At 40.6% G+C, this 214,363-nt stretch overlaps 1 protein-coding gene across 2 annotated transcripts; it reads right to left on the bottom strand.

Annotated features, from left to right (window-relative positions):
• Window positions 1-38,968: 38,968 nt before the first annotated feature.
• Window positions 38,969-167,674, bottom strand: LOC126184906 (leucine-rich repeat protein 1-like). Of its 2 annotated transcripts, none has more exons than XM_049927558.1 (6): window positions 167,353-167,674; window positions 116,216-116,500; window positions 102,731-102,967; window positions 71,501-71,613; window positions 67,095-67,322; window positions 38,969-39,406 (listed from the first exon to the last, which is right to left on the bottom strand). In XM_049927558.1, the coding sequence occupies exons 1-6, from the start codon at window positions 167,503-167,505 to the stop codon at window positions 39,115-39,117; spliced, it is 1,308 nt and encodes a 435-aa protein (XP_049783515.1). In that variant the 5' UTR covers window positions 167,506-167,674; the 3' UTR covers window positions 38,969-39,114. The 2 variants fall into 2 exon arrangements, with proteins under 2 accessions (XP_049783515.1, XP_049783517.1); XM_049927560.1 differs by lacking the exon at window positions 167,353-167,674 and adding an exon at window positions 133,518-134,069.
• Window positions 167,675-214,363: the final 46,689 nt, after the last annotated feature.

The raw sequence follows: 214,363 nt of genomic DNA, 5'->3' as shown, positions 1-214,363 counted from the left end.
ACCTTTCTGTTCGAGCTCTGATTTCTCTTATTTTATTTTGATGAATATTCCTACCTATGTAGGTTGGGCTCAACAAAATATTTTCGCATTCGGAAGAGAAAGATGGTGACTGAAATTTCGTAAATAGATCTCGCCGCAACGAAAAACGTCTTTGCTTTAATGACTTCCATCCCAACTCGCGTATCATATCTGCCACACTCTCTCCCCTATTACGTGATAATACAAAACGAGCTGCCCTTTTTTGCACCCTTTCGATGTCCTCCGTCAATCCCACCTGGTAAGGATCCCACACCGCGCAGCAATATTCTAACAGAGGACGAACGAGTGTAGTGTAAGCTGTCTCTTTAATGGACTTGTTGTATCTTCTAAGTGTCCTGCCAATGAAACGCAACCTTTGGCTTGCCTTCCCCACAATATTATCTATGTGGTCTTTCCAGCTGAAGTTGTTCGTAATTTTAACACTCAGGTACTTAGTTGAATTGACAGCCTTGAGAATTGTACTATTTATCGAGTAATCGAATTCCAACGGCTTTCTTTTGGAACTCATGTGGATCACCTCACACTTTTCGTTATTTAGCGTCATCTGCCACCTGCCACACCATACAGCAATCTTTTCTAAATCGCTTTGCAACTGATACTGGTCTTCGGATGACCTTACTAGACGGTAAATTACAGCATCATCTGTGAACAACCTAAGAGAACTGCTCAGATTGTCACCCAGGTCATTTATATAGATCAGGAACAGCAGAGGCCCCAGGACGCTTCCCTGGGGAACACCTGAAAGCACTTCAGTTTTACTCGATGATTTGCCGTCTATTACTACGAACTGCGACCTTCCTGACAGGAAATCACGAATCCAGTCGCACAACTGAGACGATACCCCATAGGCCCGCAGCTTGATTAGAAGTCGCTTGTGAGGAACAGTGTCAAAAGCTTTCCGGAAATCTAGACATACGGAATCAACTTGAGATCCCCTGTCGATAGCGGCCATTACTTCATGCGAATAAAGAGCTAGCTGCGTTGCACAAGAACGATGTTTTCTGAAACCATGCTGATTACGTATCAATAGATCGTTCCCTTCGAGGTGATTCATAATGTTTGAATACAGTATATGCTCCAAAACCCTACTGCAAACCGAAGTCTATGATATAGGTCTGTAGTTCGATAGATTACTCCTACTACCCTTCTTAAACATTGGTGCGACCTGCGCAATTTTCCAATCTGTAGGTACAGATCTATCGGTGAGCGAGCGGTTGTATATGATTGCTAAGTAGGAAGCTATTGTATCAGCGTAATCCAAAAGGAACCTAATCGGTATACAATGTGGACCTGAAGACTTGCCCGTATCAAGCGATTTGAGTTGCTTCGCAACCCCAAGGTATCTACTTCTAAGAAACTCATGCTAGCAGCTGTTCGTGTTTCAAATTCTGGAATATTCCATTCGTCTTCCCTGGTGAAGGAATTTCGGAAAACTGCGTTCAATAACTCCGCTTTAGCGGCACAGTCGTCGGTAACAGTACCATCGGCACTGCGCAGCGAAGGTATTGACTGCGTCTTGCCGCATGTGTACTTTACATACGACCAGAATTTCTTCGGATTTTCTACCCAATTTCGAGAAAATGTTTTGTTGTGGAACCTATTAAAGGCATCTCGCATTGAAGTCCGTGCCACATTTCACGCCTCTGTAAATTTTAGCCAATCTTCGGGATTTCGCGTTCTTCTGAACTTCGCAAGCTTTTTCCGTTGCCTCTGCAACAGCGTTCGGACCTGTTTTGTGTACCATGGAGGATCAGTTCCATCTCTTATCAATTTATGAGGTATGAATCTCTAAATTGCTGTTGCTACTATATCTTTGAATTTGAGCCACATCTCGTCTACATTTGCATAGTTAGTTTGGAAGGAATGGAGATTGTCTCTTAGGAAGGCTTCTAGTGACACTTTATCCGCTTTTTTAAATAAAATTATTTTGCGTTTGTTTCTGGTGGATTTGGAAGAAACGGTATTGAGCCTAGCTACAACGACCTTGTGATCACTAGTCCCTGTATCAGCCACGATGCTCTCTATTAGCTCTGGATTGTTTGTGGCTCTGCCACCATCTGCTGGGTCTGGGGCTCCCTTGACTCTGTCATCCCTCTTTTACACTGTGTTAATTGCATTTAAATGTGGCCACCCTGGGCCCTGCTACACCCTATTTTTCGTTTCAGAGGTAGCACTCTGATGAAGGCAAGTTGTTGTTGTTGTTGTTGTTGTCGTCTTCAGACCAGATATTGGTATGATGCAGCTCTCGATGCTAACCTATCCTGTGCAAGCTTCTTCGTCTCCGAGTAACTACTGCAATCTACAGCCTTCTGAATTGACTTAGTATATTCTTCTCTTGGTCTCCCTCTACGATTTTTATCCCCCACGCTTCCGTCCAATACTAAATTTGTGATCCCTTCATGCCTCAGAACGTGTCCTACCAACTGATCCCTTCTTTTAGTCAGGTTGTACCACAAAGTTCTCATCTCCGCAATTCTATTCAGTACCTCCTCATTAGTTATGTGATCTACCCATTTCATCTTCAGCATTCTTCTGTAGCACCACATTTCGAAAGCTATTCTCTTCCTGTCGAAACTAACTATCGCCCATGTTTCACTTCCATACATGGCTACACTCCATACAAATGCTTTCAGGAAAGACTTCCGAACACTTAAATCTACAGGGTGTTACAAAAAGGTACGGCCAAACTTTCAGGAAACATTCCTCACACACAAATAAAGAAAAGATGTTATGTGGACATGTGTCCGGAAACGCTTAATTTCCATGTTAGAGCTCATTTTAGTTTCGTCAGTATGTACTGTACTTCCTCGATTCACCGCCAGTTGGCCCAATTGAAGGAAGGTAATGTTGACTTCGGTGCTTGTGTTGACATGCGACTCATTGCTCTACAGTACTAGCATCAAGCACATCAGTACGTAGCATCAACAGGTTAGTGTTCATCACGAACGTGGTTTTGCAGTCAGTGCAATGTTTACAAATGCGGAGTTGGCAGATGCCCATTTGATGTATGGATTAGCACGGGGCAATAGCCGTGGCGCGGTACGTTTGTATCGAGACAGATTTCCAGAACGAAGGTATCCCGACAGGAAGACGTTCGAAGCAATTGATCGGCGTCTTAGGGAGCACGGAACATTCCAGCATATGACTCACGACTGGGGAAGACCTAGAACGGCGAGGACACCTCCAATGGACGAGGCAATTCTTCGTGCAGTTGACGATATCCCTAATGTCAGCGTCAGAGAAGTTGCTGCTGTACAAGGTAACGTTGACCACGTCATGGTATGGAGAGTGCTACGGGAGAACCAGTTGTTTCCGTATCATGTACAGCGTGTGCAGGCACTATCAGCACTTGATTGGCCTCCACGGGTACACTTCTGCGAAGGTACACTTCATCCAACGATGTTTCAATCCTCATTTCAGTTCAAATGTTCTCTTTACGGATGAGGCTTCATTCCAACGTGATCAAATTGTAAATTTTCACAAGCAACATGTGTGGGCTGACGAGAATCCGCACGCAATTGTGCAATCACGTCATCAACACAAATTTTCTGTGAACGTTTGGGCAGGCATTGTTCGTGATGTCTTGATTGGGCCCCATGTTCTTCCACCTACACTCAATTGAGCACGTAATCATGATTTCATACGGGATACTCTACCTGTGCTGCTAGAACATGTGCCTTTACAAGTATTACACAACATGTGGTTCATACACGATGGAGCTCCTGCACATTTCAGTCGAAGTGTTCGTACGCTTCTCAACAACAGATTCGGTGACCGATGGATTGGTAGAGGCGGACCAGTTCCATGGCCTCCACGCTCTCCTGACCTCAACCCTCTTGACTTTCATTTATGGGGGCATTTGAAAGCTCTTGTCTACGCAACCCCAGTACCAAATTTAGAGACTCTTCGTGCTCGTATTGTGGACGGCTGTGATACAATACGCCATTCTCTAGGGCTGCATCAGCGCATCAGGGATTCCATGCGACGGAGGGTGGATGCATGTATCTTCGCTAACGGAGGACATTTTGAACATTTCCTGTAGCAAAGTGTTTGAAGTCACGCTGGTACCTTCTGTTGCTGTGTGTTTCCATTCCATGATTACGAGGTGCATTCAAGTTCTAAGGCCTCCGATTTTTTTTTCTAATTAACTACTCACCCAAAATCGATGAAACTGGCGTTACTTCTCGACGTAATCGCCCTGCAGACATACACATTTTTCACAACGCTGACTCCATGATTCCATGGCAGCGGCGAAGGCTTCTTTAGGAGTCTGTTTTGACCACTGGAAAATCACTGAGGCAATAGCAGCACGGCTGGTGAATGTGCGGCCAACGAGAGTGTCTTTCATTGTTGGAAAAAGCCAAAAGTCACTAGGAGCCAGGTCAGGTGAGTAGGGAGCATGAGGAATCACTTCAAAGTTGTTATGATGAAGAAACTGTTGCGTAACGTTAGCTCGATGCGCGGGTGCATTGTCTTGGTGAAACAGCACACGCGCAGCCCTTCCCGGACGTTTTTGTTGCAGTGCAGGAAGGAATTTGTTCTTCAAAACATTTTCGTAGGATGCACCTGTTACTGTAGTGCCCTTTGGAACGCAATGGGTAAGGATTACGCCCTCGCTGTCCCAGAACATGGACACCATCATTTTTTCAGCACTGGAGGTTACCCGAAATTTTTTTGGTGGCGGTGAATCTGTGTGCTTCCATTGAGCTGACTGGCGCTTTGTTTCTGGATTGAAAAATGGCATCCACGTCTCATCCATTGTCACAACCGACGAGAAGAAAGTCCCATTCATACTGTCATTGCGTGTCAACATTGCTTGGCAACATGCCACATGGGCAGCCGTGTGGTCGTCCGTCAGCATTCGTAGCACCCACCTGGATGACACTTTTCGCATTTTCAGGTCGTCATGCAGGATTGTGTGCACAGAACCCACAGAAATGCCAACTCTGGAGGCAATCTGTTCAACAGTCATTCGGCGATCCCCCAAAACAATTCTCTCCACTTTCTTGATCATGTCGTCAGACCGGCTTGTGCGAGCCCGAGGTTGTTTCGGTTTGTTGTCACATGATGTTCTGCCTTGATTAAACTGTCGCACCCACGAACGCACTTTCGACACATCCATAACTCCATCACCACATGTCTCCTTCAACTGTCGAATTTCAATTGGTTTCACACCACGCAAATTCAGAAAACGAATGATTGCACGCTGTTCAAGTAAGGAAAACGTCGCCATTTTAAGTATTTAAAACAGTTCTCATTCTCGCCGCTGGCGGTAAAATTCCATCTGCCGTACGGTGCTGACATCTCTGGGACGTATTGACAATGAATGCGGCCTCATTTTAAAACAATGCGCATGTTTCTATCTCTTTTCAGTCTGGAGAAAAAAAATCGGAGGCTTTAGAACTTGAATGCACCTTGTAATGTGATTTGAAGAGAAGTAATAAAATGAGCTCTAACATAGAAAGTAAGCGTTTCCGGACACATGTCCACATAACATAATTTCTTTCTTTGAGTGTGAGGAATGTTTCCTGAAAGTTTGGCCGTACCTTTTTGTAACACCCTGTATACTCGACGTTAACAAATTTCTCTTCCTCAGAAATGCTTTCCTTGCCATTGCCAGTCTACATTTCATATCATCTCTACTTCGACCATCATCAGTTATTATGCTCCCCAAATAGCAAAATTCATCTACTACTTTAAGTGTCCCATTTCCTAATCTAATTCCCTCAGCATCACCTGATTTAACTCGAATAAATTCCATTATTCTCCTATCAAGAAACTGTAAATTCTATTCAATCGCTCTTCGAGGTCCTTTGCTGTCACTGACAGAATTACAATGTCATCGACAAACCTCAAAGGTTATATTTCTTCTCCACGGATTTTAATTCCTACTCCAAATTTTTCCTTTTGTTTCCTTTTCTTCTTGCTCCATATACAGATTGAATAACATCAGAGATAGACCACAACCCTGTCTTACTCCCTTCTCAACCACTGCTTCCCTTTCATGACCCTCCACTATTATAAGTGCAGTCTGGTATCTGTACAAATTGTAAATGGCCTTTCGCTCCCTATATTAAGCCCCTGCTGCCTTCATAATTTGGAAGACAGTATTCCAGTCAACATTGTCAAAAGCTTTCTCTAAGTCTAACTGACAATAATAAAGCCTATTCGCTGTTACTACTGCAAATCACCTGGCTAAAAGGTCTTCTTTCCACCATAACTGCCTCAGCTCTTTATCCGGTTGGTGGGTTTTCAGATCTGGTTGACATTTTCCTCGCCACAGACAAGTCCTGGGAGTGGAGTGGATCCCTCATCTGCTCTCTTATCTACATACTGATCCAATCTATATAGCTTTACGCCTCTTCAAATTATTTTTGAGCTCTGGCATCAGTGCTGCTTACGGAGCTTCTATTCTACCACTCCTACATACTTCTAGAATTCGATCAAATTTCTATCTCATGTCACTAACTCCAGATGATGCACCTCTTGAGGGAGGAACTGATGCCACCGCTGTTTAGTCCCTCAAAATACAGTTTAAAATGAACCTAGTGCATTTATTGGTGACAAACTGCTACTCCACTGATGCATGCATTTCTTAGCAGAACCAACTGATGTAGATCTTTGACACAAAATCTGCATACTGTAGTAACAAAGCATGTCATTCAATTACAGTAACGATAAACTTTACCACCTTCAGAGCTCTTACTCCAGTTATCTGCTTGAATTGGCAATCTGGAGCAAGTGTCATCTTCCACTTGAGCTGTTCTGCTGGATTTCTTGTGGTCACTGCCTTACACTGTAAGTGTAAAATCAGGCTTTCAAGACCACTCTATTCCTAGCTTCTCTACTACATTCCATCTGTTTGCTTGAGGTATCTGTCTAATGGAAGAACAACAGTGATTTCACTAACACACTAGTAGAAGCAAAAGCTATAAAATGAACTCTTTGGTGAAAGAGTTCATGAGTATCTGTCTAGCAGAGAACACATTCTGTTCAACAGTTTGCCTCAGAATCAGCAGATACCAGTTGGTGGCGGCTGGACAAGGTCGAAGTATTCATGTCACACTGGTATGGATCCACAAAATGGGTTCATCGAGTGTCCCCCTCCCACTCTCCCCCCCCGCCCAACAGGTAAAAGTTTAGTAACAGCTTTTATATTTTTATAAATTAACTCAGGATAGTTTGCAAATCAAATGAAATGATGTGAAATCTTATGGGACTTAACTGCTAAGGTCATCAGTCCCTTAGCTCACACACTACTTAACCTAAATCATCTTAAGGACGACCACACACACCCATGCCCGAGGAAGGACTCGAACCTTCGCTGGGACCAGCCGCACAGTCCATGACTGCAGCGCCCTAGACCGCTCGGCTAATCCCGCATGATAGTTTGCAGTTACATGCATGATGGCCTGCCCTTGTGGCTGGACATGTGGCCTAATCACCCACAGGGGACATTCCACCTAGGAAAACTTGTGCATTGGCAGGCTAACTGTACCTGTCAAATCAGACACTGTTCATAAGTGCACAGGTATAACTGCAAACCGTTGGCAGTTGAGCAATGCAAGAGAAACTGCCTACACTAACAAGACATAAAAGAATCACTTTCCCGAGAGTAAGCAGAGATGACTCAAAGACACAGCATTTGCCTAACTTACATGTTCACATATCCATAGTCTGCACACCTTTGTAGTGCTAAGTGAAAAGCTAAAATAGTAATAATAGTAAATGAATGTTACGACTTTATCTCGTGTCGATTACGACGTTCTAAAAAGTTACACAACATATACCTATATATTTTTAAAATTTTCTTACGAATTTGAAAAAAATGCTATGTTTATCAGACTCACAATGTTTTGTTGGTATGCTAAAGCGATATACTCAGCACTGATGTAAACAAATGTTGGTAAGCATAAAATTATTTATTATTGTGGTATGAGTTTGTAGCATTTCTGTTTGGCATGTTGGCACACAGATGCCAAGAGCATATTAATCAACTGCAATTTTTTATTTGTCATTCTAGTATTGTTGAGATTATGTATAGAGTTTTGGATGTTTGAAAATCAGTGTTGTTATGGTCATTTGAAAATTCGGGTATCAAGAGGATAATGTCTAACATTTGAGACATATTGTTAGCTTTTGAGTTTAATATAGAAGTGAAGGCATGTCAATATATGTGTGTGATGTATGGCGAGAATGTCATCGAAGATCATGTAAGTAAAGCTTTTCTTGTTTAAAGAAGGGTTATTTTGAGGCGTGAACGATTCTCCACATTCAGGTGTACCTAAAGGCTTTGATGACTGTTTAAACGGTTTAATCCATGATGGTCCTCGTCACTGTACCTGATATTGGGCAAAGATTATGAACTGTGACGTTTGATCTTTATCAGACGTTTGCTTTTAGTGGAAGGATTCAAAAGGTGGGTGTGCAGGTACTACAAGCTCTGATTCAAAACAACAAAAATCAGTGGGTGACTGTATCTGGATTGTTGCTTGAACATTATCAGTTGTCTTGTGAACAATAATGAGCATCTAAATCTAATATAGTTAATGGTGGTGAGATATGGTATCTCAATGTTAACCTCATAAAAATAAAGTAAAAGCTAAGACCTCCTGGCAAAGGCTACTGTGCATCCACAAAATATATTATGCCAAAGAGGTTGAAAAAATATTATGCCAAAGAGGTTGCTGTGCACTGTAAACTGTATCTTGTAGACACTAGAGCCTGATGCATTCCTCTCACAAAGAGGAGTGCATTTCCTCTGATGGCCTTTGCTGCACTCGTATCTTCAACAACTTTAAAGACACCATATTGACTTGCGTGTTATGGCACTACACTGTTTCATAGGCGCCAGCATCTACTAGTATGTTGTTTCAAGGTTACAGTGCATTCAAGATCTATCACAACCACATCATCCTTTAAATTAGATGTCAGTTAATGGCATGTAAGTGATATACGCCTTAAAGAGATACTATGACAACTGACACAAAAGGCGAAAAACGCATGCCATCGCCATAGTGTTGTGGATAAAGATGTGAATTACGGAGTCGAAGGAGGTTGGTTTGTGTCCTGCTATACTCCATACCAACTTTTTTTTGTCTTAGCGTTTTTACCGCATTCCGGAACTTTCTACTGAATGTAATACTAGTATATTATGCAATTCGATGTTGTTTAAATTTCCGTCTGATTAGAAAACAAAGGATTAAATAAATACTTTGTTGTTTATTTCCGAATATGTGGCGATTTCGAGTGTGTGGTTATGCAGTAACCTAAGAGGATAGTTTAAATTTGTTGCGAGTGAAATGAGCAGCAATAAAATTTATATTCTTCCTTGTCGTGGCGTCTCCAAAGTTGTCGAAGCTACGAGTATACCAAATATGACCAGTGGAAACGTACTCTTCTTTGTGAAAGAAATGCATCAGGCCCCAAAGGTCTTTTGTTGGGTCCCGAGCGTGTCCTCATTGCAGTCGACATTTGCTACCTACAGCTAAAACCCATAGTGCACTTATTCTCTTCATTTTGCTTTTTCAAATGTTTGATTACGTCATAATCGGGGCACAACTCACTGGTGTATTTTGTAGGTGTGCTGAATGAGTCGTCGCCCTTATGATGGCGTCTGATAGTGCAGGATCACCGAGCCAAAGCAGGCTGTGGCTAGCAGGATGAGCGTGAAACGTCGAGAGCTATCCAAGAATTTCTTCCTGCTGCGGGAGTAGTTGATATTCGGCAACTTTACGGAAAATTGGCAAGTCTTATCGTCGACTTACTGTGATAAGTATCCAGGTAATTCAGTAAATTTTTTTATGAAACATTTTAAAAATTCGTACATAACATGTAACAATGAATTTAAAAAAAAAAATTTTTTTTTCGACTGTGACATGTGAATTACAGCTGCTCTCATCTTTGACACTGTGAGTGATGTGAACATACTCAGTGTTCTAGTAGTCAGTAACGCAGAAATAAAGGCACATCACTGACGTCTGGCTAACTGTGTGCCATGGCGGTCGTATTGTGATGCAAATGCAACTTCAGTCATAAGTTGAAATCTCGATTCAGTAACTTGTGGGCGTAGTCTATGTGTTTATCAGCTAATGCGTGACGTATCATTTACGATCCTATAGGACTGAGTTGGGAGAGGAGTAATTTCTAGTTAACGCTGTGGTGCACCATTTTCACTGCAGTGGACAGCTTTTAATGGTCACTTCTCTGGCTATTTCAATCAATTATGAGGCTACAAATGCATGCAGGGCACACCACCAGTAGAGAGGCCCACTGCAGTGGACTGTGCTCATTTGCAACCTCTGGGCTGATCGGAATCGCCAAACAAGGCCCTTAAAAATTAGACTAAGTGGTTTCGTTAGCCAGATGGTGATGCTCTATTGACATACAGTCATTAGTAGAGAGGGTACACGGCTTTTTGGCTGTCATGGAAATGTGACGAATGTTTTAGTGTTTTCCATGAAGTCATAAGAGATTTCCTCATGATTATGGTCAGAATTATAGTTACTAGAGCGTCGGGCTGGACGCAGGATGCTGTAAAGTAATAATAAGGAGATTGCTACAGACCTGTAATTACCGGGAGTTCATCTAAGTCCGCCGACAAAATCACACTGCATCGTATTGAGACTGCATAGACTACAACAGTTGTCACTTGTCACCAGAAAGAGACTCGTAGACAACATCAGTGATATACACTGAGATGATAAATGTCATGGAATACCCGTTAATATGTCAAATCTCCTTTTGCCCAGTGTAGTGCGTGGCATGGAGTCAAAACGTCGTTGGAAATTCCCTGCAGAAACTCTTAGCCATGCTGCCTCTGCAGCCATCCAAACTGCGGAAACGTTGTCAGTGCCGGATTTTGTTCACGAACTGACCACTCAATCACCCAATAAATGTTCGATGGGATTCATGTCGTGCTTCCTGAGTGGCCATATAATTCTCTCGAACCATCCAGAATGTTCTTCAAACCAATTACGAACAATTGTGGCCTGGAGACATGGCACCTATAACAATTCTATCATTGTTTGGGAACATGAAGTCCATGAATTGCTGCAAATGGTCTGCATGTAGCCAAACATAACCATTTCCTGTCAATGATCGGTTCAGTTGGGCCAGAGGACCCAGTCAATTGCCTGTAAACACAATCAACACCATTACTGAGCTATCACCACCTTGCACAGTGCCTAGTTGACGACTTCGGTCCACGGCTTCGTGAGGTCTGCACTATACACTAAACCTACCATCAGCTCTTACCATCTGAAATTTGAACTAATCTGACAAGGCTACGGACCGATTGAATGGTCAAGAGCCCAGGAGAAGCGCTACAGGCGATGTCTTGCTGTTAGCAAAGGCACAGCGTGGGTCGTCTGCTGCCATAACCCATTAACACCAAATTTCGCCGCACTGTCCTAACGGGTAAGTTCGTCGAACGTCCCACATTGATTTCTGCGATTATGTGACGTAGTGTTGCTTGTCTGTTAGCGCTGACAACTCTACGCAAACACTGCTTCTCTCGGTCGTCGGTCACTGTTGTCTGTGGTGAGAAGTAATGCCTGAAATTTGGTATTCGGCACACTCTTAACACACTAATACTTATTTCATTCATCTTTCAGTGGTACGAGGATTAAATTTGGGCAATGCTCCTGTGTTTTCTTCTGTAAGGGAACATTTGAAAATGGAGTTAAGCATTTCGGCTTTTCCTTTGCTACCCTCAGTTTCAGTTCCTGTCTCATTCGATAGGACTGGACACTAACTTTGGTGCCACTAACAGCCTTAAAAGGCAACTAGAATTTCTATGGGTTTTGTGAAAGATCATTTGACAATCTTCTGCTAAGATACTGAAGATTTCACACGTAGCCCTCTTGACAACCAAACGCATTTCATTCACCATCTTTCTACATCCTATTTTTTTATACCTACGTTTTTTAATATCTATTATGCAGTAATTGTTTCTTTACAGTGACTGTCTACCATGGAGGTTCCTTCCCATTATTAACTGTTCTACCGGGTACATATCTATCCGGTTCATTGTCAAACACTGAAACATGAGCCATAGCCCTTCTGCATGCTCCTGTCCTGTGCTGACATTATCAAGTTTCTTATTGAGATATGACATTAGTGACTTTTTACCTAGTTTACTGAAGATATGTATCTTTCTGCTTATTGTAGTTGTCCTTTGTACTTTGAGAATAGCAGCCACAAACGCATCATGATCACTGATACCAGTTTTGTTGTTGACTTCCTCAAAGATGTCAGGTCCATTTGTTGCCATTAGATTCAATATATTTCCACTGTAAGTGGAGCTCCGAACTATCCGTTTTGGGTAGTTTTCAGAGAAGGCATTTAGCAATGTTTCACAGGATGTCTCTATCACGCCCACCACTAAGAAAACTGTAATGTTCCCAGTTGATTGTTAAATAATTAAAGTTTCCACTGATGATATTACATTATGATTCGGGAACTTACATAAAAGTGAACTGAGGTTTCCTCTAAAGTGTTCAGTTACTTTAGGAGATGAGTCTGGTGGGCGATAGAAGGATCCAATTAGCATTTCATGCTCACCCTTGATACTAGGTTTTGTCAAAACAGTCTCACATGCAGCTTCAGTTTCACGGTGGATTTGAGTGTCTTGCCTACTGCAACAAATACACCACCTATGTTTCCCATTTGCCTATGCTTTCGATGAACACTTAAATTTTCCCAAAAAATCTCAATGCTATCAGGTTTCAACCAGCGTTCTGTTTCTATTATTGTGTGAGCTTCACTGCTTTTCGTGAGCGCTTCAAACTTTGGCATCTTTTCGCAAATGCTTCGGCAGTTTACCATTAGGATTTTAATACTGTCACCTATGAGAGGCATTTCTTTAGATCTTACACTTATGCTTCTGGGTTTCGTACAGCTACAGTTATCTCGATTGGATGGAGAGTCACCTAATCAAAAAGAAAAGAGAACAACCTTGTGAGCATCTCCACACAGTCATCTATTTGAGTAGCAGCCTCTGATGTGTAGTGAACACCTGACCGATTTAGGGGTGCCCTAAAGTTATCAGTCCTGTGGCACAAGTCCAGGAAGTCGCAGCCTAGCTTGTCACAGAACAAAATGGCTCTAAGCACTATGTGACTTAACATCTGAGGTGATCAGTCCCCTAGACTTAGAACTACTTAAACCTAGCTAACCTAAGGACATCACACACAGCCATGCCCGAGGGAGGATTCGAACCTGCGACCGTAGCAGCAGCGCAGTTCCAGACTGAAGAGCCGAGAACCACTCGGCCACAGCGGCCAGCTGTCACAGAACTTTCTAAGTCTCTGGTTCAGTTCTTCCGCTCGACTCAAAACCATAGCGCCACAATCAGTTCGGGGAACAATGCTCCGTACACAAGGCTGTTCTTCTCAGCCTTTTCTGCCAGTTGTTGGAATGATCCAAGTATGACCTCGGAGACCAGGCGACAGGCATAATTTGTTCCAACGTGTGCCACTGTCTTCAGTTGGTTGCACCCTGTTCCGTCAATGGCTGTTGGAATAGCCTCTTCAACACGTTAAATGAGGCCACCAGGCATACACACTGAGAGCACCTGCTCTCCTTTCCTGTCCCTTGCTACCATTTCCCTAAGGGGTACCATCATTCGCCATACATTTGAACTGCCATCGATTAATAGTCCTTACCCTTTTGCATTTCTCTCCTCTTGACAAAACAGATTTCTGCAAAAGTGAAGTGAGTCCCACTGGCTCAGTTTCAGTGACAGACAGGACCACAATCTTTTTGGTTATGGGGATCGGTACGACACCCTGAGTTCTCTCTGGTCCCAGTCCACACCATACAAGACGCCTAGATCTATCACAGACACGCCACTCGCAGTCAAGTGGACGAATGGCGACAGATCCTGTACTTTCTACAGAGGAGATAGGATCCACAGGAGAGGGTAGTACTTGATGTACCTCTGGTACCAGTATCACAGTTACACAACTCTCGGAGCTCTTCCAACATACCGATTCGCAGCAGCTGTCAATCGTTTGACAGTAGTTAAGGCGATTTCCTTCAAATGTCGACCAACTCATCCCATGTTTGAGAACAGTACTCACAGTGGGGCTGCATTTTGGCTGGAGCAATGAATTACAAGGCCGTGAACAAATAACTTCGAATGAAGTCCGCTGATCATCTTTTAATCTGTTGAGCTAAAAAGTTGAAAATTCCCCAATAAGAACTGAAGCAAATACACAAAACGAGATTTCTGTTACAGTCAATCGTGGTAACTTTTCACCTATCAGCGTATCTTTGGACCCCTTACCACTTTTGTTTCAAGTAGTTGTTGCTCCACCAACTTCCATTATTTTGCACTAAAAGTGACAGTTTTATTACCTCTGTGATTTCTAGTTAGTATTTCAGTTGTCTCTCTAGCTTCCTACAGGCTCTTAGGCTTGTGATTATCCTTTAATTGCGTTGGCTGTGAAGAGAGCGTCTGCTATCGTGATTTAAGATGAACAATGACAGGTCTATTCAAATATTTTGATACTTTTTGTTTTTACTTCTTATTAACACCTGATTTCCTTCCGGCACAATCTAACTTCACGCAGAGCACTAGATACAGGAAAAATTCTTTAAGACTGGTCTAAAGTTATGCTGAATGACAGTGTAAATTTGTACCAGCATTAAAACTGAGATTTCACTCTAATAGGGCATAGTTAGCCCTTACTTTCGCTTTTCCAAGCACTCAGTAGCTACAGATGTAAAATGTTACGATGTCTGTTGCGGTGTGTAATTTATTGTGTCCAGTAATTTCAATAAGCAGTGAAAGTGGTACAAAGTTACCCCAATTAACTGTAAGGCAACACAAAAATCTGTGGTAAAAATTACTAGTTTCCTAAAATGTTCTGAGGTTAATTGTACTTGTCAGCAAACTCGAAAATAGAGTTAGTTTACCATCCATGCATATAATACATAGGGTTACTCCTCTTTAAGGGAAAACTAGATGCAGCACAATACGGATTCCGGAAACAGAGATCCTGCGAAACTCAGCTCGCTCTGTTCCTCCATGAGATCCACAGCGCAGTGGACAACGACGCTCAGGTGGTTGCAGTCTTCCTTGGTTTCAGTAAGACATTTGACACCGTCCCGCACTGCCGTTTAATGAAAAAAAAAAAAAAAAAAAAACGAGCTTACGGAGAATCGGAGCAGACTTGCGACTGGATTCAAGACTTTCTTGCAGATAGAACTCAACATCTCGCTCTTAACGGAACAAAATCGACAGATGTAAAGGTAATATCCGGAGTACGACAGGAAAGTGTGATAGGACCGTTGCTGTTTACAATACATACAAATTATCTAGTAGACGGCGTCAGATGCTCTTTAAAGCTATTCGCAGATGATGCAGTTGTCTGTACCAACGCAGCAACGTCAGAAGATAGAAACTGCAGAACAACCTGCAGAGAATTGATGAATGATGCAGGCTCTGGCAGTTGATCCTGAATGTAAATAAATGTAACATATTGCGCATACATAGAAAAAGAAATCCACTACTGTACAGCTACACAGTTGATGACAAACAGCTGGAGACGGCGTCTGCCGTAAAATATCTAGGCGTAACTATCCAGAGCGATCTTAAGTGGAATGACCACATAAAACAGATGATGGGAAAAGCTGACACCAGACTCCGATTCCTCGGAAGAATCTTAAGGAAATGTAACTCATCCACGAAAGAAGTGGCTTATAAGGCGCTTGTTCACCCGATTCTTGAGTAGATCGAACCGATAAAGGAGAGAGAGAAGATCCAATGAAGAGCGGCGCGTTTCGTCACAGGATCGTTTAGCTGGCGAGAGCGCGTTCTGGAAATGCTAAACAAACTCCACTGGCAGACGTTACATGATAGGAGTTGTGAATCACGGGGAGATTTACTATTGAAATTTCGGGACAGCACTTTTCAGGAGTAGTCGGACAACATATTACTTCCCCCCCCCCCCCCCCCCCCCCCTACATACATTTCGCGTATTGACCACGAAGAGAAAATTCGAGGAATTAGAGCCAATACAGAGGCTTACCGACAGTCATTCTTCCCACGCACTATTCGCGAGTGGAACAGGGATGGAGGGATCAGATCGTGGTACCGAAAGTACCCTTCGCCACAAACTATTAGGTGGCTTGCGGAGTATGATGTAGATGTTAGAATATCGGTTACAATAACTAAATCACAAACGCAGATTTGCTACGAATTGCTCCTAGATTTCCAAACGACAATGGTAGCTTCCGAAAATTCTAAGACACACATGTTTATTAGCGTCGATATACAATGAAGTTCAGGGGTGATGTATTCTTTGGTAGAGCTGTGAACCACAAACGCTCACTTGCTACGAAATTACATATCCACAACACCCGTACCAGTAACTTCACGAAAATATAGTTTTGTAAGCGTCCGAAAATTCTCAGAAGTAACCTATGTCTCTCGTAATTGTACAATAACATTAGATAATAACTGTTTTTAACGAGGCCAGGACTCATGTACTAGACAGGACTTATGTACTAGACGTTCTGTAACTTAATCTTGGAAAAATAAAGTATTTAATGGCATTCTCTACAAAAAGTGCCTCAATACAACTGCGAAAGGCTTTTGTGTGGTCGTCAACGTAAAATAAAACTAAAAACTGTGAGTCATGTAACAACAAAGTCGAGAAACAAGCGTGGTATACGTGGAGCAACACACATGGTAACTCCATACGGAGCGACATATTTTAACTTTAATGTGTGGAGCGAATTGTGAGAGTGAATTATGGAGAGAGGAAGGCATTATAGACATTCTTCGCAAAGAAAACGCTGATTTAGTAAGAAAAATAAAATCTTTAGACAACTATATCAATGAGCGCAAGAGAAACATTAAGGAAACGAAAAACACCCGAAATTCGACTCCATTTATGAACCTGAATGCAACACCATTCAAGCATCTGATAAACAAGATGCAAAACAAACAGTGAAAGTGAAATGATGATAACAAAGAGTGTAGTGACAATATCAAATAGCTTGTCTGTTACAGATATGTTTGTCCAAAGGGAAGTGGTTGGAAATGAGAAACACAAATTTACAAAATACTTGTTGTTGCAGACATTCAGGGAAGAGGATGTGGATCACTTTTATGGGAGAAGTTAGACTCTTCTTATGAGGTAGAGACTATCATCAAACCAGGTGAAAATCACAAAAAAATGTGGTAAACTTAACAAACAATTTCATTACAGACGGTACATTTGTGGTAACAGGAGGAACAAATGATATTGATAATCCCATTCAAATGGTTAAAAAGCATGTGCACAAAACATGATAGACTGTACTAAAACTTTGTCATAAAATGAATATAATAATCCATCCTATTCCAAAACGACAATCAATGGATTAAGAAATACAAACAATAGAAGAATCTCTGTTAATTTTGAAATGGAAAGATTAGGTTGCAACAAATTCACTTTACAAGGCTTCAATTTCAATAGAGAAGGAAAGAAACATATGTGAAAAACTAGCTTTTTCCCATTAGCAAGAACAAAGTAAAAATCCCAATTGTTAATGTAAAGTTTCAGAAAACCATAGGCAGAGTAACAAGAAAGAAGAAAGTAAAAACGCAGAAGACACAGGAAAGAAAAAGTGCACACTACAGTTAAGCATTGGTTCAGGGGAACAGAAAAGAAGATATATAAGGAATAACGATTTGGACCAAACAAGCTACACAGGAGAAAGAAGAGATCCAGTTGTCAATCAGTGCAACTATGAACCTGTTTCGTTTGTCACAAATGTTGTTCCAGTGACTAAAAATCTTATTTTGTTGCAAGACATGCAGTCTCAATAGAAAAACCACTCTAGTATCATAAGAAACTACAGCAGGATCTGCAACAACTTCACAAGGATCAACACCAGCCTGACCAACAGTAATTGCAACCACTTTAGCATCAGTACCAATCACCCCAGCAGTAGGTGGGGTTCAGCATGTCCAGTTAGAAGGAAAATGAGGCAACCAAGTCATCTGAAAGATTTTTAATTGCCAAAAGCACCAGCTACAAAATTTCCAAACGAGCAGCATTTAAACTGAAGGTAAGTGGTACTGTAGATATTTCCACAAAGTCAGTAACGAAGATCTTTCATCAAAGTGTTCAGTCACTGTATGCAAAGTTGAAGATTTAAATATACTAATAATGAATGATCTAGAAGATATTTCTGTACTATGTCTTTCAGAGCATTGGCTTGATGAGACATTAATAAAATCTGTCTCCCTACAAAATTTCTCTGTGGTTGACTCTAATTGTAGACTGGATAGGCCCTATGGGGGAAGTTGCCATATTTGCTACCAATGATATAGCTACTATTAACCACCAAAGTTGTGAAAAAGACTTTGAGATGACAGCGATAAAAGTTCCAAAATTAAATTTGATAACAACTGTAGTGTACTGTCAACCACCAGGAAAGTTTGAGGTATTCTCAGAAAAAAATATAATGATTCCTAAATAAAATAAGTACAACAAGATGTGATGTTATAGTTTGTGGTGACTTTAACATAGACTTTCTCAGTAAACATAAACTGAGAGCTGCTCTAGTCAGTCTCATCACATCTCATAATTTTACTGTATACCCACCAACTAGTCAGCCAGCCTTGGATCAATTCCTGACTGATAAAGAGAAGTTGCAGTGCTCTGTAAAATTATTCAATATGGGATTCAGTGACCATGAAGCTTTAATAATGAAGGTGTACCAGCAAACAACATATTTAAGGTCAAATGTAGGATCTTCTGTCAGGAAAGCATAAACCACTTTAATTCATTACTGCACAATGAAGATTGGTCTGCTGTTTGTGAAACATGAAGTCTAGAAAGAAAATTAGACATATTTCTAGAAAAACTGATCCGGTATATTGATGCAGCCATTCCTCTAAAAATGGTAAATATCACAAATAATGCAAGAGACAATGGCTGGATTAGTAAAGGAATGAGAACTTGTTTTTAGAAAAAAGAAGAAAAAGAGAACTGCACCAAATCAGCAACAAAAATGATGCCCCTACAAAACATGCACAAAAATTTTACAAAAGGTCATAAATTACGCAAAAGGGATGTACAACGAGAGGTGCATACAAAATTCTGCAAATAAAGTAAAAGCTATGTGGGGCATTATAAAAAAAATTAGGAAACCAACAAAAATAATGTCTTGTTAATGTGACAATAAAAAGCATACAGAACCAAATGAAACAGCAAATATATTCAACAGCTACTTCACTCAAATAGCTGAAAATTCAATAAAAGCTAGTTTTGTTGCAGATCAGCAGCCAATAGAAAACAAGATCAACAGCTAAAAATTAGTAAGTTTTGTGGATCATGTAAGCAGGAAGGAAACAGTCAAAACTGTTAAAGATCTAAAAACAACATATTCAGCAGGAATTTATGGCATACCCAGCAGAATCTTACAGCTCTCACTTCAAATATTACTGACTCCCTCACATATATACGTAACTACTCATTAGAAATGGGGATCTTTCCTGATCAGCTAAAAACATCCATAGTTATTACAATATTCAAAGCTGATGACAAAGATAAAGTGATATACTCCATTAAAATAACTTCCAGTTGTTCAAAAGTATTGGAAAAAATATTGTACAATAAGTTAATAAAGTTTATGAGCAATAACGGAGTATTAGCCAGCTCTGAATGTGGTTTTCAAAGTAATAAATTAACTGATATGACAATCTATGAAACCTCTATTTTAAAAGCCATTGATGAAAAACAGCAAACAGCAGGTATATTTTTAGGCTTAACTAAGGCTTTTGACATGGTACACCACAGAACCCTTCTCAACAAGTTTGAGTACTATGGTATTAGGGGTTCAGGAATGAATGCATTCATTCATTTTTCAATTACCACATGAAAAAGTGTGCATTAGACATGCAGATGAAAAAGCAAAAAGAGTCTCAAAATACCTGTCCGAAGAACGCCCAATCCCCTATGGGGTACCTCAAGGGTCAGTAATGTAACCTCTTCTTTTCTAGCTTTATCTTATCACACAAAATAATTGTATTTGCTGCTGACACAACAATATTAGTAAAAGCAGCAAAAACATGATGATAGCCAACAAATAATAAACTCTATTACAAATAAACTAAGTAAATGGTCAGCAATGAATCAGCTTATAATGAACAACACGAAGACAGAAGCATTAATTTTTCATAACTGTCAAAACAACATGCTGCATTATCCAGACATCACCATCAATGAAGAACTCATTGCGAAGGACGAAGTAACAAAGTTTCTTGGCATTTGATTCAAAGTTACCTAAAATGAGACAAACACGTTGAACACATTAATCCAAACCTGAGTACAGACTGCTATCTTTTAGGGACACTAAAAGGATGTGTAAATGAAAAGGGTCTGATATCTATCTATTGTGCTTATTTTAATGCACATTAAAAATACGGACTCATATTCTGGAAAAATTAACCATCATCTCTGGAGACCTTCAGAATCCAAAAAAGAGCTATTAGGATTATTACAGGAAGCAGAGCTAGATAGTCATGTAAACTGATATTTAAAATATTGAAAGTAGTACTACAACTACCATGCACGTTTATTCTTGATACAAATGTAAATTTAGAGAAATATATGTAACTGGAAATTATAACAACATTAAAAAAATTGTGACTTACATAATCACAACACTAGATTAAAAGATAACTTGCATTTACTCCCAGTCAACACAAGTTTGTATCAGAAAGGTACATGCTACATGGGAATAAAACTGTCCAATAAGTTGACAAATGATATAAAATGAATACTAAATATTAATGCTTTTGAAAGATCTGTTACAGAATATCTACAGTACCACTGCTTCTATTCAGTAAGTGAATACTTCAACTAAAATAAATGTATAGATCTGTAACTTTGTAATGTAGAACTACATATAATCTGGAAAATTGTTTTCTGTATTGACTGGAGTTAAGTCCAATATCATATTGTATACTACATATGATCAAAGGACTAAATATATAAGTGCAACAGAGGTACCAAAGATACCTCATGTACTATCCTCTCAAGTGGACACTGTCTCTTCTGCAGGAAATATAGAACCCATCATTACTCATCCGCTTGTCTGTCAATGGTAGGTCTAGGGACTAGGGAAAATTCAGGATGTTAGACCCATTCACCTAAGAAACAGGTTTGAGGTGCTGCCTTCCACTGAAACCGAAACTGAGCCAATGAGATTCACTTCGGATGTTGGAAAGCATGCTGTGTCCCATGTTAAGGGGAGGCAAATGCAAATAGATAAGGGTTTGTTAATTGTCAGCAGTTCAAACGTATGGTGAATAATGGCAGCAATGGATGGGAAAGAACACCAGACGCGCCCAGATGCCTGGAGGCCTCATTCAATATGCTGAAGAGGCTATTCTGGCAACCCCATCGAGGGAACAGGATGTACCCAACTTTAAATTGTGATACATGCTGGAACAAAGAATGCCTGTTGTCTGGGCTCCGTGGTAATACTTGGCTCATTCCAGAGACTAGCAGAGAAGGCTGCACACGGTGTTTCAACAAAGTTCACGATCTGCAGCATTGTCCCCAGAATAGATTGTGGCCTCCATGTTCTGAGCCACGTGCAAGGCTTGAACCACAAACTGCAAAGGTTCTGTGACAAGCTAGGCCCTGATTTCCTAGACATGCACCATAGGGTTGAGAACCATAGGGTCCCCCTGATTAGGTCAGTTGTGCACAACACATCAGAGGCAGTCTTCCATGTAGCTGACTGTGTAGGATGCACACAAGGTGCTTTTAGATTAGGCAACTCTCCATCCAATCCACATAGTGATAGCTGTAGGAAACCCAGACATATCAGTGTAAGATCCAAAGAAAAGTCCCCCAACAGGCAAAAGTATTATAATCCCAGGGATTAACTGCCATAGCATTCGCAACAAAGTGCCAGAGTTTGAAGCATTCCTAAAAAGCAATGAAATTCAATTTATACTAAACAGAAAGCTGGTTAACATCTGAAGTTCACAGTGGTGAGATATTTGAGAAAAATTTAAGTGTATACCAGGACAGGAAAATGGTCTCATCGATTAGGGAAGGAAGTCGACCGTGCCCTTTCAAAGGAACCATCCCGGTATTTGCCTGGAGAGATTTAGGGAAATCACGGAAAACCTACATCAGGACGGCCTGTTTGACCCGTCGTCCTCCCGAATGTGAGTCCAGTGTGCTAACCACTGTGCCACCTCACTCGGTCAGGAAAATGGGTAATGCAGGTGACGTATTGGTTGAAATGAATAAGAAATTCAGATCAACTGAGATAGAAATTAAAGATGCATGTGACATTTTGGGTAAGACTCGGTATCAAAGTGGGGCGTAAAACTATAATTTGATCCTTCTATTGACCACCAAACTCGTCTCTTTATCTAACTGAAAACTTTAGTGAAACCTCAGTTCGCTTGTATGTAAGTGCCCCAATCATACTGTAATCATTGGAAGAGCCTTTAACAATTGGGATAATTACAGTTTTGTTAGTGGTGAGTGCGACAAGACATCCTGCAAAATGTTACTAAATGCTTTCTCTGAAAACTTCCTACAACACATAGTTTAGAGACCCCCTCAATGATGGATATGTATTATATCTATGGCAACAAATACACTGGACCTCATTGAAGATGTCCAAATCAAAACTGGTATCAGTGATCAGAGGCAGTTATTGCAATAATGAACACAAAAGTACATTTAGCAAGCAATAGGGTTTAAATCCAGAGAGTGTGGTGGCCAGGGGAGTACCTTAAACTAATCCTGGTGCCCTTTGAACCACGTACATACACTGTGAGCTGTGTCACATGCTGAATTGTCCTGTTGGTAGATGCCATAATGTCAAAGAACAAAAAATTGGCACGTGGTGGTGGACATGTTCCCCAAGGATTGTGCATACTTGTGTTGATCCACTACACCTAATGATGCGATCACTCATGGACTACCATGAAAACGTTCCCCACACCATAATGCTTCATCCTCAGCCTGGATACTTCTGACAATTGTTGCAGGTTGTTTACTTTCAGATGTTTCAAGTTGTACACACCAGAGGACATCTGTCCAATGGAGCATAAAATATGATCCATCTGAAAAGGTCACGTGATGCCACTCAACGGACATCACCAGTTGTGGTATTGGTATACAAATCCCAGCCTTCATTGACCATGAACAGTAGTCAGCTGTGCATGAACCAGGCACCTGCTACGAAGGCCCATATGCAGCAACATTTGCTGAACAGTCACTGAGGAGACATTGTTGATAGCTGGGCAGTCAGTTTCTAAGCAATTGCATGTCTATTAGCCCTTATATATCTCCACATCCATCGTTCACCCGTCGTTCACCTGTCATCTATGGCACATGGCACACCACAGTTACCCTGGTGCAGGTTTTGGGTAGCACCATTTTGCTATGCAACTGTACACTTTAGCTATGGTGATACGAGAACAGTCTACAAAGTTAGCCATTTCTAAAATGCTTTCAGCCTTGCATGAAAGCCAATTATCATGCCCTTTTAGACAAATCACTCCATTTCTTCATTACGACAATGACTGCACTGTTTTTCGTGTCCCTCTGACATGGTTTACTTGCCTTTCACAGCTAGCGATGCCACGGGCGTGTGTAAGTGGTTATTGCACATTGACGTTGAACATAGGTGGTGGTCACATTAATGTGACTGGACCATGTATTATCTAACGCCATACAAAATGTCGATTTTTTATTTTTTTATATATATATATATATATATATATATATATATATATATATATATATATATCCTTTGCTTGTACACTCCTGGAAATGGAAAAAAGAACACATTGACACCGGTGTGTCAGACCCACCATACTTGATCCGGACACTGCGAGAGGGCTGTACAAGCAATGATCACACGCACGGCACAGCGGACACACCAGGAACCGCGGTGTTGGCCGTCGAATGGCGCTAGCTGCGCAGCATTTGTGCACCGCCGCCGTCAGTGTCAGCCAGTTTGCCGTGGCATACGGAGCTCCATCGCAGTCTTTAACACTGGTAGCATGCCGCGACAGCGTGGACGTGAACCGTATGTGCAGTTGACGGACTTTGAGCGAGGGCGTATAGTGGGCATGCGGGAGGCCGGGTGGACGTACCGCCGAATTGCTCAACACGTGGGGCGTGAGGTCTCCACAGTACATCGATGTTGTCGCCAGTGGTCGGCGGAAGGTGCACGTGCCCGTCGACCTGGGACCGGACCGCAGCGATGCACGGACGCACGCCAAGACCGTAGGATCCTACGCAGTGCCGTAGGGGACCGCACCACCACTTCCCAGCAAATTAGGGACACTGTTGCTCCTGGGGTATCGGCGAGGACCATTCGCAACCGTCTCCATGAAGCTGGGCTACGGTCCCACACACCGTTAGGCCGTCTTCCGCTCATGCCCCAACATCGTGCAGCCCGCCTCCAGTGGCGTCGCGACAGGCGTGAATGGAGGGACGAATGGAGACGTGTCGTCTTCAGCGATGAGAGTCGCTTCTGCCTTGGTGCCAATGATGGTCGTATGCGTGTTTGGCGCCGTGCAGGTGAGCGCCACAATCAGGACTGCATACGACCAAGGCACACAGGGCCAACACCCGGCATCATGGTGTGGGGAGCGATCTCCTACACTGGCCGTACACCACTGATGATCGTCGAGGGGACACTGAATAGTGCACGGTACATCCAAACCGTCATCGAACCCATCGTTCTACCATTCCTAGACCGGCAAGGGAACTTGCTGTTCCAACAGGACAATGCACGTCTGCATGTATCCCGTGCCACTCAACGTGCTCTAGAAGGTGTAAGTCAACTACCCTGGCCAGCAAGATCTTCGGATCTGTCCCCCATTGAGCATGTTTGGGACTGGATGAAGCGTCGTCTCACGCGGTCTGCACGTCCAGCACGAACGCTGGTCCAACTGAGGCGCCAGGTGGAAATGGCATGGCAAGCCATTCCACAGGACTACATCCAGCATCTCTACGATCGTCTCCATGGGAGAATAGCAGCCTGCATTGCTGCGAAAGGTGGATATACACTGTAATAGTGCCGACATTGTGCATGCTCTGTTGCCTGTGTCTATGTGCCTGTGGTTCTGTCAGTGTGATCATGTGATGTATCTGACCCCAGGAATGTGTCAATAAAGTTTCCCCTTCCTGGGACAATGAATTCACGGTGTTCTTATTTCAATTTCCAGGAGTGTATATATAATTGGGCAGTATTTTTTTGTCTACTCCATCATTGTATATCTAATGCAAGCTAAACTAAACAGAATAGCCTGTATCCTCATTTTGTATCTGGATTTTTTCCATATTTTACATATTTTCAATATTTTTTTCAACATTCTAAGTATAAATGTATAAGAATATTTGTACTATTATTGTTCACCCTACCAGGTACCTTCATCATCCAATAGTAATTCGAATTTCCCCTTCAAGCCAAAATGGCAATACCTTGACTATGTAAGAACAATGGGTTCACCTATGAGGGATTAATTTAATAATTTTTATGGGTACAAGTCTTCAAAGAATCTTTATATAATAGCACAGATTTGCAACTTTAGTTTATAATTATATTTCAATTCTTAAATATGTAGATTACACCTGAAGATTCAGCTATAAACCGTGAAACTGATTGTTTGGTCAATTAAAACCAAGTTTTACCATCTGTCACTGGCATTTTCATTCATCATGACTTCCAGCAGCAGCAGATGATCTGCATCTAAAATAGTTTGTGATTTTCTGTAATTGTTAAACCACAATTTGGCAACTGTCCAACAGTGTACCAATTCTGTACATGGTGAAGCATGCTTGGTACAGATTTTAGCAGTTTTTCTGTCCTTTCTTCAATGGAATCCCATTTATTGTGGAGATGAGAAACCAGTTATGATTTTCTTATGCACATCAAATTTTTTTTGTTTGCTAAAACAAATCAGTGCAATCAAGCCAATCATCTGCTGAATGGCGTGCATGCCTACACGTGGAAAGAAATGGTGGTTGTCAACTTCGTGTATTGAACTGAATTGGACACCAGCCTCTCAGCGATAGCTTGACATTGACAGAACGCTGGATCCTATCTGGCAATTGAAATTGTGTGAGTTAAATGTTCCGCCATAGTCTGTGCAGGTTTATTTTTCTTCTCCTACACCATTCTTCATTACATAGGCAGTAGATTGGCCGAATATACTGCACAAGATAAAAAATCTTGATGAATGTTTTTCTTTGTTCTTATCTATAATAAAAATGCAATAGATAGACACTGCAAACATATCACAAAAAGATGCATCCTTAGCACAAAACAAAACCCCCAGCTCTCTAATAAATGGTACATTCCAAAGCTCAAGCAAATGAGGATACCGCTACTTACACACAAGAATAAGAGTGGTAAAAGTAAAAAAGCCAGGAAACTCTAATTATGCAATCCTTAAGAAGTTGTACAAATATGAAATAAAATCACCTGAACATAAAGTAAATGGTTAATATATCACAGACTCAAAACAAAGTTGTCAAGCAGCTTGGAATACTATAAAAAGTGAGATCTGTATGAGCAAAGGGCAAACCACAGTCCCAATAGACTACAATATCTTTAACGAATACTTCATAAACTACACCAGCTCCCATTCCTCATTCATTAAAAATAATCATAATACAGGGTGTACATAAAGTAAGTCCAGGAACACTTTCAATTATTTATTGCACAAGAACTAAACATTGTGCAGATGTCATACATATTGCAATTTGAAGAGAAACTCTGAAAGTTTTTTTTACAAACATTTGATATGCGAACCATGAGTGACCCGGCAGATGTCAATACGGTAATCGAATTCTTGGCATACCCGTCCCAGTATAGTATCGTCACTGTGGCAGTCACTTCCCGTATTCTCTCCCGGTACATACACGTGGTAGGGCGGTACATACACCAGATCTTTAATGTGTACCCACAGAAAAAAGTCACACAGAGTGAGATCTGGCGATCAGGGAGGCCACTTTACGAAACAGCTGTCCCCTCCTGTAGCACGACCAATCCATCGATGCGGCAGCTCCGTGTTCAGGTACCCACAAACTTCACGATGAAAATGGGGTGGAGCCCCATCCTGCTGGAAGATGAACGGAGAGTTCGATTGCATTTGAGGCATCAGCCATTGCTGCAACATGTCCAAGTAGGAATATCCAGTGACAGTGCTCTCAGTGAAGAAGAATGGCCTGTACAGTTTTCGACGTGACAAGGCATAAAAAACATTTACCTTTGGGGAATCACACTCAAATTCAATGCATTTTTGTGGATGCTTTGTACCCCAGATTCGACAGTTATGCCTGTTCACTTTCCCATTAGCGTTAAAAGGGGCTTTGTCGCTAAAAATTAAGTGATTGACAATGCCATCCCCATCTTCATTAAGTTGTTGCAACTGCAAACAAAACTCAAAACGTTTGTCTTTGTCATCATCACTGAGCTTCTGCACTAGCTCCAATTAGAATGGATTCATAGACAGCTTCTGTTGCAGGACTTTCCACACAGTCATTGGAGCCATTTCAAGTTCACGGGATGCACGACGCACGGATTTATTTGGACTCCTTATGAATGTCTCTCGTATGCACTCCACATTCACTTCACTCACACTGGGACGTCCGCTTCTCTTTGCTGGGCACAAGCAGCCCGTTGTAACGAATTGCTCACTCCACACCTGAACTCGTCATGTTTGCAACTAGTGCTATCAGCAAATTACCAAACTATGCTGTGGCAGTATACATGGAAAAAAAAAAACAACTTTCAGGGTTTCTCTTCAAAATGACATATATATGGTATCTGTACAGTGTTTGGTTCTTCTGCAAGAAATAATTGAAATTGTTCTCGGACTTTATGTACACTCTGTAGTTGTTTGGTTCCTGTGTCTCTGCTTAAGCAACAAAAACCAGCAATCAAAAATTTCTCTTGGTCAAAACTCTCTTCAGCTAACACCATTAAATCTATACACACACTTGAAAACTCAAAAACAGAGGATTACTATGAGGTTAGTAACAGTATTATTGAATACATAGGCATTGCAATTATTATGCCATCGACATATCTGGGGAATCATATTCCCAATGAAGGTGTGTTCCCCAAGTATCTGAAAATGATGGTTACACTTCCAATTTATAATAAAGGTGACAGAAAAATGCCAAACAATTGTAGACCTATGACAATAGTTCCCATTATAGTAAAAAAACTTATATATTTCACTCTCAGCTATCAACAACAAAAGCAGTACAATGTCTCCTCAGGAATACACATGAAGGACATGAGAGCAAGAAATCCACTTGTGCAACACTGTTAGCTTTAAGCAAAGTCTTCAACTGTAACATGTGATATGATAAAAATGTTAGAACATTATGGTGTTTTAACAGCTTGTGTATAACTATTTCAGTCGTATGTCAGCAACAGGGTACAATTAGTAAAGGCAAACAACCAAGTCAACATCCATGAAAATAAAGAGAATAGCTCAGTGCTTGGCCTTTCCTGTTCATTGTACACATCAATGACTTTCAATTATGTGCCATGTGGCAAGGTACTCTATGCCAATGACATGGAGCTAATTACAGATGGGAAAAATCTACATGATGTCTTAGAATACAACAAATTAGTAATTGAAATGAGCAGTGGCTAATACACAGACAACCTTTTATGTATAATTAAAAAAAAAGTGAACAAATTTACTTTACCCTGAAGACATTCACAAGAGGTACAAAAAAAATATCAAATCACTGTGACTGCATGCAGACAAAAACGCACATAAGATAAACATACAAATTATCTACATGACAAACTTGCTCATACTCTTCCTACTGCACAAACAGACATATTATTAGTAAAAAAATCATTAATTTCTGTATACTTTGCATTCTTTTAATCGCAACTGCAGTATGGTGTACTCCATGGATCGAAGTACCATCTTCAGGTGGCAGAAGAAAGCAGAGAAAAGCAATTAGATGTACATTACACTTAGCACCAAGACAGAACTGCAAAAAATCCTTTAAAGAACTCAAGATGACACTGCCGAGTACATATACCTACACTTGTTTAATACACGTTAAAGAAAACAAAGAATTTTAACTTCAGATCCAAACTGCAGATCTTTCATACTTGAAATTATAGTAAGCTATATCTTCCACACTCAAGACTGACATTAATACAAAAGCTGTAAGTACCAAAGTTTGAAATTATATAATAAACTTCCAAAGACAGTGAGCGATCTACCCATGTACAGCTTTTAGCATGCAGTAGAAGTATGGTTCAAATGTACATCATACTACTCAATTTGTAGGTATATAAACAACGACACAAAGGAGATACGCGCCTATATGTGTGACAGTAATGTATAGTGATTATTATAATGTATGTTGTGGTTGTTGATGTTGTTGTTGTTATATTGACAATTTATAGTACCATTGTGTATATGATTATGTATCATCACTATTATTTTAGCATATATATCTATTTGTCATCACATGCACATTTATGTAATTAATTTGTATTCCTTTAATTTGTATTGTTTTGTTATTGAACACAATGACAAAGCCAATTGTCTGGAAAAATACTGAAAGGTAAAGAAAGATTCTATTCAGAAACTAGGCACATTTGGTTGAAGTTCTTCTGATGATCTGCCATACAATTGACAATGTAAGCAGAATGGTTTATAGAGTTCAGGAATGTCTGCCATGATCTTCTTTTGTTCTCTTTTAATAATATGGTGGTATTTCACTCTCACAACCCGATAGGCTGTGACATTTTGAACTGATGGCCTGCACTTGAAGCTACACAGTGCTGTGCACCTGACCCTCATTGCAGAGTCATATTTTGCAATCCACTACAGGTCAGGTTGTCTTCTTAGGAGTCCTAAGTAGTTAAGAATGGGTTATCAACAGTGGTGTGGATCATACTGGTGACATGTTCCACCCATTCCTGAACAATGTCCCTATATTCAAATACTGAAAGCTGGCTATGCAATGTCCAATTTGCCTTTGAATGAACATGGATTCAGAAAGCATTACTCATGTGGAACTCAGTTTGCTCTTTTACTTGCACAACATCCTGCGAACCACGAATGAAGAGTTGATTCCATACTCTGAGATTTCCGGAAAGCATTTTACACAGAGCCCCACTGCAGACTGATTGCATGTGAAATAGGTCCTCAGATATATGACAGACGGTTCACAAAGGTCTGAGCATATGGAATACGTTCTCAGATATGCAGATGGCTCAGAACCCACTACACTGACATGTATGGTGAGGGATCCTCAGAGAAAAAGATATCATCAGGAGCGCACCATGGAAGTGTGACAGGATTGCTCTTCTCCCATATATACATGAATGATTTGACAGATAGGGTGAGCAACAATATTTAAATGTTTGGTGACAACACTGTAGTGGACAGAAAAGTGTTGTCTTCAAGTGTCTGTGGAGAGATACAGGACGATTTGGATAGAATCTCACTATGGTGTGATGAGTAGGAGAAAAAATCTTATCACATTTCAATAGGATACACTATTAGAGGTGCGCTGCTTGACGTCGTCACATCAATTAAATACCTGGATGTATTGTTACAATGTGGTATGAAATGGAATAAATACATCACTTTTGTCTGTAGGGATGGTGAAGTAAGGAAGAGTAGGGTTAACCTCCCATTGACATTGAGTGATTCATTCCGCATCATTTGTTCAAATGGTCCATGAGACATGTAACACACTAATTAAGGTCATTAGAGACAGGGCACATGCTCAGAATGTTTCAAAAATGAGGAGGGAAATTGGCCATACCCTTTTGAAGAAACCATCCCCATATTTGCCTAGAGAGATTTTAGGAAATCACAGAGAACCTAAATCTAGATAGCCCAATATAAAGCAGAACTACTGTCTTCCCAAATGCAAGTCCAATGTGCAAATTACTTAGCCACCTCACTTGGCAGGGAAAATGAGTGGCCGATTTTTATTGAGAGAATCTGAGGGAGTGTAGCTCACCTATAAAGGAGACAGCATATAGAACACTGGTGTGACAAATTCTTGAGTACTGCTCAAGTGTTTGGGATCCCCACCAGGTCAGCTTAAAGGAAGACATAGCATATAGAACACTGGTGTGACAAATTCTTGAGTACTGCTCAAGTGTTTGGGATCCCCACCAGGTCAGCTTAAAGGAAGACATCACAGCAATTCAGAGGAGTGTTGCTAGATTTCTTACCAGTAGGTTCGAACAATATACAAGTATTACGGAAATGCTTCATGCACACAAACTGGAATCCTTGGAGACACCAGTACACATCTCCTATAAGGAACTCAAAGACAATATAAGATAAATCAGGGCTCTTACAGAAGCACACAGAAAGCCATTTTTCACCTTGCTCCATTTGTGAGTGGGACATGAAATAGAATGAATAATAGTTGAACAAGGTAATTTCTGCCACATATTGTATGGTGGCTTGCAGAGTATGGATGTAGATGTAGATAACTCGCCAGGTCAGTTCAAAGGTTGCATTAAGGCAAGGGCATGCATAACAAAATAACTGGGGTGTTCAAAGCAACTTTCAGTTGAAGACCTCTTGTTGAAGCATAGGTCTCCATTCCTTGTGACTATGTTTCAACATCAAGTCAAAAGGTAGTTGCTCAAGCATTCTTAGAGGTTATGGTAGTAGATGACATGTGATATTGACCAGCCTGCAGCTCTGGAAAACCACGAACACCAAACCCATATCCAGCCAGGACTTACTGTGTCTGCTAGAGTGCTCGCCATGCAGTGCGACCAAGGAGGTACATGTACATCGTAAAGAATGATATGACCATGCTAAGCACGGCCCCACTGCTTCACGCAGACTAAAAATGGAAAAAGAGAGGGTTTTAACACACATTACAGTAGAAACTAAATTTAAAAAACAGTGATACAAACAGGTTTTGCCAAGAAATATGTGCTTGTGAAAACTGTCACACTTGTATACACATCGGCTTTAGGAATATTTTGAAACCATTCTACAAAATCAGTAACACTGATGTCCCAGCTAAATAAATGGGTTAAATGAAGTATCAACACTGTTTCATCAACTCACAAACTTTCAGTCTAACTTTGACATCAGGCTGTGTTACAGAACAGGCTATCACCACAACTTACATTCCAAAAAATAACATACAAGGCGCATTCAAAAAGTAAGGTGACTATGTTTTTATGAAAAAGTATTCACTTATTCATCAATATTCATGTTGTCCCCTTCAAAGTAATCCCCTTGACATACAATACACTTGTGCCAATACTTCTTCCAATCCTTGAAGCACTTCTCATAAGCACTCTTTGGTACAGCCTTGAGTCCTTACAGCGATGCAGTTTTTATTTCCTCAATCATTGAAAATCTTTGCCCTTTCATAGGTCTCTTCAGTTTTGGGAATAAGGAAAAGTTGCAGGAGGCCAAATCCGGTGAATATGGTGGCTCAGGCAAGACTGTCGTGTTGTTTTTGGCCAAAAAATTTCTCATAAGCAATGATGAATGAGCAGATGCATTGTCGTGATGCAAAAGCCATGAATTGTGTATCCACAATTTCGGACATTTTTTGCGTATTGCTCCTCGCAAATGTCACATAACGTTAAGGTAATACTCCTTATTGACTGTACAACTTTGAGGCAAAAATTCATGATGCACTACACCACAGCAATTGAAAAAAGTGAGCAATACTTTGACATTTGATTGAACTTGGCGCGTTTTTTTTTTTTTTTTTTTTTTTTTTTTTCAGTTTTGGCTCTCTGGGACGCTTCCATTGGGATGACTGGGCTTTGGTTTTGATGTCATATCCATAAACCCATGTTTTGTCACCAGTTATGACTCTTTTGAGCTAATCAGGATCATCATTGATGTCATTAAAGAGATCCTGATCAATGCTCACAATATGTCAACATCCTCAGCAACTTCTCTTATGATAATCTCACGATTTTCCAAAGCAATTTTCTTCACAACTTTGATGTTATCATCTGTTGCTGACGTGCTGGGGCGTCGAGAGTGAGGTTAGTCACTGGCACCTTCTCGGCCATCTCGGCTTGGACCACTCGTAACCACTTTTTTTACTTAGAGCAGACTCACAATATGCCAAATCACCGAGCACACTAAAACATGTCTAACCTTTCTATCTATAAAAAAGAAATGTCTGTACAATTTGAAAAGTCAACTTACTTTTTGAACAGCCCTCGTATATGGAAAATAAATGTTGTTAGTGTTTTGTTCTCTCTGCATTTGGACACACGACATCATTCTACAGTGCATTACAGGATGAAGCTAACATCCAATATAGGTCCAGTTGACCTAAATAATGCTTATGGTAGAATGTGGTGTAATTTAAAAGAAACTGGATACCCATAGCAACGGTATTTTGTGATAACTTTGCTTATAATGTTTGTACCTAGAGCATGATTAATTTGCACCTACCTATGAGTTTTATGCAACTCACTATGCCTTCAAAAACCACATGCAAGAATTTCATATTCTCTTTTTTGCTATGCATAAACTATTAGTCCTACAGAAAAAATGAACAGGATCTTCTTGCAGGAAATTTAAGTATTAAATTTTGTACTCTGATGTGTTTTCGCTGCAGGTGACAGGTTTTGAATTATTCACGAAAAATGTGTTTGAAGGTCCCTTGCGTATGTTTTTATTAAATAGTTCGAAAACTACAACCTCTGGCACAAAAAACATATTCCCGTATGAAATTTACCTACATTAAATTCCTACAAAAAGGTCCCATTCATTTTATGTACAGGACTAATAGTTTGCACATAGTGAGGGAGAGAATATGAAAATCTTGCCTGTGGTATTTGAAGGCATTGCGAGTTTCATAAAAACCCTAAGTAGGGGCAGCTGAATCTCACTGTATATACAGCCACATTTACTTATGCATAATTGTATTGTTTAGTGAAATACCTTCAATTTATAACTTGTATTTCCCTCTTTTGTTAAAATTAAATGCCAACCACAACATTCAAGAACATAAGGTAACTGAACATCTGCTTATCCTAATACATAATTAAAACTGTTTTTCTATGGAATGGAGGCAATCTTAATTTTATTTCACTGGAATTTGTAATCTGTAAGTTTATACAAGACAAAGCATTTGTAATTGGTTACAGTATTTTTTACTATAAAAGGACTTACTACAACATCTGATATTAATGATTAGATCATATTTAAAATGAACCGTTATAGGAAGTGGCTTCGAAAACAGATAATTATGCTAGAAGAAATGGATTCAGCATAATTATCAAGCACATGTAAAAATGTACATTATCTTGGCACAGCCTTAATAACTACCAAATAAATATCCACACACTTTATATCAATTATGGAATGTAATCTTATGATCAATTATTAGATGTCATGAGATTCTACACTAGTACTGAACAATGGAGTTTTAGTTGAACTGTACCACCTCCTCAGTATAACACAATAATATTTTCTAATCTGGGCCTTCAGTATATGATATATTACATATGAGTACCTGGGGCTTTTGTGTCTCATTTCCACATTGTTCTAAACAGTTAGTTGGTTGATTTGGGGGAAGAGACCTAGCAGCAATGTCAGCGGTCCCATCGGATTAGGGGATGATTGGGAAGGAAGTCGGCCACTTGCCTGAAGCGATTTAGAGAAATCACAGAAACTCTACATCAGGATGGCCGAATGCATGTTTGAACCATCATTCACTTCTATACGAGACCAGTGTGCTAACCACAGCGCCACCTCAGTCAGTCATCTGCACAGTATTCACTATCATGTCAACAGACCAGTCTAATGTTTGAGAAATAAAAACAAGCACATTAATGGGCATCTTGTCTTTTTATGGGGTCCCCCAAGGCTCAATCATTTATATATGTAAAACTTAGAAATGTTCAGAATGTATCCATACATACAAATTAAGGGGATTTGGAACGCCTTATCCCGACAATGTTAAATTCAGTGACTCGGCTTCCCTGTATTTCAGGAACCACTGTAGCCATTGACATGAAACTTTTACAGAACATTAAACAGTATGTTCTGAGTCTACTTAACCACAATAATTGCATTTCAGCCACTGCTTTCGGAAATACAATTTTTTAATTACACTGTTAAGATTTTGTGTATTTTTTTGTACATTGTCCTAAATAATTTTAATTTTACACAAAATTACGTTGTTCTCTTAGTTCAGTAAACTCAGGATATATATGTTATTATTCCCTGAAAATTTGAATACTCTACTCAAAGTGGTTTCTGATATTTAGGGAAAAATGCAACAGAAAATGTAAATTTTCAGGAATGGCTTCTAAAGTTTCAAAAGACTGCATCTCACTTAATATATGCTTAATCTTTTAGTTTTAGTCACTCAGAAGCACCCTGCACCATACTGTATATCATCCTCTTTATCTTTTTCCAAGTTCGTTCGTTCTTTTCTTCTTTCTGGACTCCTTAGTGGCCAACTGTGCTGCATACTCTGCTTTATCAGTGCAAACCTTGTCCACATCGGTTCAAGTTCTCTGTAGCACTTTCACCCTACCAATGTTGCCATCAATAAAAGCAATAACAGCATCGCTGACTCCCCACTTTAGTGTCTTCATTCCAACAAAAACATTTTCTGGTAAGCGAGTCCATATAAGATTACTGAACGACTCATTGGGATTTTGAGCATGACTATGCAGACACTTCTTCAGTAATTCAGGATTTTCCAGGTCTCTGTCAATAGGTTTTATGCTATCGATGACTGCTGCTGGGATGGAATGTTTATGGCTGTATGAACTGTTTGAGTACTGGGCATTGTGGTAATTGCACCATGAATCAGATCTAGGAGTGCATGGGTGGTGTACTGGTTTTTCATCAGTTGACAGACTGTGGAAGAGGTAGCCCATACTGCCTGCTTCATTTTCAACAAATCCTCAGTATTATTTCTAATGGGTATCCCATAATACTGCTGCAGTTCATCAATCATTTTGTCTGTCAGCCTTCCTCTTATGGTTTTACCATCAGAAAGTTTATTGTCTCTTAAACTTTGTTTAAACTTCCTCAACCTGGCACCCATCCTCTTCTGGACATGACCAACATTGTTAACCTTTATAACACAGCAATCCACAACCTTCTATATAAAAAATTAGCAATTTTATTAGATCCTGAAGTAACGGACGTGAAAATTTTAACATTTTCAACCGGTCTAGATTATATTAAAAAAAAAATTTTTTTTTTAAATACTTCCCATGTGAGTTTATCATTTTATTTAGAAAATTGCAAGTTTTATAACAAGATAAAAATCTGCAAAAAAAATTTTCCCATTCTGGCTCCCCTTAATTTGCAATGTGTGTGTAAAATTACTCGTTCCACACCATTACAATTTATTGTGCAAAATGATCCACGGAACATGTAACAAACTTGGAATCACTTTTCACACTACACTGATTTATACAGGTTTTATTCTTTATAGAACAGTAAAGCAAAGGGTAATGCAGCTTTATTGTGAAGTATTTCTAAAAATTTCACACTGAAGAGGCCTGTGTTCCTAGATTAGCCAAGAAAAATTGGTAAAATGTCACACCAACACATTTTTTCATTCCATTTTGACTGGAAAAAAGTTTCCCATGAATATATAACTTGTTTGCTCTACTCACATTGACTTTTGTCTACCATTCTAAATATTATAATTACTTCACTTGTAGTGACATAGTGCAATCAGCAGTTCACTAATCACGCAGGGCACACGACTCGGAACATATAGCATTCTTGCATCTCATAAATTGACATATACCAGTCTTAATCCAGGTTTCACTGCAATTTGTAGCAATATAAGCAAAACAGGAAAAAGTATTTTTCCATTTCACTACCCCACAACCAGTCAGCTGGTTCCATTGAAACTGCGTATATACCCTTACCTGGATTTACACTCTTTGTTCTTAAATGAAGTTTACATTGTGTCTGGGAACATCTAGTTCCTTCACTTTCATCATATGCTCGTGTTCCAAAGTTTGGCCTAATAAACTGCCCACTGAATTCATATTGTGCTGTTTTCATACTCGCATTATGCTGCAGATATTTACAAGAAAATACAACTCACATGCAATACACTCACAAAATGAAACTTATTACGCCCTGTACCCTGCAAACTCCAGCAGCAAGCAAAGAAATGGAATGTAATAAGACATGTTCCTTCCTCATTCCTCAATCATGAAACTCTCACTTGATGGTAACAGATTATCTTATTCTAGTGCACTCTAGTGAGATGATTGCAAACTTATTCCTACTGTGGATGAAACTGCCAATGTCAGAAATGGAAAGACTACATAAAACACTATGAAAATATTAATACTAAATGTGATGTGACTTACCAAAAGAAAGTGCTGGCAGGTCGATAGACACACAAACAAACACACCTTTGGCCTTTGAATATGTGTGTGTGTGTGTGTGTGTGTGTGTGTGTGTGTGTGTGTGTGTGTGTGTGTGTGCGCGCACGCGCAAATGTATACCCATCCTTTTTCCCCCCTAAGGTAAGTCTTTCCGCTCCCGGGATTGGAATGACTCCTTACCCTCTCCCTTAAAACCCACATCCTTTCGTCTTTCCTGACAAACCAGCCGTTGGTTGCGAAAGTCAGAATTTTGTGTCTATGTTTGTGTGTCTATTGACCTGCCAGCACTTTCTTTTGGTAAGTCACATCATCTTTGTTTTTAGATATATTTTTCCCACATGGAATGTTTCCCTCTATTATATTAATACTAAATGTCAATTACTGATACATCAAAGCAAAACAGATCTACAGAGAGGGGGGTTCAGTTACAAAGTTTCAGTCACTCTGTTCATTTCCCTTTGATGTAAGCAGAGGAACTTGAAAATAGTGTGCAGGTTGCTAAGATGCTGTTGGGCTGAACAGTCAGAGCTTTTGGAAGGCCCATAACTGCTGTACTCCATAGAATCCATGCCTCAACACTCTACTACTTAGAACTAACCAGCATTTCTAGGTGCCACCTTAAGACCAGCTACTTCATGTTTGAAATACATCACTCAATATCAACAGTTTCAAAAAAGTTGACTCACTATTTAAATTAGTGCAAGAAATATGCAAAATGAGTACTGATAATTTAAATTCTGTGATACATTAGTGAGAATTCTATTTTAATATGTATCTTGCAGTGGCGCCAACTCGGAGTCTTGAACGAAAAGCCATGTCTGTCTGAAGTTACATTATAGAAAGCTACAAGAATAAAGTATGGTAGCCTTTCATAACAATCTCATAAACAACTTTTTAAAGGTTTATTTAGCTTCAGAATATACAGGGTGCACACAAACAGTCTGAAAAGCTCATTACAGAAAGCCACAAGAATAATGTGTGGTAGCCTTTCATAACATCTCATAAACAACTTTTTAAAGGTTTATTTAGCTTCAGAATATACAGGGTGCTCACGAACAGTCTGAAAAGCTTGCAAGTGTGTTGCAGGAGGTATTGTGCTGTGAAATAATTGTTAAGAACCAAACTGATACATTGCCCTATTTCTGAGTTACTTAGCCATAAATTTCACCAATCAAGTCATTGCACTTACAAACTCAAGCAGCCTGCCAGAGGTAGTGTTGCCAAACCTGATCTTTGTTCAATTTCCTCAAACGGAATAAATGTAGCTTTCACTCACCTAGCTTAAATTTATCACTTTAAAAAAAGAAAAAGAAAACACTTTAACTGGTACTTAGCATTTCAACAACTTGTAACTCATGGACCCACAGAGGTCTGTGCATTATGGCACTTTAGTGCATGCAAGTGCTCCGTGTACAGTCTCTTACGAAATTAGAATAACCTATTCAACAGAATAATAATGTCCAGAATTACAACAAAAAGCAAAAAGCTGGCTAGATTAAAAAATGGCTTAATTTTTGATTATGTCTCAAAATAAATAAAATGCATAACAGACAGGGAAGCTTACTTTATTAGAAAATTGAAAGTTTCTTGTTGACAACTTATATTTGACAATCAGTTCTATGATCAACTGCATTGTATGCATATGAGACACCTTATGCTTTAAGAGGAACTATATAATCTTCATTATTTAGATTTTTACTTTTCACACTGACAATACTTTGAGTAACTCACATAACGCAGCCCTGCTTGAGAATGTTTGTTAAGTTTTGGATATGCAAGCAACATACATTTGAGCGAACAAATATAATAATGTACAGTCATACCCGGCACAGATGAAACTAAAGCTGCCACACAGAATTTCAGAGGAATACATTCAAAGAAAATAAAATATTCATCAAAACATGCTTTATGACACAGGTGGCACATTTTGAAACACTGTAAGTGTCTCTGAAGCGCTAGTGGCAATCCAAATTCTGTAAAATCCAACCTGAAACAAAACATTTTTATCAGTAAATGTTTGCTTAACAATGTCAAAAACATCCTATAATAACACAAAGATAACATAAAACCTCTCTGCCTAGTACATACAGTATGCTGGATAAGCCATTAGACATAAGTCACAGTTATTTTTGGATCACCACTTCTTATGACACAGTCTAAAACGAACTTCCAAAAGTTGATTTTATGAAGTGCATTACGGATAACAATCTAAACCACAGCTCTAGCTATATAACATGGTGATATGTACCCTCAAAGTATACAAAGATCTCTGGCAGTTGTTGCAAGCTGCAGCACGATGATAAAAGTTACTGACAGTCTCGACCATGTAAGCATAGATCATGTAACTAACAATAAAGCAATTAAGTTAAAGATGGAATGTTTCTCATCTGCACCCCAGTGTATAGGCACAGTTATGTTACTGAACTATTTACTATCATTTTAATTCATTATTACTAGTGAGTTTCTGTTATCACTTTACTACTTTTACATTTCTTTAAGAAGAGCTTACAACTGTATATGTACAACCCGAATACATAATGTGGATAAAACTTCTTACAAAATATAACTCAGTGGATTTGGTGTGGATATCAGGAAATTTTGAGTGTATCACAAGCTGCTAAATTTTCCATTCCATCGTTACAATGGGGAAAGCAATAATAATTTCTAGCTCAGATGGTGTGACAAACACTCACATGTGATGGATAAAATACACTGACTCAGTCTTATTTAGCTGTGAAGTTTGCAAGAATTGGATTTTATTGTTGTATTTTTCAAAGACTTGCTGATAATTCTGCATATGAGTGGAATATATCTTGCTAGGTAATTTACTAGAAAGACAGGTAAGCCATGTCTTACTGAAGCAGGCTGAAGCTCTGATATCATTAATTGATAAGCAAGTCGTCGTCTTCACACTTCACCTGTAGTATATTTTGAAATGATTTATCAGTAAATTGGATACGTAATTCAGTTTCTTTTTCAGATGTTACATAGTCTTCCGAGGCAGAAAGCTTATTCCTGTCCCCAACAACTGAAACATTTCAGTGGGTCTTTTCCTCACACTGCATTTACATTAGTAGGCTAATTACAACATATGAGTGAAATCAGAAAAAAATAGATGAACACTTAGCTAGTACTGAAAAAATGATCTGTTTTAGTCTTCATATACATGGTATGCCAGGAAAAGTTTTCACCAATAAAATCAATCCATAATAATTAAAGCAAATGTGAAGAAAAATGGACTTTTCTGCTATTGTCCACAGGTTCTGAAAAATACTGTTTATGTTGTGGACACTTATGTTTCCCATCTTTCAAAATTTTGTTTCTATATTGCACATAATAGCTACAACATAAGTCTCTGCTCCTTCAACTTCTGTTATCTTTGTCTGCAACAAATCATTCATTATAACTTTTGAATAATATTACACTGGCTGCTTCCACTTCAAACATAAGTTGTAAACCATGGCTACTAGGACACTGTCATCTACTCACAGTATTGCATACCTGAATTGCTTCTTTACTCCAGATTGAAATTTTCACTCTGCAGCAGAGTGTGCGCTGATATGAAACTTCCCAGCAGATTCAAACTGTGTGCCGGACTGAGACTCAAACTCAGGACCTTTGCCTTTCGCGAGCAAGTGCTCCACCGCAAAAGGCAGAAGTCTCTAGTTCGAGTTTCGGTCCGGCATGCGGTTTTAATCTGCCAGGAAGTTTCATACTTCTTTATGCACCATACCCATTTTATCAATGCTTAGTACAGCCATTGCCCCCAACTAAGTAAAAATTTCTGATGTGGCTTTAATTAAACGTAACCCCCATTTTGAAGTACCTGGTCATCATGTGGTGTAATCCATTTCTAGAGCATTAAGGAACATGTAAAACGAAGTTCTACCTTACTACATCAACATACACTTTTGGAGAGGAAAGTCTACATCCAAGCATTGTTTAACACATTGTTCTAATGTTAAGAGTGGCATTCTCTTTCTGTTATTAGATTATATTCTATGCTGTGTGCTGTACCATATCCCTTCAGCAGAGTGACATATTCTACTTAGGTGACAAATGAGCATCATGATCACTAAACCATATGATAATTTTGAGGTTAGAAAGTAAGCTGTTCATGAGTTTTTTGTCATCTGCTTGCATGTGATGGGTATGCTGATGGCTGCTGTGCATCGTCACGCTGGCATAACGACTGCAGTATTACCATGAGTTTTGGTGGTTTGTGTAACCTCCATGAACCAGCCCTCCAGTTTGAAATAGTGCAGTGCACCACCACACAAACACACATGCCGTGGCAATACTGAATGACACCACAACAGAACTGAAGATATCTAATGAACTGTCAAAATTGTCACGAATCTGATGTCTGGTATCACGCTGTACAGACAACCAGTGTTCCCTGTTACTAACTGTTGTTATACATTGGGATTCAATATAAGGAGCTGATGAAAGACGATGTATTTCATATTCATTTGTAGAAAATCGCAAACTGATTGAAGTTGATCATATTTCAGCACAAGCACAACTCCAGTGGTAACTATGTCCCTCACACTGCTCCAGAATGGTCCAAGAGGAAAATTTAACTAAGGGTGCAGTAGTTCAGAGCTTCCGGATAACAAGAAATCGGAATCTGAACACACACATACACTCCTGGAAATTGAAATAAGAACACCGTGAATTCATTGTCCCAGGAAGGGGAAACTTTATTGACACATTCCTGGGGTCAGATACATCACATGATCACACTGACAGAACCACAGGCACATAGACACAGGCAACAGAGCATGCACAATGTCGGCACTAGTACAGTGTATATCCACCTTTCGCAGCAATGCAGGTTGCTATTCTCCCATGGAGACGATCGTAGAGATGCTGAATGTAGTCCTGTGGAACGGCTTGCCATGCCATTTCCACCTGGCGCCTCAGTTGGACCAGCGTTCGTGCTGGACGTGCAGACCGCGTGAGACGACGCTTCATCCAGTCCCAAACATGCTCAATGGGGGACAGATCCGGAGATCTTGCTGGCCAGGGTAGTTGACTTACACCTTCTAGAGCACGTTGGGTGGCACGGGATACATGCGGACGTGCATTGTCCTGTTGGAACAGCAAGTTCTCTTACCGGTCTAGGAATGGTAGAACGATGGGTTCGATGACGGTTTGGATGTACCGTGCACTATTCAGTGTCCCCTCGACGATCACCAGTGGTGTACGGCCAGTGTAGGAGATCGCTCCCCACACCATGATGCCGGGTGTTGGCCCTGTGTGCCTCGGTCGTATGCAGTCCTGATTGTGGCGCTCACCTGCACGGCGCCAAACACGCATACGACTATCATTGGCACCAAGGCAGAAGCGACTCTCATCGCTGAAGACGACACGTCTCCATTCGTCCCTCCATTCACGCCTGTCGCGACACCACTGGAGGCGGGCTGCACGATGTTGGGGCGTGAGCGGAAGACGGCCTAATGGTGTGCGGGACCGTAGCCCAGCTTCATGGAGACGGTTGCGAATGGTCTTCGCCGATACCCCAGGAGCAACAGTGTCCCTAATTTGCTGGGAAGTGGGGGTGCGGTCCCCTACGGCACTGCGTAGGATCCTACGGTCTTGGCGTGCATCCGTGCGTCGCTGCGGTCCGGTCCCAGGTCGACGGGCACGTGCACCTTCCGCCGACCACTGGCGACAACATCGATGTACTGTGGAGACCTCACGCCCCACGTGTTGAGCAATTCGGCGGTACGTCCACCCGGCCTCCCGCATGCCCACTATATGCCCTCGCTCAAAGTCCGTCAACTGCACATACGGTTCACGTCCACGCTGTCGCGGCATGCTACCAGTGTTAAAGACTGCGATGGAGCTCCGTATGCCACGGCAAACTGGCTGACACTGACGGCAGCGGTGCACAAATGCTGCGCAGCTAGCGCCATTCGACGGCCAACACCGCGGTTCCTGGTGTGTCCGCGGTGCCGTGCGTGTGATCATTGCTTGTACAGCCCTCTCGCAGTGTCCGGAGCAAGTATGGTGGGTCTGACACACCGGTGTCAATGTGTTCTTTTTTCCATTTCCAGGAGTGTATTTAAAGGGGAACACAGCAGTTGCTAGATCTTGCAATGTCCTCTCAGCTTCACGCAGCACATTTGGAGCAGACATCGAATTTAGCATTGTGAACTGTGTAGTCTTCAACTCTTACTTGTAATTGACTTTTATTTTTATTACAGGGTACAGATGTTTTGAAAGATAACCTCTGTGTTTTGATTAATTCACAGAACCAATAATTTCTTTCACTAAAGCATTTATATTCTCTGCAGTAGAAGAAACCGCAGAATACTGTCTTCAGCTTCTTCACCTTTGATTAAAACTTACCATACTGCTTGAATGTTAGGGTCGTGTTCTTTTTCTGTAACAATTTGTCTTCTATATCTGCCGCCAATGAACATTTTGCATGAGGACCACAAAGACAAGATAAGAGAAATTAGGGCTCGTATGGACGTGTATAGACAACCAATTTTCTCTCAGTCCATCTGCAAGTGGAATAGGAAAGGGAATGACTAGAAATGGTACAAGGTATCCTCAACCATGCACCATCTGGTGGCTTGCGGAGTACATACGTAGATGACGATTTCCAGGGAGAGATGTGTACTGTGATTATAAATTTATTGATGATGAACGATAGATTAAAACTGAAGAAACCGCAGAAGATAAGAGTTTAAGGAAATAAGACAAGGATAAATTGAAAGAATTACTGGTTGTTTGCAGTTTCAAAGGATGTACTGCAGTATCTGTTGCCATCTGGTAAGCCGCACTTTAAAGTAAGTTTAAACCACATTTCCTACAACCGCCATTGTGGCATGAAGGCACAGCCAAGAATGCCTATGCTGCTGCCAATGACATGAAAGCATCCCCTGGAGCTCCAGCGGCAGGCCTACTTAGGTTCAAACATTGATACAGAGAGCACATTTTGTGTTTTTGTCATTTCATAATATTTACATACTTTCACAGCGGTCAGGGCTCGTCATTTATGGAATACTCATTATATTGATGGCTGACTGAATTGTAAACCTGTGTATCTCTATATATTTCAACACTCAACTCTACTTTTAGCAACTGACACTGCAACTACAGCAAACAAAGTTTTGTATCATTTTACTATTTGATATTAGATGTAGAATAAACTAATATCTGAATTCTCTGTCCACGAACAGCATCTGTTCCTCGCTCCTATATCCACTAAAGAACCACAAAGCATGCAAAGGAAGTTACAACATACTTGCAATGAGGATGGGATTAGTGGAACCAGGACCTTTGGACATCAGAGCAGGACTTCTTTTTCTTTCTACTGAATAACAACAGTATTGTTGTCACCAGTTTCTTGCAACATACAAGCACAAGTAGCCCAGCAGCAAAAAGCGTCAGAAACTTACAGAGTTTAGCTGCCACCTTCCGACAGTTTGATGGACAGAAGTAAACATGGAAAGAGTACATAACACAGCTGCAGCAACACTTTGACATCTACAAAATCACAGGTGCATCACGTCACCCATTTTTCTTTTCATGTGCTGGAATGTACATATACCATTTATTAGTGAAATTATTTCCCCTCAGTGAGCTCCAAACCCAGCCCTACAAGGTCATTATTGAAAGATTAGATGAATTTTTTGAGAGTCAAATAAGGGTTGTTGCAACATGTATAAATTTTTCTGTACACAACATCGTAGTGTCCAATTTTACAAAAAGTGGATCGTGGGATTGCAGGGCATAACTAGAGACTGCACATCCAGTTGCGTCTGTGGTGCTACTTATCAGGATGAAATGCTTCATGATGCTATTATTCAAATTCTATCAGACCAGATAAATGTACGTGAAGTTCAAGATTTAGCCAAGCAAGATTTCTGTCTGCCAGTTACTACTTCACTTGAGATGAACAACCCATGTCCCGGCCACAGCCATGGCCCCAGCACTTGAAAATCAGCACTGCGTAAACAAGGCCAGACACAAAACTACGTATGGAGTTTGCCGTGCCAGTGCAATGCAAATTCCACTGCTTCAGCTCCATGCAAAGCCAAGTCATGTGAAATTTTATGTCACCGATGATCGGAAGAATTCCTTCTTTAGGCAAGCTGAATGAAATTTTTGTCATAGCAAGGGACATACAAAACCAGACTGCTTGCAAAAGACTAGAATGCCCTCCTATGTTTCACATGGAAATAATGCAAAGAAGGAACAGATGGAAATAAATGTAATTTCATGTTCACATTCTGCACCACCACTAGCTCAAAAATCAGACAGGCAAAGATGCAGAAAACACACACATACATGTATTCAAAGTGAATACCCCACCTTTTAAACAGGCTCTCCCAATGTCACAATTCGTGAAAGTGTTCTGGTGTGTGCATGGAAATAGAGAACAGTTTTTCTCAACACAAACTGGACAATTGTATTCAGAGAACACACTGCAAACTGTGGATTACATTGCAAATTTGTAACCAGGCAGTGCCTTTTCAACTAGCTTCTGTCACTTAGCTTGACCTAGGTACATATGAAAAAATTGACCAACCCACCTTTGCGGACATCAAGTCTGCATCTCACTGCCTACAACGGCTACAGCATTTCAGTGCTTGGAACATACCACTTAACTGCAAAATACACGAACACAACTAATAAAGTATCTTTCATTGTAGTTCGCTCACGCACATGTTCAAATATTTTTTATATGGATGCGTTTGACTCTTTCAGATTAGACATATAAAACAATGTGCATGCCACTGACACAGAAGTTTCCCATGCTGCAATTCAACAACTCTGTAACAAATATCAACACATGTTCGATGATACTCTAGGGTGTCCAAAAGATTTTCACATAATGCGCAACCTACATTTTGCCATGTATGCCCTGTGCCACATGCATTATGTGACAATGTTGCTATGGAAATTCAGAGACTAGAATCTGTTAGTGTCTTAAAACCTATTTCAGCAAGTTAGTCGGCACCATCCTTAGGCATAATTCGTAAACTAAATGGGAAGATATGTCTTTGTGTGGATTTCAAACACACGGTAAATTCACAGTCAGTTACTGATTCTTACCCACTCCCACATATTAAGGAAATTTTGGATCGCCTAGCAGGAACACAGTTGTTCTCAAAAATTGACCTTGCAGATGCCTATCTTAAATTTCCATTGAACGACAAGACAAAGAAGATTTTTGTTGTGAATACTCATGTCAGCTTGTTTGAATATCAATACCTACCTTTTAGAAGAGCTTATGTGCCTGCATTGTTTCAAAAATTTCTCAAAAAGTAATGTACAAGGTGCCTTCTTGTTTTAATTACCTTGATGACATAATCATCTCCAGACAAACATAGGAACAACATCTTAAAAATTTGGAATGTCTTTTTCAAGTTCACATTGTGGTGGGTCTCAGATCTAATATGCAGAGATGTTCTTTTTTTCAACACAATGATTGTATACTTAGGATATACCATCAATGCCAATGGCACTCGTCCTTCGACAAAACATTTACATGCAATTCAGAACTTGTTATCTCCTAAGAATTTACATGAACAGCAAGCTGTTCTCGGAAAATTGACTTATTACATAACATTCATTCCTACTGCAGCACAAATGGCCGCAACTCTGAACTGCCTCAAGACACAAAAATGTTTTGTTCCACTGGACAGAAGACTGTGACCATGCTTTTCAAAGACTGAAAAATGCACTATTTTGTCAATTTATCTCATGCACTCTGATACGCTCAAACCTCTTGTGCTTGATGTAAATGCCTTGTGCCATGGCATCAGGGATCTGTATTTTCTCTCAAAGGCTTGTCACAAACAATTGTTTCTGACAATTTTCTTCAAAGGAATTTGCAAAGTATATGTTATAATTTGCATAAACTTTACAATTCGCCAAAGACATTATAATTCTATTAGAGACAGCAAACTACATTGAAGAGCAGCTTATATAATGGATAGTGCCTGAAAAAGTGATTTAAGATTAGCATAAAAAAGTGATACAAGAAGGAATGTTGTCAAATTAAAGTGGGCAAAGCTACAAGCATTACATCGTGAAACAAGACACAAAAAGTATTACAGGAATTTTGTTATTTGGGCAGTAAAATAATTTATTATAGCTGAAGTAGAAAGGATATAAAATGCCGACTGGCTATAGCAAGTAAAGAGTGTTTAAACACTTGAATTTAAATTTGAATGTTGGGATGTGTTTCCTGTGTTTGTTTTACTGAAGTGTAGCCCTGTACAGAAATGATACACTATGTGATCAAAAGTATCTGGACACTCCCAAAAACATTTGTTTTCCATATTAGGTGCATTGTGCTGCCACCTACTGCCAGGTACTCCATATTGGCAACCTCAGTAGTCATTAGACATCGTGAGAGAGCGGAATGAGGCACTCAGCAGAACTCACGGAATTCGAAAATGGTCAGGTGATTGGGTGTCATATGTCTGTATGCGAGATTTCCACACTCCTAAACATTCCTAGGTCCCCTGTTTCCAATGTGATAGTGAAGTGGAAACGTGAAGGGACATGTACAGCACAAATGCATACAGGCTGCCTAGTCTGTTGACTGACAGACGGCTGACAGATGAAGGAGGTCATAATGTGTAATAGGTAGTCATCTATCCAGAGCATCACACAGGCATTCCAAACTGCATCAGGCTCCACTCCAAGTACTGCAACAGTTAGGCGGGAGGTGAGAAAACTCGGATTTCATGGTCGAGCGGCTGCTAATAAGCCACACATCATGCCGGTAAATACCAAACGACACCACCTTGCTTGGTGTAAGGAGCGTAAACACTGAACAACTGAGCAGTGGAAAAACATCATGTAGAGTGACAAATCACGGTACACAATGTGGCAATCCAATGCCAGGGTGTGGGTATAGTGAATGCCCAGTGAACATCATCTGCCAGCGTGTGTAGTGCCAACAGTAAAATTCGGAGGTGGTTGGTTTAAAGATTAAAGGGACCAAACTGCAAAGGTCATCGGTCCCTTGTTTCATAAAAACACAGAGCACAGGGAAACCATCCACCAGTCAGGTGAAGCACTAAAATAAAAATTCCGGGGGAAGAAAAGCCCCATGGTCAATGCATGAGCATAAGTGCACCCCACACGGCCATCAACCATCGAGCCATCTGTATAGATAACCTCCGAGTCGTCGAATGCGCCTAGGAGAGCAAGGAATTGGCGGCGCAAGACTGCAGGAGGAACTGAATCTTTTGGCCATCGGGAAAGGTCCAGCCGAAGCTGCAGCCAACGAATACACCAAGGTGGTGTATGTGGGCGGACATGGAAAGCAGATGGAAGAGTCAAACACTCAAGTTCACTAAGGAGTGACCAAACACTGATCCCAATTGCGTGGCCTGATCGCGGCCGCCAGTGTGGGGTATGGACTGCCGCATCGGCAAAAAGGAGACGGTAGTTAGGGTGATGGGGAGAACAACGGACGTGGGCAGCATAGTTGGCTAACAATTGTTGACGCTGAATATGAAGCGGAGGAACCCCAGCCTCAGCAAAAAGGCTATTAACAGGGCTGGTGCGGAATGCTCCTGTCGCCTGTCGAACCCCACAGTGGTGAACGGGGTCCAACAGTTGCAACGCCGAGGGCGACGCTGAGCCATACGCTACACTCCCATAATCAAGCCAGGACAGCACAAGGGCTTTGTAGAGCTGCAGCAGCGTATTACGATCTGCACCCCAACTTGTGTTGCTGAGGCAGCGAAGGGCATTCAGATGCTGCCAGCACTGACGCTTGAGTTGACGAATATGTGGAAGCCAAGTAAGCCGGGCATCAAACAGCAATCCCAGAAAATGGTAAGTGTCAACAACCCTGAGCATGGCATCCTGAAGATAGAGCTCAGGGTGGGGATGGACAGTTCGACGCCGACAAAAGTGCATAACACAAGTCTTCGCAGGAGAAAACTGAAACCCATGGGCTAGGGCCCACGCCTACGCCTTGTGTATGGCTCCCTGCAACCTACGTTCTGCAACACTAATGGTGGAAAAGCTGAAAAAGATGCAGAAATTGTCAGCATATAACGTGGGTGAGACAGACGACCCTAGTGCTGCTGCAAGGCCATTAATAGCCACAATGAAAAGGGGCACGCTCAATACAGAGCCCTGTGGAACACCGTTCTCCTGGATATGAAGCGAACTATGGGATGTGCCAATTAAAACGCGGAATGTCCGAAGAGATAAAAAATTCTGAATAAAAATGGGGAGAGATCCCCGGAGACCCCACCTGTGCAACGTGGCGAGAATATGGTGCCGCCACGTCGTGTCATATGCTCTGGACAGGTCGAAAAAGACGGAGACGAGGTGTTGGCGCCTGGAAAAAGCAGTGTGGATTGCAGACTCAAGAAAGACCAAAGCATCGGCGGTGGAACAGCCCTGACGGAAGCCGCTCTGGCACGGAGCCAGAAGACCCCGAGACTCGAGCAGCCAACACAGCCGTCGACTCACCATGCATTCCAGTAGCTTGCACAGAGTATTTGTCAAGCTGATGGGCTGATAGCTATCCACATTAAGCGGGTCCTTACCAGGCTTCAGCACCGGAATGACTGTACTCTCCCGCCACTGGGACGGAAAGACACCATCACCCCATATGCGGTTGAAGATGGCAAGAACACACCGCTGACAGTCAGGGGACAGGTGTTTGATCATCTGATTGTGGATGCCATCTGGCCCAGAGGCTGTATCGGGGCACCGTGCCAGGGCGCTTTGGAGTTCCCACAAACTAAATGGGGTGTTATACGCCTCAGGGTGGCGAGAAGCAAAAGAAAGCCATTTGCATTCCACCTGGCGTTTTAGCGCGCGGAACGCGGGCGGGTAATTCCCCGACGCAGAGGCCCGAACATAGTGCTGGGCGAAATGCTCGGCGATTGCATCGGCATCGGTGGATACCGGCCCGTTGATGGTAAGCCCTGCGACACCTGTAGAGTGCTGCAATCCAAAGATGCGCCGAATCTTCAACCACACCTGGGAGGGTGAAGTACGGGAACCAATGGTGGAAACGTACCTCTCCCAGCACTCCTGTTTCCACCTTTTGATGAGCGGCCGTGCCTCAGCACGGAGACGTTTGAAAAAAATTAGGTTCTCCTCAACAGTGGCAGCAGAGGAGAACGTTTCCCAGTTTGCCTTGCTAAATGCCCATCGAGGCAAGTGTTCATGGGAGCGACGCTGAGGTAGTGAAAGGAAGATGGGAAAATGGTCACTACCACACAAGTCGTCATGGACTCTCCAGTGGACCGATGGTACAAGCCCTGGGTTGCACAATGACAGATCTATGGCCAAGAATGTGCCATGCGCCACACTGAAATGTGTTGCGGCGCCAGTGTTTAAGAGGCAGAGGTCGAGTTGGGAGATGAGATTCTCGACATCTCTGCCTCGGCCAGTAATCTTCGTTCCACCCCACAGGGGATTGTGGGCGTTAAAATCCCCCAGGAGAAGAAAAGGCGTGGGAAGTTGGGTGACAAGTGCTGCCAATTCGGTCAGGGAGACTGTACCACCTGGAGGGAGGGAGATGCTGCAGACGGTTATGTCCTGGGTAGTTCTTACGCGGACAGCCACAGCTTCCAATGATGTTTGAAGAGGCACAGGAGCACTATATACAGAGGTAAGGACATACACGCAGGCTGCACCTGACACACAATTGTAAGTGCTACGGTTGCAGTAATAACCCCTGTATCCACGAAGGACAGGGGTCCGCATCGCCGGGAACCAGGTTTCCTGGAGGGCAATGCATAAAGCAGGTGTCATGCTTAGAAGCTGACGTAGCTCAGGTAGATGGCTAAAATAACCGCCACAGTTCCACTGGAGGATGGTATTTTCCATGTCTGTGAAAGGCGTGACGAGACTGGGAAGGCAGATTACGCCACTGGGTCACCTGCTGCCTCCAATGGAGCACCCGTGCAAATGCTATCCATCGAGTCCAAGGGACCGGCGAGAGCGAGGTCCTCAGCGGACGCCAGAAGCTCCACCTCGTCCTCAGACACAGAGCTTGTAGGAGGCGGTGGGACGGGTGCCACCGCAATATCGTTGGTCTTGGGGACTTTCTTCTTTTTCTGCTTGTCGTGCCGTGCCTTCGGTGATTCAGGCTTCATGGGCTTCACTGGGTCAGTCTCAGGGGCAGACGATGACCGGGAGGCCCTACGACCAGGGACGGGTGGTTGTTTCAGCCACTTTCGTGTGTTCACTTTTCCACTGGTCGGAACTTGCGAAGGGAGGTCCCCAAGGGATCCCTTCCTGGTGAGAGTATCTGAAGAAGTCTTACGCTTCTCCGGCTGGGAAGGGGGAGCTGATGTCCCCGATGGTTGGGAGGGTGTTGCTCCTGAAGAAGATGGAGCAGGAGCAACAGGGTGTGAAGTGCCCCCCACAATAGAGGGGGCTGTTGGATTCTGACCAATCATAGAACCAACCGTACGGGACGACACAGGAGATGGAAGAACTGTCGTTGCAGCAGCGGCGTATGTTGACGTCATTGGCACAGGATGGAGCGTCTCATATTTCCGCCTAGCCTCAGAGTAGGTCAGGCAGTCCAGGGTCTTATATTCCATTATCTTGCTTTCTTTCTGGTATATCCTACAGTCCGCCGAGCAAGGGGAATGGTGTTCTCCGCAGTTAACACAGATAGGAGGCGGGGCACATGGAGTATCGGGATGCGAAGGACGTCCACAATCTCTACACGTGATGCTGGAAGTACAGCGGGATGACATGTGTCCGAACTTCCAGCATTTAAAACACCGCATCGGAGGAGGGATATATGGTTTCATGTCACAATGGTAAACCATCACCTTGACCTTTACGGTTAAGACATCACCCTCAAAGGCCAAGATGAAGGCACCGGTGGCCACCTGATTATCCCTCGGACCCCGATGGACGCGCCGGACGAAGTGAACACCTCGTCGTTCTAGGTTGGCGCGTAGTTCATCGTCGGACTGTAGAAGAAGATCCCTGTAGAAGATAATACCCTGGACCATGTTTAAACTTTTATGGGGAGTGATGGTGACAGAAACATCCCCCAACTTGTCGCAAGTGAGCAACCTCCGTGACTGGGCAGAGGATGCTGTTTCGATGAGAACTGACCCAGAGCGCATTTTGGACAAGCCCTCCACCTCCCCGAACTTGTTCTCTAAATGCTCCACAAAAAACTGAGGCTTGGTTGGCATAAAAGATTCACCATCAACCCGCGTACAGACAAGGTACCGGGGTGAATAATCTCCACTGCTGTCTTTTGCCATGCGTTCCTCCCATGGAGTTGCCAGGGAGGGAAATGATCTCGGATCATATTTCTGCCCGTTGAGGTTAGACCTCGATCGCTTAGAGACTGCTGGTGGAGGCCCACCAGCGAGAGATGATGTACCACGCTTCATTGCGGGTCATCCGCCCTGATGCCACCCACTCTGACCAGGGGCTCTCCCCACGGGCACCACCCAGCCGCAGCAAAGACCACCTGGCTGGATGGCCTTTGCTGGGAGTCCCGATGCCCCAGAGGGATAGGCATCTACTCCTCAGCACACATGGGGAGGTCTCAGCTCAGGCATCAGCAGTGCGATCCCTGTGTAGTCAGGGGGCTACCACCAAGAGGGTACGTGACAACCCCACCACAACGGACTGGCTACCGTGCTGGATGTCGGGTGTCGAAATATCCATGTACATCATGAGGGCAAAGATGGAAGTGCACAATGGAGGGAATGTATGCTATCCGGAACACACTTCAGCAGACGTGGCCGGAAGCTCGATGTACATCCAACTCCATGACAATACTGGGTGTGCCAGATCTTAGGGCAAGATGGATGTAAGATGCACCACGTAAGGCGTCCTTCCCCAAATGGCACGCACTAACGGAAAATTTTGAAATGTAGTGGTCAAACCCCTTAGGGGACCATCATAGTAAAGGCCGAAACAGTTTAGACTCCTTTTAGTCGCCTCTTACGACAGGCAGGAATACCGCGGGCCTATTCTTACCCCAGAACCCGCAGGGGGGTTCGGAGGTGGTGGTGTTACGGTGTGGCCGTGTTTTTCATGGAGGGGGCTTGCATCCCTTATTGTTTTGCATGGCATTACCACAGCACAAGCTTACATTGATGTTTTAAGCACCCGTCTTGCTTCCCACTGTTGAAGAGCAATTTGGGGATGCTGATTGCATCTCTCAACATGATCGAGCACCTATTCATAATGCATGGCCTGTGGCAGAATGGTTACACTTTAGTAACATCTCTGTAATGGACTGGCCTGCATAGTGTCCTGACCTGACTCCTACAGAACACCTTTGGGATGTTTTGGAACACCAACTTCGTGCCAGGCCTCACCGACCAACACTGATACCTCTCCTCAGTGCCGCACTCCATGCAGAATGGTCTGCCATTCCCCAAGAAACCTTCCAGCACCTGATTGAACGTATGCCAGCGAGAGTGGAAGCCGCCATCAAGGCTAAGGGTTGGCCAACACCATATTGAATTCCAGCATTACCGATGGAGGGCACATGAATTTGTAAGTCATTTTCAGCCAGGTGTCCAGCTACATTTGATCACATAGTGTATCTGGACAATAAGCAGCACAGACAAGAAGAGAAGATTTCAAAGTGTAGTGCCCGAGACGAATCCCTAATATTAGATTGGTAGATCAGATAACAAATGAAGAGGTACGGAAGAGAAAAAAAAATATTTGTGGTACATTATGATTACCAGACAGAACTGGTTTTAAAGAACATGCCCTGAAGCACCACAAAAAGTATAATTTTGTTATGCAGGAAAGTGTGTGGGGTAAAAATTGCTGAGGGAAATGAAGACTGGACTGCAGCAAGCAGGTTCAAAAGATATTGGTTGAAGTAGTTATGCAACATTACGAGACTTGCAAAGTACAGACTAACATGGAAAGGCACATCGGATTTATGTTCAGACTGAAGATAATAATATAGTACTACTACTAATATTACTACTACAACTTCAACTATCTCTAGGTACTTTTTTAACTAACTGTTTTTCTGATCCATTTTTAGACGAGGCCTGTTCACCCATTGTTTGTATGAGCTGAGCAAATGGCCAGCTCGCAGCAACACATGATGGGTAAGGAGCAGTGAGGGGAGCAGCAGTGGAACATCATACCGTCTAAAGATTCTACAGCAGATTGTAATTTAACACTATGATGAAGTCAAGAACATGGGGCAACTAATTACGGAACATAATGTTTCTTACAACTGATGCAGATCTATGATGACTGCTGTTTTAGAGCAAAATTAAACTGACAGGTTTGTATTTCATAATCATTTTATTTAAATTTTAAAAATAAAAATATTACATATTTTCTTTTACCCTAAAGCATCAATATCTGGTATCACTTTTTGAGCATTCCTAATCAGAAGACAAGGTTTTAAGGGGAGCCAGAATGATCCATCTCCTCCGTGTTAATTTTAGCAAATAGAAGGAACATTTTTTTTTAACCATTAAACATATTGCTCTGAAATTTGGACTACATGTTCAGTGAATATTTCTCTACAAAGTTATAATGCCATGTTACGAAATATTTATTGGTTTCTGTTTTACAATTTTTTTAAACAGATGCTTATTTTTTCTCTCTAAAATTTTGCACTTTTTCTTCTATAACTCTTAAATTATACAATATTTTTTTACAATTTGTTATAAAAATGAAGCTAATCAATATTGTGTATAAATTTCATTGATATGCTGTTAGCAGGTTTTGAGAAAATGTTCCCCAAAGATGAAAATGTTAAAGTTACGGCAAATGGCATCCCATATGATGGATTATCAGCATTCTCTTCTTTTTACAGTGTTAGTTTCCTTTTCACTGGTCTTTTCTTCCCTTTTGCTGCATGTTGTAGGCTTTTGTCTCTTCTTCCTGCACCTCTTAGTCTTTCTTCATCAGTTAGAATTCACTTAGAAGGGTGAAACTTTATTTGTTTTATTCAGAAAACTCCAAATAATTTTATAATGAAAAAAAAAAAAAAAAAAAAAAAAAAAAAAAAAAAATCGTTCTGGCTCCCCTTAAATTTACGTATGTTAGTGAACTTCTTTCGGTAGATTTTGTTCTCTTCATAGCAGAAAACAATCTTCTCTGATAAGTATGTTGATTCAAACATCCATATAACTGTAGCTGCAGTCTTGTAAATTTGTGGAATTTTGTCTTGAGGAAATTTTTTTATGAAAGTCTGCAAGATTAATTTTATTATTAAATTTGTCGTGTCACATTGTAGGTCTGTAAGTTCTACCTGCAGCTCAGTTTCCACAGGCCTATGTCAATTGAAAAACAAAATGAAAAGACATTAAACTTTTCGTTTAACTTCTCAAATTCTGGAAACAGACGTAAATTTCGTGGAGAAGATCGCTGAGTATATTGGGATGCTGTTCAAAATACCTGTCTCCTTCTATAGTTACAGATGACGACTTGTAAAAATGAGCATGTTCCCATTTCCTAGCCGTCTATTCCACAATCAGAGTTTCATCTTAAAGCCCTAAATACAGTCATACATCTCTGAAATTAACAAGTCTATGCCAAGTAGTGATAAATTCGAAACATTCATATGGTATGTAATGTCACTGAGGAAGGTCACACCTACTGTCCACCGTTTGTTTTTCAATTCAGCAACAGGTTGCCACTCATGTCCATAAATATATCTATTTCACTCCTAAATTCAAAAATTCTTAAGGACTTTACATCGACTCAGCCAACGTATTTCACTGTGAAATGATGCATCACCATAAGTGCTTCCCATGTCTTCCAGAAAGACTTTGAACTGGCGATGTTTCAGAGCATGAGTGCAGATGAAATTTGTTGTACAAGTCATGCTCTTCACTTCCCTCATGTTCACATTTCTAGCACGTAAGTTCTCTTGATGGAGAATGCAATGTATTGGAAAAATCTCATGTGGACGGGCAACGATTTCAGCATCTCTCATAAAGAGGCCACGGAACATATTTCGGCCAACCATAACCACTGCACCGCACATAGTCATAGAAGTGAGTTTCTTCTATTGCAAACCCATATTTGCAACACTCCCTCACACCAAAGAGAGAATACCTGCCCTCGTTGCAATGTGTTTCATCAGAGCCAAGTCCAGATAATCTTCTCTAGTGATGACACTACACTGCCAATTGAGCAGTCTGAAACGTATATGCATTTATCCAATGCCAATGAAAAAGCAATTTTATTTTATTTTTTTTATGTTAGAAATTGAAAACGCATGAAGTCAAGATTAATTATGAGTTTCGGCTAACAATCTAGCCATCTTCACATCTAACATGCAAAACAGATTTTTTCCTCCTGTTAGCAACACATAACAGCTTACAGAACTGTGCATAACATTGCCACAGGGTTCAATAGTACACACACCAATTAATTACAAAATACATCGATAAAAGATTCTTGACTAATGGATACTGTTACGGCTTCAGCCGTCAGTCAAATCGTTCTTACAATAACTATACAATTAGAAACAGCTTTCCATCGTTCATGGCCAGTGTAGTTGAATGATGGTCATAAAACCGAAAATATACATCAATATAGAGAAGATGCAGTGAAAATAAAACAATATTTGCATAAAAAACTATCCACTAAAATGACAATATGTAAAAGATATCATCTTACCAAAGGTGTTATGTTGTTACAACTTTGCAGCTGACACAATCAGTATTTACATCATTTTGTAAGAGAGATCATCATACATGTGTTGCTGTAGTGTGGTACATGTGAATAGTGTGGCAGCTGATGTCCATTACAGCATACAGGAGACACAACATTCGACATATACATAGTGTACATATGTGTTGCAGGTACTGTGGGGAAATGGGGACTGACAGTCTCTAGGTTTTGAAACATTTCTTGAGACGAAGACTGCTATGTTGGTTATATAACTTACATAAAATTACATGCCTATTAACAATTTAAGGAACAAGATGCAAATTTAATGAAAATTAAATAGTTGACATCAGTACAGTACAGCTCGTCTTACTGTTACACCAACAGAAGTTTTACGATAATCACTAGCATGATAGGAATCTGCTGACTTCATATAAAACAAGCTATTTAATTTTACATAATACTTTAGCATTTTGATACTATTTTTACTTTTAATACATTTCTCCACAAAGAAAGAAATTATAAGGAACATGGTCAACTTTTTAACACTGTGAGCCACAATTGAGGTGAAACTAAGGATAGACAATTTTTCTGTAATTGTGATGGTACTATAATAACAAAAGATTATACAGTCATTAAACTGAAAAGGAGGTAATATCTGTGACAATGAACACCATGAAAGAACAGTATTTTTTAAAACTTGTTATGCTGTATGTCTTAATAATGAACGTGGTTTAAGGAGCTTCACTCATTTGCAACAGTATGAATCATAACGGAAGTCGAAATGACATCTGACAATTTTTATGCCTTAGCTGTGGTACTAGATAACAACAACAGATTCAGTTTATTAAAATGAAAAAATACAAAATGTCTGACAATGTAAGTAATATACAGAGATTATAAAAAAATAATAACTGCATACAGGTCTGTGGCTGCATGCTTATCAAGTGTATACATCAAAGTGCAATACTTAGGTTCCTTGAATTTATTGTAATCTTATATATTCTATGTACCACTGCTCAACATCCATCAACAGAAATATATGTATTTGTAACTAATTTTGTACCATAATCTACAACACGGTTGCCATTGCCACTCTTATGAGAAAAACTTTACATTATCAGACTTTATACAAATTCTCAAGTGCATCGGTGACTATTAGTCACAGCAGTTGTCCACATGTAGGTGGTTGCATTGTCCAAAGCCTAAATTCAAATCGATAGAAGGTGGAAGCCACTGCAACTTAATTGTTTTCCTCAGACAAGACCTAATAACGATATTTATATATCTCTGTATTAGATTTGCAGTACATACATGGGAATGAATATTTTCTTGTGCAGTATATACATGGAATTGAATGTTTTTAATATTCAAAGGCTAGTTGTCAGTATTCAGATACCTTGACTATTGGCAACCACTGAACCATAATTCATTCTGCAGTTACATTGCTAGTGCACTTACTTACATCTCTGAACTTCTGTAGACATGTAAAGCTTATAAATATGTACGGTAGATTACTAGCAACTAGCACTCGTAAAGACTAAATCAATTATCATTTATCATCACAGTAGTGAAGTTGCCCGGGATCTAGGTTATACCAGGATGTACTCTCTGAACTTCCATAGGTATATGCAGCTTATAAATATGTCATACATAGTACCAGCAACTGGTGCTCACAAAGATCGAATCACTTATCATTCAAGGTCAAAGTAGAAAAATTGTCCGAGGCATGGATTATAACACGACATAATAGGAGAAACAACACAACTGAACCATTCCCCAGGATGACATATAATATTATAAATCTGTATTAAGGCACGAGAGTAATTATCAAAATATGAACCGTAACTGTCATATTGAGTGGTGTCCTTCAAAAAACCTAATATCATAATAGCCTTCAGAACTGATAATACCCTGAAATTGTGTCATCGGCATCAAATACGTCCAGAAAGAATTAACGAAAACTCAGGAATTTAGCATCTTAATTGTGGAAATTGCAAGCAGGTATACATAGACCAAACAGGCAGCACATTTAGAATAAGATTCTACGAACGTATGTATAAGAATAATATTCAGCCTCTGGTACCCATTTGAAAACAATGCACCACACTGTTCATGACATAAACAAAAATGAAGATTTTGCATAATGCCTCAAAAGACATAAAAATTGATTTTTTAGAGGACAGAGAGATTTGCAGTCATGGTGAAGGTATACCAGATCGGATACTGATCAATAAATTAGAGTTCAATCATAACTTTATAAGTATTTTGATGAGTTTCTGTGACTCAATACAGTCTCATATTATTCTGTATCATTATAATGTATCATTATTCTCTGATCTATCATGTATATACAACCTAGACCTCACGTAACTTTAGAACCAAGACTGTGAGTGACAATTTCATTTGATCATAATAATACTACATGATATTAGTACAGTAATGTATTCATATGTATAATGTGCCTTTGAAATATTTCATAGTATTTCAGATAGAAATGGTACCACATTGCTGTCTAGTCGTATACCTGCTATATCCTAGAACTTGGCCAACTTCACGCTTTTTAGATGCCAAATGACGATCTGAGTTGTTCTAGCTGAATGCTAGATGCTGATAATACAACCATGGATTTATACATCTTACATACCGGAGTACAACCAAGGACGTATACATCTTACACACCAGAGAAGACTCGAACACAAATAACAAAAGAACAACAAATCAATACTATGTTGCTTTAATTAATACAGACCAACACCAAGACATCAAGTGACTTTCACATGTAGCCTTCAACTTCTATTATGTCCCTTTTCTAATACATATATATTACGTAAACTGTGGGCATACAGGAACATTATGTTTTTACTTGGTTTCAGATAAACTAATCACATTGGTTTGTATCTCACACATGCTACAGCCTAGACATAGGACACCACCACGCAATAAGCTGATGATTACTCTCTTGCCTTAATACAGATTTACAATATTGTAAGTCATTCGGGAGAATGGTTCAGTCATACTGACACTCCTATAATGCTCTGTTGTAACCTAGGCTTTGGGTAACTTTTCTATTTTGGCCTTGAATGATAACCGATTCGATCTTTGTGAGCACTAGTTGCTGTTAGTATGTATTACAGATGTATCATATTATATCCTGTCCTGGAGAAATGTATTGTTTTTCATATTACATACTATTACAACCTACACTTCAGGCAACTTCACTAATTTTGCTTTGGATGATAATTGATGTGATGTTTACAAGAGGTGGTTGCTGGTAGTAGGTATTACATATTTATACACTACCTATACCTACGGAAGTTCAGAGAGTACATCTTGGTGTAACCTAGATCCTGGGAAATTTTATTACTTTGGCCATAAATGATAACCGATTCAATATTGATGAGTGATAGTTGCTAGTAGTCGATATTACATACTAATAAGCTTTACATGCCTATGGAAGTTCAGAGAAGTAAATAAGCCTACTAGCAATGTAATTATACAATGAATTACGGTTCAATGGTTGCCAATAGCCACAGTATCAGTATAATCATGCCAAGCCCTTCAATATTAAAAATATTCAATCCCATATATTTTCAGCATGTACAATACACAGATACATAAATATTATTTTATGCCTTCTCTTAGGAAGATAATTACATTGCAATAGCTTTCACCTTCTACCAATTTGAACACAGGCCTTGGGCAATGCTACCACCTACATGTGGACGACTACTACTACTACTACTACTACTACTACTACTTCTAAATATCACTGACGCATTTGAGGAATTGTACAAAGCCCAATTTTGCAAGGTTTTTCTCGTAAGAGTGGGAATGCCAGCTGTATGATACAGTATGGTACAAAGTTAGTTACAAATACATACAGTGGTGTGACAAAAGTCATCGGACATCAATAAGCACATATACAGATGGCAGTAGTAGTATTGTGTACCCAAGGTATAAAGGGCAGTGCATTGGCAGTGCTGTCATTTGTATTCAAGTGATTCCTGTGAAAAGTTTTCTGATGGGATTATGGCTGCATGATGGGAATTAACAGACTTTGAAAGTGGAATGGTAATTGGAGTTAGACATATGGGACATTCCATTTTGGAAATCATTAGAGAATTCAATATTTCGAGGTCCACAATGTCAAGTGTGTGCCCAGAGTACAAATTTTCAGGCATTACCTCTCACCACAGATAGCGCAGTGGTTGACGGCCTTCACTTAATGACAGAAAGCAGCGGCGTTTGCGAGGAGCTGTCAGTGCTGACAGACAAACAACACTGTGAAATAACCGCAGAAATCAATGTGGTACATACAGAGAAATTATCTGCTGGGACAGAGGGACAAAATTTACCATTAATGAGCTATGGCAGCAGACGACCAAAGCAAGTGCCTTTGCTAACTGTACAACATAGCCTGCAGCACCTCTCCTGGGCTCAAGACCATACTGATTGGACCCTAGACCACTGGAAAACTGGGGCCTCGTCACATGAGTCCCAATTTCAGTTGGTAGAAGTTGATGGTAGGTTCGAGTGTGATGCAGACCCAACGAAGCCACGGACCTGAATTGTCAACAATGCACTGTGCAAGCTGACGATGGCTCCATAATGGTGTCTGCTGTGTTTATATGGACTTGACTGCATCCTCTGCCTCAACTGAACCAATAATTGACTGTAAGCAGTTATGTTCAGCTACTTGGAGACCATCTGCAGCCATTCATGGGCTTCACGTACCCAAACAATGATGGAATTTCTATGGATGACAATGTGTCATGTCACCACGCCACTATTGTCATGAGTAGTTTGAAGAAAATTCTCAACAATTCAAACGAATGATTTGGCTACCCAGATCATCCGAAATGAATCTGATTGAACATTTATGGGTCAGAATAAAGAGGTCAGTTTGTGTACAAAATCCTGCACCAGCAACACTTTCGCCATTATGGCCAGCTATAGGGGCAGAATGGGTCAATATTTTTGCAGGGGATTTCTAACGACTTGTTGAGCAAATGCCAGTACACTGGGCAAGAGCAAATTGTCTATCATTAGGTTCACCTCAATTGTGGCTCACAGTATTGCACATTAGCAATGTTCCTTATAATTTCTCTCTTTGTGGATACATGTATTAAAAATAAAAATATTTTGAGACAGGGGCTAATGCCAGCAATCCATTGTAAAGTATTACATCAAAGTCCCACTATTCACATGTAGCATGTCACAGCAACATATACATGATCTCTTACAAAATGATGTAAATACTGATTGTGTCAGCTACTGAGTTGGTAACTACATAATGCCTTTGGTAAGACAATATCTTTTACACATATTCATTTTAGTGGATAGTTCTTTATAGAAATATTGATTTATTTTCACCGCCTATTCTCTATATTAATGTACATTTTCAGTATTATGACCATCTTTTAATTACACTGGCCATGAATTATGAAAAGCTGTTTTTAATTTACCTTGTGTGGTTGTAATCATTTTGAGAGAGATCTGACGATGTGTGAAGCTGTAATGGCACCAACACTAATCAAGAATGTTTTGTGGGTGTATTTTGTAATTAATTGGTGTGTATACTACTGAACCCTGTGGCAATGTTATGCACAGTTCTGTAAGCTGTTTTGTGTTGCTAAAACGAGAAAAAATATGTTCTACATTTTAGATCTGAAAGTTGCTAGATTGTTAGCCAAAACTAGTAATTAATCCAATTAAAGGAGATTAGATGTGTGATCCTGATTTCATGGGTTTTCAAACCCCAACATAAATAAAAAATTTACAGCAGATCATGTATCTCCTGGTTGACAATGTCAATAAACTTGATAATGATATATTTTTTAAGAACCGTTACCTTTTCTACCACGTTATTAGCTATTTCTTCAGTTCTGTGTGGAATGATTCAATGACAAAAACTAACCACCTGAAACTCTTCATGTCTCCCAGGAGCTATATGCTCAGCTGCAGACACAAAACATGTCTACTCTGCTTCAGCGGAACTGCAATTGCTTTGTGGATCTGAAAAGCTATATGGTAACTTGCTCGAACTGCAGGTGCATTTTTTGAGTGTTCCTTCTGAGAACAAAAATGTATTGTCATAGTGAAACCATTGAGTAAAATTATTCAGTCATTTAATTCTCTGCTTGTATATGATGAATACTTACTTCCGTCACATCTCATAACAGAGCTTTCTTTAATTTTTGCACCTCTGTTTCTTGCTCTTCACCTTCTGTGTGTGGTATTGTAATGCCTTTATAAACTGAATATTTTTGTTGTGTACAGAGCTTTGAACAGGATGTACAGGGCTATTACAAATGATTGAAGCGATTTCATAAATTCACTGTAGCTCCATTCATTGACATATGGTCACGACACACTACAGATACGTAGAAAAACTCAAAGTTTTGTTCGGCTGAAGCCGCACTTCAGGTTTCTGCCGCCAGAGCGCTCGAGAGCGCAGTGAGACAAAATGGCGACAGGAGCCAAGAAAGCGTATGTCGTGCTTGAAATGCACTCGCATCAGTCAGTCATAACAGTGCAACGACACTTCAGGACGAAGTTCAACAAAGATCCACCAACTGCTAACTCCATTCGGCGATGGTATGCACAGTTTAAAGCTTCTGGATGCCTCCGTAAGGGGAAATCAGCGGGTCGGCTGCAGTGAGCGAAGAAACGGTTGAACGCGTGCGGGCAAGTTTCACGCGTAGCCCGCGGAAGTCGACAAATAAAGCAAGCAGGGAGCTAAACGTACCACAGCCGACGGTTTGGAAAATCTTACGGAAAAGGCTAAAGCAGAAGCATTACCGTTTACAATTGCTACAAGCCCTGACACCCGATGACAAAGTCAAACGCTTTGAATTTTCGGCGCGGTTGCAACAGCTCATGGAAGAGGATGCGTTCAGTGCGAAACTTGTTTTCAGTGATGAAGCAACATTTTTTCTTAATGGTGAAGTGAACAGACACAATGTGCGAATCTGGGCGCTAGAGAATCCTCACGCATTCGTGCAGCAAATTCGCAATTCACCAAAAATTAACGTGTTTTGTGCAATCTCACAGTTTAAAGTTTACGACCCCTTTTTCTTCTGCGAAAAAAACATTACAGGACACGTGTATCTGGACATGCTGGAAAATTGGCTCATGCCACAACTGGAGACCAACAGCGCTGACTTCATCATTCAACAGGATGGTGCTCCACCGCACTTCCATCATGATGTTCGGCATTTCTTAAACAGGAGATTGGAAAATCGATGGATCGGTCGTGGTGGAGATCATGATCAGCAATTCATGTCATGGCCTCCACGCTCTCCCGACTTAACCCCATGCGATTTCTTTCTGTGGGGTTATGTGAAAGATTCAGTGTATAAACCTCCTTTACCAAGAAACGTGCCAGAACTGCGAGCTCGCATCAACGATGCTTTCGAACTCATTGATGGGGACATGCTGCGCCAAGTGTGGGAGGAACTTGATTATCGGCTTGATGTCTGCCAAATCACTAAAGGGGCACATATCGAACATTTGTGCATGCCTAAAAAAACATTTTGAGTTTTTGTATGTGTGTGCAAAGCATTGTGAAAATATCTCAAATAATAAAGTTATTGTAGAGCTGTGAAATCGCTTCATTCATTTGTAATAACCTTGTATATACGTACAAGAGATGTATATACAGACAAGAAAAAAGAAAAGAAGTTACCGGATTTTTCCAGATTTCCCAGTTAAAAATACAGTTTTTCCCGGGTGAAAGTACAATTGTTTCTGTTTTAAGTAACAATATACTTTCCCTCATCAATTCTTTGAATAATGAAGGGTTTTATACACTGGCTTAGAACTTTCCAGCACTTTAGGAAATGAAACCCAGCAAAAAACAAGATGTTTTGTAAAGATCTTTGATGCATAGCAACATTTACAGTGCATATCTTCGTATTACCAAAGTATAACGCAAATTCCACCAAATACAGCACGGTAAATTCCAAAGCACTGAAATCTAGAATGTGACACACTTTTGTCAGCCAATTATAGCACACGTCACATGATCTCGCCAGCCAATAACTACATCATTGTTAAGTAGCATGAACACACAAATAAGAAATGTTAATGGCTTAAATTAATATGCATACATACAACAACAAGAAAAGCTAAGTTTTCACATATAATATTTTTTGTCAAAAAGTTTTTGCATTTTTTTTCTGAGGGTTTAGTTAGGCAGGATCACAAGATCACAGCTTGAACAGCAGCAGCTGAATATTTCTGACAAGCATGATTATAAATTTCACTGCTGTACATCGAAAATTTTGTAGGTTACGTGGCTGAATACATGCTCTGTCAAGCACTTATTTTTTTCATAAAAAAAGCCAATTATGTGTGAAATTGCTCAAGAACTCACTTTGTTCCTTTTTTTTTTTTTTTAGGATAATTCTACTACTTTTTGCCTCCATTTCTGCACAATTTGTAATCTATGAAGGAATTAAAAGCAATATGACAAACTAACCTTCAAACTTGGTCTTTTTTAGCGTATGTTATCCTTTTAAGATATATCAAACACAAATATGCCAGTAAAATTTTAAGTAATGGTGTAAATATCTGATCTTTTGGGCCTGAAATTTTGCTAAGTGCCTGGTCCTCAGTGTATAGTTTTGAATAACAGTCTATCGCTCCATGATTTAAGAAATTCACTGCACATTCTCGCACGAAACACAAATCATCTTGTGTAAAAGGGAATGTACTTTGAAAGTAGCACTTAACCACAATTTGCAATATTTTACCATCACCTGTTTGAAATGTAAACAGTTGTGACATTGCCCATACCCACGAGAAAGACACACATCAAAAGCAGTTAGTTGTTACAAAGTGTTGCAAAGTCCTTGGCATATTTAGCTGTCGACAGATGCTTGTGTCTACAATATGTTTTGTCGTTGCAAAGGGCGCATTTTCTTTGGAACTGAAGCTGTATTTCGGTGTTATTCTCTCATTTATGTTTTACAGCTGCATTATTATTCTGCAGTAGTGGGCTAAAGTAAAATTCTTTGTTACAGTATCAGTTCTTAGCTGTCAAAATTTAAAAAATTTAACTGAGAACTAAAACAATGAAAAATCTCCAGAGTTCTAAAAAGTTCCTGCATTTTTCCTGGATTTCTTCCGGATGAAAAAATTTTTCCCCGGTTGTCCCAGGGTCTGTACACCCTGTTTAAAGCATACTAAGCATCTCGACACAATCACATACCATGAACATATAAGGCATCGTGTAGCGACATGCTGTAAAATGGTGTTGGTGTGTCTGACCTATGCTTCAATGTTCTTAACCCAGCCATCAAACTACTTTTTAGCTATTCAAACAGAGCTGTTCTCCCACTTTAGCACTGTGCAGTTAGAATATACATTCACATCAGGACTATGCCAAAATTAACTATGGTCATTCCTCTGAAGGCATGTTCCCGATGGCACTTGTTTGCCCTTGCCCTGCACTATGTAATGGTGTCTGACTAGTGAATTTTACCATGGATGCGCACTGCTCAGGCAGAGAAGGCATGAGTGCTCTTGCTCATCCAGCTCTTGAACAGGCCTGTCTTAAACTAATCAAACATTTAAAGCACTCTTGAATATGCTGGCCTCCTGCTGTTTGTTTCAGTACCTTCATTAAATAATTGGCCCTTTCATCTGACTCTTCATGAAGATGATGGTCATTTTAATCTGGCATATTACCCTATTCCCTAATAAGGTATCATAATCCACATTCTAACTGTGTGTCTGATTAATCGGTTTAGTGCTACCAATATAGTGATTGCGTTAGACTAGTGACACATTAACATATACTGCATTAAACTGTATGATGACTATCCATTTACAGCATATACCAGTGAAGACAGCGCTTCCTCTCTAATCTTAAACAACAAGTAAATATTTACTGCCTTTAAACAAAAATTTTTGACTGAAGTTGGTTGGAGAATTGAAGTTCACTTTTAAAATAATTGCAGTTATGGAAAGGGAGAGGGGGGGGGGGGAGGGAAGGAGGGGAGAGGAGGGAGGGGAGGGAGAGAGAGAGAGAGAGAGAGAGAGAGAGAGAGAGAGAGACTGGGACTTACCTTTTATCGAACAGAACTCTGCTTGCTAGTTCCTTAAGGCTGTGCATTCCTGTATAGCGTGCCAGAGTAAGTTCCTTCTCACTTCTAATTGCTCGGCTCCAATCCGTGTCATGAGGTAAGGGACCCGGAAAAACATGTTTATTGTTTGATACATCAAATGCTACATGTCTCAAAAAACGGACTGAATATGGATATGATATGATGATGTTATCACTGAGAGAGAGGCATCTGGAAAATTATATAAAAAAATAATGAATCATTAATTTCAGCTTTGTAATTCAATTCTCATGGCAATTCTTATGGATCCAGACACCCTATAACTTTTACAACACAAAACACACAGCTTCTGGTTTAAAAATGCTTGAGAATAAAACTAAAATACTTTTAAAAATATAGTTGTTCAATGAGTCTCAAGAATTAGACAGTGCTGTGTTGTCAAACTGTAAGTAAACATTGTTAGTACAAAATTATGAAGACCAATCATCTGATATACAATATCACAGGATTTGTATAATCACAGTTAAGTATGCGAAACACAAAAAATAAAGCATGGTATTTTCACACTGTCTATATTTTTCCCCACTGATCACAGAACAAGGTTGTTTTACAACAGCTAAGGCCTGTTCTTACAATGTCCAACAACGTAAGAGTAATAAGTAGCCTCGAGTAAACTTTACAGTCAGAGTAAACTTACAATAATTTCACTTTTCTTACGTTCTATTGGTTAAGTTTTACTGGCAGCTAATAAAGCCATATAACACATCTAGCAGTTGGTAAATGTTTATGGTATACATATTATCATCTATCAGTTGTTTTCATGGTTTTGAAAGTTTTGTGAAAGAAATTCGTCTTCTACACTGTTTGATACATTGGCGAACAGTAAATAGAGGCCAAGGAAGATGAAATTCTACTTAAAATTATATAGGAGAAACATCACATCACTGAAATAAGAAAACCAATGCTGTAACATGAGAGCAGAAAAGCAAAACGTGTGATGAAGTCGGTGAGTTGTTTGAAGCTATGAGTGATACCAAAAGACCTGTAAAAATATAAGGGATAAGAATGATAAAATGAAGAAAAAGGTTAAAAAAGAAATAGCAAATGAAAAGATAGAAATTTTATAAACAGTAGGGGATACTATACCAACCACCAAACATGACAAAAATACAGAAATGCTACTGGGCTTAATGGGTACTAGTGCTGTTGGACTGGATAATCCATATGATGGAGATGCAGTAGGTACTTTTTTTTGTTATGATTTAATTCAATTTGGTCAGTGTTTTATGTTTTTGTCATCATCTGTCACTTTAAAGAACTACAACCTTACACCAATGTCTTTTAAATATTCTAGTGAACTGTTAGCTAATTCTGTATTTTAATTTTAGATACTGTGAAAGAAACAAGCAGTGGATCTACAAAAACCTGAACACACATTGTCATTCTGCTCTTCTGCACACCTCAACTCTGTTACTAGTCCCCACCTAACGGTTGAGGATAGGCCTTAAAAAAAGAAAAAGAAAGAAAGAAAAAAAAAAAAAGGAATATTGAGAATGCTAATAAAGGCACACTGCACAGCAGAAACGTGTTTTATACAGAAGAAGGAAAAACACACTAAAGAGAGAGATCAATGGGAATGGGAAAGGGAAAGACATGAGTGGGAAAGAGAAAGCCACGAGTGGGAGTAGTTAGAACATGAACGGAAAATGGAACTACTGAATATGAAAGAAAAAAAGAGAACAAAGATTTGTAAACAAATAATATCTTTTATACTGTAACAGCATATTATTGTATTTAATCTTTTTTTTATAAAATTTGTAAGTACAGATGCCAAACAATTTTTTCGGTTGTAGCACGATATGATTCCACAGTTGTGTGAAATCGTCTTCAATCCGGCAGTTCTTGCCATAGCCTGCTGAATGTCCTCTACAGCGGCTGAAGCATGAACTTTGTAAGTTTCTAAGGTGGTATTTGGCATTAGAGGAGGCTCATCTTCTCCTTGTTTCTGAGCTATATTGTGTAATACAGCACAAGCAACAATAATAGTCATGGTTGGATGTAGCTTACGATAACTCTCACGTCTAGTGACAACACTGAAAATCTTCACTTCCAAACACCGAAACATCTTTCTATTATATTTCTGGAACGAATGTGAGATTCATTATAGAGCCTCTTTGCTTTGTTATAGGGACATCAAGCAGTCTCATTAACAAAGTTTTCAATGGAAGGGACCAAACTACGAGGTTATCAGTCTCTCCTACTAGGAACAGGCAAGTAAACGTAACTACACACCAAAGAAGGGCCTAGTGCATGAAACCCAAGAAAAGAAAACCCCAAGGTCTACCGAAGTTCAACAAAGCCTAGAAAGATGAACAAGGAAGAAGAAATGGGGAGAATGGAAGAAACAGGGAGAGGTGCCCCGTGCAGCGAGCAGCCAGAGGCCTCCAAAGGCAGAAAGTGTGATACGGGACATACCTCTGTGATTTACCATATGCACCACACTCAACAATATCCAGAAAAGACTAGCAACACGGACAGGGCAGTGGCAGACCATCAAACCCAGACAGCCACCACCCATTTGGGGCAAAGGAGGCAACAGGGCACCCTGCCAACCCCTCTATGGGACAACAAGGCTGAGGCATAGAGAGAACGGTAAGAACCCCCTTCATGAATAAACCGTAAAACCAAGTCAGCTGCTGAGGCATCGTTTACTAACACCACAGGTAGTGGGTCAGGAAGATTAAGGGTCCACTGCAGGGCGGCTAGGTTAGAATTAGGACAGTCCATCAAAATGTGAACCACCATCACACAGGTACCACAGCGACAAAGGGGTGTATCCTTGCGATGGAGGAGATGATCATGAGTCATCCGATGCATAGCTAGCAAAGGATGATGGAGTTCTTGTGAGAGGCCTGCTTGGAAATCTCCACAAACTTGTTGTGTCCTTTATCGCCCTTAGATCATTCGACAATGACAGAGTATGCCATTCCACATTCCAAATCCTTAGAACTTGACAGCATATGTTGATCAGAGGTCTGATTCCAGAATACTGATCTCAAGAGACAGATAGCCGGTAGCAAATTTGGCCAGCCATCAGCGAGTTCATTTCCCGGGATTCCAATGTGACCTGGGGTCAAGACAAAGACCATCGAGTATCCACACTGTTCGGAAAGGGGCATAGTTCATTGCACCTTGCACAAATGTAAGAAAAGCCAGTGTGAACGGCAACCATCGAGCCATCAGTATAGACTGATTCTAAACCCTGAAACACACTGAGAATGGAGAAGAATTGGTGGCATTTATCCATTCGGCTTTTTCCGCTCAGCTCGTATAGCCCCATCCCCTTTTGTCTGTAGGAAAGTTTATTTCAAGACGCTACGAGGATTCCCCTGGCAGAGACAGCACATACACTATGCACGCATACAAAACTCAGCTTATGATTAATTCATAAATCAACTTAGAATGTGCTTAAAGTCATATGAATAATCGATAGCCCAACGTCAGCTGGATGGTGGGCGCTTTGTGAAACAAGTTTTTTTTCCCCCTCAAGAATAAAAACGGGATATTCCAACTTTAGATTACTGAACACTTATTTTTCCATTATTTTTTTTTTTTGGATCCAATGTGCAGTTTTTGAGATATTTTGCTGACTCGGTGAGACACAAATACTCGCCCTGTTTATATGTCTTGACTATTTTTCAACACAGCCCCAATAGTTATCTCGGCAGTTTTCACAATGATGTAGCAGTGTAGCAGCTTTCCGAGCCATTCTGTTAAAAATTCAGGCCATGACATTCCAGTGCAGAGCAGTTTTCCTTGGTTGCAACGTCGCCCATCCATCCTTGATTAATATAATGCCTGATGCAGGTTGCTCCATCAATACAACTTCTCCAGTGATTCAACTGGTAGTGGATCATTCACCCTTGCTACACTTCAGGTTTGGCATCAAGTGATTTCCACCTTTTTTTTGCAGATGAAGAAGTGGTTCAGCAGCCAATTTTTCATTTCAAACAAGGAACTGCAGGGCCTTATGAAGACATGACTTGACAGACAGTGGGCTTTTGATAGGAAAGATAGCACACCATTACAACAAATATCTCTAATGCCATTGTGATTTATTGAAAAATAATACAGGTATGTAAGCTTTTCTTTTTTTCCATTAAAGGTTGGAGGTGGGGGAAGAAGCAGCCCTTGCACTCCTTGTCACCCTAATAACATTAATACTCGATAAACATCACAAATGCTATGATCAGCAGAAAGATAATGAATTGTATACAGGAGAATGATACAGACAAGTAATTAGAACTTTGGTTTATTTATGATCATATCTCCTCCCCGCTCTATATTCTTTACAAAATGGTAATATTCAGTTGTTTTCAATACAATACAATGGCAGCAAAACAACATACCTCAAATTCTTCAAATTCGATATGGTATGTGGAATTGTATTGAGTTCATTATGGTCCAGCCTGAGAGTAACAAGTGCCTGAAGGCGATGAATTTCATTAGGTAATACTGCAATCTGCAAAATAAACACACAAAAGTAAATATGTCCAAAAAACTCTTAAAATAGATTGAAATATTGCAAACATACTGTGTACATACATTACAATAATTGTAAATTTTTGGTATTATATGTTACTAAGACAATCAAAATGAATAAAAGAAGATTATCTGCCCCTTACAATGCCAGATAAACATTTCCCCCCCCCCCCCCCTCTCTCTCTCTCTCTCTCTCTCTCTCTCTCTCTCTCCCTCCCACCCCCCACCCCCCTCCTCCCTCCCTCCATACACTGATACTGTCTGCCTAGAGAATGGTATTTACGTCAAGACTTCAGAGTACACGCAGAAAAGTGAGTTTTATCATCATACACTTCATGAGCCTTTAGCAACAGGTATCTAAGTATGTGTGACACAGGTACAACAAAAAGACAGCTAGCCAAGCACTGACGCAAACAAAACTCACACACATGACCACTGTTTCTGCGAGCAACAGCGCATGATGGAAGTAGTAGGAAGTAGTCTGGGTGGTGGAGGTAAGGTGGAGGTTGGTACAGGAAGGATAGAAGGGCAAAGGTGGAGGATGGTAAAGTTCTGTCTTTGACAACATATAGGAACAATGTGGGGTGAGGGTACGATAGCTAGGTGCAGTCAGGAGGTTGGACAGGGAGGGAAAGGGGGGTGGGGGGGTGCGTTGGTGGAATAGAAGGTTGTGTAGCGCTGGAGTGGGAACAGGGAAGGGGATAGGTGAGTGAAGGACAGTGACTAATGAAGTTGAGGCCAGGAGTGTTACATCAATTTAAAATATATTACAGGAAGAGTTCCCACCTGCACAATTCAGAAAAGCTGGTGTTGATAAGAAGGGTCTAGGTGGCTCAGGCTGTGAAGCAGTCATTGAAACAAAGAATGTTGTGTTGGGCAACATGCTCAGCAACTGGATGGTCCAGTTGTTTCTTGGCCACAGTTTGTTGGTGGCCATCCAGGTAGACAGACAGTTTGTTGATTGTCATGCCTACGTAGAATGCAGCACAGTGGTTGCAGCTTCACTTGTAAATCACATGACTGGTTTCACAGGTAGCCCTGCTTTTGATGGTTAGGTGATGCTTGTGACTGGACTGGAGTAGGTGGTGGTGGCGGTGGGAGGATGTATGGGACAGGTCTTGCATCTAGGTCGCCTGTTGCTCACAGTCTGGCCTTGGCAGTCACAGACAGTGGTCATGTGCATTTGAGTTGTGTTTGTGTGAATGTGTGTGGGTATATGTAGAGCCTAATTCAAAAGAAGGCCTTCTAACCGAAAGTTTACCTTTTTCCCTTCAGATTTATTTAACTTTAGTATAGTAGTCAAGCCACAGTTACAGTACATTACAGAAGGTTTACACAACTAGTTTCAGTGAAGCTCAGTCACCATTATCAAATGTAACAAGTTTGAAATATATGACAGCATAATTGTGAAACAAAACACCACATGCTTTTTGTCCCAGTTAGTGGCATTAGTAGCATTAGTTGTGATGTTTGCCATGGAAAGAAAAAACAGCTAGATCAAAAAGGGGGGGGGGGGGCTTACTTGTTTAGCTGTCTTTTTGTTGTGCCTGTGCGACTCAGATTCTCCGCTATATGGTGAGCACCAATCCTTTTCATGATACTGTCATTATTCCATCCTGGATTTTCCATTGTCTGATTTTGTTTAGTTAAGTATTATTACCGATGAACTATGATGAATGACCAACTGCAATCATTACCTCATTTTACTTGTTACTACTCAAAAGTGCACGTAGCCTGCATTATTTGCAGCACATCTGTCGCTTAACTGTCTACACTACTCTGTTCATTTCTCTAATCACATCACAGCATAATTGTGAAACAAAACACTACATGCTTTTTCTCAGTTAGTGGCATTAGTAGCATTAGTTGTGGTGTCTGCCACGGAAAGAAAAAATGGCTAGATTGAGTAAAAAAGGTAAAAAAAAAAGTCTACTAAATTTTGAATTCATAAAACAACTTATAATAAATGTGCATTCCATGGCAGAAAAATAGTTTTCCAATTTGAAACAACTTTCCTGTGTGCTAATTTAACAATGATGACAGCAAAAATTTGCATAAAGGCAAAGAACCAACATTTTTCATCTTTCTCAACCAATTCAGTCTGAAAACTAGTTAGACTAATGATTATAGTGCAGAATACAATGATAGCAATGTGACAATGGTGATGAAAATTATTATGCATGGACTGGTGGACTTCTAAAGTAATGAGAAAAATTACGATAAGAAAGTTCTGCTGGCAGTTAATAGCTATTTCTGTGGTACAAGCTGACACAGGAAAAAATATAAGGGAAGAGTATCATAAGATTGTGTGCTGGATCTGGGCTCCAGCCCCGAGGCTTGCCTTTCATGAGAAATGCTTTTACCAGCAACCTACTCTCACAGGTTTATTTCTGTAAGTACATTTCCCTACTTTCCAAACTTCACAGAGGCTCTCCCGCATACCTTGTTGCATCAGCAGTCCTGGAATAAAGGATGTTTTGGAGAAATGTGTTAGCCACAAGTCGTGGACTGTTTCCAGAATGAATCTGCAGTAGTGCTTCTGTGGACTTTGGAAAGCAGGAGAGTGATATTGGCAGCAGTGAAGCTGTGGGCAGCTTTCAGTTCATGCCTGGAGAGCTCATTTGATAAGGGGAAAGCTCACAAAAAGCTAAGTTCTGGGTTCAAATCCCAGTCTGACATATGGTTCTAATCTACCACGAAATTTCAATACAGCACACTTCACTGGAGAGTGAACAACTCCTTTCAGTAGATTCGAGTGTAATACCCTATCAATGATGAGGTTATCAGAAAAGGAGTTCAGTTTCAGACTGGGAATACAGACAGCTATCTTATTTGCCTTAAGCAATTTAAGGAAACTAATGAAAACCTTAATCTGAACAGTAAATACTATTTATTGGGTTGTTTCAGCATAATGGTTGGCTGTGTATCAAATGTATTGTGAAGTAAGTTAATGCGCAAATGGAAATGGCTCTGATGACAACTACTGTGATCCGCACAGAGCCGGCACTAGTTTGGACTATCAGCAAGTATGGGCTTTAAAAAGCACAGCATACACTTATATTGGTCTCGGAAGAGGAGATTGGTACAGCTCATTAGAGCGTAGATAGTAGAAGTTGGGTAAGTCTTACGTAGCGAGATTCTGTCATTATGGTAGTGAAAACTGGGTCTCTTTGAGTGAACATTGTGTGTGTGTGTGTGTGTGTGTGTGTGTGTGTGTGTGTGTGTGTGTGTGTGTGTGTGTTTTAGACCATCACCTCCAAAATGAACAGGTGGTGACGACATTAACCAATTTCTTTTCAATGCATTCCTGATATACTGATGTACACTTCATCAACATCAGCATTTATACACCATAAGCCATCATACATTGTGTACAGAGTATAAATATTACTATAACCCTCTTCCCATTTACAGTTCCACTTGCAGGCGGTATGTGGGAAGAAAAATAGCCAGTATTCCTGCGAGTATCTCTAAATCTCCCTGATTTTGTTCCACTGTTTTTATGACATTTGACTGTGCAAGTCATAGTACACTGCTGAACAAATTAGAGTATTAGTCGTAAGACATTTAATAGGTGTCAATCTTATTCTGAGCAGCAGGAAGCTAAAGTTTGGTTTAGATAGTCACATACCAATAGATCAGGTAGCATCTGACTGGGGTACTGCAACACGGAGTGTTCCTCGTGGCTAATCTTTTCCTGGTATATATTTGTGAGTTGCCGTCAGCTGTAACAGATAATTTTAGCGTGATTCATCTTCATGGTTGGAACCGTAGATAACTCTGGTGCTGTTTTGCTTTCATATGAGACAAGTAAACTGTTGCAGATTCATATCAGGACCTGAATAATGTAGCAAATCAATGCCACAGTAAAACTCGGCCAATAATGCTTGAGGTGCCACCTAATGGGCATCTGTAACAGGAGTCATGCTGCAGAGGTGACAAGCACAAAATTCGAGCAGGTCTTTCTTTGTGGTTTCTTCCTGCTTTTGCAATGTCATGTCTTGAATATTGCATTAGTTCATGGATTAATATGTCATTTTGCAAGGTTCATCAATTGGAGAAGTCTCCATAACATTCCTCAGTATGGTAATCACACATCTAGGTCCAACTCTCTGAGAATATGAATGATCAAATCTCATATTATTCAGTTGACGGAGTCCACCGGGTCACTGAAAACAGTAACCCGGTGTATCACTCATTAAAAAATTATTGTTTATTCACAGTAGAACAGTTCAGAGTTAACTCATGCCTTTTCAGGGAGTAGCTGTTCAATCTATGCTGTTTACTTGCTTCTTGCAACCTTATGGAATTTGATTCAGTGACATCACTGGGATTTGCTGGAAAGGGTTAAAATCCAAACCTCTCTACACTGTCTTCAGAAATGATACACTAAATATTGTTAATGGTGATCTGTGGGAGAGGAACATTCAATTAGTGTTACTGAAGAGCCCACAATGGGTTTCATACTCTTACTTATTTCTCAATGTGCAACACTACGCTCTACTTACAGATCCCAAAATCATCTATATTAAACAAACATCCTGAATTCAACACTTGTACTTCATAAAGAAAATGGTACAATATGCACAAACTTTTACTTCCAATAAGTTGCTGAACCACCAGTCAGTGTCTGCCAGCCAACAATACTGAATGACAACGATGATTTTGATTTACTTTTGCATCTTGTGGAAGAGGCACATTTAAAGTCACATGATACATTCCATTACTAACAGCTCTTTCATGTATTCATGTTTTATGAACCAGAAGTAGTGGCAAAATGCTGGTCTCAATCACATAGTACACGTGGCCCATTCTGGTCATCATAATTTAACTTTTCAGCAAATTTTTTCACTCTGCTAAAATGCTGCAAGTTTATCCTAATGGAGGGTCATTACATATTCTTAGTCACCCTCCCCTCCACACAGTCTTCTTGCACACACAAATAAAGATGATGGTGATGACCATGATGGTGGTGGTGGTGTTGCGGTGCTCATCAGCTTGGTTATCAGGGCTCTTGTTAAATATGGATGTGTGCATTTTATGAACTGACCAAAGATGTCAAATGGTTCAGATGGCTCTGAGCACTATGGGACTCAACTGCTGTGGTCATAAGTCCCCTAGAACTTAGAACTACTTAAACCTAACTAACCTAAGGACATCACACACATCCATGCCCGAGGCAGGATTCGAACCTGCGACCGTAGCGGTTCTAGACTGTAGCGCCTTTAACCACGCGGCCACTCCGGCCGGCCAAAGATGTCATTCCTTACAACAGTGTGGTAGTGTAACAAGGAAATAAATTAGTAGTTTGTTCTCAGTGTGCGATCTTGTCAATTTCTGAGAGGGCAAGACTTATAGAGCGCCAACACTACCTCACTCAATAGTGTCTCAGGTTAAAAATTATACTAGATGAATGAGTCTAAAATGCATAAATGTTACTTTTTCAATAACTAAAATCATTGACAATGTCAAATTACTAGCACATTACAACAAAGAATAAAAATATGAGTGACTGTGCATGTGACACCATGCATGTTCAAGCAAATGATTTATAACCTAACTAAAATTGTGGCAGTCTCGACATATGACATTGCTTCTTGAAATGAAGGTAAGTTGGATACAGTTGCTAAAATTTTTCCCAGATACACATGGCTGGCTGAGCACTAATATTAAAAATGGAAAGTACTCAACCACTCAAATCAATAAAATCTGCTCCTAACACATTGGGAATGACTCCTCATTACTCACAAAATTTTGAAACCAGTCCTACATAGATCCAGCCATCTCTTATGGTGGAGAGCACATCTCCAACTAAACCATTTAATGTCGCTGGATCAGCAAACAAAACATCACTCAGCTAAAATTTGGAACACAGTTATAGTGACATCACAGGAGTAACATTCTAGAGGTTCTTCATGACAGAGAAGGAATTCACATGTCAAAGCGAAATACCCTTTACAAAGCCAACCTAAAATAATCTCAATTCTTGTGTGTGACAAAATAAACTGTGGTGGTTAAACACAGTAGCAGACCATGGCACACTTCCATCCACCTATTACAAACTATTATTTTTCCTACGTACTTATGTCTTTTCGCCTCATGACTGGCATAACTGACTGTAGGGGCACGTCATATGATGTCACTGAATTCACATCACAAGCTTACTTGGCGGCTGTGTCTGCACTCTCATTACCACAAATTTCGAGATGACAGGTGCCTAATGAAATGACACTTATTTACGCTTCTTCTGTACAAAAAACAGGGTACCCTGCATGTTCTGGACAAGGTTCTCTGCTGAATACATTTTCTGAATGTTTTGCAGAGGACTCTAAGTCAGAACAGACTAGGAAAGTCTTCATATGAGCACATTTCACCTGCTTGTGAGTAATCAGGATCACAGTAACTGTACTGAGGATGCTGAATTTTGCTTATGGGAAAACTCTCACGATATTGTATGTGAAAACAATGGAATAGTCAACAAAGGCTCCTTGGTTGGAGCCTTCTGTGTATCCCACTGTGTCATTACAATACCCTTTTATAATACAAAGGAATGCATGCTAATAGACAAGAATTATACCTCCCTATCCTATCCTACGTTTTTCCCCCTCCAGTAGTGTGTGGTTGTTTAGAATACAACAGCATTTCCTGAACCCAATCTGGAAGTGGTTTATGACTTCCACCCTCTCTAAAAATGACAATTACCATCCACTGTGAGAACAACGGTATGTTAACAGCTTGTGCAGGTAGCTTATTTCATGGAGCTCTTAGGACTATCATCATGTATCCCTTCCATGGATCTGGGTATAATCGTTTGACCACACACAGCTGAAATGATCACGGAGGGTTCTTTTCACTCCCTACATTAAATACATTAACAACAAAGTGGCCTTAAATTCCTGGGGTGTACCCTACAAGGTAATGACAAGCAAATTAAGGGTGCCTATACTGCTGCCAACAATGAAAATAGAAAATGGAGAAATGTCCAAAGTCAGGAAAGAGCCTAGTGATCTGTTGATGCAAGTGTTAGTAACACAACACAGTAGACAATGAAGACAAAAAAAAGCTTTGTACAAATATGGATGATAACCATAAAAAAAGAAAATCTCCAGTGCCTGACAGTATGATTTTAACCAGCATGTCGGTGATCTTTCTTGTGATAATTACGTATGAAGAAACAGTCACAAACATGATTGTTTCTTCATAAGTAACGACAGTGTGCTGGTTGAGGTGCTTCAGATGTTGGAAGGTAACATAACACTATTTTTGACAAGTGTAATCAATGACTGCTTGCAGCTGCGAAGGATTCTGACATCATGGAATAAGCTGAAGTTATCATAGAAAAGGGGGTGGGGAAGGGGGATGGGGAGGGGGACGGAAGAGATCGAGATCCTACAATTCCAAAGCAATACTGACCTATTTGCCTTATACACAATGTGGCAAAAATACAGGAGCACAATTTATGTAAGAGGCTCATATGGAACTACAAGAGTTTAAGGGCCTGAACTATAATCAATATGGATTCAGAAATGGACATTTGACCAAAGATGCCATAAGCCAGGACTCAAATGAATCACATGCCATGGTTGAAATTGCAGGTGTGTATGACAATCAATGGTGGCTGGTCTCATGCCCACATCTGCGTGAATCAGAATGTCCTACCACCCTGTACAAAAGCCTACGGGGTTATTGCAAAATCAGTACCCAAGGCTTGCATACCCTACTGAAAGCATACAGAAGGCAATTACACAAGATTGTTCTCAGGATTCAAACTGTGGACCCATATTATGGGACACAGTGTTAGAACTCTTACAAGAGAAAATGTCTGTCGCAGCATAAGTCAGAGTTCATGTAGCATGTGCACACAACATCTTACCCATTGTGTATTATACGGTATGACATATTGCTGTGCCTGTATAGTTCAGAAATACAATGCAATGTTCCTTCAGACATGCATGCATACAATATGGAAGTTTGGGTCTAGCACTAAGAGTGCTCTGCCAGCTTAACGGTAAGGCAACCACTCACAATAACCCGGAAATCTGGGTAGGAGTCCCAGTCTTGCACAGATTTTATTGTCGTCATTCCACCATATAGCTGATGGCTGTCGATACTCGCAACTGTGAATACATTTCATGTAATTGGATGTAGGGTAACAAGGACACAAATTGAAGAAAGAGGAACAAATGTGTTGCAAATTTTATATGACTGGTATCAGCCACCTAAACTAAAAGTGGTTACATAAAATACAGATCATATACTATTAAAGGAAAAATTATAACACACAAGAAATCCTAAAATCAAAATCAATAATGAATTAATTCTTAGAGTAGTTACTGGTGTCAGAACCTAATGTGGGTCAGAACACAATTTCTAAGATCAGAGGTGAAGCATAATTTTTTGTCATCTGTTTCTTGGTATGCAAGTGACTGTGTACAGAAGTGAAGCAGCAAAGGGGTCAGTAGGTGACGGAATAGAATGACACACATTAGGTTAAGGAGGCAGATTTGGAGATGGGAGGAATCAGTCTCTGGGTTGGCTTATTGGTCTGCTTTTTATTGCTTCTTCACGTGTTAGAAAGGAACATGCACAAGAGCACAGACATTGGTTTTTTTTATGAACACAGATTAGGCATATTATATTCTCGACTCAATTACCAAAACAAATGGCCACTCTGGCCTACAACTTAGTTAAGAAAGGGGCATACACAGTAATGCATGGTACTGTAGATCACGGACCTCGGAGGTGGCAGATTCTTTTGTTCTAATTGAACCCTTTAGGTTCAAGTACTCACCAAATGTACGTGACAGACAGACACAGGTAAGCATAGACAAATGCACAATGGAAATCAACAACACTAACCCAGAGGTATGTACAGACAAGCTTTGCAAGTCGTCCTTAGTGCAAAAAGTTAACTGAGTCTGACTGCTCACTTACATAGTACACTTGTTCATCCGAGGCTGCTGTCGCTTGCTGGAACTCTCAAATTCTCCCAATCTCTGCCTTGATTGGTGTTTGAGGTTTTTATATACGAGTAGGCTGCATTATTATAGGTTATATACGAGTGCACTGCTTTTTATCTCCAATTCACAATTGATGCACATGAAATCAGCTGTTTCTGTGTGTATGACCTATTAAGGGTCTGATGAAAGCAGCTTGCTCTATGCACCTCTACCTAAATTACAGGACTTACAACTAATATTCATACATGGATGATTTTTCCTTTTTTCTTGGCAACCTTTCACAGTTTGTCCATTACACCAGTAGGTATCTAGGAATCATTCTTGATGAAGGGCAAAGTTTTCTAGCCCATGCAAAACATACCAGTAAAAAGTCAGCTGCAGGTATGCCAAAGAAATATAGCATACAATAAATTTTGTCTGCCTTTGCAATTATTAAGAATATACCATGAATATGTTTTTCACATATTGAGGACAACATTGACAGAGGTAATATGAAGAGACAGAGAAGTATGCTGATAAGATTAACTGGAGAATATCAAATAATAATGACAAATGCTTTTTTTTTTTATTATTCTTGGGATCTGGCAATGCATTAAACAATACACCACAGAGGTGCAGTGTATTCGCAAAAAGAAAGAGCAAAAAGAGAGAGAGAGAGAGAGAGAGAGAGAGAGAGAGAGAGAGAGAGAGAGAGAGAGAGAGCACCATTATAGGAGAATAGACATACAACAAGTTGTAAATAATGGAGACGTTATTAATAAAGGAGAGAGGAGAACAATAGTGTTTAATGTCTTGTCAACAATGAGGTCATTAGAGATGGAGCACAAGCTCAGATTAGGGAAGGACAGTGAAGGAAATTGGTTGTGCCCTTTCAAAGGAACTATCCTGGCGTTTGCTCGAAGCACTTTAAGAAAATCACGGAAAACCTAAATCAGGATGGCCAGGTGGGGGTTTGAACCGTGATCCTCCTGAATGCGAGTCCAGTGCACTAACCACTGTATATTAATAGACGGGCAAGGAGCCTGGGAAAGCACTGCTACTGGCAGATGACTGTATGAAATATTTCCTAATGAATGAGTGAGGTTCGGTTCACTTTATAAGTGGAAAAAAGGCTGTATAGAAGGGGAAGTGAGCTAACAAGCCCCTGAGCACTTTGTCAACAACTTTAATCAGCATACTAATATCACATACAAAGACGACGAGAGAGAGAGAGAGAGAGAGAGAGAGGGGGGGGGGGGGGTTGTTGAGTAATAATCGTGTTTATAATACAGGATGTATCAAAAAGAATCATCCCATTTGACATGTCTATTTTTCTGAAACTAAGAAACTAATAATCATTTACAATGAATTTTGTTTTTTTTTTTAATGAATGAGGAATTCAAAAAGTTGTTTCTTTTTCCCCCATACCTTTTCATAGGTGTTCAATATGCCCCCCTTGAGACGCACGGCATATGTCAATGTGGTATGCAAATTGATCCCACACTGCAGCAAGCATGTCTTCAATTACACCTTCCACGACATCTCAGGTCATTCATTTTTGTTGGTAACAGAGGCACATAAAAAAAAGGCTTTTATAAACCCCCACAAGAAATAATCGCATACAGTCAGGTCCGGTGACCTTTGTGGCCCGTAATGTAAGGCTGAACCATTTGGTCCAGTGCAACCAATCCATTGTTCAGTAATACTTTGATGTAAAAATTCTCACACTTCCAGATGCCAGTGTGGCAGTACCCCATCCTGTTGGTAAATGAAGTCATTTGAATCAGTCTCCAAGTGTGGGAAAAGTAAGTTCTCAAGCATATTGAGATATGTGCTTTCTGTAACAGTGTTCTTGGCAAAGAGAAATGGATCAGACACCTTTTCCTGTGAAACTGCACAAAACACATTAAATCTTGAAGAGTCCCTCTCATGTTGTACAACATCATGAGGTTGTTCCACACCCCATATTCTCACATTATGATGGCTCACCTTTCCATTTACATGGAATGTTGTCTCATCACTGAACACTAAGCGTGAAGCGAAACTACCATTCTACAGCTTGGCAAGAAACGAAATTACAGAATTCCACATGTTGCTGTTTGTCACCTTCACGAAGACCTTGTAGTAGCTGAATTTTTTGGTTTCATGTGTAAACGTCGACTCAACACACACCAAGCAGTCATGAGTAGCACGTTGAGCTGTCAAGCTGCATGGCAAACGGATTTCTGCAGACTCCTTGTGAAACTATGGTGAATGCACTCGACATCTGTGTCAAGACACTCGAGGACGGCCTTTACACAAACAACCAGTTTTTCAGAACTGTTCATGCCATCATAAAATGCTCTGTGCCGTATGAGGATCCACACCATACCTAGTACAAAAGTCACGCTGAACAGTTATTACTGACCCGCACTGCACAAAACGTAAAACACAAAACGCTTTCTGTTGTACCGACACCATTTTTTACTAGAACTGAAGTGGGCACACACTACTGGTACCTAGCGGGGATCATGTAAAACTCAAAAGTTTGCTCTTTTCAACAGTACATTATTCACAAACATCTCAAATAACATAATAATTATGATTTATTTTTAATCGGATGATTCTTTTTGATACATCCTGTATAATTAGGGACAGTGGATTGTATAAACTACTAAACAGTTTATCTGAAAAGATGTCTTAACATCCAATGGAATTGTACTGTATTTGGCAGACTGGCACAGAGTTTTAATCTGGCAGGAAGTTTCATATCAGCACACATTCCACTGCAGAGTGAAAATCTCATCTGGAAACAACCCCCAGGCTGTGGCTCCGCAATGTCCTTTCTTCAGTGAGTGCTAGTTCTGCAAGGTTCGCAGAAGAGCTTTTAAGAAGTTTGGAAGGCAGGAAACGAGGTACTGGCAGAATTGAAGCTGTGAGGACGGGTAGTGAGTTGTGCCTGGGTAGCTCAGTTGGTAGAGCACTTGCCCGCGAAAGGCAAAGGTCCCAAGTTCGAGTCGCGGTACGGCACACAGTTTTAATCTGCCAGGAAGTTTCATATCAGTAGGATATGTTGACACCAGAGTCAAAATCTCATTCTGAAAATGACACCCAACTACAAGAAAATAACAGCAACCACGGCCAGCAAATGTGAGAAAGGAAAAGAGCACCAATGGTAGCTGGGGACTACCCAAGTACTGTCCAAGAGCAGAAGCAAGAATTAAATATCTAAAAACACAGATGTTGCATGTAAGTATCACTTTGTGGCAGGAGAAATGGATCAAGTAACAATGTGAAACAGAGCAAGCTGGGATCTCCCATCTGATCTGCTCTTATTGCATAGCTATTAATAATTCATTTTTTTCCTATTCATTTCCCACTTTTTGTTCAAGTATCTAGAATGTGCATGTGTAATATGTACATGAACCCATCAAACATTAATCACACTCTGTATCACTTAGATTTATTATTCAGATGTTTCAATGTACTGATTCCATTAGTATAACTAGTTTTACTGGAAACCATGTTAATTAGAAGTTAACTACTGAAAACTTTACTATAATACGAGATAGGGACTTTGACTGACCTATCCTTTGACTGACATATCCTACTTGACTAATAGTCAAGTAGGATATGTTGACACCATTCATTACTAAGACCAATATCCAGACTTTATAGTAACATACTTCGATTTTCCTGAAAATACTTAACTTATCTGCCATCAAAGTTCAAATAAACTCGAAATTACTCTCATCATTTGTGCCATTATGCCTGCTAGATTTGAGGTGTTATCACTATACTTTTTTTGCTCTAATTTTTATGAGCTGAATGACACAATTAATTAACTAATTAAGCCAGTAATTAAGAATTTGCATAAATCTGCAATATAAATGATTATAAATCTAATGATGAGGCCTGTGTTTATAAATGGGTTATTCCCAACATGGATGTATGATTTTCCCCCCCTAAACTACCACATATTTTGCAAACCAATTGACTATCATAACGTAGAGGTCAGTCAAATTAGCAAATTCTAACCTAGCCATTTTTCAAATCAAAATGTTGTTTACACAATACGTTATTATGCCAGTCTTTATATATCACTCATCATTCCTAAATAGTCAGTCTGCTGCCAGCATGCATACATACAATGTGTGGCAATCAAGATCCTATCATATAATTTTTTATCTCGTATCTTTGTGAATTTCTTCAGTCAAAGTTCACACGTAAATGTCAACTGTTTTCAGGTAAAAATATCTATCATTAATTCAAAATAGTATGTAAGTTTTAATTAATAATGTGCAACAGGTGGTACAATATTCACAGCACGTGTGGATGCAGATAAATGGAGAGCCCATTTGCTCTTGCTTTGCTCCTTGCACTCCATGTTTCAGATGTAAGTGGAAAACATGAGACTGATATCAGAGTCTCGAAGTGGCCTTCAAGTTAGAGGAACCAGAGGCTTAAGAGGGTGCCTCTTGGTTGATGCAACACACAAGCAAATACCAAGACGTGACAGCCCATGTAATGTGCGAGACAGCCATTATGATGTATTCTGTGTCACTACGCTGAGGTGACTAAAGTCATGGGATAGCGATATTCACATACACAGATGGTGGAAGTATTGCGTAAACAGGGTATAAAAGGGCAGTGCACTGGCAAAGCTGTCATCTGTATTCAGGTGATTCATGTGAAAAGGTTTCTGACGTGATAACAGCCACATGATGGGAATTAACAGATTTTGAATGCAGAACGGTAGTTGGAGCTAGACACATGGGACATTCCATTATGGAAATCATTAGGGAATTCAGTATTCCAAGATCCACAGTGTCAAGAGTGTGCCCAGAACACAAAATTTCAGGCATTACCTCTCACCATGGATAACGTAATGGCCAACGGCTTTCACTTGATAACCGAGAGCAGTGGTGTTTGGATTGAGTGATTAGTGCTAACACACAAGCAACACTGAATGTAATAACTGCAGTGGGACATATGATGAACATATCCTTTAGGACCAGTGCAGCAAAATGTGATGTTAATGGGCTATGGCAGCAGATGACCGACAAGTGCCTTTGCTTACAGTACGAAATAGCCTGCAGCACCTCTCCTGGGCTCATGACCATATTGACTGGCTAGACCACCGGAAAACGGGGGGCCAGGTCAGACGAGTCCTGATTTCATTTGGTAAGAGCTGATGGTAGGGTTGAAGTGTGGCGCAACCCCACCAAGACATGGACTCAGGTGTCAACAAGGTACTGTGCAAGCTGTTGGTTTCTCCATAATGTTGTACGCTGTATTTACATTGAATAGACTGGGTCCTCTGGTCCAACTGAACCGTTCACTTGACTGCAAACAGTTATGTTCGGCTACTTGGAGACCATCTGCAACCATTCATCGCCTTCGTGTACCCAAACAATGATGTAATTTTTATGTATGACAATGCGCTGTGTCACCAGGCCAAAATTGTTCACGATTGCTTTGAAGAATATTTTGAACTATTCAAGCGCAAATGATTTGGCCATCCAGACCGCTCGACATTAATCACACCGAACATTTATATCGAGAGGTCAGTTCGTGTACAGAATCTTGCACCTGCAACACTTTCCCTATTATGGACAGCTATAGAGGCAACATGGCTCAATATTTCTGCAGAGGATTCTAACGACTCGTGGAGCCCGTGCCATGTTGAGTTTCTGCACGAAACCAGGCAAAAGGAACTCTGACACGATATTAGGAGGTGTCCCATGATTTTTGTCACCTCAGTGTGTAATTCAATACAAGAAAGTGAGTATTATAGATTATGAATACTAGTATTTAATGAAATTTTATAAACCAAGGAACCAGCAGCATGTGTCACAGAGAACCAGAGCGTGTGACTACAAACTGGTAAAATGAACATACTGTAGGCTGATATTTGTATCAAATTATAGGTTTAATTTAGAATTATATTAATTTCAGACTTTTGTAGGATAATCAGTTCTTATTGCTAGAATTTATTTAGTTATGTAATCGATGCAATTTTTGCTCTTGTTCTCATTTATGTGATTGTACAAGCAGTTGTGTTCTTTGTTTTTGTTTCTATGTAGAGAACCAGAGATATGACAGCAAATAAATAATAAAAATAAAATTCTTTACAAGGCTGACTCAACATGCTATACATAATAGTGTCTGGCCCTGAGGCTATATCCATAGGAGCAGACAGGATGTTTTCTTGTTCTCACATAGATGAAGTCAATTTACAACCTTAACAGTTGTCTGAGCTACAGTCCAACTGCGCCCTCTCTGCAGCTACTTTCTGGCGTGGGAATATGGGCTTTTTGTTGTCATTGGATGTTACAGTACATAAGTAATTAGTCATCGACTTCATTTTGCTAGCTGGAGAAGTTAACCAATTCTCTTACTCATTGCAGAGGGAAACCCTTCTGACTGACTTCCATTTCTTGCAGCTGATGTGAGACAGTTAATGTAATTCCAAAATTTTTACCATTGTCTTTTCTAGACTAATTTTTTGCTCTTGTAAGCCAAAAGGCTTCTTGGTTCTTTCCTGATTGTTTGGCCCTGAATCTTTGCAGTGCTGCTTGTCTGTACTGTTTGAAGTGCAACATTCATTGTTCCATCTGTGGACAGATTGCATCTTAGTGTGTTCTGAGGTCTTTGGTATTGATGTCTCAGCAGCTTAGCATACCACATTTGTAACATCATCCACCCAGGTCTGGATGCTGTCTCGTGTTCAAATCTCACTACTCGACTGTGCAGCATTCAGTTCGCTCTGCTGAGCAACCATTCCAATGGCTTTCTTCGGAATTCTCTTCCATCTGGAAAGTGTATGGATAATAAGGAAGTGGTCACTTGAGTGCAGATCAGTAACCACTTTTTATTCTACAATATCTGTGCGGGCAGGCAAGCAGAAGAAAAGCTCAACGGCCGAAAACAATCCTGTAGTGGAGCTGCAATCCATTGCTTGACCTCTGTTCAGGAGACAGGTGTCTTCCGATACAATGAGGCTCTGAAGAACTTGATCCCTGGGGCAGGTTTTGTTGGATCCCCCCAAAGCACATGCTGTGGATTTGAATCTCCAATAAGTAAGAATGGCCAGGAGAGTTGCCCACTTAATTTAGTCCACGAGAGCTTCTTTATCGAGTGGGTCATGAGGTGAGAAGTGCGGACAGGTGTAGGGGTATTGGTGGTGGTGGTGGTGGTGGTGGTGGTGGTGGTGGTGGGGAGTAGGGAGGGAGAGGGAGAGAGGGGGGGAGAGACTGACTAATGAGCAATGCCACCCCATCCCTTGTCACCAAGTTCATATTTCCTGTGGAGACAGAATGTTCTTAGAATAGGGGCAAAAATGGTTTTCAAGTGAGTCTCCAGCAGACACAGGCACGGTGGCTTTTTCTGTGGTAGAATCTGTCATCCAGAAAGTAAGTTTTGCAGTGAATAATGAACTATGGGAGCTGTCTTTCAGTGGAGGTTTTCTTTTCCCATGTCTCTCTGCCATGGTGTTGCGCAGGAGATGTCACGGAAAAAATTGACTGGCTATTTGGTTTCTAATGTGGGCCTTTATGTTCACAAGACTGCTTTCACCATCAGAAAGTGACAGTTCTCAGCAATCTGATGGTTTTAATAGAATTTTCTTGGGCACTGTGTAGTTTCTACCTAAAGTTTTTTTTTATTTGGAGGTTGTAGTGTTTGGATGGATAAAAGAATGTGGACCTTTTAGCTTCTCGATTGGGAATAATTTTGTTTGGAAAAAACACTGGCATGAAAGCATTCGAGGGTTCACAGATAGTTACCCATCACATGTGCAGCTGCAAATACATGTATTTGTGCCCAACTGATGTTTGTGTTTGCATTGATGCATTTCTCTTGGTGACTGGTGTTCCAAGAACTGATTTGAAGGATGTAGCAAATGCTGGAGGTTGCATCACCTTGAAGGCTTTCTTAGACTCACCAGATGGAATTCTCCTCATCATTGTCAAACTGAAGAAACTACAAAAAAGTGCTAATTTAAGGAGATGGGACCTGGATAAACTGACTAAACCAGAGGTTGTAGAGAGTTTCAGGGAGAGCATAAGGGAACAATTGACAGGAATGGGGGAAAGAAATACAGTAGAAGACGAATGGGTAGCTCTGAGAGATGAAGTAGTGAAGGCAGCAGACGATCAAGTAGGTAAAAAGACGAGGGCTGATAGAAATCCTTGGGTAACAGAAGAAATATTGAATTTAATTGATGAAAGGAGAAAATATAAAAATGCAGTAAATGAAGCAGGCAAAAAGGAATACAAACGTCTCAAAAATGAGATCAACAGGAAGTGCAAAATGGCTAAGCAGAGATGGCTAGAGGACAAATGTAAGGATGTAGAGGCTTATCTCACGAGGGGTAAGATAGATACCGCCTACAGGAAAATTAAAGAGACCTTTGGAGAAAAGAGAACCACTTGTATGAATATCAAGAGCTCAGATGGAAACCCAGTTCTAAGCAAAGAAGGGAAGGCAGAAAGGTGGAAGGAGTATATAGAGGGTTTATTCAAGGGCGATGTTCTTGAGGACAATATTATGGAAATGGAAGAGGATGTAGATGAAGACGAAATGGGAGATAAGATACTGCGTGAAGAGTTTGACAGAGCACTGAAAGACCTGAGTCGAAACAAGGCCCCGGGAGTAGACAACATTCCATTAGAACTACTGACAGCCTTGGGAGAGCCAGTCCTGACAAAACTCTACCATCTGGTGAGCAAGATGTATGAGATAGGCGAAATACCCTCAGACTTCAAGAAGAATACAATAATTCCAATCCCAAAGAAAGCAGGGGTTGACAGATGTGAAAATTACTGAACTATCAGTTTAATAAGTCACAGCTGCAAAATACTAACGCGAACTCTTTACAGACGAATGGAAAAACTGGTAGAAGCCGACCTCGGGGAAGATCAGTTTGGATTCCGTAGAAATGTTGGAACACGTGAGGCAATACTAACCTTACGACTTATCTTAGAAGAAAGATTAAGAAACGGCAAACCTATGTTTCTAGCATTTGTAGACTTAGAGAAAGCTTTTGATAATGTTAACTGGAATACTCTCTTTCAAATTCTGAAGGTGGCAGGGGTAAAATACAGGGAGCAAAAGGCTATTTAAAATTTGTACAGAAACCAGATGGCAGTTATAACAGTCGAAGGGCATGAAAAAGAAGCAGTGGTTGGGAAGGGAGTGAGACAGGGTTGTAACCTATCACTGATGTTATTCAATCTGTATATTGAGCAAGCAGTAAAGGAAACAAAAGAAAAATTCGGAATTGGAATTAAAATCCATGGAGAAGAAATAAAAACTTTGAGGTTCGCCGATGACATTGTAGTTCTGTCAGAGATGGCAAAGGACCTAGAAGAACAGTTGAACGTAATGGACAGTGTCTTGAAAAGAGGATATAAGATGAACATCAACAAAAGCAAAATGAGGATAATGAAATGTAGTCAAATTAAATTGGGTGATGCTGAGGGAATTAGATTAGGAAATGAGACACTTAAAGTAGTAAAGGACTTTTGCTATTTAGGGAGTAAAATAACTGATGATGGTCGAAGTAGAGAGGATATAAAATGTAGACTGGCAATGGCAAGGAAAGCGTTTCTGAAGAAGAGAAATTTGTTAACATCGAGTATAGATTTAAGTGTCAGAAAGTCGTTTCTGAAAGTATTTGTATGGAGTGTAGCCATGTATGGAAGTGAAACATGGAAGATAAATAGTTTATACAAGAAGAGAATAGAAGCTTTCGAAATGTGGTGCTACAGAAGAATGCGCAATATTAGATGGGTGCATCACGTAACTAATGAGGAGGTATTGAATAGAATTGAGGAGAAGAGAAGTTTGTAACACAACTTGACTAGGAGAAGGGATCGCTTGATATATTCCGAGGCACAAGGGATCACCAATTTAGTATTGGAGGGCAGCTTGGAGGGTAAAAATCGTAGAGGGAGACCAAGAGATGAATACACTAAGCAGATTCAGAAGGATGTAGGTTGCAGTAAGTACTGGGAGATGATGAAGCTTGCACAGGATAGTGTAGCATGGAGAGCTGCATCAAACCAGTCTCAGGACTGAAGACCACCACCACCACCACCACCACCACCACCACCACCACAACAACAACAACAACAACAACAACAACTGTCAGTTCCCTAATTTTTCTATCTTCTGCATTAACATGACTGTCCCTGCTCCACTCAGGATGACCACATGGTGATTATGTAACTAATTAATTTGCTTCATGCCTTTGAGCCACATCAACTACATGACTTCAGAGTTACATCATATAGGGTTTGGTATGTAAGATATAACGTTGAGGTGGATAAACCCAGCTTTGATATACTCATGTAGTATGAAAGTAAAGTGTTAATATAAACACAACAGCTTTTTTTATGTAGTGGTCTATTTATGTATCTTTATAAAGGTCTATTCATGTATCTTCATGATGTTTTTCACCACTGTGATGCCAACATTTGACCATTCTTCCTCCCATTCTTTGGCGTCAGTTACCATCATATGGTGGTTGACTACTCCCTTGCTGAAAATAAGGATATTATGCATTTCATTTACTATAGGAGTGTCATCTAATTTCTTTTTTTACTCTAACGGCTTAGACGCATGTTGTGATAACTGTTCCAACCATTATAGTGCTGTTTTGAAGTAGTTTGATTTCTTTCAGAGACCCAGCAATTGCTTCTCTAACTTCTGTTTATAAGACCCTTTCTCCTTCTTAACTACTATAAATGAACTTTTCATGAATTTCCTCCATTAATGCCTTTATTGTACCACCATTAATGCATTTATCATAATTTGTACAATGTTTTGTCAAAACCTCTTTTTATTTGGTGGGCCTCGTAACTTTGCTCAGCTGGTAATCTGCCTTCATTAACAGCATTGTTACTATGTTGAAGATCATTTTGTTGTGAAAGTATCTTACACACACACGTCTCAAACACTGTACACCACACTGCAGTAATTAATTTTTAATTTCTTCATGTTTATGTATCACCAATGTTCATGGTGTGATAATCAGCTTCATCATAAGAAGTAATCAAAAGCATACAAAGCAGATGAACAGTTAAAAAATGGTTGAAATGGCTCTAAGCACTATGGGACATAACATCTGAGATCATCAGTCCCCTAGACTTAGAACTACTTAAACCTAACTAATCTAAGGACATCACACACATCCATGCCCGAGGCAGGATTCGAACGTGCAACCGCAGTAGCTGTGCGGTTCCAGACTGAAGCGCCTAGATCTGCTCGGCCACCGCAGTTCTAGGCATAACTGACTAATAGTGATGTAACTGACTAATAGTGACAGAGAGATGGTGGCAGTTTGACTGCATAACACAGTGGCTACATTTTGTAGTAATGAATGTGACCTAGTAACTGACTGATACACCTACTTATATTAAAAATAATTAGTTATCACAGTTTTAATATTAACACTAAAGTTAGCAAACTTCAAGGATACTGCAAGAAATGAACATTTCAACATAAATACAGATGCTAGGCAAGTCTGCAGGTTTCACTGTTGTATTTGACCACAAATGGCACCTGTGCAAAGTCCTCAATACGTTCTGAGTGTCAGTGGTGGTCAAAACAATGTTTTGCGTAGCTGTGAGTGCATTATATCACAACTATGTGAATTCGAAAGTGGGCAACTTGTTGGTGCTCTTATGGTGGATGCTTCCATAACCAAAGGAGCCAGAGTGTTTTGTGTTTCAAGAGGCTCTATACTAAAGACTTACATCACCTACAAGGAAAGCAGAAAAAAATCATCCACTAGGCCACAATGTGGACCAAAGTATGTGTTGAGTGATCATGACAGACTGTCACTGAAGAGGATTGTGATGAAAATTAAGATGATGACAGGTGCAAAAGTCACTGCAGAACTGAATGTCACACTCGCGAACCACATCAGCACTAAAACAACACTAAGGACTAGTTGGAATTCAAAAACCCCTCTCCAATGATGCAAACCCCAATAACAAGAAAATGTGGTGCTGAAATAATAAAACCTGGACTATGCAGCAACGGAAGAAAGTCATTTGGTCTTGTTTCGCACTGTTCCCAACTTCTGGCCAAGTTTGTGTCCTGAGAGTGAAACATTGTGGAGGTTTGGTCAAGGCTTCCATTCAGTCCCTTGTTGACCAGTCTAGTGCGGCAGTTGAAGATAGCAAAACGAAAGCTGAATTTTAAATTTCAGCTTCAAGAAATCGTTCACACAAGAGAGCCATACAAACATACCATCATTTGACAATCGGACAGCCTCTCATATGGACGATATAGTAAGAAACATACCTTGTATAGAGAAACAACTGAAAGATTTGAAAGCACCAGATCCGCATGGAATCAAAGTTCGATTTTACAAACAGTATTCTACAGCATAGGCCCCTTACCTATCTTGCATTTATTGTGAATCTCTCACGACTGGAAAAAAGTGTAGGTGACTCCAGTATATAAGAAAGGTGAAAGAACATACCTGCAAAATTACAGACAAATATCCCTAATTTCTGTTTGCTGCAGAATCCTTGAACACATTCTCAGTTGAATATAATGAACATTATTGAGAGCTTTTGTGCATGAATTAGCACATTTTTAGAACGCATCGCTCATGCAAAACTCAGCTTGTCCTTTTTTCACATGATATACTGAGAACTACGGATGATGGGCAACAGGCAGATTCCATATTTCTAGATTTCCAAAAAGCATTTGGTTGTTAATGAAGGTACGAGCATATGGAATATGTGAGTGGCTCAAAGACTTCTTAAGTAATAGAATACAGTATGTTGCCTTCGACGGCTAGTGTTCATCAGAGACAAAGGTATCATCAGAAGCGCCACAGGGAAGTGTGATAGAACTGCTGCTGTTATCAATATACACAAATGATTTGGCTGACAGGGTGGGCAGCAATTTGCTGTTGATGCCATAGTGTACGTGTCAAAGTTGAATGACTGTAGTAAGATACAAGACGACTTAGACAAAATTTCCATTTGGTGTGATGAATGGCAACTAGCCCTAAATGTGGAAAAATGCCAGTTAAAAGTGGATGAGTAGGAAGATCAAACCTGTAATGCTCGGATACAGTATTACTAGTGTCCTGCTTGGCACATTCAAGTCATTTAAATACTTGGGCGTAACGTTGCAAAAATGATACGAGGTGGAACGAGCATGGTACGGAAGGCGAATGATCGACTTTAGTTTATTGGGATAATTTTATGAAAGATTGGTTCACCTGTTAAGGAGAGCGCATTAAGGATGCTGGTGCAATCTATTCTTGAGTACTGCTCAAGTGTTCGGTATCCATATCAGGTCGAACAGAAGGAAGACGTTAAAGCAATTCGGAGGCAGGCTGTTAGATTTGTTACCAGTACATATGAACAACAAGTAAGGGTTACGGAGATGGTTCAGGAACTCAAATCAGAATACCTGGAGGGAAGATGACGTTCTTTTAGAGAAGCACTGTTGAGAAAATTTAGAGAACTTGCATTTGAAGCTGACTGCCGAACAATTCTACTGCCGCCAACATACATTGCGCATAAGGATCATGAAGATAAAATATGAGAAATTACGGTTCATACGGTGGTAGACAGACAGTTGTTTTTCCCTCACTCTATTTGCGAGTGCAACAGGAAAGGCAATGACAAGTAGTGGTACAGGGTACCCTCCACCATGCATCGTACGATGGCTTGTGGAATATCTATGTAGATACAAAGGACTTGGGCAGCCATACTGTGGTATTCCATGGGTCCCATGATACTCTGCAAGGTTGCATTACTTACAAGGATTATGTGATTAGTCTGGCTGATCAGATCCATCCCATGGTACAATGTTTGTTGCTCAGTGGTGGTGCTGTGTTCCAAGACAACAGAGCCCCTGCTACATCATTCAGGACTGGTTTTGTGAGCATAAGAACCAATTGTCACATCTCCCTGTGCCACCACTGTCACCAGATCTCAATATTAATGAGCTTTTGTGCTCTAATTTGGAGAGAAGGGCCCGTGACTGCTATCCACATTCGCCCATCGTTAACTGAACTTGCCACTATTTTGCTGCAATAATAGTATAAGATTCCCTTGAAAATCATACAGGACCTGTATTTATACAATCCAAGACAACTGGAAGGTGACCGTTTTAAATGCCACAGGTTTCTCACATCGTATTAGGAATGATATCGTATGGTTTTCTTGGTGTTTCCTTATTTTTGTCCAACCCCTGAATAACAGAATGGACAACTGCAAATTGTTAACAAAATTGTACAACAGAGCAATAAGTACGAATTACCACCATGCCTGTGATTCATAGATTTTGGGATGCATTTTAACTCAGTTTCAATAAAATCTGTACTAATGACCCCCTGATAAACAAGGCACTGATTCAACCTGTTACATACTAGTCAATGTTTACAACAATACTATAGCTTTCATTGGAGTTCATCAGGATATTGAGAAATTGAATTCCATATTACCTAAGTTGTTCTCAGGTATGTGAAATGTGCCTTTTCCCTTTCATGACCAGTGGGACCTATAGTTTCCACTTACTTGTTTTCACAACAAGATCAGTGGTAGTCTTCCCACTTTTAGCTTGTGCTGCCATCTCTTGTTATAGTGTGCTAACTGGTGTCCAGAAGCTATTATACATCTACATCCTTTGTCAATCAAAGGTGGTGTCTGAGTGAATCAGAGCCATTAATTTGACTGCAACAGCTTTCTTCATATTCTGCACTTTTCTTTTGTGTGTGAAGTGATTTGTATTATATTCTTTCTACTTCTATATTTATAATGGAGACAGTATATGTCTCCGTTTGAAAATTTTTATCACTTTAAATCATACAGATATTTTAATTTAGTCAAACTATTTATCTCACTGAACTGTGTGTGGTGTGCAAACTGCATGGCTGTGAAATCAGCATTGTATTTGTAGTACATTTCTCATCGTTCAGAATGCCTGGAATCACGCCAGAAGGCATTCTGAGAATTTTGAACTCCTTACCAGTAGATGTAGATTCAGATTTCGATGGCAACTCCTTTTCCTGATGGAGACATCGATTCATCGAATACTTCACAGGTTTCAAACGAAATTAGTGATAACATTATTGTACCAAATGATTATGCCGGTTTCGATTTGACAATAGAAGCCTGTGAAATTGGAACCACGTCTCCTTGTCACACTAGTGTATCTAACTCAACCCTATCAAGAGCTGCTTTAACATTCTGTCCCAGTTAAGTGACGTTTCACATTTTGAAAATCTTTCAGTGAAATTAGAAAAAAGGCCCAGAAAATCAGGCTGATTTCTCAAAGTCTGATAATGAAGTAATATATTTCCAGTCTTTATTTACAGAAGATCTGTTGCTATACATTTGCAATCATACAAACTCGTATGCATAACATAAAAGATAATGTAGGGAAGTCAGGGAAGTAAACAAGTAAAGCAACTTCCAACTGCCAGGACATAACCATTCCTGAGCTGAAAGCTTTAATGCAAATGCTATTTTTATGGGTATACATCAGCTTCCACAACTTGGAAATTATTGGAGCAGCAATTGTAGGCATCTCATCATTGGTGTCAAAGCATCAGTACAATAAAATGGTTGAGAATCTGCATTGCATTGACAACAACATACGTGTCAAAGAGGGACAACTGAGATATAACAAGCTGTACAAAATCCAATCTGTCATCACTCCATAACAAAGAATCTGTGTGAAGCGCACATTCCACCACCAGTTTTGGCAGCTGATGAACATATATTGGCCTTCAAAGGATACTCTGCACTAAAACACAATATGCTAATAAAACCAGTCAAGTGTGGTTATAAAGTGTGGTGCTTAGATGATGCAAAGACTGGGTTAATTATAAACTTTGACATCTACACTGGATAAAAAGACAAAGATAGGTCTGAATTTTTGTAGGGTAAATACGCTGTGCTTACACTAATAAATGAAATGGTTGGAAGCAAAAGGGTGGTGGCCTTTGACAAATATTTTACAACATATCAGATAATGGAAGTCTCACTGATTTTATGGCATCGGAACAATTCACTCAAACTGGAAGGATACGCCAGACATTCTGTGGGGGTGGGGAATCAAAACTTAGCAAAGGATAATTTGAATTAGCTGTCAGGTGATGCGTTGTAGCAGTCAAGTAGCAGGATGGTAAACCTGTGTTTATACACCATCAAATTATCACAATCTCAAAAACACAACCATTCTGACAATGAATAAAGATGGTAACAGAAGTGAAGTATTCTGCCCTACGGCTGTGACAGAATACAATAAAATAATGGGAGGGGTTGATACGAGGGTGTGCTGGAATTTTTTTATGCGAAACCTCTTCCAGCTTTTTAAATAAAACAAACTTTATCATCATTCTACACCTTTATTCCCCATGTCTAGATACTTATTTATCAAAATAAGCATCCTGATGACGAATACATTTATCCCAAGAGACCAATTTGTTGATATCCTCACTGTAAAAAGTTTGAATTTGTTGATAGACACAACCTGACCTCTGCTTGCACCACTTCATCACTATCAAAGTGAAGTCCTGGAAGGTGCTCCCTAAATGGATGAAAATCTGTTGGGGTCAAGTCAGGACTGTACGGAGGATGATCAATTGAAGTGAACCTGAGGTGTTGGACCGTTGCCGAGGTTGCAGTGCTCATGTGTGGTCTGGCATTGCCACGCTGAAGGATAGGGTGCTCCATACTTGGATCGTTAGAAACTTGATTACAGCACACTGTTTCTCACACACTACAATTTGGAGCCCTCTAAATGCAGATGGTTGCGTCTTGTGTCAGCGAAGCATGAAAGTTGATCAAATAATATGCATGATATGTAAAATCTCAACCAATAATCAGAGCAGAATAAAAACTTTGGAGGCATTAATTTTCAGCATGCATTCACAGATTTTATCAGCTACAACAACACAAGAAGAGTATAATGCAGGCCATCATTCACTGAAATGGTGGCACAGGCTGTCTCTCCTGATAGTCAATTTGCCATGTGTTCAATACCTGCATTATATGGAAGCTTCAAAAGACAGAAGCAGGGAAGTCAGCTCATCCCTGGCTTCTCATGTCTTAAAGAGGAAGACCTGTGCATCTCCAGACACTGGAAAGGGGTGTGTTTGGAGTTACAGATCAAGTTCGTCCGTAGAAAGTTGGGTCTCATCTGCCCAAGGGTGCAACGAACATTGTATAGCACGATGTTCCACAGTACATCACCTTAGTGAACTCAAAGGACAGCAGCAATTAACTAAAAATAAACAACATTTTTAATTCCCGGGTTGAGTTACTAAAGAGTTCAGTGGGAACAACAGTTCCCACTAATTTTTTTGTACCTATAGGCTAATCTCTGAGTTTCAAGATTCTAATTGTGATCCTACAAGTGGTTTCTTGGACCAATGAAGTGCTCATAAAAAGTCCAAAACTTCTGGAAATAATATGGTCATGAAAGGGTAAAACACAGCAGTTAGGTGAGGAACATTTTGTACGGACTGCATTTGTACAAGATTTGTAGGAAAAAAGGAAGGATATGGTTAGATGTCCATCAATGGCAAGGTCAATAACAGAAAAAGAACAAGCTCAGATTGAGGAAGAACAAGAAAGGCACTCTGACATGTCCTTTTCACAACAATCAACCTGGCATTCGCCTTAAGCACTTTAGGGAAACCATGGAAAATATAAATAAATACATGAATTTCTTGGGAGGCTGAAAGAGACCTAATATCAAGGTCATCAGTCCCTTTCTTCCTTTAGTTATTGCCTAAAGGTTTCCTGGAGCAAAAATGGATGGACTGCCAATTCGATCTTTGAGGAGTCATCTGAGGCAGGAGATCAGATAAAAAGCAGAGGGAAGGAAACAAAATTTCGAAAGATAAGAAACTGCAATGAGGTAGGAGAGGTGTGTCAATCTGAAGCAGCCAGAGATCCTTGGGTCTAGTGTGCGATGAGAGGTCAACTTCTGCACCCAACCAGCAATCCCCTTGTCACTATAGAATACAGGCTTAATGCACAAGTCACAGAAGTTTACAAATGTTAAATAATATTCAAGGTAAAATAAAAGGTGAAATGTAGTGAAACAGAATGGGATGGAGTGGGAGGGAGGGTGTGAGTGAACAAGCCAGAAGCAGCTGGAGGTCACCCACGTTCATTCTCACAGCGAATCGTCAACTTCTGGATCAGTCCTACAGTCCTATCACCACTTACTGCAGAATACTGGTTGAGTGTTCAAATGAGAGACTGGTAAAAAATGAGACAAGATCAGTGACAAATTTTAAATAAGTGTATATAAAACACTCGCCCAAATAAAACTTAAAACCACATCTAAAATTTGAACATCACTAGGGAACAGATTTTTATGTGCTAAAAATTTAAAATATATTGTTTTTTTATGTAGGAAAAATAAAAAAAATATGCATAAAAGTACAAAAATATTTTGTTTCAATATCACAAAACTGCAAGTACTTTTGTTAACAAAAACACTCACCAATTATGCTGACGCAGTAGTGGAATGAAACAACTCGCTGTTGCAGTGAACCACGAAAACTTTCTCCATGTTTTCCATCACAAATCGATGTCTTGAACCAATGCACGATACCAGAAGAAACTTTCAACATCACATGATGATAGTCTTGCATGTTTCATCAAAGGAATGCCACTGGCAGACACATTTTCAATTTACCATCATGTACTTCCCCTTCCAAAACCTTGGCAATTTTACACAAAAATATTTTTTTATTTCTGTTTAATAGCTTCCACTTTTGGACCTTGAGTGAATTAATTTTTTCTCAGTGTTATGCATTTCATTAACTGTCCCAGTTAAGAAGCTTGTTGATTTTTCTAATTTTTTAATAAAGTGAAACAAAAATCTCAAGTTTGCAGAAATGTAATACAATTTATTTTTTAGTGTACTCTCATTAAATAAGTTCTGAAGAATTTCAATGAAGAAGTATCATTGTTATTCAGTTCATTAATCACCCATTTAAAATTTTCAAAACTGTTTCTCTAATACACTGCAGTTTCCAACAGTGTCCTGCAATGAGTAAGTATGGGTCGAGGTGGCTGTGCAAGATCTGGATTTTTGGCTCTGAACAAATAAATTATTGTTGGCTCTTTCTCAAACATCTTTTTGCCATCTGAGATCAATATGTCCACTTTGGGATACAATGTATGTATCTACCCACATACTCTGTGTAAACCATGTATTAGACAAGTTTTGTATATTGTGTGGGAAGCTTACAGATAGGCCATCAATTGCCTTTTTCATGTATGGAGCAGCATCCATAAGTAAGAGTAAAATACTATCATATTTCAACCCGTTTGGCTATAACAACTCCAGAGATTCATTGAATAAGCAAGTCATTCTTACACGATTTGATGCTTATCTTTCTTTGCGTGCTAATAGAACAACGACGGTAAACTATTTCACTATTTTCTAGCAAACCTACAACGTTTCCTACTTTTCTGCAGCTACAGTCTGGTGATTCATCAAGGTTTACCCAATTCTCCCCCCCATTCTGCTCTGATCTTTCTCAGCATTTCTTCGTAACAGGCAGGCAGTCATATACAATTTTCTTAATGTTGGTTCTTCTAGTGTTTCAAAATTTGTGTATTTTGTAAGAAAATTTCTGAGTGTAGGACTTCTCAGTTTATATAAAGGAATATCACACAAAAGGTAAGGTTGCACAAATCTGCATAACATTCAGAACTTCCTGAAACCAAGGTATTAAGAGGAAGCTGCTTCACCAAAAGAAATTATCTACAAGCTGTACAAGAAGCAGCCATTCTACATTTACTACCTGCTAAAGACTGCAAGACGTTAGATCATTTATTGATTTCTCATATTTTTTACAGAACAGAATTCTTCCCTCACTTGTCTAGATGCCACTAAATTCAGCAACATACTGCTGCAAACAAGAGTGAACACTTTATTTTCAGCACTATATCACCAATTGCTTAAGATACCATAGTGTGTAAACACTTTGCCATAAACAGGCAAGGGCAATGACTGAAGACTGTTGTGTACATTGTGTCAGCCATCCACATCATAAATAAGGGATTCTTCTTTCAGATAAAGAGGCGGCACGTGTAGTGGAATCACTCACTAATGTTATACATTTACGAGTTAAGTTCATTCAAGCTGTGTTCTCGTAAAACAACAATAAAAGAGATTTTCTGTTAAATTTAAAACTTATAACAAAGAAAAGTAACAAATTATGCGCTTTAGCAAAATTATTTAAAATATTTATTTATGTAAAATATTACAAAAATATGTACTTTATGTGAAATAGAATTAGGTCTACAAATGCACTGCTTCGGAAATTTCTGTCTCAGTTTCAGTTTTTATCCAGGACAATAAATAAATAAATAAATAAATAAATAAATGTATAAATAAATAAAATTATTTACATAAAAACCCGTTCCCTAGTCATCACATAACAGCAGTTTTATCAAGGAAAACAAACAAACAAATAAATAAATAAATAAATAAATGTATAAATAAATAAAATTGTTTACATAAAAATCCGTTCCCTAGTCATCACATAACAGCACAGACAAAGCTTCAGTGTCTGCCGCAGTCAGAACGAAGTACCTTTTACTGGCTTATTTACCAGACTATTTCTCAGCTCATGTGTCATTCAGTGGCCAAAAATTTATAAAAATATAAACAAAAATCTGTGCTATCCCCATCTGTACGATACAATCAGTTCTTTTCAGCTTTCCCTTGAGTGAAAGCAGAATTGAAAGATTCCAAATTTTGGATCCACGCAACGTATTCTGCAACAAAATTAAAATTTCGGGCAGAATTTTCATGATATTCTAACAACACTAAGAGGGATGAAACTGTTACCAAATTCAATAAGGTAATTGTCATGATGAATACTTTGTGATATAAAATTTTAGGAACTTGTATAATAATTTGTTATATTAGTTTGAAAAATTCAGTATTGACAGCAAGTATATTGTAAAACTTGAAACACCAATAATGTGTAACTATTATTAAAATGAAGTTGATGTACCACATTATCAGATGCCTTAATCATCACAATACATAAGATTCATCAACTAACATTCCAAATCAGTTGAAACTAATCACAAGCATCCAAAGGTGCATCTCACTGAATTCCATCAACTTCTGTAAGTCAGTAATCATATAAACATTATCAATGTAGAATTAAACTGCAAATGAATTCTATTAGAAAAGAATTGCTCTATAATGAATAGAATTATCAGACAGTATTTCTAACATTACACAAATATCTAAAATTATAATTTCATCTCTTTCAGTATAAGTACAAGGCTTTTCATATATTACCCAATTTTTAAACTGAGTGCTAAAATATTGTTTTTCGGTTTACAGTACTGTATTTATTACTTTTAATATCGACTGTCATTCTGATTACTTGATTAATTATTGTTTGTGTCTTTCAGAATCTCAGTTGCCATGGAGCAGTGCACAAAGGAGGTGTGTGTTATCGCTGTGAAAACACATTGCAAAAGTGGCGAGTGCTATGCACACTGCAAACTTCATGGGATACTCTGATGTAATAATGCTCCTACAACTTCAACAGTACTGTGGTTGATAAAGAAATTTGAGGTTTCAGTAGGATGGGGTTACATGTCACACATCCCGTGAGACAATAACCCTAACTCCATGAAGAATTCCCTCAGCCTGTGATCTCACTTCGAGGTGACATGCAATGGCCTCATAGGTCTTGTGACCCTACTCCATGTGACTTGTTTTTATGGGATTATGTGAAGTCCAAGGTCTATGAGAACAAGTGACAAACAGTTCTCCAACTTAAAGAAGACACTGAATGTGTCAACAACATCAATAGAGATGTCTGTGAAAGGGTCATCGCGAACTTCATAGATCGAGTAGCTGCCTGCAAAGACAGTGGACGGGACATATATCTGATATAATCTTCCACACTTAAGCAGGAGAGTTTGTCGAGGAAAATAAAAAAAAATATTTTGGTGTATTTTTTACTTAATTACTACATTTAAAAAAATTGTGTAATATATGAAAGGCCCTTTACTTCTGTAGTTCAATTCATCATGAATATACACGCAACAAAAGATTAATAAATGATAATTCCCACACTGGATCATACTAAATTTACAACATTTCCTTAAAATTTATGATGTTTCCTTAAAACTGTACCTTATTATGCCGCAGATCCAGTAGTCTGAGATTGGTCTTTAGAGAGGTGCTTTCAATAATGACATTCAGGTCATTAGTACGCAAATTATTGTTTGGAAGAACCAATTCCATTAAATTCGGAAGAGTCTTTATGAATGGTGGAACAGCTGATAAATTAGTATCATTGACTTCTAGAAGATTTAATTTCTTCAGTCGTGCAACAGAACGTGGTAATTCTGAAATTTTAATATTGGAAATCTAAAATGGAAAAAAAGAAAACAGTCAAAAGTAAAGTAACTGGAAAGCGATGTGAAAAGTAACGCTGCAGCTGACAATTAAACAATTAAAATAATTCAATTGCTTTATATTTCAGCCATGAATACTTAAGTCACAATCCCCTGGATGACAAATATTTTTGAAAGTCTGTTTTGCAATCCCATAGATTTTCCTTTTGGGAACGTACTGTTCTGACAAACAACATTTTACAAACCACATTTCATGTTACGATACTCATGAGTGAAAGTACTTTGACATGAGACAATATTTTATATTTTATGAAAGGAAGTGAGAAGGCACAACTCAACAACAGCTCTCCATGAACTATAATGCTGCTGACATTACTACTACTACTACTACTACTACTACTACTGGTTTAAAATGGATGTTTACTAATAGTTTAACCCATGAACCACACTTATAGCAATAACAGATAGGAAGCTTGTTAACACTGGCATTTACCTGCATTTCAAACAACTGTACAAAACTCCAAAATGATTGTAAATCTTTTTAGTATCAAAAGAACGTCGGTTGGTATCAACTCACAGACTGGCAGTCAAACTCTGCCTCTGATCCTGGGGCAATCCATTTCTGTATTCTGTCACTAAGAATACATCCCAAGTGCTCTTTAATTAACTCTAATTTCACTGCCTCTCTTCAAGCACTCACCTATCCCACACTGCAGTCCTTAAAAATCGATATCAGAATTTGAATCTAATCCACCAAAGGGTGGCCGCAAAATTTTCGTTCTTGTTCAAGACTGTGTGGTCAGTTAGGAAGAATCGCAGCTTTTCCACTGTACAGGCTGGGTACGCTGTTACACTGTCATTAGAAAGAGGTTTATTCATTACCGAGTCATAATTTTGTAAGCAGAACATTCAACAGGTCATGTGAGGAACAGCAGGAAGGACATTGCAATGAACAGCATTATTTACAGATGTATGCTTTTAAGTGTTTCTTTTAAGCTGAGATCAAACAATGGAAAATCCAGAACATAATGTTTTGAAAAGGGTACTTTTAAGTTGATTTCTGAGGTGTGAAATATAAGGGAAAATCTGTAGATGTATATTTTTTAATGTTATTTGTTAAGATGATTATAGTGTAAGGCTTTCAGCTGATCTCCAGGATCTTGCAGCTGGCATCGTGTGGCTTAGCAACCACACAGTGTCCGAGCCGTTTGTCACATTTCCTTCTGTTTCATTTTCGTGTTACAAACCATGCTATTTCTTTCATGTTTCCTACTGTCATCCCATTTCGTGTCACTGATGGGAGGAGTGTTCTGTCTTGTAGATATCCTGCTGTTGACAGATGTAAGAGCCTCAAGGGCTTGAGTTTTTGTTTCCAAGTAAGGTACAGATGCTGTACTGGCATCTAGGTTCTGAAATGAAAATGACAAACTATTAAGTTTCCCAATCTTGGTTTTGCCTCCTACATTCCTAGCAGGATTAGGTGACTTTAGGCTTCTGGTACACATACAGTCATTATACTTGATTATCAATGGTGTTGCCAAAATTGCTAGGAAGCTGTGTGCCCCACCAGTGTTAGACGAAAGGATTAAGTTTCCTCCTCTCTGTCATAGGTTCTCCCCTCCCCCCCTCCCCAGTGCATATCATTATTCAGTCTTTTCTCTGTAAGTGTGAACTAGTTTTCTGATGACTCACAGGCATGCGACAGGCCTGCCATCAGTAGTGAAAACAATAAAAAGGTTAATGGAGAATCACTGAAAGTTAAACAAAACTGGAACTCAAAATGTTCTAATAATGTGTCATGAAACACAAAGATGATGATGTAATAAGTTAGTATTATGACGATACGCATCGAATAATTGGGGAAAAGTCAACCCCTTAACATACAACCCCGAATTATCTCGTTTTCATTATTTTGAGAGAAATTTAGAATCCCGAGTACACTCACGCAACTTTAGAATAGACCTTCGGAAAAATAAAACCTTGGTTACATCTATTTCAGGACTGATAGTCACGTGTTCCGTAGCCTGGCCATCGTGTTTTAGTTAAGATGGTTGCCACTAGATACTATATGCTTTAAGCCTCTCTCCTGTAAGTGCTACACAGTGGTACGAGATAAATACATCCACTGTGTTCCAGCCAGCTTCTACAAGATTTATATTCACATGAAACTGTTGTGAAATACATGGTTAGATTTCATAGCTCCAGAAAAAAAAATAAAAAAATGACTTCAAGTTTCAGGATATTTTAGTCAAAGCCCAGTGCATAAGTATACTTGGGATTTTATTATTGGTGAGCTTCAAAATTTTATAACTCATTATTCTGAGCTTTAAAAGCTATCTTCATATGTCTATATGTAATGCCATTCATTATAGGATTTTTTGTTAATACAGAATTATTTTTTGGAACATGATTTGAAAAAAAAAAGAATCAATACATTAAGGGGTTAATGGGAAATAAAATGTGTACTGAGAATATGATAATGTGGAGAAGAGACCTATTCTCTGCTGTTACCCTCCAGAGGACAGCAAAAGTTATATAGGACTGAGGTGCTGACAATTTGCCACAGATGGGTTTCCTCGTGTACTCTTTTTACTTCATGTTTTTACTGTAACTAATGAATGGATTAACTGAACATTTTGTGATGTACAAACTGTTTATTTTTTGTTTCTGTGGTTCTGGAATTTTGGTAAGTAATCAAATGTGTGGGCGATCTTGCAAATCGATGAATAGCTTAAGTGGAAATTGAATGGTGTGTAGGAAGCTCTTGTGCTACATTTGTGTTCAACCTATTTCTTTATATTTAATTTTTATGATGGTGTAACTTTAAACACTGGTGTATCTTACATCAGAGAATGATTAGCGCACTGTAAATAACTGTGTCCTTTTATAGGAAGTTGCATTTTTTCCTTAGTCTGAACCATAACATTTAGCAGCTGGAGTTTTATTAATGGACATTTTTAATAATGGAAATATTATGAAAATTCCATTTAAGAGGAAAGAAGCATCAGTGATTTAGATTGCAGTTATTTAAAATTAGTGGTTATTTTCAATGTGAACACCCACCAGATTAATATCTTATCACTACATTGTAACTATCCACATATACTGTAAAGATTATTCCATTTTTGAACTATTCCACTTAGCATGAAAATTTTTGTGACATTTGTTTTACAGATTTTGGCTCTACAACCATAAACAATTTTCCCTTTGACAAAAAACCAAACAATTGTAACACAGCCCTCCATATAGTCTGTAAGACCCTAGCTGTGCACCTCACAGCTTGAGTAATTGCCCTGTACCCTTTCGTAAAAATTGTAAGTCACCATTTCTTATTGAATGTATGAGGATGTATAGGGTGGCCAGGCAGTCTCAGAATATAACAGAAGTTTTGCAAAATTTTATTCTGAAATTTTTCTTGTACCTTTTTTCAACCAAGCAAGATTTGTTGCCATATCAACATGAAACCACAGCCCACACTTCAGGATAGAAGCAGTTCTTCCTGGTGAAAGCTGCTTACAAGGTACAGTTTCAGCCCTCTACTGAATGTGTTGGCATACCCACACTGTGAAGTTAAGCAATAGAGAATGTGGGAGGGAAGTCACCTGTGTGGTCACTGGAGGGTAGGGAGCAGTTGCTTCACTCTCTTGGTTTCCAGTTTTGAGACAGAGCAGATGCTCCTTTTATGCCAGATTTCAGCCATGGCGGATGCCGCCTGCTGTCTGCCCCTAGCCCTGTTCACCAGGACCGGCTGTCAGCCACCACCTCTCCCATTCCCTGTTACTCTATTTTTTTTAATGAGCTCTTAGACTGGAAGTCAATCTCTACCTCCACGCCCATGGCAACCCCCTTCTATATTCTGTCACTAAGAATATTTCGCTACCTATCTTCCAACGCTCACACATCCCACTCCACATCTTGCAAAATCTGTTTGTCAGACATCATTCAACAAGAACAACCTCTCCGCTACTTGATCCCCGAGACAAGTGTATGTAGGAGCCCCACTGGTTATGATGCACCATTAAATCTCCAATAAAAGGAAAGAGCTGGGTCTGAGTTCATGAATGAGGTTCTCACAGGCACCGTAATCTCAAGATGCTCATGAGGTGGGAGATAAAGGGAGCACACAGTTATCCTGAATACTGTGTGAACTAAGGATGGTTGGGGGGTTGTTTTGGGGAAGGAGACGAGACAGCGAGGTCATCGGTCTCATCGGATTAGGTAAGTATGGGGAAGGAAGACGGCCGTGCCCTTTCAGAGGAACCATCCCGGCATTTGCCTGGAGTGATTTAGGGAAATCACGGAAAACCTAAATCAGGATGGCCGGACGCGGGAAACTAAGGATGGTCTAAACTATTAATCATAAGTAGCGGGTTACAACTTTCTAGTTACAACCAGGAAACAGGTTCCAGGCACCTGTTAGTTGTTTTATGGGTTCCATTGTAGGCCGTAAAGTACTCTGAAACCAGCAAAATAGTTCACATTACTGTAGAAATTGTTTTTGAAGTATTTTATGTGGTTTGTACTTTGATTTAATATTTGAAATAGTGCATTCGTGCATCCTTCAATAAATGAGGACACACAAAACACTTAACTGAAATGTGTCGCACCTTTGGCCTAGCACAATGGAGTGACTCTGCACCCTACAGTTGTCCTTGTTAGTGTTACTGAAGGAATGAATATGTTCCAAACACGAGTTACACACTGCCCAGGTGGAGCTATTGGTAAGCCATGGCTGCAGCATCTTACAGTTGCCCCAGAACATTCCAAAGGCACAAATACATTTCAGGTATTGGGAATAGCACCCCAACTGTGTGCAGCTATCTGCGCGTACATGGTTGCAAGAGGCAATTCTGGGGCTGTTCACAATACATTGTAGTATAGGATACACTAACCTGAAGGAGTTATTCTTTTGCCCTGTCTTTTTTGGTGAAGCATGTTGGACAGTGAGAGAAGAAGCAAGATTACCTTCCATTTCACCAGTACGTGTTTTCAGCTCCACACGGTCATTAATACCAACCACCTCTTATCTGATGGTTCTGTGCACAGGTTCTTTAAATTTTGGCTGTTTTTAGACACGGATTTCGATTTTAGTTGTTGTGATACTTGCTGTTCGGAAAAGGTTGAACTGCTTCGTGAACTCTAGTTTTGTGGCTGAAGGTTCCCTCTACAGTTTTCCAGTGACCTCTTCTCGTGCTGGTTTGAAAGTAGCTGTATGCTTAGCAACCCAACGTGGGCATTATTACATGTACACTTACATGTATGTGTGTTTGTGACAATGTCAGTTGCCTTTAAGTGGCATAGCTTTTTTCAGAGTGACAGCAAATGAAGTTGAGAAAAAATGCGAGCTGACAAAGAAGGAAAAGTAAGCCGACAGAGGAGGAAAAGGAAGTTGAAAGGGAAAAAAGGTTGCAGAGCCTTATATTCCTTTTTTGGTCACGTCACTTTCTTGAATTCTCTTTTCTTTTAGTAATGCTGGTCAATTCCTGCTCAATGCAGGGTAATTACCTCAGGAGCAATGACATGCGGATAAGGTCAGTTTTACTTAGCCAACAGCAAGGTTCAACCACCTGAAGTTGTCAGACAGTTGTTCCCAAAAAATATTGTGGAATTTGCACGTCATCCAGTGGCAAACCCGTGAAGAATATTTACAACATATCCACCGCGAAAGCTTGAGACTCACAATTACCTCATCTGTTTACAAATAAATCCTATGTTGCTCTGCTCCATGAGTGTCTTTACTCCATTTGCCATACTTTGCCTTGCCATTACATCCTACTGTGGTGCGAGTGAATCTTTAGTATTTACAGCATCGCATCACGTGGAACAGATAAAATCTTCCCTTTGGTCAAATAAATCTGGTCTCTATGTACTCTAGAAGGTTGCCGACTTTAATGTTAGGATGAAAGTGTCAGTTTTGTACAGCTCCTATTGAGTCATCACTTCTTCTTCTTCTTCTTCTTCTTCTTCTGCTGCTGCTTATCCATTAATCGACATTGGCGACCACATGCTGCATCTTTCTTCTGTGAACTGCAAATGTAATAGCTGGTCTACAGTTCGTAGTCCTGTCCATTGCTTTTATTGTCCAATCAGGATGTTGTTCTTCATCCTTGTCTTCTTTTTCCTTCAATCTTCCCTTCTATTATTAACTGCAGAAGCATATATTTGGTGTTCCATACTATATGTCCTAGGTATGCAGTTTTTCTTCTTTTAAGCACTGTCAACATTTCTCCCTGCTTGTTCATTCGTTCCAGTACTTTGGTGTTGGTTATTCTTGCAGTCCACAGTATTTTAAGCATTCTGCGATAAATCCACATTTCAAAGGCCTCAAACTTCTTCGTTGTTGTCATATTTGGTGTCCATCCTTCAGAGCCATACAGAAGCACAGACCAGATGTAGCATTTTACAAATCGGACTAAGGTTTAGGTCTAGGTCTAGGTCTGTACTTTTAAGAATATTCTTAAATTTTATGAAGGTGTTTCGGGAGTTCTCTATGCAACATTTTATTTCCAAGTCTGTTCGCCAGTCCTCACAAAGCCAGGTTCCGAGGTATTTAAACTTGTTGACACTGTATTACAGACCCTTGAAATTGTAGATTTGCACCTTTAAATGAGTCAGACTTTCGTGTGACAATCATAAAATTAGTCTTTTTCATGTTAATATTCAGACCTAGAGTACTGCTGTAATCTCCTACTATGTTGACAAGTTGTTGAAGGTCATCTAAATTATCAGCTATCAATACCGTGTCATCAGCATAGTGAATGTTGTTGATATGCACTCCGTTAACCTTTATGTCTGTTTCGACATCATCAAGTGCCTCCTGAAAAATACTCTCAGAGCATAAGTTAAATAACAGGGGTGACAGTATGCATCCTTGTCAGACTCCTCTACATATATTGACCAAATCTGTGACCTCATCATCAAATTTAACCTGCACTGTCTGATTCCAATTTAAATTCTCTATACAGCGGATATCTTTCTCACCTATATCAATTCTTTTGAGAATTTCCAAGAGTTTAGGATGCTGTACTCTATCGAATGGAATGCTTTTCCATAGTCAATAAAACAAAGGCCTACATTTTTACCCTGATCATAGCAGTTTTGTACTAGAACTTGTAGAGAGACTATTGCTTCTCCTGTACCTAAACCTTTCCTAAATCTCACCATGATTCTAACTTCTGCTATTCTTTCCACTTCCATCCTTTTTGCAGTTGAGCAGTCTCCATACTTACAACATCTTCACTGGATCTTTGAAAATACAAAACCATTTGAGATGTATAAAAATCACTTTTATTGGACAAATGATTGATTTTGTGGCGTAACGACCACATCTTCAGGTGATCATATATCTCTGGTCGTACGATGAACAACACTAGGGTTATCTGGAAGACCCAACATTCATCATCAATTTAGAGTAAGAATTTAACTGCTAAAGAGGCGGTACATCAAAAATGAAAGCTGCACAATGCAATCCTATACTCGATTAATTGATAAGACTGAAAGTTATAATCTGATAGCATACCTGTCACCTAGTTTGAAAGATAAATAGTGGGAACCAGTGATAGGTCCAACGCTGGATATCCATTTTAGAAAAACCAGTACCATTATTCAGGTACTTGAGCCCACAAGGTCCAGCAGACACCACCTTGAATGGTCTAATCTGTTTAAATTGAGAGAGTATTGTATTTCTCTATTGCTGTGGCATAATCACCAAATTTTTTCCAAAACTTTTAAGCACACATACGGGTGATCACTTGGTGAAATGTAGCAGTTTCAACAAAAAGCAGTCTGCTGGAAAATAATTTGACATAATTTCCAATTCCGGCAATAATCCTCAAATTTCTATTGATGTAGAAGGGACGTAACTTCTTGAAAGAATCCTCTTCTTTCTTTATCACAACAATTGCATTCTAACACTTGTGCCCTATTACAATTATCAAAGTTTGACTTCCTACAGAAATTTGAGGAGGACCGTTCTATCGGGGCCTCCTAGTTGTGTGGGTTTTGGTAATCTGTAATGGCATGGCTCACCAATAATGTCGAGATTTTGTAATTTTAAGGCTCCATGGTGTTCTTACAAAAAGCTAGGGATCTACACAGCCCAACTACACAGAGCTCCGCTTGCCCAGGTAAACTTTATACAACTGAGGTGCAGCAGTTTTCTCAGAGGTTACCCGTTAACGACTGTTTTGTCTTCACAGCTGTCCATCCCATCAGAATGCAGCACACCTATGGCCTTCTTCTTCTTCTTCTTCTTCTTCTTCTTCTTCTTCTTCTTCAGTAGCACTACAGCCCTTGGTGAGCCTTGGCTTCTGCAACGATCTTCCTCCACATTTCTCGGTTATTTTCTGCTCTTTTCCACCCCCAGACTTACATACTGGTGAGATCCACTATTATGCCATCAATGCATTTTTTCTAGGTCTCCCTTTTCGCCTATCTCAATGGATCACACCTTTCATCATTTTCTTTGGAATTCTATCCTCTGCCATTCTCTCCACGAGTCCTAGCCATCATATTCACTGTGATTTCACGTATTTTACTGTGCCCCTACCATGTATTAACACTTGTAATTCGGTGTTGTAGCTTATTCTCAAGCCTTCTTCCTCCCTTGTTTGACCATAGATTTTGCACAGTATTTTCCGCTTGAAGATTCCGCATTTTTATCACATTCTGTCAATGTCCGTACGTCTGACCTGTATGTTGTAACTGTGCAGACTAGGGAGTTATATATAAGCAGTTTTGTTTTTCTTGTAACAAGTCTATTTCTGAAAAGTTGTATAGTTGCAAAGTAAGTTCTGTTTCCTGCTTGTATTCTTTCCCTTACAGCCTACCCAACACTTATTTGTTATTATGTCTCCCAAGTAGTTAAAAGAGGACACTCCTTTGAAGCATTTACCATTGATGTTTAGGTCTTTAGGGGTTCTTCTGGCCTCAGATTGTGACATTACCATATATTTTGTTTTGTTTTCATCAACTATGAGGAAAATTTTTAAGGCTTCTGTTTCCATTTCCTGGTACATTTCTTGGAGTGTATTGATATTTCTTCCTACTATAGCACTGTCATCAGCGTATGCACATATCTGGCTAGTTTTCATAAATATGGTGCCTCTTTTGTTGATTTTATTTACTATACTATGCAGGGCTATATTGAATACGACAGTGGAGAGATTATCACCTTGCTTCATGTCTCCATTAAAATCAACGCTTAACTTATTCTGCTAAGGACCTTTACTTTTGCTCTTGTCTCTGTCATTGTCATTCTGATTAGTCTTTTTAGTTTAGCACATATACCAACTTCTTCCAGTACTCTGTACAGTCCTTGCCCATTTATGCTGTCAAAGGCTTGTTTGAAGTTGATGAATAGGAAACGTAGATTTATATCATATTCATAGACCTTTTCCATGATTTGCCTCATCATGAATATTTGATCAGTTATTCCTCTGCCTGGTAGAAAGTCACACTGATATTACCGTAGGATGTCTTCTGCACACTTCTGTATCCTTTCGTTTAATATACTTGTGAAGATCTTATAAGCAGTGCCTTGGAGTGCTGACTGGTTGGTTGTTTGAGGGAAGAGACCAAACAGCGAGGTTATCGGTCTCATATGATTAGGGAAGGATGGGGAAGGAAGTCGGCCGTGCCCTTTCAAAGGAACCATCCCGGCATTTACCAGGAGCGATTTAGGGAAATCACGGAAGATCTAAATCAGGATGGCCGGATGCAGGATTGAACCATCATCCTTTGGAATGTTATACCCCTATAGCTTTCACATGCTGTTTTCTCCCTTTTATTATAAATGGGGATTTTTATTCCAGTTTTCCAATTATGTGGCATAGTTTCTGTTTCCCATATATTTGATATTAAGGTGTACAGTTCCCTTATTACAGCCTCAACACCCGTTTTTATTACTTCAGGGATTATGTTGTCTTCCTCAGGGGCTCGATTGTTTTTTGACTTTTGCACAGCCTGGGAGACCTCTTGTAGTGTTGGCTTTCTTGTCTCATTGGCATCTTTTCCTACTTCCAGCTCCACTCTTTCCTCCTGTGTAGCTGTCTCTTCATCTTCTTAGCTGATGCTTAGTGTATCTTTGAAATACTCTGCCCATCTTTCCACAGTCTGACCTTCCTCCCTTATCATTTTCCCATCTTTACTGAAACATGCCATTATTTTTGGCTGGAAACTATTCTTTATTTTGCCTACTGCATGATAATAGCTTCCTTATTTCACTCTTGTTCCTTTAACTCTCCCAGTTCTTGAAATTTCTTCTTAGACCATTCTCTTTTCATCCCCTTTCAAGTCTGTTAGCTCTTCTCCTTAATTCTCAATATTGTTGTACATTGTTTTTTAATTTCTCTTTTTTCTAGCCCTGTTCTTTTCCTCTATTGCTGACAAACAATCTTCGTCAAACTATTCCTGGGTTCTTCTGTTCCTTCTAATGCCCATTATTTCTTCAGCAGCTTCTTTAATGGCCTTTTCAATCATGCTCCACCTTTCGTATACTCCTGCTGTGGTCTCTTCATAGCTCAACTTTCTGCTTAGTGTTACTTGGGTGTTTTATTTTTTTTTACTTCATCAGGTATTTTCAATTTTTCAGTATTCTATTTCATCATCTTTCCTATTCTGTTGCCATTTGTTAGTGACAGTTTCTCTCTCAAGACTGATTTGTCTGAGTCACAGTTTGGTCCTCTGCAGTTCCATATGTCCATAAAATAGGGTCAATCGGTCTGTCTACTCCATTGACTGCAGACTTCCAAGTACTCAGATCGATCCTCTTGTGTGGAAAGGACATACTTTTAATAACCATATTATTCCTTGCTGCGAATTGGCATAGTAAGTCTCCATTCTCATTGTTTTCTTCATGTAGTGAATATTTTCTAAAAACTCCATATGGATGTTCATTCCTCCCTATTTTTGCATCAAAATCTCTTATTTCTAGCATCAGCTCATACTTAGGTACTGCGCAGCGTACTTTTTCCAAGTCTTCATAGAACTGTTCTTTAATTATATCCTCTTTTTCCTCTGTTGGTGCATGTCCAATCACTACTGGTATATTCTTAAATTTCCCACTTAGTTTCAGTCTGCACAGCCTTTCATTTATGGGTTCAAAGCCTAATAGGCTTTTACTAACTTCACTAGTTATTATAAACCCTGTTCCAAGTTGGCCTGTTCTTTCTTCTGGTCAACTGTATACCAATGAGTACTCAGGTTTATCTATCTGTCCATTCCCATGCCATCTTATTTCCTGTAGCCTTATGACATCATATTTAAATTTTTAAATTTAATTGGGTATTTCTTTCATTTTTCTGGGCTGAAGCGTTGTCCTCACATTCCATGATGCTAACGTCATATCCTTTACCCGTTTCCTTTGCCAGGGTCATGATACATGTTTCCACCCAGTTTCCATGGCTTTGCTGAATTTTCTTAACCTTTTTTTTTTCCAGTATGGGGGTTATTAGCCCCATGCCAAACCCCCAACCTGGAGGACCAGGATTTGTATTAGGTTTACTCCTCTAGGGAAGCTGGCTTTACTACACCTCTAGAGCCCTCCCTGCCCTATGTTGTGGGACACAACTACTGCCGGCACAACTCTTGACTTCAATGAAGTACTCAGACCCTCCCTCCTGGCACTGAAGGTGTCTACTATAATGTGGTGTCCCCTGGAAGGCTTTATATTTATTTATTTATTTAACGTAATATAGAGGTTTGTGCAATCCTCAAAATTCAGGCAGTTGAGTCCAGACCCCTGCTCTCCATAATACACGACATTCCACTGTCACACCACACATTAAATTTATCTTTGCAAGACATCGATACCATTGCGAGAATTTGTGCACACAGAACAAAAAGACGGAAAATTACTATATGATTTATGAAGAGACAAGAAAGCAATGACATGACATACATAATTATTCGCAAGTGCCTCCAGGGTTTTAGAAGACAACTGCAGGAAAATTAAAAGGCATATAGTAAAATTACATATCGGGGGGCAGAGTATCTTTTTAAGTTTGGAATTGTAACAGGTGCCGTTGCATAGCACACTACTTAGGACACACATGTCAGAACATGGCATACAATAGAGTGATGTGTGCATTGTTTGTCCTTAAATTTGCTCATTATGAGTTGATTGTGATGTTTCTGCAATGATTTCATCCCAAATATGAGGTAAAAGCTCTAACAGACAAAACAATCCAAGGCTGGTGCAACAAATTCCATCATTATGTGATGTGGGGCAGATGGAACTGTCAACAGAGAAAGTAGAGCATGTATGGGAATCATTTGTCAGGAGCCCAAAGGAACTGAGACATGCAAGCAGAGGACTGTAGATACTGCAGTGAACAATCTGACACAGTCTATGGAAATGTCCATACGTAAAACCATACTGGCTGTAGTTGTAACAAACATTCACTACCCGGGACAGTGAGCTTTGATCTGCAATGCTTTTTGCAATGACTTCCAGCGGCTACTGGAGAAAGACAATTTTTTCACAGAAATTGGATATCTGTGAGGAAGTAAGTTTCATGTGCGTGGAAAGATGAATAGCCATAACACGCTTGTCTCGGCCACAGAATATTCACTTGAGACTGCAGAACATACTCATTATTCACATAAAATTAATGTCTTTTATTCTCCATGCACTTCAAAATTTTATGGGCCATTTTTATTCACAGAGAAAACTGACTAGTTTTGTACACCTGGACATGCTGTAAAAATGGATTATGCCACAATTACAGCAAGACAGTGGACTTCATTTTGCAACAAGATGATGCTCCACCACATTTTCTTTTAGATGCTTGTGATCAACTCAACACCTAAGTGTCCCAGTGTTATATTGGACATGCTCGTCATCATGACTCTCCCCTTCTCCAGTGGCAACCCACAATCACCAGACTTAACTCCATGTGACTTCTGCTTATGGGGTTATGTCAAAGATCATGTATTCCTGCCTCCATTACCACTTCATTTTGAATAGTTGCAAGGAAGACCAATTACTGCATTTGCTGATACTGACCATGAGTTGTCAGGGCATGTATGGCAAGAGTTTGATTATCGCATTGACATTTCACACATCACAAACGGTACCCATATTGAGCTGCTGTAATGACAGTTAAAAACTTCCGATACACATGTCAGTGGGTAGGGCATTTATTCTGTATGTCTTTTAGTTTTTCAAGCAGCTGTCTTGTAAAACTCTGGAATAACCCTGCAGATATTTAACTACGTATTTAAAAGAACATTAAAAGATATTATATTTATGATTACTGACCTGCAACCTCTCAGTATTAAGGGACAATTTGTCAAGCTTTCCATAATCCTTCATAGAATTTATGACCACTGTTGTTGGAGGTCCTTTTGTAAATTTTGGGTTCTCTGGAACAGCTGGCAATGTTGATACTGCTTGTCCAGAACAATTCTTTAGAAATTTCAAGAAACTCATCAACTGCACAGGTTCATTCTGTAATCTCAGTTCATGAGGTGGTTCCTTCATTCTAATTGTTACTTTCCCTTGAGAGACAAATTGGGTGAACACCTTGATAATATTACCTGCAATCTAAAAACAAAAACACACTTAAACTAAATATTTAGTAAACCTATCAAACAACTACATGGCACTCTGATCAGCAATGGACTTAAAAAGCAGTTATGATAGACAGTGACAAAATAACTGACAGTATCCTTACAAAAACAATGAAAAAATGCAAGATAACAACTAAAGCTTGATGATAAAGAAATTCATTATCCTTTAATTTATATGCAGTGTCGGGGAAATTTGCACTGCTTTTGTCTCTACATGCCTTAATCTCTGTTCCTTTAGTCTGAGAAATCCTATATGATGGAAGCAGTACAACTATTGCACAATCCACCTCGAATACTTGTTCCAATAATTTGTCTCTCACAGTTTCAAAAGAATATAATGTTTTTTTCCCCTGTAGTTCACATATCTTTATCATATTTTTGTATGATTTAAACAAACACTGACCTATTAAAATTCGAGAACTGTCTCTCCAAATTCTATCATCATCATCATCACTGTTCAAGCACAATTGATAGTCATGCCATACACTAGTACGAGCTATTCTAGAGTATTTATCTATAACTTTATATGTAATTTTCTTATCAGATTCATTTTTACAGAAGTTTAAAGTCACATTCCCAACAAATGATCTCACATATTTTCCCCCATTTCATTCCTCACTGTCTTACACCTGGTTTTTTAAGGGATGTTACCGGCTTCAGAAGTTTACCATAGGTGCTGTAATCTGGTAACATTGTGCTGCTCGTGCTCTCTCTCTCTCTCTCTCTCTCTCTCTCTCTCTCTCTCTCTCTCATTTAAGGACATTATTTTGTATTTAATCCATATCTAAGAAGAGTTGCTGTTCATTACACTAAGTGGAACTACAGTCTTACAATAACAAGCCAAAACTTTACATGACCATTGAGTTAATACTGTGTTGGTACAACTTTGGAACACAATACAGCCGTGATCCTGTGTGATATGACTTCAACAAGTCCTTGGTAGGTTTATGGAGGTATGTGGCACCACATGTCTATGCACAGGTTGCACAATTTCCATACATTATGAGCGGGCCATTCATGGGCATGAATATGGTGCAAGACAGCAACCCAGATGTGTTCCATAGGGTTCAGATCAAGCTAAATTTGGTAGCCAACACGTCAATTTGAGTTCACTATCAACATCCTGAAACCACTGTGGCACTATTCTGGCCTCGTGACACAGACAGTTATGCTGCTGGAAGACGCTACTGCCATTGGGGAAAAGATCAAACGTGTTTTGGAAGCAATCAAGAAAATTTACTGATTTTTTAAAATTCTGTATTGGTTTCTTTGGTTTAATTTGTTGCTTATTAAGAGAGATCTCACAGCCTGTGCACTACTCCAGCATGTGATGATGGCTAAGCATAGTTCCAATGGTAAGGATTGCTGACCGACAGATGCCTTTGAGCATCACCCACAATCCTGGTGGGGAAGGAATCGTGTGAGAACTCTAAAACAGGTAGTAGTGTGGCAGGTCAAGATGAGTTCATTCTCTCTGCTGCTGGCTCTCAACCCGACAACACATCCTTTCCAATATTTTAACTAAAGTTCAGTCTTTATCACAACACTTACGTCTCAATAACATACCTATGTTATTGAGACATAAGTGTTGTGATCAAGACTGAACTTTAGTTAAAATATAATAATCTATTGATCACTGTATCCAAAAATGTTTACCAAAATTGTACATCCTTTCCTACCCTCACATTAATTATTCCATAATGGGCCACCACATGTTTGGCATCTTCCCTAGGTGTGCTTATGTATCCCTTAACATAAAATAACCTGGAAAATTTGTTTGACAGATTTTCCTTTTTTACTTGAAAAACCCATAACTGAATGTCTGCTCTCAAGCCTAACCGTTCCCGTCCAGCACATCTGTTGTCAGAATCACAATGAAATTCGTTGTTGGATCCAGTAATCATTGCCCTTTTGGAATTAGTGTCACTATGAGAGTGTTGTCAATGGGCGAGAGAGTATCCAGCTCTCTTAACCCAGTACTGAGGGGTGTGGGTTGCTGTCATCTCGCTGCTCAATGCTGGGCTGCTGCTGCCACTGTCATCTCAATGAGGGTCCAAGTGCAAACGCAGGGTGCACCTTCGCCTGTCTTCTCTTTGAGGGAAACACGTTCTTCCTCATTTTGCAATGACATGCAACTGCTGCTGTCTCCATAGCACAAATACTGTGCAGTGTCGGATGACATTGCCTTTTCTGCTTCTTCTCGCCCGTATGTTGGCAAATGATTATGCTGGTGTGGCTGCAGTGAAGATGTAGGAATTGTCTCCCTTTTAGGTGTTATTACTGATTTTGCTTCAATTGTATAAACTATAAAGAGGTAGGCCCCCCCTCTTTGTAACCATGCCTTTGACACAATTCCAGCACAAATGTGCTGCCGAAGGCAGGAGCAATAACCACACAAGGACTCTACAGAAACAAGTACACAACCTCTTACACAGAAGTTTTGAGTTGGAAGAAAGATTTGGATGCAGGCAGTTGTACCAAATTCAGATTCAGTGGAGAGGCAGTTTGAGGGCACTAAGGGGGCTGAAGCCAGTGCGACTGCCTCACCACCTGTTACTGTGAGCAGTTTCCCAGCAGTTATCTCTCTCTCTCTCTCTCTCTCTCTCTCTCTCTCTCTCTCTCTCTCTCTCTCTCTCTCCTATCTCAGGGAGATCTAATGAAAATAGGACTACATTGTTGGGAAACGTGCAAGACGTGGGTCACATTTGTGTGCGACCAGATTGTTTTTTGTTAAATACGGCACAGTCAAAGTTGTCAAGGGATGCACGCACTTATGACAAATCAGCTGATACACTGACAAATGCAGAGACATTTGAAACCTTGGCAAAGAGTTTACCTGAGCGGGAGTAGGATAAGGGGGAAGTCCGTAATTACTGCAATGAACCATCCACCCTCAGACAGAGACTGGGGGAGGATTTTGAAACATCTGCTGATCAAATCAGAACTATTTCCTGTCAGACATACACCTCAGACAGTGATGTAACCTGTGGAAAAATACTATTTGAAGCGGCTGAAGTGTGAGCAGTAGCTCTCTTTATTCATGGTATTCACTCTCAAATTTTTAATGAAGCCAAGGTGGCTTCACTAACAAAGCACTGCAGATGATATAGGCAAGCAAGTCATACCACTGACACTGTTTGACTCACTGCTGCCCTAACTGTGGAGAACTGGGATACATGGGCATAAACTGCCCTGGGATATGGAATGGGTCAAAAGCAGTTGAAGCAGCTTTCAAAGTTACAGAAGAATAGTAAGACCGAAACAGGAAAAAAGCCAGGGGGACAGGTGCAGCATCCCACCTCACCCCATGGCAAGTGTGATTGTTTCTGACATGATGCAAGGGGAAAAAGTACGAATTCTGGAGACACAGCCATTCGAGTGGGTTCAGTGCTTTTGCCTCTCAATGAAAAGTGGACACTAAAGCCACCCTATTGTCACATTACAGTTTAGGATCTCAAATAATTCAACCGATGCAGAATCGTCTTGAGTTGATTGAAGAAACATCTACATTTACATATATTAACAATGTGAAGACTTATCATTTGTGTGAGGATATGAGGGCAGTAAACAAAGTCACGATGCCAGTTACCTATCCATTGCCTCACATCAATGAAACTTTGGATAGACTGGGGAACTGCAAATTCTTTACCACTCTAGATATGAAATCAGGGTGTCATCACAAGGTAATGAACCCCAAGAGAGGCTGAAAAATGCCTCTGCAGTATATTCTGGGCCACATGAGTTCCTTTTGGCTTTCCAAATGTACCCACCATGTTTCAGCAATTTGCAAACTTATTTCTAAAGGGTTTAAAACCAACTACATTTTTGGTCGATCTAGGTGATATCGTTGTTTTCTTAAACAATTGAGGAACATACTGTATGGCTAATAAGTGTGTTGTCATCACCACAAGGCACACATTTGAGCCTAAAATTGAAAAAATTATTTTGTGGAACTGCAGGTTCAATACCTGGGCCATACTATTAGCTTGGCTGATATAAAACCTGACCAGCAGCTCATGGAAGCAGTACACAATTTTACTGCCCCCATAGTGTGAAGGAATAACAGTCTTTTGAGCCTTGCAAATTATTACTGTCACTTTGTCAAGACCATGCTACAATAACTAAGTCATTACCAAAGCTGTTCAAAAAAGGAGCAACTTTCTAATGGAATGCAAAAGTTGCACTGCAACAAGTGAAAGACATGCTACTGAGTTTTCCCCTGCTGATACATCCCAACTTTGAGAAACCTTTTACATTATCCTGTGATGCTTCAGATTCTGCTGAGGGGCGCATTCTCAGCCATGGGCAGGATGCCCAAGAGAAACAAATTGGTTATGTCTCTCCCCAACTTAACAAGAAGGAAATAAATTATAGCACAACAGAGGAGGAGTTGTTGGCTTTGGAGTTAATTATTTTCAATTTTATTCGCAGTGTAGAAACTTCACAGTGGTAATGGACCATGCTGCCTTTCTGTGGCCATTGAACTTGAAAGACCCCAGCAGTCATTCCATGCACTGGGTGTTGAAGTTAAGCGATTGTGTTTATGACATCCATTATAAACTGGAAAAATAGCATTAAAAATGCATACACATTACATAGGACAGTTTGTGTACAGCAAATCGGTAAGGTGGCAGTAGCAGAATTGCAAGAGGTACAGAGAAAGGATGCGGAGCGTCAGTAATATGCCACACTCCCAGATTTTGTATCCAAAGATGACATGCAGTATCAAAACCCCATGGAAATCAACGACACCAAAAGCATTCCAAGTCTCTTATCATTGCCGACTGCCACGATAGCATCCAAGCCCACCATAGTGGCAAACAAGTTATAAATTCTTAAAGTGCCATGCGCTACTGGTGGAAAATCTGCCAGTGTGATGTAGAGAATCACACAAACTACCCCCTCAACCCTAAGACCAACTGATCACTGTTGGTTGTGTTGAATATGTTCATACAACTATTGTTAGAATGTTGCCTAACACAGCCGCTGTCTAAATTTTCGGGTGAGAGTATTACTTCATCTAATGCCTTGTGCCACAAGATCACACTAGTTGAACCAACACAAATAATAATTAAAACTTAGTAGCCACTGGCTTTAGATACAAGTGTATTAATAGAAGCAAATGACAGAGAGAGAGAATGCAGTAACCTTAGGGGGGGGGGGGGGGGGGGGGGGGTGGGAGACAGTGCAGGAAAACCTTAGAGAGTGAGACAAATCAATCCAAAGTCTACCCTGTGCTCATCTTCCCTCACATACTGCACAATAGCCAAGCCACACTTCCATTGTTCTTGCTCAGCTTCCTGCCTTTCCTCTGGAGTGTGATGGGACACCCACCTATGATAGGGCACCTACCTAGAGACTGTCTTTCTATCTCTTGCTGTGACCGGTCATTGCAATGCAAATACACCATCTGCTTGAATAACACTACATACCATTGCTGTGTCCACAAGAACAGTCAGCACATTTGTTTCCTCATATCTGTGTCATATTTCTCATGGATATCCCCTCTGCAGTCTAAATCTTGTTTCTGTTCCTTAGTGCTTCCATGTCTAATGTAAGGGTGTACCCACTGGATATCAGTTCTACACGACTCACTTCCATTAGTATGATTGTTTCACCCATACTGCTATCTAAAATCATCTTACCCTATTGACTGCTTTCAGCCTGGCATAGCAACAGCAGTGGCACTGCTGGCTGGTACCTGTTTCCGACACATATGCTACTAATCCTTGTCTCATAGAAAGGTAAATGGACAGTGCTCATTTACAGGGGCACAAAATGACTGAACTCCCCAACACAAGTTGGTAAACAATTTAAGGAAATTAATCTTAGTACTGGATATAATAAATCAAAACTTTAGGATACTGATTAATACAAAATGCATGCATGCCTTGTTATAGTATTCTCTAGGTGTGTCCTGCTAGACACCAGTTCCTGGAGAATAAATTGAAAACTCTACTCTGTCACTGTCTTGAAAACTCTACTCTGTCACTGTCTTGAAAACTGATCGTCAACAACACAGTTGGTAAAAGGTGGTAAACATACATGTTGTCTGTAGAAAATGTGTGTGTGGGGTATATTTATCTTACACAGATGCAATACACTGTCCTCCTTGCTGATGATTCAGGATTTTTCCAACCACACCAGACACTGCTCAGGCTCTGCAATAGCAAAAAACACCCTTACAACAATATTCTGTCTATCCAACTATTGAGGTGATCAGGACTCACCCACCCCCCCCCCCCCCCCCCCCATCCATGTTCATCTACAACTACGGGCTACTCTGCAAATCACACTTACGTTGTGCCTCGCAGAGGGTTCATCGAACCACCTTCACAATAATTCTCTATTACTCCAATCTTGAATAGTACGAAGAAAAAAACGAATATCTTGCTGTACGAGCTCTGATTGACCTTATTTTATTATGATAATCATTTCTCCCTTAGTAGGTCAGTATCAACAAAATATTTTCGCATTCGGGGAAAAAAGGTGGCGATTGAAATTTTGTGAGAATATTCCACCGCAAAAAAATACCTTTCTTTTAATGATGTCCACCTCAAATCTTGTATCATGTCAGTGACACTGTCTCACCTATTTCGTGATAATACAAAACATGCTGCTCTTCTTTGAACTTTCTCAATGTACTCCATTAATCCTACTGCAAGGATGACATCACACAGCACTACTCCAAAAGAGGTCAGACAAGTGTAGTGCAGGCAGTCTCTTTAGTACATCTGTTATATTTTCTAAGTGTTTTGCCAATAAAATGCAGTCTTTGGATTGCCTTCCCCCACAACATTTTCTATGTGTTTGTTCCACTTTAAGTTGTTCATAATTATAATTCTTAGGTATTTAGTTGAATTTACAGCCTTTAGATTTGACTGATTTATTGTGTAACCAAAGTTTACGGATTCCTTGTAGCGTTCATGTTAATGATCTCTCACTTTTCATTCCTTATGGCCAATTGCTAATTTTCACACCATACCAATATCTTATATAAATTGTTTTGCAATTTGTTTTGATCTTCTGATGACTATTAGTCAATAAACGACATCATCATCTAAAAACAATCTAAGACAGCTGCTCAGATTGTCTCCTACATCATTTATATAGATATGGAACAGCAGAGGGTCAATAACACTACCTTGGAGAACGCCAAAAATCACTTGTGTTTTACTTGATGACTTTCCATCAGCTACCACGAAATGTGATCTCTCCGACAGGAAATTATGAATCCAGTCACATAATTGAGACGATATTCCATAAGCACGCTATTTCACTACAAGTCACTTGTGTGGTACAGTGTCAAAAGCCTTCTGGAAATCTAGAAAAACAGAATCAATTTTAAATCCCTCATCAACAGCACTAAACACTTCGTATGTGTAAAGAACGAGCTGTGTTTCAAATGAATGATGTTTTCTACAACTATGTTGACTGTGTGTGAATAGACGGTTCTCTTCAAAGTAATACACAATGTTCGAACACAATATACACTCTAAAATCCTGCTGCATACCGCCATTAATGATATGGACCTGTAATTTAGTGGATTACTCCTACTACTTTTTCTGAATATTGGTTTGACTTGTGCAACTTTCCAGCCTTTAGGTACGGATCTTTCATCAAGCTAGTAGTTGTATATGATTGTCAAGTATGGAGCTATTGCATCAGCATTATCTGAAAGGAACCTAACTGGTATACAGTCTGGACCAGAGGACTTACTTTTATTAAGCAATTTAAGTTGCTTCACTACTCCAAGGCTATCTGCTTCTACGTTACTCATGTTGGCAGCTGTTATTGATTCGAATTCAGGAATATTTACTTCTTCTTCTTTGGTGAGGGAATTTCGGAAGCCTGTGTGTAGTAACTCTGCTTTGACAGCACTGTCGTTAATAGTGTTTCCATTGCTTTCACACAGAGATGGCATGGATTGTGACTTTTTCAGATGAGATTATCTCGAAAACTATATATCGGGTAAAAATAGTGGGTAAGGCCAAGTTCGTAAGCTCAAAGGGGGACATCAAATGATACTACACGTGACCCCCATCCCCCGCCCCCTTGAGTGAGGTGGGGGGACAACTTTTAAATCTTAAATGGAAACCCCCCGTTTTTTTATTGCAAATTTGGATTCTTCATAAAAAAGTAATCAAGTTTTGTCTGAAACATTTTTTTAAACCATTGACAGGTGGCGCTGAAATCGAGAAAAAAGTAAAGTTGGGTTCAAATGGCTCTGAGCACTATGGGACTTAACTTCTAAGGTCATCAGTCCCATACAACTTAGTACTACTTAAACCTAACTAACCTAAGGACATCACACACATCCATGCCCGAGGCAGGATTTTAACCTGCGACTGTATCGGTCGCGTGGTTCCAGACTGTAGTGCCTAGAACCGCTCGGCCAATCCGGCCGGCTGTAAAATTGGGGAAGAACTCCAATTTATTTAGAATGATCCGAGAAGGATGCATCAAATCAATACAAAATGTGCACCAATTCTTTCATTACGCAAAATTAAGCTTTTTTTCCGAAATGTATCCTACCCGCCACAGTTTTTGATGGAGGGAGGCAGAATGGTATTAAAATCTCATTAGGGATCTCTTCACAATTGCATTACTCACCTGACTGTGGCGTTACCATGGCCCAACTGCGAACTATGGCTCAGTATAAAGGTCGGTGCAATGCGATCAGATGTCACTTCACTTTCAGATTGTGAACCGTAAACATCAACCGATGGAAGTAAATTATTCTTTAGCGAAACATGGCTCACTATCCTCCCACAGAGATTGTTGATATGATGTTAATTTTAGGTGAATGCCATGACAATTATGCTGCAGCTGCACAGTTGTATGTGTACGGTTTCCCAAACAGACGACACCCAAGTGAAAACATTATTCGAAACTGCACTCAATGAGATCAAAATGGATACGTGTACCATCCACCTCGTCATCGCAAATACAATGAAAATGACGCTCGTACCCTTACCGTTCTCGCCCATGTTCAACTGGTCCCGAAATTAGTAGTCATGCGATTCAGAGACAAACTAGAATACCGAAATCAACTATTTTGATGATTTTTGATGGCACGTAAGTATCCTGCACATCATATCACACTGACAAAGGCATTAACGGCGAAAGATGCGCAAATACGTGTGCATTTCTTCCAATGGGCCTTGGAAATGATAAGAGGTGACAATGATTTTTTTTAGATATGTTATGTTCCGATGAAGCCACATTCAAAAACAATGGTGAATTAAATCATCATTATCGGTCCCCTGTCAATCCACACTGGCACAGACCCACTGACAATTGACACAAATGGTCGTTAATATTCTGGTATGGAATTTTAAACAGTTACTTGATAGGACCCTATTTTTTTGACTTAAATGTTACAGGGGAATCTTATTTACAACTTCTCCGCAATGATTTGTGGGAGCTAACGGAAGATGTTGATTTAGAAGCTAAGCAACGAATGTGGTTCCAACAGGATGGAGCAGCTCCCCATTATGCTAAAAATGTGCAGAAAATTATAATTTTACAGTACCCTGGTCAGTGGATAGGACGTGGTGGACCAATTCAGTGGCCTCCACGTTCACCAGACATAACATCTCCTGATTTTTTTTTTTTGTGGGGTTACTTAAAAAATATTGTTTATGAAAGACAGCCCACAAACAGAAACGATATGGAACAATGCATTCGAAGAGCGTGTGGAGCCATACCAGGGGATGTGCTGCTCAAAACTGTGGGACAACATTCACAGACGATTTACTTTAAGCACTGAAGCAAATGGGGATAATTTTGAACAATTTCTTCATGGCTAATTTTATTAATTAAGCACACCAAATTTGTGAGAGGCAAGGGGACTCACACTAATGAATAACCCCATGGGAACATCATTCTACTACGTGCATGTCGTCGTTCCTGAGTAACACTGAAAGTAGGATACAGTACATTTTGTACAAAAATAGCTTAATTTGGTGTAACGAAAGAATTGGTGCACATTTTTTATCCATTTGATGCGTCTTTCTCAGAAAATTCTACATAAATCAGAGTTCTTCCCCAATTTTAATTTTTCTCGATTTCAGCACCATCTGTCAATGGTTTAAAAAAAAAAAATATTTCAAACAAAACTTGATCACTTTTTTATGGAGAATCCGAATCTGCAATAAAAAATAGGAGTTTCCATTTAAGATTTAAAATTTGCCCCACCCCACCCAAGGGGGTGGGGGCTGGAGGTCATGTGTAGTATCATTTGATGTCCCCCTTTGAGCTTACGAACTTATCTTACCCACTATTCTTACCCGATGTATAGTTTTCGACATAATCTCATCCGAAACTTCAGATGGACCACCCTGTAGTTTTATACTTTAATATTGTTTTGGGTTTTTCTGCCTTTTCTGCATGTCATCTGTGACTTGTATTCTTACACTAGCCACATTTCCCACATTGATCTGCTAGCAGTTGTCGCAATCATGTGTTGTTGGGTGCTGGCTAAATAATCTTTGATAATATGACCGATATGCATTTATTCTTAATATTTCTCAAATATAATATCACTATCCTTGACAGAAACAGTATCACCACATTATACGTCACAAACAATTCAATTCTCAGACCCCACCCTGGAGCACAAATTAATTTCCTATATGCAACAACAATGTAAACCAGCCATGCCCATGCTTTTCCTCCTACGTATCTTGCACAGTATGCTACTGTGGCCAACTCAGCACAAGGCTCTTCAGGTTGAGCAAAGAAGTTTCCATGTTTACATTCGCAAATGTAACGCCACTCTTGTGACTCCTACAATGAGAACATGACCTCCCACATCATCCGAAGCCCCAGTAAAGTTACTTCTGTGTATTAGACACCCTCCCATTAAGGTTTCAACTCTGTGATGCACAAACTGTTTTGATATGGTTTAGTGAAAATCCATAACAAAGCACTGATAGCTGTGACACCAGAAAACACATTGTTCCCAAACCCTTATTTCGATTTATAACTATCCCTAAAGACTTGGTTTGCCAGCCACCTACATTAATCACAGTTTATGAAGGGATACATAACTTGAGGTATATGTTTTAACCCTACCTTATAAACTACCACCGCCCCTGCACTAAGTCCATTCAATCACTTAATATATACCTGCCCAATAGAATAGTCAGTTACCAAGTACTGACTCCTTATTCAAATGTCATAAATTACGGCACAAAAGTTACAAATGCCCATTAAAGTGATGAATACTCTGGGTGTTGCATTCCTACATCAATAGTCAATCAGGTGTTTTGTAAAAAAAAAAAAACTTCCCAAAGGAGACATATGCTGTGTCTTTTCTTTCTTTTACGCATGGTGGGTTAGCCAACCTTACACATGTAACTTATGTCACCTAGCATATGATTTTAAACGTGTGCACAGCTACTGATCATGTATGGTGAGTGAGTAGGCAGAATTTACAGTGCGATAGGACTGTATAGCAATGCCCCCTACCCCTTACCATGGGCCACTGTGCATTGCCCTAACTATGTGAACACTATGCATGCCCTGGCAGTTGTGGGAAAGAGAGATGAGGTTATGATAGTACTTAATTTAAGTACTATACAACTGCATATTTGTGGTAGAGGATCTGCCAATGACACGTGTGACTTCCCATATTCGTATACTCCAAAGGTTGGTTGGTTGGTTGGTTCGTTCGTTCGTTTAAAAGAGGGGGAAAGGGACCAAACTATGAGGTCATAGGTCCCTTGTTCCTAATAAAACAATGCCACAAGTGTGAGAATAAAATAGATGAGACATATGAGGTGTTCAGAAAGTCTCTCCGCAGTGTGGAATGATTGTTAGCTGTGTGTGCCATATGCGCAGTGAACATACCGAAATGAAACTCGGTGAAATACAAGTTATTAATTTATTGAATATTCATTTTTACTGAGATAAACGAAACAGTGGAATGTTGGGAGAGTCCACTTGAAGGTAAGCAACCCAGGCAGGTGAACAATCATACGGCACTGCAGAAAGACTTTTTGACCACCCCGTATAACACAAAACGGAAAAAAAAACGAAAGACCACAAGTCGAAGGGAAGGCAATGAACACTAAGAGGAACAAAAACAGGACAAGAGAACAACAGAGAGATGCAAGAAACAGTTAGAAGGGAGTAAAACAAGGAAACAGATTACAGTGGCTGGCCGACCACGAAAATAAAAAGGAAAAGCCAGCCACCCTGCAACACATTAAAACCTTCACCCTAAAAGCAATAGGGTGGAGGACACAGAGGGACAAAGAACAGGCACTAAAACTCAGATTGAACGATAAAACCCACCCTCACAGATGAAACGTAAAACTAAATCAGCCAATGAGGCGTTGTCTGCTAAAATCAATGATAATGAGTCCGGCAACCGAAGATGAAGCCACAGGGCAGCCAAAGAAGGACATAACAGAAGAATATGGGCCACTGTCAACTGGGCACCGCACTGACACTGAGGTGAGTCTTCACGGTGCAGGAGGTAGCCGTGGGTCGCCCATGCATGGCCAATGCACAGCCTGCAGAGAACCACAGAGTCTCTGCAAGATGCCCTCATCAAGGACTTCCACACGTTCGTGGTCCCCTTAATGGCTTGCAGTTTGTTGTGCACACCGAGATTTTGTCATTCCATCTCCAAAAGCTGAAAAACCTTGCAGCGTAATAACGAACGCAGGTCAGTTGTGGGGATGCCCACCTCCAGAAATGGTTTCCGTGTAGCCTGTTTGGCCAGCCTGTCAGCAAGTTCATTTCCTGGGATTCCAACGTGACCAGGGGTCCAGACGAACACCACTGAACGACTGGACCGTTCCAGGGCACAGATGGACTCCTGGATGGACACTGCCAAAGGATGACAAGGGTAGCACTGGTCGATAGTTTTCAAGCTGCTGAAGAAGTCAGTATATAAAAGGGCATGAACAGAGATTCTGAAGTGCATGAGAAATGGCCACTAGCTCTGCAGTGAATACACTGCAGCCATCGGGTAAGGAATACTGTTCAATATGGCTGCCATTAACGTAGGCAAAGCCAACGAGACCATCAGCCATTGAGCCATCGGTGTAAACCACTTCAGAGGCCCAGAACACGTCAAGATTCGAGAGGTAGTGACAGCGGAGAGCTGCAGGGTTAATGGAGTCCTTAGGGTAACATGAAAGGTCCAGACGAAGCTGTGGCCGAGGAGTACACCATGGAGGTGTACATGAATGGACTGCAAGTAGAGGTGGTAAAGGGAAGGACTCCAGTTCAGAGAGAAGGGACCGCATGCAAACCGCTATCGTTAGCTCCGACCTGGGCCACCGATGCTGGAGATGGACTGCCACGGGCAGGAAAAGGAGACGGTAATTTGGATGCTCAGGTGAACTACGAATGCGTGCTGTGTAATCGGTGAGCAGTTGCACACGTCTGATCTGCAATGGAAGGACCCCCGCCTCCACCAGTATGCTGGTCCTCGGACTCTTCTTAAAAGCTCCTGTCACTAGTCAGACCCTGCAGTGGTGCACAGGGTTGAGAAAATGCAACGCTGAAGGCACTGCCAAATCATAAGCCATACTCCCATAGTTAAATCGGGATTGGACAAGGACTCCATAAAGCCGCACCAGCGTAGAGCGATCTGCGTCCCAATTGATGTTGCTCAGGCAACAGAGGGCATTGAGGTGCTGCCAGCACTGCTGCTTAAGCTGACGAAGATGAGGGAGCCAAGTCAATCAAACGTCAAAAACCAGTCCTAGGAATCAATATGTTCCCACTACAGTGAGCGGATCGTCATTAAGGTAAAGTGGTGGTTCCGAATGAACGGTACGATGCGAACAGAAGAGCATGACACACGACTGCTGCTGAAAACTGGAAGTCGTTGGCTAGAGCCCATGAGTGCGCCGTGTGGATGGCTCCCTGCAGGCGCTGCTCAGCAACACCAGTACTGGAGCAGCAGTACAAAATGCAGAAGTCATCTGCATACAGAGAAGGTGAAGCAGAGGGCCCAACAGCAGCTGCTAGACCGTTAATGGCCACTAAAAATAGAGAGACACTTAATACAGAGCCCTGCGGGACTCCATTCTCCTGCGGGACTCCATTCTCCTGGATATGGATGGAACTATGGGAGGCACTAACTTGGACATGGAAAGTACGAAGCGACATGAAGTTTTAGATAAAAAATCGGGAGCGGGCCCCAGAGGCCCCACTCATACAATGTAGCAAGGACGTGATATCACCAGGTCATGGTCATATGCTTTAAGTAAGTAAGAAAAGACGGCAACCAGGTGTTGCCATCTTGAAAAGACTGTTGGGATGGCAGACTCGATGGATTATCAGTGATAGAGCGACCCTGGTGGAAGCTGCCCTGACATGGAGCCAGCAGGCCACATGACTCCAGGACCCAACCCAACTGCCAACATACCATACGTTCCAGCAGCTTACAAAGAACATCGGTGAGGCTGATGGGCCAATCGCTATACACATCAAGCGAGTTTTCACCAGGTTTGAGCACTGGAATGATGCGCTCCTGCCATTGTGATGGAAAGACACCATCGCACCAGATCCAGTTGAAGATGACGAGGAGATGTCACTTGTAGACAGATGTTTAATCATCTGGCTGTGGATCCGATCAGGCCCAGGAGCTGTGTCGGGGCAATGTGCAAGGGCACTGAGGAGCTCGCACTCTGTAAATAGGGCGTTAGAGGATTCACTGCGGCGTGTAGTGAATGAGAGGACATTCCCTTCCAGCCACATTTTGAGAGTGCGAAAGGCTGGGGGGGGGGGGGGGGGGGAGAGGGGGGTAATTCTCCGACGCAGAGGCTCGAGCAAAGTACTTAGCAAAGTGCTTGGAAATTGCATCTGTGTCGGTAGATAACACGCCATTTATAGTAACACCAGAGACACCTGTTGGGGCCTGGTACCCGAAAAGACGTTTGTCTTTGCCCAGACTTGGGACGGTGACATATGGCAACCAATGGTCGAGACGTATCTCTCCCAACACTTCTGCTTCTGTTGTTTGATAAGATGGCAAACATGGGCACGGAGCCATTTAAAGGGTATGAGGTGCTCCACGGAAGGGTGCCGCTTATGCCACTGCAGAGCTTGCTGACGCTCCTTAATTGCTTCAGCGACTTCCAGCGACTACCAAGGGACTGCCTCACGCCTTGGGCACCCTAAAGAGTGAGGGATCGCGTTTTCTGCCGCAGAAACAATTGTTGTAGTCACCTGTGCAACCATCACATCGATGTTAGCGTGTGGGGGAGATTCAATGGTGACAGCAGAGGTGAAAGTTACCCATTCCGCCTTGTTTAAAGCCCATCTGGGCAGGCGTCCATGGGCCTGATGCTGGGGCAGTGACAGGAAGATGGGGAAGTGGTCACTACCACACAGGTAGTCATGTGCTCTCCAGTGGATAGATGGGAGAAGTCCTGGGCTGCAAATTGATAAATCAATGGCCGAGTAACTACCATGAGCCACACTGAAATGTGTGGTGGCCCCAATATTTAAGAGGCAGAGTTCGAACTGAGACAGTAAAGTTTCGACATCTCTGCCTCGGCCAGTAAGCATGGTGCCACCCCACAAGGGGTTATGGGCATTAAACTCTCCCAAAAGTGGGAAAGGTTTAGGGAGTTGATCAATCAGTGCATCTAATACATTAACGGGTACTGCACCATCTGGAGGAAGATATACATTGCAGACAGTTATTTCCTGCTTCATCCTTATTCTGACAGGCACAGCTTCAAGAGGGATTTGAAGGGGGCCAGGTTCCCTACAGACTGAGTTTAGAACATTAATGCAAACTCCACCTGATACTCTATTATAGTCGCTACGGTTCCTGTAATATCCTTTATAGCCATGTAGGGCAGGGGTCTGCATTTCCGGGAACCAGTTTTCCTGGAGGGCAATGCAAATAGCAGGTGTAAAGCTTAACAGTTGCCGTTGCTCAGCCAGGCAGTGGGAAAAAACTGCCTCAATTACACTGGAGAATCATGACGTCATGAGACTGGGAAAGCATGGAACATTCAATGAGGCAGTTTACGCCTCAGAGTCACCTGCTGCCACCGACGTTTTGCTTGAGCAGTCTATATCCATTGTGTCTGAGGATCTGGCGAGATCTAGGTCCTCAGTGGACACCAAAATCTCCACCCTATCCTCAGACGCAGAGCTTGGGGGTAGTGGTGATGTGGGTGCCACCACAATTTATTTGGTCTTAGGGGTTTTCCTTTTGGATTTCTCTTACTGCTCCTTGGGTTTCCATGGCTTGGGAGGACTTCACTGGCTCAGTCTCCGGGACTGAAGATGAGTGTGAAGCCCTACAACCAGCTGCTTTTGGGCTCTTCAGCCACTGGTGGGTGTCATCTTTCCTACTAGCAGAAACCTGGGAAGGGAATGACCCAAGGGACCACTTCCTAGCAAGAGCAGCCGAAGAAGACTTACCCCACTATGGTGGTGGTGGTGGTGGTGGTGGTGGTGGTGGTGGTGGTGGGGGGGGGGGGGGGGGAGGGTTGCTCCCGAAGTAGGTGATGCAGGAGCAACAGGGAGGGAAATGCCTCCCACCCCCCACCATCCAAGACCACCTACAATACATCAGACCACAACACAGAAACCAAGATGGCAGCAGTCTTAGGTCAAGTATTTCAGTGGGACCCTAACACGAATTATTTACAAACTTCATAAATGGAAAGTAAATTCTAAATTGCACAAGAAATGTCATATTGTTATTTATTTTTCTATATTCAAACGTAAATAAAAAGTTGTTACTTAAGTCACGAATTATGTAATAAGTACTATGACGAAGTAAAATTAGGATATGCAACTCAAAATCAAATACAAACAACTACTACACAACACATGTAAATGGCATATTTGGACACTAATAATAATTTGCAAAATAGAAGCTACATAGCAATAATAAGTGAAGCATGTAACTAAAGCTCAAAATTGTATTAAACAATATACAGTAAATTCTAGTCACTGTCATTATGTAATATGCTAGAAGTGGTTTGACTTTGAGTACCTGTTGGATTTATTTGCTGCTCAGCTTGGCCACTTTGCGTTTTTGTTATTTTTGCTGCAATGTCTTCATGAGCTCCTTTTTTGTTTTACTAGTGTTTGAGCAATTTCCTTTGAAACACACTTTCATTCGAGTTTTGTGTAATTATTAATAAAAATATTTGAAAGCATTTAATACTTTTCTTGATTATTGTCTTTAAAGGAATGCCACATTTGCACACAACACTGATGTTACTAATGGCATTTTCACGCAATTCAGTTCCTAAGGCAAGTACTGCATCTCTTCGATTTTTAAGTTTGAGAAATTCTGATTCATATGTGCTGCTAATCAGAACTCGAAAAAGTTTATATATATTACAACACAACGAAATCACTATAGAAGGACACTTCAATCCTCCACGATTCAGTTAGTTGAGATAGGAAAGGAGTTCTTTGGTTTCACACTGCAACAAAATTTCATTCTCTGTGACATTTCTTCACAACCTGAACATTTTCCACCTTTTCGCAGCTTTTCAAGTGCTGTTTTGCTGGTGCAGCTAGCAATACAAACCAAGATTTTCAAATCTTCATGCATCAAGGGAATGTTTGCTAGCTCCTCTAGAGCAGGTTCTAATTTATCTAAATTTTCATACATTTGATGTTTTATGCTGCAATTTACTTTTGCTGCAAAATCATTTAATGTAAATTCACCATGTTTAGTAGATCTGAGCTTTGGTAGACCTACTACTTTGAGTTTCCTCTTAGATTCCAAGATTTGCTCAACTGAAACTTTATATGTGCAGCCACTTAGCCTTCTATAAGCTCCAAATCTTGCTTCTAAAGCATCAGTGTGTAATTTTGCTGTAAGAATGTAGGACCAGTTGTAAGTATAAAAAATATATCTGCATAACTGAACTGTTGTTGCAAGTGTGTGAGAGAAAGCAGTATATGTTTCATTGGTTAGTTTTCCATGAGTAGGCAATACATGCCAGATGTCAAGATATGTTTTCAAATTTTCAAGAAACAGAAGTTTGGAGTCAGTAGGTCCAGTGATTGGGCTAGAATTATCATCTGATGTGTATTTACCTTTCATGGGATGCTGTACATTAGAAATTGTCCACCATATAATGATTAATTTTAAAAACTGAATAGTGCCATCAGAAATCTCAATCCCCGACTTTTCAAAATTTCTCGTGCTGCCACATTTTTAGAATCAAAATTTAGGGTAACATTCTGTCTCTCAATACACGTTGGATATACTGCCTTTGTCACTAGCTTTGGGGCAAGTTTCAACAGCTTATTTTTCTCAGAATGAAACAGGTTCCTCAAATCTGAAAACTTTGCTTCACTGACAGTATATTCACATGCAGCATTCCCTTAATCACTGTGTAGAAAGGTATTGATGAAAGCAAATGTATCCTCAATATTTGACATTAAGAAGGATTCATTTTTTCCATTCAACCAGTTATTTCTAATGCACTTAAGCAAGTGCACACTGTCAAACAGAAGAAAGAGAAATTTGGATGGAGCAATTGGATTTGTAATACACGGCTGTAAAATGTCACCACACATAAGCTGATACATTTTCCTATTAGTGGTACGGTTATCTGCTACCAGGCATATAACATCATATCCAACTTCATGCATTAACTTTAATACATCAATTGTCATTCTCAGTAGTGTATCAGAATTAACATTTTTTACAGGAAAGAGAGCTATTACTTCTTTATAATCAGAATGTAGAGATGATGCCATGAAAACCTGCATTGTACCTGCTGTTGTAGTACCTTTCCTGCCTTGTAAGAGAATTTTGAGTTAACATAAACTTCACCTAGCATCAGTGAAATTACCTTATTACTTTCCTGAAGAAATTATTTTTCCCCCCTCAAAAAAGCTACCTGTAATGGACCAATACAAGGTTTGTTTGAACACTTTTGCATAGAAACTGCCTTAAATAGACAGGATGAGGTAATGTTAACACATTTGTTTTTCTCAAGTGATGGTAGGCACCAGGAAATGAAAAGCAAATGGTTGATGCCCATATCAAAAGCTCAGGGGAATATGTAGTTTGCTTTGTTATTGAAAGTCGTAATTGCTCCAAAACAAATTCTATTTTAGGGGCTATTTCATCATCAAAATCACTTCCAGCTTTCAGTGCTTGTTTGAGAACATTGACTACAATTATAATCTTGTCAATGGTGCCAATAGAGTTATCTGTGAAACCATTTAGGTGATTCACTAGATTGTCAAATTTCATCCACTTGTCACATTTCAAGATTTCTGTAGGCAAACACTTTTACTTCCAAGGAACATGATATCTTGAAGCATACTGAAACTAATGGCACATCACTGACTGAATCTTCGTTTAATTTAATGAAAGATGCGTAGTCATCCTTTACTAAAAGTGTAAATGGAAAAACATTCCTTTTCTGCACTTCACTTTCGAAATGCTGAAAGTCAGGTATATTGTCATTTTCGCACCAATTACTGAAACTACATTCATCACATTCCAGTAGATGTTGAACACGATCTTCAAGATTCTTCATTTCCTTAGAAATTGGTACTGTGTGATATGAAGGTTGATTAGGAACGATAGTTGGAATTGCATCATTTGTTAGTTTTGGTATTTTTCATGGCACACGTATTGGTTCACTATTTTCCACAGGAAAAATGTCTTCCCTAACGACAGGTTCAAAATGCTTAATGCATACCACAGTTTTATTGTTCACTTCAAAATTATCACTATGAATTAGTTTAATCCATTTGTTCCTCCAAGCTGTTTCTTTGGGAAACTTAAATGTTGAGGTATCATATGTTTTGCCGTAATTGGATTTACATTCTGGTACACAACAGCTATGACCCATCGCAAGAACAGTTTACACTTTAAATTATGCCAAACTTACTAGAGAATCTAGAAAATAAATACTAGCGTAGCACTTGTGACGACATTCACAGAATATAGCATAAATAATAGGTAGTAATAAATGCTTTTACTTCTCTTGAACATCAGGTATACAATGTTACACACACACTTTATGGAAACACAAGCACGCTGGTTTGTTTCCCCCACGATTGCCACCCTTGTCAACTATCGATATCTGCCTTAAGGTCTGATTTATTGTAGGTGGTCTTGCACCATCAAGGGGGCAGGTGTAGTCTTCCGGCTCTGAAAGGTGACTTAGGTTGGTGGTGCCAGAACTGTTGTAGCGGCGGCGGCGTAAGATGATGTCATACGCACAGGATGCAGGCGTTCAAATTTTCTCTTAGCCTCAGTGTAGGTCAGTTGGTCCAGGGCCTTGTAATCCATGATTTTCCTTTTTTCTGGAGAATCCTGCAGTCTGGCGAGCAAGGCGAATGGTGCTCTCCGCAGTTGACACAGATGGGAGGTGGGTCATATAGAGTATTGGGATGTGATGGGCGTGACACTGGAAGTACAGCGGAAAGACATATGGCTGAACTTCCAGCACTTAAAGCACCGCACCGGGGGAGGGATATAGGGCTTTAGATCATAGCGGTAGACCATCACCTTAACCTTCTTGGGCAACGTATCACCCTCGAAGGCCAAGATGAAGGCACCGGTGGCAACCTGATTATTATCTCTTGGACCCCGGCGGACACGCCGGAGTTATGCCCATGACTGGGCAGAGGCTGCTGTTTTGATTAAGAAACCCAGATCTCCACCTCCCCAAACTTGTCCTCTAAATGACTAACAAATTACTGAGACTTCATCGTCATGCAAGATTCCCCATCAGCTCTTGAGCATACAAGGTACTGCAGAGAATAAGATCCGCTGCCACCCTTAGCCTGACGTTCCTCCCATGGTGTGGCCAGGGAGTGGAACAATTTTGGTCGTACTTCTGCACATTGAATTAAGCTCGTGAATGCTTAGAGATTGCTGGTGTTTCACCACCAGCAAGAGACGATGTACTCGCTTCATTGTGTCATCCGCCCTGATGCCACCCACTCCGACCAGGACACCCCCCCCCCCCCCCCCCAGGCACCACACAGCAAAGGCCACCTGGCAGGATGGCCATTGTCTGGAGTCCTGATGCCGCAAGGAGATGGGCATCTACCCCTTGGCATACATGAGGAGTTAACAGCGCAGGCATCAGCAGAGCGAACCCTGTGTGTTCGGGGGGCTACAACCAACAAGGTACATGGTTGGAATTATGTCCACAAGACTGATTACGTAAATCTTCCTCTGATCCAATGACATTTTCCAGAAAGTGTTAAAAATTGCCTGCCTGTCACCAGCACAAGTTTGATGACACGTCCTTTGAACGATTTCTGACATCTTTGAAGTACACATCGGACCTAATTTCCGTGCCCCTCTTGGACTATTGTGAGTAATTTTGACATTTCAAATTCTTTCATAAACAACATATGCTTGTCCGCACATTCCCAGAGTTTTGTTGACATTTTTCTTCCAATCTTCAGGGCAGGCTCTAGATTTCTTTTGTTGTCACTGCTTAAATCACCACAAAATTCTTGACCTCCACTTTCAACATCCTTGCTTCCATCAACATCTGATAAGTTATGTGAATTGTCTGGTAAAAAATTAGCACCATTGTGTAGCAATAAATGGGAAGATGTACTATTGTTTCCAGTGGCAACTGTGGTTGCTGTATCAATCTGACCATTCTTGGATGCAGTCAGTGAAGTTTCTAGACAAAAAACGTTTGAAAAATTACCTTAAGAATGCCAAAGTTGAATTTCAAATTCATGTCTTTATGACAATGACAATATCATTAATAATGCTAAGAGTCACAATAAAAAATTACCTGCATCATTAGATGGCCCTGGAAAAGTGACTGAGAAACCCATATAGGAAATTAACTCTTCTTTTTCATTCTGGATTTACATGAGAACCTATATTCAAGTGGGTATTCAAAACACCTTTAGCAGAAAGGACTAACGTGCACAAAAATTGAAGTGTGGCGCTACCAGCTGTGTTACCGTTAAATTTTAGAATTTTAGCTGACTGCTGTTAATGCGAAATAAATAAAAAAAATATTTTCTTACCACTGGTAATCACTCTCAAGAAGGATTCTCCACTATCATATGCTACGTTCAGCTGAGAAACAATTTTTTTCTCAGTAAAGAGATCATCTTGTAAAATGCTGTCCATTTTCATGAACTGAAGGTAGAACCAAGGAACCACTTCCAAACACTGGAAGATATGTAGTAAGCAATAACAATGTGCTGTGGCTGTGCGCACTATTGCATTTACGCTGTATTGTTTACTACATCCAAAACAATTTACTTACATTCTTTTGAACTTATGCAGTATTTCTAGCTTTTTTTCACTGTGTCATAAATACAGTATTGTATTATTTCATTTTATAAGTAGTACTTTTATTTTCTTATATGTTTCACATCCTGGAGGCTCTACTCACTATGGATTTATTGGAACAAAAAGTACATCTAATCTAATCTAAAGCTCACATATTATTTCTCTAACAACGATGGGAGACATCCTTCAAAGCCTAATTCATGGAGCTGTCTTGAGGATATTATATATCCTAACAGTATACCACATCTTTGCACACAAAAACTGTAGCTGATTTGGACTACCAATGGCTGAGTGACATTAACTGAATCTAAATTTACCGTATTTACTCGAATCTAAGCCGCACCTGAAAAATGAGACTCGAAATAAAGGAAAAAAAAGATTTCCCGAATCTAAGCCGCACCTGAAATTTGAGACTCGAAATTCAATGGGAGAGAAAAGTTTTAGGCCGCACCTCCAAATCAAAACAAAGTTGGTCCATTGTAATATGAGACACAATTTAGGTCGAATGAATGACGATACAGCTACAGTAGTTTGGTTCGAGTCGTACGCTTAGCAGTGAAGCTTTACCAGGTAGCCATTGCTATGCGTCAGGCGCTCTGTCCGTATTTATACGGGTACCCTTCCTTTTTCACGTGCTTCGTCTGGTTTGAATCGATTGCTTATTTTGCTTTGATCTGATAAGTGCCGTTTTCTCTGTTATAGGTGTTTACGTCACTCTAAGTTGAAAATGCATCACTGTACTGTGTCATGCATTGTTTGTCGCATTCTGATAGCCTGATTCTGATAGCATTCTGATGGCCTGTCGCCGCTAGCGGCATGGCTTGCTTTTGTGCGCGCTAGAGCCGCTTACAACTAAAAAGAGGCGAATCGTCTCATTAGCGAAGCAATGTCAAGAGACTGCTATTTGTTGTTACTTACACTGCTGCTTTCTTTGAGAATGATCAACAAGAACCAAATAATAGGCTGCTTATGATAGAACACGTTCTGAACGAGAGTTAGGCGAAAATTTTTCTCCGTTTGAAAATCTTTGCGGCCGCTTCTTTAGTACATCAAATTCTGCACAGAAATTAGAGTCATCTTAGATTTAAAAATCTAGTCAGTTGCCGTGCTTCATTTCTGACTGTATCACTATTAGGCATAAGAATAATACGAATATCAACATGACACGATAAGTATATTCTTCCGCGTTTGCTGTTGTCTCACTCTAGTTTCGTAGTTTATTAGGCAGACAGGATTCAAATGAGATAGCAGCAAACACGAAAGAATACATGGCAAAATGTTTATATTCGTATTATTCTTATGGTGAATGGTGAAGAGAATACTGCTTGTGATTCACATTTCATCAGGTTACTATTAGCAACCATCTCTTCTCACAGTTAGGAAAAAATTCAGAACGTAGAGTTGGCCGTATTGAAAAACATCCCAGTCTTGCCAGTCGGATTTTCGTAGTACATTGAAATTCTGCTACATTCGAAGATGAACAATACGGAATTTGTATTTACTTCGTTGGATAATGTATGAAAATGCAGTGGTCTAAACTCAGGGCGGAGAAAAAAAGCTCGTCTTCCACCTTTTTTTTTAAATTTATTTACTGACGCAGAGGTTTTGGCGCCAGTATTTATCTTTGTGCTTAAAGAGCATGCCTGTGTAGCGCTACATATATTCGACGGCAGAAGTTAGTTGTGGCGGCACCTACCAACATTTTTCAGAACTTCCGCTTGCTTTGCACTCGATTCTAAGCCGCAGGCGGTTTTTTGGATTACAAAAACCGGAAAAAAAGTGCGGCTTAGATTCGAGTAAATACGGTACTTAGAAGTCATTCCAAATTTTAAGAACCATAAAGGTGGAGGATGAACACCCAGTCAAATGTCTTTCCTTGTAGCTAGTGAAGGTAAAACTTCAATATATACACAAGTAGGATCGTTCCCAGATTTCAAAAGCTGGATTTAGAAGGTGTACCACCACAAATAATGGAAACTGTCCAGCTGCGCAGAAACAATTTTAGAAAAAGTAAGGATATTTCAAAACAGAAGTTAAGCACTCATTCGATATTTCTCCAGAGAGGAGCTTATCTATCTAATGATGATATTCATCCTTTTGTTACTGAAAGGGTGGTTACTTGGTTATCTATTTGTAAACTGAATAAGAGTACTTCAACTTTTTAGTACCCAGATACATGCTGCTGTAGCTACTACTACTACTACTACTACTACTACTACTAATAATAATAATAATAATAATAATAATAATAATAATAACAATAACAATAAGAAGAAGAAGATTAAGGTAAAAAGTTAACAAGAACACAATAAAATCCTCCTCCCAGTCACTTCAGGGAGGCAACCTGACACTTCGCAAAATTTTAAAATACACGCTACACTTGTTCCATGTAATTTAATACAGAGGGCAGCTCCCCAGATGGATCAGTGATGGCTCTCTTGTTTTCAAATAAAAAACATCTAGTTAGAATATGTTTTACTTGTCAGAGGAGGAAGCAGCTTTCGAAGTGTGATGTTCTGAGGCTGCTCGCATTATACAAAAGCTACTTCTTGTCACACATTAGTACAAAATTGTTTACTGACCTTGAACTGTGGTGCTGTGTTGTGCAAAATTTCAACTTGCTTGATCAATTCAGTGTCAGTGGCTGAGTTGTTTACTACAGATGCAGTGTTGTGGTCTGCTGGAAATAATGCCGTACAATGTCCAACAGAAAATACACAAGACAGGCTGCAAATCTGTGTACTTCCCAGATATGATCAATTTGTGGCGGCCGACTTCAAAGTAGGGCCCACCTGAGTCCACATAAATCTGCACTTATTTGTTCTACTGCTCAAAATATTTATGCGTTTCATTTGTCTTGAGGCTGTGCAGGCATTCAGCTATTTTTGCCTTACAGTAGATGGCAAGAACATATCCACAGTTAAGTCAAGAGCTCTGCCAGTGAGTTGATGAAGCGCACTTAAGCTTGGCACACTTTATGGGTACAGCCCAAAGTTGAAAAAAAAGACACACTCTAATAAGGTAGGAAGAATAGTTCCTTGATAATGCAAGCTGTGACAATTCAATTTTGCCACGTTCTGTAGTCTGGAGTACAGTCCTCCTTGTGTCCAAAACGATCTAAAATAATTCTAAGTCTCGGCAACTACTACAGTGGAGAATGACTCTACCCACAAATAAGACCAGTAACACAATGTATAGTTAGTGTCACTAGGTTCTGGTTAATGCGAATTTCAAATGGTTTTGGTTGTGACAGATTTGTAGTTTCATTTAACTGGAAAGAGAGTAATGGTGTGGAATGCCAGTGATTGTGGGAACAATATACTGCATACATGACACACCATGAAAAGTTCCTACATTATCTCAACACTGAAGATAATACACAGAAGTCAGGATTCATGTAGAAAAGCATGTTGTATTTCCATTGTTGCAAGCTAAAGTGATGGAGCATTTAGCAATATTTCCTGAACTGACTCAAAATTCTTGCAACAAGTAAAAGGCAAGCCACATGCTAGTTGCCCATGGGCTCTGGTTTTTCCTAAGTGAGCAATGTTATGACAGTTTCAAAAAGCTGGCAAAAGTGTGGTTATCAAGGAGACACATTGTGATAAACATTGATATTACTGACTAACATCCACCAAAAACAGGTAATTTGTACTCGCAAAACTTATTACTTTTCAGTAAAATTGTACTTTTGTGAATGTGGTGTGAGCATAAAAGTTGCACTTTACCTTTCAACCTGATACATATCACAGAATCCTATCAAATACCTCAGTAGTCCAGTGACAGTTATATCCTGAGGGAGCAATCTGTTTGTGGTTGGATCAGTCTCCAATATGCATGTCAGTGATGATATAGGGACAATTCACAGGACATAATCAGATTGCTCTTGTTGTACAGTTTCTTTGGGTAAAATGCACTTACAGCATTTGTGCCCAATGTTGCTGCTGGCAATTTGTTTTCGTCAGTCATAGACATCAGGTGATAGTATACAGTCATCATCACCTGTTCTATGATTTCTGACCCCAACTCAGTTTTCACTTTTCTTTTCTTTAGGCCTACGACCATGCTTTTAGTTTTCTTTTTATTAATTTTCATATCATTTGCTGCACAGACTTCATTCAGGTCATTTAGTATTTGAGCCAGCATCTCTCTATTTTCTGCGAGGATCGCCATGTCATCTGCAAATCTTATACATTCAATTATCCGCTCACCAATCTTGACACCTCTTGTTCCATCCAAACAGCTTTTCAGTACTTCTTCAAACAGCTTTTCAGTACTTCCTCCAGATAGATGTTAAATAGGATCAGTGAGAGACAACAGCCCTGTCCAACACCTCCCAATATTTGCTGTCTTCAGAGATCTCATTACCTATTCGTACCCAAGCTTTCTGATTCAGGTACATATTTACAATCAATCTTCTCTCCTTCCATTTTACTTCCTTCTTTATCAAGATATCTAACAGCTTATCCCACTGCACTCTATCAAAGGCCTTTTGGAGGTCTATGAAGACAAGACAGCATACACTTCTTTGATGGTATATAGTTGCTAATGAGAATTTCTCAATCCAACCATGTTTTTCTGAAAACGTCATGATGTCTGAGGTTGTGGTAAGGATGGGGTCTAATAGCACACCTTAAACTGAAGATAGTGTAACAAAATACCAGCAAACCTCATTTAAAAAGTGTAGGATATTATGAATGAAATGTTATTGGCAACCCACATCCAATTAATGATTTGTCACGTTCAATTACCACAATTTATAAAGAGGCCCATTGTCAACAGCAGCATGCAACAGAATGGCCAACAACATTGTAAATGCTCTTTTACCATTTATTTTGCCCGGGGCCCAGCCCCTTCAAAAATGTAAATGAAAGAAATAGCACAAGAATAACTAAGCTAACCCTGCAACCTGAAATGTTTTTTAATGTCTCCCCAATCAGAAGACAATCTTTGTTGATGCTTTAAGATTTTTCACTATTTTGAGGACAACTAATAACATTGCAATTTTCATTTTTGGTTGGCTAGTCAATGTTCCTCCAATCTGTCTAGAGTTTTTAAATCTCTCACATACATTTCCAGAGAAAAAATACAAGAGAGGAAATGGCAGGAAGGGGCAGCAGTGTGGGGAGGTGGGGACTGAAGAAAAGTAATTTAGGACAGTACATTTCATCAAGATTAGGTTGGTGAGGCCCCTCATGGAAGCCATACTATAAATGCACTCTGCATTAATGGTCTCAATTTAAGTATAGGCACACAACTTCCATGATTACTGCACTATAAGCTTGATTCATGAAGTCTTTTTTTAGCAACTGCTATCTGATACTTCCTTAATAACAGCAACTGTGGCAGCATTGTTAGTCATTCTAAGTTGATGACATGCTTTGTTAATGCTTCACGAATTTCATTAATTTGAATGGCATAAATCAATCCTCAGCATTCATATTCATTCTAGCGTAGAAGGTGTCACATATTCAGTGAAGTACAGCGTTCATGCGTTTCACTTCTTCATATATGTGAAGAGACTGACTTCCAGTTCTTCTTTTGTTTTATTCATTGATTCAAGTCAGATGCAAACACAATACAATGCAGTACAATTAAAAACAAAAGACAGAAAGGACAATTAAGCTACACTACTGTTGCCCAAAATCTTGCAACATCAATGGTGCTTGGAGTCAGGGGTAGATCCTCTTCTGTGCAAGATGCAGGATATAGTTGACAGACCAATAGGTGTTGCATGGTGTGTCTTTCTTCACAGTCACAGTTGGTTATATCCACAGGAAGTACCACTTCTAGAGGTTATTCCTTTATCTTCCAACTCCAGATCAAAAGCAGCTGAGTGACCCCCCCCCCCCTCCAAACAATCCAATCCTGCTTATGTCTAGACGGGAGAGTTTCAGCCAGGGATGTGTTATATTACATGCAGTATTGAAAAATTCATTATTCAACAAGTCACCAAGATAAGTAAACCTTTTTCACTCATTTGTGCGACTTTGTTACTAATTTGTTGCAGTGTTGTTGAACCTTTGTTCTGCTATTCTGTTATCTGACCCTGCTGCATAGCTATTTAATAGTGACAGGTTCTAAAGTGTCTTAGCGGTGTACTGCACCAGAAGCCGTTTCCCCGGCAAGGGTTTGCAAAACTGGCAACGAGGGTTTACCAAAGTTTCCTTGCTGTAGCTGTTGTTTGTAACACTACAGAGGTCTTGATAAAACTACTTCTGGACCTCAGCCTTGGGGCTGCTGGAGTCTGCCCATATAATAGATCATTTTCCTGATAAGCCTGATATGTTTTCTCCACATCGGCAGTTACTTCATGATGAATATATAAGTATGTTCCTAAATTCTTACTCTTTTGGTTTGTTTTCCCATTATCTTCAATTGATTTTGCTAAGGCTAGTGAGTACCATTATATGCTGTGTATTTTTGCACATTCGAAAGTGACGCACAAATGTTGTAGTACATATCAGTTGTAAGCTGCTTCCTACATATTTTGGCAACAGTAACATCATTCAGGTAATCATTCTTCCCTAATTTCAGTTAGTACTAACATGACTAAATGTATAATTCTGACAATTGTCAGAAGTTTAAAAATGTGTTAAAAAAAGTTTGTACTAAATCAACTCGTGAGACACAGTTGTCTATTCTGCAAATTCTGGCAGCAATCTCTTGTTTGGAAAATCATTTCCCACTGTTGCAGTGTGCATGTGTGTTCAAAAAGTAACAGAATTTTTGTAATTTTGTGTGTTTTATTAGCCCATTTTAGGCGATGTTTTCATTGCTGCATTTGTAAATCATGTCTGAACAGCATCCATGTAGTGGTAGCTATACAGGATGCTTAATCTGTTGAGAGTTGTCTGAAAAGATACTTGTTTCCCGTTGTCACAGTGTGCATGTGTGTTCAAAAAGTAACAATTTTTGTAATGGACCACAGAATTTGTATTAAATTTTACTATAAGAACGAAACAAAGGATAGAAAAGTTTTATAAGTGTAAAATATTGCTTTTGGTGAGTCTGCTATGAGTAAAACAAAAGTTTATGAGTGGTATAAGAATTTCCAAGAAGGTCGTGAAGATGAAGACAACTAGCACACTGAACGACCCAGCAAGTCAACCAATGAAATTGTGGGAGAAGTTCAAGAAGTGATTATGAACAATTGTCAGATAACATTCAGAGATGTCTGATGATGCTTGAATGTCAACTACCTCCTGCCATGAAACCTTTTGAAATGTTTAAGGTATGCAACGTTGGTCAGCAAAATTTGTTCCCAAACTGCTGAATTTTGAACAACAGAAGCAAATGCACAAGTTGCTCAGGGATTGTTAAATGAAGTCAACAACGACACAATCACCGAAACATGTCTCAACCAGTGACAGAACTAAGGTTAAATGATCCCAGTAGAGGCAGTCTGGAGCATCAACACAATAAAAAAAGCTCAACAAGTGAGGTTAAATGTGGAGTTTATGCTCACTGTGATCTTCGAGTTTAATGGCATGGTGCTCCATGAGTTTTTGTCACAAGATTGAAAGATCAATAATAAGTGCTCCTTTTAAGTTCAATGCCATTTGCATTGGCAGGGATGGCTACTGGACAAACATAAGGATGTAGAGGCTGGTCTCACTAGGGGTACGATAGATACTGCTTACAGGAAAATTAGAGAGACATTTGGAGAAAAGAGAACCACTTGTATGAATATCAAGAGCTCAGATGGAAACCCATTTCTAAGCAAAGAAGGGAAAGCAGAAAGGTGGAAGGAGTATATAGAGGGTTTATACAAGGGCAATGTACTTGAGGACAATACTATGGAAATGGAAGAAGAGAATGTTGATGAAAATGAAATGGGAGATATGATATTGCGTGAAGAGTTTGACAGAGCACTGAAAGACCTGAGTCGAAACAAGGCCCCGGGAGTAGACAACATTTCATCAGAACTACTGACAGCCTTCGGAGAGCCAGCCATGACAAAACTCTACCATCTGGTGAGCAAGATGTATGAGACAGGCGAAATACCCTCAGACTTCAAAAAGAATATAATAATTCCAATCCCAAAGAAAGCAGGTGTTGACAGATGTGAAAATTACCAAACTATCAGTTTAATAAGTCACTGCTGCAAAATACTAATGCAGATTCTTTACAGATGAATGGAAAAACTGGTAGAAGCCGACCTCGGGGAAGATCAGTTTGGATTCCGTAGAAATGTTGGAAAACGTGAGGCAATACTGACCTTACGACTTATCTTAGAAGCTAGATTAAGGAAAGACAAACCTATGTTTCTAGCATTTGTAGACTTAGAGAAAGCTTTTGACAATGTTGACTGGAATACTCTCTCTCAAATTCTGAAGGTGGCAGGGGTAAAATACAGGGAGCGAAAGGCTATTTACAATTTGTACAGAAACCAGATGGCAGTTATAAGAGTCGAGGGGAATGAAAGGGAAGCAGCGGTTGGGAAGGGAGTGAGACAGAGTTGTAGCCTCTCCCCGATGTTATTCAATCTGTATATTGAGCAAGCAGTAAAGGAAACAAAAGAAAAATTCGGAGTAGGAATTAAAATCCATGGAGAAGAAATTAAAATGTTGAGGTTTGCCGATGACATTGTAATTCTGTCAGAGACAGCAAAGGACCAGGAAGAGCAGCTGAACGAAATGGACATGGTCTTGAAAGGAAGAGATAAGATGAACATCAACAATAGCAAAATGAGGATAATGGAATGTAGTTGAATTAAATCGGGTGATGCAGAGGGAATTAGATTAGGAAATGAGACACTTAAAGTAGTAGATGAGTTTTGCTATTTGGGGAGCAAAATAACTTATGATGGTCGAAGTAGAGAGGATTTAAAATGTAGACTGGCAATGGCAAGGAAAGCGTTTCTGAAGAAGAGAAATTTGTTAACATCGAGTATAGATTTAAGTGTCAGGAAGTCTTTTCTGAAAGTATTTGTATGGAGTGTAGCCATGTATGGAAGCAAAACGTGGAAGATAAATAGTTTATACAAGAAGAGAATAGAAGCTTTCGAAATGTGGTGCTACAGAAGAATGCTCAATATTAGATGGGTAGATCACATAACTAATGAGGAGGTATTGAATAGAATTGGGGAGAAGAGAAGTTTGTGACAACTTGACTAGGACTTTATAGGTTATATTCCGAGGCACAAAGGGTCACCAATTTAGTATTGGAGGGCAGCTTGGAGGGTAAAAATCGTAGATGGAGACCAAGAGATTAATACACTAAACAGATTCAGAAGGATGTAGGTTATAGTAGGTACTGGGAGATGATGAAGCTTTTACAGGGTAGAGTAGCATGGAGAGCTGCATCAAACCAGTCTCAGGACTGAAGACCACAACAACAGCCATTTGCACGAGGCTAGCAGAAAATTCCTGAGTTTGTGGCGAGACAATTCACGGCTTTCACATCATGGTAATGAAACCTGCTCACACTTTTGATTGTTTTTGTATTACTAACCAAAAACTATACTATAATGAAGCCCAGCCTCCCTGGTTCCATTTACCAGACATAGCCCCATGTGACTTTCCTGTTCACAAAAATAAAGAGAACTTTAAAGGCCTGTCATTTTGCAAGCGAAGACTAGAAACATGTCACAGAGAGCTCACAGCTGTCCCAAAGAGCACATTCCTGAAGAATTTCTGGGATCAAAAAAGTGTTTGCGTAAGTGTTTAATATCTAATGGGTAATATTTTGAAGAGACAACATTGATGTACACTTACTAATAGAGCAATATTTACACATTTTGAAGCTTGTTGACCTGTTAGTACTAAACCAGTGCACAAAAGTTTATAACCGCTATGTAAACTTAACTCTTACAAAGTCAACGGCTGTGGCATAATACTGTGTTTTATGTATTTTATAACTTTCATATTGTGTTTCATTTAGTTTACCCCTTCAACAGTAGCATATATAGTCCGTATCTGTAATAAATTAATACCATTTTCAAGTTTGTTATGTGGACCTATTAGCGAGTGTAACCTCAACTAAAATTCGAGACACACGGTTAGCTTCATGGAATCTGTAAATTTTCACAAACCACTTTCTTGGGCATCAATTGGAGTAAAACACAACTGCCGTAATGGTCACTAAGTAAAAAGTCACCAGCTCATAAGCCAATGACTTTAGTCAACATATTTCGGGTGGAACCTATCCTCAGATTGTCATGAATGGATAGAACCTGTCCTCAGATTGCCACGAACATCTTGGTGATCAAATTTATATAAAGGCAGTATGTAACAAACAAAGCTGCCATGACAGCTTAGGTTCTTGAAGGGAACTTGCAGTACAACTGATCCTGAAATTGAAAAAGAATAGATGAAATAAGTTTGAAGTTAACTGTTTACAGTTCAGAAAAACATTGCACCAAATACATTCCAGTATCCATGCAAATGCTGTTCACTGGCACAGGATGAGTTACTTGCAATTTGTAAGCAGCTGAAAGTCAATGATTGCTACCAGGCTTTGGAAGCTGCTGACCAGGCTTTGGAAGCTGCTGCTGATGTAACTCTATACAGAGTGCACTCATAATTAAACAGTGGGCACTTCCATGACCGGCCTAAAGAAGGCGTTGCACATTGGCAGAGACAGCACAGCAAGCATTGCACTGTGTACCAAACAGCTGTATAAAAGCCGGAGCACCAGGGTCTTCGCCACACTGATGTTCATGTTACTAATGTATGCTCCATATTAGACTGTGCAGTGAAGTACCTCTCGGTTAAACGCGTTCAGACTAAGCACTACTTCATTCAGTGTCTTAGTATACCCCTCCATGTTGGAATGGAATAAAAGTTTGTTGTTTGGAATTCTGATATTGTGTCATGCAATATTACAATATTTTTGGTAACGAGTGTGTTATTCTACTTTGTGCATTTCATTTCTTGGTTTGCTATGCCCAATATGTTAGTGGAAGAAATTCTTAAATCTCTTGTTGAACAGCAGTGAGCTCACACAAACCAGGAGCAGGCCCTCTCTACGGCATTCAACAATTTGGCAGCATCGTTTATGTGCCAGTGTTCACCGCTGTTGATGCAACCCCCACCATTTCCCCCATATAATGATACTGTAGAAGATTGGGATGTGTGTGAAAAATGCACTGTGCAACATTTCCAAGCTTTTGGAGTCACTAACCGCAATGTAAGGCTTTCTTTCTGTCATGGATTTCTCCTCATGTTTATCACCTTTTGTGTCAGGTGGCTCATCCTCAGGAACCTGCCAGCCTCTATTCTGATGAAATGTGTCAGTTGCTTTCTACTTAGAACTGCAAATGTACGTATGTTATTACTGCTAATGTTGAGTTCTACAGTTGTCAAAAGTGGCTGCCTCAGTTGTACACACCTTGGGCCATGGAACTTCACAGGCTTAGCTGTCATTGCCAGTTTCTTACTGAAGCACACCGGGACTAATATGCTGATTCAGTGGTTCAAGATAAAAGTGGCCCCTGATAGAGAAGTTTGTGAACGTGCTTTACAATGTGAAAATCCCTCTCTCACATAGGTTCTGAAAATTACCCAATCTTCAGAAGTATCTAGGGAAGCAAGCGGTCTCCATGACACATGGGGCAGCAGCGTGCTAAACAGCAACAGCATTCAGCATCACAACAGTGGCTGCCTGCTCCTCTCTCTCTCTCTCTCTCTCTCTCTCTCTCTCTCTCTCTGTGTGTGTGTGTGTGTGTGTGTGTGTGTGTGTGTGTGTGTGTGTGCGCGCCATTTTTGTTTGTTCAACACGACCAGGACGTGTGACCAAAGCGTTAAGCTATGTGCAACTACTGTAAAAAAGAGAGAGAGAGAGAGAGAGAGAGAGAGAGAGAGAGAGAGAGAGAGAGAGAGAGAGAGGACATACTGCTTCTCTGAATAACTCTCAACCTCCTGCATCAGAGATGAACATGGATGTGAACAGCATTTCCCAAGTGATGGTAGCCTGAAACAAAATTTATATTGAAGTACGTGTTATGGACAATATGTTAAAAATGCATGTAGACATGAGAGCAGCGGTGACTTTGTTAAATTCTCAAACTTATGAGGATCTCGGATCACTGACATTGTCCCCCACCTCTCATCAGTTGGTGAGTTACGACCGACAACAAACACCCATATTGGGACAATTTTCTAGTCCCGCACTGTATAAAACAGTTTTTCAGCCTTTGAACTTTCTAGCAGTAAATGATGCCAACAATAAAAATTTATTTGGGTTAGATGCCTTCAAAATTTTTGGATTTTCTATTTCTAATGAAGTGCATCTGGTATCGGATCATCTTCCATACCAACAACTGGGTGCCCTCTGCTCAGAATTTCTCCTAATTGTTTTTGGAAGATTTAGGGTGTGGCTATCAATTTCCAGGCTCACATCACAATGAAACCAATGTCGCGCCCCCATTTTTTTCATGCCCATTCAATCCCAATATTTCTACGGGAACAAGTCAAAGCAGAACTCAATCGACTTATGTCCTTGGGTGCTGTCACACTTGTCTCCTCTAGAGAATGATCCACTCCACTGATAATTGTCACAAACCCTAACAGCAACTTCTAGTACTGCGGTGACTTTGAAAAATCTGTACATTTGCAGTCAATTATTGAGACCTAGACCTTAGTAGTCCATTAGGATGAACTCCAGCTTTCCATGGGCCAAAGTTTAACAAAAAATAAACTAGTCAGAAGCCTACTTGCAACTGCCACTGGATGATGATTCCAAACGTATCCTCACAGAGAAACACCCCCTTCGAATTATACCAATACCAGAGCCTGGCATATGGCACAGCTAGCAGCCCTGTTATTTTCCAGTTATTTTTGGAGCAGCTCACGGCCTCCAAGTCAGGATGCTGAGAGTTCAATCACACTTTTTTAAATCCATTTTGTCTTTATGCTGTAAGTATAAATCTGATGGAAGTACACAGATAACTTACTTCACTTACAGAACTGCCCATAACAGGATAAACATCCAACATCAATTCCGCAAAAATGTTTGTGGCTGGCTTACTGACCATTTCAGAAAACTTTCTGTTTGAAGAGTTTGACCTCATTGTAGCAGACACTAGCTACAAGTCACCACTGTGCGTTGAACATCCATCCCAGTGATAGAAACACATTAAACTTTGCATCTATGAGCACCAGTGCATACTGCTGCGCTACTGTGGTAAGTGTAAAATTATTTATTATTGCTTTTTTTCCAACAGCCTTTTCACGAGTTTTATGTGGCTTGCTCCTCAGTTATTTGTTAGATATATTCCAGTCTCAACTTACCCCTACAGTTTTTAACTTTCAAAGTTCACTCAAGTTCCATGGAAGTCATTCCTTGGTGTCTAGTACATGCCCTATCATCCTGTACCTTCTACATGTCAACATTTTCAACACGTTCCTTGCTTCATCAGTTCTGCGGAGAAACATCTCTTTCGTTATCTTGTCAGTTCAGTTCTCTTCTTCTGCAGTTTTCCCACAGCACGATTCAATTCCAAAAAATTCTATGCTCCAGACATATATTCTCAGAAATTTCTTGTTCAAATTAATGCCCATGTTAGATACTAGTAGACTACTTCTGTAGTAACACTGTACACGTTTTACGTCGCACTTCACTTAGCGCAGACTGGGACTGTGTCCTAGGCATGCCCGATGTGAACTGAAAGGGCACAGCCCGTGCTGCCTGAGTTGTTGTTGTTGTTGTTCCGCCAGCAGAGGTCGCGGACGAATTCTCGCGTGCCCTCTGGTGGACGGGACTCTACTTGCGGCAACTACCGTCCGTGACACACCGTGCCAATGTGCGCCTCCTGCGATCTTTCTGATGGCTACTGCATCTTTTGACCAAGAATGCCCTCTTTTTTGGCTAGTCTCTCTTTTCTTTGTCTGTCATGTTATTTTGCTTCCAAGGTAGCTGAATTCCTTCACTTCAACTAATTGGAGGTTCCCATTCTCGATATTAATGTTATTGCTAAACTCATTTCTACTTCTTATCATTACTTTCTTCTTCCTTTGGTTTACTCTCAATCCATAGTGTATGCATTTAGAGCATTCACTCCATTTAATGTGTCCTGCATTCCTTCACTACTTTCACTACATCGGAAAATCATATTATTGGCATTCATTCACCCAGAATAGATTGAACAGTAGGAGTGAAAGCCAGCGTCCCTCTCTTATACCCTTTGTAATATGAACTTTCCATTCATGGTCTTCCGTTCTTATCTTTACAACGTTACCCCTTTACAACGTTACCCCAGAAAATACCTTCCATACACTACGTGAACACTGTTCAGTAACAGTAGTCTGACCATTGCCCACACAGCATACACTGTGTGAAATATCGAGCATGTAATCTTCTAAAATCATCACACTGTTTGTCCATGAAATCCAGAGTGCCAAAGACAAAGGCACACAGATTGATGCTGTGTATCTTGATTACTGGAATGTATTTGATAAGTTTCACACAGTCATTTAGTGACCACAATATGATCTTACTGAGTATCAGACCAGATGTGTGACTGGATTTGGGATAGAACCCAAAACGTTATTCTTAACAGGATGAAATTGACTGATGTAAAGATTAAACTTCCTGGCTGTCTGGAACAATGTGCTGGACTGAGACTCGAACTCAAGACCTTTGCCTTTCATGGGAAAGTGCTCTACTGACTGAGCTACCCAAGCACAAACCATGACCCATCCTCACAGCTTTACTTTCACTAGTACCTCTTCATCTACCTTCCAAACTTCACAGAGGTTCTCCTGCGAAACTTGCAGGACTAGGATTTGTTGAAGAAAGGATATTGCAGATACATAGCTTAGCCACAGCCTGGGGGACATTTCCAGGATGAAATTTTCACTCTACAGCAGAGTGTGCACCGATATGAAACCATCTGGCAGATTAAAACTGTACTGGACTGAGACTAATACTTGGGAACTGGAATTCGATTCTTACTCCGGTGCACAGTTTTAATCTGCCAGCAAGTTTCATATCAGCACACACTCTGCTGAAGAGTGAAAATTTCATTCCAGATGTGAAGATAATTTCTGGAGTACCACAAGAAAGTGTTATAGTGTCATTACTGCTTACAATATACAAAAATAATACAGTGGATAACATTCGAAGCTCCATGAGGGTTTTCACAGATGGTGCTATTGTGTACAGAGGTGGTAACAAAATGCAGGACGACTTATGGAGGATCGATGATTGGTGCTGAGACTGGCAACTGTAATGGGTAAATTTTTAGCATTTGATGATTACAGTATATGAGGGACAGTCAAACAAAAACCGAACATTCGCCACAAAGGGACCACAGAATGGTTCCATTCAAAAGTAATCAGCACATGCATTAAGACATTTATCCCACTGCGAGACGAGACAATCAATTTCTGTTTTGCAGAATGTGACTGGTCGCTGATGTATCCACAACCGCACCTACCCCTGCGCTTACTTGTCCTACTGAAACTGATGTCCACACGCCTTACTTCAGGTCACTAAAGATAAGTTAATTGCAAGATGAAAGATCTGGGCTGTATGGAGGATGTTACACTGTTTCCCAACCAAATCGCTGATGTGTAGCCTTCACCTGACTGCAACAGGATGATTCCGTCTGACAGCATTCCAACAGCTCAAGGGCAAACGGCAAAGCCAAACAGCGGAAACATCCCACACATCCCCCACCAAAGAGCTCCAAAACTGTTCACAAAAGTTCTGTTAAGGCAATGATGACCACCTCCTTCGACTACAGTGTCCCTCTGACTGGCAGTGTGGGGGTGAGCGTTATCGTGCAACAGGATGATTCAGTCTGAGAGCAATTCGACAGCCCAAGGGCAAATGGCAAGGCCAAACAGTGGAAACATCCCACATATCTCCCACCACACAAATCCAAAGCGCTTCCCACACATTCTGGTAAGGCAATGATGAGCTACTCCACCAACTGGAGGGGCCCTCTGATCGTTGAGTTTCTTGAGCATAGAACCACAATCATTTGTCAGTAATATGAAGACACTTTGCAGGAACAGTGACATGCTATAAAGTCAAAACACCCAGGAATGCTGTCAGACAGCTCCATCTTGTTGTACAATAACACCCACCCCCAAACTGCTAATCTGACAAATTTGCTATTTGGTTGGGTAACACTGCAACATCCTCCATACAGCTCAGATCTTTCATGTGTGATTTCCATATCTTTGGTGACCTGGAGAAAGACATACATGGACATCAGTTTCAGTTGTATGAGAAGTGCAAGAGTAATCAGGATGCAGACCTGTCAGTGTCCAACTGCGTTCTACAAACAGGAATCGATCGTGTCATCTCCCAGTGAGACAAAGTCTTAATATGTGTGGTGATTACTTCTGAATGGCACCATTCCATTGTCCTGTTGTAATCGGTGATTCGTTTGAATGCTCCTTACATTAAACTGCACTTTACTGCAACATCAGCACATTAAACAAAATGAATCACAGTATCTTAAATACTATTTGAATGTGATATTTGCAGTTTATATAAGAGAATCAGGAACATCAGGTGCAAGAATGTGTGGAAATTTATCACAATCAATTATTTTTATAAACAAAAGTGCTTTCGGATCACAGCTGTACAAATACAATTTACAAATTACTGTTATGACTGAAATGGAAATAATAATTAGCCAATTATCAGTAACAACCTTCTCAGGGTTTTAAATTGTGGTTGCTACGAGATAAATGGAATTGTCAGGCAGACTCTGCAGTGCAATTAGTAGACGATGGTTGGGCTAATTTGTAAGTAGTTGAAAATTCACTGCAGAAAGCTGGCAGCATGTCCATGAGGTAGCATGGAGTCAGAATTTGAGGCTTGTTTTTAGTGGTGGCCAAAGCAAGATGTCCCACATTGATGGCAAGGTGGAAGACACTCAAAAGCCAAGTGAGTTCTCTCAACTCCTCACCATGCAGTGTCCCCTGCTCAGTGACAAGTACCCTTCCTTGTTTTGATGACAAGTTCCCCTCAAGAGCAATCTCTCTACTTTCTCCAGGGCTATATCCCAGGCATGTCCATACACCTGAATGGCAACCTCATATTATTCTTCTAGTCAATTAAATTACTGTTAATCAACCTTGTCAAACATTTTGTACCACCCACAATTCCAACAGTTGGATAACCACGTGCACAATATTGCAGTTGACATTCCTCTTGCCTATCATACTGCAATTCATCAGTTACGAATGGATGTCCTATGCACTGTTGAGTTGTCCACTTGTCACTTTCACCTCTGCTAAAGTCTCACTTCCCTTCAGTGTGACAATGTGTTGGGTCTGCAACTATTCCCACAATTCTCTTGGCAGAAGGGCACTGAAGAGTGTCTTCTCACCTGGCAAAATGTGTGTTGTTTATTAAACAATGATGTTCCACATCCAGTAGATTTGCTGAATTGTCACCTACCCCTGCATGTGGTAATTTCTCCTTTTCTCTAGCCTGACAATGTGTGTGAGTACACAACCCCTCCCACACATCTAACAGCAGAAAGAAAGCCATGAAGGGCATGAAGAATTATTACGCCTCTGACATACAATAGTAGCTGAGCGAAACGTGCTGGAGGTCCCTCAGTACTCACGCCATAGATGTGATATACTGCACATAAATAGGTAAAGAGATTCATTATTGTTTGACTACAATATTGGGGAAAGCTCACAGGAAACAGTAAAATACCTAGGAGTAACTGTCTTGAGCTACCTAAAGTGAAGTGAACACTTAAAATTAATTGTAGGAAAAGCAAATACCTGGCTGAGATTCATTGAAAGAAGGAAATGTAATGTCGTTCATGAAAGAAGTTGGTTACAAAATAATTGTTTGACCAAACCAAAGAAGAGCAGTAAATTTCAGTACAGGATTATTTAGCTGGCATGAGAGCACTACAGAGAAGCTTAACATATTGCAGTGGCAGTCACTGCAAGGTAGGTGTTGTGTACCATGCAGAGGGTTACTGCTGACATTTCAAGCGCATTTGTTCAAGAACAGGTGGGTAACATATTATCGCCCCACATATATCTTGAGAAATGATCACAATCTAACAAATTACAGCTTATACAGAAGTTTATGGACAGTTGTTCTTGCCACAAATGAAACAGAAAAGGGGAAAAATGATAGTGGTACTAGAAGTACCCTCTGCCACACACCATAAGGTGGCCTGCACAGTATACATGAAAGCGTGGATTGGTAGGTTGGATGGGGTAAGGGACTAAAGAGCAAGGTCATCAGTCCCTTGGTCAAACATTCATTCATGCAGATGTAGTGAAGTCTACTGGGAATGTGCATGGGTGAGGGAAGTACATAGGAGTGGTAAGAGTGAGGCACTGACGGTAATACTGGTACCAGTGCCAAAAACAATTTACAGAGAAGTACAAGTATACAGATTGGACTAGTAAGTAGATTGGCGCAGACAAATGGTCTCCCATGGCCCAGCCACACAGAGAGAGACCTCTCCCACATCTCACCCCCAACAACCTGACTACAGAGTAAAGGCATTCTTCACAGAGTAAAGAATGCCTTCTAGTCAGAGATCAAGTAAAGTAAAAAGGAGAAGGCTAAAAATGTAAGTGACACCAGTTAGGCCGTCAATAACAAACAAGATGAGAAAAATAGTTAAGGTCGCACATGGACCTCAGGGCTTTGCCATGCAAAGGGGGCAGACCATCCCACCTCTGATCCATTATACGTGAAGCACTAAAGACGAGACTAGCAACTACTGAGCAATTCCAGGGAAACAGACATTTCAATGAAAATATATTTATTGAGATAGTTTCCCAAAGCAAAATAAAGCTAAAAATATACATTTTATCATCTAATTATCATTTTACAAAGCTTTCATTGTAGAACACACAAATTTTACCATCCATTATTGCCTTTTTCTGCTGAACAAAAACACTGGAACAGTGTATTATTGCAACCTTGTTCATAGTCCAGTGGGCCAGTCTTGAGAGCACAAGTCACAAGACACTTAGAAAGCAAGTCAGAAAGAAGTAGATTTGTGCATTAGAAGTTCATCTGATGTATTGTTTCCAAATTAATTACTATTATTTCAAAATAAACTGTCCCATCCACAACACTAAAACATCACTAAGTTTTCTTTATCAAAAGTACTTTATGTAATTGTACACAAGAACACCGTGAAAGCAAGCTAGTTTACATGTAAGACTCAGTTGTTACACTCCTGGTAAAATTAAAGTATGTTAAGAATGGGATTTGTGTGTTACGTGTGGACATTACCCACTGAAGCTATGTCAGAAAATAGGCTATAAGAAATATTGTTTTACAATGAAGGTACATGTTTTGGGCATTATTTCTTGCCTCTTAGCATAATTTAAAGTACATTTCAGATTACAATACATAGCAACAATGACATCCAAGGCTAGAGTCCAAACGTTTAGAAAAAACTGAAGAACAATGAGAAAGCACATCAGCTGCATTCAAAAAACAAAAGGAAGCACTATAAGAAAAGAAGGCAAATGATAAGAAAAACAATGACTGACAATTCAGCACTTCATAAATTAAAGAAACAGAGCGAGAGGGAATGAAAACAACGCTACAGAATGATAAAGAAAGAACAGGCCTGTAACCCACTAGTTCAACCATGTAAGTCAGCAAGTTCACTAGGAAAGGCATTGCCTAAGAGCCCCAATAAAACACGAGCTGTGGTGAAGAAGTTATCAGAATATACAGAAACTGAGACTTCTTTGTCTTCTGCCAGAATGAAAATACCACTTCATGGGAATAAAGTTTATACTAAAGAACTTATTTCACAAGTCCAAAATTTTTTCTCAAGAGATGACATCTGAAGATGTCTTCCAGGAACCAGAGTTAGTATGGTTGGTGGAGATATAATTACCAAAGAAAAGTGTTATGTGCAGAAGAGAATAAGGTTAACAGTTACTGAAGCATGTGAACTTTTTAAATCTGACTTTCCACATATTGCCACTGTGGTGAAAAAAAGTACCAACATCTAAAATGCCTGTATCTGTAAGTACCATGCAAATATGGAGTTTCTTGCAAAACGGTGCAGTGATAAATTTCCAAATTTTGCAAATACTATTAAAACACTGGTTTCTAAATTGGTCTGTAGTACAGACAACGAGGTGTGGCTCATAATGTAAAATAAAAATGTGGATCAGTGTGGCATGACCGATGTGGAGGAGAGAGAACAGCAGATTCTTTCCGGGAAGAATGGAAGGAGGAATGTCACACAGCAGCAGTCTTCTTGATAGTGCAGAGTTTATCAGAGGATGCAGTAGCTAATCAGATATTGTTTCACCTGAAAGTGAGCACAGGCCTTAATTGCACCTGCAAATCTGCATCTGGAATCATCAAAGTGAATGCGGGGGGTGAGTATTATTCGCTTCTTCTCTAGACAAATAGTCAGCCCATTCATTCACTAAGATATTCATGAACTGCAAGTCAGAGAACATCAGCCTAGAAGGCAGTTCACAGAGGAGGTCATGAATAGCAGATATCACAGGGTGACAAGAGTAACATCAGTAAATGGTCTGGAGACACTACATATTAAAACGCAGTCAAGGGAAATCCATGTAACAAAACAGAGAGCTCTGTTAAGAGGCATCAGCTCTGCTGTAAAAAGACATGTTCCTGGCAATGAATTATGTTCCTGACTGGCAGGAGATGTAAAAGCATAAACCACCCAATCCACGGTTTTAGACCCGTCACTGTAAAAGACGGTAGCACCCTTATACTTCTGAAGGACTGAAAGCAATAGATATCAACTGGTCATGGGAGGGACAGAGACTTCAGGTTCTTGGCGACTGCATAGATGGGCAAGAGTTGGTAACTTCAGAACTGGGGAGAGAAGATCCCCACTTCGGCAAGAAGACTGTCTTAGGTACCAGTGGCCAGTCAAACTCCATACTGAGGAACTGTGTCTAACAGTTTCAGAGCCAAAGGGGCCACCGAGCACAAACTTGGCAACCATAGTGAAAGTGGGATTGTACCACAGACCGGGAGATACAAAGGACAGTAGCACATTCTGCACTGCAAGAGGTATGGGCAAAGAAACAAAGAGCATCTAACTTTCACATGCATCTAGTCTTTAGTGAATATGGGAGAGCCCAGTTAGCTTCTTGTACGTAAAAATAGAAACTTTGCAACAATGTTTAGCCACTGTGTGCCCAAGGTACAGTTCTGGGTCAGGACAGACCATTGTACGACGAAAAAGATTCACAACCTCCATTTCTGCAGGAGAGAACTGGAAACGATGGGAAAGGGTCCAAGAAGAGGCCCATCGGATGCCACCTCGGAGCTGGAATTCAGCTGTGGATACAGGGTGGGAGCGGTATCAAATTCAGAAGTTACTGACATACACACAGTGGTGACCAGTGGTCCATCAGAGGTCACCAGCCCATTGACTGTGATGAGGGGGAGTGTGACATTCAGAACGGAGCCCACTGAGGCGCTGTTCTCTCGGAACTGAGTGAAGTACCAACTCTAATCCAGAACATCTGGTGGGATAAAAACTGATGAATAAAAATTTGGTAGGGTACCTCAAAATCCCCAGTCATGGAGGGTACGTAAAACATGATGGCACTAGTAGGTGCCGTATGCCTTATGTAGATAAAAAGAGACAGCAACGAGGTGTTGGCATTTAGAAAAAGCCTTTCAGATTGCCGTTTCCAACCTACTCAGATGGTCGCTTGTGCATTGCCACTCCTGGAATCCACACTCATACTGGGACAAAAGACCCTGAGATTCGAGAACAGAGCATACTTGGTGAGCAACCATCCTTTCAAGCAGTTTGCAGAGCATGTTCGTGTTATCAGTTGGTAACTGTCAATGGATGTTGGGTTTTTGTCCAGATTTAACAATCTGAATTATGATAATATCTCACCAATGCGAAAAGAAGACAATGCCGAACTAAATATGAAAGAAGATTCTGAGCAGATGGAGCCATTGAGTACCAGTCAGATGCTATAAGACCCGATTGTGAATGGAATCAGTGCCCAGAGCCACAATGCGAGACAAGGCGAGAGCCTGAAAGGTTCATTACATGATTTGACATGCCGAGGGGTAAAGGAGAGGGGGATGTCTTCAATTTATCACTTACACATCCAAAAGACAGCTGCGCAAGAAGAAGACACCGACACCATTGCAATGTCGGTCACAAGGTGTTCAGCAAGATCCTATGTGTCAGAATCAGGACTATCTTGGACAGTTGTAGATCTCTGTCAGCCATGAAGAGTTGTAGATCTCTGGCATCCCAGAAGACAACAGAGTTTAGTCCTTACCTGGCATGAAGCAACATACATTACCAATGAGAAGATGCATCACTCATTCTTACTACATTTGATTTGATAGTGAGCCTTAGCATGAAGCACATGAATGAAAGAATATTCCTACAAAGGAGAGCAGAACCTTAGGAATAGACAGGTCAATATCAAAAGCTGCCACCATGAGAAAGGGTAAGAGAAGGAAGAATAGGCAAGAGATGAGAGATTGCAGTACAGAAAAGGAAGTAGGTGCTGTAATAGGTTGGGGCACTGTGCTCACCCCACTATGTAAGGTCTGCCATGCCGATGCCCCATCTGGAAGGTTATGTTTTAGCTGATAGTAACTGTAGATCAAACAGAGAGAAAGGTGGATCTGTAATTTGTGTCAAAGAGGGTATACCTCCTAAATCACTTGACTGAGGTATGTATTGTGAAGATTTTAATTTTGAAGCATGTGGATCTGAAATTTTGCTGATAATAAGTCTATTATAGTGGTAACAATTTATAGGGCTCCTGCAGGGAAAAATCTGTATTTTCTTAAAACAGCTTGAATCAGTTTTGGTAAAAATATATTCAAGGGCTAAGCAGTTACTCATTATGGGTGACTTTAATGTAAACTTCCTTACAGGCAACACCAGTAGAAGAGAATTGGAACATTCATTGGAAACCTTTAATTTAACTCCAATAGTTCAATTTTCTACCCGAGTGACAGATACCAGTGTAAGCCTTATTGACAACATCTTTATTGATAAGTTTAGTAGTAGACGTAGTAGTATATGTCAAATTCTTAATGGTCTGTCAGACCATGGGCAGTTGCTAACTCTTAATGACTTATGTTCTGGCATTAAAAAATATAAACCAGTTTTTAGGTCCTTCAGAACAATCAATGTGGACACTTTAGAAAATTTCAATCAGCTCTTGCAGCAGACTGAATGGAGCCCAATATAGAAAGAAAGAAATGTTAATATTAAATTCAACCTATTCACAGATGAATTCATGTCCCTCTTTGAAGCAGTATTTCACAAAAAAACTATTGAAATTAACCCCCAGAATTGCAAAATCAAACCCTGGATTACAAAAGGGACAAAAATCTCTTCTAATACAAAAAATGGTTATATATGTCACAACGATGTTCTGAAGATCCTGCAATAAAAGAACACTACAGATTATATTGTAAAATCCTAAAAAGAATTATAAAGTGCTCCAAAACCCTACATATTAAAAGTGGAATAGACAACTCCAACAACAAAATAAAAACCCTCTGGGATGTCATCAAAAGGGAGCTGGGAAAAAAGGAGGAGAGTGTATCCAGCATAGAAATAAGACAGTGCGGTAATTTAATTAAAGAAACGAATGCAGTTGTAACAGTCTTAAATGAGCACTTTCTAACAGCTTTTGAGAAAACTGGCTGTAGGGATTCAGTCAACGAGGCTATGGACCTTCTGAAAGGATCTGGTCTGTGCAAAATTAATTAAATACTCATAGCCCCAGTTACAGTCAGTGAAGTGAAAAGGATCATCACTAAAATGCAAACTAAAATGTCATCTGGCTTTGATAATATCTCCACTAAGGTACTTAAACATTGTCATAATGCCATTTGTGTAATACTTTGCCATATATTTAATGAATCCCTTAGACAAAGTATTGTCCCTCATAGAATGAAGTATGCCGATGTGAAACCACTGTTCAAGAAGGGGGGAAAAACTGATGCTTCTAACTACCTCCCTATATCCCTTTTAACATGATTCTCCAGAGTTCTCGAGAAACTGATGCATAGGAGAATTGTAGAACACCTGAATTTCCACAAGACTCTTAGTCAATGCCAATTTGGTTTCCAATCAGGCCTGTCAACTGATGATGCCATATTCTCCTGTACTAATAAAGTTCTAGAAGCACTGAACAATAAATTGGCTTCAGTTGGTATTTTTTGAGGCTTAAGCAAAGCCTTTGACTGTGTGGGCCATGAAATCCTCCTTTCAAAAGCAGCCTATTATGGTTTAACTGACACAGTGGGAATGTGGCTCAGATCATACCTGACTGACAGAAAGCAGAGGGTATTGCTGAATCATAAAGATGGCTCAATAGTTTCATCTGGCTGGGGAACAGTTAGTGTAGAAGTGCCACAAGGTTCGGTACTTGGCCCTTTGCTCTTTCTTATTTTTATTAATGACCTTCCTCACTGTTCTAAGTCTACCATCAAATTTACTCTTTCCTCAGATGATACATCCCCTGTAATGGAAAAAACACCTGAAAATGATATTGCATCATCCGCCAATTTGGTGTTCCATGACCTCCATAAGTGGTTCAGATGCAACGGCCTAATTTAAAAAGCAGCTCATACATTTCTATGGGTCTCACAAAGTTCAGGATGACATAAGTCTAAGCTGTAATGATCAAGATATACATCAAGTTTATTCAACAAAATTTTTAGGCCTCCACATTGACAATAAATTAAATTGGTCTTGCCATATTTTGGACTTGAGAAAAAGACTTAGTTCAGCAACTTATGCTCTACGTATTATAGCAACAACTGCTAATAGTGATGCTGTTAAGGCTGCTTATTTTGGCTATTTCCATTCATTGTTAAACTACGGCTTAATATTCTGGGGTAACCAACCAATGGCAAATAAGGCATTTGTGACTCAGAAAAGAGCAATTTGAATTATAAGTGGAGTTAACAGGAATCATTCATGCAGAAATCTTTTTAAAACACACGAAATATTAACAATGACCTCACAACATATCTTATCCCTTCCATGCTTTTCAGCTAAGAGCTTACACATGTACAAAACCAATACTTCTTATCATGACTATGACACAAGAACAAAACTTGAGTCTGATACAAAAGGGAGTACACTATTCAAGCATAAAGATGTTTAATGCACTCCCATCTGACATAAAAAATCTTACCAGTGAGATGCCAAAATTTAAGCGTAAATTGAAGGAATATCTTCTGGAAAAAGCTTTTTACTCTCTTAATCAATTCTTTAATGTAACATTGTAACTTAGATGTAATACTTTACTTGTAATAATTGCTATTGCCACTTTGTAACTTAATACATCCTACACCAGTAAGGGAATTCGTGTTCAGGCAATTGGCACTATCAAATTCCTGCTAATGTATAGTTTGTAATATGGAAAATTGTAACTTATTATTTTATCGTTTTATACCTCTGTTTTATCATAGAAAATGTCTAAGCCTGTAACTATTAACATACTTTGTTTCTTATACACCAATTGCAATTTACATTTGTTAGTATATACATGCAGGCTACTGTGTTAATTTATATTGTGACTTGTTCCATATCCATGCAATTCTTTTGTATACCGGATCTACGGAACACAAATAAATAAATAACATACAAATAGCTGAGAACCCTCCGAGGGGTGTAGACATGCTTTATCAGTTTGTACATTCTCTTTCTACGCATTCCTGTTAAGGAATACGATTACATTCAGGGCAATAAAACTGAGATACTTAGGTCTGCACCATACATATGCAGTCCCCAAAGTCAGGAATCTTAGAGTTGTGCCCAGAGGGTTTAAGAAAGACAGAAAATTCTAATATGCATTTAAAGTGAAAATAACATCAGACTACAAAAGCTAGCCAAACTGATCAAGTTTAGACAGAACACTCATTATATGGATGTGCTATACAAATCAACAAAATTAACAGTTTTTCATGCAAAACTAGGAGGCGGCTAAAAAATACATTTAAGTCAGAACTTCCAAATTTTCTAAAACAGTTCACAGCAGTGAAATACTACTATGTCCCAATACAAGTACAGCTTCCTGGAAACTAAGTGATAAGTACTCAGAAACCTTTGTGACTAGAGATAATGACCAACATACAGATGTGAAGGCAAACTCATGATGGACCCAAACATCATACGTAACATTCTTTTAAATACTTTATCTCTGCAACATATAGTGCACTACAGCTTAATGATTTACATGGATTGATACAAAAATATGTCACCCAAGTAGCAGAGTTTATGTCTGAAGAGGCTTCATGAACGTTAAGTGTTAAAAGCAGTTAACTTCTTAGAGAACAGATCATTAGTGGGGTGAGATTGTATGTCACGTGCTGTAGTTAAGATATGTATGTCAGAAACAGCAAAACAACTCATTGATCCCATCAACCGCAACATTTGAGATTACATCTATTCAAGTTGCTTACAAACAAGTGTAGTCAAACCATCCACAAAATGGGAAACAAGGAAAGTTAGGGTTAATTGAGCTACCGGTACCAGATGTTGGCTTTATCCCGATACAACGATGATGTAGCGTGTGATGTCGTTCATGTGAAAACAGCATGCTGCCAGTATTTATTTTGTGTCAGTATTACTTCTGTGAGCTATGCTACAGTGACACACTGTAGTATATCTCATGGTCTAGGCTAAGTTGGCCAACAAATGTGATGAAAATAGAACAATAATTATTTTTATGAGAAGTATATCTCACATATTGGATTTCGAAGAGTTGGTTATGATCACCAGTTTGAGATTAGATCAGATTAGTCAGGCAGTATCTAAGACTTCAATTATTTTGACAATTTCATTGCTCCCACTTTTAATGAGGTATTTGAAATAGATTTACTTTCACTCCACATGAAACAAACTGCTAGTAAAAACACAGGATGGTTCCAGGAAAGACTGCAATACAACTATCGAATTTATTGATTTTCTACCTCTTAAAGGTAGGTATCCAGCCAACAGGCAGATATTTATACCTTTCAAAAGTATTTGACACAGTTAACCATGAATTTCTGCCGAAGAAACTGATAACATAGTAACTCATCCATGCACTTACTGTGCACCTACTTAATGATTCAAATGCAGTATACAAAACTCTGATGCCAAGTGGATTATAAGATTATGAATTTCTGGTCCACCGAGCGATAAAGTGACATCAGATGTTTCCAAAGATTCTATTTTTGATCCTTTTCTATTTGTGGTGTATGTTAATGATATTTCTAAACTTCCAATTCATACACCATAAGCTATGCTGACAACGAATCTCTCTCTTCATTTTATGGTAAAAACAGTAATGGACTGAAACCTGCTGCAACTCATGGTACGGCAGATGCAACCTCAATTTTATTCATCCGGGCTTAAATACTAAATCAAGAAAATCCCCAATACTAACAGTTAAAACAGTCAAATCAAATAGAACTGGGCAATAACTGTAGTATCTCAACAACAGTCAGTGTCAATGTTAAATTCCTTACTACCTGTCTACATAAAAACCTTCAATTGGTAAACCATATGAACTACACTGCAGCAAAACTAGCAGTGGCTTATATCTGTTCAACATGTTATCAAACAAAATCAACAGCAAAACATTGAAAATCGTATATTATGGCACAATTTATCTATATCTCAACTGTGGTTTGGAATTATGGGGCTGTGCTGTAAACAAACACCTTACTATTAAATTATTATTGCAGATTGACCAGTCTATGGGCGAAGTTATCATCACTATCACAGAACAGGGTAATCAGAATGTGATATGCAAGCCAGTCATTGAGCACTATTAAACAAACATCTTACAATGTATTTCTGTTGTTTACATTAACTAAACACATTCTTGTACAAAATCAAGGAGGTGCATGCAAGTGCAGCAATGTTCATCACAACATTAGAAGGGCGTGCAATGACTTCAAATATACAACTAATTTAAGAATAACAGGCTATAGTCCGAACATGAATGGTCATATATGGGAATAGCAATCTGTCAGCTACTATATGAACATATGAAGCAAAATTATTCAGAATGAAATTAAAATCTTTGATGATATTAAATGTTTGTATTTACTTACTGAACTTTAAATTGCCTGGATGTTAATTCATATTCCCTAGATATTTAACTACTGATATTTCAATCCACAGCTAGTTTCTAAAAATGATTTATTTTTAATATTACTATCGTCATCCACAGTTTACTACCACAACGTCACTGTATCTATGTATGTGCGTATGTATATTATTATTAATCATCTTTATGTTCAGTCAACTACTGTTAAGGCTATTCGTACAGCTATTTGTCATGTTCGAGTGCAGTATTGTAAGATCATTTTATATCTGCGTATAATGTTCGGGGAACTCGTCAGATTACTGACCACACGAAAGAACTGAAAATAAATAAAAAAATGTATTCGACAGCGGAATGGTTACAAACCGGGGATTATGAATTTGATTACAGATGTAACTTCAAATGTAACCCCCTCCACCACGCAGGGATGATTAGAACAAAACACCAATTCAGATCATGAGAAACGTACATTCCAGTACTTAAGATTATTCGTTCTTCATAATACGAGAAAGGTAATATGGCAATTTAATAGATATAAACAAAGTTTTATTTCGTTATACCTTGTATCTTTGTCCTCTTTTATTCGATGGCTGCTGAACTAACATTACTGCCTCATCTTTGTCTCTGAATATAGTCAACGTTGAGTGTCGGGATCGGCTGACCGGTACATTATGTTGGTGGTTAACCACTTCCACAAACCCAAGAAGTTTCATTGCGTCGCAAGAAACGAACGGCTTCCAAACGTTCACAAATCCATTGTCTGGGCGTATGTGCCTAACTCCGAACAACAATACCGTATTACCAACTGTTGAACCGACTCGAAAGTGACAGACCACAGTAAACACCAAAGCTCCTCTTCCTGGAAGCTCTACACTGAATGTCGCGCGCACTTCCACCGCAAAGAACATACAAAGATATGAAAGTTTAGCTACGAAAACTTGCACACGAATATCCCCACCACCAGACATGACGCATCACGGGACAGCGGAAACTTGTTTTAGATTGTGACCATGGAGTATAAAGGTCTCTGGAGTGAGCAATGGGTTCTACCCATGTTGTTTACATTAACCTGGGATTGTCACGTGATCTGGGAATACTGCCATTTGCTTATGTCATTTGCAGACTTCGAAACACAATATTACACGTATTTTTTGGGATTTCACTATCTGTTTATTTGTAACAGCAATATGAATTACTGTTGTTGTTACAGGTGCAAAAATATATACATGTGAGGAGAAAAAAATTGTGTATATGAATGCTTCGTCGTGCTACAATATTCCTGGTAGCATTTTGAATAAATGTTTTAAATCTGTTATTATCTATGCGAAATGTGTGTCATTTTTGTGTATTTATGCACATAAAGGGCGGCTATTTAAATCCACAGATCGAAAAATGGCCATTTTTTTATTACAGTGCTGAACTTCAGAAAATATTTAGAAGTTAGGATTTCTTCCTCTTTATACATTTCTGAATGCTCACACCTGTGTAATTTAAACTGAAATATAGTTCTCGTGTGTTACTATGTAACATGAAAGAACAGTTTCGACTTTTATTCAAAAGCTTAATTTTTGAGAAATATTCCACCATTAGTCAGATACTATGTTCTTCAAAATAGAGAAGAAAAACTGAATGTGTTTGTGGCAGAGAGAGAGAGCGAGGGCACCAGCTTTTTATAGTATACTAAATTGAAAGTAAACAGGAAATTAAACATATGCTGATAGGAATATGAAATAAAGGTAAGTGAAGTACACGAAAGCTGGAAAATATGACATACAGCATTGAATGAAATTTAATCACTCTTCTTAAATAAATTTTCTGACACAACTCTCATACAGAACAATTTCCTTGTTTATTTTTATCAGAACACTGGCGTTCTCACTCCTAGGTTGCATACTCTGCTTTTTGTGCAACTCAGTAAGAAATCAACAGACTGAATGTGAATCAGTAATGGTGGACAAAAAAAAAAAAAAAAAACACTCACACACAGGGTAACCAAAGAACAAAACCAGCTGCTTTGCTGAATTTTTCTTTCAATTATTAGCTTTACTACTTCATTAACAAGCATAAAATATTGTTATATAATTTTCCATCCATATGTGTCATCTCTTTCCCACCATGCTGTTAAATGGCCAGATTAATGCAATATACTGTGTGTTGGGGGAAAAGGGGGGGGGTATCGTATACATTTGTAATCTGTGGGATAATGTCTTGTAGGGCATTTAACTAGCGGTCGGGTATTTTTTTTCAGTTCTTACTTCGTTTTTAATGTAGTGGGAGCAAGTGAGCTATATATCTACGTCATAGTGTTACCAGTAAGCAAAACTATGCGCTAGCCCACAAGCAAAAGGAATATAAATGCACAAAAACGAAAAAATCAATGGAGCAGTTGATTTAATTGCTAATTTGCGGCAAATTCGGTGGTTTTCTAACACTTTCGAAGGCACTGTCCATTTCATGAAGTCGTTTTGCAATACTGTCAAAGCGAAAATTTACAACACCGGACTTGGAAATATGGTTAAATGCCATGTAATACCGAGAAAATTGAGGTGGTAGACCCAGATGCCGAAACATGGATGCAATTAAACTCTTGACATTTGTCACAAAGAAGCTCTTGGAAGATTCAACTTCTTATTTTCCCCCATTTCTCTTCAAAGCAATTTATTCCCGGTATCAAATACAAATTGTTATGGTATTTACGAAATGTCTATGCCAAGTCCACGACAGCTACGAAGAGAATCTGTCTATACAAGTGATGTAATGGCATTATAAATGCACAGTGCTCTTTATAGACCAACCTACATCTGTCCAAGATTTTATGACCTGGCTGGCAATGTATGTTGACAACGAGTGGCGGCTCGTGTGTGTTTACAAATTTTTAGTTTCAGATAAATTTGAGGGTGTGAAATTAATAGCATCTGCTGTATAACAGTAATGCTTATCAACAAATTTACCCAACTACAGTCACTGCTAATAATAATAACATTAGTAATAATAACAGTAATAATAACATCGATAGTAATAATAATAATAATAATAATAAGATGCATAACTTACGTGTAATTTTGTTCTTTTGTACATAATTAAGTACATTTTAGGGAAATAATGAAATAATGTTTAAGCTTTCACAACTCGCCATTTCACAGTTTTGTGTAAGTGGGAGTGTTCGACAAATGACCCCAAGAGATGTATTAGTTCACAGGAGTGTGCACTTACATGAAACTTCCTGGCAGATTAAAGCTTCATGCTGGATCGAGATACAAACTTGGGACCTTTGCCTTTCATGGGCAAGTGCACTCCCGACTGAGATATCATAGCATGAATCATGACTCGTCCTCACAGCTTTACTTTTGTGTTAGCATTTATAGATTCAACATAATTGATGTTTACATTGCACACAAAACTCTATTCCTGTATAGCAAATAACCAACTCCAAACACAAAGTGCCATTTGTGGAAATAATGAAACTCAGGTAGTAATGCCTACCAACATGGTCACTTGGCTAGAACACAAATCAGACACTGAGTTCTAAAAGGGCCATCGATCCCACATTTAAGTGAATATGAGAGAAACCAGTGATACAGCTTTTCATCAGTTTTCATATATGTAATGTGCGCCTATAACACAGATAAACCTGACTCACTGTAAGATCAACAGATTTCAGAAGCATGAATAATTGCTACAATCTCGCAATAGACAGTTACGTGCTTTAGGCCCTTATGTTTTTCAGCACCTCAAATGGATTACCATATGATAAAATTCGTAACTTAATATCCTATAGCTCATTCAGAAACCCGCTGTCAGTAACACTTTAACACATACTGATGTCCGATCTAATTTTACTACCGAATATAGTGAGTGAATATGCATATCTGAGGAGTGTGCTATCATCTAGCAGGATACATGCCGAACGAACAGGGATAAAAGTCTGCACAGTGTGCTACCACCTGGTGGTACTGACATGAACCAGTTGTGTGGCAAGGGCTAGTTGTGCACATCGTGAATTGTGCACATTGTTTAACTAATTCGTATGCATATGTCTCGTAAGGCAATTACATCACGCAAGTAGCATATGCGCAATAGCTCCTTAAAACGTGAGCAACTGAAGGTGTGCCCGTGACCCTGCTGCCAAGTTTAATGGAGTATAGAGGCTAGTAGCACGGTAGATTTAAGTGCTGTATCTTGCAGATTGCAGCATCCATGTTATGTATAACAGCATTCAAAGAAAAATAACAAATACATCTGAGAAGTGTCGAAAATTATGGTCTTCACGTGCTCTTGTGCTCTTTCACACCAGTCGCCACTGTTTACAATACAAAATCTGTTCTGCGCATCTGAATGCTCACTCCAGAGATATTTCTACTCTATGACTGTGGTACGCACTGAGCTCAGTATAAGACACTGATGGCATGTGTTAAGGCCAATTCACACTGGCCATCATGGCCAAAGAGGTTAGAATAAAGTGAGATGGCACTACTTATACTGAGAACAGGCATTCGCTGCAGTCAAGGGGTATGGCTGTCTGCCATCTTTTAGAGATCAAAACATTGGGTCCTCCCTTAAAATCCTGTGTGCACCTTGTTCTCTCTGCTTAAAGGTATTGGCATGTGTGGTAGCCAATGTGGTCTGAGACGCCATGCCACAGTTCGCACAGCTCCCCTCACCGGAAGTTCGAGTCTTCCCTTGGGCATGGATGTGTGGGTTGTCCTTAGCATATATTAGTTTAAGTTAGATTAAGAAGTGTGTAAGGCTAGGGACCAATGCCCTCAGCGCTTTGGTCCCATAGGAACTTACCACCACTACAACCACTTAAAGCCATTAAATTGACAGTCACATCTGAGTATGTAGTTAGATACCGCATACTTTCTTGGGACAATTTCCAAGAAGCCTTGGGTATCGAAGTTGCATTCTCACTGTGAGTGATATATATTGCACACCCAACTGTCGAGATAGGAAGTTTGGATATCGTTTCGTGTGTTGACTAGGGAATGTGATATATCATTGCTAATACTCACGTTTTTTAATTAAATCATGGGACACGGTAGGTGGATCAAAGTTTTTTAATTAAATTTTGGGAGAAGGTAGGTGGATGAATGTTTATTAATAAATAGAACATGTAGCTCTTTTATCAAAAAGCATTGAGCCTCTTACCTTCTCCCACGATTTAATTAAAAAACGGTGATCCATTCACTCAGTGTTAGATTAGATTACATTAGACGTTCCATAGACCCAAAAATGAGATGATTCTTGTGGATGTGGAACATGTCAGAAAGTATAACATAAAAAACATAGAATATTTGCATATAATACTCACTTCCCTGACTGTGTGTCAGGAGACTGTTAAAATATGTGAACACATTACAGAAAACTGGAATCGTTAATATTTACAGAATTAATACACTGTCAGAATGAAGCACAGTTATGCGCTTTTAATACATTTATCATATACAAAATATCTAATCCTGACTGTTGTGACCAAGTGCTGTCAGAACTGAAATCTATCAGGCATTCTTACTTAAGCTGATCTAACTGTCCCTGTTGAGAAATTCATCTATACAGTAGAAGGAGTTGCTCACCAATGGGTCTTTTAAACTCTGTTTAAACTGTGCTTTATCTGAAAGCAAGTGTTTAATAGTTGCTAGCAATTTATTGTGCCTCAAATATTGGGCATTCGCAATATGTTGCTTGCACTGAGGGCACGACTTCGACACCCAAGGCTTTTTGGAAATTACCCTTTCGTGGAGGAAGTCTCATAATCAGACAGTTGGAAACTTGAAATTTCATTCGTTAGGCACTGACTACATAGCAGCAAAACAGCCAAAGAATTAACTGTAATAGACAACAGTAGAAATGGCACAAGATCCTTCCAATTATTTCACTGCCAAAATGTAAGATTTTCAAAGTGTAAGTACTGAAATTATGAGTTTTAATTAGATGAACATGACAATATTCTATGAAAATTATTGACTGAGCTTAGGTGCAATGTCTACATTGGAATATCAACCAGACAAAAAGCCAAAACTGTAAACAGCACAGCACACAAGCAAAGCCATTGCTATACATCGCTTTAACAAGATGTCTGAGTCACCAACACAACAGTATGACCTCACTGAGATAGGAGAACAACGTCATTCTGTCAACCAAGCACAATGGAGTAACAAAGCATAAATCATATGCAAGAAAGACTTTTAGCACACTGACACTGCAAAACGTAATGAGCTTAAAGACTGAAAAGAAAGGTAAGCACACTGCAGCATGGTGAAGAGCGCTATTGGGTCTGGAAAACCAGGCCACATTCGGTCATCCTCACCAGAAGATAATGTCATTGCCTCCAAAAGACAGCTACAAATACTTGGGCTTCGAAGAACTTATTTGTTCAGTTTTTGACAAAGAAAGTTACCCCACCATTCCGCTTTGTATGCATTCCCATTCCAAATGTTAAGGTCTATATAAAATTTTCGCTAATTTTCTTTTCCAGAGTGCAATGTTAATGTTCCAAGATTAAGTACATATCATATACATGATCAAAACGACAGAAACGAATTGCCCCCACAAAAATTCATCATTCAGGTCATTCAGTTTCTTGTCCTGGAGCTAATTAGTTTCATCAGAAATAATAATCATCAAAAGTTATTGGGATTATAAAATCTCGTTCATCTCGCCACTGGAAGAATCTTAAAAGCGTATATGTAAATTCAGAAGGAAATACCACTTCCAAATTAAGAGCTAGTATTCCTATTTTTAGTAACATATTTACATTACCTCAAACTTAATTAGTTTAAAAGATGAAACTTCCTGACATTTAAAACACTGTTCCAGGCCGAGACTCGAACTTGAGACCTTTGCCTTTCGTGGGCAAGTGCTCTACTGCCTGAGTTTCCCAAGTACGACTCATGACCCAGCCTCACAGCTTTACTTCCACCAGTAGCTTGTCTCCTAATTTCCAGATCTAATATTCCACAAAAGGCAAAGGTCCGGAGTTCGAGTCTTGGTCTGGCACACAGTTTTAATCTGCCAGAAAGTTTCATATCAGTGAGTGCTCTGCTGCCAATTGAAAATTTAATTGTCGAGAAAATATCATTCTTAATTAAAGATTTCACCTGCTCCAAACTTTCAGTGCCAGTTATAGCAAAAATATTGTACACTCCTGGAAATGGAAAAAAGAACACATTGACACCGGTGTGTCAGACCCACCATACTTGCTCTGGACACTGCGAGAGGGCTGTACAAGCAATGATCACACGCACGGCACAGCGGACACACCAGGAACCGCGGTGTTGGCCGTCGAATGGCGCTAGCTGCGCAGCATTTGTGCACCGCCGCCGTCAGTGTCAGCCAGTTTGCCGTGGCATACGGAGCTCCATCGCAGTCTTTAACACTGGTAGCATGCCGCGACAGCGTGGACGTGAACCGTATGTGCAGTTGACGGACTTTGAGCGAGGGCGTATAGGGGGAATGCGGGAGGCCGGGTGGACGTACTGCCGAATTGCTCAACACGTGGGGCGTGAGGTCTCCACAGTACATCGATGTTGTCGCCAGTGGTCGGCGGAAGGTGCACGTGCCTGTCGACCTGGGACCGGACCGCAGCGACACACGGATGCACGCCAAGACCGTAGGATCCTACGCAGTGCCGTAGGGGACCGCACCGCCACTTCCCAGCAAATTAGGGACACTGTTGCTCCTGGGGTATCAGCGAGGACCATTCGCAACCGTCTCCATGAAGCTGGGCTACGGTCCCGCACACCATTAGACCGTCTTCCGCTCACGCCCCAACATCGTGCAGCCCGCCTCCAGTGGTGTCGCGACAGGCGTAAATGGAGGGACGAATGGAGACGTGTCGTCTTCAGCGATGAGAGTCGCTTCTGCCTTGGTGCCAATGATGGTCGTATGCGTGTTTGGCGCCGTGCAGGTGAGCGCCACAATCAGGACTGCATACGACCGAGGCACACAGGGCCAACACCCGGCATCATGGTGTGGGGAGCGATCTCCTACACTGGCCGTACACCACTGGTGATCGTCGAGGGGACACTGAATAGTGCACGGTACATCCAAACCGTCATCGAACCCATCGTTCTACCATTCCTAGACCGGCAAGGGAACTTGCTGTTCCAACAGGACAATGCACGTCCACATGTATCCCGTGCCACCCAACGTGCTCTAGAAGGTGTAAGTCAACTACCCTGGCCAGCAAGATCTCCGGATCTGTCCCCCATTGAGCATGTTTGGGACTGGATGAAGCGTCGTCTCACGCGGTCTGCACGTCCAGCACGAACGCTGGTCCAACTGAGGCGCCAGGTGGAAATGGCATGGCAAGCCGTTCCACAGGACTACATCCAGCATCTCTACGATCGTCTCCATGGGAGAATAGCAGCCTGCATTGCTGCGAAAGGTGGATATACACTGTACTAGTGCCGACATTGTGCATGCTCTGTTGCCTGTGTCTATGTGCCTGTGGTTCTGTCAGTGTGATCATGTGATGTATCTGACCCCAGGAATGTGTCAATAAAGTTTCCCCTTCCTAGGACAATGAATTCACGGTGTTCTTATTTCAATTTCCAGGAGTGTATATTTCCAGGACTTCTTGATATATTTTGATTGGAAGATATTTCTCAGTCTGTTGACAAGGATATTAATAATTGTACTGTATATTTTCAGTCCAGAGACTGGTTTGATGCAGCTCTCCATACTACTCTATCCTGTGCAAGCTTCTTCATCTCCCAGTACTTACTGCAACCTACATCCTTCTGAATCTGCTTAGTGTCTTCATTTCTTGGTCTCCCTCTACGATTTTTACCCTCCAAGCTGCCCTCCAATGCTAAATTTGTGATCCCTTGATGCCTCAGAACATGTCCTACCAACCGGTCCCTTCTTCTTGTCAAGTTGTGCCACAAACTCCTCCCCAATTCTATTCAATACCTCCTCATTAGTTATGTGATCTACCCATCTAATCTTCAGCATTCTTCTGTAGCACCACATTTTGAAAGCTTCTATTCTCTTCTTGTCCAAACTAGTTATCGTCCATGTTTCACTACCATACATGGCTACACTCCATACAAATACTTTCAGAAATGACTTCCTGACACTTAAATCTATACACAATGTTAACAAATTTCTCTTCTTCAGAAACGCTTTCCTTGCCATTGCCAGTCTACATTTTAAATCCTCTCTACTTCGACCATCATCAGTTATTTTGCTCCCCAAATAGCAAAACTCCTTTACTACTTTAAGTGTCTCATTTCCTAATCTAATTCCCTCAGCATCACCCTACTTAATTCGACTACATTCCATTATCCTCGTTTTGCTTTTCTTGATGTTCATCTTGTATCCTCCTTTCAAGACACTGTCAATTCCGTTCAACTGCTCTTCCAAGTCCTTTGCTGTCTCTGACAGATTTACAAAGTCATCGACGAACCTCAACGTTTTTATTTCTTCTCCATGGATTTTAATACCTACTCTGAATTTATCTTTTGTTTCCTTTACTGCTTGCTCAACATACAGATTGAATAACATCGGGGAGAGGCTACGACTCTGTCTCACTCCCTTCCCAATCGCTGCTACCCTTTCATGCCCCTCAACTCTTATAATTGCCATCTGGTTTCTGTACAAACTGTAAATAGCCTTTCGCTCCCTGTATTTTACCCCTGCCAACTTCAGAATTTGAAAGAGAGTATTCCAGTCAACATTGTCAAAAGCTTTCTCAAAGTCTACAAATGCTAGAAATGTAGGTTTGCCTTTCCTTAATCTATTTTCTAAGATAAGTCGTAGTGTCAATATTGCCTCACATGTTCCAACATTTCTGCGGAATCCAAACTGATCTTCCCCGAGGTCGGCTTCTACCAGTTTTTCCATTCGTCTATAAAGAATTCGCGTTAGTATTTTGCAGCTGTGACTTATTAAACTGATAGTTCGGTAATTTTCACATCTGTCAACACCTGCTTTCTTTGGGATTGGAATTATTATATTCTTCTTGAAGTCTGAGGGTATTTCGCCTGTCTCATACATCTTGCTCACCAGATGGTAGAGTTTTGTCATGACTGGCTCTCCCAAGGCCGTCAGTAGTTCCAATGGAATGTTGTCTACTCCCGGGGCCTTGTTTCGACTCAAGTCTTTCAGTGCTCTGTCAAACTCTTCACGCAGTATCGTATCTCCCATTTCATCATCATCTACATCCTCTTCCATTTCCATAATATTGTCCACAAGTACATCGCCCTTGTATAGACCCTCTATACACTCCTTCCACCTTTCTGCTTTCCCTTCTTTGCTTAGAACTGGGTTTCCATCTGAGCTCTTGATATTCATACAAATGGCCCTCTTTTCTACGAAGGTCTCTTTAATTTTCCTGTAGGAAGTATCTATCTTACCCCTAGTGAGAAAAGGGTCTACATCCTTACATTTGTCCTTTAGCCATCCCTGCTTAGCCATTTTGCACTTCCTGTTGATCTCATTTTTGAGACGTTTGTATTCCCTTTTGCCTGCTTCATTTAATGCGTTTTTATATTTTCTCCTTTCATCAATTAAATTCAATATTTCTCCTGTTACCCAAGGATTTCTACTAGCCCTCGTCTTTTTACCTACTTGATCCTCTGCTGCCTTCACTACTTCATCCCTCAGAGCTACCCATTCTTCTTCTACTGTATTTTTTTCCTCTTTTTCTGTCAATTGTTCCCTTATGCTCTCCCTGAAACTCTGTACAACCTGTGGTTTAGTCAGTTTATCCAGGTCCCATCACCTTAAATTCACACCTTTTTGCAGTTTCTTCAGTTTTAATCTACAGTTAATAACCAATAGATTGTGGTCAGAGTCCACATCTGCCATTGGAAATGTCTTACAAATTAAAACCTGGTTCCTAAATATCTGTCTTACCATTATATAATCTATCTGATACCTTCTAGTATCTCCAGGATTCTTCCATGTATACAACCTTCTTTTATGATTCTTGAACCAAGTGTTAGCTATGATTAAGTTATGCTCTGTGCAAAATTCTGCCAGACGGCTTTCTCTTTCATTTCTCTCCCCCAATCCATATTCACCCACTATGTTTCCTTCTCTCCCTTTTCCTACTGTCGAATTCCAGTCACCCATAACTATTAAATTTTCGTCTCCCTTCACTACCTGAATAATTTCTTTTATCTCATCATACATTTCATCAATTTCTTCATCATCTGCAGAGCTAGTTGGCATATAAATTTGTACTACTGTAGTAGGCATGGGCTTCGTGTCTATCTTGGCCACAATAATGCATTCACTATGCTGTTGGTAGTAGCTTACCCGCACTCCTATTCTTATATTCATTATTAAACCTACTCCTGCATTACCCCTATTTGATTTAGATTTATAAAAAATGGCTCTGAGCACTGTGGGACTTAACTTCTGAGGTCATCAGTCCCCTAGAACTTAGAACTACTTAAACCTAACTAACCTAAGGACATCACACACATCCATGCCCGAGGCAGGATTCGAACCTGCGACCGTAGCGGTCACGCGGTTCCAGACTGTAGCGCCTAGAAACGCTCGGCCACCCCGGCCGGCTTGTATTTATAACCCTGTATTCACCTTACCATAAGTCTTGTTCCTCCTGCCACCAAACTTCACTAATTCCCACTATATCTAACTTCAACCTATCCATTTCCCTTTTTAAATTTTCTAACCTACCTGCCCGATTAAGGGATCTGACATTCCACACTCCGATCCGTAGACCGCCAGTTTTCTTTCTCCTGATAATGACGTCCTCCTGAGTAGTCCCCGCCCGGAGATTGGAATGGGGGACTATTTTACCTCCGGAATATTTTACCCTAGAGGACGCCATCATCATTTAACCATACAGTAAAGCTGCATGCCCTCGGGAAAAATTACGGCTGTAGTTTCCCCTTGCTTTCAGCCGTTTGCAGTACCAGCACAGCAAGGCCGTTTTGGTTAGTGTTGCAAGGCCAGATCAGTCAATCATCCAGACTGTTGCCCCTGCAACTACTGAAAAGGCTACTGCCGCTCTTCAGGAACTACACGTTTGTATGGCCTCTCAACAGATACCCCTCCGTTGTGGTTGCACCTAAGGTACGGCCATCTGTATCGCTGAGGCTCGCAAGACTCCCCAACAACGGCAAGGTCCATGGTTCTACATTTACATCTACATTTATACTCCGCAAGCCACCCAACGGTGTGTGGAGGAGGGCACTTTACGTGCCACTGTCATTACCTCCCTTTCCTGTTCCAGTCGCGTATGGTTCGCGGGAAGAACGACTATCTGAAAGCCTCCGTGCGCGCTCTAATCTCTCTAATTTTACATTCGTGATCTCCTCGGGAGTTATAAGTAGGGGGAAGCAATATTTTCGATACCTCATCCAGAAACGCACCCTCTCGAAACCTGACGAGCAAGCTACACCGCGATGCAGAGCGCCTCTCTTGCAGAGTCTGCCACTTGAGTTTGTTAAACATCTCCGTAACGCTATCACGGTTACCAAATAACCCTGTGACGAAACGCGCCGCTCTTCTTTGGATCTTGTCTATCTACTCCGTCAACCCGATCTGGTACGGATCCCACACTGATGAGCAATACTCAAGTATAGGTCGAACGAGTGTTTTGTAAGCCACCTCCTTTGTTGATGGACTACATTTTCTAAGGACTCTCCCAATGAATCTCAACCTGGTACCCGCCTTACCAACAATTAATTTTATATGATCATTCCACTTCAAATCGTTCCGCACGCATACTCCCAGACATTTTACAGAAGTAACTGCTACCAGTGTTTGTTCCGCTATCATATAATCATACAATAAGGGATCCTTCTTTCTATGTATTGGCAATACATTACATTTGTCTATGTTAAGGGTCAGTTGCCACTCCCTGCACCAAGTGCCTATCCGCTGCAGATCTTCCTGCATTTCGCTACAATTTTCTAATGCTGCAACTTCTCTGTATTCTACAGCATTATCCGCGAAAAGCCGCATGGAACTTCCGACACTATCTACTAGGTCATTTATATATATTGTGAAAAGCAGTGGTCCCATAACACTCCCCTGTGGCACGCCAGAGGTTACTTTAACGTCTGTAGACGTCTCTCCATTGATAACAACATGCTGTGTTCTGTTTGCTAAAAACTCTTCAATCCAGCCACACAGCTGGTCTGATATTCCGTAGGCTCTTACTTTGTTTATCAGGCAACAGTGCGGAACTGTATCGAACGCCTTCCGGAAGTCAAGAAAAATAGCATCTGCCTGGGATCCTGTATGTAATATTTTCTGGGTCTCATGAGCAAATAAAGCGAGTTGGGTCTCACACGATCGCTGTTTCCGGAATCCATGTTGATTCCTACATAGTAGATTCTGGGTTTCCAAAAACGACATGATACTCGAGCAAAAAACATGTTCTAACATTCAACAACAGAGCGACGTCAGAGATATAGATCTACAGTTTTGCGCATCTGCTCGACGACCCTTCTTGAAGACTGGGACTACCTGTGCTCTTTTCCAATCATTTGGAACCTTCCGTTCCTCTAGAGACTTGCGGTACACGGCTGTTAGAAGGGGGGCAAGTTCTTTCGCGTACTCTGTGTAGTATCGAATTGGTATCCCGTCAGGTCCAGTGGACTTTCCTCTGTTGAGTGATTCCAGTTGCTTTTCTATTCCTTGGACACTTATTTCGATGTCAGCCATTTTTTCGTTTGTGCGAGGATTTAGAGAAGGAACTGCAGTGCGGTCTTCCTCTGTGAAACAGCTTTGGAAAAGGTGTTTAGTATTTCAGCTTTACGCGTGTCATCCTCTGTTTCAATGCCTTCATCATCCCGGAGTGTCTGGATATGCTGTTTCGAGCCACTTACTGATTTAACGTAAGACCAGAACTTCCTAGGATTTTCTGTCAAGTCGGTACATAGAATTTTACTTTCGAATTCACTGAACGCTTCACGCATAGCCCTCCTTACGCTAACTTTGACATCGTTTAGCTTCTGTTTGTCTGAGAGGTTTTGGCTGCGTGTAAACTTGGAGTGAAGCTCTCTTTGCTTTCGCAGTAGTTTCCTAACTTTGTTGTTGTACCACGGTGGGTTTTTCCCGTCCCTCACAGTTTTACTCGGCACGTACCTGTGTAAAACGCATTTTACGATTGCCTTGAACTTTTTCCATAAACACTCAACATTGTCAGTGTCGAAACAGAAATTTTCGCTTTGATCTGTTAGGTAGTCTGAAATCTGCCTTCTATTACTCTTGCTAAACAGATAAACCTTCCTCCCTTTTTTTATATTCCTGTTAACTTCCATATTCAGGGATGCTGCAACGGCCTTATGATCACTGATTCCCTGTTCTGCACATACAGAGTCGAAAAGTTCGGATCTGTTTGTTATCAGTAGGTCCAAGACGTTATCTCCACGAGTCGGTTCTCTGTTTAATTGCTCGAGGTAATTTTCGGATAGTGCACTCAGTATAATGTCACTCGATGCTCTGTCCCTACCACCCGTCGTAAACATCTGAGTGATCCAGTCTATATCTGGTAAATTGAAATCTCCACCTAAGACTATAACATGCTGAGAAAATTTATGTGAAATGTATTCCAAATTTTCTCTCAATTGTTCTGCCACTAATGCTGCTGAGTCGGGAGGTCGGTAAAAGGAGACAATTATTAACCTAGCTCGGTTGTTGAGTGTAACCTCCACCCATAATAATTCACAGGAACTATCCACTTCTACTTCACTACAGGATAAACTACTACTAACAGCGACGAACACTCCACCACCGGTTGCATGCAATCTATCCTTTCTAAACACCGTCTGTACCTTTGTAAAAATTTCGGCAGAATTTATCTCTGGCTTCAGCCAGATTTCTGTACCTTCGGTGCTTTCTATCAGCGCTTGAAGTTCCGGTACTTTACCAACACAGCTTCGACAATTTACAATTACAATACCGATTGCTGCTTGGTCCCTGCATGTCCTGACTTTGTCCCGCACCCATTGAGGCTGTTGCCCTGTCTGTACTTGCCCAAGGCCATCTAACCTAAAAACCGCCCAGCCGACGCCACACAACCCCTTCTACCCGTGTAGCCGCTTGTTGCGTGTAGTGGACTCCTGACCTATCCAGCGGAACCCGAAACCCCACCACCCTATGGCGCAAGTCGAGGAACCTGCAGCCCACACGGTCGCAGAACCGTCTCAGCCTCTGATTCAGACCCTCCACTCGGCTCTGTACCAAAGGTCCGCAGTCAGTCCTGTCGACGATGCTGCAGATGGTGAGCTCTGCTTTCATCCCGCTAGCGAGACTGGCAGTCTTCACCAAATCAGATAGCCGCCGGAAGCCAGAGAGGATTTCCTCCGATCCATAGCGACACATATCATTGGTGCTGACATGAGCGACCACCTGCAGATGGGTGCACCCTGTACCCTTCATGGCATCTGGAAGAACCCTTTCCACATCTGGAACGACTCTTCCCGGTATGCACAAGGAGTGCACATTGGTTTTCTTCCCCTCACTTGCTGCCATATCCCTAAGGGGCCCCATTACGCGCCTGACGTTGGAGCTCCCAACTACCAGTAAGCCCACCCTCTGCGACCGCCCAGATCTTGCAGACTGAGGGGCAACCTCTGGAACAGGACAAGCAGCCATGTCAGGCCGAAGATCAGTGTCAGCCTGAGACACAGCCTGAAACCGGTTCATCAGACAAATTGGAGAGGCCTTCCGGTCAGCCCTTCGGAATGTCTTTCGCCCCCTGCCACACCTCGAGACGACCTCCGACTCTACCACAGGTGAGGGATCAGCCTCAATGCGGGCAGTATCCCGGGCAACCACAGTCGTAGTCCGATCGGGGGACGAGTGGGACGAGCTGGCCGTCCCCTAAACCCCCATCCGGACCCCCACAGCGACGCCCATTGGCAACAGCCTCAAGCTGTGTGACCAAAGCCAACACTGCCTGAAGCGGGGAACGAAGGGATGCCAACTCAGCCTGCATCTGAACACAGCAGTTGCAGTCCCTATCCATGCTAAAAACTGTTGTGCAAAGAACGTCTGAACTAATCTACAGAGAGCGCAAACAAATCGACACAAAATTTAAACGGTTATTAAAATACAAGATTGCCTAGCAAATGCAGTAATGCTGCTACTTGCGCACTGCTGACACACTGATCGGCGGCGGAAGGAGACTACGCGACTTTACACTATTCAGGTACTAAAACGCGATGCTACAACTCTCAAATACTATAATACGTCCGAAATTTATGCATTAAACAATGCAAGTACCAAAAACACGCAAAGAAATTAAGAATTAAACTATGTAACAAATGAGTGAGCTAGGAGTATACGATTTGCTGCTGCAGCTGCTTATCCAACGTCGTCAGGGAGCACACTGGGGGTATTAATAATTAAGGATCCTTCATTCAAAAAATCACTAAATTTTCAATAACGAAATTGTAATGACCAATATGGATTCCATGGTCATAAACGCAGGATTCACAACTGCATAAGCATCAATTAGTACAGGATATTTTAATAAAGGCTTCTGTTGATAAATAATATCCAAACAAAATATGATGACTAAATCAATAACCAATAAAAGACGAATTTATGACCTATAGAATTTGTAAACTATTAAAAATTAACAAAGTTCAGTAATATTCTAAACTGAGTATTCATAATGTCAACACTCGTGCAATTTTTAGTAAGTCTGCTCTTAGGATTCGCCTTATTTCACTCTTAGCCTTCGGTTGGTGTAGCTAGTGTGTTCTTTAGCCTATTCCTGGGAATCTTTTGAGCTGCATCTCTGTTCGTGTAAACCAGGTTGAGACAATATGTTTTATAGTCATGAGTAATAGTAATCAGAATGTGTGTTTTGGGTCATTTGAACAATATTTGTGAATAACAAAATTTCTGTGACTTTTTCTGCTTAACTGCAGGTGGAGCACCATATGTTCACTTCATCTGTACTGTGTAAATTTCACTTTTTGAGCAAATAAGGACTATTATGCTCCACATACATGTATACTAACTTCCTGTGTGTAAGCATTGTTAGAGATTGTAAGCGACCTGGTCATCACCATCAGGATCTTAGAAACGTCATTAAAAATTGGCAAACTTCTAATTTTGAACTTAAAAAGAAACTTCTGGCTGTTCATTTTAAGGATAAGTCCTACAACAACACTCTCAAGTGGTGATCCAACGAAACTGTGCATCTACCATAGCAAATTCCATTAAAGGTAGTTCACATGTCATTTGGTGCCCCAGGTGAGAACACCTTCCTGTTTTGGCATGGTGTGCGAACTCACTAATTTTAAGAACATGTTAATTCATGGCTTTGGGAGCACGCAGGTGAGGACAGCTTCCTAGTTTGGCATGCTGCGCAAATTCGTAAATGAACGAGGGACAAGGTGACACATAATGTTTGAAAGTGTGAGGACAAATACTAAAATTTGAAGTGTAAAGATTCTACAAATGCAGATATTCTGAACAGTGATTGACCTGTTTAGGGCCCTAAAGTGTCATGTGGAGCAGATCATAATTGGTGGACTGCACAGTGAAGTGAACTATATGAACAATATCAGCATGGCAGTTGCATTGTGGGTAGCCAGCCAGCATGCAACAAGAGAGGAGAAGAGCAGGACAGAAAATGAGTATGATGGCATATTGTATACTGGACTAGCATGCAGAGCCAGAGGTGCAGATTTATGGAAGAGCAGGAGGGCACAGCCATATTCTTCAGCCATCAGCAAATCCAGTTTTATTGTCTGCGGTAAACATTACGGCAGCAAGGGAAAGCAGATCGGAGCAGTAGTAGCAGATGACAGCTAACGTCATTGGCAGACCCCAAAGATAGCAGCACACAATGGAAGTACTGAATCAAAGTAAAAGTGTTGATATTATAAAGTGATTCAATAATAACTGACAAAATGGGTAGTACAGAGGAAATTGGTACACAGTTTTAGGTAGGGAAGTTAGATTTGGTGCAATATTTTGGAGCGCATAAGTTACAATTGCGGTAAGTTGCACTGAACAGTGGTTGCGAAGCGGAATGGAGGCCACAGGGCCGTCGAACTGTTGAAAAGAGTAAATTCAGCGCTTCACATGGCGCAAGCTATAGGCAGAAGGGCCACTGGCGCAACCAGGGTGTGGTGCATACGTGACTCAGAGCGATGCGTTAGCGAAACAGAGGCGCGCAGCCGAGTATAAGTAGGTGCCATTTTCTAACGAGACTGATTCAAGTGTGGCAGCTCTCCTGGACGGCGGGGTGTGTCACACTACCGGCGACATACGGCAGCAGATGGGGTGCCAGCGCCCCAGTCCACGGTGGGTCGTTGGTTCGACCCTCTGAGGCCGACGCAGGGTCCACAGCCAGCCAGGGCGGGCCACTCTTCGGCTCACTACCGCGTCGTTGCTGCCGCGTTCCCAGCTACGCCAGCCGAGGAAGAAGCAGCAGCAGCAGGGCCGGCCTGCGGCTCCTGGCGGAGCAGCGCGGAGTCAACGGGGACGGTGGCTGCTAAGTCGATTGCTGGTGCAGCCATCCTGACGTGATTGGAACTCTACAGCTGGTGAACAAGCCCAGCACGACACAGCATTACGTTGCACAGGTCGCTGGGGCAGTGGCCTCAGCATTGCAGAGCGTGTGACACGGACCGAGGTGAACGAAGCACTGTAGTAGAAACAAATAAATCATTTTAAAAGCTCGGACGAGTTTTAATACGGCAGCACCTGGCACCCACCCACTACATTTGGTGTCATCACGCCGCATTTGGCGGCTGTGTAGAGCAACGAATAGGAGAGTGGCGGAGAGATATTGGTGGATAGGTAGGAAAGGAGTTGTGGATCAGTCAAGAATTGCATATCATGTGCGCAGAGAGCAGATTTGAGTCGGAAACAGATACAGCTACAACGATTACTGGAAGCAACATGTCCATTCTCTTTCCTGGGGATTGATGTCTTAGGACCTTTAAGGCGAACACCATCTGGGAATAGATTCGTCCTGACAATGATAGACCATTTTTCAAGGTATGTGGAGATGGTGGCTATGCCAAATCAACAGGTAGCAGTGGTCGCGCAAGTGTTAGTAAATAACTGGATTTTGAAGTTTGATGTACTAGAGACAATAATTACTGACCAAGGGACGAACTTCATGTCGGATTTAATGAAGGAACTATGTAAATTGTTGAACGTAAAGCAGTTGAGGACGAGCGTGTTGCATCCACAGGCCAACGGAAGGACAGAACGGGTACACAGAACAATTGGGAATTCTCATCACCATCAGTGAGACGAGTATTTGAAGCATATTGTATGCGCGTACAATGCAAAAGTCCATAGAAATACCGGTTTGTCTCCATATGAGGTAGTGTACGGGGGAAAAATGCCGTCACCGTTTGATTTAGTGAAGCTACAGAAAGGAAGGACTGGTGAATCTGTACGTCAATTCGCAAGGACAATTCGGGATGTTTGGAAACGAGTACGAAAGGCGAATACAAAGGCTTTGGAAAGGCAGGAAGACGCAGTAAAGCGTAAAGGAAGTTTACAGCATACCAAGTTGTTCAAACCACATCTCTAGTTAATGTTAAGCTTCAGCTGCCAACTAGAATGACGATAGTAGACGTCGGGCGATTACGGCCATTTAAGGGTTGCTCGGATGTGATTCCAGGCGTGTCACAGGAAGGAAAGAGGAAGAAAGAGAGAGTGAAGAGAGGTGCTAAGCGTAGAGAAAACCAGGAAGACAGAGTACGGCATGAAGTACAATATGCTTTGCGTTCTAGAAAGTAGAAGAGTATTCGTAGTTTTGTTTCTTATTTTCTTGTTATGTATCATTGGGTTTGAGTAGATTAATTACGCATTGTATTTTATGTGTGTTTTCGAGTATTGTGAGCTTGCTAGGGGCAGCAGTCGTTTTGAAGAGGGAGGAAGGGTGATAGTGATCCCTGTCCTCAGGTCACTGAAAAGGGAAGTGTAGCGTCTGACGTATGTGGAGTGTTGTTGGAGGAGAGATCAAACGCAGTTCTGGAGAGATAAATGCGGCGGAGTAAATTTTTCGGCAAAGCCGTAATAAAAATGTGTTGGACGATGTCAGAGTCGTACTACGACTTCCTGTTTAAATTTTTAGTTATCGACAGTGCTGGGTCACAAAAGTCGTGTTCATATAATGTAAATTTAAGGATGAAAATAGTCACACAATCGGTACTGAAGTTTGGATCGAAAATAGTTAATGTTGGAGGAAAATCCGTGAAGCTACTAACATGGGACACATGCACGGTGCAGTTGTTTTTAGCTAGGGGGAAAGGAATAGACTGTCCAAGGGACCAAAATTGAACTTTCAATGAGTCGGGATGCATTGGATCTTCTCCGCCTACGAAAATTTGATAGTAGCAGCAAGTTGTTTTGAGCAAGGAGTGTTTACGGAAGCGAAACGTGTAGAGCTCGAGGGGCGCGGAATTTTAATCAGTGGAACTAAGTGTAACAAAATAGGACCAAGCTTCCACCTGCCAGCGTCAATTTCAGGAGTCACGCAATTGAATGTTACGCAGCCCCAGCTGTACTGGCCAGAAACCACTTTAGAGTTTTTGCCAAGGCAGAATCTGACCTTGTGAAATCAAACTCTGGAGCCAGGTCTGTTTAATTCCGTAAACCAGTTCGTTACAGAGCAAGAGGGGCGCATATCAGCCAAACAACTTGTTCAACATGTCGCACAGTATAGGGAAAGGCAACGGCAAATAACGATCATTTTGAGCACCTCTGTGCCAAGTGTCATCGCAGCTTTAACTTTGTTATGTGTTGTTTTCTTTCTGATCAGACGGAGAGCCAATTCCCAGAGGGATCCGAGGGTAGTCCAAGTCCCAGTAGATTGGATACCAAGGGCGTGAGACGGGTAGGTAAGGGGTTGATCAAGCAGTGGTCGTCCCGTAAGGAATTTTTACGTTTTGTTTCATGGCATGATTTTAAAAGGGCACTAGACCTCATTTAAGTTTTATAGTAGCAAGTAAGCATGTCATAATTGCCAATCCAAACAAGTTTAAGAGTCAGTTAAAGGACGACCCAGGGACCAGGTCTTTCCAAAGAGGGGAATAAAGTAGTGGCACCACAGTTTGAGATAGGGAAGTTAGATTTGGTGCAATATTTTGGAGCACATAAATTACAGCCAGGTGCAGGCCATATTGCAATAAGTTACGCTAACCTGCGGTTGCGAAGTGGAATGGAGGCCACATGGCCGTCAAACCATTGAAAAGAGGCAATGCAGCGGTTCGCATGGCGCAAGCTATAGGCGGAAGGTGCCAGTGGCGCAACCGAGGTGTGGTGCGTACGTGACTCGAAGTGAGACGGGGCGTGTCACACTACCGGCGACACGCGGCAGCAGATGGGGCGCCAGCACCCCAGTCCACCGCGGGTCGTTGGTTCGACCCTCTGAGGCCGACGCGGAGTCCGCAGCCAGCCAGGGCGGGCCACTCTTCGGCTCGCTACCGCAGACAGTCGTCTCGGCTCCCGACAAACGCTGGAGACTCTCGAGACGAGGGCTGCAGATTCGGACGCCGGATCGCGAGCGGTCGTTGCCGCTGCGTTCCGAGCTACACCAGCCGAGGAAGAAGCAGCTGCGTACCAGCCTACAGCTCTCGGCGGAGCAGCGCGGAGTCAATGGGGATGGTGGCTGCTGAGTCGGTTGCTGGCGCAGTCATCCTGACGTAATTGGAACTCTACAGGTGGCGAGAAAGGCTGGCACGACACAGTGTTGCATTGCACAGGTCACTGGGGCAGTGGCCTCAGCATTGTGGGGCCTGTGACGTGGACCGAGGTGAGCAAAACACTGTAGTGGAAACAAATAAATCATTTGAAGACCTTGGATGAGTTTTAATACGGCACCTCCTGGCACCCACCCACTACATTTGGTGTCATCACGCCACGTTTGGCAGCGGATGCTACAACAACTAGCAAAATATATAGAAATATTGATAACAGTGGTTAGTGGTTCAGGTACGAATATTAGTGCAATGGCTGGTGTTTTTAGTACTAACATTAGAAGTGCAAATAAAGAAAGAGTTTAATCAGTAAAAGGATTATTGTAATTGACAATAAAATGGTGAAAATGTGTAACCAGGATAATGTAATTGTAAAATATTGTGAAGAAAGATTGGAAATTTCACCCATGAAGTGTCAAGAAGCAAGTATAGAGTATAGTTCTTGTGAATCTAACTCAACTGAAGTAGCGCTACTCTGTTCTGAAGGTGGTAATGGCATGATTTCCGAAATCAAAAAAGTGGATAGCGTATTTATTGAGAAGCTGGGGTGGTTAAAGATAATGTAGATATAAATATTGATGCAGTTGTTAGTGTTGATACGATATGTTCAGAAATAATAAGTGATGTTCTTGATCAAGTAGATGACAGGGTAATTAAGGGTCTGCAGGAAAAAGGGTACTGAGCTTTAGTTGTTTATAGTAGTGTAAATGTGGAAAAAAATTTGGAAATCTGTGGTAAATTCATATGGGCCCAAACTCAACCGTGCAGCTATCCCGTGTGGCTGTAAATGTGGACTTGTCAATAACTGAACCTGAAGTAAATAGGTTTGGAAAAGTAGGTGTTCCGGTAGTAAGTTATTGATTTTGTTAACAAGAAATGTGAAGCGTTGGCAATAAATAAAGTTATGATGGAATGTGGTATTGTTAAAAAGAAAAATGTTGTGAGAAAATTAAAGAAACCTGTGGTTATGTTACCAGCTGAAATGGAGACTAAAGTTACCTGCCTACAGGAAATGATATGCATGGGTTTAAGTTGAATGTAATTATACAGAAAGGTAATTTTGATAATAGGTTTGAGTTCAACAGTTCAAGTTTTGTTGTGTCTTGCAGTGGAACAGTAAGTGTTTTGAAAGGTAATTATATATATATATATTCACAGAATAATGCAAAAAGAGTTGTGTATGATGGGTGTCAGGGTTATGATGAACGTACCACTAGGTAGGCATTCCATCTCTCTGTGATGGATATGCCAATTGGCAAGTGGTGCCTCCCTAGCTAGATGTTGCCATTTTTCTTTCCCTGGTGCACTCTTCCTCTAATATCCTGTCTGGCTGATAAGTAAATGGAAGTAGTTCTCTTCTACTATCATTCAGTAAATATTTTGGTCAATTCAATTTGGTAGGTTGATAAGCTGTATTAAATGATGTATTAATTTACAGCCTGAACTATTATTTAAGAAAAGATTGCACATGTCTGGATAAAGTTTTTTTTTTTTTTTGAGAATGCTAATGATTGAAATTTTGAGTGAAGATATCAACATTGTAAGTTCAGCAAATATTTCTTATAAAACTGTGACAGTAAAATTACAGATGTAAAATACAGTGAAGAAACAATTACTCAAATGGTATTAAAGACCAGCAGCTTTGTAAACAGCAGTAATTGTGATGAGTTGTAAGTAGCATGACGAACTGAGTGCCAATTTTAAGAATAAAGAAAAGTTACTAATAAGAGTGATGGCAGAAATGAAGTATAGGAACTTGTTAAAATGTTTATTATATGAATGGTGAATTAATTATCAGTTGTTCAGTAATGGAGTTTTGCTAACGAAATGTTGGTATTTGTGGTGTCACCGCCAGACACCACACTTGCTAGGTGGTAGCCTTTAAATCGGCCGCGGTCCGTTAGTATACGTCGGACCAGCGTGTCGCCACTATCAGTGATTGCAGACCGAGCGCCGCCACACGGCAGGTCTAGAGTGACTTCCTAGCACTCGCCCCAGTGGTACAACCGACTTTACTAGCGATGGTTCACTGACAAAATACGCTCTCATTTGCCGAGACGATAGTTAGCGTAGCCTTCAGCTACATCATTTGCTACGACCTAGCAAGGCGCCATTGCCAGTTACTATTGAGATTATGAATAATATACCATCAAGAGCTATGTTCACCATTTATGGATTAAAGTTAAGTATTCCAGCAGCAACGTACGTTTTTTGCTAAAGTCTAATTTCCTTGACCTGTTCCAGACCTCACGCCAGTCTGCGTGAGCTAAAACGTGTGCCTTTTGGCTTCCTCTAGTATACCGGGTTGGCTCTCTTGCCAACCCACAACAGTATTTATGAATTGTATCTGTGGAGTGTTCTTTTTTTAATGTAATTTGATGGCTAATGAAGGTAAAGCAGGGGGTTAAATGTTACTAATGAGAATTTTGATGATGATGTCAATGAATAATATGAAATATTGAGAAATTAAGTAAGGTAATTCTTAGGCAATGCGTTAAGAGATCCTGTCTTTGCTGCAGTTAATTTTTAGTATGAATGTACTTCACTTGTTTACATTTTGTAAAAAGAAGCTATGGAAAGAAATATGTTAATGGCATAACGGAGATCTAAATTAGTACAGTAACAAATATTATCTCTACAGTACAAAACAACCAGTTGTTTTTGTTGTATAGTTTATGGCACTCATTTAGACATAGTTAATATTTAGGCATATATACAGTAACAATGTTAAGAATATAAAATGAAGAAATTAATATTTAGCATCTAGTGAAGTTTGGTACCAATGTTAAGAAATTTTCAGAAAATATTAATGGTCTTGTGCCCCTTTGTCATGTCAAAGATTACAAGGGAAGCTCCCCATCACACTCCCCTCAGATTTAGTGGTAAGGTAGTCTCATGGATAGCACATCAAAAACTGAACACAGACCAAGCATGAAAACAGGAAGAAGATGTAATGAAGTGTGAGAAAGAAACAAAATAGAAACAGTGAATGGTCCAAGGTTAATAAGTGCAACATCGAGTGAAACAAAACAACTGTGTCTTGGTGAAGTGTTTAGGGTGTCAGACTCCTAAGCAGACGACCCAGGTTCAAAACTCTCCAGCGCTGCTTATTTTCGTTTTTTTCACAATTATAAATTGTCCATCCAGTCACTGAAATATCTGTCCTCTTTCCGCAGCCTTGGCAGTTGCCATACTATACATTGGTTACAGAATATGAGTCACTTGGTAAGAATACATTACCATCACAACTAAATGTGAGGAATAGTGAGAGCAGGCGAGATACCACATAGGCATCTCACAGAACTGAAAGCAACAAATAAACGGGTGTGAACTATGTTACAACAAAGGAATTCAAGAGTCAAAACGTCCAAAATGCAACGAAACTTCGAAACAGTTACAATGGCAGAGCACAGAGAAAACTGTGTGATTGTAAAACTGTTGCATTCATTTGCTGCAGATTGTGTGACAAACCATTATATTTTCATCATTTCCTTGGGAGTGATCACATTCACATTCATAAAAACACCTAAATCAGGCAAGGAGGCATATCTCACCCACTCACCAGGCATACACATTAGGTGTATCAATAAAAGATTCCTATCACATGACACATGTTCTGCCACTTATGCCGTGTGTGACACAGCAGATGTGATTTCTGGGGGAAGATTCGGCTGACTTGTCGCTTTGTCATCAAACATTTGTGGTTCCCATACGAAAGCCACTTCTTTTCAGCTGCTAATAGATTAGTTGTGCAGAATCAACTTTCATTACAGGTCTGTGTTGCAAATGGACATTACGAGGTGCATTCAAGTTCTAAGGCCTCCGATTTTTTTTCTAATTAACTACTCACCCGAAATCGATGAAACTGGCGTTACTTCTCGACGTAATCGCCCTGCAGACGTACACATTTTTCACAACGCTGACGCCATGATTCCATGGCAGCGGCGAAGGCTTCTTTAGGAGCCTGTTTTGACCACTGGAAAATCGCTGATGCAATAGCAGCACGGCTGGTGAATGTGCGGCCACGGAGAGTGTCTTTCATTGTTGGAAAAAGCCAAAAGTCACTAGGAGCCAGGTCAGGTGAGTAGGGAGCATGAGGAATCACTTCAAAGTTGTTATCACGAAGAAACTGTTGCGTAACGTTAGCTCGATGTGTGGGTGCGTTGTCTTGATGAAACAGCACACGCGCAGCCCTTCCCGGACGTTTTTGTTGCAGTGCAGGAAGGAATTTGTTCTTCAAAACATTTTCGTAGGATGCACCTGTTACCGTAGTGCCCTTTGGAACGCAATGGGTAAGGATTACGCCCTCGCTGTCCCAGAACATGGACACCGTCATTTTTTCAGCACTGGCAGTTACCCGAAATTTTTTTGGTGGCGGTGAATCTGTGTGCTTCCATTGAGCTGACTGGCGCTTTGCTTCTGGATTGAAAAATGGCATCCACGTCTCATCCAATGTCACAACCGACGAAAAGAAAGTCCCATTCACGCTGTCGTTGCGCGTCAACATTGCTTGGCAACATGCCACACAGGCAGCCATGTGGTCATCCGTCAGCATTCGTGGCACCCACCTGGATGACACTTTTCGCATTTTCAGGTCGTCATGCAGGATTGTGTGCACAGAACCCACAGAAATGCCAAGTCTGGAGGCAATCTGTTCAACAGTCATTCGGTGATCCCCCAAAACAATTCTCTCCACTTTCTTGATCATGTCGTCAGACTGGCTTGTGCGAGCCCGAGGTTGTTTTGGTTTGTTGTCACACGATGTTCTGCCTTCATTAAACTGTCGCATCCACGAACGCACTTTCGACACACCATAACTCCATCACCACATGTCTCCTTCAACTGTCGATGAATTTCAATTGGTTTCACACCACGTAAATTCAGAAAATGAATGATTGAACGATGTTCAAGTAAGGAAAACGTCGCCATTTTAAGTATTTAAAATAGTTCTAATTCTCGCCGCTGGCGGTAAAATTCCATCTGCCGTACGGTGGTGCCATCTCTGGGATGTATTGACAATGAACGCGGCCTCATTTTAAAACAATGCGCATGTTTCTATCTCTTTCCAGTCCGGAGAAAAAAATCGAAGGTCTTAGAACTTGAATGCACCTCGTACATAACAACACAGACACAAATTTGAATACATCAAACAGCGAAAAAGGGATAGGTGAACTTCAAACATGGGTTTCCCACTTTGCAATCCAATCCCATTTTTACATTTTTCTTCACATAACCCTTTGTTTCTGAAATTATCATTGGTAGTACCTCACATATGTTCAGAGGGATTCCTTCTTCAGTTCTGACTTTGGTGGTTTTTATGTTCCAAAGCCATATCTAATTTAGTCACAGAATGTTCTTTTTCTCTAAGAATCTTCTGTGGAGAATGTTCTCTTTTTTTATACATAACCTCTTGTTTCTGAAATTATTATTGGTAGTGCCTCATCTATGGTCTGAGGGATTCCTATACTGATTCCACCCCCACTGTGTATGTTGCATGAGTTCTGACTATGGTGATTTTTATATTCCAAAGCCATACCTAATTTTTCCACGTAATCAAGAAACTCACCAAGTCCCGTTCTAACCTTTCGAGTAAATGCCTTCTAAGAGTATTTATTTCTGCTAGAACACTTAAAGGTCGGTCTACATGGGCGAATTTTTTCAGCTGATTGTTATAGAAATCCTACATGGAGGTGGCAGCACTTTACATAGCCCTCAAAATGGTGTCTGTAACAAGGGTGCGTTTCAGGCAGACAGCTGTCATTGAATTTCTTTTGGCCGGCCGGTGTGGCTGAGCGGTTCTAGGCGCTTCAGTCTGCAACCGCGCTACTGCTACAGTCGCAGGTTCGAATCCTGCTTCGGGCATGGATGTGTGTGATGACCTTAGGTTAGTTAGGTTTAAGTAGTTCTAAGTTCTAGGAGACTGATGACCTCAGATGTTAAGTCCCATAGTGTTCAGAGCCATTTGAACCATTTTGAATTTCCTTTGACGGAAAACCAGAGTGTCGTAGATGTTCATTGGCGCTTGTAGAATGGCTACAGGCACCTGCCAGTGAACAAAAGCACAGTGAGTCATTGAGCGAGGCATCTGTTATCATCGCAACAAGATCGCTCATACCTGTCCAATCTCCCATGTGCCGGCCGACTGCACTCAGCTGTGACTCCTGCAATGTAGGAACATACAAACAGTCTCAGTCAAGGTAATCAAAGAATCTCAGTTAAACACTGCAGTGCTCAACTGGACATTTCTGCTGGTAGTACTGACACACTCGTCCTCCACTTGGGATACTCAAAGTTGTGTGCCCATAGGGTCCCTCACCGTCTAACAGAAGACCGTAAAGACCAATGAAGGATCGTCTGCATGGACATTGTATTTTGGGCCTTTTTCTAGAAAATTCATTTCTGGTTAGTTAGTTGTAAGTCAGAAAGGTTGGCCAGGCGTTTGTAGAATGTGTGGTTTGCTTGCTTTCTATTTTTATAAGTAAAAACTTTATTTTGTTTTAAAAGAGTGTTTAGCTTTTGTCGTCATTTCTTCCAGTTTGATTTTATTTGTCTTTCTGTGTTTTGTTGGACTATACTCATGATATAATTAAATATTTCTGAGATTTTGATGTGATTTCCTAGTTCCAGGTGAATTTTGAATAGTTCAACAGCAACTTACAAATACACAGAACACACATATGAGCACACATGAACAAGAAACACCAATAATGACAAACAAGTGGTTCACTCTCACCTATGACAACAAAGCAGTTGACAGAATAGGCAACATACTCAAAAAACGAGGACTCAAACTAGACTACAGGACAGACAACTCAACACAGAGAAAACTAAGGACTACAACACAAGCACAGACAAACACAAGACATCTGGTATTTACCAACTAACATGTCAGGACTGCAAATCAGTCTATACAGGACAGTCAAGCAGAAACTTTAATACAAGATGCATAGAGCACAGAAGAACATTAAAAAGTAATAGCTGTCATTCCACATTTGCTGAACATCATATGGACAAGAAACATACCCAACAAATATCAATACTGATTTGAAAATTCTCAAATGAAGCAACAGCCCCCACAAAAACTAATAATTGAAGAAAATTATCAGATACCAGAAGCCATAGTGGAAGGAAAACAAGTGATAAAATGGCTCTGAGCACTATGGGACTTAGCATCTATGGTCATCAGTCCCCGAGAACGTAGAACTACTTAAACTGAACTAACCTAAGGACATCACACAACACCCATTCATCACGAGGCAGAGAAAGAAAACAAGTCTGCAATGGAACTCTGTTCTCTGCCCTCAAAGAATTATTAGACAACACCAACATATAGAGCTCTCACCCCCCACTCCCCACCCTCACACCCACATCCAATCACACCTATCCACCCACCCACCCACCCACCTACCCACTCACACACACACTCACACACACACACACACAAATCCTCAAACCTACTGTCACTCTCTCTCCCTCTCTCTCTCTCTCTCTCTCTCTCTCTCTCTTTTCACACACACAATGCACAGACACTTCTGAAATATCCAGAACAATCGCCAGGAACACCTTCAACTGTTCCACCATCAGCCATCGTGTTTCTACACCTTCAACTGTTTCACTGTCCCCCGTGTTTGTTTTTTACTGCTGGTAAACAGTAAAACAGTGACAATGACAATGACAGCTCAATATATAGTGTTTGACAGTGATGAAGATGAGGAAAAAGAAAATGTAAGTGAAACATAATGTAAATAGACACACACACACACACACACACACACACACACACACACACAGAATTAATTAATTTCAATCATAGCCATAACAATTTTCAAATTGTAATTTTGGCTTAAATAATTTATCTACATTAAGGTGTAAATGGTTGCAGATGACAAACTGTGAAACAAAATAGTCACTGTAGAAACAGAATACATCAGGAGAACCACACAATGTGATGAAAAGGTATGAATTCATAATTTTATGTGTTTTTTTTCAAATATCTGTAATTACGATTTAAAAACTAATATTTACAATTATACAAACAGTAAAGAACATTCCTTATATTTAACAGCCATAAAATAAAAGGCCCGCTGAAGATGCTGCAACATGTTTGGGTTAAAAAACAAATTTGTATTTTGCTAAATGCAAGCCCTATCAAAAAACATATGTATCGGTTGATCACTCCCAACCAGAAACAAAAGAGCAATCCTTGGAGTGGTGCCACACCAACACTCCTCTAAATAAAAAATTCAAAGGTGCACCCTAAGCAGGTAAACTCATGGCGATGGTCTTCTGGGACTCTGAAGAAGGTATTCTGTCTGATGTCCTCCATCGTGATGCAATGATCAGTTCTCAAGTATATTGCGCTAACCTCAAGAAATAAAAGAAACAACTTCAGCGTGTTCATCGCCACAAAAATGCAAACGAACTGCACTATGACAGCGCAAGGCCTCACACAAGTATGTGCACCCAAGAGGAACTCGCAAAACTTCATTGGACTCTTCTTCTTCATCCACCCTAAAGCGTGGATCTCGAACTTTACGACATTCACCTACTTGATTCAATGAAGGACGGTCTCTGTGTGAAGCGGTATATGGATGATGGGGAGATTACGCGTACAGCAAGCACTGACTCTGACATCGACCAGCAGAGTGATACCAGATACCAGTAAGGTGGCATAAAGCCGTCACACTGAACGGAGGTTATGTTGAAAAATAGGGTTTTCTAGCCAAAAGCGTGAGGAATAATTTGGTGTATTGGAATGCTGAGTAAGACTAACCTGCTTTCAGCAAAAAGTGTTGCAACACTTATTGAATTCCGCTTGTATGTGCTATTAGGGGAGAGTGGGGCACTCTGAACCACAGGGCACAATGAATCAGGTAGCATAATTTCAGTATAAAATGGTAAATTACACTCCTGGAAATTGAAATAAGAACACCGTGAATTCATTGTCCCAGGAAGGGGAAACTTTATTGACACATTCCTGGGGTCAGATACATCACATGATCACACTGACAGAACCACAGGCACATAGTCACAGGCAACAGAGCATGCACAATGTCGGCACTAGTACAGTGTATATCCACCTTTCGCAGCAATGCAGGCTGCTATTCTCCCATGGAGACGATCGTAGAGATGCTGGATGTAGTCCTGTGGAACGGCTTGCCATGCCATTTCCACCTGGCGCCTCAGTTGGACCAGCGTTCGTGCTGGACGTGCAGACCGCGTGAGACGACGCTTCATCCAGTCCCAAACATGCTCAATGGGGGACAGATCCGGAGATCTTGCTGGCCAGGGTAGTTGACTTACACCTTCTAGAGCACGTTGGGTGGCACGGGATACATGCGGACGTGCATTATCCTGTTGGAACAGCAAGTTCCCTTGCCGGTCTAGGAATGGTAGAACGATGGGTTCGATGACGGTTTGGATGTACCGTGCACTATTCAGTGTCTCCTCGACGATCACCAGTGGTGTACGGCCAGTGTAGGAGATCGCTCCCCACACCATGATGCCTGGTGTTGGCCCTGTGTGCCTCGGTCGTATGCAGTCCTGATTGTGGCGCTCACCTGCACGGCGCCAAACACGCATACGACCATCATTGGCACCAAGGCAGAAGCGACTCTCATCGCTGAAGACGACACGTCTCCATTCGTCCCTCCATTCACGCCTGTCGCGACACCACTGGAGGCGGGCTGCACGATGTTGGGGCGTGAGCGGAAGACGGCCTAACGGTGTGCGGGACCGTAGCCCAGGTTCATGGAGACGGTTGCGAATGGTCCTCGCCGATACCCCAGGAGCAACAGTGTCCCTAATTTGCTGGGAAGTGGCGGTGCGGTCCCCTACGGCACTGCGTAGGATCCTACGGTCTTGGCGTGCATCCGTGCGTCGCTGCGGTCCGGTCCCAGGTCGACGGGCACGTGCACCTTCCGCCGACCACTGGCGACAACATCGATGTACTGTGGAGACCTCACGCCCCACGTGTTGAGCAATTCGGCGGTACGTCCACCCGGCCTCCCGCATGCCCACTATACGCCCTCGCTCAAAGTCCGTCAACTGCACATACGGTTCACGTCCACGCTGTCGCGGCATGCTACCAGTGTTAAAGACTGCGATGGAGCTCCGTATGCCACGGCAAACTGGCTGACACTGACGGCGGCGGTGCACAAATGCTGCGCAGCTAGCGCCATTCGACGGCCAACACCGCGGTTCCTGGTGTGTCCGCTGTGCCGTGCGTGTGATCATTGCTTGTACAGCCCTCTCGAAGTGTCCGGAGCAAGTATGGTGGGTCTGACACACCGGTGTCAATGTGTTCTTTTTTCCATTTCCAGGAGTGTATTTTTTCCTCTGTGCATATGTTGTCAGTACTGCTCTACCAACTGGCACTTGTTTTCTGCAGGATCTAGTTCCCGCCATTAGTGTTGTACTGGTGATATGTTAGTTTCGTGACAGTGAAGTAATTTTTGGGGACATAGTTAGATTGAATTTTGTTCAATCCTTTGTCACCAAATTTTAGAGAAAGTAAGTCATTGTAATAATATCAATACTGTATTTTAATGGTATATATCTTCAAATATTAAGAATGTTCATACATAACCTCACATGAGCTTTGTTTAAAATATGTACTGGTGGGGCACATTGATCCAAGCTCTCCCGGGGCACGATGAGCCATGGTTCATTGTGCCCCAGGAATCTTTTAATTGTCCAATATAAGCACTCTGTACTTTGTTTCCTTAGCATGGGTAAAACATATGTGTAGGAATTTAAGGCTTCTAAATCACAGACGTTCAGCAGTCCTGTTTTATATTATCAGGTTTGAAGATGGTTCTTTCATACCGCAGGAAGACGGACAGAGGTAAAACTGACCATTACGTTATGCAATAAGCTGTACAGGATGTTCTTAATAAGGGTATGGCAGTTCACCAAGCAGCTAAATCTCATTTAATGCCTTACCCAACTCTTCATTGATATGTTCAAGACATTAAATGTGGTCCCAGAGAAAGATTGACACCAAACTATGACAATCGTAAGGTATTTTCTGTGGAGCAGGAGAAAGAATTAGGTAAAGGATGAAGCTTTTGTTCCAGATAGCAACATACTTTATGTGTTCCCACGACCTGCTACTGATGGTGTGACAAAGAGACAAAAAACATATTTCAAATTTGGAATCAGCTTCGAGTCCATTGATGTTCGGTAATTCCAAAATAAGTAACATGATTGTGTGCCTACAGATTTAATTATATGATTCACACATGGAATATATGTACACATTATGTTTAAAGTATATTTACACTTACTTTGTATGCTAAATAGGTTCTTTCAATGAACCTGTTTAAAGTGGTTCATTGTACCCCACATGTGGGGCACAATGAACCATTTACCAAATTTTCTTCAAAGGCCTGCAGCTAAAAAACAATTAATGACAATGCAATCATATATTGGTTCAATGTGCCCCACTCTCCCCTACTGCTTACATCAACAGGTGCGATGAAACGTTTGTTTTTAGTTGTGAATAAACTTAAGCCCCAGAACTAAAATAATTTATGTAAACCCACGTAAGAAACGCTGCATTATAGTATTAATTCCACGTATTGTCTTTAAATTGTCTTATAATGTAAAACTGTAATTAATTCTTAAATGTAAGAGTGAATAAAGATGTTAAAATTACCGAAAGAGAACAATTGTATTTTTTTAATTGGCAAGTAATCCGTCAGACGCAGCGCAAGCGGCGTCAACAACCAAATTTTATGCGATCAGCCGCGCCGGAAAGGAGTGCAGTGAAGTCTTTCGAACATTTTTCCACACAAGAGGCTTCAACAACAGGAAGAGACAGAGCAAAAATGACAGTAAAGTTGCCTTCAGTTGTCTACTTGTATATAAACATGAGCGGCGTCGGACCCGCTCTCTCTCGATATCTCTCTCATAATGATCGCTCTCTGGAATGATTTTGTAACAGGCAGTTCTGCTTGAAAGATATTTTCAAGGTGTTAAAGTATTTGTCTATATAAAATTATTGTCAATATATGAATAATTATTATTGTTTACGAATATTTCATTTCAGCAACATTAACCTTTCCTGCCAACTTTTCTGTGTTTCAGCTAGGAGAACTGCCGACATATCGTTTGCTGGCCGCTGCCGAACATCACTGATCTTCGTGTTTGTAGCAGGCACTCGTTTAAGCCGATGTAAATGCTTCCAAGCAGCACTTCTGTGCATAATGCGTAATATTAATGATCGGCATCTGGCCAACAAACGATGTGCACAGTCAGTCCACTCCACGGTATCAAAGCAGGTTAGACAAAATCTTGAATTATTAATTTTCTCTCTCTTAGCGGTAAATTTATCTGTGCCGCGTGATAATTTGAACTTATCACTAGTCTTTTTTTTACGTGGCTGTTCCTTTTAATTAACGGCACTCTGTCCGCCCCCGGTAGCTGAGTGGAAGCCGGCACTGTAACTCAGCGTGTTCGGTCAGGGGGGTCGCTGCCCTCAGTAAAATAAAAAAAAAAGAGTTAATGGATCAACGACGAACGGAAACGGGTGTCTTGCGACGTCCGCCCCGAGCAGATACAACGAACCAAAACGAACAAAATGAGATTTAAAAAAAAAGTGATCAGCGCCACAGACTGTCAATCCTAAGGGCCCGGGTTCGATTCCCGGCTTGGTCGGAGATTTTCTCCGCTCAGGGACTGGGTGTTCTGTTGTCCTAATTATCATCATTTCATCCCCATCGACGCGCAAGTCGCCGAAGTGACGTCAAATCGAAAGACTTGCACCAGGCGAGCGGTCTGCCCGACGGGAGGCCCTCGTCACACGCCATTATTATTATTAACGACACTCTAGGTTATTTCCTTTAATCAAAATTTATTTTTCAATTATCACTAAAGAGTGACACACAAAATATTGATAACTTTCTTTTTTAAAATAATATTTCAATTGGATCCCAACGTGGGGCCAAAACTAAAATTCATGAATGAACTAATCTTCTGTTTGTTTTATTTTTCATGAACCAACTGCACTGGTGGAGTACCGAGGAAACAGATGTTGAAGCAGAAATAGATTCCTGTCGGAGATGATGAGCTTCACCTCCACTCCACGCTGCAGTTCTGTATAAAAGGTACGGTCGCTTGCATGTTGCCATCGCAGTATATTCCAATAGTTTTGTCCTTCATACTCACGTCAGTAGAATCATTTTATTGTGCTTTCAGCGTAGAATAGTGTAGCTATTGTTGCACTGTGGCGTAGAATTAGAGCTATCGCTACGCCGCGAACCAGCTGCAAGCAAATTTTCATGTTTTATGTTAAAGTTATCTTGTTATTCTGCCATTTGGGTAATTTCATTGTTGTGTCTATAAAGTTTCGGTTAGTTATTCAGGTTAGATCGAAGAAGAGTTCCATCTCTAGGCATAGCTGTTTGTGAAATGACCAAAATTGGTAAATTCAGAAACATGGACCCTGTACAAGAAACTACTAACGAAGACGTTGCCGATGTTAGTGATGTTGCAGCTGACTCCGTAGCAATTGAAACTGAGCCAGATAATACAGCAGTTGGTATAACTGAGCAGTATCGATCGGAAGGGGGTACCGAACAAAGCCCAGCATACGCTGCAGACCCCTTTGCAGCTCTGGGAATCGCGCACTTGATGACCAAAGCGCAAGCTGCAAAAGAAAGAGAACGCCAGAAAGTACAAGCTGCTACGGAAAGGGGACACGATCAGGCGTTTATCAAGCAAATTGCAGAACAGAACAGGGAACGCGATGAAATGCAAATTGCGAGAGAAAGACAACGCGATGAAGCACTAGCAGAGAAATTGAATGCTGGCTTCAAAAGTATTACGAAAGACGTCTCAGCAATGCAAAACGTCACTAAAGACCTGCCCTAAACAGTAACTAAATTAACTGGTGATGTCAGTGCTGTGCAAACTGCATAGAAACCATTGAAGAGACGATATAATCAGTGCAAAGGACACAAAAGAAAACTGGAGAGTCCGTTGCCCAGTTGGCCAGTCGGAGTGGCCGTGCGGTTTTAGGCGCTACACTCTGCAACCGAGCGACCGCTACGGTCGCAGGTTCGAATCCTGCCTCGGGCATGGATGTATGTGATGTCCTTAGGTTAGTTAGGGTTAATTAGTTCTAAGTTCTAGGCGACTGATGACCTCAGAAGTTAAGTCGAATAGTGCTCAGAGCCATTTGAACCGTTGTCCAATTAGCACACGTACTAAATAGACGATTGGAGAACAGGAGACATTGTTCCCATCTTCAAGAAACGCAATAAAAGACTTTGTAAAAACTACAGAGGAATAGCCCTTATGAGCCAAAATTTTTGAAAGAATTTTACTAAATCGAATAAGTGAAAAGATAGAAAAGGAACTGAGTGAAGAACAGCATGGGTTTAGGAGAGGAAGAAGCACGATCGACCTGATATTTTCTGTCCGTCAACTGATGTAAAAAAATTGGGAGTATAACAAAAGGGTGATAATGGTTTTTATAGACATAGAAAACGCATATGACTCAGTTAACAGGGAAAGACTCTGGGAAGAAATGAAGGAGATAGATATAGAAGATGGTTACATTAATATAATAAAGACAATGTACAGAGGACACAATTGTAGAATTAGAACACCATTGGGGAACTCTGAATGCTTCGAAATAAGTCAAGGGCTTAAGCAAGGAAGTATTCTACCTCCTGCACTTTTTAATGTTGTGATGGAGGGAATTAACAGGGCAGTTAAAGATATAGTAAAAGAAAAAGACAAAAAGATGATTTTTGCAGATCATATGGTAATATGGGGTGATAAAGAGGTAGATGTACAGTTACAGCTTGATGCGTGAAAGGAAATAATGAAAAGGTATGGATTAAAAATAAATAAAGATAAGAGTGAAGTAATGGTATTTGGAAGAGAGAAAGGGATCAACGGAAATATTACCTAGAATGGAGAACCCCTCAAAGTGGTAGAAAGTTTCACTTATTTAGGGAGTGAAATATCTAGGGATGGAAGAATAACTAACGAAATTAATAGGCCGTTACAGAAGGGAGGAAATTTCTACCAAACAATAAAACACCTGATTTGGCATAAGGAAGTTTCAGAAAAAGCAAAACTCCTTATGTATAAGAATTATTACTTCCCTATTGTCACCTATGGTGGAGAAACATGGACAATGACAGAAAGGGACTGGAGCAGACTGCAAGCAGGGAAATGAAATTTCTCAGAGTAGTTAAGGGAAAAACAAGAATGGACAGAATAAGGAATGTACAGATTAGAAAGGACCTTCAACAAGAAAGTATGAGAGAAGAAATTGAAAAAAAGAGATTAAGATGGTATGGGCATGTTAAAAGGATGTATGGGCAGAGACTCCCCTAAATTTTGGAAGAACTAAAGATGGATGGGAAAAGACCTAGAGGGCGCCCAAGAACACGGTGGAAAATGGGAGTGAGAATATCTGTAGAAAGGAGAGGTGTGACATGACAGCAAGTGGCTGAAGGAAAGTGGTGGGAGGACCGAGCCAAATGGAGAGGACTCGTCAGCACCCAGACCCAGCAGTAGCTGGAGCGGAATTCAGATGTAGATAGATAGATAGATAGTAAATAGTTTATCTCTCGAACCAGATCCAGCTACTACGTTTAAAGTAGCTGACCAAAGTGAGATTATATACAAAGAATTCCACGACTGGTTGATGGTTGAGGGAAAAGACAAAATGATAGGGGATCGGATTAAATCCGAAGTAAGGGGTGCGACAGCCAGTGCTAGCGGCGGAAGAATAAATCGCGACACACATCCAGAACATTCGTCGCGTTGCGGAAACGATAGTGCAACAATCACGTAGTGTACTGTGACGGGTATGAATCTGATCCAGAAAGTGCAAGATCAGTTTATGAAAAGTATCAGAGAGAGCACCCCCACAGACAACAATCGCCTAGGGCGATGGCGGCAGGCAATGCTTTGATGGATATTTTAATGGATGATAGTGTGGTGTGCGTACTGTAAGACCTTCAGTACACACACCATCAGATTATTTGACTTGTCGCTCTAACGAAGTAGGCGAGTGTCAGCAATATGTCTCGTGGTCTTATTGTGGCGTGTTTATCTTCTGCCGTTAGGTCAGACGATAGAAATGCTACTTGCACGCTTAGAGTAGCAGATTGACGGTGACCAACTTTAAACAGAACTTGATTAATTTTCACACACATTTATTAAAATAATAACAAGCATAAAAATATTTAACTTGGTTCTGGATGCTATTTACAATTGACAATCTGAAGTTCCTTTGGTATTGGTACGTTAATCTCATTCTCACATATATCTCTGATACCTGACAAAAGTGTCTATACATTTATCTTCATGGCTATGTACAGGAATATGGTAATCTTATTAGGCGCAGACTGAAACTTGACTGTAGACTGGTACAGACAAATGTTGAACTCGTACAGACTGGTACAGACTAATGCAGACTGGTACAGACTGGTGCAGACAAATGCAGACTGACTAATCGGAGGTCTGTACACTTGTTATAATACCTCACGCATTTATGTATCACTGCACGAGTGTGATCCACAAGGAGAAAAGGTTCTACGTTAGCAGTAATCTCATTGGCTGTGTTACATATTAATATGCGGATCGGCGGAAGCAGAATTTGGTCCGTCTCTATGGCAGCGCCATCTCGTAGTGTGGAGACGGGCGAGCGGTGGTCCTGCGCTGTTGTGCTTAGTGTGGTGCGCTCTAGTGGGAAAGTTGTGTATGTGCTGACTACGCGGAACTATGTACACAACAGATAGCCTATTAAAACACCGGCATTTCAAGTATTCATACCAGATGAGAAGCCAGAACACCCTGTTGTATTTATCTGGTCGTTTAGGAACGTGCTGTCTAAAACAGGGAATGGACGACAACGTATAGGATTCGTAGTGTCACACAAACAGTAGGACGGGGTCTTGAGGGTGGCAGAAGCTATCGAGATTTATGATACGTATAGTCTATATGAAAAGGCGTTTATGTCGAAATATTGGACGGTAGAAGTGCAAGAGAGATTACAAAACAAGGTCTTTTGGCCGGAACAGTACAACCTGAAACTACGAGGGTTACGCCGGTATTTCGAGAAATACATCAATCTCACCCGGTATTGGGACGAGCCGGTGGCACAGAAAGACGTGTTGCACCCGTTAAAGGCAAAGTTGCCACCCAATATCCGAGAAAAATTAATTACTGTTCCGGACGAGGGCTTAGAAAATTTTCTTTCGGTGTTGGACAGTATCGATTTCATACGAGGGGATGTTAGAAGTAGCAACCAGCACCAAGAAATACCGAATGATAGGTGTAACGGTCATGGCAACAATAGCCATAACAACGGCATATCACACCATAACGGCGGTGCGTCGCTTGCTAGCACATCAACAGACGGTGACGGTAACGGAAATGTTCAACGAAAACAATCATATGCGCAAAGACTGCGCAAGAGTAACAACAGGTCCTTCCCTGGGTACGATAACAGGAATAACCACAACGGTTATAGAAACATTCGTAATTACCAGGGTCAAGGTAATACATATAACGTGCACCCCAGAGACCAAATGACGACCGAGCTGACAGGCAAGAAGTACGCATAGTTGACGTGGTAGAGGTGCCAACCTGAACTACGACGCCATCGGCAAACTAACTGCGGCTGAGTCGTTCTCCCTGACGGCATCCTCGGGACGGAATGGGTCAGCATGTGCATATGCTCTGGTACAATGACGACCAGGACAAGAGGCAGGAGTTGTTTACAGATAATGGAACAACTTCCGCACAGAACTGTGATTTTGTACAGGCTGCTGTGCAAGCCGTAATACGAAATACTCTTACAACGCCCATTTTTGACACTGGCGCGAGTACGAATGGTATTGAAGCAAATTTTTTCCACGTGATCACACAGTATCGAAAAGTACCGAAGTTACCGGTCCAGAATTGTGTGGTATCTGGTCCTATTGGCTCCGGAGCCCGCATCTCGTGGTCTGCGGTAGCGTTCTCGCTTCCCACGCCCGGGTTCCCGGGTTCGATTCCCGGCGGGGTCAGGGATTTTCTCTGCCTCGTGACGGCTGGGTGTTGTGTGCTGTCCTTAGGTTAGTTAGGTTTAAGTAGTTCTAAGTTCTAGGGGACTGATGACCATAGATGTTAAGTCCCATAGTGCTCAGAGCCATTTGAACCATTTTTTGGCTCCGGAGACTAACGGATTAAGATACAGCCACAAGCAGATATTAAATACGAGAGCGGAGCCGATAGATGCACGTTCTACGACGTGAGAGGTCTCACAGTGTCCTGTCTCGTAGGCATTGAGATTATGCGGGATAGAAACGTAGTTATCGACCTTCCCAATGGTCAGTGTCGTTTGAGGATTGGAGGAGAATTAAAAAGTCTGAATCTGATTAAAACAAAATGTCGGTATACCAGGCTGTGTGACGGTATTCAAGTGAAAATCATAAATATAAGGACGCTATAGGTGCAAGAATCATCTTAGGTACTGTAGCCTCGCACCAGATGAACAGGATAGCCACCAGTACGACATAAATTATATCGCCATTCAGAATAAGTCCGAGGAAGCAACGTCTTTGTCGGACGAACAAACACAAGATTTATGTTTACTTTTGGAGAGATACTTTCACATCTTTTCCAAAAGGTCTGACGTCATAAAAGCATACGAATACCGGATGGACGTACACTATGTGATCAAAAATATCTGGACGCCTGGCTGAAAATGACTTACAAGTTCGTGGCGCCCTCCATTGGTAATGCTGGAATTCAATATGGTATTGGCCCACCCTTAGCCTTGAAGACAGTTTCCACTCTCGCAGGCATATGTTCAATCAGGTGTTGGAAGGTTTTTTGGGGAATGGCAGCCCATTCTTCACGGAGTGCTGCACTGAGGAGAGGTATCGATGTCGGTCGGTGAGTCCTGGCATGAAGTCGGCGTTCCAAAACATCCCAAAGGTGTTCTATAGGATTCAGGTCATGGCTCTGTGCAGGCCAGTCCATTGCAGGGATGTTGCTGTCGTGTAACCACACCGCCACAGGCCGTGCATTATGAACAGGTGCTCGATCGTGTTGAAAGATGCAATCGCCATCCCCGAATTGCTCTTCAACAGTGGGAAGCAAGAAAGTGCTTAAAACATTAACGTAGGTCTGTACTGTGGTAGTGCCACGCAAAACAACAAGGGGTGCAAACCCTCTCCATGAAAAACACGACCACACCATAACACCATCGCCTCCGAATTTTGCTGTTGGCACTACACACGCTGGCAGATGTTCACCGGGCATTCACCATACCCACACCCAACCATCGGCTCGCCACATTTAGTACCGTGATTCGTCACTCCACACGTTTTTCCACTGTTCAATCGTCAAATATTTACGCTCCTTACACCAAGCGAGGCGTCGTTTGCCATTTACTGGGGTGCTGTGTGACTTTGATAAGCCGCTCGACCATGAAGTCCAAGTTTTCTCACTTCCCGCCTAACTGTCATAGTACTTGCAGTGGATCCTGATGCAGTTTGGAATTCCTGTGTGATGATGTGGATGGATGTCTGCCTATTACACATTACAGTGCTCTTCAACTGTCGACTGTCTCTTTCAGTCAACAGGCGAGGTCGGCCTGTTCACTTTTGTGCTGTACGTGTCCCTTCACGTTTCTGCTTCTCTATCACATCGGAAACTGTGGGCCTAGGGGTGTTTAGGACTGTGGGAATCTCGTGTATAGACGTATGACGCAACTGACACTCAATTACCTGACCATGTTCGAAGTCCGTGAGTTCCACAGAGCTCCCCATTAAGTTCTCTCACGGTGTCTAATGACTACTGAGGTCACAGATATGGAGTACCTGGCAGTAGGTGGCAGCACAATGCACCTAATATGAAAAACGCGTATATCTGCCTAAGACCTTTGCACATACAACCCACTCCATCCCATGGTCCAAGCGTGAGGCCATCAAACAGGAGCTTAATAAGATGATTCAGTGGCGCATCATCCAACCATCTTTCTCCACCTATAGTAGCCCTCTCTTAGCGGCGGGCATAGTAGGTGGAGGGGTGCGCTTTGTCCTGGACGCGAGGTCAATGAACAAGATTATTGTCTCAGTGAGGAATCGACACCAGAGTTTGGAGGTACAACTGCAGAAATTTCATGGGGTATAGTGCTCGTCATCACTCCACATGCGCTGCTCGTACTTGCAAGTGCAGTTAGCAGAAGAATCTATAAAGTATACTGCTTTCATCTTTGGTGGCAGTTCTTACCGATTTAGGGTTTTGCCCTTCGGCCTTAATGTAAGCGCCGGAGTGTTTATCTCCGCCCTGGATACGGTTCTGGGGCCGTAATTGCTGGATCGAGTAACATTGTGCGTGGACGATTTCTAGTCGCAACGCCCAGGTGGGAAGAGCACTTGCAGGTCTTAGATAGGGTATTCAAGAAGTTCTCTGAATACAGTGTAACATTCAACTTAGAGAAATCGAAGTTCGCTTGAGATAAATTATAATTTCTTGGACACATTTTTTCTCCCACTGGCATATTACCTGATCCAGAAAACGTCGATGCAATTCGCAATTTCCCAGCACCTGCCACTAAAAAGCAACTTAAATCTTTCCTTGGACTTGCATCATGTTTTCGCCGTTTTATACCCGATTAGTCGATGAACGATCCTGAGCTTTCAAATTCACTGAAAAAGAATGTGGTATGGTCGAGCAAATGCCAGCAGGCGTTCGATAATATCAAACAGAGTTTGATATCAACGAACATCCTGCTCTGGTTTAGGAGCGTGCATCTTTCAAGAGGACAACACAGAAGGCAAGATAACGTACAAACTCATCAGTTTTGCAAGTCGAGCTCTGACTGAATTAGGTTTAAGTAGTTCTAAGTCTAGGGGACTGATGACCTCAGATGTTAAGTCCCATAGTGCTTAGAGCCATTTGAATTTTGAACCTGACTGAATGTGAAAGATCTTACACTACTACAGAGTTAGAGGCATTAGCCTTTGTGTGGTCTTTCAGGAAATTCAATTACTACATCCACAGTAAACAGTCAAAGTTTATTGCGACCACCAGGCGCTTGGTTTCCTCCGAACGTGCAAATCGTTACATCAGCGCTCAGTGCGGCGGACTCTGCTACTCCAAGAATATGATTACGAGATTGTGCATATAAGAGGTAGGGAGAACATCGTACCAAACAGGCTCTCTCGTTTACCACAAGGTTTACATGAGTATTCAGATTTATGAAACAAGTTTCCAATTTCAAAATTATGTTGATGAAAGACCCTTTACACCACCAGTACTATTCAGAAATGTGTAGGAACATGGCTAATTTACAGGCTGCAGATGACAGGTGGGCCCAAGTGATGCATACGCTTGCCGAGCCGTCACACCACAAAGTGTCTGTTGTGTACATAGTTCTGCGTAGTCAGTGCGTACACAACTTTCTGAATAGAGCGCGCCCCACTAAGCACAACAGCGCAGGCGCAGCGCTCGTCCGTCTCCGCACTACGAGATGGCGCTGTCTTAGAGATGGACCAAATTCTGCTTCCGCCGATCCGCGTATTAATATGTAACGCAGCCAATGAGAGTGCTGCTAACGTAGTACCTTTTCTCCTCGCGGATCACACTCGTGCAGTGATACCTGAACGCTCGAGGTATTATAACGAGTGTACAGACCTCCGATTAGTTAGTCTGCATCAGTCTGCATTAGTCTGTAGTCAAGTTTCAGTCTGCACCTAATAAGGTTATCATATTCCTGTACATAGCCATGAAGAGAAAGGTATAGACACTTTGTCAAATATCAGAGATATGTGAGAATAAGATTAACGTACCAAGACCAAAAGAACTTCAGATTGTCAATTGTAAACAGTATTCTGAATCAAGTTAAGTAATTTCTATGCTTTTTATTATTTTAATAAATATGTGTGAAAATTAATCAAGTTCTGTTTAAAGTTGGTCACCGTCAATCTGCTACTCTATGCGTGCAAGTGGCATTTCTATCGTCTGACCTAACGGCAGAAGATAAACACGCCACGATAAGACCACGAGACATATTGCTGACACTCGCCTACTTCGTTAGAGCGACAAGTCAAATAATCTGATCGTGTGTGTACCGAGGGTCTTACAGTACGCACACCACACTGTCACAATACTTTATGGTCCATAATAACATGCTTTTCCACCGCCAATGCAGATAACCTGAGTAATGGTGTGTCTGCATACCGGAGAGGTATGAGGAACATGTGATATGGTACACCCGTATCACATGGGGACACTTTGGGATGGAGAAGTGTAAGAGAAATTTGAGGTGTACTGTTACGTACCAAACCTGTACCAGTGCGTGCATAAATTACTTCGCACCTGTAAAGTTTGCCAGCGAATTAAGCCTTCTAATCTTTCCAATAAAATAGCACTGCATCCGATTATCACTAATAAACCAGGAGTGGTGGTGGCCATTGACGTGTCCGGCCCCCACCCTCGGGCGAGGGGAAGTATGAAATGCATTGTCGCGTTGCACGACCTCTTCTCGAAATATGTACATTTGTATGCCACTAAGTCAGCAACAGCAACGCCCATCATTAAACGAATCTGGAAAATTTTTTCCTAGCTTCGGGAAACCGGATGCTATTCTATCCGATAATGTACAAAACTTTCACTGGCAAGAGATGGAAAAACTTCTGTAAGGAAAATGGTATAGGCCAGATATTAATAAGCAATTTCCATCCAGAATCAGTTTCCACGGGAAGGCTTTTCCAGGAATTCAATAGGTTTATTCGAACATATATATCGAATAAAGAAACCAAATGGATGGAATTTGTTTCACCATTCGAGCTGGTGGTAAACAATCTTCCTCACACCACCAGCGTCTGTTATATTCGATACTAAAGAGAGGAATGAACGGGTCAATCCTCTGTCGAAATATTCTGGTGATGAATTATCCATAGAGGAACGAATCAGACGAGCGCTTATTGGTATTAATGCTGACAAGGAAGCGTGCTTATGACAAGAAGTTTGACAAAGTGCAAGAGTATTAAGTCGGAGATCATATCCTCCTGAGATCACATCCAAAATCTTCTTTACTTCTAAGGCAGAGCAAGTAGTGGCAAACTTTGTACATCGGCCGATACGAAATTGTACGCATTCCTCACGAAGGCAGTTATCTGCTTGCCTACCCATAATCACGGAAGATCAAAGGCTTATACTATCAAAATGATCTCAAGAAATATGTACAATGATGACCAGAATTCATATTTATCTATGTGAACAAGGGCACGCAGAATTTTGTATTATTTTCCTTATTATTATTATCTATGACATCTTATGAATTTTGTATTGATATGTTTGTTAAGACAGATATAATATGGACTATAAAAGGAACAAACAGAGACTACAAAGTCGTACGTAAACAAATGAATCGGATTTGACTAATTAATGAGAAAGCACATAGGGTATACAATGTACACACTAGTCTAATGCGAAGATTATTACTAGTTTTGGTATTCACTTCCTGTGTTAAGCTGTATAGTATTTCTTATGTTTTCTCTTTTTTGTATATTTTATATTTATTCCTAGATTAATAAGTGTCATTCAGCCACTGTCACTAATGAACTGATAAAAGACAGCACCTTCAGTGCCGACAGAAAATAAACGTTAACTAAAATGAACTGAGAAATGTTACCAGTAAGGTAATCTTAGAAAATAGATTAAGGAAAGGCAAACCTACGTTTCTAGCCTCTGTAGACTTAGAGAAAGCTTTTGACAATGTTGACTGGATTACTCTCTTTCAAGTTCTGAAGGTGGCAGGGGTAAAATACAGGGAGTGAAAGGCTATTTACAATTTGTACAGAAAACAGATGGCAGATATATGAGTCGAGGGTCATGAAAGGGAAACAGTGGCTGGGAAGGGAGTGAGGCAGGGTTGTAGCCTATCTCGGATGTTATTCATTCTGTATATTGAGCAAGCAGTAAAGGAAACAAAAGAAAAATTCGGAGTAGGAATTAAAATCCGTGGGGAAGAAATAAAAACTTAGAGGTTCGCCGATGACATTGTAATTCTGTCAGAGACAGCAAAGGACCTGGAAGAGCAGCTGAACGGAATGGACAGTGTCTTGAAAGGAGGATATAAGATGAACATCAACAAAAGCAAAACGAGGGCAATGGAATGTAGTCGAATTAAATCATGTGATGCTGAGGGAATTAGATTAGGATATGAGACGCTTAAAGTAGTAAACGAGTTTTGCTATTTGGGGAGCAAAATAACTGATGACGTCGAAGTAGAGAGGATATAAAATGTAGACTGCCAATGGCAAGGAAAGCGTTTTTGAAGAATAGAAATTTGTTAACATCGAGGATAGACTTAAGTGTCAGGAAGTCGTTTCTGAAAGTATTTGTATGGAGTGTAGCTATGTATGGAAGTCAAACGTGGGCGATAAATAGTTTAGACAAGAGTAGAATAGAAGCTTTCGAAATGTGGTGCTACAGAAGAATGCAGAAGATTTGATGGGTAGATCACGTAACTAATTAAGAAGTACTGAATAGGATTGGGGAGAAGAGACGTTTGTGGCACAACTCGACTAGAAGAAGGGATTGGTTGGTAGGACATGTTCTGAGGCATCAAGGGATCACCAGTGTAGTATTGGAGGGCAGCGTGGAGGGTAAAAATCGCAGAGGGAGACCAAGAGATGAATACACTGAACAGATACAGAAGGATGTCTTCTTCTTAAGTTGCCAATCCTAAGATTGATTTGCAGCAGCTCTCCATTCAGTGCGATTGTCGGCCAGCCTCTTCAATTCCGTGAAACTTCCGCATCCTAGGTCCTGCATTATCTGGCTTATGTACTTTCTTCTAGGTCTGCCTCTTGCCCTTTTGCCCTCCACAAGGCCTTCCGTTATAGTGTGGAGAAGACTTTCATGTCTCAGAATGTGTCCCATCCATATATCTCTCCTCTTCTTGACCGTCTTCCAAAGAACTGGAACTTCCTCCGCTCTCTGCAGGACTTCTTCATTTGTCATCCTGGCCGTCCATGGAATTTTTAACATCCTTCGCAGACACCACGTTTCGAATCCTTCAATCCTTCTTCTTTCGTCCTCTACAAGTGTCCAGGTTTCGCTGCCGTAGAGAAGCACACTCCCAACAAAGGTCTTTATTAACCGCTTCCTTAACGACAGACTTATCATATTTGATGTGAGGAGTCCTTTCCTTTTATAGAATGCAATCTTTGCCTGATTTATTCTACTTATTACATCTTTCCTACTACGACCATCTGATGTTATTCTACTTCCCAAGTAGACAAAGTCTTGTATTTCTTTCAGCTTCTCTCCATTCAGCCTTATATTCGTAATTGCTTGATTATTTTGTTTGCTTGCAACTAAGATTTTTGTTTTTGACTTATTAATTTTCATGTTGTACCGTGTAGCAAGAGTGTTTTCCATTTCCTCCAACACTACTTGTAATTCTTCCTCATTTTCCGCTCGGACAGCAATGTCATCCGCAAAACGCAGCATATCAACTATTTTTCCCTGGATCCTGATTCCATTAGCTTGTCCTAACTTTTCTCTGACCTCGTCCATTGCTTTCTGTATGTACATATTAAAGAGGACAGGGGAGAGTGCACATCCCTGTCTCGCACCCTGTTTAATTTTTGCTTGTTGTTGATGTTCCCCACATCTCACTATTGCTACCTCTTCTTTGGATATGTTCCATATCGTTCTCCTGTCCTTATACTTAGCTCCAGTTTCCCTCAATATCTGGAATAGCTTTTTCCATTCAACCTTATCAAATGCTTTTTCGAGGACAATAAATGCTATGTATGTGTCCTTTCCTTTTTCCATTCTTTTTTCTATTATGAGCCTTAGGGCCATAATGGCTTCTCGCATACCTCTCTCTCTTCTAAAGCCAAACTGGTCTTCTGTGAGCATGCAT

Source organism: Schistocerca cancellata, chromosome 4 (genome assembly GCF_023864275.1).
Source record: "Schistocerca cancellata isolate TAMUIC-IGC-003103 chromosome 4, iqSchCanc2.1, whole genome shotgun sequence".
NCBI classification, from domain to species: domain Eukaryota; kingdom Metazoa; phylum Arthropoda; class Insecta; order Orthoptera; family Acrididae; genus Schistocerca; species Schistocerca cancellata.
The sequence above is the reverse complement of the archived record's forward strand: the minus strand, read 5'-3'. Positions and strand labels throughout refer to the sequence as shown.

Coding starts and splice junctions, on each gene's coding strand:
- LOC126184906 (XM_049927558.1), bottom strand. CDS start 167,505: ATGAAACTTCTTGGGTTTGTGGAAGTGGTTAACCACCAACATAATGTA. Junction 71,614..102,730: donor TGGATCTGCGGCATAATAAG/GTACAGTTTTAA, acceptor TTTATTTTGCAG/ATTGCAGTATTACCTAATGA. Junction 39,407..67,094: donor AGAGTTCTGTTCGATAAAAG/GTAAGTCCCAGT, acceptor GTTTTGTTTCAG/GTTGGATTTTACAGAATTTG.